This window comes from Ovis aries, chromosome 2, assembly GCF_016772045.2.
Source record: "Ovis aries strain OAR_USU_Benz2616 breed Rambouillet chromosome 2, ARS-UI_Ramb_v3.0, whole genome shotgun sequence".
NCBI classification, from domain to species: domain Eukaryota; kingdom Metazoa; phylum Chordata; class Mammalia; order Artiodactyla; family Bovidae; genus Ovis; species Ovis aries.
This window is the reverse complement of record NC_056055.1, coordinates 21340383-21628740: the sequence shown is the minus strand read 5'-3', so window position 1 is coordinate 21628740 and position 288358 is coordinate 21340383. Positions and strand designations below refer to the sequence as shown.

General features: G+C 41.7%; 4 protein-coding genes and 1 long non-coding RNA gene across 8 annotated transcripts; 2 read left to right on the top strand and 3 right to left on the bottom strand.

Annotated features, from left to right (window-relative positions):
- Positions 1-19637: 19637 nt before the first annotated feature.
- Positions 19638-39313, top strand: LOC105605928 (liprin-alpha-1-like). The gene is given in 9 exon segments (XM_060411549.1): positions 19638-19952; positions 22604-22735; positions 25768-25833; positions 27388-27570; positions 27572-27615; positions 29409-29664; positions 34268-34404; positions 35252-35424; positions 36685-39313. Coding segments are annotated over 9 exon segments (1341 nt in total). The 3' UTR covers positions 36720-39313.
- Positions 39314-47594: 8281 nt separating this feature from the next.
- On the bottom strand, positions 47595-52976 carry LOC121818599 (uncharacterized). The gene is made up of 2 exons (XR_006058581.2): positions 52411-52976; positions 47595-50540 (listed from the first exon to the last, which is right to left on the bottom strand). It is a non-coding gene; the product is annotated as an uncharacterized LOC121818599 (long non-coding RNA).
- Positions 52977-53076: 100 nt separating this feature from the next.
- On the top strand, positions 53077-80042 carry RNF20 (ring finger protein 20). 3 transcript variants are annotated; one of them, XM_042242951.2, is made up of 20 exons: positions 53077-53195; positions 54273-54419; positions 59657-59824; positions 59944-60091; positions 60244-60426; positions 63243-63361; positions 67862-68008; positions 68188-68265; positions 68703-68822; positions 69955-70134; positions 71020-71155; positions 71474-71595; positions 71720-72090; positions 73331-73448; positions 74030-74179; positions 76505-76717; positions 77270-77395; positions 77554-77694; positions 78394-78495; positions 78806-80042. In XM_042242951.2, exons 2-20 carry the CDS (start codon positions 54291-54293, stop codon positions 78980-78982), a joined length of 2928 nt encoding a protein of 975 aa, XP_042098885.1. In that variant the 5' UTR covers positions 53077-53195; positions 54273-54290; the 3' UTR covers positions 78983-80042. The 3 variants fall into 3 exon arrangements, with proteins under 3 accessions (XP_042098885.1, XP_004004092.2, XP_011970294.2); XM_004004043.5 differs by having other exon boundaries at positions 54265-54419; XM_012114904.4 differs by lacking the exon at positions 53077-53195 and adding an exon at positions 57150-57224 and having other exon boundaries at positions 54306-54419.
- A 4730-nt stretch (positions 80043-84772) lies between these two features.
- Positions 84773-287379, bottom strand: GRIN3A (glutamate ionotropic receptor NMDA type subunit 3A). Of its 2 annotated transcripts, XM_060409005.1 has the most exons (10): positions 287202-287379; positions 286013-286165; positions 227288-227892; positions 207461-208508; positions 159677-159822; positions 151427-151542; positions 133645-133796; positions 97944-98108; positions 95659-95735; positions 84773-89125 (listed from the first exon to the last, which is right to left on the bottom strand). In XM_060409005.1, the coding sequence occupies exons 1-10, from the start codon at positions 287280-287282 to the stop codon at positions 88786-88788; spliced, it is 2883 nt and encodes a 960-aa protein (XP_060264988.1). In that variant the 5' UTR covers positions 287283-287379; the 3' UTR covers positions 84773-88785. The 2 variants fall into 2 exon arrangements, with proteins under 2 accessions (XP_060264988.1, XP_004004089.2); XM_004004040.5 differs by having other exon boundaries at positions 286013-287379.
- Positions 108388-113481, bottom strand: PPP3R2 (protein phosphatase 3 regulatory subunit B, beta). Its single transcript, XM_027964164.2, has one exon. It carries the CDS (start codon positions 113479-113481, stop codon positions 112966-112968), a length of 516 nt encoding a protein of 171 aa, XP_027819965.1. The 3' UTR covers positions 108388-112965.
- Positions 287380-288358: the final 979 nt, after the last annotated feature.

Here is a 288358-nt window from a genome sequence, read left to right as displayed (position 1 = left end):
TGTGTCAGAATGACACAAGGATGAGCGACATTGAAAAGTAGCTATATTTTTTAAAAATGACAGAAGTACAGACGAGGCAGGGGATGAGAAGCAGAAGGATTGACTACCTCTCAAGCCTTTAGCAGAAATATCTCCACACCAGATCAGCAGAGCCTACAGGAGGAAAATATAATGGAAAAGCAGGCTATGGATATATCTCTACACTGCTGGACCCAGAGATCCAAGTCCCAATCCACCAGCATCGTTTTGCATATCCAGACACCAAGAGGAAGAAACACAGACTTTGCCTTAGGAGGTCTCAGCCAGACTTAATGTTGGGGTTGCTGAGCATGGTCACACGGTCATTATGGACTCAGACCCTCCTCCATGCTCACATCCTCTGTTCTCACAGAAACATACACGGTTCACTACAGAGAACCTCTGAGGGTACTTCTGTATACTAGAAACTGGCAATGGTGAAATGCAAAGAGAAGACACAGAAATGGAAACATGCCTCTGGGGTGCTCTACAAATTAAAAAAGATCTGAAGTTCTTGATACTTGGCATTTTTAAAACAGCTTCTTAATATGTAAACCCAGAAAGGACATTTCCAGGAGAAAGGACAAGAGAATCGTCCCACTGGGACAATTTGGTATCCATATGGGAAAGTAAGTTGGATCCCTACCTCAAAAAACACCACCAAACCAATTAGACACATACTAAGAACCAAATAGATTTAAGGGACTAGATCTGAAAGATAGAGTGCCTGATAAACTATGGACTGAGGTTTGTGACATTGTACAGGAGACAGGGATCAAGACCATGCCCATGGAAAACAAATGTAAAAAAGCAAAATGGCTGTCTGGGGAGGACTTACAAATAGCTGTGAAAAGAAGAGAGGTGAAAAGCAAAGGAGAAAAGGAAAGATATAAGCATCTGAATGCAGAGTTCCAAAGAATAGCAAGAAGAGATAAGAAAGCCTTCTTCAGTGATCAGTGCAAAGAAATAGAGGAAAACAACAGAATGGGAAAGACTAGAGATCTCTTCAAGAAAATTAGAGATACCAAGGGAATATTTCATGCAAAGATGGGCTCGATAAAGGACAGAAATGGTATGGACCTAACAGAAGCAGAAGATATTAAGAAGAGGTGGCAAGAATACACAGAAGAACTGTATAAAAAAGAGCTTCATGATCCAGATAATCACGATGCTGTGATCTCTCACCTAGAGCCAAACATCCTGGAATGTGAAGTCAAGTGGGCCTTAGAAAGTATCACTACGAACAAAGCTAGTGGAGGTGATGGAAATTCAGTGGAGCTATTTCAAATCCTGAAAGACGATGCTGTGAAAGTGCTGCACTCAATATGCCAGCAAATTTGGAAAACTCAGCAGTGGCCACAAGACTGGAACAGGTTAGTTTCATTTCAATCCCAAAGAAAGGCAATGCCAAAGAATGCTCAAACTTCCACACAATTGCACTCATCTCACATGCTAGTAAAGTAATGCTCAAAATTCTCCAAGCCAGGCTTCAGCAATATGTGAACTGTGAACTTCCTGATGTTCAAGCTGGTTTTAGAAAAGGCAGAGGAACCAGAGATCAAATTGCCAACATCCGCTGGATCATCGAAAAAGCAAGAGAGTTCCAAAAAAAAAAAAAAAAACCAAACCATCTATTTCTGCTTTATTGACTATGTCAAAGCCTTTGACTGTGTGGATCACAATAAACTGTGGAAAATTCTTCAAGAGATGAGAATACCAGACCACCTGACCTGCCTCTTGAGGAACCAATATGCAGGTCAGGAAGCAACAGAACTGGACATGGACAACAGACTGGTTCCAAATAGGAAAAGGAGTATGTCAAGGCTGTATACTGTCACCCTGCTTATTTAACTTCTATGCAGAGTACATCATGAGAAACGCTGGGCTGGAAGAAGCACAAGCTGGAATCAAGATTGCTGGGACAAATATCAATAACCTCAGATATGCAAATGACACCACACTTATGGCAGAAAGTGAAGAGGAACTAAAAAGCCTCTTGATGAACGTGGTGAAACAGGAGAGTGAAAAAGTTGGCTTAAAGCGTAACATTCAGAAAACTAAGATCATGGCATCTGGTCCCATCACTTCATGGGAAATAGATGGGGAAACAGTGTCAGACTTTATTTCTTTGGGTTCCCAAATCACTGCAGATGGTGACTGCAGTCATGAAATTAAAAGATGCTTACTCCTTAGAAGAAAAGTTAAGCAGAGACATTACTTTGCCAACAAAGGTCTGTCTAGTCAAGGCTATGGTTTTCCCAGTGGTCATGTATGGGTGAGAGAGTTGGACTGTGAAGAAAGCTGAGTGCTGAAGAATTGATGCTTTTAAACTGTGGTGTTGGAGAAGACTCTTGAGAGTCCCTTGGACTGCAAGGAGATCCAACCAGTCCATTCTGAAGGAGATCGGCCCTGGGTGTACTTTGGAAGGAATAATGCTAAAGCTGAACCTCCAGTACTTTGGCCACCTCATGCAAAGAGTTGACTCATTGGAAAAGTCTCTGATGCTGGGAGGGATTGGGGGCAGGAGGAGAAGGGGACAACAGAGGATGAGATGGCTGGATGGCATCACCAACTCGATGGATGTGAGTTTGAGTGAACTCCGGGAGATGGTGCTGGCCAGGGAGGTCTGACGCTGCAATTCATGGGGTGGCAAAGAGTTGGACGCGACTGAGCAACTCAACTGAACTGAACTGAAGAACCAAAAATTGAAAGAAAAACTTTACAAAATTTCGAACAATTTTTGATGAAGGAATATATTTTATTTAAGTTGAGGTTTTGTTGATTTACAATAATTTGTTTGTTTAAGGTGTACAGCAAAGTGATTCAGTGATTCAGCCGCTCAGGTTTTTCCTTGGAGAAAATTTATTCCCTTTGGGAGGCCCGTGGGCCATGCCCTCAACTCAGAACAGCTAAGATTCCTGAATATGCAAAGCAGCATGTGTTGGTGCCTGTGGGGGTTTTTAGACTGAATGAATTATTCTAACATGATACAAGAAACAAGCCCAGAGGTCAAGAGAGGATCTCCTTGCCTATCTTCAAACAGGAGGCCCTGCTCCCTTGAATGTGAGTGCGTGAAACAGCGCTTGGGAAGGGAAGAGGTGTGTCATGAATATTTTGCCTGCAGAGGACAAAGTGGTGTGTAGAGAGGATGTGCAGGCATGTCCCAGGACACTGAGCACATGGACACAGTGACTGGACTCTCACCCCTGCTCTTGGAGCATGGCACTGTCTCCACCGCTGACACAGGGGGAGCAGCTCACACGTGTCCTGGAGAGTACGGTCACATGATCTGGACCTGGCCAATCGGTGTGTTCTATCTCCCCTGGCCACCGTCATTGGCTCAGGACTGGTGCGGTGACCAATCGGGGCCCACGGCCAGGCCACACGCTGGAATCAAGGGAAGAGGAGCTGGCCTTCTGCCAGAAGGGGTGGGGCTGGGTGAGGTCAGGCTCGGGCAGTGGAAGGGGCATGAGGTCAGCCTGGGGCAGTTGGTGACCTTCCTGAGCCCATCAGGGCAGAGCAGCTGGCCTGAGAATGAGGGCACTGCTGAGCCCAGGGGTTGAGAGCACCGGTTCCTGCTGTGGTCCCGGAGCTCCACCTGAAACCGGAGGAAAGCTGTCTGCCTGTGAGTCCTCTCCTGCTTGTCTGTCTGCTTGTTTGAACCACGCTGGGTTTTCTGTCCAGCTGGCTAAGTGGAGCCCCTGGAAATGCAACTGTGTGGGTTTTGGCTGGCTTCAGGGAAGAAATGCCAGATGACACTTGGAGACTCCAGTTTAATCTGGATTCAGGTCATAGCTCTTGAAAATGAAGTGAAAGTCCCTCATTCGTGTATGATTCTTGCGACCCCATAGGCTATACAGTTCATGGAGTTCTCCAGGCCAGAATACTGGAGTGGGTAGCCTTTCCCTTCTTCAGGGGATCTTCCCAGTCCAGGGATTGAACCCAGGTCTCCTGCATTGCAGGCAGATTCTTTACCAGCTGAGCCACAAGAGAAGCCCATGAATACTGGAGTGGGTAGCCTGTCCCTTCTGCAGTGGATCAGGATTCCCAACCCAGGAATCAGACCTGGGACTCCTGCATGGCAAGAGGATTCTTTACCAGCTGAGCTATCAGGGAAGGCCAGTATCTCTTAAGGCCAGCTATTCACTGATATTTCTTAAGGCCAGCTATTCATTGTAGGATTACCCTAATTAGTCTTCACAGGATTAAGGTAGCAACCTGCTAAGGTAGCAATCGATGTCTTTTTTCTAGAGGACAAAACTGGGGCTCAAAGAAGGGGGGTAACAGGTAACACAGCTACAGCAAGGAAGTGTGTACCTAGACAAAATCCCCAGATCCTGCTGTTAGAACTCAGGGAAACCATATGGTGTGGCTCGTCCACGTGACAGGGGGTAAGACACCCAGCCCACACTGGATACTGTGGGGACCTGACTTGGTAACTGCCTTCTGGCAGCTCTGAGACTCACAAAAGCAATTGGCACTGAAGAGAGGAGGGACACCTCCCTTCATCCACCCCACCAGCACCCTCCGGGCACTCCCATACCCTGCCCCCTTTCTCTTGCTTTGTGATGGAATAAGAGTCACACTCATGTGACCACATTGGCTGTCCACTGTTCACGAGCTGCCAACTGGAGCTGCTCCAGGAGAGGCCACAAGCCTTTGCCCCTGAGTACCTCTCTTTCCTTTGCACTGTGGGAGCCCTCCTCCACACCTGCACACCAGAGGCCTTTTTCTGAGACCTGTAGGGACTCCCCCTAAGTTTGCAACAGGTTGCATCCATCGCTGTCCTTTCAGTGCCTCCCTTGAAGCTCAGCTCATGAGCTCCTTTGTCTGCATCGCGGCCCACCTGGCTGCCACGGGAGGGACAGAGCTAACAATGAATCCAAAGCTCGGATCTCACAGCCAGGAATCTGTGTATAAAGGACCTGATTATTCATGCTGTAGAGGCTGTAGTAGCTTCCAGGGATCCGTAACCAGGGCTTGGGGCAAAGTGACTCCACAGCTGTTTTAATGCCTGGGGAGGGTTCTGGCTATAGTGGGGGGTGGGGTGAGTCTCCTGAGGTTCTGAAGGCCCCCTGTGTGCAGGTTCATGGTGCAGAGAGAAGAGAAGGCGGAGTCCTTCCCTGCAGGTGGTCACAGCTCATGGGCGAGCCAGACAGGCAGGCAGGGCACGATAGCACCTGAGCTGCCTTCATGAGTGAATGGTTTGGGGGCAGGGGAAGAGAATCAGGTCTGCTCCCTTATGTGGTGCCCAGGGCAGGTTGTCACCAGAGTAAACACTTACTATGGTGATGACCATCACTGCTGTGTGCAAAGCGTTTACATTGGTGTGTGTCTACATCTGAGCAGTCAGGCCGTCTCTAAACTACACTGGCCATGGGCATTGCTTCTCCTTAGAACTTGGTATGTTTCGTCTCTTCCTTACCGAACATTCATTGCCAAGAGGGTTTGGGGGCCACAAGGATGTTGGGTTTTTCTCTAGCTTTGTCTCATGAGGAATGGTTTTCTGGTTGTTGGTGTGGTTTGTTTTTCCAGCTCTCTTTCTTGGCTTATTTTGTGAATTTGTTTCTGCCAGAGGAAGGGCTTAGGATCTGGCTTCTGGCTGAGATCTGACACTCACCACAGCAATGCCGACCTGGAGATCATGACCGCATTTGCCAAAAGGGCTCTGTTTTGCAGAAGACATCTTAAAAGTACCTACACTGTCCTTTCAGATACCCAAAGGCGATTTGAAATGAAATAAAATACAAGAATTCTCAAGTTGACTCTTACAATATGTGGGGAGTCAGAAAAATCCCCTGGAGAAGGGAAATACTCCCCACTCCAGTAGACAATTCCTAGACAATTCCTTGGAGTGTATAGTCCATGGGGTCGCAAAGAATCAGACAAAATCGGATGACTGAACAACAGCAATGAAGTTTCACCATTTGTCAAACAGAGATACCAACAGTATTTGCACGACTGTGTGCGTGTTCAGGTTTTCATTCGTGTCCAGCTCTTTGCCGCCCTGTGGCCTGTGGCTCCCAAGATCCTCTATCCGTGGAATTTTTTAGGCAAGAATACTGAAATGGGTTGCCATTTCCTCCTCCAGGGGATCTTCCCCACCCAGGGATTGAATCCAGGTCTCCTGCATTTCAAAATCTACATTGGCTGGCGGGTTCTCTTCTGCTGAACCATCTGGGAAAGAAGTCATTACATCACTTCTAAAGTACTTAACTTAGAGTCTGGCACTCGGGAACTTCTCATTGGTGATGTGAATATTCAGTCATATATCATTATTGCTCATATGATACTGGAATGGCCATGCTCACCAAGGAGAAAGAAGAGCCTTTCCAAGTCCAGTTAAATCCTTCGCCACACATATCTTCTTTAAAACTTCTGACTTTGAAATAAACATCAAGCATAAAGACATTGGTTATGGCCACCAGGAAAGATGGAGTTGTACTAATAAGTGATGAGGCTTCTTCCAGTTCCAACATGCATGTTTTGTTTCCCTGGCATCACCCAGCACTTCCGTGACAGCAGCTGGGGGTCCTGCAACTTAACTCAGTGTGGACACTGCTTATCTGGGGGTAGTTCCAGACCCCACAGGTTAAAGGCCCAGCCCTACAAGACTCTCCCCCGACTCCAGCCATCATTTGCAAGCCCAGATTGTCACCTGCGCTCTGACCCACTGGCTACCCGTTCAGAGGTTCTAATGACTTTGGGTTCTATTAATTTGTCAAGTGGTCACGGAACTCAGAGAAACATGTTGCCTCGTAGATCACAGCCTTACTGTAAAAGGTAATAAACTCAGGAACAGCAGATGGAGGGGGATACATAGGACAGGGAGTATGTAGGGGAGGCACGGAACTTCACACTCTCCGAGCCTCACTTTCCCCAAATCTGCATGTGTTCATCAACCCAGAAGCTGTCCAGACCCTGTTTGGGGGTTTTTATGGAGGAGTCATCACACAAGCACAATTGATTAAATCAGTGGCTGTTGGTGATTGCTTCAACCAGAAGCCCTTCTGGCTTTCCCAGGCATGGTCCATGCAATCCCATGGACTGCAGCATGCCAGCCTTCTCTGTCCATCACCAACTCCCGGAGCTTGCTCAAACACATGTCCATCGAATTGGTGATGCCATCCAAGCATCTCATCCTCTGTCTTCCCCTTCTCCTCCTGCCTTCAGTCTTCCCCAGCATCAGGTTCTTTTCCGATGAGTCAGTTCTTCGCGTTAGGTGGCCAAAGTATTGGAGCTTCAGCATCAGTCTTTTCCAATGAATATTCAGGACTGATTTGCTTTAGGATTGACTGGTTGGATCTCCTTGCAGTCCACGGGGCTCTCAGGAGTCTTTTCCAACACCACAGTTCAGAAGCATCAATTCTTTGGTGTTCAGCCTTTTTCACGGGCCAACTCTCACATCCATACGTGACTACTGGAAAAACCATAGCTTTGACTAAATGAACCATTGTCAGCAAAGTAATGTCTCTGCTTTTTAATGTGCTATCTAGGTTTGTCATAGCTGTCATTCCAAGGAGCAAGCGTCTTTTCATTTCACCATCTGCAGTAATTTTGGAGCCCAAGAGAATAAAGACTGTCACTGTTTCCATTGTTTCCCCATTTATTTGCCATGAAGTGATGGGGCCGGATGCCATGATCTTCATTTTTTGAATGTTGAGTTTTATGCCAGCTTTTTCACTCTCCTCTTTCACTTTCATTAAGAGGCTCTTTAGTTTCAGCCCCTGGAGGCATTTCTTATTCCCCTTACTGTCTTTTCTCCATCATGAGGGGCCCCATTTATAGTTAACAATGTAGTTTAACAACGGGTTCCTTCGATATATTCTATACTTTTTCCCCTCATCTTTTTTTTTAACCGATCCATTCCTCATTTCACTGATCCTCTCTTCAGCTACGTCCAATTTGATGTGAAGCCCAGAGCCTGAGTTCTTAAATTGAGTCACTGTTATTTGAAAGTTCTCGAATCGGTTTTGAGTCTCAGAAATTTTTCCTTTTGTCAAGTATTTTTTGAACTGGTGAAGTTTGCATCTGATTCCTCTAGCATACCTCTGATATGCTGCTATACATCTGATACCTCTGGATCTGTTTCAGTTCTTTTTCTCTTGGTCCTGTTTGTTGTTACACCTTTTTTTGCTTTTTTGGTTGCATGTTGGACATTATCTATGGAAAACCCTAGAGTTTCTGATGATGCTGTCTTCTCCAGAGGTTCCTCTGGTGCAGAGCTCTGGTGGAGACAGAGCTGTCTGTTCACTCAGGGTCTGAGTGACTTGAGGCTGGGGTGTCCTTGTAAGCTGAGTCTCAGCAGCCTTCGCCCAGCTTCCCCCCAGACACCAGGGAGGAGCCCTCCAGCGTCTCCATCTGGAAGCCTGGGGTGCCTCCCATGGCCCCCTCCCTTCTCAGCCGGTCCTGAAGCCCACCGTCTGTCTCCCGAGCACCACAAGGTGATTGATACTCAGCGCTCAGCTGGTTTGGGCAGAGTGTTGGCTATGTTTTCTGTGCCTCCCTTTTCTTGGGGAGCTCTACCATCCGGACTGACTTGTCAGGCCTGCGGTTGAATTTTTGTCTTCCCAGCCCAAGGAACTGTCCAGAGCTGTTAGCCAATCCCCTCTGCTTGACTTTTTCCCTGCCTTTTCTTCCCAGAGTCAGCTTTGTTCTGATGGCCCGAGGGAAGGAGCGACCCTCTGTCTCCAGCTCCCTCACTGGGCTTTTGTTTGAAATCTTGGATTGTGGCTGCCTAAAGACCTCTTTTGAAATGTATTTAGCTTCTCTAGCTCTTGGTAGGCTGACCCACAGCTGCTGCTTGCATCTATAACTGGAAGTGGGGAAGCCCTGGGTGTCTTCTCTCATCTGAAGCCACATGTAAAATTCACAGGAATTCTATTGATCATCTTTGATAGCGGGGTAAACAAGAACCAGGGGTCCTTGCTTATTACCCACAGTAGTGTTTCTGATCAGAATCCCCAGCTTGCCCAGGCTGTTTCAATGCCACTTGAACTTGGGAAGAAGGTGGGGCAAGCGGCCCATGCGGCCTGGGGACAGAGGAGCCAGTCTGCCCTCTTCCCTTGCCCCTGCCAGCCCAGGGCAGGTCTTGTGATGACAGGCTGCTGGTGGTGGAGGAGAAGGCTGAGGATGGAGGGGTTGCGTGAACTGTATTCTGTGACGCGGTCACATGCGGGCTTCCTTTTTCAGTTTGAAAAAATGACTGCTTTTACTCTTCTCTCCAGTTTCACTTTTAAGGTTGAAAATGAAGATTTTATGCTTAAACTTGAGCACAGTGATTTTACAGTCTTTTTGAAAGCAACAGTTGACGTTTTCAAAAGACATCTCAGAGAACTCCAGCAGATAAAGCGAAAAAAAAGGAGAATGTGTTCAGGGTGAACTGGGGGCGGGACCCCAAACTGTCCTCTGTCTCTCCCAGAGTCGGTAATTGCTGAGATGGGTGGATATAGGGCCTCAAGCACCCTAGGGACCGAGGTCCTCAAGTAACAGCAGAGGTCCCGGCTGAGCCAGGAGCAGTATGGCCTGTGCCCTGGCGAGTGGAGAGCCGCAAGGCTGGGAGTGGGGCCAGGAGAGGGGGTGGGAGACTCGGGCGTGGAGGGAGGGGCAGCACCTGGCGGGGTCTGGGAGGCGCTGGCTGTTGCGGCTCAAGGCAGGGATACCCCTGAACCTCCACAGGGCAGAGTTGTCTGGCAACCCAGGGTCAAAGTTAAGAGGGCGAGTTTGCAGCAGATTGACGGAACCCCTGTAACCCACTATGAATTCATTTTAAGTGCCTGGAGCGAGTCAAGCCCTTGCTGAGCTCGAGTGAGGGAGTCAGTCAGGGAGGACCGAGCTCAGGGTGAGAGTGAGGGGCAGCTAGCACGGTGAGTCCTTGTCACCCGGGTGGGTTCTGGGGACCCCCTTGAGTTCAGTGGTACCCTTTGAGTAGCCTCACTGGAGGCTTGTTTGGGGGCTAGAGGAGGCAGAAGCCCACTTAGAAGACGTGCTCATTCCTAGTGGTGGTGGTTTCTGAAGCAGTTTATACTATTTGGTTTGACTGTGAACCAGTCCCCTTGCAGGGTCATGTTTGATGGTGGGCCTGAGCTGAGGGCACAGCCTTCCTTCTCCTGCACCCCACACTCATCTGTCGTCTTTTTGGCAGCCCCTCCCCCCTCTCTGCACCCTTGATGGTGGGCCTGAGCCCAGCTCCCCTGTTACCACGGAGCCCCTTGTGATTGAGTGGGTTCCAGGTTCCAGGCTCCTGGGAGACATGCTGGAGGCAGAGCCTTTGTGCCATTTCTTCTAGAGACAGCAGTGCTGATGGTCATAGTGTGAGAGCGGTGGTCCTAGTGTGAGAGCAGAGTGTCTGAGAGTGGTGTGTGAGAGTGTCGTGTGTGAGAGTAGTGTGTGAGAGTGGTGTGTGAGAGCATTGTGTGTGAGAGTAGTGTGTGAGAGTGGTGTGTGAGAGCGGTGTGTGTGAGAGTGGTGTGTGTGAGAGGTGTGTGTGAGCGTGGTGGTCGTAGTGTGAATAGTGGTGGTCGTAGTGTGAGAGCAGAGTGTCCGAGAGTGGTGTGTGAGAGCATCGTGTGTGAGAGTAGTGTGTGAGAGTGGTGTGTGAGAGTGGTGTGTGTGAGAGCGGTGGTCGTAGTGTGAATAGTGGTGGTGGTAGTGTGAGATCGGTGGTGATAGCTCGGGTGCTGAGGTATCTAACCGTGAAACAGCAGTTGCCCCTGAGTGGGGGGCTGCCCCAATCCACGAGGAGGGGTCACAGAAGGGCCCGCCTATGGGCACTTTTCCAGTGCTGCATCCCCAAGGCAAAGGCCAAGACAAGGAAGAACGTGGCCTCGGCCCAAGTCCTGGAAGCAGAGTGGCCTGAGGTGAGAGCAGCCGGGGGCTGGGCCCCTCGGATTGGCCTTCACCCGGCGAAGCGTTGGGGTTGTGTTTCATTTTGTGAACCTGGTTGTGGGCCCTGCCAGCCAGGGCGTTTTGGCCTCCTGGGCAGGATCGACCCCAGCAGGTTGACCTGGTAGGTGGTTGTGCAGGTGCTGCGTGGAGGACGGGCGGGGGCCCCACCAGAAGGGAAACACTGGCTGGAGGAGTCACTGGGGCATGTGGATTGAGCTATAGAGTCAGTCCTTGAAGCAGAAAGGCTAAGCCCCTTAACATCTCCCATCTTACAAAGCACAGAACAGTGTGTCCAGTATCTTAATGACGAGTACCTACTGCTTATGTGTATAACATATAGCCTCATAGCTTCACATGTCTACTACATGCCTCTTACAAGTGCTGGGCAGTGTTCTAGGTGCTGAATACTCAGTATGTAGTAGGGGATATGTAGCCCAGGATTTTTTTATTTGTGCAAAGAAAACTAGAAGAATGAAAGACTCCATGTGGTTCAGTTTGAGAGAGTTCACCACGTGGACGGCACCACGTGCATGAAAATTGTGATAAAATACATATAACATGAATTTAACATTTTATCCAATTTCTTGAATGACTGGGTGACCTCAGTGGAGTCAGGCTAACAGATGGCCTTGGGGTACCATCAGTCTTTTTCCCAGAGGAACACTCCAAGTCCTGATGGCCTTGTAGATCTTACCTTTCTTCCTCACTCTCCCCAGCGGTTCTAGGTCACTTGTCTGTGTGTCATTTAAGAATCTCTTTATCCACTTTGTTGTTAAGTTTATGTTTAGGGAAGTTTCTCAGACTTCCCTGGGTCTTGAGAAGGCAGGCTTGGATTCCAGGTTCTCCCCTGCTGCGTGCCTGCCAGGTCGAGATGGAGGCTGAAGGCTGGTCTGAGTTGTGGTGGTCTGTGTGGTGTTGGGGTCAGTGGACCCCCTCTTCTCTGGAGGGGCAGGGAGACCCTTTGTGTGGAGCCTGGAGAGACTTGACAGGGTCAGTCTTCAGAGTCTCGCTCTCTTTTTAATTTGTGTTTGCATTTAGTTACTTACTCATTTCACTGTTTTCTAGGAGTTGGCAACATCTACGGAAGAACTCAATGTATGCCGGGAACAGCTTCTTGCAAGAGAGAAAGAAATTGCTATGCTGAAAGCAGAGAGGAATAACCCCAGGGTCAGTAGGGGGATTCTCATGTGTTGACATTTGCCCCGCGGGGGTCACTGCCAGGCTCCGTGTTGCTGTCTTTAAACTCTGTCTGGTTTTCAAGTGGAGTTTTCACATCTTCCCACTGAGCAGACCAGGATGGATGAGTTTGGGGTTCTCATACTTTGCTTCAAATTTATGATGAGAGCTAATATAATTTTAGTACATTTGAGGGGGGAGTTCTCTGAACTTACATTTTTGTCCATGCTACAGTTTGTGTGGGGTCTTAGTTCCCCGACCAGGGATTAAAACCCATGACCCCTGCAGAAGTGCGGAGTCTTAACTACTGGGCCACTGGGGAAGTCCACTCTAACTTTAGGCTGCACTGGCGGGATTCCGACTTGCCTTAGCATGTTCCTGGCTATAGCATGAGGCTGAGAGGGGTTATCAGCCCTGAATTCAAGCATGAGGTTGAAGGTGCTCCTTTGGCCCTGCCCTGGAGCTGCTGCTGGAGCACCTGGAGTGCCTGGTACCCCGGTGCGTACCGTCCCTGCAGACGACGGCAGGCAAGTGGCAGGCTCAGTCCCCAGCCGGCATGACCAGCGAGCTGGAGGTGCTCAAGGCACTGAAGTCACTCTTTGAGCACCACAAGGCCCTGGACAAGAAGGTACCAGCCACCCGGCCATCCCGGATTTGTACACTTGCTGCCTTGTTAGGTGGATGATGCATGTATTTATGTAACTAGTTGACTTTTGAGCTTCTTGAATTCTTATAAATACATTTTTTCTGTAAGAAGTCAGAGTTTTATATGGTTAAAAAGTGTTGCCTGCATCCATGCTCAGTCATGTCTGAGTCTTTGTGACCCTGTGGACTGTAGCCCGCCATGCTCCTCTCTTCCTGGGACTTCCCAGGCAAGAATACTGGAGTGGGTGGCCATCTTCTACTCCAGGGGATCTTCCCGACCCAAGGATCGAACCTGCCGTCTTGCATTGGCACGTGGATTCTTTACCATTGATCCACCTGGGAAGCCCCCAGTTAAAAAGTATTAGTTGGTATAAATGTTTCCAGATTTATTATATTCTGTATATCAATTTGCAATTAAAAACTAGGTAATAGAATTATTTTAGGATAACATTTTTTTCTCTCAAACTTAGAATTTAAAGCTGTTAATAAGCAGATTTTCTTGACGTTAAGATCAATGAGATACATTAAATGTATTCTGTTACAGTAGCCGTGTATTAGGGTGAGTATACACTGGCAACCCACTCCAGTACTCCTGCCTGGAAAATCCCATGGGTGGAGGAGCCTGGTAGGCTGCAGTCCGTGGGGTCGCGAAGAGTCGGACACTGCTGAGCGACTTCACTTTCACTTTTCACTTTCATGCATTGGAGAAGGAGATGGCAACGCACTCCAGTGTTCTTGCCTGGAGAATCCCAGGGACAGGAGAGCCCGGTGGGCTGCCATCTATGGGGTCGCACAGAGTCGGACACGACTGAAACGACTTAGCAGCAGCAGCAGCAGCAGCAGCAGCAGCATACACTAAGAAGTGCACTAACGTATAGACACACATCAACACACGAGGCGCACTTGAAGGGTGTAGTTTGTTAGAAGAATTAGGTGCCACACATAAAGAGGTAAGTTCAGTCATCGTGTAATTTCAGTTAGTTCAGTTCAGTTCAGTCACTCAGTCGTGTCCAACTCTTTGCAGTCCCATGAATTGCAGCATGCCAGGCCTCCCTGTGCATCACCATCTCCCGGAGTTCACTCAACCTCACGTCCATCGAGTCGGTGATGCCATCCAGCCATCTCATCCTCTGTCGTCCCCTTCTCCTCCTGCCCCCAATCCCTGCCAGCATCAGAGTCTTTTCCAGTGAGTCAACTCTTCGCCTGAGGTGGCCAAAGTACTGGAGTTTCAGCTTTAGCATCATTCCCTCCAAAGAACACCCAGGGCTGATCTCCTTCAGAATGGACTGGTTGGATCTCCTTGCAGTCCAAGGGTTTGTCATTTGTATCCTTTCATTTTAAAAAAGTATGAAGGCTGTAGTGGTGGAAATCAGATGTTCTTTATCTTTCTGATTGAGGACCAGCCCACCTGGGTTATTTTAATGACTAGTAAACTAGACTTGTGGCTCAGAGCTGCAGGATCTCTTAAGTACCCCTTTGTCCAGTAGGAGACAAATTCTGACTCAAATCACCTGGTTCTAATCGGGATGGATCGCATCACCATGTATTTTCTTTTGATGCTGTATTTTCAGTTTTGAGTTGAGTTTTTCCAAATGGAATTTTGCTGTCTTTACTTATTTCTTTATTCTGATTCAATTTTTTGGTTTTCGCTGATGATTCTTAAAGAGAAGAATAACCCGAAAAAGATACTAATGGACGGGATGCTTGATGTAAACCACAAACAAGAAAACATGCCAAGCGCCAACGGAAAGGCGTGTCTTCGGTCTCACTCTGTCTGTTGTCTTACTGGATAGTACTCAACAGTGCGGGGCTGTTGAGACCTTTCACCAATGCACCATGTAGGTCTGAGTGGCCGTGAGGGTCGTGTGAGCTCCAGTGCGCAGAAGGCAGTTTTGATTTCACCCATTTCCCGGAAGTGCTGCATTCCCTCCCTCCCGAAACAAGACTGTCTAAGGTTTCCTTTCCCCCTTAGAGAACCAGCGACGGCTCTCTAAGCCGTGAGGAAGACCTGGCTCAGGTGATCGAGCTCCAGGAGATCATCAAGAAGAAGTCACGGGAGCAGAGCGAGATGAAGGACCGCCTGGCAGCCCTCTCTGCCCACATAACAGAGCTGGAGAAGGACCTGGACATGGCCAGGAAGGACCTCCTCAAGTCCAAGGAAGTGAACGTGAATCTACAGCGGGACGTCCGTGAAGTGAGTGACAGTGGACGTGTCTGTTGTCCTGAGGCGGAATGTGGGTCCTTTGTTCTCCCAGTGATCTCAGCCTTGGCATGGCTGCGTGAGCAAGAGCAGAGCACTGGCGAGACCGTGACTGGCTGCCTTCCCGCCTCTGCGTCGAGGTCTCTGGGGTAAAGAGGCCTGGTCCAGGCGGGCCGTTGGCAGTGGACCAACGTGAGGGCAGTCCTAGCGCTGTGCTGCACCCTGGGTGTGGACTCCTCATTTCCACAAGTTCTAGGGGGCCTAGTGTGTTCCTTTTTTAAAAATTCATTCATTCACTCATTCATGTATTGGAATATAGTTGCTTTACACTGCTGTGTCAATTTCTGCTGTACAGCAAAGTGAACCAATCATATATATACATATACGCATGTATCCCTGTGTTTTAGATTTCCTGCCCATTAACTTCACCACAGAGCACTGAGTCGAGTTCCCTGTGCTGTACAGTAGGTCCTTACTCGCTGTGGACTTGATGCATAGTATCAGTAGGGTGTATATGTCAACCCCAGTCTCCCAGTTCATCCCCCTATCTGCCTGTTGAATGTATTCCTGATGATGCTGAAATTTCCTTCTGATTCACTCAGGCGAGTCTGAACGTCTGTGGAGCCCATTCTCTCGGAGAGATGGGAGCATGCTGCATGGGCTCTGCTGAGGCAGCTTGCCTGGCCATCTTCTCTAGTTTTCTGAGGTTCCGCTCCTTGAAGGGATGTGTGACAGTGATGCCGGCGGTCAGACAAGTTGAGTGATGTTTGCTCACCCTCAGATCCTCAGGCCCGTGCTGAGTAACCATGCAGAATCGGGATGTTTCTGGCGGTCATGTCTGCGGGTGTCATGATTTATGAGAAACTCCCTAACGGTCACTGTGAAAACAGAAGAGAGCTGGGGGCTCAGGCCTCCTCCTGTGAGCCTCGCGTCTCCTCTGTGCGCAGACAGACAGTGCCCACTCTGCCCCACCCCTCCCCCATGAGGCCATCTCAGAGAGCACCCCTCCAGCATGAGGGACAGGAGGTGTACTTGTTTGATAGCTCGGTGTGAGTAATTCTGTGTGAGAACTCAAAACAGAAATATTTGCACATGTTTGTATAACCTGTTCACACTACTCTTTGGCAACAGGAGGAGATTAGGTGGCAGAGTTTAATACGTAGAGAATTCTGGAAAAAGCGTTTTTAAGACCTTTCACGTTTAATGTTAGGACAACATCGGTTACTTAGTGAGCATGGAGGGACCTGAAATGGATTTTGAGCTGGCTGACAGGAGTCGCACCAGCAGCAAGCTCTGCTCCTGGTTTGAGCGTTTCCTACATGTGGTGTAACTGCTTTAGAAGAACTAGGCTTGAGAAGGCTGCTCCCAGTTGTATTACGCTTTGACTTCTGTTTCCACTCATTAATATTCTTATTTAATTTTGAGGAAATTGCATGACATTTTTCCAACTTTTTCCCGAGGATATGAGCCTCAGAGCTCGCTGTTGGATCTGTTGAAGGTCCCTCCCTCTTCTGGGTCAAGCCCGCCTGTATGGTTTAGGAGACAGAGGTCCTTATTTCATGCCAGATACCTTCCCTCCAGGAATTCTTGCAATGACAGAGTAGTTTAGTGTACTGTTTGTTTGCTGTTTGGGTTTATTATGTAGAAAAGAAGCTTGGTAAATCGAGTGGCCAGACAGACGTTAAGACAGATGGGTGCCATCATGGCAAATGTGACATTTGAGGCGTGTTTTTGCTCACATCTCAGAAAACTGCCATGTCTAGGACTTTAATTCTGAGAACGCTAATTTTATGTTTGATTTGAAACTTAGGATTTAGTCCCACTTTTTTACTCTTAAGTGTATCGGAGTATTCTATGATAATGACTTACCTTTTCTCCTCTGCAATGCCTGGTGTAGGCTATGGCCCAGAAGGAGGACATGGAGAAGAGAATCAGTACACTTGAGAAACGCTACCTCGCTGCACAGCGCAAAGCCATCTCTGTGCACAACCTCGATGATAAACTTGAAAATGAAATCGCAAATAAGGATTCTGTGCATCGACAGGTAATGGCTTTTACTGAACTGTGTCTGACCTTTACAGTAGTGAATACTGAGGAAGGAAGGTAAAGATCTTTTCATGTGACTCCCATGTTGGAAATCAAGTCCCAATGGAAAGTTCTTAGGACCCTAAAATACTGCGTTCAAAAGTGTGAATGTACATCATGATAAATCAGCTGTACTGAAAGGAAATACATTTTTTAAAAATTGAGGGTGACTGCAACTTACAGGTTTGAATTATTTGGGATTTGGTTTAACCATTTTGTGGAATTCCACTCCTGACTCTTGTTTAACTTGACTTGAATCTGTTGGCTTGTTAGCATTTTTACTGAAAGAGCAGAGAGCAGCAGGGAACAAACATCACAGCAGCTGGCTGCCTGTTGGGAACCGGGGTCACTGTGACAAAAGGCAGGGTTAGAGCTCCAGTCTGATTAGGGTTTGTACTTCCTGTAGTTTGGTGAGCTTTACTTGCTCCTGTTCCTGCGTGGTCTCAGATAATCAGGACTTAAACAGGAAAACCAAATCTGGCTTCTCCAAAACAAAGTGAGTCAGTCTGGTGTGTGACAAAGTGTATCATTGGCTCCACTACAAAAATAAAATACTAGAAAGCCATTGAAATTTATGATGTGGAATGCTATTTAAGAGCATTACGATATACAAAACAATGGCTGTAAAAGGCAGATCAGAAAAGACTACGTACCATATGCTGTAGTTTTCTGAGGGTTTTAAAGCATCTCTTATTGTTTATGTATGTACATAGAGTAATACACACACAGAAAAAATAAGAAAGCTGCTTAGAAATAAATGCTACCCTCTCAGGAACCCGAGCGTATAGATAATTTCATTTATTTTTCTTTTTCAAAAAAAGAATCTGTCTAAATGTTCTACACTGAAAGCTTTCAGAGTAAGAAGATCTGTTAAAAGAATAATCATGCATTTACAAATATTAGTTGACTGGCATTTTCCCAGGCACACTCTGATCAGGTCTGTATTTCAGAGGAGATGAAAGCCATATTTTGGCTTACAAGCCCATGGCCATCTGCAGTCAGTAGGGTTCCCTTCAAATGATGATTCTGGTGATGTTTTAAGAAGGGTCAGTACTGACCCTTAACTTGTCAATAAGAATGAATAAGCTTCTACAGAAACCTGATCTTCTTTAATATATAAGAACTTTTTTTTTTTTTTTAAGACTTCTTTGGAGACGTTTAGGAAAAGCAAATACTCTGGCAGGAGGTGTTCTGCCCACTGAGACCAAGCCCAGGAACATTGAGAGAAAAATTACCGTGATGCAGCTTCCTAAACAGAACTAACCCTGTAGACACATGCATTTCGGTTTTGTCTCAGCTTACTAAAAATGGCAGAGGCTACACCACTTGGCCCGTTTTGATGTTCTGCTCTCTCTTTGTAGAAGGAGGATAAAGACCGACAGTTGGAGGAGTGCCTGGAGCTGGCAGAGCAGAAGCTGCAGCAGATGCTGCTGGAAGTGGAGGCTGAGCTGGCTCAGCGGGTGGCTGCGCTCTCCAAGGTGCTGCTCTTGGTCCCCGGGGGGGGCGGGGGAGAGGCGGCGCAGGGAGGGCCTGTTCCTGTGCTGTCCCACCGTGCCCCTCCCCGAGCTGCTCAGTCCACGAAGGAGCGCGGACGCGGGGGTGGTGCTGCCCGTCTGAGATGGGAGCGCTCCCTGAGTGTCAGACAGTCCCCGCTCCCGTGTCATCCCTACGTTAATTTCCCTCCAGTTTTGTCCTGTGCTCTGTGTGTCCCCAGGATGCTTCAGCTCTGAGTCACTGCTGCTCAGAGTTCAGTCAGCAACTCAAAGCCTAGCAGGATAAAGAACTAGAAAAATCCCATTCTCGTTTAAGAGATAGCCAAAATAGCTCTATAATGAACACAGTTGTAAGTCTTTATTCATACATTGTTGACTAAGTCACAGCGGGGCACGGTGCAAACCCGGGGCCCCACTCCCAGCTTGCAGTCCCCGGGAGCCCACGGGTGAGAGGCCACGTCCAGGAGACGTGGTGCTGCTGGGGCCATGGTCCCCATAGCCAGCCAGCCACCCCGACCTTCTGGAGGGAAAGGTGTTGCCCCGCACTGCTGGTGGGCACTGGCTGGGCATGGAGAGGCGGGCCAGGCCTGTGCTGGCCCGGCTGTCGGAGCGTTGCCTGGAGCTCAGTGAGTGGCTGAGTGGCCGGCCGGTCTCCGGAGGCGGGTGGTGTCCGGTGCTCGCAAACCCTCCCCGAGCAGGGTCACTAACAGCCGCTAGGGGGCGCCCTTCTGCCTGTGATCTTCCCCTCAAGGGTTGGTTTCTTCTCTCCCCTGGCATCTTTGCTGTCTGTCCCAGGTCGGCCTTATAGTCTGAACTTTTGTCTTCCGGAAGCTCTGCCACTAAGGAGGCTAAACTGCTCGAACTTACCTCCCAGCTTAGGAAGGAAGAACGCGTGCCCTCGTGTGTCCCATGCTTGCCACTGCCTGCTGCCCACGCTGGCTCGCCAAAGGCAGTCTGAGGAGGGGGCGCAGCGGCCGCGGGTGTGAGGCCTGGGGCCAGGGGGAGCACCTCTCCTCTCACGAGCCGGTCACCAGCACCCTCCATCATCCACGTGTCACACACGGAGCCGCGCTGGCTGAGCAGGCGTGCGGGTGTGCCCCCCGCGAACCCAGGGCCAGTGGTCCGCACAGAGCATGGCCCGCTTGCCGCCCCTGTGGTCACAGCCCGCGTGCCGTCAGGACAGGGTCGGTGCGAGCGGAGCTGATGCTGTTGGCCTACAGGCGGGAGAGAGACAGAGCAGCATCGAGGAGAGGGAGCGCCAGATAGAGGCCCAACTGGAGGAGAAGAGCGAGGAGCTGCCTTGGGTGCCTGTGGGCCAGAGCCGCGACTGGGCGGGGCTGGCGCTGCCTTTCTCCGCTGCTCCAGTCTCTGCCGTGGAGTGTGCATGTGTGGCCCTGTCTGCTGATCCAGGCACCCAACCTCGGGAGCAGGGCCAGATGTGGTCGCCCGTAGGTGGTTGTCAGGGGCCAGGGGGTCCCTACGTTCAAGGAGGACGCTTGTTGCTTTGACCAGCCAGGCCAGGGAGCTGCTCAGGATACAGTCGGACCTTACCAGGGCCCCTCAAACAAACTGAGGGTGCCAGCCCAAGGCCCGTGAAACTGAAGGCATGGTGCCCAGGTGTGGAGGTGCTTGCCTGGGACGTGGCACTGGAGTCCCACATGCCAAACTGCTGGTCCAGACGTGGTATGTGTGTGTAGGATGGCTGCTCCTAGGCAGGAGGAGAACCGTAGTTGCGCTGCGACAGAAGGCGCGCCAGGAAAGGGCAATGGTGGAGGCTCTCATCAGAGAGCCCTGAGAGAGGTTTCCCGGAAGGGTTGGCCACACAGCGGTACAGACCATCCAGGAAATGTAGTGGGGATCCCAGGTCCAGCCTCAGGGGTCAGTACTGTCCCTACCATAGCTGTGTTCTTGGGCCTGGGCTGCAGAGCCTCACGTGCGTGCTCCCAGAGGGCTGTGGTTCTGACTCCTATCATGAGACCTCGGTGAGGCTCCCTCCCTTCTTAGGCAGAGAGCTCAATGTCTCCCGATCAGGGGTGCACTTCCTTACTTTCAGAACTGCTGCTCAGAGGCTGTTGAGATTGGGATGCTGTTTATGACTAAGCCAATTCAAAGTAAACTTTTGTTTTGCTTTAAAAATATTTGAATGCTGATGCCTTATTGGGGAAGCTGTGACAGGTTTTATTTCCTTGGGCTCAAAAATCACTGCAGATGGTGACTGCAGCCATGAGATTAAAAAATGCTTGCTCCTTGGAAAGCTACGACAAACCTAGACAGCATATTGAAAAGTAGAGACATCGCTTTGCCGACAAAGGTCCATATAGTCAAAACCATTGTTTTTCCAGTAGTCACGTATGGATGTGAGAGCTGGACCATAAAGAAGGCTGAACACTGAAGAACTGATGCTTTTGAATTGCATTGCTGGAGAAGACTCTTTTTTAACAGAAAATAACCTGTCAACCCACTCCAGTACTCTTGCCTGGAAAATCCCATGGACAGAGGAGCCTGGTGGGCTGCCATCTGTGGGGTCACACAGAGTCAGACACGACTGAAGTGACTTAGCAGCAGCAGCACCAGCAACCTGTTTTTTAATTTTTTACAATGGAATATTTCAAACATGCACAAAAGTGGACGGAGTAGTATAATAAATACCCATGACCAATCAATTAGCCTCAGCAATTTCTAACACAGGGCCAATCTCAAATATATCATTCTTTTGTCTTCTCTCCATTTTTTTTATACAGTAGGTCCTAAAACAGCTTTTTAAACCATGAAATTGATGCTCGGTTTATAAAACACAGACTTTCCAACTTTGTTATTACATTTAAAAATTGCTTGAGGTAATTATTTCCAATTTTTTAATATGAATTTTCATATTGGAAAAGACCCTGATGCTGGGAAAGATTGAAGGCAGGAAGAGAATGGATGACAGAGGATGAGACAGTTGGATGGCAGTTCTGGGAGTTGGTGATGGGCAGGGAAGCCTGGCATGCTGCAGTCCATGGGGTCGCACAGTCAAACATGACTGAGCAACTGAACTGAATTGAATATGAATTATCATTGGAAGAAAAGCTACGACCAACCTAGACAGCATATTAAAAAGCAGAGATATTACTTTGCCATCAAAGGAACACCTAGTTAAAGCTATGGTTTTCCCAGTAGTCATGTATGGATGTGAGAGTTGGACCGTAAAGAAGGCTGAGCACCAAAGAATCGATGCTTTTGAACTGAGGTGTTGGAGAAGACTCTTGAGAGTCCACTGGACTGCAAGGAGATCAAACCAATCAATCCTAAAGGAAATCAGTCCTGATTGGAGGGACTGATGCTGAGGCTGAAGCTTCAATACTTTGGCCACCTGATGCGAAGAACTGACTCATTGGAAAAGACCCTGATGCTGGGAAAGATTGAAGACAGGGGAAGAAGGTGCAATAGAAGACGAGATGGTTGGATGTTATCACTGACTCGACGGACATGAGTTTGAGCAACTTCTGGGAGATAGTGAAGGACAGGGAAGCCTGGCGTGCTACAGTCCATGGGGTCACAAAGAGTCAGACACGACTGAGTGACTGAACAAGAGCAATCATTACAAAGAATTCAAGTGATGTTTCATGTAAAGAAAAATATGTGAAAGTCTATCTCCACTGGCTTTTTTTCCAAAATGAATTTTCTCACTTTTTTCTTTATAAATTGAATTCATTTTACACCCTTAATCCAGAATCAAGCTCCTGTTTATATATTGGGAAATTCCTCCACCAACGTGTGTGTAAGCCAATCCCCTTTCAAGTGTACTTGTTTCTGAGTGTAAATCTGCTTGCTCCTCAAGCCTTTTCGACAGGAAATGGCTGGTGACACTAAGGTCCCCCAGGTGCTCTGCCAAAGAGAAGTGTTGGGAGTGACCTTTGACCAGTGAAGTCCCTGCCTCCCTCTGCACCTGCCCGTCTGCTCTGGGGATGCTCAAGAGCCCACCAGAGGTGGCCGTGGGAGGGGACCGCCTTGGGAACGAGGGCACAGGCCGCTCACGTCGCGGCTCCCTGGTGCTTTTAAAAGAACGACGACTATACTTGCTCTTGAAGTTTATGAGTTCTCGTTTTTCCTGTTTTAGGCAAGGCAAAGAGAAAAAATGAATGAAGAACACAATGAACACTCATCAGATACCGTGGATAAGCTTCTGTCTGAATCAAATGAGAGGCTTCAGCTTCATCTGAAGGAGAGAATGGCTGCTCTGGAGGATAAGGTGAGCCAGCTTCATGGCCCCTTTACAAGAGATGCATCTGGCCTGGCTCAGCCCGGTCTGTGTGTGGGGGAAATCTCCAGGACAGAAGTTGGAAAACTCCCATAGAGGGCCCCAGAGTGAATGTCTTTACTGGTTAGAGTAGCAGCATTTCATGCTAGTCAATAAGTGTGACAGCCTCCACAGGCAGTGTGTAAAGGAACAGACATAGATGTGTGCCCGCAACCCTTACAGAAAGCATCAGTGAGGCGGAATCACCAGTGGCCCCGATGTCACCAGCCGCTGTGCTAGAACATTCTTCTAGGTCCACCCTCACCCCTTTGTTTCTTTCCTGGAAGTTTATTTCTGGGGCTTTGCTAGCAGTCCAGTGGCTGGGAGCCTGCCTTGCAAGGTCAGGGACGTAGGTTCGATCCCTGGTTGGTGAGCTAAGATCCCACGTGCCACGCGGCAATCACATCAAAGGAATCGCGCATGATGCAGCGAAGGCCCGATGCAGCCAAATCAGTAAGTTTAGTTCAGGATCTTTTATATAATGTGATTGAAAAGATTGAAGCAAGTAAAAGCAAGCATTCTCATATTCCAACTCTAGCCTTCTCTCTTTTTATTTGCTTTGGGAAATGTCTGAGAACCTCTATCAGAGCAGCTCAGTGGGCAACAGTCTGGTTCAGGTTCGGTGAAAACCTGTCCCAGCTGCACCAGTGCCCTAAAGACGAGGCCCAGAACCTTCGCTGAGGTCAGCGCTTGGGCGACGCTTGTCTGAGAGAGACCCATGGTCACTACAGGTTCTGTGGCACATTTTTCCCCCACAAAACCCAAGATGACACCCACACCTCACTAGAGAGCTCACTTCACCCTGACCTGTGGGCTGGCCCTGAGGTGGGGATAGTTTTGTCTCAGGTTTGAATTTTGCATGTGAAACCTGCGCCAGTTTCCTGAGTGACCACTGAACTGCAAAAGCTGAAAGCAAGTATAAAGCAGTTTCGCTTACCCCAGGGACCTGGCCTCCTTGGATCTAGAGGATCAGTCGGGGAAGGAGGAGTTTTTCTGTGTACAAGTTAGTGTTAAAAGTTTTCATCCGGCTTGGTGCTGACACTTCACTCTGGGAGCGAAGTCCGCCCCTCATCCCGAGGTGCTTTTGTTATGCCCAGAGTCCGAGTCCCCAAAACTGAGAGAATAAGACATCCACAGCAATGCAAAAGCATAAAGGGGTTTATTACTAGCTCGAGCCAGGACCCAGGTTTCATCCAGCATAGTGGAATCCGACAAGGGCCCCGACTTCTGAATCACATATACTTTTATACAGACGGTTCTTTGTTTCTGTAACAGCATAGCTGATTGCTTAAACCATATGCGCGCACGGGACTTTTAAACCTCACATCCCTATCTGGATTGGCTCGGGTCTGGCGCGGGCGGGGGGCTACGGGGATTTTTCTGATTGGTCTGGCTACACTGCCTGTGGGCCTGCCCCTTAGAGCCTGTCCTGGCTTCTGTTTGGTCCTAACACTTTATGCTTTCAGACGGAAGAGTAGCCATCCTGCAGTCCATGCAACGTCTGTTAAGAATTGATTCTAAAGCACTGTGTGTATCTTTTTCAGAATTCTCTCCTATGGGAAGTTGAAAATGCAAAAAAGCATTTAGAAGAGATGCAAAACAACAAGGTCCTTAAATCTCTAAATCCTTTAGAAATTTGTTAAGAGCTGAACTGAGCTGGGTTCATTGTTACAGTTACTACAGATGCTTAGTGGAAGTGGAGTTGCATTTTCCTTAGGCTAGTCCACTGATGTAACGTGTATGGCATTTCTGGTTTTGAACACTGAATGTGATTTGCATTATAGGTGGATTTAGAGTGTGTGGCCATTGTGTGTGGTTCAGAATTCTGAGTAGTCCTTTCTAGGTTCACCCGAAAGCTGAGACAAAGCATGAGCCTTTTCATGTGGACAGTGCTGTCCGTCACAAAGATAATACGAGCCACATACACAGTCTAAAATTTCCTAAAAATGAATGGGTTGCTTTACATGCTTTTTTCACTGCAAGTCCTGCAATCTGTGTGCTTTCCACACCGAGCTCTGCACCGGCCTGCGTCACATCATCAGTGGCTGCACAAGGCGAGTGACTGCCGTGGCCGACAGCACAGAGCTGCCAGGTTGAGTCGAGTGACTCGGAAACTTAGCCCGTTTGACTTGTTTTACCCCGTGAGGAAGTGAAGTGGGGTGTAGAGGAATGAATGTGAGGAATGCCCAGGAATGAAAGTGAGGTCCATGGAGACAGTTTAAAGCGATGAGAGGAGTGAGGGCAATAGAGTGAGTCCTGTCCCCCGCCACCTGAACCCCAACCCCAAGTCCAGCTTCTCTCTTCAGACTTCGTTGTCGTCAATGGCTTGCCATGTTTCCTCCAGAAGCTTTTCTACAGCTGAGATGTAACTTCTTATTCATTATGGTTTATAAGGGTTAGTATTGTTCTGAGTGTTTATATTTGCTATGGAACACTTAGAGTACAGTTTCTCAGAATTAAATGTTCAAAAATGTGTGATTTTAAGGCAAGAGAATGGAGAGGACGTGCTGATCGGGCTGATGGGGGTGAACCCATAGGCAGCTGGTTTGCTGGAGCGGAGCAGGAATGATGGCAGGTGGTCCTGGAGCCAGGAAAAGGGGTGGCCCAGCCCTGCGGAGGGGTCATGACGAAGACAGAAAGTGAGGGTACTGGCCACAGGGGACAGGGAGCCACCAAGCCAGCACCTCGAGGCTGCCCCTCGGTTGCTTTGAGGTCATGTCTGGGGAAACAAGGCAGGACCTGGGTGAGAGTGGGGCAGGGGGGAGATTTGCGGAGAGGAGGATATGAGGTGTGAGACTGGGAGGGCGGCACGGGGCCCAGCAGGCATTCTCCCCTGTGTCTCAGATGACAGAGCCTCCCTTGCGGTGTGAGGGGCCATCCCCAGAACAGCCCAGCCCGAGGGCCTGTGCCCTGAGAGGAGAGCCACGGGAGGCTGGCCCTCCCATCCCCTGGCTGCCCCTGCTCACTCCTGTCTGTGTGTTCAGACCAGCCTGCAAAACGGAGGGCTGGGAACCCCCGAGGACGGCGCTCCTCGGCTGCCGGGAGCCAGCGTGAGGAATTCCACCTGTGACAAGGTCATGCGGCAGAGCTCTGATGGCAAGGCTAATCAGACCTCAGGTTTTCCCCGTGGAATTTCCTGAGCATCCACCCCCCCAAAAATAAGAATCTGCCTGCTTTTCCACTCTTCTGACATTCTCTGGAAAAAGTCAATTCAGGGCTTTAGTCTTCTGCATTTGAAAGAGTGTTTCAATCCAAAAACCCCTCTGATGGCTTTTTAGCCGGCCTGCAGGACTCGTACAGCTGCGCATGTGACCGCAGGAGGCACAGGAAGCTTAAAACATCCTTGGAATGTAGGGGTTTCCGAAGAGTCAAAATCATTAGAATAGGACTGATTTAAGGTTTCATTTGTTGAGCCAATACTTGCAGCCAAATTTTCATATCCTTTATTTTTAGATATAGTTGGTATATAGAAAAACAAGTAGTAGACCTGGTATTAGCAACATTAGATCTTTGAGTTAAGTACCTTCTTTGTTATAACCCACTGCACCTTTGTTCTATAGAGATGTAACTTTAATGCTTTAGGGAGATGCAGATTAAAGAAAAACACTTCAGGGGAAACGAGATTAACATTCATTAAGGAAGAGAGCCAAAAAGTGTTAACAAGCCTCTTGGCCAGAAGATAATGTAAATCACCTGAGACCTTTTGTATACAAAAAGATATACAGAAAGAGTCTGGGCTGCTAACACTACATAATTTTGTATTACCCATTGATCTCTATGTATAATCAAAAGTATAAAAGGCCTTGAAGGACAATAGAAGGAGAGCCAGTCGCTGGACTGGTTTCCCCCGTGTCTCCTCTTTACTCTAATTTCAGGCTGAATTCCCATCTGGGACATGGAGGCTCACTCTGTCTACTTACTTGTCCCAGCTTTTAAGATCCGTAAGAGAGAGAGCCCAAGGCGGGGCACTCTCCGATATTCAAACGGGCGCCGGTGGCCTAACGTAGATGGTACAAGCTCCTTGTCTGGAACTTTATTGGTTTTCCACGTAACCCAAGTTAATCAGCCTCTTCTCTCCACTTAATTTTCCTACTACACTATTTCTTCCTAATCTAATCTTATATTAATAAATAAATAAGTCTTTCCTCGCCAACTCCGTCCGCCCTTCGAATTCCCTGGATCCACCGGGGCTGGACCCCGGCACTCGGCGAACTAATACCAGTGATGACCTGCGGGGTGGACCCAGCAGCTGCAGAGCTGAAGGATTTTTTTTTTTCTAATTTTCCTTCAGCCTGGCTGATGGAAGCATGGATGTATTTTTGTAATTTTCAGTTTTTGTCTCTGACTCCATCAGCCCACCCTTGTGAATAACCTCATAGGATTGCCTTCCGTCCACGCTGAGACCTGAATGTCACCAGGCCATCTAGGAACTGGATTCTCCTCCTGCCGGTTTCTTCAGTACTGCTCGTTTAAGAGATGGCAGTGTCTCATAAGCATGGCCCATTTGTCCAAAGTCAGGGCTTCCTTGTAAAATTGTGTTCAGCTCCTGATAGACTTGAGCTGTCCGGAATGTTGCTGACGAGACGTGGTCCTCTCGTGCCCAGGTGCAACCCCTGAAAGATCAGGACCGGGAGCGCGGGCAGCAAGCCAGCGTGCTGGCCAACGTGGCCCAGGTGTTCGAGAATGACGAGGGCGTGTCTGACGGCGAGGGCGACGGGGTCACCCTCTTCAGCACGCCCGCTCTGCTGTCGCCCAGTGGGCAGGCCGATGCCAAGACTCCGGCCGGGAGGGAGGATTCAGGAGCAGCTGGACAAGATCAATGAAGAGATCTGGTGGGTGCACCTGAGCCCAGCTCCCCGGAGACTCGGCTTCTCTGAGGAGCTGTCTTCTGCTTAGGGAAGTCTGAGTGTTCCGTAGTAAGAAAACTGACTTCAGGTCTGCTTCGAGAATTTTCAGTTCTGAGATTGCCCTTGATTATAGAGCTCAGTCAGCCAGGGCGTTCTGTCCACAGTGTGATGTCAGCACTCTGTGGGGGGCCGTTGTGGGGTGTCCCCCCCTCAGCTCTGGGCCCCAAGGTGGGTGAGGTGCCAAGGCAGTGTCCCCTGTGGCCCGTGCACCCTCCAGCACTGAGGGTTCACCTTCGTGTGTCCCTCGGAGCCTTCCAGGTTCTGGTGAAAAGCCACCTGGAACAGAAAAGCTGGGGTTCTGGGGTTGGCAAATTCCCACTCAGATCTGCATTTTCCTTTTTAACTTAATACGTTGTGAAGTTCGGCTTGTTGTAAGACAGTATTCCAAGGACATGTGTTTGAGTTTTTCTCATCTCATCAGTATATTTAAAATGTTTTCTTTAGACCCAGTCTTGGCAGTTATAACAGTTTACAAAACAGGATAGAACCCAAAGGCCCGCCTCGTGGTGAGCAGGGGGCCCTGGGTCTGGGTGCAGCTGGGTGGCTGGGGGCCCCGAGGCCTACCTGGTGCCACACCCGCACAGCTGTGCCTCCTGTCCCGAGTCCACGTTCAGAGTGGCTGCAGGCCGGTGACCCTGCACAGGACCTGGCAGAACTGCTGCTCAGATTGTTCTCATCCGGTCACCCCTGGCCAAGGTGCCCATTCCTGCCGGTCGAGTGCGGGGGGCTCGGGGAAAAGGCGGGGATGAATGGCACAACCAGCAAACACAGATGGTGCCGCTTGCACTTTTGATGCTGAGACAGACTGCTTTGTGGGCCGTGTTTGAGCACAGACAAGCTCAGAAAGATTGTCTTTCCTCATCCCCGTAGGAAATTTAGAACAGTTACATATTAATATTTTTATTTCTACAGCAAGTTGTCAGGTAAATGTGATTTTTCCTTATGCAACAAGTTGACTTGATGTAAATGGTAAATTCTGTCCATCAACTTGTCAACGGTGAAAAACTTTCAAGATGTATAAGTAGAAGTGAAACTGGAGCGTTTACTACCTGTAAGGATCTTGTCTTTTAATTTGAAAATCATTTTATTTGCATAATCTTGTATTTAATCTGTATATAAAATCATCCATGACACATTAGGGGAGAAGAGCAGTAACTGTGAATTCTAGGTTAATGCAGCACATTGACATGAATCCAGAAACTCACACAGAGCTGGTGGAGAACTTCATCAAGTGATGCGTTTGTACATACACAAGCTTAAAAAAAATTAAAAGTGCAACTCAGCACTTCATCTGGTCTGGAGACTTGTGTTTAGAAACTCCAGCTTGCTCGTGAATCGCTGTTTTGGTTATACGGAGTTCCGGATTCCCAGTGGAAAAGATCTGAGGCACTGACGTGCATCTCTGCCCTGAGAGCAGGGCAGGTAAAGGTGATCAGCTTCAGGTGTCTCCTCACAGGAGAGTCACCACCCAGGCCCCATCAGAATGTTAAATAAGTCAAATCAAACGTGAAGGATCAGGGGCCACCTTGTAAGACTCAATGATAAGTTATTCTAAGTTTGAGAATATTCAAAAGAGGGAAAGCTGGTCCTTTTTGCTCAGATGTTAATTGAGCAACTCTTCCTGGAATTTGCTAATCGTGACACAGAATGCAAGCCTAAATTTGTTGTCCAGACACGTTCCTCTGCTGACAAAGGCAGGTGATTTTATTCTATTTTAGGTTGATCCAAGAAAAGAAGGAGAACACGGATCAGTGGGCTGAGAGGATTGAGAGCAGGGTGGGCAGGGGGAGCTTAAGCAACCTTCGGTGCTTTAAATCCTTGAACTCCCTCAACCTGAATCCCGCCTCCTCGCATGCCAGCTCCTGCCCGCCCAGCAGAGGGTGCTCCAAGTCCCGAATGAGGCGGCACAGCCTTGCGCGGGAAGTAGACAAGCTAGGCTTCATGACTGGTACGTGTCTGCCTCCTCCCTGCCGTGCCCTCCCCGAGCACACTGGTTTTCTTTTGTTTGTTTGTTTTTTCTCTTTTTACCCAGAAGAAAATCAGGTACATTTGCTATGCTCAGAGGTCTAAGATTTTTAAAACTGCCTAGTCTTTAATGAGGCTTCCCTAGTGCCTTAGACGGTAAAGCGTCTGTCTGCAATGCAGGAGACCCGGGTTCGATCCCTGGGTTGGGAAAATCCCCTGGAGAAGGAAATGGCAGCCCACTCCAGTATTCTTGCCTGGAAAATCCCATGGACCGCGGAGCCTGGTAGGCCACTGTCCATGGGGTCGCAAAGAGTCGGACATGACTGAGCGAAATCATTCCATAATTGCACAGCGACAAATTAGTCTTGATATTTGGACTCCTGGCTTAGGTCTGCTCGCTAATGGGCCTGGCCGTGTGCTCAGGCCAGCTCTGCATGTGAAACCAGATTAAAAGCCCGGTGCCCCAGGGCCCCAGTGAAGAAGTTGGGCTTCCTCACTCTTCCGAGTCTGAAAACGAGATGACGACCTAGGGCTTTTGGTGACAGAGTGTGCGGCTCTAAAGCACATGTTCCAGCTTTCTTCCATGTTTAGCTTAGGTTTGGTGAGTGCATTGCTGTTTACCCCATGAAATCATGTTTACAACACTCTGCTTTGTAACTGCACTTGTATTATCACTTTTTTTGGTTACCACCCGTTTCATGTTAGCTGCATTGTTAGTCGGCATATAATTAAATTGACTGTGAATCATTTAGCGGCATGTGAAGTGGCAACTAGTCCATTTTGTGGTCTTTTGAGACACTGTTTTTATAATTTGCATTGTTGGCTAATTAGTTGATATTTAAAAGTCTTTGATGATTTCTCTGTAGTTTCACGACTGATTTCTTTCCGAGTGTTTGTAAAAGAGCAGTCTGTGTATTTTGTCCTGCTGTTGGAGTTCTCTGATGGTGTGTCTGCTTTCAGCATTGGTTTTGATTTCCTGGCTCATCCTGTTGTCTGCTTAGTGGTTGTCAGTCCAGACCCCAGCTCCCCACCACTGCCCCACCTCGCCCCCGAGGCTGTAGTTTACTCATCCATCTCCCCTTCCCCGTCCTCCCACTTGCTCTGGTCATAGCAGTGCTGTGGTCCACAGCAGGTGTCCCCTTAGTCGGGTTTGTGCTTTGTCTTCATGTCTCATCAAATGGTGTTTTTCCCCGATAGCAGTAAGTTTGAATTAGCATATCACTATGCAGTTACAAGCATAATATAGATGGATCCTAAACCACATATCATGTGTAATTAATAAATGAGATTATCTTTACTTAAATGATCTTCTTAAGTGTAGAATTAATGGACTTTTGACACAATATCCTTTCTGTGTTGGTGCTTGTATTTTTAAGACTATAAATCTCATCAGCGTTTGCACAGTTAATGTCTCTACTAGACTCTTTAAAAAGCATCTTCTATGGTTAATAAAATGTAAAGACTGCACCTGCTATTATGCTAGCTTTCATTCTTACATATTTTCACAGGGAACCTGGTTTAATAAATTTACTTTGAGAAGTTTTAAATCAAATTCTAGGTAAGCATTTTATGTTAATGTCCAGTAGGTGGTTCGATTTTTCAGTGTTCAAATAGGTGTTATGGTAACTTCCTCATCAGTTAAATTACTATTTTAAAGTATAACATGTTTTTTACGAAGAGAAACTAACTTATAGAGAAGTTTGGCTGAGAATAGACAACTGTTAAGGGCCTTTTTTGTACAGAATGCTGTGCTTTAATAAATTGTGATGTTGTGATAGAATTGTATCTTCCTGAGTAATAATTTATAGTGTTTCTCTAGTAAATCTTGAATAGCTTATTTAATTTCTGTGGTCAAAAAAAATGTTCTGTTTCCAGTTACATGTTCTCTAAATCTTCATCTCACTTATATGTTTGCCATCATTTTTGCTATACTGTATTTGTCTGTACTGATTCTTGAATTTTTAGCTTCAAAGTCTCAATAAATCTGGTTTCTCTTCATTTCTTTGCATGCATCTATCAGCCTAGTGATTTAAGGAAGCATTGTCGAAAGGTAAACTATTTAGTAATTTAGCATGCCTTTGTTTCTCTGTGAAGTAGTAGAGAGTCCTAATCATTTTACATGAATGAACACTGTGTGGTTATGTACTGGTGAATAATTGACATTTTAATGGAAGCAATGAAACTTACCCACCACTTAAACTATGCTGATGGTTCTGTTGGAAATAGGTCATTTGTTGGGACAATTGTAACAGTTTGCCTATCTCCCACTTGTTTGCCTTCTAATCATCTCATGCTTATTTATAATAGACATAGTATTATTTATTATTTAAAAATTTTTCTTTACTAATTTTTTTGGCTGTGCTGCACAGCTTATGGGATCTTAGTTCTCCAACCAAGGATCAGACCAGTGTCCTGGCAGTGAAAGTGCCAAGTCCTAACGTCTGGACCACCATGGAATTTCTACTTAGTGTTTTATTTTGTTTTTTTTTAAACAAATGACTGAATCAGAGCCATAGAAGTTAGATTTGGGGGAAGCCAATTTAATGACAGTGGGTAGCAGTGTGCAGGAGACTCTGTGCACCAGGCACCGTGTCGAGTGCTTTCCGAGTCTGTCATCTAATCCCGCAGACGCCCAGGTGAGGTCCAGGCTGCTGTTATCCCCATTCAGCAGACAGGGACACTGAGGCTTAGAGAGGCCAAGCACTGTGCCCAGGCTCCCACACCCAGCAGTGTGGTTCAGACTGCTCTGATCAGAGCCTGGACACTTACTATGGTGCCATCCAGCCCGCTTTGCTCCAGAGGCTCTCGTGTCCATCACGGCATCCCTGATGGAGGGAGCATCAGGAGGGAGCTTGCTGCCTCTCCCCTTTGGTCACTTGGTTGAGCCCGTTGTTGGAGTCCAGTGCCCCGGGGGCTGGCCTTCCTTGTCCCTCTCCCACTCCCAGCCTGCTGATCGAGCACTCCTGGGGCCTTCCTGCAGGACTCGGGCAGCTGTGCTCCAGTTCAGGCAGCTCAGTGCCCGGGAGCCCTTCTGCTGGGCACAGCAGAGCAGCACCATCACCCTGGGATTGGTGACCTGGGTGTGCTGCTCGCCCGCTCTGTGGCCTGCTTTGCCCTCCTGTTAAGTGAGGACATGGCACTGCCCATCCTAGTCACGTGGGCACCAGTGGGGCGGCTCCCATCCTGGGGAAGGGCTGCCAGGCTGCGCACCCAGAGGCCTTCCTTAGCAGGAGGCCCGGGGGAAGGGGCTGGCTGTGGTCCCTGACTCTGAGGCAGGTGTTTGTCTCCACTGAGTCCATAGTCAACCCAGGTGTGTCACTTCCCTGCTCTGTTCTTTGTTGTTTCTGATTTTTATAAATGCTTATTTTAACTTGAATTTGAGATTGATCCCTGTTCAGTTCCATGTGGATAATTTCTAGCCTTTGTAGCCCTCTATTGTCTGAGGTTTCTTGGTAGAGATCAGGGGAGGGTGTCCAGTTTATCCAGCTGCTGTTAAACGAGTTCAGCTGTATTTTGCACTAAGTCACTTTGTTGTCACCAAGCTCCTGTGGGGCTGCATGGGATCAGTATTCTTTACAGAATCCCATTAAAAAAGGACTGGTTAGTTGGTTAAAACAACACACTCATTGTTTATAAAAATACTTGCCATGCATGTTTCCCCAAACCTCCCCTGCTTAACCACACACCCAAATGTATAAGTGAGACCTGTCTGGACCCCGAAGGGGTTCATCTGTTCCCCACACTGTTGCCACCACTGTCTTTCCTATCTTCAGACCCAGGACTAGCAGCAAAGCTGGGAGTCCAGGAGAGATCATCTTTTTTTTTTTTTTTACATCCCTTCCCTTTCGAACCTCCCTCCCATCTCCCTCCCCATGCCACCCCTCTAGGTTGATACAAGATTATTTCTTAGTGAAGACCTAGGAGAGCTTTATGTAAACCACAGTGAGCAAATGACCCTCAAACTGGGTGTAAGCACTTCAGTATGTAGCCCCCAGTCTGTGTGTTACTGAGAAATACAAGCCAGACACATGGTGTTCGCATGGAGGGCTTGGGTACCTTTTCTGTGTTTGACTTGTTGTCATGGGTTCAGTAACCTGCATCATCACTACAAATGATCTTGGGTGGTGGTACAAGCTGTTTCCTTTTCTCCTTCAAATAGAAAGGTCTGGATGGCTTTGCTGAGAGGTTTCTTACTCTTGCTAGTGGTGCTTCCGAGCAGCATCTGGCGATGAGCACAGTCCTTTCATCAGGGCAGTTCATGCCATGCAGGGTTCACGGTGCTGGCGTGGCTCTGCTGTCCTGCCTGGCAGGGCCATCTGGTCGCTGGATTCCAGGGAGTGTGGAGCCCGGGTGCAGGGAGGCTCCGGTCCAGGGTCTCTGCACTCAGTGGGGTGCTCTCGCTGCTCCATGGCCCCGCTCCCTTGAACAAACAGTCGTTTAAGATGGCATTAAGCTAGAACAAGGCATTTTGTTGTACTTGGTGGATAGTATAGCTAATATATTTTCAAATAATTTTCTGGTTATAATGTAACCTGTGTGATTGCCTTTTTCGACACAGTCCATTGTTAGCCATTTTTCACTTACTTCACTCCCTCAGTTGCCAGCTTTACAGGAAGAGGTAGAAGATGATGAGACCACCATCAAAGGTGAAACCCTGACCTCCGCCTCGCTGCGGTCCCTTCAGCTGGACCGGCTGGACACGGGGTCGCTGCGCACAGCCAGCAACGAGGACATCAGGGACGCCCGCAAGTAAGGGGCCTGCTCGCCTTGTCGTCAGTTTCAGGAGTCTTGCGCCTCTTATCTTGAAAGAGTTGCAAGGATGATTGTAAAGGAATCTGACTGGATTCGGTGCCTGTGTTTAGTGGTGGACTTCAGGTGCTGGGGTAGAAGAGCTCAGTGACCTCAGTGATTTTAGAAAGCATCTGTCTCTATGTATTGACTCCTGTGGGAGGTTTCTTCCTGCTCTTGCTAGAGGTCTGCCCGGCCTGGGGCACGTTCCTGATGGTTACGGCTCCGTGACTCTTGGATTTGCTCTTGAGGGTCCCTCCCTTTTCCTCAGGGGTCTCCTCTCAGGAGACTGTCTGTTACCTCCTGTGACTGACACTGTCCTTATTCAGACCCCCACCTGCTGAGCTCCTGTTGTGAGCCAGGCAGCACTCGATGGAGGGCACATGTGGTCACCTGACCAGCAGCCCTGCACAGTGACCGTCACTCTCCTGCCACGGCCGAGGACAGTCACCCTGCAGGAGGCGGAGGGAACTGCCCAGAACTGGGGAGCTTGCCTTCTCTGGGAGTGTCGTCACCTGCAGAGCAGCGACCCTGAGGGAGGGTTGGAGCACCCTCTGCACCAGCTCGTCTGGAGTGAAGCCCTCCTTGGGGAGACCTCCAGTCAGAGAAGCTCAGCTTCCTGGGGCCGTTGTTTATGGCCGGAAGTCTGCATTGCTCGTGTGGAGTGTGGTTGGTGAAGGAGACTCCACTGTCTGCTGCGAGGTTGAGGCGCGGATGTTGCTGGGTGGCCGTTTCTATCCGTAGGTCTTGTGGAGGGGTGTGTGTTTGCACGAGGGTGCCAGTTAAAGGTCGTTTTCTCTCCCCGAAGCTCGATAGGCTCTCAGGACGGCCCCGGGGGCAACCCCAGCAACAGCAATAGCAGCCCGGACTCGCTGCAGAAAGCCCCAAAGAAGAAGGGCATCAAGTCCTCCATCGGTCATTTGTTTGGCAAAAAGAAAAAGGGCCAGCCTGGACACACCAGCAAGGAGGCGTTAGGACCAGGTGGGTGCTTCACAGTTCAGAGGGAGGAGGGTCTGCATGCATGTCCCTTCTGTGTCTCCCCCGCTGTCCCCACGAGGCTCCTGTCAGTCACGCTGGGTGTCCTCCTGGGAGGAGTGGAGGAGGTGTCTGTCTTCTTTAGGGTCTGAGATGATCGGATCAGTTGATGAGTGGATGGGTGGATGGATGGATGAATTAAGAGTGGATGGATGGATGGATTGGTGAGTGGATGGATGGATGAACAGATGGCTGGCTGGATGGGTGGATGAACGGAGCGTGGAATGAATAAAGCAGATGTTTATACTCCAATGAGAAACATACTCTACAAAATTGACTGAGTAGGAGCTGGTCAATGATTGTTTCCTCCAGAACAGTGACACGTGTTTGGAAATGGTCTAAGTGCTCATCAGTGAGGAGTGAGGTACAATCTGTGGACACCCCACAAGGAACAGCACCCCCTCCTTCCTGCCACTTTCCCCATCCCCAGGAGCTCATCAGGGGTTCTGCCCATGCCCCCCACCCCAGCCCACAGCCACGCAGGTCCTCCTGGGGTCTCCTCATCAGACAGTGTTATCATCAGGCCCCCCATCTCACTCGGCTTCATCTCCTTAAGGACAGGGTATGTTCCTGCCTCTTCAGCCAGATAGTTGTTGAGTGTCTTCTTTTTGCTGGGTGTGGGATTTATAGGGTAAGTAAAACAGATATGGTCTGGAGCACAGTTAAGTGAGAAGAGAGAAAAAGGAGCAGATTATTAAATGCTATCCCTATTATTAATAAATACCACACTGAGATGGATGGCACATTGATTATATACCAGATGCTGTGTGTGCCCCTTACCAAGCAGGTGCTGCCACCTCCCGATTTACAGAGGAGGAGACAGTGATGGTCGCACGGTTAGGGAGTGGTGAGGGCAGGTTCACACCCACGTAGTGGGACCATGCACTTTGCTGAGCCCCAGCCACCTCTCTGGTGGACATAAGTTTGAGCAAACTCCAGGAGATGGGGAATTACAGGAAAGCCTGCAGTGCTGCAGTCCACGGAGTGGCAAAGAGTCGGACACAACTGAGTGACTGAACTAAAACCTGAGTGTGTGCTAAACTGCTTCAGTCGTGTCTGACTCTTTGTGACCCCAGGGACTGTAGCCCACCAGCTCCTCTGTCCATGGGATTCTCCAGGCAAGAATACTGGAGTGGGTTGCCATGCCCTTCTCCAGGGCATCTTCTCAACCCAGGGATCAAACCCACATCTCGTTATCTCTTGCAGTGGCAGGCAGGATCTTTACCGCTAGCGCCACCTAGAAAGCCCCAGGGAACGCTGACAACTAGGAAATGCAGAAAATAAGGGCTGCTCCTAAGTTAAACTGGAAGAGCAGCAAGCACAGGTTGAAAAGAGGATAACACACAAAGAGCGACAACAGTGCTGACAGAGACAAGCCGGGATGTGTTCACCCACAAAGAAAATATCTGTGCCATTCGGAGGAGGAGCCCGCCAGCCCTTGGAGGGACAGTTGGAACCGGTATGAAAACCGAGGCCATGGTCAGCAGTGCCCACCCACACGGCCCGAGTGGAGTGGTGTCACTCACCAGCTTCCTGTGTCCCCAGAGCTGCTGGGGGTGACATCTGAGTGCTGAGGCCGGGCAACGTCCCCAAGTGAGCTAACGCATCCCTGCTCTCCTTCCAGTGCTGCTGCGGGGCTCTCTGTGGGTGGCCACCCTCATCCCCTGTTCTGCCACCTGCTGGGGCCCGGCTGTCCCCCTGGGATCATTTCAGCCCTTGAGCTTGGGTGTTCCCAGCCCTCTGCCACGCTGGACTGGGATGCAACTCAGGACTTGGGCTTGAGATATCAAGGAGACTGTGAATCTGGAAGGACACAGCCCTGGGGCCCTCGACTGACCACGTGAGAAGAGCAGGAGAGCAAAGCCCCCTCAGGGAGGAAGCAGAGCTGGGGAACGTGCCCACACCCACCGCTGCCTCCGGCACAAGTGCCTCTTTTTTGCCTCTCCTTGGCCTGAAATAGACCCCAGCTGCTGCTGCTCCGCAGGTGATTCCTAAAGATGCACATCCTGCAAGAGCTATTGTCCTGCTGCTCTGGGGCTGCCTAAGTGTGCTCAGGAGCGTCAGACAGTGGGGCTGCCACGCCTGATGCTGGGGAGGGCCTGATGCTGGGGGAGGGCCTGATGTTGGGGGAGTACCTGTTGCTGGACCAGGGCCTGATGCTGGGGGAGGGCCTGATGCTGGACTAGGGCCTGATGTTGGGGGAGGACCTGATGCTGGGGGAGTGCCTGATGCTGGACTAGGGTCTGATGGTTGGGGAAGGTCTGGTTCTGGACTAAGGCCCTTTGCTGGGTGAGGGTCTGATGCTGGAGGAGGGCCTGAATCTGGGGGGGAACATCTGATGCTGGACTAGGGCCTGATGCTAGGGGTGGTCCTGATGCTGGACTAAGGCCTGATGCTGGGGGAGGGTGTGATGCTGGAGGAGGGTCTGATGCTGGAGAATGGCCTTGATGCTAGGGGAGGGTCTGATGCTGGTAGAGGGCCCTGATACTGGGGTGGGAACATCTGATGCTGGACTAGGGTCTGATGCTGGGGGAGTGCCTGATGCTCGACTAGGGCCTGATGCTGGGGGTTAAACGTCTGATGCTGGCGGGAAGGTCTGATGATGGTGGGCAGTGTGCTGCCAGATATACACAGAGTTGTGATTATAAATATGAGAAATGTTTTTTTCATACTTTCCTGACCACCTTGCTATGTTCTTTTTTTCTGAAGCATAATTGCTGTGCAATATCGGTTTGATTTCTGCCATACATCAACATGAATTAGCCATAGGTGTACGTGTGTCCCCTCCCTCTTGAATCCCCCTCCCACCTCCCCCTGCTACATTCTTGTTTCTATGGATATATGAATAATAAAGACTGTTGACCAAAATAACATAAAAAGCTCCCACACACAAGCGTGCACACGCACACTCCCTAGTACATCATTCGGGTCCGCATCAGGGCTGCCCTTGGCCACCCCGCCCTGGGATCCACGGTGAGCCTCGACACCTGCACTTTGTTCCCACCCTCGGCTCACTGCCCACGCCTCAGCAGCAGAGGGGCCCTGTCCCCGCAGGTGCTGAAGTGATGGAGCCTCTTGTCTCCATAGCCAAGGACATGAATACGAGGTCGGTCATCCTTTGGGGACCCCTATACTTCCGCCTTCTAGCCTTTCCATTGTATCCATCCGTTTCTCTTAACAGAATGTCCGTGTGATGAAACGGGCTCCCATTACCAGCTCTGTTCTGTTCTCATTGAGAGTACAGCTTACCCTCGGCACTCTTTATTGGCAGTGGGAAATTTTGCTTCAGTACTTTATTGAAAGAAAGCAGTAAATAATACTGTAATAAAAATAGTTCAAAAGTAGACTGTACATACTTTGTCACATATTCAGGAAGTTCACAAAAGATTAATAGAAAAACAGAATGATAACAATGAATTGTACAAGGAAATTAAAGGCAGAACGCACATGTAAAGAGACATGCCGTCTCTGTCTACCAAGATATCAGCTGCATAATAAGGCACCATGATCTGAACGCATCTCTTGCTGGCTTTTTTAATGTGCTGCTGAAAAAGTAAAAGTTACATTTGCTGCTTATACTATCCAAAATGGCTATGTCATCAAAATCTAAAAATGTATGCCTAGGTCCATTCTTTAAACATGTTTACAAACAGATGTAAAAAGATGATTTACATCAGAAAAATAAGGCCTTTGTCAGAGCTGCACTATGCTGTCTGTCAGGGATGTGGCGCCCTCACTGTCCAACTCAATGGCTCCGCAGTGGGTGCAGGGCATCGCGATTGGTCCTCAAAGAGTCTCACTGGAGAGGAGGGATCCGGGTCCAGAGACTAGGTTACAGGAGAGATTTTAATAGTCATCTTCTAGTCATCCTTTCAGCCCAAATTTCATTAGAAGCTCACATTGAACACCCAGTACTTTTAAATCGCTTCATGCTGCAGACAAAAAGCATTTCTTCCTAGAAAAAAAGTACAGTTTAGGTCAGTCGTTAAAATACAACAGTTGGTTGAAATTAAGTTCGCTCATTTCAGAGTGATTGTTGGAGAGCTTGGTTACATTCTGGAAGGATAATACACACCGTTAAATGATGATTTTACAATCGCAGTAAAACCCCTTCTCTCATGGTTTAACATTTAAAAATTAAACAAGAATAATTAGAATAAATGCATCATTTACAAAAGTCCTATATTTGTTCATAGGATTTATACAGACAAGTATTACAGTACATTCATTTGAAAGACTAAAATCAGGTATCAGAACATGAACTGATCTGAAAGGATATTCATAACCTGGATATACAAGAAAAAGTAAGTATATAAATGAAGTCATAAGTTTACATAAATATAAGAAACATTAAAGTTTAAAATATTTTCTCTATGGTATTCATGAATTTTTCACTAATTAAAAACTCTGTAATAAAATATCTTAGGGTCCATATAACAAGTATTAACAGATTAAAGACTGCATTAAGTTCAAAATGTAGTCTTTTTCGTATTCTGGACGCTGTATAATCACCTGCAGAAGTAGTGTGGATAAACAAACACACAGACGAGTCAGTCCTGGGACAGCAGCTGGTGCCTGAGCCCCTCCCCTCCAGACACCCCCCCTCCTCCCCACCCCATTCTGGGCTTCAGCTGCTTTGAGAATGCAGAGAAATGTGAAGGACCAAGCAGATCAAGGAGAGAACTCTGTGGCTGACTTTATTCTGACATATAACTAAAAGCTGCTGGTAAAACTTAAAAAACCCAATCCAGCTTTTTAGCTGAGACATGAACAGGACAGAGCAAATAGCCTCCTGCTCTCAGAGCGGCTCAAGCAGGGCTGGGCTCCCAGGCTGGACCCACCAGAGGACCACCAAGAGCAGAACCTTCAAGGGAGGGTGGCCCTTCAGCGGTGGCCGACCCCCAGATGCCGGTGCACTTCTGTGTTAAACACTGGCCTCCAGATGGAGAGGCCCAGGGCAGGGCAGCATCGTGAACCCTGATGCTCTGGGCCCTGTTCCTTCCGAGAATGTGCACGCAGGGCATGGCCAGCAACACTGCTGCTGTGGGAGGGACACCCATGCGCACGGACGCGAGGGAGACTTGGGTCACGCTCTGACCACTCAGGCGGCAGCCGGGCGCCAAGGTCACGTTCTCTGCTGCTGAGGGCTCTCCCGGGCGCGACCTTCAGAAACCTGCTGACCCTCCACTCCTAGGGAGTGGCCTCCGTGCCCCTGCAGGACCAGGCCCGCCTGTACTCACCCGAAGCTCAACAGGAGTAAGTCCTGACTGTAGCAGAATCCAGCCTCTGCGTCCCCACCATGCTGCCTGGTCCCACGAGTGCGGGAGGAAGAGTGCAAGCACAGACTGCGGTTAGTCGTGCAACATCACACGGGGCACGAGGACACACACACACCTGCAGCGCCCACTCCTACTGAGGGTGGATGAGCTGGAGAGAGTGAGCCTGGGGGCTGCCACATGGGGGTCCCTGCCACCTGGCGGGGGTGGGGCAGTCACACTAGAGCATCAAGGGCATATTCAATGACAGAAACGCCAACATGGGGACAGCTACTCCATAGCTACTCAGCTATTCACAGAGCTCCAGATTCACATATTTGACACAGTCTATTGTTACCCAGTTTTATACTTACCTCATTCCCTTAGCTGCCAGCTTTATGGGAAGAGGTACGAGATGACAAGACCATCATCAAATGTGAAACCTCGAGCCCCACCTCTCTGTGGTCCCTTGGGCTGGACCGGCTGCAGACGGGGTGCTGTGCATGGCCAGCCACGAGGACATGAGGGACACCCACAAGTAAGGAGCCTGCTCGCCTCATTGTCAGTTTCAGGAGCCCTGTGCCTCTTGTCTTGAAAGTGATGGAAGGATAATTATAAAGGAATCCCAGTGGATTCAGTGCCTGTGTTTAGGGATGGGTGTGTGTGTGTGTGTGTTTTCTGGTAGGCAGGTTTCTCTGGATCTGGTGTTTAGGTGGACATATAACTCTGTGTGTGTGTTTGTGTGTGCGCGTGCACAAATGGGTTGTTCTTTGCTCTGTTGCTACGTGTGGCAAATTCCAGGATGTTCTGGTGGCTTCATAGAGAACAATTCAAAGTACGAGGATTTTCTTTCTGACCACAGTGGGTAATCTCAGCTCTGTCAGTCAACCAGAGACAACATTGACTACAGGGAAAATGCCTTACCTATAAAACGTGAAAAAATATTTTAGTATTCCAGAAAAAATATCACTTGAATATAGTTTAACATTAATGGCATTATAGTTGTGAGAATCAGTTTGTTTCTCAAAACTATTTTCTTTCTATTAAGCCTCAGTTTGTCTCAAAGGTATTCTTTTACTTGCTAAATTTATGCAGCCAATGCATCCACTTTCAGAGAATTTTTGAGGGTTGGTGAATCTCAGATTTTCACGTTCTGTGGAAACCCAGGGAGAGCACTCCAGGCTCACCATGGACGTGCTCTGTGAGGAGTGAAGGCCGAGGCCACCGGGACCATCCGCGTCCCTGTTGGTCATCGCAGTGTCCTGGAAGTGCGGGGACTCTCCTCGGGCATCATGTACCTCCTGATCTAAATGCTGTCTTTCTTCTTCCCCTTGGTGGACACTGTCATGCGCCGGCTTGCAGGGGAAGCCGAGTCAGCAGGTCTGCTGAGCTGTGTGTGTCCTGCTCTGAGCTGAGCAGCGCTGCAGGAGTGGGGCACGGTGTTGGTGAAACGGAGCCCAGCGAACCCTCATAGGAGGTGCTGGGCTGTGTGGACGGTCAGTCTCAGAAAACAAGGCCACACCTGTTGTCTGGGTGGTGCCACATGTGTAGCATTTGATGGGAAGAAGCTCACACAGCCATCTTGTTAGGAAAGACAGCTTGACCGTGGTGCTCATGTCCTGCTTTAAAGTGCCCGTGGTCATCCGCAGATGGTGTGGCTTTCTCTTGGGCATGTCTGTTCCCCATAGAATTCACTGTATTTCCGAATGTCTTTCTCCTGTGACTCTAATTTTAAGGCGAGGAAGCATGCCACGTCAGTTTACTCTGCTAAGCAAGTGTTTTAACGAATTGCACTTGGGGACTCAAATTTGATCCTCGAGGGGGCAGAGGCAGTCCTAGCTAAGTAGCCCTGCAGGGCGGGCCAAGCAGGGTCATCGCAGCAGAACAGGCAGCCCCTCAGGCTCGTTTCTGAAGCTGTCTCTGTAAAGAGAGGTTTCAGCTGAGAGTGAGCCGGTGACAGCACAGTGATGCGATATCTTATAGCTGAGGAAGGAAATAAACCCCAGCAGAAGCCAAGCGATTCTTCCATTTGCTTCTGGATGGTGGTTGTGGTTGGGATGCAAACTCCAGGCATGTGGTACATGCTCGTTCCCCTGGGATACGGGAATTTAAAAAGTTGGTCTTTTTTTTTTAAACTCTCCTTGAGCTATTAAGGGGCTTCCCTGGTAGCTCAGATGGTAAAGTATCTGCCAGCAATGTGGGAAATCTGGGTTTGATCCCTGGGAGATCCAAGATCCCCTGAAGAAGGAAATGGTAACCCACTCTAGTACTCTTGCCTGGAAAATTCCATGGATGGAGGAGCCTGCTAGGCTACAGTCCATGGGGTCGCAAAAAGTTGCACACGACTGAGAGAATTCACTTTCACTTTTTGAGCTATTAAGATACATGTTGTGTTTTCTGGTATAATTATTCCTCAGTTCAGTTCCGTTCAGTCGCTCAGTCGTGTCCGACTCTTTGCGACCCCATGAATCGCAGCATGCCAGGCTTCCCTGTCCATCACCATTTCCCGGAGTTCACTCAGACTCACGTTCATCGAGTCCATGATGCCATCCAGCCATTTCATCCTCGGTCATCCCCTTCTCCTCCTGCCCCCAATCCCTCCCAGCATCAGAGTCTTTTCCAATGAGTCAACTCTTCACATGAGGTGGCCAAAGTACTGGAGTTTCAGCTTTAGCGTCATTCCTTCCAAAGAAATCCCAAGGCTGATCTCCTTCAGAATGGACTGGTTGGATCTCCTTGCAGTCCAAGGGACTCTCAAGAGTCTTCTCCAACACCACAGTTCAAAAGCATCAATTCTTCAGCACTTTGCCTTCTTCACGGTCCAACTCTCACATCCATACATGACCACTGGAAAAACCATAGCCTTGACTAGACGGACCTTAGTCGGCAAAGTAATGTCTCTGCTTTTGAATATACTATCTAGGTTGTTCACAACTTTTCTTCCAAGGAATAAGCGTCTTTTAATTTCATGGCTGCAGTCACCACCTGCAGTGATTTTGGAGCCCAAAAAAATAAAGTCTGACACTGTTTCCCCATCTATCTCCCATGAAGTGATGGGACCGGATGCCATGATCTTCATTTTCTGAATGTTGAGCTTTAAGCCAACTTTTTCACTCTCCTCTTTCACTTTCATCAAGAGGCTTTTTAGGTCCTCTTCACTTTCTGCCATAAGGGTGGTGTCATCTGCATATCTGAGGTTATTGATATTTCTCCCGGCAATCTTGATTCCAGCTTGTATTTCTTCCAGTCCAGCGTTTCTCATGATGGACTCTGCATATAAGTTAAATAAGCAGGGTGACAATATACAGCCTTGACCTACTCCTTTTCCTATTTGGAACCAGTCTGTTGTTCCATGTCCAGTTCTAACTGTTGCTTCCTGACCTGCATACAGATTTCTCAAGAGGCAGGTTAGGTGGTCTGGTATTCCCATCTCTTGAAGAATTTTCCACATTTTGTTGTGATCCACACAGTCACAGGCTTTGGCATAGTCAATAAAGCAGAAATAGATGTTTTTTCTGGAACTCTCTTGCTTTTCGATGACCCAGCAGATGTTGGCAATTTGATCTCTGGTTCCTCTGCCTTTTCTAAAACCAGCTTGAACATCAGGAAGTTCATGGTTCACGTATTGCTGAAGCCTGGCTTGGAGAATTTTGAGCATTACTTTACTAGCATGTGAGATGAGTGCAATTGTGCAGTAGTTGGAGCATTCTTTGGCATTTCCTTTCTTTGGAATTGGAATGAAAACTGACCTTTTCCAGTCCTGTGGCCACTGCTGAGTTTTCCAAATTTACTGGCATATTGAGTGCAGCACTTTCATAGCATCATCTTTCAGGATTTGAAACAGCTGAACTGGAATTCCATCAGCTCCACTAGCTTTGTTCATAGTGATGCTTCCTAAGGCCCACTTGACTTCACTTTCCAAGATGTCTGGCTCTAGATTATATTTACTATTCTAGGAAACCTAAGGTTGACTTAAAGGAACAGTTACTTGAAATTTGATGTGAAGCATTTTGAGCTTTAACCATACATAGACTTACTGTCTTAAGTAAAGTCTGATGCTATTTGAGTGTATTGAAAAGCCACTGTGTATCTTTAGGGAATTCCCGAGCAGTCCAGTAGCTAGCACTCTGCACTTCCACTGCAGGAGGTCTGGGGTTTGATTCCTGATTGGAGAACTAGGGTCCTGCAAGCCACACAGTGGCCTAGTCATAAAAGAATAACCAGTATCTTAATTTAGCACATAGCTAGTTAGCTGAACAGCAGTGTAGGATAGAAACAGCCCCCATCCAGCCCTCTCCTTGCTTGCTGTGTTATAGCGTTCTGTGTTGAAAGTCTGTGTTGCTCTGTGTGTGTCTGTTGTGAAACAGTGTGCATTCCTGAAGCTCTCTCAGGGACAGATTCCTCTGCTCAGATCTCGGTGTGGTTTCCTCTTCTTTGTATCTGTCCTCAGTTTAGAAAGGGAAGAGTGGATGTTTTTCCTTGACTACCCTCCTCCCTTGGATGTGCAGACTTCTGAATCCTTTAAGGTTGGCAATAACTCTTTCATCGGGAAGGAGGTGATTCTATAAGGAATTGCGGGGACTCATTCAGCATTTCATGACTCAGGTGTTCTTTGTAATATGTCTGAACTCTCATTAAGTAGATGGTTTAGACGATTAAAGGAAAATGGTGAGATACATACTATTTCACTTTTCAAATTTATAAAGAGAATAAATACTTAGGTTAACTTGTTTTATACCATTGTGTACTAGTGATTCTTGAATTTTGAATGTTTCGTTACTTGTAGGCATGAGTTGCTGGAGGAAGCCGGGAGACAAGGCTTGCCTTCGCACAGTGGGCCGGGCCAACTGTTGTGGTCTGGCTGGAGGTGTGTAGGCGCCCCACCCCCACCCGCACCCGCTTCCTGGGCTGGATGTGTCAGTCCCTCCACAGCCACCCATAACCTCCTGCCTCCTGTCCCCAGCTCTGGGTCAGGATCCCGGCCTGGTAGGTGGCTGCTTGCCGAGCCAAGAAGCGGCGAAGAGCGGCGCCATCATGTCCACCGTCGCCCTGTTGGACACGGTGATCCAGCGTGAGATCAGCCATCAGCAACCCGTTGCACCGGCTGAAGCTGCGGCTGGCGATCCAGGAGCATGTCCCTGACAGGCCGCTCCTCCCCGTCCAGAAGGGTATGCCTCCCTCCTTCCCTAGGGAGAGTTCGCGCCCGGTTTGTGTTGCTTCCGGGGTTCTCTATACAGACATCCAGCTTAAAGTTCTAGCATTCAAAACCATGACAGCTTTTCATTTGCAGCAGTAGTGTTGTTAAAAGATAGATGATTGAATACTTCAGACAGATTATTTTTGTAACAGCTGGGCTGCAGTGACATTGTTAATAGAGAAATGGGAGTTTTTGAAAACATAAAAAAGGGACTTTTGAAAATGTGAAAATTGTAAAAAAAAAAAAAAAAGGAAGTTTTTGAAAATGTATTAAAAGAAATGTAAATATAAATGTCAAGAAAGTGAAAGAGAAAAGGCTTAGCCCCCAGGCTGCATTGTTTTTCCCTTATTTGCCTTGTCCGGCCTGTCCTCTTCGGCAGTTTCCTTTTTGGGAGCTGTAGACCCTGGGCTCTCAGGGTTTTAAGAGTCCGTACATCCGCAAGGTCACACCAAGTCGTATCGTGCTCATCCAAGTTTCCTCCACATGGGAAGGCCTTGAAAGTCCTGTAAGAGGGTCCTCCTAGTTGGAAAATTAAAACGCATCTGGTGGAAATGTGGATTGTTGCCAGGAGCTCAGGGCCAGCCAGCTCCTCACTTCTCGAGTGCAGACTCAGGACACAGCTCAGTCCCCATGCTCGGTGTGTCCACTCTGGAGAGGAACCCTGGTGAGGAGACGTGACCTCCCAGATGTACCTGCCCTGAGGAGCAGGTGGAGCCTGACTCAGGCTCATGGTTATTTTACACAAAAAGCGTGAAGGCTTTCTCGTCCGTTTGTCTTCCTTGTTTATAAGTGTGAGCGTGAGGGTGGTCAACTCACCCCTCACTGATGCACTTGTTCTCAGTGTTATCTGCTCTGCTCTCTGTGCCCCAGAGGGTTCACTAGAGCCACCTTTTTAGAAATGAAGGTGCTGAGGGTTCCCCGAGCTTTTAATTAAAGTACCTCAGTAAAGGGAGCATTTTATGAGTTGAGTTTAATGGGTGGTGAACTCAAGCAGCATCCCACCCCCAACCCCACCCCACCCCACCCCACGAGGATGGGGTTGGGGGCAGGGCATCGGCAGAACACTTGATGAGCTCCTGGGGATGGGGAAGGTGGCAGGAAGCAGGGGGAGGGCTGTTCCTTGTGGGGTGTCCACAGATTGTACTTCACCCCTCCCTGATGAGTACTTAGGCCATTTCCAAACACTTGCCACTGTTCTGGAGAAAGCAATCATTACCCAGCTCCTACTCAATTTCGTAGAATATGTTTCTAGAATTGGAGTGTAAACATCTGCTTTATTCTTTCCATCCTCCGTTATCCACCTATCCATCCATCCATCCATCTGTTCATCCATCTGTCCACTCACTAATTCATCCAACCACCCACCCATCCACTCACTAATTCATCCATCCACCCACCCATCCACTCACTAATTTATCTATCCATCCATCCACCTGTCCATCCAGTCAGCCAGTCATCTGTCCATCCATCTACTCACTAATCCATTTATCCACCCATCCATCCATCCTCCATCTATCAATCCATCCATCTATCCAACCACCCATCTGTCCATGCATCTATCCAACCACCCATCCATCCATCCATCCACCCATCCACTCATTTATCCATCCATCCATCCATCCATTTATACAAGCTTCCTTCCATCCTTTGTTCCTCAGTAGAACTTTACGTTTTTGTGCAGATTGGTATTTTATTCCTCTTAAGTTTAATCATAGGGTATTTCTATTCCCCCACCACCTTGCTCTTTTGGATTGCATCCTTTCCTCACTGCAGTTTCCAGCAGTTACACTGATTCTTTTGCCAACAGTAACTCTGGAGAGTTGTTAGCATCTCACTCCCTGACAGAGCTGTTCGATTTATCACTATGTTTCAGCTGCTACTTTCGGGTTTTTCAGGTAGCCATCATATCATCTTTAATCAGTGGCTATTTTATTTCCCTCTTTCAGCAACCACAGTTATTACGGAATTTTCTTGTCTGATAGCACATTCTAGAACTTTCAGAGCATTGATAATTAATAGAGGTGATCACAGCATCCTTGACTTGTCCCTGATTTTAATAAGACCACTTGTAACACATCACTATTCAGTGTGATTTTGGCCCTTGGCTTGAAATAGATGTTTCTTTCTATAGATGTTTTTAAAGAGTTTTTAGTGGGAAGATGTTCAGTTCTATCATTGGAAAAGACTCTGATGCTGGGAGGGATTGGGGGCAGGAGAAGAGGACGACAGAGGATGAGATGGCTGGATGGCATCACTGACTCGATGGTTGTGAGTTTGAGTGAACTCTGGGAGATGGTGATGGACAAGGGAGGCCTGGCGTGCTGCGATTCATGGGGTTGCAAAGAGTCGGACACAACTGAGCGACTGAACTGAACTGAACTGAACCATAGAATGCCACACGGTATAAAAAGACAATTTTTCTGACTGTAACATAGAACATAACTTTTTAGAAGTGGAGCTTTTCTAACAACCTGTAACCACATATCAGCTCTTATGCTTCCATAGATCCTGCTGGGACTCCCTATCCTCACTCTCTGAGGATGAGAGGCCTGACTCTGCCTCCCTGGATTGAGCCAAGATCATGGTCCCCAGAATTCACAAAGAGGGCTAGGCCTGGTGTGGCATAGTCGGCCAGGTGATCTGGAGAGGAGGAGGCAGAGTGTGGAGAAGGAGATGGCTGCAGCCACGGTGAATGATGATAAGGTAGGGGAGGGAGAGGACAAGAGAGGGCTGGCTTCTGAAGAGCTCTCTCAGGCAGAGCCGGATATCATCACTTAAAGCAGTGGTCCTCAAACATGCTTAGAGGCGGGGCCTAATTTAAAAAGTAAGAACCTGCATTTCTAGAGAGCTTTCCCCCAAAGATTCTAAGATTTCACCAAGTATAAAGCAGATGCCATGGAGTCTGTGTTTCTGTTTAACAAGTGATGTTATGCTGGATAGAATACAACTAGTCTAAAAATAGGATAAGGGACTTCTAGAATCATGTTTAGCATACAGATAACCCAATCCAGAGTACACGGAATACTGGAATGCATGGAGATACAACAAAAATCTTACTGAACATCTGCAGCAAGCATAGCTGCTGCTGCATCGCTTCAGTCGTGTCCAACTCTGTGTGACCCCGTAGATGGCAGCCCATGAGGCTCTGCCGTCCGTAGGATTCTCCAGGCAAGAACACTGGAGTGGGTTCCCATTTCCTTCTCCAATGCATGACAATGAAAAGTGAAAGTGAAGTCGGTCAGTCGTGTCTGACTCTTAGCGACCCCATGGACTGCAGCCTACCAGGCTCCTCCGCCCATGGGATCTTCCAGACAAGAGTACTGGAGTGGGCTGCCATTGCCTTCTTCGGCAGCAAGCACAGACAAGGTGGTAAACAAAAATCCAAAATATGTAAATTTTATCCTCTATGAAAGCATTAAGCCTCTGCTACTTAGTTGTTCAGGTTTTTAAGAGTTAAAGTGAAGTCACTCAGTCGTGTCCGACTCTTTGCAACCCCATGGACGGTAGCCTACCAGGCTCCATGGTCCATGGGATTTTCCAGGCAAGAATACTGGAGTGGGTTGCCATTTCCTTCTCCAGGGGATCTTCCCAACCCAGGGATTGAACCCGGGTCTCCTGCATTGCAGACAGACGCTTTACCGTCTGAGCCACTAGGAAAGAGTTAAGACATGGCCAAAGAGTTAATATTGTACTCTTCAAGCAACGCTTTTGACAAACTGGAGGTGAAAAGCACATTGCCTGCTGCCATCTGGTGGCAGAACCATATATTTAACCAAGACTGGCAACTAGCCTGAAGACGGGTCCTTGGAGAAATAGCCATTAAGTAACTTGGAAAAAATCACTTGAAATCTTTAGGACTCTACTCCTTTTTAAAAAGGATTATTACTTAAATTATAATGTTGATACAAGCAATCAAATACAAGAGCTTTCAAAGGTATAAAACAGTAAATATCCTTGTGCATGCTAAATTGGCTTCAGTCGAGTCTGATTCTTTGTGATCCTATGGACTGTAGCCTGCCAGGCTCCTCTGTCCACAGGATTCTCCAGGCAAGAATAATGGAGTGGGTAGCCATTCCCTTCTCCAAGGGATCTTCCAGACCCAGGGATCGAACCCTGTTCTGCACTGCAGGCAGATTCTTTACCATGTGAGCCACCAAGGAAGCTTCCCCCACAAAAAAATATTCTTATAGCCCAGCAAACGTTCTGCCATTTAGTAGTGAGGGCCAAACTTATTTTTCCAGGGTTATTCTTTCTTTCTCTTGATTACGATTGTGGGCTGGTAGCTTGTGAACATGTAGTAGATGATCAGAAACTGGAAATGTGGTTAATGAAAGAGGTCTTGGCTATCTTCCCTTTCATCTATTCCATTTTCTCTAGGGTGAAGCCACCTCTTTGAATAAGGACAGGCTATTGGGAAGGTGTCAGATGACTGGAGCTCTTGGGAAAGATAGATCTCACCAATAGCTGGAGAATCTGGTTATCTACATGGTAAGAATTAAAAGGTTCTATAAAGGTCTTCTGTCTTCTCATTCTCCAACATTCAGAATGTCTCCAACATTCTGAAGTGTGGGTGGAATAGGGGTGTCTCGAGTTGACCTGGCACCATTTCCCTGTTAAAAGAATTAGAGGCCCAAAGTGGTGTTACTTGTGCTAAAAGGAAGACTTAATACTTGACCTTATGGCAGTCACAATCCTCTCCAAGAAGGTAATTCTAACTGGTCAGTGTGAATTTTGCTGTCAGCACCAATGAGGTAAACCTTTCCATCCTTGGAAGGAAGATGAAGTAAACTGGCACAAAGATCACTTCATCCACTATGGACAGGCTACCTAAGTTTGAAATAATCTTTGTCTTTGACTTCCTGATCTTACCTTTAAAAATCTCTTTCTATAGCCTTTTGGAGCTCCCCTCTACTTGCTAAACAGGATGCTGCCCAATTCATGAATTACTCAATAAAGCTAATTAGATATTTTAATATTTACTCAGCTGGAGCAACATCCCTGAGATTCTTCTAGTTTTCCCATCTCTGTGTTGATTTCATTATCAAGCCTGGTAACAAGAAAGCTCCAACAGTTTCAGGCCTCACAATAAATTCAGAAGATAAGTAAACTGCTTCAGTCCTATTACTCCAAGCAATTCAGCCCGATTAAACTATCCACTGTTAAGAGTAGAACTTTGGGTTTGGGAATGGGACTTACTATTTGAATTAAGACAATCCTTGAAGAGGGAAGTGAAGTCAGCTTCCTTCAAGACATATGGAATGAAGGGGTCTAACTGGATATAAATAATCATATGAATAAAATCCTGGTTGTGTTCTATTCAGGTGAGAGAGGGGAAGTGGATGCTGAGTAGGCAACCAACAACATTCTCTTAGACCAGGAATTGATTTAGCACAATACAACACACACTGATAACACTCAAATGAAATTCAACTAGTGTCAGGCAATCAGTAACCAACAGTGGGGATCACAGCAGACAGGAATAAAATAACCACTCAGCTCTAGGCCATGTGCCCATGCAAAAATATAAATCTAGTGTTGCCAGACCTTCAACATTTTCAAGAGAAGTTGGTAATCTATCTATCTATATATTTTTTGGCCATGCCATGTGACATATGGGAACTTAGTCCCCTGATTAGGGATCGAACGCCATATAGCCTGCATTGGAAGCATGGAGTCTTAACCACTGGTCCACCAGAGAAGTCCTAAAATATCTTAAAAGGCAGTCAATAATGTCCAAAATAAACAAAGCATACTTGTCGGCCAAGTACAGCCTGTGACTTTCAACTTTACAAACTTTGGGCTAGAATCAGTGCATGCCATTCAGTGGTTCTGTGCATGCAAGATTTGCCAAGAGCAAAGAAGTCAAAGGAAGGAGGTCAGAGAGAGTCATTTCATACAATGCTTTCCCTGACAGGTCCCCAAACATGGTTCTCAGGCTTCTGCTTCACCCAAAGAGTTCATTTGGAGCCAGTTGCCTCTTTACCGCTGGGCAAAGTGTTCTAGTATCAGGAAACATGAACGCTTGTTTCCCACTGTTTACATTCTGACTTTACTGGGTAGTTTTTTATACCTCTGTGAGGCATACAGCTTTTCATCAATAAATTAGTTTGATTACCTTCCTATCATTAAAACACATTGTTTAATTGAGTGGAAAATAGCAGTTTGTTATTAACTAAAAAATCAATGCTTAATTAGCTTAAAATAGACGAGTGTTAAGATCAGAATCAACTTATTGATTTATGTTTATCTATTCCCTGGTCAATTTCTTGTTGAAAAGATACACAAAGATAGTAACTGTCCATCCCGTTTGCACATTAGAATCCAGTGGGGGTGGGGGAGGGTTGGGAAAATTTTTTTTTTTTTATAAAATGTGGATGCCCAGGCCCTACACAAGAGGGACCAAAACTCCCCAAGTGATTTTAATGTGTAGACAGAGCTGTCATACATTTCCCTGAAATAGCCACAACCTTCTAAACTCACCGAATCTCTTGGGTTTTCTCCAGAACTTTTCATTTCAGCAAAAAGGGGCTCACAGTAATTTTTCCGAGGTGTCTGAAACTTAGTCCTTTCCCCTGGAGATTGACGGCGCCATTAGCCAATCGCCAGTCTGAGCAGAACCAATAATAGGTAACAGAACAATAGGCACTGTAAACAAAAGGTACTCAGTTAAAAAAAAAAGGAGGGGGGACGCTTAAGGGCTTCCCTGGTGGCTCAGCTGGTAAAGAATCCGCCTGCAGTGCGGGAGACTCTGGTTCGATGTCCTGGAGAAGGGAACGGCTATCCACTCCAGTATTTTGGCCTGGAGAATTCCATGGACTGTATAGTTCATGGGGTCACAAAGGGTCGAACACGACTGAGCAATTTTCACTATTCACAGTAAAAAAAAAAAAGAAAGAAAGAAAAACAGGTCGCAGTAGCAATGGTTAACAAACGGGAAAAAAATCTGGGACGTTTCCTCTGACGTCAGCGAGGCCTCTACAAAGCGGCCGCCGGGTGCCCAAGAGCTGCTAGACCGCACTTACTTCCGGAAGCGGGGCGCCCTCGATGCGTGTCACTTCCGCCCGGTTGAGTCTTGTCCTTCTCGCTGCCAGATTGAAGCTACTTCCTCCTTTCTTTCCCTTCTTCCTCCCCTTGGCCCCGCCTCCCGGAAGCTTCGCTGGATCTTCACTTGTGGGTTAGGGGTGAGAGGTGGGAGGGCTACGCGGACCTTGGTGAATAACTGCCCCGCGTTCCACTCCCCGGCGGCGCAAGTTGGAAGAACTCAGGTTAGATCTCGGCCAAGGGCGGGACGGGACTCAGCGGGCAACGGGTATCCCCACCCTCTTCCGCTCCAAGGCCTCCCTCTCCCGGGCCTGTAATTGGCCTCTCCGAAGGCTGGGGTCCTTGGCCCCTCTGGAGTCGGATTGAGGCCATTGTCCTCCTCCTCTCTCTCCAGGCGAGGTCCCACTCAGGTTGCTGCCACCGATATCCTTCTCCTGGAGCTTCAGTTGGAAGCGGAGTTGTGTGTCGTCTCGGTGATGGCAGGGCTGATACCTTCAGTAGCAAAGTGCTTTAGCATCTATTCCGCTTCTTTTGAGCTCCGAAACCTTGGGAGGCGAGTAGGGCAGAGACAGTATGTGGTCACTTGCATTGTGCATATCAAAAATTCCTTTCCAAGGCAGCACGGCTCTCTAAGAGTTAGTACTGGGATTCACACGCAGATCTAGCTTCTCTAGGGTGACACAAATTCGTGGGGAGAGCGTTTAGAAATAGGGAAACTGCAAATATAAAAAGGAGAGTTAGCATTGCTGAGTGCATGCTTCGTGTTCGGCCTTATGCTAAAGTCTTTCTGTACTTATTCATTCCTTATGAGGAGCATAGGAAGCATATACTGTTGTTATTTCTGCTTTAGGAAATTGAGGCTCAGAGATGATATATGGCTTGTTCAGTGTTAATAAAGTAGACATCTCCCAGGTCTCTTCCAGCTCTCTGATTCTCCCAACACTGTATAATTAACTGATTTTCTGTATTTCTAAATTAAACTATACTTTCAGATGTTGGCATTTCAGGAAATGAGATGCCTGAAAATTTTCTAAGTTTCTTCATCCTTTGCCTGTTATCTTGTATTTTAGTAGCATCCTATTTAGAACTTTGTAGTTCTGTAAATTCAGCTGCGACTCTTACTTCACAATTTACTTTTCTCTTTCCAAGAGGAACCTGAGGATCAGGTTGCTAAGTGTGAAATTAATGGACCCGGGTTAAAGGATTGACAGGAAAAGTTGCTAGTTTTTACATCATAGATCGACTCTAGTTGCTCTCCTTGCCTATCTTACCTAAGATTTTTTTTCTCTCCAGGAAAACAGTTATCATCTTGTGCCACGATGTCAGGAATTGGAAATAAAAGAGCAGCTGGAGAGCCTGGCACATCTGTGCCTCCAGAGAAGAAGACAGCTGTTGAAGATTCAGGGACCACAGTGGAAACAATTAAACTTGGGGGTGTCTCTTCAACGGTATGTGGAAATAATGCTATGAGAGTGTGCTTTTCTTCTGTCAGTTGCAACCTAGAAGTAATAATTATGGAAGCCTTTTGGAGTAAGGGAAGTTGATTTGAAAAGAAGAGGGAGATAAAACAGCCAAAAGTAGATGAAATGATGTGTTGCTCATTTCTGAAAAAGAAATATAATGACACTTGATCTTTGTTTTTAAAAGTATATTCATATTCTTTGAAGAGTCTGGTGCCAGATTCAGCATTGATTGTAGTTATTTAGCAGTGGGAAGCTATACACTGATTTTTCATTCATTGGGAACTAAGGGGCCAGGTACTAAGAGGCAGTGTAGCAAAATCAATCATTGAGAGAGTGCCTTCTTATTTCCTTGTCTGTAAAATGTAATCATAGTATCTACCTCATTGGGGTTTTGAGAGGAGGAAATGAAAGGGTTCCTGTTAAGGAACGTTACTTTTTAACATGGTAAGTACTCAGTATATGTGCTCTATTAATAGTTTTTATTGGGCCAGATATTGTGTCTATAATGGTGAGTAAAATAGATATCTTCCTTATTGTTATGGAGTTGTCAATTTTTTTAGACAATTATACACCAAAAACTTATAGCAATGTTATATGTCCATTAGACACCATAATAAACTCACTGTAATAGGTAAGGAGTCTGTATTTTGGAACTTAACCATAGGGATATGGTGTAAAAATGCTTTACATTTGTATAGCCTACAAAACCATATCTACTTTTTGAAATTGAGGATCAGAGAGTAATAGGAACATTCAAGAGTAAATTATTGATGAAGCATTGTTTCTGGGTTTGCTGTCTGGGATTCATCAGCCTCCTGTTGCCAGCAGGTGATTTTGTCCTGGCACTGTCTCACATCATGCATCCGAGGGACATTTTTTCATTCAATAAACATAAATATTTGTTGAGCATCTGTTATTTGCCAGACACTGTGCTTTATACTAAGGACAGCTCCTGGACTTCAGTTTGTAGGTTGGCACTGAGAAAAGAACAGACTGTTATGATAGAGTGAAAAATGGGCTCTTCCCAGAGATAACTACATATGTGAAGGGATGCACAAAACACGCATCCCAGTTTGGACTTTATCCAGAAGGCAGTAAGGAGCCACTGGAAGGTTTTAAGCAGGGAAGTAACATGCTCTGACTTAGGTTTTGAAAAAAGATTGTAAGGGAGCTAAGTTTATAAGAAGGAGTTCAGTTAACAAAATTGTTCCCTCATTCCTTGTCTTTCTCCTCCCTCCTATTCTTCCTCTCTAAGGGTGGGGAGCTGGGGCAGGTATCCACTGATCCTGCCCCAGCTGGTTGACAGTTGCCCTTGAAGGCAATAACTTCTCTTCTGCACTTCAAGGTTTCTGTGGTAAACCAGCTGAGATTGTGGAACAAAAAACTTTGAGACTGCATGGTATGCTTCAAGTGGGAACACTGGTGGTGTGACTGGAGCTGTCCACCAGAGCTGTGCTGAAGTCTGGCATAGGATGAAAAAGTGTCTGCTATATGTAGAAGACTGTTGCAATAATCTTGATGAAGGATCACAGTGGCTCAGGCCATTGTGAAGATAGTGTCAACAAGATTTGTTCGTGGATTGGATGAAGGGTATGAAAGAAAGGAGGCAAGATGAGCCCAGGATTTTAGAAGTATGGAGTTTTCACAAGCTGAGCTAGGGAGGTGTATGAAAGGAGCAGATTTGGGGGAGCTGTGGGGGAGCAGTCATAAGTTTGATATTGGACTAAAAGTCTGAAGTATTTATTAGACCTATGAGTGGACAGGTAGTTGGATGAGGTGATCTGCAGCCTGTGGAGAGGTCTCGGCTAAAGCTGAACATTTCTGAAGCATTGTAGGTGGAATTTAAATCCATGAGACTATAGGCTTTCCTGTAAGGGACAAGCATAGATAAAGAAGTCTGAGAACCGGGCCCTGGAGCAGCAACACTTCATGTCAAGGAGATGAGAAGAGGCTGACCAAAGAGGGGCCGCTGAGGTAGGAGGAGAAGAGGGAGGGCGGGATCCCAGAGGCCAAAGGGAGAAAGAGTTTCAAGGAGGAGTTGATCAGGGGCTCCTGATGGGTTGAGAAAGCGGAGGACTGAGACTTTAGATTAGTAATAGAAATTACACTGGAGACTCGACAAGCACCGCATTGGTGGAATGGTGGCAACGGCAGCCTGATTACAGTGAGCTTAAGAGAATGTGTGAGGAGAAAATTAGGGGAAAGAGGTAGAGATGTTGCTTTGGAGGAGTGTTGATGTAAAGTAGAACCAGGAAAATGGGGCCTCAGCCCAAGGGAAATCGGGGGTTGAGGGAAGTTTTTGTTTTTTGTGTTTTTAAAGTAGGAAATATGGCATTTTTATTTATTGGTGGAATGATTTGATAGGATAAATTTGATCCTGGAGGAGAGCATGGCTGCCTATTCCAGTATTCCTGCCTGGAGAATCCCCATGGACAGAGGAGCCTGGTGGGCTACAGTTCATGGGATCACAAAGAGTCGAACACAACTGAGCAACTAAGCATAAACTTGATGATGTAGGAGAGAGAGAAAGCAGTTACTGGGTCTGTTCTCTCTCTTCAACAGAAGAGAGAATGTAATATAACACACAAGGCAGGGATGGCGCCTTAACTAGGAGAGGAACACAAGGGATGTGGGTTCAAATATAAGTAGGTCAGTAGTTGGGCTTGTGGGTAATAGATGTGGACATGTTTTCTGATTGCTTCTATTTTTTTTCAGTGAAATCAGAAGCAAGACTCATCTGAGAGTGAGGATGGGGGAGAAAGTTTTGGAGGTGTGAAGAGACAGGAGAAGGTACGAAGTAGTCATCTTGAAGAGAGAATGGACTAGAGAGATGGGGTAGAGTTGCTGGACAGCACTGAGAACCCACTTGAGTTTAAACTAAGGCCAGTCAGCATGGTGCTTTATTTATTTATTTATTTTGTTAGTCACATTCAGCTTCATGGATATAGGTGGAGAATTGGACACTACCAAGGTTGGGGTTTTTAGCAGGCACATATAGAATAAGGGAGGAGAAGGTTATAAAACAGTGTGACTAGTCACGGAATTTAAGTTTGATTAAGAAGGAAGCAAGGGAGCAAGAGGAGTGAAGGACATAGGTTTAGGATGAAGGTGTAGGACCATTGGAGTGTAGATCCTGGAGTTGCTGAAGAGTGGATGGAGTCAGAAACCTAGAGAGAGTGAGCTACAAAATTGTGGAGAATGAGGTGTTGGAAATTGAGTTTATAGAGAACATCCAAGTATAGCTAAGTCTAAGACTAAGACTAATTGGGAGTTTGGTGGCCGAGGGAGCTAAAGGACAAGATCATTGGAGGAGAGGAGGTCAGGTTACCGGATCTGAGATTTAAGAAAGATCATCTATATGGGAATTGAAATTAGTAAGAAGTACAACATGAGTAGGATTGGAGAGAGTGATGACATGTCAGGTGCTAAATCTTCAGGAAATGTGGAGAAGTGACGTGGGCATTTGTAGATTGAGTGCAGCAAGGCAGGGTGGTGGGTGGTCCAGACCAGTGGCATGATCTGCAAAGCTAGGAGGTTTTAGGGAGCAAATAGATAGTGGCTTAGAAGTGGCAGTGGAGAATAAGGAGGACACCTGCCTGTCTCCAGGCCCAGGGCTTCAAAGGGTATGGGAGAGAAACAACCACCACTGGAAAAGCCTGTAGGGAAACAATGTTCTCATCCAGGTTTCAGGTGGAGTAAGAAGGGGAAGGTGATATTCAGCAAAGTTAAAGATGTCATTTATTAATAGTATTCGTAAGCTGGTACAGTTGGGAAACTGTTGACTGTTTTGGTGTATCAAGAATGTTTAATCAAATGGAAGCAAGAAAATTAAAGGGAAACAAGAAATTGGTGGTCTAATAAATGATTCTTACTTTAAAATAGTCATTAATTTCTAGGTAAAGTAAAAGCGTGATCCTTTCAACATGCTATTTCTTTGCCTGAGGTTCTTCTTACCTACTCGCTACCCCCTGAACCCCCATCAGCTTTTCCTCAGAGGGAGGTTAAAGGTTCTGAGAGGGGTACACTGTTACTGATGGAGTGACATTTTTGCAGAAACAAAAGAGAGCCTGATCCTGAGCACAAGTTGAGGTTTTAGAGTATGGGCATAGGTTGGCAAACTGTGTGAATGGATCTAGGAGATGGGGAATTGAAGAACTTTCCATCTGATAGCTTCTATTTTCTCTTTAAAATAGGAAGCAAAGTCATCTGCTTAGTGTGATTTGAGAGCAGATAGGGTTTCGTAGTTTGACTCTGCTTCGATGTAGAATAGGAGCTAGTTCACTTGTTAAAGAAAGAAACATTTCTGGACAAATGATGAAATCTGTTCAGGTTAGAACTCACTTTATAAAGGTGCCAGTCTCTCTAGTTAAATGACCTTATCTAGAAGTCTCATCATACTGGGTGTAGGAATGGAGGAGTCCAATATGTGGATTGATTCAGACTGGGGTTTGTGTGCAGAAATAGAATAAAAAGATTAAAGGTCGAGAACTTGAGGAGCCCAGTAAGCTGGAGTGTGAAGGAATATACAATAGGGTATAGTCAAGGTATGGAAGATAGTGGAGACAGAGGAGAAAGGAGAAAACTCAGTATTTTGGAGATCCAGATGAAGCCTAATATGTTAGGATAAGATCATGAGGTATCCAGGAAGATATCAGGGAATGGAAGATTCAGGGAATGGGAAGTTGGAATTTAAGATTTCAGATGTGGTACAGTTCCAGATATGACAGAAATCTAGGCTGTGGCTTTTGAAATGTCTGGCACAGTGATGGAGGTAGTCATTGAAGTTAAGGAATTCAAAATGCCAACAGTATAGATGCTAGAGGATTAGATGGCTCGTGCACTTGTGGACATGTCCAAATGTATATTGAAATCACTAGATGTAGTGACAGGGACTGGGATACAGAAGAACTTGGTTGACAAAGTCTTGGATGAATGAAGAGCAGTCCTTAGGAGACAGATGACTGATTGGGGTAGAGGGTGACCTGGCTGGATGGTGGAGCCTCCTGGTAGCAGTATTCTGTATGTGTACATGTGACTAGCACAGTGAGCTGAGGTCAAGATTCTAGTGTATTTGTGTATGTCATTTTTTCCTCCAATCGTAACAGACATGTATTTATTTCTTCTGCTGTTACTTCTTATCCACTTATTAGCCCTTGTTGAGTTTAACAGCTGATATGTTTAATTTCTTTATGGAGATTAATAAGATTGGTTTCCTGGGGCAGGAGGAGTTAGACATTCGAACACTGCAAACCAAAAATCGCAAACTGGCAGAAATGCTGGATCAACGGCAGGCCATCGAAGATGAACTCCGTGAACACATTGAAAAACTGGAACGAAGACAGGCCACTGATGATGCCTCACTATTGATTGTCAACCGGTACTGGAGTCAGGTAGTAGCTTGTTAATTTACTCCGGTTTTGGTTTGAGCATTGTAGTTCTCCTTAGCCTTCTCTTTATTTCCAAAGTTGCTTCCTTTTGTATCTTCATAACTGTACCCCCTCTGCTCTAGTTTGATGAAAACATCCGTATCATCCTTAAGCGTTATGATCTGGAGCAAGGTTTGGGAGACCTACTCACAGAGAGAAAAGCCCTTGTTGTGCCCGAGCCAGAACCAGACTCTGATAGCAATCAAGAACGGAAAGATGACCGGGAGAGAGGTGAGTGTTCGTGACAAGTTTACCGCTGCATGCTTTCTGGGTGTTCGAAGTAGGGCTTCGCTTTGAGGCTCTCCATCTGAGGGGAAAAAGTAGATTTTGATATTTGCAGCTTTATAATTTTAGGGGCTTCTTTTTTCCCCCTGTGTCCTCAGGGGAAGGGCAAGAGCCAGCTTTCTCTTTCCTTGCTACTTTGGCCAGCAGTTCCAGTGAAGAGATGGAATCTCAGCTGCAGGAGCGCGTGGAGTCCTCCCGCCGAGCAGTGTCCCAGATTGTGACCGTCTATGATAAACTGCAAGAAAAGGTGGAGCTCTTATCACGGAAGCTGAACAGTGGAGGTGAGGCAAAACCCGAGAGACGGGGAGCAGAGGGGGAGGAATAGGAACTCACCTTTGTGTGTGAGTTTGTAGTTTTCAAACTTACACATTATTATTATTTTCAAACTTATATCTTTACTTTTAATTAAACGTCTTAAAGTCAGTTTTAATCTGTTCTTGTTTTTTTTTTTTTTTTCTGTTATCTCTTGTTATTTTCAAACAAAGTTGGCTCAGGTTTTAGAATTGTTAGATCTCAATGTTTAAAAAGGTAAAACAAGATACATGAATGGAAAAATGTCTATTTGAAATAAAACTTCTATTTTATGTTACTATTCAGGGTTAATGCAGAAGCTTACATTTGTATAATGTAGTTAAGTACTTGAGTAGCTAGGTTGCATCTTATTAAATGTCCTTTAAATAATAATCATGGTCTAGTTGTAATATTTTAATTTCTCTGATTATCATTAAGATGTTTAACCTTTCATTTCTGAGAGAGATATTTCAAATATAATGGAGGTTGAATCACTGGCTGGGAAAAATAAGAATTTTCTTACTCTGTAATTTTGTTTTTAAAGATACTTAGGCCAAGTTAATTAATAGAATTAGAAGGAGAGGCATATTAAGGACTTGGTAAAATTTTGTGGTCAAAAGTTTTTTTGTTTTTCTAATAGTGTGTTTGTGTGTTTCTGTATTTTATTATTTATAATGGATACTTGTTTTAAGATATGCAAATCAGAAGTCACAAAAGTCCTCCCATCTTACTTTTCCAGAGATAGCCATTGTAAATAGTATTCTTTGTGTCCTCCCAGACTTTTGTGCTCATATGTTATATATACCTGGTGTGTTCCCAGCTATGCCTCTTGGTGCCTTACTCTTTGTTTCTCCATTTTCTTGCCTGGTTTCTGGTGTCTAGTTGGAGCTTATATAATGGTGAATGAATGGCTATAAATCTCCCCTGTCATCTAATGTAAGCTGAGTTGTATGTTACTTCTTTCTCCCTTAGCTCTGCTTGAATAGTTAGGAGGTATTGTTAAACAATATGCACATGGATATCAGACAGCATGACATATGCAGAGGCTGGGTCATTGATAAACTTGATTTTATAAATGAATATCAAGAAAGGAATTACTATGTTTAAAAAGGAACTGAAAAGAGTAGTGGATTAAATGGTACTTTAAAATTATGCCTTTTGATGGCATGCATTTTAAGGTAGAGGTCAAGGTAAAAAGTAAAAACATTCAGTACAAGTTACAAACTGCTAAGCTGCTATTATTTATAACATGAAAGATGGTTGCCATTGATTAGCTGAATGTTCTAATAGACAAAGATGTGTGAAGTGTGAATTGTAGCATCAACTCTAACTTTTGGCCATTCATTTTCCCCTCATGTTTATTTGGCGCTTGATTCAATAGAATTGCATTTATCAGCTTGTTTATTAAGTCCCTAAATGTTTATTGAGCTCTTATTATATTCCGGGCCCTGTTCTCAATATCTTAGGATATTAAGAGGACTAAAATTCAGCCCCAAGTTCTTACCTTAGGTTTTGAATCAGAATCACTCTTGAGAGTTTTTGGCACATACTGTTTTTTGGCCCTGCCCATGTGTATTCTTATTTAGCAGGTATAGGAAGAGTCCTAGGTAAGTATCTAATTTTGAAGGTTCTCCAGGTGATGCTGACAGGTAATCTTGGTTGAAAACCATGAAAACCACCACATGACTGACCTGTGTAACATTTCTAAGAGTGATGCCAGTTTTACTTCCTGATAACTGTCTCTAGGGTCAGTATATCACCTGAGAGTATCAGGTCAGTATCACCTGAGAGGATTTCAGCTATAGTATTTATGACTCTAATTTTAAACATACTAATTTGGTATGTTAAGTTCTATAGGTGTACTTCCTTATTTGTAAATAACACTATACATTTCAATTCTTGAGCCTCCAGAGTACATCTAGCATAGTATTCCAGAATGTGATAAGTAATCCTGTGCTCTTGTCTTTATTCTTCGTGATTTTATAGATGCCCATTTGAACAGTGAAATTGCTGCTTTCTGCTGTGCCCTTCCCTTCTCTGCCAATAGGGAGAGGCTTCATGTTGCTATTAGTGAATACTAGGAATTTGTGATCGGAGAAGGTGATGGCACCCCACTCCAGTACTCTTGCCTGGAAAATCCCATGGACTGAGGAGCCTGGTAGGCTGCAGTCCATGGGGTCACTAAGAGTGGAACACGACTGCGTGACTTCACTTTCACTTTTCACTTTCATGCATTGGAGAAGGAAATGGCAACCCACTCCAGTGTTCTTGCCTGGAGAATCCCAGGGACGGTGGGCTGCTGTCTATGAGGTCACACAGTGTTGGACATGACTGAAGCGATTTAGCAGCAGCAGCAGCAGGAATTTGTGATAGCCTTAGAAAACAGAATTTTACTACTATTAAGTCTGAGACTGATTAGAGATACTCTGTCTTGTCTACAAGTCTAAAATGCAGTTTTGGGGGGTGACCGTTCCTTATCTGAATAAAGTTATAGGACCCCCTCCATTTTTTTTCACAAGGCATTTTGGTTTCATAGAAAGGGATGGGCGTTAGGTGACCTTGCCTCTGTCTACCTCTGCAGAAGCACAAGGTTGACTGATTTTCTTAAGCAAGGGCTTTAATAAGGACTAAGCCCTCTAAGCAAGCCTGGGTACTTAATCTGTCATGGGAAGATCTTAAAAGCCAGCTATTTCTTGAAGTTTCCAGGAAAGTGAAGGGAGCTCGCATATGAATACTTTGGCGGGATAGACAGTGGTAAAATGTGACACCTTAGCTGCTCAACTAAAGTACAGTTCTTCTCCCTCAGACAATCTGATGGTGGAGGAAGCAGTGCAGGAGCTGAATTCCTTCCTTGCACAAGAGAACACGAGGCTCCAAGAACTGACAGACCTCCTTCAGGAGAAGCATTGCACCATGTCTCAGGAGGTACCTGACCGGAAAGCAGGTGGCAGTTTCCAGTGGGCTGTGCCAGGCATTGACTCAGAGTACTGAGTGCTTTAAAGGTCACCTTACTCTGGAAAGTTGCTTTGGTATTTTGAAGGGCAGGTTAAAGCAACCAGCTCTGAGAAATCAAAACCTGAGGAAAGGTTTAAGGGAAGGAAGGAATCGAATGTTTCTCCTTGACTTTGTTTAAATAGACATTATAGGATTTTAGTTTTTAGGAAGAGTTGCCATCATGAAGTTTTGCAAAACAACACACCAAACCCTCAAATATTAAATTCGTCCAAAAGACCATGTACAATGTTACTGAGGAATGGGTTGGTAGAAATTTACCTGAGAAAGAAACAGTAAGAAATACTGTATTTATGATGATCTATGAACTTGAGAAATGTGGGGTTTTAGTCCAAACTTGGACACACATAGTGCCATAAGCAAACTGTGTCAAGATTTGGGTGTTTATTTATGTAAAATGACTGAGACAAAGTGGTGATAAGCCTTGTGCTGAAATTTGACCTACCTTAGTTGGGCCACCCAACTCTTATGCTTATAAATTAATAGTTACCATGTATTTAGTGCCTGGCACTTAAGTGCTTTATGAGTGTTATCTCCCATGGTCAAATAGCTCTCATCTTATGGCTAAGGAAGCACTTTCAGAGAAATAGGTGACTGGTCTGAGGGCATACAGCCAGAAAGTGATTGGACTATGGTTCAGATGTCGGTCTGTTTAACTTTAAAGCCCATGTTATTCATTATACCCTGTTTCTGAAACTCCAGTGCCAAGGTACACGATGGGCTGGTTGCATGGGGATCACCTGGGAAGTTTAATAATACTTCTCATCAGCCTTCAAAGGGGTTGTAGTATCAGTTCAGTTCAGTCACTCAGTCATGTCCGACTCTTTGCGACCCCATGAATCGCAGCACGCCAGGCCTCCCTGTCCATCACCAACTCCCGGAGTTCACTCAGACACATCCATCGAGTCAGTGATGCCATCCAGCCATCTCATCCTGTGTCGTCCCCTTCTCCTGCCCCCAGTCCTTCCCAGCATCAGAGTCTTTTCCAATGAGTCAACTCTTCACATGAAGTGGCCAAAGTACTGGAGCTTCAGCTTTAGCATCTTTTCTTCCAAAGAAATCCCCGGGTTGATCTCCTTCAGAATGGACTGGTTGGATCTCCTTGCAGTCCAAGGGACTCTCAAGAGTCTTCTCCAACACCACAGTTCAAAAGCATCAATTCTTCAGCCCTCAGCCTTCTTCACAGTCCAACTCTCACGTCCATACGTGACCACTGGAAAAACCATAGCCTTGACTAGACAGACCTTTGTTGGCAAAGTAATGTCTCTGCTTTTCAAAATGCTATCTAGGTTGGTCATAACTTTTCTTCCAAGGAATAAGCGTCTTTTAATTTCATGGCTGCAGTCACCATCTGCAGTGATTTTGGAGCCCCCAAAAATAAAGTCTGACACTGTTTCCACTGTTTCCCATCTATTTCCCATGAAGTGATGGGACCAGATGCCATGATCTTAGTTTTCTGAATGTTGAGCTTTAAGCCATCTTTTTGACTCTCCACTTTCCCTTTCATCAAGAGGCTTTTTAGCTCCTCTTCACTTTCTGCCATAAGTGTGGTGTCATCTGCATATCTGAAGTTATTGATATTTCTCCCAGCAATTTTGATTCCAGCTTGTGCTTCTTCCAGCCCAGCGTTTCTCATGATGTACTCTGCATATAAGTTAAATAAGCAGGGTGACAATATACAGCCTTGACATACTCCTTTTCCTATTTGGAACCAGTCTGTTCTAACTGTTGCTTCCTGACCTGCATACAGGTTTCTCAAGAGGCAGGTCAGGTGGTCTGGTATTCCCATCTCTTTCAGAATTTTTCACAGTTTATTGTGATCCACACAGTCACAAGCTTTGGCATAGTCAATAAAGCAGAAATAGATGTTTTTCTGGAACTCTCTTGCTTTTTCAATGATCCAGCGGATGTTGGCAATTTGATCTCTGGTTCCTCTGCCTTTTCTAAAACCAGCTTGAACATTTGGAAGTTCACAGTTCACATATTGCTGAAGCCTGGCTTGGAGAATTTTGAGCATTACTTTACTAGCATGTGAGATGAGTACAATTGTGCGGTAGTTTAAGCATTCTTTGGCATTGCCTTTCTTTGGAATTGGAATGAAAACTGACCTTTTCCAGTCCTGTGGCCACTGCTGAGTTTTCCAAATTTGCTGGCATATTGAGTGCAGCCCTTTCATAGCATCATCTTTCAGGATTTGAAATAGCTCCACTGGAATTCCATCACCTCCACTAGCTTTGTTCGTAGTGATGCTTTCTAAGGCCCACTTGACTTCACATTCCAGGATGTCTGGCTCTAGGTGAGTGATCACACCATCATGATTATCTTGGTCGTGAAGCTCTTTTTTGTACAGTTCTTCTGTGTATTCTTGCCACCTCTTCTTAATATCGTCTGCTTCTGTTAGGTCCATACCATTTCTGTCCTTTATCAAGCCCATCTTTGCTTGAAATGTTCCCTTGGTATCTCTGATTTTCTTGAAGAGATCTCCAGTCTCTCCCATTCTGTTGTTTGCCTCTATTTCTTTGCATTGATCACTGAGGAAGGCTGTCTTATCTCTTCTTGCTATTCTCTGGAACTCTGCATTCAGATGCTTATATCTTTCCTTTTCTCCTTTGCTTTTCGCTTCTCTTCTTTTCACAGCTATTTGTAAGGCCTCCTCAGACAGCCATTTTACTTTTTTGCATTTCTTTTCCATGGGGATGGTCTTGATCCCTGTCTCCTGTACAATGTCACGAACCTCAGTCCATAGTTTATCAGACACTCTATCTATCAGATCTAGGGCCTCAAATCTATTTCTCATTTCCACTGTATAATCATAAGGGATTTGATTTAGGTCATACCTGAATGGTCTAGTGGTTTTCCCTACTTTCTTCAATTTAAGTCTGAATTTGGCAATAAGGAGTTCATGATCTGAGCCACAGTCAGCTCCTGGTCTTGTTTTTGTTGAGTGTACAGAGCTTCTCCATCTTTGGCTGCAAAGAATATAATCCATCTGATTTTAGTGTTGACCTTCTGATGATGTCCATGTGTAGAGTCTTTTCTTGTGTTGTTGAAAGAGGGTGTTTGCTATGACCAATCTATTTTCTTGGCAAAACCCTATTATTCTTTGCCCTCCTTCATTCCATATTCCAAGGCCAAATTTGCCTGTTACTCCAGGTGTTTCTTGACTTCCTACTTTTGCATTCCAGTCCCCTATAATGAAAAGGATATCTTTTTTGGGTGTGAGTTCTAAAAGGTCTTGGTTGTAGTATAGTGGTGGTTATAAAGAAATTGGATTGTAGTAAAAAAAGACAATAGTATAACTTTCATGTTTTAAGGTATAAACTAGGTGCTGCCAGGATGAGAAGGTCTTCCTTGACCAGCCCTTCCCTAACCTTAGCAATACTAAGCTGGAGAGGCACAGTGCTTTGCTCAGCTGACCTCTTGTCCATGATGGCTCTCATGGCTGGTTGTTGATATAGCCTGTCAGCTAAGAACTCTCCTCAGTCGCCCACTGGAGTGTTGCCTCCCCATCATGGCTGTTTCAGGGTAGTTGGACTTCTTATGTGGCAATTGGCTTCTCCTTAGAGGAAGAGAATTAGTGTTTCCAGAATACCAGGCGGAATCTGCATGGCCTTTCAGACATCTTGAAGTTATATAGCACATTTCCACTGGGTCACCAAAGTTGACCCAGATTCAACAAGTAGGGACATTGACCTCACCTGCTGTTGGGAGGACCGTCAAAGAATTTTGGAACCATATTTTAAAACTAACACAAGGATATGCATAGATTGATGTGAAAGGTGTGAGTTTGGTGATGAGAGTATTAAACAGCACTAGCTATGTATAGCTCCTGAATAAGCAGAGAACAACATAGATTTTTGTATCTTTATAGCATCTAATTCTAGATTGCCCTGGGGTCAGCTTGAAAAAGGGAATGGAAGTTTTCCTTTCATTCTCTTTGGATTGTCATTTGTGGGAATGTGGGGAGGGAAGGTTGAAGGTAAAGATAACTGTCTTTTCTAAATAAATCTTTGAGTTTTTATCTCCTAAAATATTTTTCTGGTAAAATGAAGGATGTTCTCTTTTACCTCTTAAAAAACACGTATTTTCTGATGGGCTTGTGGTCTGTATAGGGAAATGGTGCTTCTCAGAGGTAGAAAAATTACTAAATATTAGGTAGTCTTTTCCTTGTGAGAGTTCTTAGAGACTTCTACAGTTTTCTTGATTGTGACTAATCCAGAACTGTTGCAAGAACCTGTGATTTCAGTTTTATGCTCATATGTTGGAAAGAAAGGGAAGTATCTATTACTTAAATGTTTTCTATAATGATACAGTAAATGGTTAATTCTGTGGGATTTGGGATTTAAGGCATTCCTTTTCTAACTTGGTCTTATTTTCGGTATATTTTTCTGAACACCTGTCTTTGGGATGTAGTTTTCCAAGTTGCAGAGTAAAGTGGAGACAGCTGAGTCACGAGTGTCTGTCCTGGAGTCCATGATCGATGACCTGCAGTGGGATATCGACAAAATTCGAAAGCGGGAACAGCGACTTAACCGACACTTAGCAGAAGTCTTAGAACGGGCAAGTGCTGTTTTATTCATAGTTTGAAGACTGGAATCATTTTAAGGAGTCTACTCAGAAGGGATGGGCTTGGATAATATCAATAGTACTTGAGGACAAACAGGCTTCTTTGAAAGTACTTTGCTTATCAGACTGAAATTCTAGGGTCTCTCACTAAAGAATCTTTGTCTTCTCCATAGGTAAATTCAAAAGGTTATAAAGTGTATGGTGCAGGGAGCAGTCTCTATGGTGGCACAATCACCATCAACGCCCGGAAGGTAAAATCAGCGATGCCCTCAGAATGTGTTTTTTTGACCTGGTGTCAGGTATTGCCTTAGGCTTTCCTGCTGTCTCAGTGGTGGGCAATCCACCTGCAATGCAGGAGATGTGGGTTTGATCCCCGGGTAGGGAAGATTCCCTGGAGAAGGAAGTGGCAACCCACTCCAGCATTCTTGCTTGGGAAATGCTTTGGACACAGGAACCTAGCAAGCTATGCTATAGTCCAAAGGGGTTGAAAAAGTCAGACACTACTTAGCATCTCAACAACAGCAGCAGCAGCAGGTGTTATTAGTTAGGTACTTAGGATTGTGTTCACAAGTAACAGTGTGGGTTTTTACTAGAAGAGTGGATCAGTGGAGATGGAAGCTTAGGAATGGGAATGATTTAGAAATTCCTTTTCTTTAGTCTCATTTTGCTATTTCCTCCTTTTCTCCAGTTTGAGGAAATGAATGCGGAGCTTGAGGAGAACAAAGAGTTGGCTCAGAACCGTCACTGTGAGCTGGAGAAACTTCGGCAAGACTTCGAGGAGGTCACTTCACAAAATGAAAAACTGAAGGTAGGAGACACAGCTCTGAGGGGCAGTAAAATAAAACTTCTTGCTGATAACCTCACATTTATGAAGTGTAACATAGAGCATCATAATTTATGAGGGAAGAGAAAAATAGAAGTTTTGTTGCTGTATCTATCTATTCAATTATTTAGTTACTTAATATTTATATCCTGCCTTGTTCTGAAAAGGATTTAAAGCAGCCTTCAAAGGTACATTGACTAAATCAAAGTGCTCTAATGTAGGACCTTGGAGAAAAATGAGGAGTAGGGTAAACTAGGGTGATGATCCAAAATGGATTTTTTTAAATGGGGCTTGTATACAAGTCATATGCAAGAAGCTTATATGTACTTTCTTCTGGCCACTCCCATGTCAGTTCTGCCAGATTGTACCACAGGATTCAGCCCTGCAGTTTCTAACTACCAAAACAGAGAAGGAATTGTGGTCAGTAATTCTGACCACAGGATCAGATGGTCAGTTGATTTTCACACCTGCCCATTAGAATTTTCTCCCATGGTTCTTGGGTGGAAGAAAATGGATTCCTAGTCTTCCCACCACTCTTTCAGTCGCAACCACTTGTCTTTTATAATTTGATACATTTCTAAGTAGTTATATACATAAAGATGTTTGAACTGAAAAAATGAAAAACGGAACACAAACAGCCCGAGTTGAATCTGTTGAAGTGTTAGAATAATTTAACAGTTGCTTAGAAGAAGTATAAGTATTTTTGATACAATATCAAAAGTATTTTTCTCTGTGACTGTCTACAAAGAGAACAGATTAGAGACCAGTGTCCTCAACTATCTTCTTAAAACAGATATCCTGGCAAATTTCATAGTGCTCTTCCCTGTCCCTAGACCTGACTGATTTCACAGATCTCTTCTAGTGTCCTTGGACACATGGTGTACACCATGTATCAGTTAAAACAGTCCTCAGGTGGAAGAATGCAGGCACCAGGTACTACCTCTTGGAGGATCTAAATTGATTTGGGGTAGATTCTATGTAACCAGAGGAATAGGCAGATGTATTTCACAAAGTTTGCCTCAGATGCACAGGACATCAGAGAGTTTAAGAGTTTTGTTTCCCTGGCTAGCATCCTAGATTCTGCTTCTGACTTTTCTTTCCTTCGGGCACTCCTAAGGTGGAATTACGGAGTGCGGTGGAGGAAGTGGTCAAGGAGACTCCAGAATATCGCTGCATGCAGTCACAGTTCTCCGTGCTGTACAATGAGAGTCTACAGTTGAAAGCACACTTGGATGAGGCTCGGACCCTGCTTCATGGCACCAGGGGAACCCACCAACGTCAGGTTGAGCTCATTGAGGTAACAGCCTAGCTTTTCCTTCTGTGTATAAGCTTTCTCCCTCATAAATGTTATAATTTTACTCTTTTTTGCTCAGTTAATTTTTTATTCATTCAGCGAACATTTATAGAGTGGCTGTAGGTCTTTACTCTGGTAGATGGTGGCTATCCTGCTGTCAGGGATCATACCGTCACGTGGGGAGAGTAGTATCCAGTAGAATGCAGTGTGGTGCAATGGAGCATGTCCAAAACAGGAGTGATAAAGGAGTGACAGCAGTGATAAAGGAGCATCTGATTAGACTGTGGACCTGCCCTGATTCCACTTGCCAAAGTGGAGTGTGACTCTTAAGGATAAATACAGGCTTACTGGTAGATAGAAAAAGGAGAAAGGTTTTAAAAAAAATAGTTCAGTGTGGCTGAAGTCTTATGTGCGTGGGGGAGAATGGTGTATAGAAGCTGCATGGCTATGTAAACAATTTTTCTTTAAGGCAGAAACTTTCATTTATGTGTTCACTTCTGCATTTTCCTTAGCCTTTAAGTTTATGTTTCTGGTAGTTGGTCGTTTACTCTATGTCTGCCAAGTGAATTTAATATATCTTACTTGACTATTGATATACTGTTTAATTCTTTAGTTCTCCAACTAAATTGTAATACTCTCAAAGTTAGGAGCCATTTCCTGTATTTCTTGAGTCTCCTGCCAGTTCTCAAATCAGTATTGTGCAGCTCTCTGGTACTCACTAAGTGTTGATTGAATGTATTGATTAAATTGGAATGAATCCCTCTCTTCTTGATATTTTCTTTTTTTCTTCTTAGACCCTTACAGGTCAAATTTAGGAAACGTAGTCCTAGAACATGGTGACATTGCCTCATTTTGATAAGAATGTTTGGTTCCTTTTTCTGTGTGTAGCGAGATGAGGTTAGTCTTCATAAGAAGCTGAGGACGGAAGTGATCCAGCTGGAGGATACACTGGCCCAGGTCCGCAAGGAGTATGAGATGCTGAGGATAGAATTCGAGCAGACCCTTGCTGCCAATGAACAAGCAGGTACCGTTACTCCGGCTCCACCCTGCGGCTCTGCTGCACATGCCTTCCTTGAAAGACAGCGTGGTCACCAGGATTTTTAGTACTAACTGGAGCTCAGGAGTCCTAAAGAACTTGAATTCTGCATTCATTTTGGTGTTCAGACTGGGTGCTTGTGTTTTAACTCAAGTTGGTCAGCTTTGTTTCCGTCTTCCGAGAAGGAATCTTCCCTTTGACAATTCTTCCTGTTTCTTGGAAGTCCCTCATGTGTTCTGCGCTTTCTTTCCTCGTGCCTTTGTCCTTGTCCCAGTTCTCCCTAACTTTGCTGTTGCTGTATTTAAGGCCCCATAAACCGGGAGATGCGCCACCTCATCAGTAGCCTCCAGAATCACAACCACCAGCTGAAAGGGGAGGTCCTAAGGTATAAGCGGAAACTGAGAGAAGCCCAGTCTGACCTGAACAAGGTAGTAATCAGGAGGAGCAGGATAAGTATTATTTACAGCTAAGTCTGCAAAGCTGTCTTGGGGTGAGGAGAACAATGTGGTCACCATAAGTGTGTGTGCTGCTTCCCTTCCTCTGCCCTCCCAGACCCGGCTGCGCAGTGGCAGTGCCCTCCTGCAGTCTCAGTCCAGTACTGAGGACCCTAAGGACGAGCCTGCGGAGCCAAAACAGGATCCTGAGGACTTAGCCGCCCAGTCTGCTGCATCAAAGGCATCTCAGGAGGAGGTCAACGAAATTAAGTCCAAACGCGATGAGGAAGAGCGAGAACGAGAAAGGAGGGAGAAAGAGAGGGAGCGAGAAAGAGAGCGGGAGAAGGAGAAGGAGCGAGAACGAGAGAAGCAGAAACTAAAAGAGTCGGAAAAAGAGAGAGAGTCTGCTAAGGATAAAGAGAAAGGGAAACATGATGATGGAAGGAAAAAGGAAGCGGAAATTATCAAACAGTTGAAGATTGAACTCAAGTAAGAGCAATGTTTTTAGAGTAACTGTTTCTGACTCTAAAGTGAAGGTTAGGACGTTGTACTTGAATGATGGCATGGCTTATCAATAATTGTAATATTTTCATTGTAACTAAGTGTACAGTTAATGTGATCTCAGTTCTTGATCAAGTGGACAACTTCAATGGCCTGCATGGCTGTTGTATTGTCCGGTTCAGTGATCAGGTCTCAGTAAACTCTGTTGTTGTAGCCTTATTCCTCATGAATCAAATTAAGGAAAAGGATGCCACAATTGAGATAAATACTCATGAGAATTGTTGGACATTAACTACTGCTGTTTACTAGATTTGGGCAAGTTGTTGGCATTCATTATAATTTAAATTATAATAGGTGGAATATGTATGGCTATAACTTGAACAGCATTGATCTCTTTGCCTGATGGTGAAGTAATTTGTGTATATATCAGATCATTTAAAGAGGTTTCTAGGAAGTTTACTGCTGCAGTCAGTGAAACAGTAAGACAGACCTCTGAGTCAAGAAACACTGCCATAACCTCGCATATCACCCCCCCCCCCCCCCCCACCGCTTCCTCCTGCACAACCAGGAACTTTGCTGGTAGAACTGGTTCCTTCTTGCTCTGCATTGGTCATAGTTGAGTCTTTATTGATGTTTGGATTGGAGGGACTACTGTCTTCAAAACGTTCAAAAAGGACTTAAGAGGTTTGAAAGTTTAGTAAGATAAAGTTTTAGTCTTTAACTGATGATTAATCACTCAACTGTCAAATCTAGGATTAGTGGTATATTTTAAACTGAATTTTCTCCTTTTTTTCTTTTTTCCTCTTGCTGTCTTTGAGGCAGAGTTGTTGTTTTTGTTGGTTTTCTCAAGTGTGGTATCAGAATCATCTGAGTGATTTACTTGAAGTACATTCTTGGACCGCATCCCAGACTGCAGAATCTCAGTTTCTAAGAGTGGGTCCCCAGAACTTTGCCTGTTTAAGAAGTGCCACAAGTGCTTATCTTATAACTTTATGGTGATGAATTCAGTCTGAAGAGAGAAATGATTCCTTTATACAGCTTACTTTTCTATACTTTCTGAGTGTGTCCAGAAGTCTCTTAATAGTCTTTGCAAAAGTTTTATCTTTTAGATGTGTTGTATAAAGTGTAAAATAGAACTGTTTAAGATAATTCGCTCAATTCAAAATTCCCTTGATCTGATGCCCTTTGTTTTCTCATTATACCGTTCCTCTCCACCACCTCATCCTAGGAAAGCACAGGAGAGCCAAAAGGAGATGAAACTGTTGCTGGATATGTACCGCTCTGCCCCAAAGGAGCAGAGAGACAAGGTTCAGCTGATGGCAGCAGAGAAGAAGTCTAAGGCAGAGGTAACCTGGTCTGACGTTAACTGTCATTCTGATCGAAATCTTCATTTGTGGGATTTTCCTTTACAATTCTGAAGGTTGTAGTTTCTTGATCTTTAAAGTTAGTGTTTAAAACTTTGCAGCATTTTCTTCCCTTTAGAAGACCATCTAAAATAGAGATTTCCAGATTTTCCATCAGACAGTTATGGGGAATAGGAGTAGCCTTTTCAAACTTTTTGCTCCCCTATTTGCCATATGAATCATGGTAATACTGACTTTCTTCTTCTGATTACTTTTGGAAAGAATGCCTTATGCTTTAAAAATTTGGGAGCCTAGAAAAAAAGGGTGAAATTACTATTTTAAAGGAAAATACATCTGCAGTTCTCCAGAATGCTGCTTATAGAAGCATGTGATATTGGAATGGAGTGGTGATAAAGCAGGGCTGTGATGTAATGCACTGATGTATCATTTGCCTCCTTTCACAGTTCTGTAAAGGTTCTTTTGGTGTTTCTGGGCCCTCTATTTGTGCACAGATTTAATTGATTTTTGAAATTGTGTGACAGCTTTTTTGTTTTTCTTTTTGTGTGATTCCTTTCCTCCTATAGTTGGAAGATTTAAGACAAAGACTCAAGGATCTGGAGGATAAGGAGAAAAAAGAGAATAAAAAAATGGCTGATGAAGATGCCTTAAGGAAGATCCGGGCAGTAGAGGAGCAGATAGAATACCTCCAGAAGAAGCTGGCCATGGCCAAGCAGGTGGGCGTACTTTCTTTATTTAATGAGCTTTTTAAAGTAAGTTTTGCTTTTTAAGTAAGTAATTGACAGTGAAATTTATCCTGTCATTCCAGTTTGGTTTTTTTTTTTTTTGGTTAATATTTTTTTCCTCTTATGTATTTGCTTGTTTGTTTTTACATTGAAGTCTCTCATCATTCAGTTACTTTGTTTGGTGTATTTGAGAAGAAGGAAATTTACTCTTATTATCACATGGATAGCCAGTTGTTCAGAAACTGTTTATTGAGGAATCTGTCCTTTTTTTGCTGATCTGGAATCAGGGGATGTAATGAATATATACAATTTTATACACATTATGGTTATGTGAAACTAAGAAATACATGTTCCCCCAATAGTTTACAAATAAATAACTCATATGTTAACTGTGGTAGTTTCTGAGTCACAGCACTTAGAGACTTGTCGCCTTCTCAAAGGAACGTGTATTTCTTTATTTTTAAGTCCCAGTGAATTTACTAACATACCAAAAATGGATAGAAAAATCATACATCTGCATAAATAGACTGAAGTACACATAGGTGTTTAATATGTGTGAAAAAAAGAGTTTTAACTCGGCAGAATAAAGGAAGACAATTAAATGTGGTAGGGCAAAAACATAATGGAAAACATATTGGAAAGACAGTGGACATATATTTCAACACTACATATTCTAGGATAACTCCCAAATGGAACATATATGTATGTTATATAAATGTATATATATAAACATATATATATGTTATATATTGTGCTAAAGAAATCTATAAAAGAGCCAGAAGAAAACAGATAAGTTTTTTTTTAAATTTGATGTGGAGAAGACCTTTTTAACTATTAATAAAAGCTTAAAAAAATGAAAGAGTGATAATTTTGACTTATGGAAAAAAATCACAGAAAACTTCTGCTTGGCGGCAAAGCCAAAGGATAAATGACAAACAGGAAAAATATTTCTAACACTTCACAAAAAGGCTTATCTTTTTAATATACAAAAAATTTCCCCAAAAATGATAGGGAAGGAAACTGAAAAACCCAATAGAATAGGCATAGGATATGAATGGGGCTTCCCTGGTGGCTCAGCAGTAAAGTACTTGCCTGGTAATGCAGGAGATGTGGGGTTGATCCCTGGGTTGGGAAGATTCCCTGCAGAAGGAAATGGCCACCTACTCCAGTATTCTTGCCTGGGAAATCCTGTGGACAGAGGAGCCTGATGCTTATAGTCAGACACAACTTAGCAACTAAACAATAACAACAACAAAGATATGAATAATTCACAGAAAAATAAATGGCTCGTAAATGTATGAAAAGATGCTCATAATTTATAATAAGATAAATGTAGACTAAAACTGTTTTTGTATACTGCTCTGCTTCTATCAGATTGTTATGAAACTTAGATGTTTTCAGTATGTTGGAAAGTTTGTAGATTACAGTTAGTATTATAATTGTGGAAAAGTATGAGAAAATATGAGATTGTATGGTGGAAATTTTCTTACCCAACTCCTACTTGATCAGTTTGCTAGGTAACAGTTTGTATAATTTTTGTCTGCCTCAGCTCACTTCAAATACAGATGAACTAGTGAGTATCAGGCTAATAATCAGTGCCAGTGGTTTCAGATAACAAGGCTTCTACTGTATTCCTCAGTTCAGTTCAGTTGCTCAGTTGTGTCCGACTCTTTGTGACCCCGTGAACTGCAGCACGCCAGGCCTCCGTGTTCATCACCAGCTCTTGCAGTTTACCGAAACTCATGTCCATTGAGTCGGTCATGCCATCCAACCATCTTATCCTCTGTCGTCCCCTTCTCCTCCTGCCCTCAATCTTTCCCAGCATCAGAGTCATTTCAAATGAGTCAGCTTTTCACATCAGTTGGCCAAAGTATTGGAGTTTCAGCTTCAGCATTAGTCCTTCCAGTGCACACCCAGGACTGATCTCCTTTAGGATGGACTCCTTTGGATCTCCTTGCAGTCCAAGGGACTCTCAAGAGTCTTCTCCAACACCAAAGCTCAAAAGCATCAATTCTTTTGCGCTCAGCTTTCTTTATAGTCCAACTCTCACCATCCATACATGACTACTGGAAAACCATAGCCTTGACTAGACGGACCTTTGTTGACAAAGTAATGTCTCTGCTTTTTAGTATGCTGTCTAGGTTGGTCTGTATTCCTAGGGCTAATCTAGTGACTAAGAACTAAGCTTCTTAAAAACTGCCTCTCCCTGTCACTTGATTATTTCCAGATTAATAGTCAGCACGTTTAATTTCCTGTGTGCACATCTTTGGAGTTAGAAGATTTTATTAAAATGAAGGTTCCTCTTTCTTATTTTAGGAAGAAGAAGCTCTCCTCTCTGAGATGGACGTCACAGGCCAGGCCTTTGAAGATATGCAGGAGCAAAATATCCGTTTGATGCAGCAGCTGAGGGAGAAGGATGATGCAAACTTCAAGCTCATGTCAGAGCGTATCAAGTCCAATCAGATCCATAAGCTGCTGAAAGAAGAGAAGGAGGAACTGGCAGACCAAGTTTTGACTCTGAAGACTCAGGTAACTAGAATGAAGAAAGCTTTCCAGAATCCTGTTGAAATAGAGCATTTTTTACGTGAAAATACATGTAAAAGTATGATGATTGTGGTACTTTCTATATAGTAGGGAAAAAAACCCTAAAAGCTAATGTATATGATTAGGGTATTGGTAAATAAATTATACATTCATACAGAGGAGTACAATGAGCTGTTTAAACAAATGTGAATCTGCCAATATAGAAAATTGTCTAAAATATATCACTAAGGGATTCATTTGTTTATGCATTTTGTGTTAAAAATGTGTATGTCTTTTGTGCGTGTGCTGTGTATCTTAAAAACTTCTGGACAGCTGCATGAAAAATGGTAAGAGTGGCTATGTGATTACCTCTGACTGTTAGGATGAGAAATTGCCATAGTCTTGCGTGTAATTCAAAGGGTTCATGGATAGAATTAGTATTAGCTCGAGATTTTAAAGAGTTTCTTTTATGGACCTGTGGATTAACAGAGCTTGGTCAGTTTTTTTTCTCTCTCTCTCCTTCCCGTTTGTGTTAAAATGCTCCTTTCTTTTTCTGAGGTTGATGCCCAGTTACAGGTAGTGAGGAAACTGGAGGAGAAGGAGCACCTGTTGCAGAGCAACATCGGCACAGGGGAGAAGGAGCTGGGCCTTAGGACCCAGGCCTTGGAGATGAATAAACGCAAGGTACGATGGTTTACTCCAGGGTCTAATGTGATGGTTAGTCCTCGGACCAACAAATAAGTATGACACTGGTGAAATTGCAGGTTCGCTTTATTCCTTGGGCTTGGGTTCATATTTTTTCTCACTCTAATAAGAGGATGTTACTTATACATCCCTCATAGGCAATGGAGGCAGCCCAGCTTGCAGATGACCTCAAAGCACAGTTGGAGATGGCTCAGAAGAAGCTACATGATTTTCAGGATGAGATTGTAGAGAACAGTGTCACCAAAGAAAAAGATATGTTCAATTTCAAACGGGCCCAGGTCAGTTGTTTTTTTTTCCCTTTTTGCCTTTTAGCGGTTTTCTGGACTCTGAAGAGACTTGTTTTTAAGAGTCACTGATCTGTTGTATGTAATTTCCTACTTAACTCCTTGAGTGACAAGACAGGGTCTGTTTTCTTCACTGAAAATTATCCCTGAAAGCCTATCATGGTGCCTACCATGTAATGGGTGTGGAGTCAGTACTTACTTTTTTAAATGAATGAGTTAGTGAAATCGTAAAGAATCATCAGTAAAAAAATTTAGAGTGTTTTAAAGTTCTACAGTTTTTCTGTTTTTTGCGTATCTCCTGTTTCTTAGGATGTCTTAGCTGTAAATCTATAAATTTCAATGCAGTCTATCTTCTGCTTAAAATTAATTGCCTTCAAATAAAGTGGCCTATCAAGTTTTCATCATCTTCCTTTTTAAAAAAAATTTAATCACTCCAAACTTTGACTGGATTTTCACAGAACTGAATTGAATACACTTAGATACAACTGAAGTTTGGTGATAGGATTATGGTTGCTTGCTCCGAAACTAAAGAAAATAGTTTGTCATTTGTCATTCTCTACATTCTTAGAAGATAATTAGACATGAAAGGACAGAAAGTCCTTTCTTTCTACAGCAGAAGTTCAAGTTGGAGCCTTTAATTTTTCTCACAAATGGCAGGTCTGAGGGAGTAACAGTTATGCTCTCCCATCACAGGAAGACATCTCTAGACTTCGAAGGAAGCTGGAGACCACGAAGAAACCAGACAATGTACCCAAATGTGATGAGATTCTGATGGAGGAGATTAAGGACTACAAGGTTAGAAAAACTGCTTCAGTGATGTGTGTGTGTGTCTGTGTGTGTGTGTGTGTCTGTGTATGTATGTGTGTCTGTGTCTGTGTGTGTGTGTGTGTGTGTGTGTGTAGGCCTACTAACAAATTAGAAGAATAAATACTGACCTTCTTTACGTGAAAGTAACCAGACAATGGTTTATCCTGGTAGTGGGGTGGGGGGTGGTGCTATTATTATCTTAGTGCTCTGTGGAGTTTCTTACTGTTTGCTTTTTCATGAGCCATTTGGGTCATAAACCTTTATGGTTGCTCTGACTCAGATTCCTTTTTTTTCCTAGGCACGCCTGACCTGTCCATGTTGCAACATGCGTAAAAAGGATGCTGTCCTTACCAAGTGTTTTCACGTTTTCTGCTTTGAGTGTGTGAAGACCCGCTATGATACCCGCCAGCGCAAATGTCCCAAGTGTAACGCTGCCTTTGGTGCCAACGATTTCCATCGCATCTACATAGGTTGATCCAAGCCAGGAGAAGAGGGGCAGGCTCCGCAGGCACTTAGTCATTAACCACCGAGCTGCTACCTCCCCTCGCCTTGACTGTCATCCACAGGGCAGTGCTTCTGTCAACTCCCTATCCTTCACAGACTGTGTCCAGGTTCTCCTCGCTAATACTTCGATGACTTTGGCCGGGGGAAAGGATTGGTAATGCCAGTCTTGGGTTTTAGAATGAATTAGAAACAAACAACTTTTGTCTTCCCCACCTGCTTTATTTCCTATTTTTAGACTTTTCAACCTCTTCTTCAGGCTCCCTGTGTAACCTTGGATTGTCCATTCCTCCTGAAGAAGTCAAATTGGTGTTTTTGACACCAAGAAAGAAACAAGGAAGAGTGGAGACATGTGGCTGCTTGCAGTGGGTGGTGATCTTTTAGAAATAAGCTATCTGCAGGTCTGAGCAGTACTCGATCTGGACAGTAAACTTCTTGTAAACTTAGATTATAAAATGGTATCATCATGCTCCTTATTCCTGTTTGAAGCCTTAATGAAATTTATGTCCAGGATGAGTCAGCGCATCTCCCAGCTGAGTTCACTAGCTGAGTAATTTGTTAAGATCAGCTGGCTTCCTTGTTACAGTTATTTAAATTTTGGATGTTCTGCTCATCAGTGTCTTTAAATTTCTTGAGGCCAGAATGATTTCAAATACTATAGCCCCCTTTCATCTTATAATGAAATCAAGATGGGAGAGGCTGGGGCACAGGACTGAAATAGTGAAGAGATCCAGTGGGTATTCTGGGAACTTGATGCAGAGAGGCCTTGGTGAGCTATGAATTACTCTCATCTGCCTCTCCACAGGTGTGGTTGTGACTGTTTTCAGAAGATTCTATGTAATATTTCTGTAGGACTTTATACTCCTGCACAAGCTTCAATTAAAGCAGGATTCAGTTTGCTTTTGTGTTCATGTTTTCCTTTGAAATTTTTATATTTGTCATTATTAGTTGATTTTATACCTACTGTTTTAGAATTAAATTCTTTAGAACAGAAATAATCAACTGAGATTAAAAGACTAGCTGTGTTTAAACTATTTAGTTATCTGATTAATTGAAGTACTTTTCTCCCGGTTGTTTTATTGGGATTGTTCTGGGGAAGGGTTATGCCTAAAAGATGGTTCATTTGACTATTTAGTGCTCTTCCATAGTTTGTTATGGGAGTAGGAGATTATGATTTGTTTGCCAGAAGGTATCAGGCTGCCTGGCACTTTAGTTTGAGAGTTCTTGAATGACAAGTTTTATGGTAATCAGCAAACCAGAGGTTTTTTTATGTCTCTGGTAAGGGGCTATGTAAAATGGATCCCTTCTTGATCACCACATGTCCTAGAAGATGGGTAAGGGCAAATTCCATGTCCTTTTGGGTCACTACCTGTAATCAGCAGGACTTGTGATTAGTTCCAGACTCATGTGGAATGGGTTAAGAAGTGAGCCGGAGGAATTTTACAGCGTCGTGAAAGAGGTCATGGAGCCCCTCAATCTCCCCACACCCCTCCCCTACACACACACAGAGCCAGAAGGAGATCCAGCCCTGCTTGTGGATACACGGTGCATTTGCATTCATTAATAGGGCACTTTTCCCTTGCTGTTATCTTATAGAGCAAGTGGGAGCATAAGTTTGTTGGAAGGAGAGCAAGATGACTTACTTGGGCAGCTAGCAGTTTGGGTTTGGATATTAACTGTTTATAACTCTTAGCTAGGAAAGCCAGCTGCCCAGCATCCGGGGACCACGGAGCCTATGGAATGTTGTGGAAGAAACTGCTGGTTTCATGGGAAGCCGGATTTAGGGGAAGTTCCTCTAGCTGGAAAGAGCAGGGAGCCCCTTGTCCCAACTAGCTTGATGTCCAGGCAACACAGCAGGAGCTCTTAATGTCAGTTTCAGATAATGATCCGAAACTGGTGATTTGGGACATTCTGGCTTCTCATTGGGAAAGAAGTCATTGAATGGGCTTCAGGAATACCCACAAATTGTATACCAAATTCTGTTTGTGTTGTGTCTGCCTTTTTCACAGCTTTTTTCAGATCCTTAAAGGATCATAGTCTCTTAAAGGAATTTTGAAACTTAACAAATCCCCAAAAGGCTAAGAATCACTGCTCTATAAGAGTTTTTTATGTCATGACTATAGATGTTAATATCAAAGATTATAGCATAAGTTTTAGAGACCCTCTTTTAAAAAGAAACAAAACACATTTCAGGTCTTCTAGAGATGATCTTTTATTCTTTTTTCCTTTAGTTTTTCAACCTTGGAAATTGTCTTGGCAGTTTGGACCAAAATCAGGGTTGATGTGCTCTGGGGCATATGACTACAAGTCTTGGGAGGGTCCTACCTTCTTACCTCCTCTGAGGATCTTTTTCAAAGGTGTTTGGCTGTTTCTGCTACCGATTGCACTCTTACATGAATTTCCACTGGGATTCCTTGGTTGGTTTGTATTGTCTGGCCAGATCCACAGGCATCTTTGCATGCCACTCGAGTGGTGAGTCTGATTTGATACCACAGGGATTCATGGAAAGATTCCAGCCAATCCACAAGTGACCACTGACTTCTTTTAGACCTACTGGGATGGAGATGATGGAAGGAAGCTATCTGCTGCTCTTGTCTATTTCTATAGTCATTGGTGGTGTGGAATGTCTGACTACTCACCCTTAAGATTTTCCCTGAGGACTGTTAATTGATAACCCAAGTATGGATGGCTCTGTTGAAAAGTTCAGACTAGTTCTTATCACAAAGGCAATCTCACTGACATAAGACAGCTACACTGAGAGTATGTGGAAAACTGGTGGGTTGTGTATATGTTGGACTGGGTTTATATGGTAGAAAACCTCTGGCATGGAAATCACTTAAATTTTTCTAGATCTCTAGTTGTTTCTCCACAAGAAAGCATTAAGCTTTACTTTCTGGGGATTTCTGCCCAGGTTGGGTCTACTTCTAACATTAGGTATTAATGTCTTATGTATAACATATTTCACAGTTACTAAAGTTAGGACATGGAAAGGACAGTGTTTTAATAATCATTCCCAATATCCAGCAGAGGACCTGGCACGTAACACTCAGTAAAGATTTGCATGATTAAGTTAATTCAGCTCCATGTTTCTGATAACAAATCTCCAGAAGTCTGTTTTATTGGCCTAATGAGTGGATTCAAACATTCCCTTTTTCCATCTACTTAATAGAAACAACCTTTCCTCATATATTGAAGCAATACTTCAAATCTGAATTACCGTAAAACACATGACTGCATTTTAAATTTCATTTGTGGTAATAACAAAAGGAATTATAGTGAATTCTGATACCTCTGTTGGAGGCAACCCATGATAGCAAGGGCTTCTCTTACTGTAGATTAGTCCTTTTTGAGGGAAATTTTAGACAAAATTGGAACCATAGCATATTCATATTCGTGTAACAGTGATTTGCTCTGAGGGTTCCAGAATGCTGAAATCTATGGCGTGTAATGATCTGAAAGCTAGGGTATGGGAGCTGAAAGGGGACCTCAAACCATGTTCTTGGTTTAGAGATGAGGAAACAGGTCCCATTCTGCTACTCAATTGAGTAGCAGAATCAAAATGTGACAATCAGACTTTCATCCACTTTTTTTTTTCACCCCAAGTGGAAACCTGTACTACTAGAGTGTTTGTGATCAAGGAGATACTAAGTGAAAATACTTTCTGTGTCTTTTTGAAGTCTTTCTGAAGACTTATATAAAGCCAGTGTATTTACCCTTGATAGTTCTAATTTGAATAGGGTCTCTTTGCCACACCCTATTCCCTGGTTCAGTGAGTTCCCATAGCATTTTGTTCTGGAATAGATTTGAACCAGAAGGATCTTAGATTTCTCCTCGCTCACCTAACCCATTTATGCATTTGTGGAGTGCTTATTGTGATTCCAGGCACTATACCTAATATGACTTGGGTGAGTATGAACCTGCTGCTTAGCAAGTTACTTTAGGTCTCCTTACTTCAGATTTCTTCATCTATAAAACAAATTCAACTTAGCACAGTGATCTTGCCCCTGCTTTTCTCTTTCTGGGCCTGTAGCTTGCCGCCTACATTGTGCTTTATGTTTCTGTCTTATTTAACTATTTGATGTTGTTAAATACCTTGATTGTCATAGTTTCCCAGCTCCACAACCGCACATGCTGTTTTCGTTTTTTAACCTGGGATGACTATTGCTCTCCACTCAATTTTTCCACTGCACACATGACATGTAGACACATATGGAAAGGTGTTTTCTTTGTTCCCATAGTACCTAATGTGCATTTCACTTTTTTGGCCATGATGGTCAACTTGTGGGATCTTAGTTCCCTGACCAGGGATTGAACCTGGGCCATCAGCAGAGAGAGCACAGAGCCCTAATCACTGGACCACAAGGGAAGTCCCCCAATACGTATTTATTTATCAGTACACACCATGTTGTTTTCCCAGTTTGTCTCCCCACCAGACTGAGCTCCTTGGCATCTGAATCTGCTTTCTATCTTTCTGTCTCCAACAGCCAGCCCAGTGCCTGGCTCAGAACAAGCATCCAAAAAATGAATGAATGAATGATATAAAACAGACTTGGGTAAGTTGGTTGAACTAGGCTATAGTAGGTCTATATTTTTTATAAGATTTGATTTATGTAGCTCAGTTGGTAAAAAAAAATCCACCTGCAATGCAGGAGACCCAGGTTCGATCCCTGGGTTGGGAGGATCCCCCGGAGAAGGAAATGGCAACCCATTCCAGTATTCTTGTCTGAGAAATCTCATGGACAGGAACCTGGCAGGCTACAGTCCATGGGATTGCAAAGAGTTGGACATGACTTAGTGATTAAAACAGAAAAGATAGTGTGTGAAGAATGCATCTACCCAGTTAGCAGACACATGATGGCAAGTTTGCCAGCAGCAAATTGCAAAATACCTGAAACTGCAGGATTGCTGAGTGATCTGGAACTGAATTTGCACCAGTTCTTGGTTGGACTAGAAAAACAAAAAGAAATCCCTGAAACAGTATTTCTGTGAGACTCAAGGGCTATTGTGTTGAGTTCACTGGACCATAGCAGGTGTAGTTACCACAGTAGCTTTCTGTGGAGCTGGGAGCCAGGCTGACACATGGACAGGTGGCTGTATGGCTGAAAGACTGGAGGAGAGGTGTTAGAAGGCGAGGAATTTGCAGGTGATAGTCAATATTCTGACACTATAGTATGATTGCCCTAGAATTGCTCTGCCTACATATGAATCTCGCCCTACTTTTATTAGCTGTGGCAACTCACAGAATTCCCTCTTCGTCTTTCCATTTTTAGACTAGAAGTCTAGTTTACCTACTCTAGAGTACCAATCTCTTGAGGTTTTAATGAAGATTAAATGAGATCACAGTTTCTAAAATAGGTGCTCAATAAACGTCAACTATTATATCAATTTACGGGTTGTGAAAAGGGCAAATGAGAAGGTCTCTGAGGTTAGAGACCATGTCCATCTTACAATTGTGTCTCCAGCACTTGGCACATAAATATAAGTTGTTTAGCAAATGTTTGTTGAATTAGTAAATGAGAGTGGTCAGGCAGTTTTTCAGAGCTCTCTTAGTATGGTGGCTTTCTCTAGGATGTGACTCTCTGACAAAGCTGTTTCAGTTTAACTTCATGGTACCAGGGCTCTGAGTTTGCACAGCATGTTTTGTGCCACTTGGAACCAGAGACAGGCAGGAGTCACAGCATCACTGGGTCTCCTGTTAGGAAAGGGGCTGGTGCCACATCAACATTTGAGTCCCCAGAGACAATGCCAGCAGGACATCTGGAAGTGAATGTTTCTATCTGAACATTTATTCCACAGTCATAGAAACTGAAGACGGAAAAGTCCTGAGGACATCTAGTCCATCCACGTGATTGTACAAGAAAAGTGGCTGGAGCAAAACAGCCAGTTCACGTCATGCTCACAAGACAGCATTTCAGTCCTTCCTGGAGTGGAGCGATTGCACACACATTAAAGTGAAGACACAATGCAAACACTCTTTACAAACCTTAAGAAAATACTTATAGGTACGTTATTTTCAGAAAACAGGAACGAAAAGCATAGGGGCATCCTGGATTAGATGGACATGGGTGGGTGAAGACTAAATGCTGCAGAGTGAAGTGGTTTTGAGGACTAGAAAGCTGTCCCTTCTCTGGACTGGATGAATTTTCTGGTTTGCCTATCAAAAATATGAGTGGGGAGGAAGAGAGGCTCTGTCATTTTCTCCCCCTTCCGTCTTTATCCATACCAAGGAAGGGCTCACTAGCCACAAGGCTCTAACAGACCCAGCATCAGCACTGAGAAGACTGTTGCCCAGATGGCATAGCTCTGTCCTGCTTGGCAGCTGCTCCACTTACCACTTATCTGGTGGGCATGGAAGCAGCAACTCCCAAATAAGGTTTGTGCAACAAGATCCGCGGATAATGGAGAGTCACCCCCAGACTTCACCCGATTGTGTCCCTGGCTGCCTCACTTGTCTGGCCCAGACATTTCTTCCAACATGTCTTCAATTGTTGAAGGCATCCTCCTGCTCCTCCACCTTGGGCATCCAAACTCTAGAGCCCTTGTTTTCATTATTTACATGAACCAGTAGCCCCGTCTGTCCCAACTCACCCAGTCCTATTCATTATAAGCTTCGTGGGCCAGGAATTCCCCTTTGTAAACAGGGTCGGGTGTGTGACAGTGGGCCTGTCATGTTCCTGGTTTCCCAACAGCAGACCTTGGAAAAAATAGATCTGACCTCATGAAACATTACCCACAGTAGGAGGCAAGTTAGAATCCCCTGCCTCTTTCTTCTTCACCAGAAAACTACCCTCCACCTGAAAACTTCTGATCTTTGTGTTTCTTGAGCCTGAGGGCAGCTGAGAGAACAGAGGTGGAGCAGAACAAGGAAGGAAGGATTTCAGAGGACCCACCGTTTCATGAAACCTTTTTACAAAATACAACACACTTTCACAAATTGCAAAACACTGTTCAATTACTACTGATAAAAATAATCATTGCTACTTAACATGAAGACTGCTTCATTTCACCACAAGCAACTATTCTTTGTTTTTCTTTGTCCAGAACATGGAGGCAATTCAAGCAATGCTGACAACAGTAAGCCTGCTTTCAGCCCCTGCAGCTTCTGGCTGCATCCTGGCTGCAGTTTTGGCCACATAGTTCATCAGGAGATATTTGAGAAGCCATGCCCTGGTCATCTACTTTGTGGATGGGCAGGGTGGTCTGGCATGTTATCACCACTGCTCAGAATGCCTCAGGAGAGAAGCTTAAGGTAAACCTGATATACAAAAATCCAAACTTACAAAACAGATACATTAAGGGATAATTAATTGCATTACAAAAGGATTCTTTACAAAAGAATTCACCTCTGGGTTCCTTTAAGTAGCCAGCTTCTCAAGTAGTCAGAATCTGAGCTGAGTTATAAAAGTGTCCACGTACAACTTTAGGAGCATGGCTGTTACGTGAGTTGAGGTACACCTGTACGTCAGCCTTCTGGGCTTTGTAGAGGTTAGCAGTGCAGAGCATGGTGGTAGAGTCTTGAGAGCATCCTTAGCTGTTGCAGGTGGGATTGGAGGGCTAAGGGGCATAGTCTTTCAAAGGCAGCTGCAAACCTGCTTCTGGGTCTGGGGTGAGAACATGGGAGGATGCGCATTTCAAAACAGAGTTGTCCTTTCTGTTTCCAGGGCTCACTGTCCCCTCATTGTTGAATGGTTTCATCTGTGTGGTTGATGAAGTCTAACATTAGAAGAACCCTCCCTCATCAGACTCTCTAAGCTTATATCCACCCCAGGGGTTTCTCAGACAACTAACTAATTGCTTAAGAGTTATCTTACTTGCAGCTTGAAGTGTTATCTTTCTCTGGGGGCACTGGGCAGCTCTTGGTGGGAATTCAGGGATTGCATCCAAAAGTAGGAGAAGAAATTTTGCATTTAAGGAGCTTTTGCAATGATCTGCAACTTACAGAACATAGTGCTTGGCACAGTGCTAAGTCATTGTGGGCTTCAAATTGATTGGGATGGAGCAAAGATGATAAGCAACTGAGAAAATAAAGCAAATAATTGATAGACAAGGAAGTCTAGTCTGACACGGTACCCTGGGGTGAGAATGGCTGTATAGACAGTGAATCAGCAGGTGTGTGCTGAAGACTTTTGAGTAAAGCTCATAAAAGTTTCTTTTCAATTCTCATGCTTGGAACAGCCAAACTTCTAGAACAGTGTTTCTTGAAGAGTCATTTTTAGACCACCCCATTTTTAGACCATTTTAGTCAGTTACGTGGGGGTGCCAGTAACAGGAGGTTTCTGAGCCCACATCCACCCCCTTCCCCACCCCATCCTTTGGGGATGAGCCCTGGCAGTCAGCACCCTGATGAGGTGCTAGGGGGTTGAGGATTGTTCTATAGTGTCCATACTCCTTTCCTGTTCTGTATGTCCAAGCCTTTGTACACTGGGAAAGGGGTGCCTAGGCACAGGGGAAACTGCTTACTCATATCAACCATTAGATAGGGTTTGGGGGAGAATCAGAGGGACCAATGCCTGTTCACAGTTTGTTACAGATGAGGGGGTGTGAGGCTGCAAGACTGACTTGGTAGGGATCCATACAGATATGAAAAGCACAGGGCACATTCCTGAATGCTTAAGCTTATGATGTACACAGGCTTGAGGTTCATCTCTGGGAGGCCTACAGCTAAGACATAGGTGACTGCTGATCTGAGAACAGCCTCGTACATGGCTTGCAAAACATCTCCATTAACCCACAGTACCAGCTCACATGTCCTGTGCAGGCAGTTAGCAGGAATATCCTAGTCTCATCCTAAGGTCACATCCTTGCATTGCTTTTCTCTCTCATTTTGCTTTATAAAAGGCACACACTATAGTGTAGATGCTTAGTTAGAAGTAAAGCCCTATTCATTCCTTAGCAAACTTTCTTTTTTGTTGTTCAAAAAGCATGGTGTACATTTTAATGCCTCTTCTGTCTGTCCTCTTCCTGCTCACTGCATCTCTGTCCCCTTTCATAGTGGCATGTAAACATGTTCCTACCCAATGTTAGGATGGTGTCAGAGATCCAGGACCCTTTTCAAACCATGGCTCTTGCCTGATCCAATCAGTCATCAGCCTGCTGTGATATGAGTGAGTTCAGCTGACTTTTCTAAGTACCCACCTCCCCATCCCAAGTGTCTCTAGCTCTTCCCTGGCTCCCCATTCACACTGTGGGGACACATCTAGACTGGGGAGCTGTAGCAAAAGTCACAGCCCTGAATAACCCTGCTTTATACTAAGATTTGGAGAAGGGAAAGGCTACCCACTCCAGTATTCTGGCCTAGAGAATTCCATGGACTGTATAGTCCATGGGGTCGCAAAGAGTCGGACACGACTAAACGGCTTTCACTTTCATATACTAAGATTAAAACCAACAACCCAAGAAGACACAGATATGGTTAACACTTTTATCTCTTATAGTTGATAGTGCACAGAAAGGGCTAAAAACCAGAATTAGTAATGTGGCACCTGGTGAAAAGGTTAACAGGAGCTGGGGTTGTCTGGTTTTTCACAGATCCCTCACATGGCGTTACTCCTGACTAAGATTCCTGCTCTGAAAAACACACCTACCCAGGAGACCTAGGAATGAGCTTGAGAAGACTGGCCACTGCTTTGCAGGTTGGAGGAGAGCACACTTGACCTCTAAGAAGACCCAAACCTCAGCTTCCCCCCACCTTGGTCAGTAGTTACAAAAGAGCATTACAAAGTGTCTCAAGGGCTCAGAGGAAGGCCAGGAAGTGAGAGAGGGGAGCAGCGTGGCCACTCAGGGCTCACAAGTTCGATTTGTCCTTTGATATTCTTCCAGCTCCGTTTTCCTGCTCATGGCCAGCTGCAGCTCCTGGCGGATCACCTGAATCTGCCTCTCCAGCTCTGAGAGCTCTTGCATCACTGAGTTCCGAGCCCCGCTGTGGGAGTCTGCTTTACCATTGGTGGTCAGCGAGGCAGGGAGCTCTCTTCTCCTTGGCGGGAGAGGAATGTCCTGGTGGATCTGGATGCCCAGCTGGTTTGGTCCACCCTCATCATTAAAGATGTACTTTCGTCGATTGTCATGACTCAGATTGGAAGTATTCCACACGGTGAGGTGACGGGGCCCCACACTGGACCTAGGAAACCAAGAGACACTTTAGATTGAACTTCTTTAGATTCATTTTAGCTCTGCCCATCTTTCAGCCACTTCCTTGTGAATAATACAGAGCTGGATATGCAGACAGAGCTGGAGTCACAAAGCCCTGGACAGACTACCTGCTGGAGCATCAAGGGGACAAAAGGAGTCCTTTTCAACTGAAGTTCAGCTTCTCAACAAGTCTCATGCTGCCCTGATGCTGGAATGGGTGTATCACCTGGGGGGCTGACAAACCAGGGTATGGCATGTTCTTTTATGAAGAACCTTAGATGCTTTTCTATTCTTTTCCTGCCAGTGAAGCTCAGAAAGCCACACTGCATTGAAACAGTCTATGGCTATAAAGATGATGCTTTGGTAGATGTGAAATTCTGTTTATTCAGCTGTTGGACTCTAAGCATGGTTCTGCTAGTAGACACTCTAATATGATTCATCCTTAGTCCCATAGGACAACCCTGATGTTCACTACTTGAGTTTAAGGAGAATAAAAGCATACAAGCTGCAGGTTTCAGCAAAAAGTGTCCCATTATAGAGATGACATTGTGAGCTGAGAATCACAGCTGAGATTTGAAGCTTAATAAAAAAAAATATATATATATATATCCAAGAAATCCTCAAATTCTTGCTGGGATAATGAAAGTCAAAGAGAAATACATTTGCAGTCCTCTTTCAGGCTCCTCTTAAACCAACTACCACCACCCCTGAGATGGCTGTAGACAGCAAAAGAGCTATTGATGGCTAGGTTCAGGAGGAAGGGGTCTGGTTTCTGAAATACACTGACAGCCAGATGGAGTGAGAAGAGTTTTTTGTTACAAGAACAGATTAGAGCCTTAAGCACATGACTGCTGATTTCTTCCAGCCTTGCTGAAGGAGGCGAAGGAGGAGGATTATGATCGCTTTTACAATCTACCACAGGGCAAAACAGAAACACTGTATTAAGTCCTTGTGTCTGTGTTCTCATCCATTGTAACTGAATCAAGACTTTATTCCTGGGCTCTTACTAACGAGAAGGAGAAGGGGAGGACCTGCAGTGGAAGGGGGAAAGGGAGAGATAAACGTTGATTCAGTTACATGGACAAGAACAAAAACACAAGGACTTACCAGGGTGATCCTGTTTCATTTTGCCCTGTGGAAGATTGTGAAAGTAGGCATAATCCTTTGTTCTTCCTTTCATCCATATCCCTCTGTAATGTAACTTCACAGCTCATCCTTATCAAGGAGGGTTCAAGGGGAAAGTCTGTTTTCTCTTCCCCTTGAATTTGGCCTGGTCTTATAGCTTGTCCTGTCCAGTAGAAAGTGGCAGAAGTGGCAGGTGGCAGTTCTAAGCCTTGCAAACTTCCACTGCCTCTCTCAGAACCCTGCTGCTCCAGTGGAACCAGTCCAGACTGGTCTGCTGGGTGAAAACAGACCATCAGAGAGAGTCCCCAGACTCCCTGGTTGACGAGCTGAGGCCATCCTAGACCAGCCAGCTCTGTTTCTCCCTCCTTCCCTCCAAGCTGGCTGTAGGCAAAGGAGCAAGTGTGGCCACAATCAGCCAAGTTTGGCCCAGACTGCACAGACTGTACAGCTGACCCATAGATTCATAAGCAACTCACTGTTGTTTAAACCATTATAAATTGAGATAATTTCTCTCACAGCAAAAATTGGTGATACATGCCCCCAGCCATTAAAACACACAAACACCTTCTAAGCCAATCTGTAGTTCTTTAATATTTCTCATGTTTTAGGTCTCATATATATAGACAGGGGGCACCGTAACACAGTTTTCCTGTGTCCTGGGCTGGGTACAGTTTTTATAATGAGCCCACTTACAGCTCCATTGACTTTATACCAGGTCAGAGGTATGGTTATAATTTTCCTCTCAGCCTTACATTTCCCTTTGTTTCTTCAATTTTTTTTCCTATTGAATTTGAATAATTTCAAAACAATCTTGTTTGTGGTATGTATTATTGTATATATGGTTTATGATTTGTATATCTTGAGGTGAGAGGAAAAGAGAAAAGAGGAGGTATATTGGAAATCCAGTAGAGTGAAGGACAGACCAAAATTTACAGAAAATCACGTGCTGAATAAACTAAGGACTGTCTCTCTCTCTATATATACATATATATATATGTATATAGTCTTTTGCAATATCTACTTTTTTCTTCTGCTTTAAGTAAAAAAGGAGCAATATCTATTCATGCCATGGCCTGCAAATTTCTCCAGGCCTTTCCTCAAACCCATGTGTTAGTCATTCATTCATTTATCTATTACCATATTTACTCAATCAATGTGGAACATAGAGGAGGAATGTAAAGTTGTATCAGATAAAGATATTTGCACAGATACTCTTGCAGAAAAAAAAAGAGAGAGAGAAAGTTTTTGAGCCAAGAGACCTAACTTTAGGATCATGGGATGATTCATAGTGGGGAAAAACCTAGGAGTTATGCACCAACACATTTTCCTAGAATGTCAGGCAACCTCAGAAATCAAGCAAATAGAAATAGCCAGTCTGGTTTTCTCCAGAGCTTTGTGTATATATCTGGGAACATAATATAGAGTAATAAGCAAAAACTGGACTCCATGATAGGTGATAGGTGGAAGTATCATTAATGCTCTGATTACTGACACGTGGCTCTGAGCCATTTATGAATGCAAGGTGGTAGATACTGAATGTCAGATGTGGTGTCTAACTAGAAGAAATGACTCTGTTATATTGTTAGCCTCTACAGTGTTTCAGTTGTAGTCTGTAAGCTTTCCTGAGTGTTAGAGTGTAAAGTGACTAGTGAGTTGAGTGAATTTAACACTAAAAAGTTTTCACTGGGCAATTTTATACCTTTGAGGTTCAATGTTCCACTAGACCATTCAGAAGAGACGTGACTTCAGTGGGCCCCCAAACACTCACTGCGTTTGAAAGGTTACAAGTGGGTGTTGGGTTGTAGGGAGGTGGCATAGGAAATAAGGGCCCAATAAACCATGAGGGCGTATTATCTTAGCTCTTTCTCAAAATAAGGGATGTCAGAAGGGAATCTGCAAAAAAAAAAAAATGGATACGTTGAGTGAAAGACATATTTGGTTCTGAATTTAGGCAAGAGAGATGTGACTAGGAGTCATATCACAGTTGGAAATGGGATCACGAGTAGCTTCCTGTTTCTATTAGGCCAGAGAACAAATGCTTTGTTATTGTGAGATGGTGTCTTTGCTGCTATGTCTTCTTGTGTTCCACTCTGGTTAAACGTTTATGTTAAAAATAATTATAAAAAAATATATACACAGCACGTAGAAAAAATATATACATAACATGACATAGAACAGCTATGACCTGATTAGCCTACAGTTTGTTGCTGACAGGGCCACAATGTGATACAGGAAGACCACAGACCATGCTGAGGGGAGTGTGTGCTCACTGCCTGGAAAGAGAGGCCGTAGAGATAGCTGAAATGATTCTGACAAGCTCGATGCAAATTGCAGAGACGGGGACTCCAGCAGCCCCTGAGCAGATACAGATAATGAAAGAGAATCATGTTTTCCACTCCCTTTTCCTCGTCCATTGCAAATGAGAAGCGTGAGTGTCAGATTTCAAAATTACCCAGAAAGCTAAGGTAATCCTCAGCTTGGAGCTGAAGATCTGCTGTAGACGACAAAGAGTTGCTTGGAGGTAATGCTGTGAACAGAGCCTGTGGACATAAGAAAAGACCAAGAGGCTGCCTTAGGCAGCAAGAAACAGAGGCCAGCCAGGTACCAGACCCAAATACTTCTGACATCTCTAACCACCATGAATAAGGCAACAGTTTTCCACAGGCTGGATGTGGGGAAGGTGTAGAGTTTCAATTTCCACATGTCAATTATGCATTTAATGCCTGTTACTTCCTATTAATGAGATGCTCTTTTCTAGGGAGTTTGCAGTAACAGTGCCAGGAAATGGATTAAGCAGAACATGTCTGTTGTATATTTTGAATATTCCTGGGAGTGCTGGAAAGGAGTCGGGAATGGAAACATGCCAAAGGGGCAATATTGCATGAAATTAATTGCCTGTGGTACTTATGAATTTAGTCTTACGTGTATTTGGTACACAGTAAAATAGCTAAAGTAGCTTTGTTTGGGGGGCTTTAGATGTATTATTTAAGTTTTAGAGTCTCTAGAAAGTAGGTACTCTATCTCATTTTCATAAATGAGGAAGTTGGGGTACAGAGAGGTTAAATAAATGACTTGCCCAGGACCACACATATTGTTAGGTGTAGGAGTCAGGATTTGGAGCCAGATACTTGACCCTAGGGGGCTCCCTGGGTGGCACTAGTGGTAAAGAACCCACCTGCCAATGCAGGAGACATAAGAGACTCAGGTTCGATCCCTGGGTCGGGAAGCTTCCCTGGAGGAGGGCATGGCAACCCACTCCAGTATTTTTGCCTGGAGAATCTCATGGATAGAGAAACCTGGTGGCCTACAGTTCTAGGGCACACAGAGTCAGACATGACTGGAAGACTTAGCATGCATGCACACTTGTGCCTAGAGATTACACTGGCACTTTTTGTACAACATCTATTGCCTCTACTGCATTTCAGTGTCCATCTATGTAGAGATATATGTATTTTTTGGTCTGTTCTATTTCTAGAGGAAAGCAATAGAATGGGAAAGACTAGAGATCTCTTAGAGAAAGTTAGAGATACCAAGGGAGCATTTCATGCAAAGATGGGCACAATAAAGGACAGAAATGGTATGGACCTAACAGAAGCAGAAGATATTGAGAAGAGGTGGTAAGAATACACAGAAGAACTATACAAAAAAGATCTTCATGACCCAGATAACCATAATGGTGCAATCACTCACCTAGAGCCAGACATTCTGGAATGTGAAGTCAAGTGGGTCTTAGGAAGCATCACTACGAACAAAGCTAGTGGAGGTGATGGAATTCCAGTTCAGCTGTTTCAAATCCTAAAAGATGATGCTGTGAAAGTGCTGCACTCAATATACCAGCAAATTTGGAAAACTCAGCAGTGGCCATAGGACTGGAAAAGGTCAGTTTTCATTCCAATTCCAAAGAAGGGCAATGCCAAAGAATGCTCAAGCTACTGCACAATTGCACTCATCTCACATGCTAGCAAAGTAATGCTCAAAATTCTCCAAGCCAGGCTTCAGCAATACGTGAACCGTGAACTTCCAGATGTTCAAGCTGGATTTAGAAAAGGCAGAGGAACCAGAGATTAAATTGCAAAAATCTATTGGATCATCAAAAAGCAAGAGAGTTCCAGAAAACATCTATTTCTGCTTTATTGACTATGCCAAAGCCTTTGACTGTGTGGATTACAACAAACTGTGGAAAATTCTGAAAGATGGGAATACCAGATCACCCAACCTGCCTCTTGAGAAATCTGTATGCAGGTCAAGAAATGACAGTTAGAACTGGACATGGAACAACAAACTGGTTCCAAATCGGGAAAGGAGTAGGTCAAGGCTGTATATTGCCACCCTGCTTATTTAACTTATATGCAGAGTACATCATGAGAAATGCTGGATCGGATGAAGCACAAGCTGGAATCAAGATTGCCGGGAGAAATATCAATAACCTCAGATATGCGGATGACACCACCCTTATGGCAGAAAGAGAAGAAAAATTAAAGAGCCTCTTGAAAGTGAAAGAGGAGAGTGAAAAAGTTGGCTTCAAGCTCAATGTTCAGAAAACTAAGATAATGGCATCTGGTCCCATCACTTCATGGCAAATAATGGAAATGGTGACAGGCTTTATTTTTTGGGGCTCCAAAATCACTGCTGATGGTGACTGCAGCCATGAAATTAAAAGATGCTTGCTCCTTGGAAGAAAAGTTATGACCAACCTAGACAGCATATTAAAAAGCAGAGACATTACTTTGCCAACAAAGGCTTGTCTAGTCAAGGCTATGGTTTTTCCAGTAGTCATGTATGGATATGAGAGCTGGACTATAAAGAAAGGTGAGCACTGAAGAGCTGATGCTCTTGAACTGTGGTGTTGGAGAAGAAGCTTAAGAGTCTCTCGGACAGCAAGGAGAGCCAACTAGTCAATCGTAAAGGAAATCAGTCCTGAATATTCACTGGAAGGACTGATGCTGAAGCTGAAACTCCAATACTTTGGCCACCTGATGTGAAGAACTGACTCATTGGAAAAGACCCTGATCCTGGGAAAGATTGAAGTTGGGAGGAGAAGGGGATACAGAGGATGAAATAGTTGGATGGCATCACCAACTCAATGGACATGAGTCTGAGTAAACCTTGGGTGTTGGTGATGGACAGGAAGGCCTGGCATGCTACATTCCATGGGGTTGCAAAGAGTTGGCCAGGACTGAGTGACTGAACTGAATTGAACTGATTTCTATTTGAAACAACATATTTTTTACTTGAAACAACAATTTTTTAGAAACAACATATATGTTGTTTCTCAACGATTTAGTCCTGATTTGATTTGAATTATTGTACATAATTTCCCTCTTGAGCATGGAGTCTTAGTTGCATCTTTAAGCTTTTAACAAACAGAAATGATACCTGGAACTGGCCTCTTCTTACCTCTTTTCCACACGTTTAGTCTTGAAACGCTGTTGCTTTTCCTCTACAAATGATGTGTTTAGTGCTCTGTGTAATCTCTGATGGAAAGAACAGATTCACACATAGAGATCGTTAGAAACACAGAACCGGGGCACAAAGCACCCTCTGAGATTTAATCTCTTTGCTACTAACCTTGGCTTCTTTAAACCAATTACCATTGATGGCAGAGAAAAAGATCAATATTCAGTCCCAAATCGCAAGAGAAAATGAATGCTAAGATAGTATTTTACCTGGAAGAAAATAATTTGATGGGAAACTTAGAAATACTCTGAGTTGTAAAAAGGTCTGTGATATAAAGAAAAGTTGGGACTTCCCTGGTGTGTCAGTGCCTATGACTCCTCACTTCCAATGCAGGGGATCTGGGTTTGATCCCTGGTCAGGGAACTAGATCCTGCATGCTGCAACTAAGAGATCACATACTACCACTTAAGATTCAGTGCAGCCAAATAAATAAATAAAAGAAGAGTTATCATAACTGGGCTTCCCTGGTGGCTCAGACGGTAAAGAATCTGCCTGCAATGAGGGAGACCTGGGTTCGATCCCTGGGTCAGGAAGATTCCCTGAAGAAGGGAATGGCTACCCACTCCAGTATTCTTGCCTGGAGAGTCTCAAGGACAGAGGAGCCTGGTGGGATCACAAACAGTTGGACATGACTAAGTGACTAACACACTATCATAACTAACATGTGGCAAAGGACTTAGTACAATTGCTAAAGATGAGTCAAAACAAAGCAGGTAGTAACTCCTTAGAATTAAACTAATCATGCTGATTTATAATGGAGAGGATCAACTGTCTGCAGAGTCTTCCTTAGGAGACCAAATACGTCCTAGGATGAAAGTAGAACAGGGTTCACATGTAACCAAACCAATAACAGTGACCTATATAGAAAAAAAGTGCTGTGTTAAAGAAGAGAGCAGCATAACAGATGCAGGGGGCAGAGGTGGCAGAACTGGCAGCCTCACTGCTGGGAGGCAGCGGGGAGCCTGTCTGGGAGGTCAGGTTGGCTGCTCCGGCCTCGCCCCTCCCTGCACTCAGGGGGAATCTGCTGTCTTTGCTAGAGCCCCTTCATCAGTTCTTCCCCAGTAGCTCGGCTGGTAAAGAATCTGCCTGTAAAACAGGAGACCCCGGTTCAATTCCTGAGTTAGGAAGATCCACTGGAGAAGGGATAGGCTACCCAATCCAGTATTCTTAGGCTTCCCTGGTGGCTCAGCTGGAAAAAAATTAGCCTGCAATGCATGAGACCTGGGTTCCATCCCTGGGTTGGGAAGATACCCTAGAGAAGGCAAAGGCTACCCATTCTAGTATTCTGGCCTGTAGAATTCCATGGACTGTATAGTCTATGGGGTCACAAAGAGTTGGACATGACTGAGTGACTTTCACTTTCACTTCATCAGTAAGAAGCCTTCTGAGTATGTTTCAGCTCTCAATGCCTGTTTCCATCAGGTGAGATGTACAAAGGAGTGAGCTTGAATGACTGTCTGCCTGACAGTTTTAGTTCTTCCTGTTGGTGAGTGCATAGGTGTCTGGATAACACGAAGGAACTTTGATCTAGAGCTTGGCCATGACATCAGTGGACTTCTAAGCTCTGGACAATTGAAATGCAGCAAGAGCAGGGACCCGAGCATTCATCTGAAGGGAAACAGGAGACTTCAAGATCATTTAATGGGTTTCAGTTTTGGCAAGAAAGACTCTAAAGGAAACAAATCTTTCACACCATCTCTTCAGACTGTCACTAAGTGAAATCATGTTAAAAACATGTCATTGCAATCTCAAAACCACGTGCATCTAAACACTTCCTATGTTTTCCTGTGACAAGCTAAGAGAAATAATGGGTATTGTTACTAAGGCATTTACAGTCTATTTAGCCTATTCTATTAGATCCTACTGGACACAATTTGAAAATGGATTTAACAGTTTTATTTAAAAAAGTCAATATTTCCAAAACGCTGGAAATTATATTTCTTGCAACTAACTACTTACAAGAAAACATTTAAACAACAACAACAAGGCTGTTGCTTCCACTCTGAGCAACAGTGGAGGGTTATATGGAAGGAAAGGACATTATGGGACAGCTTAATTTAAGGGGCAAGTGCATTAATGGGATAGAGAGAGTTCCATCTTGTATACTAAGAGTGTCTACACCACCTGGTTCTCTTGATAACCTGTCATTTGAGGTCCTGGATTCTCCCATTATTGGGAATTCTGATGCTTAAGGATACTAGAGGGAGAGGCCTGGTGGCACTCACCTGACTGGTGTGGAGCCAGTATTGCAGCCTAGATTTGTTCCTGATGCGTGGCAGCACCAGCCTGTACACCATGTGCTCACCAACGGTGGTCAGGATGGACAGACCAAATCCAATGCACAGCAGCATGAAGAGCCCAGAGAAGTGTTTGATGCCCATCTGCAACGTCTGTGGCAGAACAGGAAAGGAAAGGTCATGAATGGGGGGCTGCACCTGGTCCCACGCCTGTCCACTGTGAGATGAACATCGTTTTTTGCTGGACCCAAGGAAAGCTGGAGACCGTTTCTCTGTGCGCTCTGCAGATGTCACTATGCTACACTGTGAAGGGGATCCAGGACCGAGGGCTGCTGCAGGGCACAATTCCTGGGGGTGCTACTCACATACAGTGCTTTTGTTTGGTTCCTGGAGTCATGAAGAGGCCCTGTGTCTAGAGCACGCTATGGTGTCAAAAGGGACACTGAGACATAGAGAGTGAAAATTAAAACAATTTAGTTTATTAAAACATCAAAAAGTTATCAAGGAAAGAATCTCTCCCAGGGACAGAGAGTGAGTTAGATTTAAGGGGAAAAGATGATGAGCACAATAAAAATTTTCATTTAGATCTGACAGGGAACATGGATAGGATATCATCTAGTTCAATGTCCTCATTTTAAAGATGAGGAACTTGGGACCAGAAAAGTGAAGGAAGTTGAGCCAGGTCACAAAATTAGACAGCCACAGAGGAGAAAAAGAAGGGATCTACTTATTGATTGCTTACTATTTTTTTTGTGTGTGTGCTTAGATAGCTATTATAACTACAATTTATAGTTGCAGAAACTGAAGTTCTTGCAGTTTTTAAGTGACAAAGCTGGCCTGTAAGTCAATGTTTGTTTAGCTCCAAAGTTCAGGTTCTTCTTACTCTACAACAAGAGAGCAACAGCAACTATAACTTTAACATCTGTGACCGGCTAATGGCTTTACAGGCGGTCTCTACAAAATATGCATTCAGTCACTGACATCGATGACCAATCAATCCAGGAGAAAGACATTTGATTCGTTGAGTGCCTACAATGTGCCAGGTAGTCTCCCAAGTACCAGGGGTGGAGATAGGAGGGTTATGTCCCTACCTTCAATCAGCTCAAGTCTAGGGAGAAAGCAAACATTTATACCTCATGATACATTGATTCACACTTCCCAGGTTTTGCAGAGAAGCTGGCTCATGAGATAAGACTTAAAGTGAGACAGGTAGAATGTGGAGGCTGGGTGGGAAAGTAGCACTCCAAGCTGAGGGCAGCAGAAACAAAGAATGTGACAGAGACACGAACCTCCAGCACACTGATCTGTGAGCTTGTGAGACAGATGGCTGTGCTCAGAGGTGGGGTGCAGAGGCCCTGCATCCTGAGGGAGGAACAGGCCAGCCCTAGGCAAGGCTAGATTAAGCACCGTACCCAAGATCATACAAGCCAATGCTAAGGACCCCGAGCATCATCCCTTTGCTGGAGGCTTTCGGTCATTATCATCATTGATAATTATTTAGCATTTAACACGTGGAAGGCGCAGTTCTGAGCACTTTATCAATATAGCAACTTGCTTAATTTTCCCAACGACCTATGAGGGAGGTACTGTCTCCATTTTGCAAGTGAGGAAACTTAGGAATGAGAGTTAAATGACTCATCCAAAGTCACATAGCTGGTAAAGGTCAGGGGGGTTCACACCCAGGCAGGCAGGCTAACTCCAGAGCCTACACTCTGAACCACATCATTTAACTGACATGAGTGATCCACCTATCCTCTTGAAGGAGTTTTCCTTTCTTTCATTCTCCTCTCCTCTACCCCCAGTCCTGGAGAAGCAGGCAGTCAGGATGGCTCAGGCATGGCTAGACCTCCTGGTACTCCAGGAAATTTATGTGGGGGACCAGGCTCAGAGGCAGAGCTTGGAGATTTCAAGCTTTGGGGGAGGTTGGGCCATGGAATCTCTTTTCCTCAATGATACTACTTTTGGCAATGGCTCTGGACCAAAGATATGTGTTAGGATCCCTGGAGAAGGAAAGACTAGGGGTGAGAAGGGGCACAGAGCATGCCCCAGGTTCCCCAGCCTGGGGCACCTGAGAGTGAAAGAAGCCCAGCCTGAAGGAACAAGGAATGCTAGTGTAGGAAAGGTGAGCAGTTTATCAGGCCCTCAGGGGTACTCAGTTACTAGAGCTTTTCCTGGGACATCTCTGTACATGTGATGACCAACCTGACCTCCAGAAAGTATATACAAATGTGTCTGAAAATAGCCCTCAGCCTGGACCTGTAGTAATGTGTACAGGATACAGCTATTATAGAAGGATTCAATGAGTTACTACTGCTGTGGATGAAGAACACACTGGGCAAATTCACTTGGGACTCAAACAGCACTGAACACTCAGCAAAAGACTAAACAGACTGGTGCTGCTTTGTATAAAGTGCTGCCAAGATGAAGAAGAAAAATGTAACTTACAGTGAATCATCCTGCTTTTAAACCCTGGTGTTCCCCTCTGTTATCTTGTGCATAACAATAATTGGTCTCATTTTCCTCTTATTATCCCAATAACAAAGAGGCTATATTCAGTTTATTTTACACACTTCTTTCTTTAAATTTCCATTGTTTACACCCACATACTAATAGAATTATAGAAGTAGTTGCTGTTTTTTTTTAAATTAGACATCTGTGTGCCAGACACCATACATGCATATTATGATCTGATAATAGTATTGTAAGTTAAATAGAACTGGACATGGCACAACAGACTGGTTCCAAATAGGAAAAGGAGTACGTCAAGGCTGTATATTGTCACCTGGCTTATTTAATTTATGTGCAGAGTACATCATGAGAAACGCTGGGCTGGAAGAAGCACAAGCTGGAATCAAGATTGCTGGGAGAAATATCAATAACCTCAGATATGCAGATGACACCACCCTTATGGCAGAAAGTGAAGAGGAACTAAAAAGCCTCTTGATGAAAGTGAAAGAGGAGAGTGAAAAAGTTGGCTTAAAGCTCAACATTCAGAAAACGAAGATCATGGCATCTGGTCCCATCACTTCATGGGAAATAGATGGGGAAACAGTGTCAGAGTTTATTTTTTTGGGCTCCAAAATCACTGCAGATGGTGATTGCGGCAATGAAATTAAAAGATGCTTACTCCTTGGAAGAAAAGTTATGACCAACCTAGATAGCATATTGAAAAGCAGAGACATAACTTTGCCAACAAAGGTCCGTCTAGTCAAGACTATGGTTTTCCAGTAGTCATGCATGGATGTGAGAGTTGGACTGTGAAGAAAGCTGAGCACCGAAGAATTGATGCTTTTGAACTGTAGTGTTGGAGAAGACTCTTGAGAGTCCCTTGGATTGCAAGGAGATCCAACCAGTCTATTCTAAAGGAGATGAGTCCTGGGTGTTCATTGGAAGGACTGATGCTGAAGCTGAAACTCCAGTACTTTGGCCACCTCATGTGAAGAGTTGACTCATTGGAAAAGACTTTGATGCTGGGAGGGACTGGGGGCAGGAAGAGAAGGGGATGACAGAGGATGAGATGGCTTGATGGCATCACTGACTCGATGGACATGAATTTGGGTAAACTCCGGGAGTTGGTGATGGACAGGGAGGCCTGGCATACTGCGATTCATGAGGTCACAAAGAGTCAGACACGACTGAGTGACTGAACTGAACTGAACTGAACTGAAGTTAAGTATTATTATCCCCATTTCACATTCAAGGAAACTGAGGTTCATTAACTACCATACCCAATGTCATACAAGCTAAAAAATAGGAGGCCAGGCTATGGATCCAGGATTGTATGATGCTAAAGCCTGAACTACCATAAAGCAAACACCCTTCAGAGGCATCTCTTGCTGTCTATTCCCTGTTACAACTTGCAAAAAATTTTATTCAAAACTCACCCTCTGGATTGCAAATCCCCTATAATCTGCCTTTGGGCACCAGTGAAAAACGCTTAAACTGTGTCTGAGTCTGACTGATAAAATGTACTGCTGCGGTTGTAATTCAGCTGTTCTTCTCCTAGGACCACACTGCTTCAATGTGCTATGCATTCAATATATGCATTTGTCCCACATTAACAAGTGAAATCTTTTTGTCTGATAGAGTGGAACTTGCTCAACTTGACATTTATCATTGGTCAGAGGAAGAAGAGGAGCAATGAATATTCAATGTCAAATCTTTAAATTCAAGTGATGCAGACAAAATAATGATTACTGTTGCAAGTGACATGGATAGAAGCATCATATTCAGAAATGCAATTACAGCCCGGTCTCACGTTGTCAAGAGCTGTATAAGTGAAAGCAAAGAAATGTGAGTGGAATTTTTTTTCTTTATCCCATTGCTTCATCTACAGCTTCATTTGATAGCTCACAGCCACACACTTCTGGAGTCTCAAGAGCCAAGGAGAGAAGAGTGTCTCAGGATTTAGCCATGGGCAAATGTCAGGCATTTATGGCTTCACTCAGTCCTTCACAGGCTTGTTCCAGCCCATCCAGTCTCTCTCAGTTACCTCCTTAATCAATAAGTAACTACTCAAAAAATTGCCTTCCTTGCTTATTTTATTTTGCTAAATGTTATTTATAGTATTATATTTCCTCAACATTTTATTTTATTGTTCATTTACAGTAACATATTCATTGCATTGTGGAGGGCAAGCATACTCTGTATTATGCACGCGTGAATACCCACTGATTAAGCATTAAAGAACTGGTGTTTTAAATGGTTCCTATTATGTAGAAATCATTGGTGGATTGTCATATATAGCAATTCATGCATTGTGCATTAGATATTAAACGCTAACAAATGTCTAAGTATGTTTTAATGAAATTTAGGGAAACTGGTTGGGCCTTTTGGAAAAGGTGGGAATGTTTTATTTATTTGTTTTGTCTCATACAAGATAATGGAAAAGACTCTCACCATCTGGAAATCTACCAGCCAACGTATTTCTAGGTACAGACTAGATTCAGATAAAGGGTGATGCCTGTACTATCAAAGATTCTGAGTGGTCTCTGTTTAGATCATTAGTGCTTCCGGTGACATAAAGAGGCCAAGACCACCAATTCTGTTGCTGCTAAACCCTCCTCTGCCTCTTGCTCGGTTGTGGGCCCTTGAAACATCTGACAGATGGTTAGATGACTGACTAGGTTCTGAAAACTCCAGCAAGAAATGCAGATAAACTATTTGAATCATCGTTTGCCTCAGATGTTACTGGTTAGCTCCTACAATCTAAGCCTCCCTAGCCCCCAGTCCATGTCTTCCAGCATACAGCAGCTACCCAATTTCTCTGGTCCTTTAAAGAGTCTGTACTCATTGTTTTCAATTCCTCTCCTCCCATTCTCTTTTGGACCCACTCCAATCAGGCTTTCAATCCCTGGCTTAGGATCCTGTCAAAACCAGCAATGGCCATCAAATCCAAGAGTCAGTTTTCAACTTATTCATGTATCAGCTTGGAAACTTATTTCATCCTCTTTGATGTATTTTCTTCACTGTTTTGGGGAATCCTTTCTCCTTGTTCTATATCAGTCTTGTCTGCTGGTTCCTCCCCATCCTTCTGACCTTAAACATTAGCATAACTTCAGTTCTTTAGTTACATTCACTTTCTTATCCAGACCATGTCTTTAAATACCATCTATTTACCAATGACTTCCAAATGCATATCATTCCCAACTCCTGACTCAGCCTATCTACTTGGATATCTAATAGAATCTCAAAATGACACATCAAAATAAACTTCTAATTTTCCTTCTGAAATCTTCTCTTCACACAGTCTGTCCCTTCTTAATAAATCTCCATCCTTGCAATTTCTCAGGCCAAATAGCATAGATTCCTCCCTTTCTCTAGCATCCTGTACTTAGCATGTCTGCAAATATGGTGGATGCTGTCTGCAAAGTATGTCCAGAATCTGATGACTTCTTACCATTTCCACCAACCAGCCTGGTCCAAGTCACCATCATCTCTCACCTAGACTACAGAAATAGCTTCTGAATTGTTCCCTGGTCCCTTCAGTCTGTCTTCTGCAAGGCAGCCAGGATAAGTTAAAATATGTTACTCCTGTGCTCAGTGCCCAGTGATGATGTTTGGCCTCAACCAGAGTACCTGTCAGAGCCCTTACAAAGGCCCACAGGACCTAACATGACTTGGTTGCACACCTCTTGCTTCATATTCTTCTTCTCACACTTGTTCACTCTGCTCAGCAGCTTGGGCTTCCTCACTTCTCTTAAAACCATCCAGCTGTTCCTGCTTGAGGCTCTTCATTTTCTATTCTCTCTTCCTTGTAAATTCTTCCACCAGGAATCAGCAACGGTCCTTCACTTGCTCTCTGTGGGTCTCTGCTCAAACATTACGTATCACTGAACTCTACTTTAACTACTGTGGTTAAAAAGGCAAACCTTTCTATGGCTGAAAAATATTGCATTGTATGTACATACCACATTTAGCTCATCCATTCATCTGCTTATAATCAGTAGATAAGAGTTCATCAGGAGCTGGGGCTAGAGGAAAATGGGGAGTTATGCTCAGTAGTTACAGAGTTTCTCTTTGGGATGATGAAAGAAATTTTGGAAACATGTAGTGGTGATGATTGCACAACAGTGTAAATTTAATTAATGCCATTGAACTGTACACTTAAAAATGGTTAAAATGGCAAATTGTTTTTACCATGATTTAAACAATTAAAAAGTTAAAAAAAAAAAAAGGCAAATCCTGCCCTCTCCCTCTTATCCTGTGAAAGTCGTTCATTTGTGTCTGATGCTTTGCGACCCCATGGACTGTATAGTCCATGGAATTCTCCAGGGCAGAATACTGGAGTGGGTAGACCATCCCTCTCCAGCAGATCTTCCCAACCCAGGAATCGATCTGGGGTCTCCTGCATTACAAGTGGATTCTTTACTGGCTGAGCTATCAGAGAAGCTGGACTCTTCTTCTCATGGACTCAATCTCTTTCCCTTATCTTGTTTTATTTTGCCCCTGACATAACACATATTTACTGTCTATTTCCCTCCTCAAGGAGAATGTAAGCTCCAAGAAACCAGGAATTTTGCTCATTTGTCCAGTGCATATCCTGATTGCCTAGAACACTGCCTAACACTTATTAGGTTCTCAAAAAGTGTTTTTTGGAATGTGTGGATGAAAGCATGTGAAACCTAGAATCTTTATATAATATAAATTGATGTATATATTTCTACCCCCTAAAACTCTTATAGATCTCAAGAGATTTTTGGAATAATTCTGTGATGGAGAAAGAGATTGCTATTCTTAATTGATAGATGAGAAAGAGGCTCAGAGAACTTGGAAAACTTGCCATCCTGACTTTCTAATGCCACTGTTCATCAATCTGGGGGCCTATTATGGGAATTGGGAGGAAAAGCATATTAACAATTAATAAAGTAAAAAATTGGAGATTTTTTACACTAATATTACAACTGGCTTCTGCAGGAAATGTGTTGGCTTTATTTGCTTAGGATCCTTTCCTTGGGGAATGGCCCTCCCCTACTTCACCTGGTTTTGGTGTGTCTACCAATCACAGACTCCCCACTCCTTGTTAACAGGAGACCAAGCACAGGACCCAAGGTAAGCCAGTTTACATCTGAAGCAGAGGCACTTGGCTTGGAAAGTAGTGGAAGCCATCATTTCCAGTGTCTTCAGTATCATAAAGTTCCTCTAGCTCTGAGGTGTCAATATAACTTCTTTTGAGAGAGACTTTATTTCTCTTGCAGAACACTGAGATGGATGGGTGAGCCCATTCTAGGAAAATTTCTCTGACAGGGTACAGCTCTGCCTTTCTTTGCATGTCTCTAGAGGCTTGGTATACAGTAAGTGCTAATAAATGTTTAATAAAGGAAGTACATACCTGAAAAATAATACAGTTACTCTCAAGGATTCTCATACTTATTAAGTACTTTCCCCCAGAGCACTAGGGCTAAAAGAATCAGCAGAAATCATTTTCTTTTTCAGTGATCTGGTGTGTTAAAACTTTGTATATACAAATTTGCTCTCTGAGTCTGTAAAGTCAAATCCTGGTTTGAAAATAATTTTTTTAAATTTAATTAGAGAGCCAAAATAGGGAAAGAACAACATTTTAGTGAGAGGTAAAGCTCCAGTACTTTGCCTACCTGATGAGAAGAGCTGACTCATTGGAAAAAACCCTGATGCTGGGAAAGATTGGGGGCAAAAGAAGGAGGATGAAGTGGTTGGATGACATCCCTGACTCAATGGACATGAGTTTGAGCAAACTCCAGAAGATGGTGAAGGATAGGGAAGCCCGGCGTGCTGCAGTCCATGGGGTCGCAAAGAGCTGGACATGACTTAGTGACTGAATAACAACAGCAAAGAAAAAAAAAAAGGCAGGTTGTGGAGCCTATAAAATATGGCTAACTCCTAAATTCTTGGAAGCAGGATGGGGAGGAAGCAAATGCTGTTTCTAATTTTGAAGACCTGATTTCCTTTTCAGTTTTTTTTTTGCCACCCCAATATTTTGCCCAGAAGAGCAGTAGCTCAATAAAATTTGGCAGACTAATTGTGTCTATACATATAGCCCTTTATCCAGGCAGGAGGAGGGGGACAGAAGACGGAGGCCTGCATCTGCATGAGGTGAGGGCTCCAGAGGCACCAAGCAGAGCTACCAGAGGAAAGAGTTTCCCTGGGTGAAGACAATGGGGCAAGACCAGGCGATGTAATAATTGGGGATTTCTAAAAAACTTGTAACAACAATCATGAAAAGGTAGAAAGAAGGTATTCACTCATACAATCTGCAACTTTCTCATCAATGAAGACAGATTGAAAGATCATTTAACACGAAACAAAACAGGAGATGATTTGCAAAATCCAGGGAGATGCTGCCTGAGTGAAGTTATTAATAACAGTGCTCACACACATGGATAAGAAAATAATCTCGACGGACAGGAAAATCAGGCTCTGCAGGAACTTCTCACCGCATCCCTAGTCCTGGGGGATGTGGCACCTCTATCTCCTCTAACCTGGAATCTGCTTAATGACTCCGCAGCATGGCACTGCCCAGGTTGCTGAGGACACGTCCCCTTTCTGTCCTTGGTACTCCCAGAGCTCTGGTCCCTTCTAGGTTTGGGCAACCATCTTTTACCCTTGGACCTGGTGCTCAGTGTGCTAAATTAGCTCCACTGTGCAGTAGTTTGAAAAGTCTTAATGTATTAATAAAACAACTCAGAAAAATATTTCCAAAAATTAAATTTGAGGCAATCAACATTATCATTTTCCTATATAAACAATTATCTTCAGTTCTTCACTGTCTCTTCTAAACTATGACCATATGCATATATATTTTCCAGAGCTATAAACTCTGTTATATGCTAATAATTATGCTTTTTAAAAAGCTTAATCTGAAAATGTATTGATTTATAGTTATTTATTAACTTTAATGGCTTTATATTAGCAATTATTATTTTATCATAATTCACTTTATTCCCAAACTGTCAAATATTTAATATTGCTTCTTATGTATACATGTATACAAATATTGCTGCAATAAAAACATCTTTTGCATAGAGCACTTAAAAAATCATTTTTGATTCTTTCTTTGAGATATATATTGCAATGGATGGGATTACCAGGTTAGATGATGGAACTGTTCTGATGCCTTGTGTTGTATGAAATAGTTCTCAAGAGTGTGAAAACCATTCCCAGTGATTCCCAAGATGCCCCAGTACACAGGATGTTAACATCCTTGCCAACTCTGTTTTACAACTAATCTTTTTTTTTTTTTTCTATTTTGGTTATTCCAATTTGTATGTGTTCAATTTTTGAGGTTATTTTTCGAAGTATGTTTTTCCTATCTCCCTGTGTATGCATTATATATTTATATTATCTGCCCAATTATGCATTTCAGAAAAAGTGAGAATTTTTATTGAAGAAAACTAATAAGCCCTTTCCTAATACATTACATATGTTTCTTCATTTAAAATTTTCCTGTTAGCTTTGTTTTGTTAGATTTTATTATACAGATGTTTGAACTCTATATGACTTCGTTTGTTTTGATTATTGGAAACTCTATTGTTCAGTTAGAAACAGTTGTTAGAAAATAGTCATTGGGAAGTCTTATGCCCAATTGCTTTATTTTTTAAAAAATTATTTATTTTTTGGCTGTGCTAGGTCTTCGTTGCTGGGTGAGGGCTTTCTCTAGTTGCAGTGAGCGGGGGCTGTTCTTCGTTGGGGAGCTCCAGCTTCTCCCTGAAGTGGTTTCTGGTGAGGGAGCACAGGCTCTGGGAGTGCAGGCTTCAGCAGTTGCCGGGAGCACAGGCTCAGTAGTTGAGGAGCACTGGCTCAGTCACCCCACAGCATGTGGAAACTCCCTGCACCAGAAATTCAACCCGTGTTTCCTGCATTGGCAGGTGGATTCTTAACAACTGGACCACCAGGCAAGTCCCCAATTGCTTTGTTTTTGAAAAATAATGAACATTTCATCCGTCTCACCTTTTTTTTTTTTTTTTTAACTAAGAGTGGACTTTCTCTTCACTGAGACAATTTCAGCTCCATGCTGCAGAAGTACCTTAGCCAGTAAAAGGCCACACCCATCCTGGGGTGGGCTGCATTCCTTTATGCTGATTTTGATTTCTACTTAAAATCCTACTAAAAAAATATTGGTAACATACACATACACACACATATACACAAAACCTTGTGAGAACAAACACCATGCAAAATAACAAAATTTACTTGTGGGTCAGCTTTAGTCTAAGAACTGCCAGTCGGTAGCTTTACACAGCTTTTACTACTCTGGTGTCCTTTCAGTGTTGTGGTTTTTCACTAAGACTCAGCGGACGCTTTAAAGCGGACACATAGTTTGTTGCTGTTCACACAATCACCAGCCAGTGGGACAGCTATAGCAGCCAATACAAAAGGAGAGGCATCCAGTTCTGATCCTAAGTCTAGCGACCTCTTTTTAAAAATGTTTTTGGCTGTGCTGTGTGGCATGCGGGATCTTAGTTCACTGACCAGGGATAGAAATGTTCCCTGCACTGGAAGTGTGGAGTCTTAACCACTGGACTGCCAGGAAAGTCCCAACCTGACTCCTTTTTCACCATGCCACCTTGTCTTACAAACACCCAAGCCTCTCCCTTTTCAAAGCATGGGAAACAGATAAAACACAATAGCCAGATTCATGACACACTTTAAATCCTAACAGAGAAAATTAATAGCATAAGTGAAGAATGGGATTTGTAATAAAAAAAAAAAATTCCTGAAGATTTTTCCTTGAAGATCCCTTTACAGCAATATAGAGAATGAATCAACTATGTTAAGGACATATTTTTCCCCCTACATTTCAAAAAAAATTGTCTAGTTGATTTGGGGATTGCAACATATGGTAGAGAGCAGACACAATCCATTAATATAGGATTCACAACAACATATTGTTACTGATGTCTGCAGCGTCAAAGCATATTGGTTGCTGTTACTAGTTTAATCTAAATGCTGTCACTTATTTCTCAAGATGAGATGAAGGTGGAAGATGATCTAAGATTGCCTTGCCTAATATTTTTAATTTTTTGCAATGCATAGGACCAAGGAGGTAAGAGCTCCTTTCTCCTTAATAAACAATTATCTTTTTGTAAAAATTGAAGCTTGGTTTGATTACCTTAGCAAGGCTTTTAGGAATAATTTGATGCAGGTAAATACAGAAGCCTCAAAAATAGGAGGCAGTGCAGGGAGCTCACCATTTGTGGTCAGAGAGCATGGTTCAAGTCCTTGCTTTGCCACTTACCAGCTGGATACCTTGGGGCAGCTTCTAGATCGCTCTATAGCATCATCTGTAAAACTGAGATGAAGGCACCCACCCCACAGTGTTGTTACAATGATTAAATGGTATAACAAATGTAATAGGGCCTAGAACAGCTGTTCAATAAGCATCAACTACTATTATCACTTCAAGGAACTGTACAGAATGAGATTTGTTGGCAACTTGGCAATTAGCAGAGAAGAGTCAAAGCATTCTAATATGGAAGTAAATGTGATCTTTTTTCCCAAATATTCATATAATCAGATCCTTCCAGTTGCTGAGGCTAGAAACAGGTGCACAGTTTAAGGTCACTGCCACAGAGCCTTGGGTAACCATTGGGTTGTTCAGAAAGTTCCTTCTGGTTTTTCTTAAGACATTAGTGGGGAAAACCCAAACAAACATTTTGGCCAACCCAATACATTAGGTAGACTGATTGAGCAATTAGCTTGTGAATTCCAGCCACTCCAGAAGCTGAAATGTTTTTTCCTCTTGTTAAATTTGAACATGTAATCCAACATGTTTCAAACCCTAGGTCCTAATTTTAAACTGTATTTTAGTGCGCATGTTGCAGAACATACAAATAGTGTCTCTCTTTCAGAAGTCCTCTTGACTGGCATTACACAAGCTCACTTTTCTCATGAAAGGTTTCTTCCACAAAGTCAAATAGGTTGGGCCACAATGAGTCCTCCTCTCTTTTAAATTCTCAGTCAAGAAGTCTGTTGCTGGGGACTTCCCTGGTGGTCCAGTGGTTAAGAATCTGCCTTGCAATGTAAGGGACACAGGTTTGATCCCCGGTCAGGGAACTAAGATCCCACATACCACGGAAGAAACTAAGCTGTCATGCCCCAACTAAGACCTGATAAAGTCAACTAAATAAATAAAAATTTAAGAAGAAGAAGAAGATGCAGCCTGTAGGGTGCAGAGGACCTTGACATTGTTTCCTTTCTGGATTAGGAATATACAAATGTCCTGCTAATCTGAGAGTAGGTGTGGCTAAGTACCAAGTAAGGGTTCAGAAGGAACCCAGAGGCCTCCTTTTCCCTTATATTCTGATTGAGAAAAAGAGGACGAAAGGACATGGAGAGTGAACGTGTTGTGCACTAGCACTTAACATGTTTTATCTTTTGAAATTCTCAGAGTAACCTGGGGATGGAGCCTCATTTTAACCAGGAGAAATGACAGAGAGAGGTTAAGTAAGTGCTCAGGCTCGCACAGCTAGTAATAAGTGACTGTGATAAAAACCCAGTTGTAACTGAATCCAAACTCAGGTGTGTCTGAATCTTTGCACTGTCACCCTGAAATGGGGGTAGGACTCGTATAACTACAGGATCGGGAACATTTACTGATTATTAATACATTTATTTTTAGGACTACACAGGAATTTAAGTGGCAGGCACATCTATTCTTTGTGGCTTATAAGTAATTTATAAAATAAAAAGTATGGCATAGTGCCAATAATGAAATTTGGGGGTTTATTTGTCCTACTTTTGGGGGAAGCAAGACTAGCTACCAGCCTTTTCAAAATATAAGGATAATAAATCTAGAAATGGATCTTCCTTGTCCTGAAAAAAGAAAATCACCTAGGATTTGTACCTTGGCTAAGTGCATGTAGGGAGAGTATGTCGTCTTGTCCTGCGAACTGGCAGTGGTAAGCGGGACACAGAGAGCTGGTAAAATCTAGGGCATGAGAACAGTGTACTTACTGGTACACTGGCTCTCCCAAACAAGCACAACAAAACCAACTACAACTTTTTGCTCTTTTCCATGAGTTCTTACTACTCCCACAATGGCTGGTCTGAAGCTATTGACATGACATCACTGGACATGGAACTGGGGAGGGAAGCGCACACTTCTGTCCTCACCCTGTAAGAATAGCTCCAGCACACCTTGGCTGCAGGTTTATTAGGGTGTGAGGGACACTGGGCTGACTGTTACATTAGAGACAAGGCTTCCCCCAATGAGAGAACTCTTAACTTCCCTGCCAGGTCCAGGTCAGACTTGAAAAAAAAAAAAGTTTTGTCAGTGTAGACAGCATCCACTCCTGCTGCAGAGGTGTACCTGTTCATCTCTGCATCTTTTGAATGCCAGGAGCAATACCACTTCCACACCCTGGGGAGAGTCCACTGCAGCTGGAATTACCACCACTTCTGCCTGTGGGAAGGACTCTGAGTGTGGCCCATTCTCTCCCACTGGGTACTGCAGGTGAGAGAGCTTCCCAGGAAGGGCTTCCCTGGTGGCTCAACAGTAAAGAATCAGCCTGCAATACAAGAGACCCAGGAGATGTGGGTTCAATCCCTCACTCAGGAAGATCCCCTGGAATAGGACATGGCAACCCACTCCAGTATTCTTGCCTGGAGAATCCCATGGATGGAGGAGCCTGGTGGGCTACAGTCTATAGGGTGTCAAAGGGGCGGACAGGACTGAAGCAACTGAGCACGCATGCATGCATGAGCTTCCCAGGCAGTTCTTTGTCCTGTTTGTGTGGAAGCCCCATTAACTGAACTTAATACTGGGGAGGGCAGTCAAGCCTGAAAAGCCACCTCCTCTGAGACTGATAGACTGGGGATTTTGTCTTAGCCTTTCTTACAAGGCCTCTGAATTTCTGCCCGGAAAGGAACTGTAAAGGAACTGGAGCAATGAGACAGGAGGAACCCAGCTGGATTCCTAGCCCATAGGACTTGCTCCAGGATTTGTGGATGTACTGTGGGGAGTGGTCTGAGGCTTTCAAAAGGGAAAGATGGGCTTTTGTCGCCCAGAGAGAGGTGATTAAAAGATTCTCAGCCAAGAGAAATAGATTCATCCCTCTTGCTACAATAAGTAATTAATTATCTGTAAAAAGATGCTTGAACACCACAAGTAAATGAAAATAGTTCACCTAGCACCTTTTGGGAAATTTTCCCCCATACATAAAACCATGAGAAGTAGAGGAGAAGATGTATATTTTCTTATTTTTGAACTTTAAAAGTTCTCTCCATTCTTTGTAGTTTGGTTTCTGAATCAAAACAAAGAAAAAAAAAATACATTCATAAAAGCTGTTTCCTTTTCTTTTCCCTCCATGCTCCTTCATCATATTCTCCCCAACTCAAGGCATTAGCCTGAATCATTGAGAGCAGAAGAGTTAGTAACACTGAGGTAGGTGGTCTAGAGGCTGGAAGATCTTGCTTCAGTAAGAGAGACACTTTCCAGCAGGTCAGAGATGGCAGTTACTGGGCCTCTTGGGCAGATCTTTAAAGAGATAGAGAAGGAAGAAAAAGTTGTTGTTGAGTGGCGACCTTATAAAACTCACACAATGGTCACCAAGTGCTTGTGGACCTCCAGGCTTCTGACCACAGCACTGAATTCCTGGAAGGAGATTTTCCCGTCCCCGTCTTTGTCCAGGAGGATGATGGTTTTGTCCACCAGCTGCTGTAACTGCCAGTCTTTCAGATTGTCCCCCACCATCATCTTCAGCACCTGGAAGAGCTCCCCGTTGGAAATGTAGCCGTCTTTGTCCATGTCGTAGATGCTGAAAGCAAACCTCAGCTTTTGCTCCTCATCTCCCCGGACGCTGAACTGGGAGGTCCCCAAAATGAATTCCTGGAAGTCCACCTGTCCGTCGCCGTCGGTGTCGAAGACGTCGATCACCCGCTGCACCAGCGGGTTCTTCTGCAGCTCCGGTATGGACGTGAACAACTCTTTGACGCTCAGAGCGCTGGAACTGTCCAAGTCCAGCTTCTTAAACCGCTTGCGCAGCCTTTTAATTTCATCTTCGTCAAAGTGCGAGCATATCTCCTCCGGGTAACTGGCCTCATTTCCCATTCTGGAGCCAGTCTGTTGCTCATAGGATCGGCGGAGGGAGCGGGGGCGGTGAGCGCACACGCGGCCAAAGAGAGACCGTTGTGCGCGCAGGTGGAGGGCCAGGTGGAGCAGGCTCGCGGGGACATTTCTTCCCCCCGCGCCTGCCCCCATCCCCTTCTCACCCCCTCCCCCTCCCCTGCTTCGGGCAACCAGTTGAGAAAATAGGAGGTGCTGGGAGCCAGGTGGAGGAGTGGGTGAGAGAAGAGGAGAGAAGAAGGAAGAGAAGAAGGGGTGGGAGAGGGAAGCTTGCAGGGGGTAAGATAGGAAAAGTAGGAGAGAGGGGAGCTGGGGGAGAAGTCCCCTTTCTGAATCCTTCTTTCAGCACCTTAACCTTTATCTCTCTTGCTATTTTTAAAATCTTCTCACGTCTTTACTTTTCCTTCTTCTCTTGGAAAGTGAACTCCAAGGGGGTGGGGCTGCCTCTGTATTAATCGCTTCAGTATCCCCAGCACAGTGCCTGAAATGCGGTAAGTGTTTAACATATGTTGAATGACTGTGTGAGCTGCAAGCAGGGGCTCCTGATGCTTATTTGCAGACCTCCTCTAAGGACTAAATGAGATAATACATCAAAGCGTCGGTGTCATATATGCATCAACAGTTGATCCTTGAACAACATGGGTTTCAACCATGTGGGTCCACTTATATGCAGATATTTTTCGATAGCAAATACTACAGTACTGCAGGGTTGGCGTTGGTTGAATACTCTGACACATAACCATGGATACTGAGAAAGGATACCCAGGGCTGACTATAAAATTGAAGATTCTCCACTGAATAGATGGTTGGCACCCCTAAACCCCCGGCACTGTTCAAGGCTCAAGTATTTTTTTATTTTTTTTAATTCTCTGGGCAGGAAAGCCAGGATTGACATCTTTCTGATGCAGTGACTACTGACCTTTTTTACAACATTGGGTTCAGGGTCTTTGTAAGCGACTGTCCAGATATCGCACTAAATTTCTCATATGGATCATCTACAGGCAGTAACATATTCCTGAGGAATACACACAATGCTGAATTCAGGGCACTTTTCGGGAAGATACAGGTCCCAAGACCTTAGGTCCCAAGACCTCTGTCAGCTTATTATTTCAAATACATCATCTCAAACCCACTCCTTATTTTTGTTGGGCTAGTGCCTGATGACTGTCCTGAAGATCACTTTGGGGAATGGCTGCAATGTACCCTGAGAAGCTTTTGCTGTGTTTTGAGAGTATAAGAGGTCCTTAGGCTGTCTCACTCTCTCCCACCTTGCTTCAGCTGGATTTGTTCCTATTTTGTTGATGATGAATCTCACCGCCATTCCCCAGATTCCTTCTTCCTTTAGGAACACATCAGTTCCTCCATGTGCATACAAAGTATTAATACATTTGGTTCAATAACATTCATTTTAAAGGGACTTGGGGGACTCCTAGGACCCTAAATCAAACTGGAAGAGGCAAATGCTCCCTCATTTTAAAAAAGGTTGGCACCATTTTTTGTGCTTTAGTTCAGCCAAAATATCAGCCTGAAGGTAGTCATGCTGAAACTGGCGCAACACAGCCATGGAATACCTTACCATTAGGTCTACACAGTTTAAAAGAAAAGGAGGGACTTCTCTGGTGGTCCAGTGGCTAAGACTCCATGCTCCCAAAGCAGGGGGCCAAGGCTGGATCCCAACCTGGCGTGCTGCAGTCAATGAGTGCAAACAGTCAGACATGACTTAGTGACTGAACTACAGTAACAACTCTGCCCAGGAGCGTTCATCTAGCGCTCAGTCTGGGTCCTCCTTCCAGTGCCCAGGCCTGGCTAAAGAGTCAGGTCTCAGCTGGCGGTGCCCACAGGGCCAGGTCCCCAGACCCTGCCTCCTCACCGAGGGAGCTAGATCCAACATGCTGTAACTAAAGATCCTGCATGATGCAAGGAAGATTGAAGATCCTGCCTGCCCCAACTAAGACCCAGTGTGGCCAAATAAATAAAATAATAGTAATAAGAAAGAAAAGTAAAGGTCTAGAGGCTAAAATATTTGATGACTGAATTATTATCTGGACTGAATTAACTAGATCTGAAAGAAGCATGGTCGAGTGGAAGGAATTTAGAGTAGTGTGTTAGGGGTGGGGCAGGCGCACAGCTGGGTGTTAGCGTGAGATCACGACCTTCAGCGCAGGACCTTTAACCAGAGACCATTAGCGCCTCAGCGGTGGTGGTGGGAGATCCAGCCTGGCCAATAGTCAGCTGGACCGAGGTCCTTGTGCCTGTGAGCGTGGTGAGAGGCAGATTGTGGCCTTCTTCCACGGGCACTCCAGGCCTTCTGGTGTCAGGCCGGCAGGTGAGCTGGGGGCCCGGGGACAGGCAGGCTGAGCACTGTGCCCTGCAGAGCTCTTGCTATGGCCGCCCACTGGGTGGGTCCAGGCCTTGAAGTGGTAGTGAACCTCTGCCCCACCCCCTGCGACCTAATGGCGGCAGCAGTCATCCTGGCTCACAGTGCTTGAGACCAGTCCTCGTTTGGGGAGTCTGAGCAGCCTGAGGCCTGGCTGGGTCCTGGGCACCTGGCTCCCTCAGTGATGACAGCTGGGCAGGGCCTGGGGACCTGGCCCTGAGAGCACCGCCAGGTGAGACCTGCCTCTTCAGCGGGGCCTGGGCACTGGAGGGAGGACCCGGACTGCGTGGATCAAATGCTTCTGGGCAGGGTTGTTGTTCCATCACCAAACTGTGCTCCACTCTTTGTGACCCCATGGACTGCAGCATGCCAGGCTGGGCAGGGTACTGGTCTGAAAATGGACTTAGCCAGGGCTGGACCCTGAAGGATGAAAGTCAAGCCTTGGGATCTTGAACAAGTAAAATAAGAGGTAATAATGTTACTTTGCCTGCAGCATTTAAGTGTTCAAAGCCACAAGCAGGCAAGGAGACAGAACTGAATGCCTCCCCTGCCCTTTCTTGTCAGAACAGAGAGTAACATGTGCTTTTGTGGAAGTTTACAGGAACATGGTGACCTGAAGAACAAAGGATCTGACCCCAAGAAGTTTGCAACAACTAGTCATGTCCCTCCTTCACATTTCCTACGGCTTTGCTGTAAACTTTCAGGGAGTTTGGGGGTTTTTAGGCATGAGTCACCTGTCTCCTTGCACGGTCTTGCAGTTACCCTTTCTCTGCTCCAAACTCTGAACTTTTGGTATTGTTTGGCCTCACTCTGCATGGGGCACACAGACTTGTATTTGGTAAAACAGCACAATTGAATCTTAACTGTCCACTTAATAGCTGTAAGTAGCTTGGACTAGTTGTTTAATGTCAGTTTTCCCAATCGTAAAATGAAGCTAATAATGTATTTCATACAGTTGTATGAGGATTAAAGCTGTTACTAACCAACAAGATAAACAATCATTATTATTACTAATTTTGTTATTGTTTACCCTGCTGGTGGAGATGAAGGCTTAAAGAAAGAATACTCAGAAGCCTGAGCACTTAAGTGTATGTATGTCCATTTGATGAACACTCCTTGTATACCGTGTACACTATGCCACTGGCTACTCTCAGTATTTTGCAGGATTAACTTCAGATGCTCCAGGGCAGTGTTCTTTGGTGGCTGATGGCAAATTTTCCATTGCAGGCAAGCTGTGATGAATCTCACTCATACTCCCACGGAGTCCTCACGACTTTCTCCTGAGTAATGTTCTGAAGGTCATTCTTTAGGAAGGAGTCATTAGCGTGGAAACTCTTAAGTAAGTATCTTCCTCTATGTGGTGTGTTTTTAGGAGATAGTGAGGTGCAGTGGTGAGAGCATAGGAATTAAATAGACCAGGTTCCAGTCCCTGCTCTGCCCCATTAGCTGTGAGCTATTAGAGGAGCTGTTACTGTCCTAGCCTCACTGTCCTCATCTGTAAAGTGGTGATAATCATCATCTGCTTTATCTATTCTCTGTGGCTCAGATGGCAAAGAATCTGCTCACAATGCTGGAGACCTGGGTTCGATCCCTGGGTTGGGAAGATCCCCTGGAGAAGAGAAAGGCTACCCACTTCAGTATTCTGGCCTGGAGAATTCCATGGACTGTATAGTTCATGGGGTCACAAAGATTTGGTCATGACTGAGCGACTTTCACGTTCACATTCACTTGTCTATTCTGAGTGAGAAGAGGGACTGCATATAGAAATGTTATGTAGAAGGAGAAATATTGTCGCCAGAGTTAACTAATTTAATGGTCAAACAGACAATACCAGGAAGATGGTACCACTTCCTTGAAATAATTCAGTGAGCAGTTGGAACTGCTTTACTGCCTTGTAGAGGAGATAATGTGATGTTGGATCTGAAATTTTAGTCAGTGTAAAGTTGAGTTTCCCATTGTTCCACATTTCATAAACTCTGTAGTTCAGCATTATTATGGGACTTAGTGTTATTGTTTCAGTATTCTCCAGCCATTATTCTTAGTCATTTCGATGAAAAATGCTATTTGTTACTCTCTTTATCACTATGAAGGGATGTGGATTGCTGGACATTCACTACAGTGAGCATGTTAAAAGGATTGACTGGTTGTTCTGGAAGAAATTAGGATCCTGACACCATTTCCATTTTCAATAAGCCATTTTCTTGTCCTCAACAGTTTTCAAAAAAAGAAAAAAGGACTGTGGAGGGTTATGTGCAAATATAGCTGACGTTGGAAAACAGAAACAGAAGTAATGAGAACTGAGAATCAGGTAAAACTTCATCTTCCAAGTTAGTCAGGAGAACAGGCTTCTGAGTAACTCACATAGTTACTCTGCAAGCTTTACAGGTGGAAGCCCTCACGTTTCTGTGATTTCACTGGTCAACATTTTTAACATCTATTTGTATTGAGGTGGCCACCATGTAGAATGTGGAACAATATAGCTCTAAGTTTAAAACCTTTCATGAAGGACTTTCATGGTGGTCAAGTGGTTAAGACTTTGTCTCCCAATGCAGGGGGTGTGAGTTCAGTCCCTGGCTGGGGAACTAAGATTCCTCACGACCGGAAAAGAAAACAAAAACAGATTGCACACGACAGAAATAATGTTATAACAAATTCAATAAAGACTTGAAAAATGGTCCCCATTAAAAAAAAAAAAAACTTTAAAAAATGTTAAAACCTTTCACGAGCATCAGTTCTCACCTGCGACTTATAAATAATATAGTGGTGGTGTCATTATAGGTCTAAGTGGGATAACATCTACCTTTTTTAAAAGCACCCCAAATAGCACATCAGAACACATTAAGGATTCAAAAGGACCCTGAGCCCCTAATTTTGTACCCTGTCTCCTTATTCTTCCCTTTCCTACTCCTTTATTTGCTTTCTCAAAGCAGAATTTTGACGCTGGATTTATCAGTTTTATCATTCTTTGATGTGACAAACCTTGTTTGAAGTTTAAATCCGTTTAACAAATGTTGCAGCAACATGGATGGACCTGGAGGGTGTGTTATGCTAAGTGAAATAAGTCAGAGAAAGACAAATACTGTATGTTTTCACTTATATGTGGAATCTGAAAAATAAGATGAATGAATATTATAATACAGAAATCAACTCACAGAGAACAAACTAGTGGTTCTGACTGAGGAAAGTGGTGGGGGGAGGTGCAAGAGAGGGGGCGGGCGATTAAGAGGTATGAAGGACTGGGTATAAAATGAATAAGATATAAGGATGTAATGTATAGCACAGGGAAAATATGACCAATATTTTATAATATCTTTATATGGAGTATAAGCTATAAAAATAGTGAATCCCTATGTTGTAAACCTGAAACTAATATCAAAAGTCAACTCTGTGCTTGCTTAGTCGTTCAGTTGTGTCTGACTCTTTGCGACCCCATGGACTGCAGCCCACCAGGCTACTCCACCCATGGGGATTCTGCAGGAAAGAATACTGGAGTGGGTTGCCATGCCCTCCTCCAGGGGATCTGCCCAACCTGGGATCAAATCCAGGTCTCCCACACTGAAGGCGGATTCTTTACCATCTGAGCCACCAGGGAAGCCCAAGAATACTGGAGTGGGTAGCCTATCCCTTCTCCAGATCTTCCCGACCCAGGAATCAAACTGGGTCTCCTGCACTGCAGGTGGATTCTTTACCAGCTGAGCTACCAACTCTACTTCAAAAAAAAAAGTATCCATTTAATACATATATGTTGAGCACATACTATGTGCCAGGAGATGGCGTTTTCTGTGAACAAGAAACAGTCTCCTGAGAAATCTACTCTTTAGTAAGTGTTTCGGCTTTAAGGATGTAGCACTATTTGCTCAGCCTTTTATGTTCATCATGTATAGTCAAAAGGATCAAGAGTACTATGTTGATTTTCTTCTGTAATTCTGGGATGGTATTTAAAATGAGCTTTGGAATATATGGCTTTTTAATCATAATTTTGCTATTTAACAACTGTGTGATCTTGGGTTGTGTTACTTGTCTGAAGCACTGTTTGCTCATCTGTAAAACAAGGATACAATTGCTAGCTTATAGCATCATTTTCAGGATTAAATGAGATAGAATGCATAAAGTATTAGACTCTGTGCCTAGCATATAGTAGATACAAATATGGTAGATATTATAATTATTGCCTACTGGATACTAGCTTAGAAAATTCTAATTCTAATAGACTATTTGCATACATAGACATGCAGATACACTCAACTACTCCTTTGTTTTCTACACAAATATTTATTGAGCTTCTGAAATATGAAAGGCATATGGTAGTGACCTAAGGCAAATACTTTCCCACCTGTCTCTGTCTTTATGGAGATTACTGTTCATAGGGAAGATGCCTATTAAACAAATTATCATGCCCATAAATGTACAGGTGAACCCGTGGTGAGCATCACAGATGAGAGGTCACACAATAGGAATTTGATTTAGTCAGAAAGATGAACAAAACTCCTGTTGTAGAAGTGATGATCGAGCTGAAATCTCAGGGAGAAGTTAACTGGATATTTGAGCAGGGATATGTGTTCCAGGAAGAAAGACCTTTGGGTGCAGACTGGGGCAGAGGAGCACATCAGGTAAGACAAACTTAAAGGCCACTTTGGCCAGAGCAGGGAGGTCAAGGGAGAGCCTGGTATTAGATGCAGTGAACAGATGGCCTGACCATGCCCTCGACGTTGAAGAAAGGGCAATATTTATTCAATCATTCCTTTACAGGGCATCATTTATTCAGTTATGTTTTGACATATACAACATTGAGGGCATGTAGAGATGGTCCCTACTCAGAAAATTTACTGATTACTGAGTGAATTGAAGCATTAAAGACTGTGATTACTTAAAGCACAAGATGGAAAAAGAAAGATATCATCCGAGAGGTAAGGGCGAAAAGCTGTAAGAATTCAGAGAACTTAGAAATTGTTGAGACCTTCCTAGAATTCTTGCTGGAAACGAATGAGATTCCCCCATCCGCCCCAAGAAGTACTGTTTGATTCTGATGAAAACAAGGCGGACAAAATCCATGATCACAGAAGTGGGAAAGGGAGCAGTGGCAGATACCAGTGACTAGTTTAATGTGGCTGAAATACTTGAGCGAAATAACGGAAGGTGAGCTGGAAGGAACCAGATCAAGAAGAGTTTTGAATGTTTGGCTGAAGACATTTGGTTTTTATATGACAGGGAAAGCCAGATGAGTGACCGAATCAGAATCATAATCTAAAAAGATCAACCTGGCAGTGTGAAGGGTGAGCTGAACAGGGGGAGAGCCTGACACTTAGGTGAGCAGCCAGCAAACAATGAAAACTATGCCTGTTTGCCTGGAGTATGAGAGCTGAGCAAGGATGAAAGAGGCACAAGAGGAGAAAGGTAAAGTGTGCTCATTTGCTGGGCTTCCCTGACAAGTGCCACAAACTGGGTGGTGTTTTCAACAGAAATGTATTATCTCCCGGTTCTGAAAACTAGACATTTGAAATCAGGATGTCAGCAGGACCACATTCCTTCAAACCTGTAAGACCCTTCCTTGTTTATTCCTAGCTCCTGACAGTTTGCTGGCCATCTCTGCTGTTCTCTGGCCTCAAGCCGCCATAAATCCACCCTTTGTCTTCGTGGTCACGTGTTCTCCCCGTGTCTCAGTCTCTGCAAGCTAGTTGTCTCCGTACAGGGACGGCAGTCATGTTGGATTAGGGACCCTCTCCACTACAGTATGACTGTTTAATCTCCTCTTCAATGACCATATTTCCAAACCAGGCCCTCTTCTGAGGTATCAGGGGGAGGACTTCAACCTATCTTTGCTAGTGGATGGTGGTGGTGGGGGGGGGCACAATGCAACTCATAAAACTAGGCTTGAAGTCTTACTGGATAGAAAGACAGAGGGGGCAGGCAAAGATGAAACTCCAAACGTGACTGCACTGACTTCCCTGGCTGACCTGCCCTGTGCTTGGATGTTGCAGGAAGCTACCTTTACTGTGTGATGAGATGCAGATCCTGTAAGGGCTTCAGGGCTCCTTGCCCCGCACCCCTGACAGTGCTGGCTTCTCATCCAACTCCCACAGCTATGGGAGGAAGTGTTTTCAGAGGAAATGTTGGGGCAAGTTTTCACATTACGGCTGCTGCTGCTGCTGCTAAGTGGCTTCAGTCGTGTCCTACTCTGTGCGACCCCATAGACGGCAGCCCACCAGGCTCCCCTGTCCCTGGGATTCTCCAGGCAAGAACACTGGAGTGGGTTGCCATTTCCTTCTCCAATGCTGGAAAGTGAAAAGTGAAAGTGAAGTTGCTCAGTCGTGTCCGACTCTTTGCGGCCTCATGGACTGCAGCCCACCAGGCTCCTCCGTCCATGGGATTTTCCAGGCAAGAGTACTGGAGTGGGGTGCCATTGCCTTCACATTACGAGACTCGGTTAATACTGCCTGAGAAATAAAAAGCATGGTTTTCTGATATTTTGTAAAACTTTACACTATAACCACTAGATGGCAATCTTCACACATTTTCACGTTTTTTCTTTTTTTTCCCCCAGAAGCAGGAAACTTCAGAACCTGGAGGCAACTATTTAGCACTTGGAATAATTACGGATGAGTCCTGTTTCATGTGATTCCCCCACAGATTTAACTGTATGGAAATCTGAAAAAGTGAAAGGAAGACTATCTCATAATAGTCCTAATCAGCTTGAGCACTGTTCACACCTTTTAGTCACACAGTAAATAACATGTATAAATATTCATGAGCTCGTTGAATTCAACCAGAGGGAAAACAGGGACTATTAACAGTAGGCGGTGATATAACTGATGCCCAAGCATCTCTGGTATATCAAAGAGGAGACTCTTATGCCGTGTTACCCAGTTACTTGCTCATTAGCAAGGGTCGGGTGCGGGGTGGGAACTTGCTGGAATGTTTTCACTGTATCAGAATTCAAGCTTCTGTCATTTATATTAACCAGAGAGCCATAGAGAAGCAGCTTTAGCTTTGTGAAAACAAGCTAGAGAAACAAAACTAGAGAAGTGTAGATCTCCAGGCTGTGTACCCAGCAACCCGACTTGGAATGCTGTTTAAAGAAAATAGTTATTGTTGTTTCTTTAAAGATTTGTTTTACGTTGAGGCTTATGGTTTGTGTAAGCCATCTTCATGTTTTCTCACTGAAATCTAGAAGCTGAGTTGGACAAAAGGCATAACATAAAATTGTAGGTGCTCATTAATAAGGCATACTGCAAAACAGAAAATTCCAGAATCTTATATTTCTCAAGTTTTCCCCCAAAGTCTTCAGTTCTATAATATGTAAGCATTATATGAAAGAACATTTATGTTGGAATTATAAGATGCTTCTGCTTTTTTGGAGATGGGTCCAAAAAATAAGCATGTACTTATTATTTATTAAGTATTTTTTCTTCTATGTGCATAGTCTGTACTCAGGCAAGGAGGAGGAAACATTTGTTCAGCTAGGTGAATTTGTTCTGGTAAGAGAAGGTGAGGTCTTTCTGAGGCTGGCCTCCCTTTCTTCATGTACAGTTCCACCACATTATAAAAGGACACACGTACAGCTTTGTGTTTCTTTAGGTTTTCAGAAAGCGCTACCTGGATAGGTTCCATCTGACCTTATGCTTGGCTTAAATATTAAGCTTAATTACTTAGGCTATTTCAAGGGAAGCACTCAGCTGTCAAGGTGGTTCTTGACTTACACAGGTTTTCAATTTAAAGCAATCTACAGTCATTAACTCTCCCTGCCTCACCATAACTTTCATCAGGTTGAAAAGCAGACAGTGACATTTTAAATTGGAAAAGGAAGGGGCAGGGATGAGAGAGGTGCAGGAGGCTGTTGCGATGTGACCTAGTTGTTAACAGCAAAAGAGACTGAGTTAAAACTCACCGCTCCCCCACTCCTGCACTATTCCGTTTGGGTCTTTAAAGATAAACTGCAAAGAAAATTGACAGGCCCTGTAGCTCCTTGATGTGACTTGTGTGATCTCTTTGGCTTTCAACGTATAGATGACTAACCCATTCCTCATCGCCACAAAAAATTAAGAGGGAAGAATGGGTCTGCTATGAGAAAGCTCCACTTTCTCAGTGAACAAATATTACTAAGTTTCACACTAGATGCTTGCTTTGGTGGTCAGGGATGGAGAGCCCATCAGTTCATCGTCCTCCTCAGGGTCTCAGGAGCCAGATCTTCAGCTAGTTAGGTTAGGATTCCTCTAAATGTGCCTGCCTGAGAACCACAGCATTCTCAAAGCAGGACATGCTGCATGGCTCAATCTTAAGGGCAATAAACAGGCTTCAGAGAAATTAAGTGATGTGCTGAAAGTCACTCAGTTGTTTCATGAGAGAGTCAGGACAACTACCATCCTGACTACCATATGATATGATAACTAGCATCCATTCAGTACGTACCACATGTCAGACAGTTTTATGAACATTATCTCTCTTCATTACACCAAGCTGAATCATTAAATCTTCTCTCCAGTTAGTAGAGGAGGAAACTCAGAGAGGTTAAGCAATTTGTGTTCATGATGTCTTGATGTACATTTTACATGGGGATATTTTGACACAGAGGTTGTTTTTATATTTGCACCTCTACAGTGCTCTTAAACCATTTACACTTCAGCTTAAAATATCACCTAATAATGAGCTTCACAAACATCCTCACTCCACCCCTGCTCATCCTTACTGGATGAGGTTCAGGATTGGGGGTTTCCAAGGATGGATAAGATCAAGAATAAATTAAAAGTTGGGTTGGGGTTAGGAGCCAGGAATGGGGTGAGGGCAAGGATTGAGTAAATTCAGGGATGGGGTGAGGGTCAAATTGAAGGTGAGATCATGGATGGAATGGGGCAAAGTTTCCTAATGTGCACTTTCTTTCATATTAATTTTTCAAAAAACCACTGAAAAGTGTAATTTACTTTTAGACTGTCTCAAAATTTATTTTTCCTTTTCCCTACTTTCCATAATTGAGGTTTCTGGATTTCTGAAGTAGAGCTCCCTTCACTGCAATGTTCCACCTCGTGCTTAGCATGTTATTTGTTTCCCTAAACCTCCAACAACAATACAAGGAGACCCATGGATTCAGAGGCAGAAAGCCTTGTAAAAACCCAGCAAGCTATGGCTTCAACTGAGGCTCACAGAGATTCAGTAACTTCCCCAAGGATGTGAAATTGTCTCCTCAGAGTAATGAGAGAGCAAGGGTGGTCTGCCTCCTAAGACCAAGGTCATTCCAGTCCCAGTTGTCCTACCTCCTCCTCTGTAATCCATGCAAGGAACAGTCTCCCTCCCTGCAAGCTAGGCCTTGGTCTGCACGTTCTAGGTGGTCAGGCTGCAGGTGCTTTCTTTTAGCTGGCCCCTTCCCCACCTTCACTTGCCATGAGTGGCTGTTCTAGACAGTTTTTACCTCCCAGACCCACTCTCCACCTCTCCCCATCCCAGTTTGTGTCATGAGGAGGCTTATGGACTACAGTGACTGGTTTCCTTGGCTTAAGACAGTGGTAGAAGAGGCTGGGGTTGGGGGAGTGGAGAGGAGACTAAGGTCAGGTATTTACTTCCTGGCCCTCTCTCAGCCAGGTCACTGTGGCATGTATATGCCCCTAACCAAAGGCTCCAGCTCCTATTTTAATACCCTCTCCTGAAGTGAAAGGCAAAGGAAAAAAGGAAAAATATACACATCTGAATGCAGAATTCCAAAGAATAAAAAGGAGAGATAAAGTCTTCTTAAGTGAACAATGCAAAAATGTAGTTGAAAACAACAGAATGGGAAAGACTAGAGATCTCTTCAAGAAAATCAGAGATATCAGCGGAACATTTCATGCAAAGATGGGCACAATAAAGGACAGAAATGGTATGGACCTAACAGAAGCAGAAGATATATTAAGAAGAGGTGGCAAGAATACACAGAAGAACTATACAAAAAAGATCTTAGTGACCTGGATAGCCATGATGGTGTGATCACTCACCTAGAGCCAGACATCCTGAAAGTCTGGAGTGTGAAGTCAAGTAGACCTTAGGAAGCATCACTACAAACAAAGCTAGTGGAGGTGATGGAATTCTAACTAAACTATTTCAAATCCTAAAAGACAATGCTGTGAAAGTGCTGCACTCAATATGCCAGCAAATTTGGAAAACTCAGCAGTGGCCACAGGACTGGAAAAGATCAGTTTTCATTCCAATCCCAAAGAAAGACAATGCCAAATAATGTTCAAACTACTTCACAATTGCACTCATATCACTAACAAGGTCATGCTCAAAATCTTTCAAACTAGGCTTCAACACTACATGATCCAAGAACTTCCAGATGTACAAGCTGGTTTTTGAAAAGGCAGAGGAACCAAAGATCAAATTGCCAACATCTGTTGGATCATCAAAAAAGCAACAGAGTTCCAGAAAAACATCTACTTCTGCTTCATTGACTATGCTAAAGACTTTGACTGTGTAGATCACAACAAACTATGGAAAATTCTTAAAGAGATAGGAATACCAGACCGTCTTACCTGCCTGCCTTCTGAGAAACCTGTATGCAGGTCAAAATGCAATAGTTAGAACCAGAGGAGGAACAACAGACTGGTTCCAAACTGGGAAAGGAGTATGTCAAAGCTATATATTTTCATCCTGCTTACTTACCTTATATGCTGAATATATCATGTGAAATGCTGGGCTGGATGAATCACAAGCTGGAATCAAGATTGTCAGGAGAAATATCAATAACCTCAGCTGTGCAGATGACACCACCCTTATGGCAGAAATCAAAGAGGAAGTAAAGATCCTCTTGATGAAGGTGAAAGAGGAGAGTTAAAAAGCTGGCTTAAAACTCAACACTCAATAAATGAAGATCATTGCATCCAGTCTCATCCCGTCATGGCAAATAGATAGGGAAACAATGGAAACAGTGATAGACTTTTTTTTTTCCTTGAGCTCCAAAATCAGTGTGGATGGTGACTATAGGCATGAAAGTAAAAGATGCTTACTCTTTGGAAGAAAAGCTATGACAAACCTAGACAGCATATAAAAAACAGAGACATTACTTTTCTGACAAAGGTCCATATACTCAAAGCTATGGTTTGTCCAGTAGCCATGTACGGCTGTAAAGATTGAGCACTGAAGAACTTGTGCCTTTGACCTGTGCTGTTGGAGAGGACTCTTGAGAATCCCTTGGACTGCAAGGAGATCAAACCAGTCAATCCTAAAGGAAGTCAGTCCTGAATATTCATTGGAAGGAGTGATGCTGAAGCTGAAGCACAAATACTTTGGCCACCTGATATGAAGAACTGACTCATTGGAAAAGACCCTGTTGCTGGGAAAGACTGAAGACAGGAGGAGAAGGGGACGGCAGAGGATGAGATAGTTGGATGGCATCACCGACTCAATGGACATGAGTTTGAGCAAGCTCCTGGAGATGATGAAGGACAGGGAAACCTAACGTGCTACAGTCCATGGGGTTGCAAAGGGTCAGACATAACTGGGTGACTGGACAACAAAGGCAGTAGTGGAAGATGCCAAGGCAGAAGGAGACTAAGGTCAGGTATTTACTTCCTTGCCCTCTCTCAACCAGGTCACCGTGGCATGTTTACATCCCTAACCAAAGGCTCCAGCTCCTATTTGAATGCCTTTTCCTGTGCCTCCCTGGGTTCTAGGAGTGGCTCTCTCCATGTTTCCCTTTGAGCTAAGGTGTGCTTCCTTAGCGTTGGTAATGTCTCCTTCACTTTACCTGCCCTGAGATATTGCAGTATTTCTGTTGCTTCCTTAGATCACACCTCTGTAAAGAGTTTCTTGAAAATTCTCCTCAGGCTGTTTGAGTGTGCTATCCATTCTCTGCCCAAACTGTCTCCTCTTTCTTTTTAACTATAACCAGGTGGTTAAAAGGCATATTATTCAACCCAATATTTAAAGGAGACTTATATAAAAGGAGGTATCATCATAAATCTTAATAATTTCTTGAAAAGTTTTGGGAGTTTGCTAAGCTGTGACCTGCTACTGTCCTTTTCCTCGTTTGTAAATAACAGATTTCATAAATCCTGGAACAGATTTCATAAATTCACTGGCTCAAAAAAAATTTACATTTTTGGGGGGCTGAGTCAGAGTAAAATGAAGGAAATTTTATACTTCCATACTTTTTTCCTGTGGAATTGATTGACAATGAGTCTACTGTGGGCAGAGGCACGGCTGTGCTAGGAGGACCATGAAGAAACATCTGAGGTCAATTTAAAATTCTTCTCTGAAAATTGCTGGAGTTTGGTCTGCAGAATTGGACCTGCAATTTTCTAGGTGACTCTGGGGAGCAGATAAAGCCCTAGAATTAAAAACAAAAAACAAAAAACAACAATTTATTCTCTAGAGAGATTGCCGCTAGACAGCTCTAGGATTGCCAAGAGATAAAGGGTGAATAGATCAAGGCTCTCACAGGGGATCAAGTATTCATGTCCAACTGTGAGACATAGGTGGAAGAAAGCATGCTAGGAGACCATATATTGTTAGTATTCATTTGCCAAATGAGGATTTTTTTTTCAGAGTGAAATTGTTTAATGACTTTGTGGTAACAGACGTGGACTAGGACTGTACCTGGAAAATGGGAGGTCAGAGGAATGTCCTTCTTAAGAGCACCTGTTGGGAGAGGTACCCTCCAGAACATTCCTGCTTCTGCTGTGCTGTGCTCTGCACCCCTCCCCCTGGGGGAGTGAAGGAAGAGGGATGTGTTCATTAAACCAGGAGTCCCCAACCTCTGGGATTTAGTGCCTGATGATCTGAGGTGGAGCTGATGTAGTAATAATAGGAATAAAGTGCACAATAAATGTAATGCCCTTGAATCATCCCCAAACCATCCCCCTACCCAGGGCCATGGAAAAATTGTCTCCCATGAAATAGGTCCCTGGTGCCAAAAAGGTTGGGAACCACTGCATTAAACTACTACTTTATTAACTCCTTACAAAAAGTTACTGAAGAGATGAAGAAGCTGAGACTGAGGTGGGTTCGTGATTTTTCCAAGGCAGATAGATGGTATAGGCAGGCTTCAAATATGGTCTGTCTGATTTCAAATCCAGTCCTACTTTCTTCACACTAATAGCCCAGACTGTATGACATTTGAGGCAAAAGGGATGGCAAGGAAAGTGCTAACAAGCATGCTTCCTTCTTCTGACCTTTTCTAGAGAAAGCGAACCCCTTCCCCACTTCAAAACAGCAGGTGGAGACTCAAGGATTGAGTAAAAGAATATACAGCAGGCAGAGGGCCTTCACAGAGGAGACCAAGCTCAGCCAATGAGCTGAACATGGATTTCATTGAATTACATTGTACCTTTAGGTTCTGTGAGGGTGACATCCTGAAATTCTGTCCTAGGTTCTTCAAGACAAACATGCCAGTCAGTGCCCAAGGATATGCTCTGCTGTTTAAATGCACACAGGTGAGCATCCCTGCACAGCAGGGTGTTACTGAACAGACCAGAATAGGCCTTACTTCAGACCACCATCTTGAGAAAGAAGTGCTCCCTGTATGTCCTTAACATTCCCCAAGGCTGGAGGTGGCCCCCCTAACTCTACACCCACATGGTTGTTATCAGAATCTTCCTTTATTTCTGTCTCTGAAGTTCCAATTAAGGGTACACTTCTCTTCCATTCTCCTCATTCCTACCCCTCACCTACTTCAAATTCAGCAGACCTGGAAAGCCAGCCCAGGGTTGTCTTAATAACCATAACTTGATCCTGACATCAGCCTCTTATCCAATTGCTTCCAGCTCACTACATCTAGAGTTTCCCAAATGCCTCTCCCCTGAATTTGTTCCATTAAAAAACCATGGTTGAAAATTGATGTGGTATATTTTGCATGCATCATCTGAACAGTTCATGGCTTTTCTGATTTTTTGTTTTTCAAAACCTGTCTTCTTTTTTGCCCACACTTAATTTGGTTTTGTTTGAAATTTCTGATAAATCCATAAAGCCCTGGAACAGTTGTGATGAAATCTCATCATCCTTAAGGATGTAAGTTACTTTGTGGTTATCACATTTGGGTATAGGCTCACTATTTTACATGCGTTGTCTGCCCTAATTTTCACCACAGTCCTATGAAGTAGACATTTTCACCCCACTTTGTAAAAGCTGAGGCTAGGAATGGACAAGTAACATGTTTAATATCACTTAGATGGTAGTTTTCAAACCTAGAACTGTCTCCAAAGCCCATGCTTTCAACCATTATGCTTTATGGTAAATATATTAAGCATTCTCATCTCCGGATGACATAAAGAAAGACCATGATCACTATATCAAAGCTGGGAGGGTACTTGCAGATGATTATATCCAAATACCTCATTGTACTGATGACTAGAAGCAGGTAGGATGGGAGAAGGTGTAAAACAGGTGGTTGGTTGTCTACTTAGCATCTATTCTCCTGAATCATTCTTCCTAAGGGAACCCTGCTTTCATTTAGGTCTTCTCTATGGGACTATGTATTGCCAGGGAAGCTGCCCCCTTACTAGTCCTAAGGGATGAGTTATGGCTGGCTAATTTATCATGGTAATCTCATTCTCCTCACCATTGATTGCTTAAACATGGACAGATGACACAATTTTTGGCCAATGAATTTGAAGAAATCTACTGGAGAGTTTCTGGGAAGGTTTCCCCACTCCTAGAAAGAGCTGTAGGAATCTAAAGATATCTATGAACCCCAGGAAATGCTCCTGATGGAAGGAGAGGAAGTATTAATACTTCTATTTACTATGCCAAGTTTTTTTCCCTAGGTCTTTCCATAAATGTTCTCTTATTCTCAAAACAAAATGACAAGTTATGTTTTATTGACTTCCCTTGTGGCTCAGATGGTAAAGCGTCTGCCTACAATGTGGGGGACCCAGGTTCAATCCCTGAGTCGGGAAGATCTGCTGGAGAAGGAAATGACTGCCCACTCCAGTATTCTTGCCTGGAAAATCCCATGGACAGAGGAACCTGGTAGGCTACAGTTCATGGGCTCACAAGAGTCAAACATGACTTAGGGACTTCACTTTCACTTCACTTTCATATCCATTCATGAATGAAGAAACTCAGGCCTAGGAATAGTCACTCAGTGATTAATTGGTAGAGCCAGTATGCAAGTCCTAAAGTGTATGGCTTCAAATCTATTACGTTTTGTGTTAGATATTTCACACTGGAATTAGATTTATGTTAGTGGTTATGAGTCTATGTATGTTTCCCTCTATGTGTCCAAGTGGAGTTAGGTTCTGAGTCTGAAGAGCCCTGTACCCTGAGAGGCTCGTCCTGGGAGCCAGATTGTCCATCCAGCTGATGTCTTGGTCTCATGGTCCTCTGAAATGGCACAACCTAGAGATGTACTTGTGATCAGAGAGGTGCAAATCATATTGCTGGCTTTGGGGACATGATGGGGAGGCTCCCTTCATCTTATCTAATGTCTTGCTGTTAGCTTTGATCACTTGGAGATTTTGGCTTGAATTAGCCCTGGTCACAACAAGTGGTAGGAAATGCCAAATGATTGTTGCTTTACACAATTTAAGTGATCAGCTTGTTTATTTTCTTGGTTGAATTAATTCAGCTGACCAAACCAAGTTTTATTTCTTTTAGCTTTTTCTAAAGTGAAAATGACAGGGAGGCCTGGCATGCTGCGATTCATGGGGTCGCAAAGAGTCAGACATGACTGAGTGACTGAACTGAACTGAACTGAAAGTGAAAATATCTCCAAATAAATATAAAAATTCTTGCCTTACAGGGTTGTAGTGAGAACCAATGAGTTAATGTCCCAAATACAGTTTTTGTCACATGGTAAGAAACAGAGCATGCTAGTTTTCTAATTCCTTAGTTTCCTGCTTCCTTCCTTTAAATCTTTACTCAGTGACTGTCTTCTCAATAAGCTGCTGCTGCTGCTGCTGCTGCCAAGTCGCTTCAGTCGTGTCCGACCCTGTGCGACCCCACAGAGGGCAGCCCACCAGGCTCCCCCATCCCTGGGATTCTCCAGGCAAAAACACTGGAGTGGGTTGTCATTTCCTTCTCCAATGCATGACAGTGAAAAGTGAAAGTGAAGTCGCTCAGTTGTGTCTGACTCTTAGCGACCCCATGGACTGCAGCCCACCAGGCTCCTCCACCCATGGGATTTTCCAGGCAAGAGTACTGGAGTGGGGTGCCATTGCCTTCTCCATTTCAATAAGCTATGCGATCATAAAGAGAGATAGAAGAGGGCAGCAGAGGATGAGATAGATAGCATCACTGACTCAATGGACATAAATTTGAGCAAACTCCGGGAAATAATAAAGGACAGAGAAGCCTAGTGCTGCAGTCCATGGGGTCACAAAAAGTCAGACACCACTTAGTGGCTGAACAACAACAGTGATTCAGATTGCATCAGGGATTGTGGGAAAGCTCTGAAGAAGGGGGATTTCAGCTGAGAGTTTATAATGAGAAGGCACTTAGCAGGGTTAATGTTGGGAGGGTGGGGGGAGGAATAGTAATTAGGAAGAAGGGTGCAACAGCATGTGCCAAGACCTTAAGGCAGGAAAGCCACTGATGTATCTCCATCTGAAATGACCATCTTGGTGGGGCTGTAATGAGCCAGGAGGAAAGTGGCATGAATGAGGCTGAGGAAATAGGCAGGGTCAAGCATCTCAGGGCATTGCAGGGCATGTTCAGCATTTCAGATGGTTCCTTAATTAACATGGAAGCCACCGCAGGCTTAAGTAGGAACGGGATCTGCCTTGTGGAAAACACACTGGAGAAAGGCAGGCATGAAAACAGAGAGACTAGTGAGGAGACTTTTGCAGTGGTCCAGGTGAGGTGTCAAACAGGAAGGCAGATACATGGTTCTAGAGCTCAGAAGAAGAGTCATTGTTTAAATACAAATTCGAGAGTTGTTGGTGAAGAGAGGCTCTTGGGAGTCATTATTATCAGCTTTAGATCTTTTTTTAAATGTCAGGCTGACCTTGTACTGTTTTATTTGCCTTCTCTTTTAAATACTGGAGTCTGGCTCTTATTACGCTCTTTTAGTCTCCTATCTTAATTATCCAATCTCTGACTCAGTTTGCAGTTTTCTTTCTAATTATATCATAAAGGCAGAGTGTTATGATAGAAAGATGTATTTTCTGGTTATTTGTGTGCCTTGGGCAAATCACTTAGGATCTCTGCATATTAGCTTCCTATACATGAAAGAAGTGAGTTGATTGTTTTCAGTTGAAAAATATCTAGGATTATCTAAGAATTACCTGGTTATATCTGTTTCTCTAAGCAGGATCCATCACTGGACCCCTGGAAAATTAGATCTTGAGGATATTTTGCGATCCACATCATGACCAGCAATTAACAGTTAAACCAAACACTGTTAATGTCAGTCTCAGATACTATTACTGTAATGCAGAATAGTATTTCTTCTGCATTTGTGGATATAATATGTAGGGAAAAGATAGAAATTCAGACATTTACTCATCAGAGTAGCATCACAGTTAAATCCAAGACAAATTTGTTGTACTGAAAATTCCTATTAGATAGTCATTCTTCAAGTGAAATTAGGAGTAATCTAAATATCATGGTCCCTGGAAAAGGAAATGACAGCCCACCTAGTATTCTTGCCTGGGAAATCCCATGGACACAGGAACCTGGTGGGCTATGGTCCATAGAGTTGCAAAGAGTTGTATGCAACTTAGCGACTAAACAGCAGCTGCAAATATCATGGTGAATCCTAGAAGATGTAATAGCCTAGATTATTGGCCACTGACACATATGACAGCATTTTCTAATATTCTTCAAGGTAAAGCTATACAAAGCATCAACATTATCAGCAGTTTCCCTCTTACCTCAGTGACAGCAAAACTTCTCTTGCCACAGGGAACCACCTTATACCACTTGTCATGTAGCACATCCATAAACCCGTGTGATTTGTATTGACTGATTAGCTCGGATATATTGGAGGTAAAAGGAGAGTTGGGAGGGAGACCAATGCCGTACCCTAGAAGAAAATACAATCTCAGATGAGTGTTTCACTTAAGAATTTCCTGAGTTGTTGCCACCACACCTGATATTGCTGTCAGACCTGGTAACAAGGACATAGTAAGAAGCTTTCACCATCTTTCCCTCAAAGGACTCAGAAATGTCCTAGGTATAATTACCTTGGATCTGCTACTTCTCTGAGTAAAAGAGATGAGTCCAGAAAGGAGAGAAATGATTTGTGTACTGTGTAGTAGGGGCACATTGTATTCCAAGGCTTTCTGCCCTCCCCTTCAAGGTATTTTTCAGAAGCCATATTTCAGGTCTTTACTAGGGCTAGGATTCCCTATTTACTTCTCCCAGAAACCCTCATCTGGACCTTAAATACACAAAATTAGTTAAATTACAATCCCTGGTCTATGAAATACTCTCATCATTGGTCATGCATAACCCTCTTTTACTTTTACTTTTAATAATAGAATGAGGCCTTGTGAATGTACAGTATAGCATAAATACTAAAACATCAACAAAAACTTGTCAAAAAAAAAGGAGTCTGGTAAAAACAAGTGTTGAAGCAAAACAAAAAAAGATCAGTAAGATCACTTATTCATTGCTTGTGGGAATGCAAATTGATGTACTCACTTTGGAAAACTGTTTGCTTTTACTTTATATAGCTGAAGATTTATATGCTCTAAGACAAACAACTTTAAATACATTCCTAAAGAACTCCTCCACAACTAGGCCAGGAGATATGTTTAAGGATGTTCTTAGAGGCATTTTTTATAACAGCAAAAATTGGAAACAACCTAAATGTTAACAAGAGAATGAGTAAATAAATGTGAAATATTTATACAATGGAATGTTGTATAGTGTGAAACATATGAATGGTATGGAATAATATGGATGACTCTCAGCAACACTAAGTAAAAAGATCAGTCTCAGAAGATTGCAGCATGAATCCATTGTGTAAATGCAAAAACATTAAAAACAAACCAGTATATTTTTAGGAATTCATATATATGTGATAGAAGTATATTTAGAAAAAATCAAGAAAATGATAAACTAAATATCTGGGACAACAGTTATTCAAGGCAAGAGAGGCAGGGGAAAGGATGAAGGAGGAGCTTGAAGAAGATGTAATTTGTTGTCAGAGTTTTAATTAATTAGCTTTGACTCTGTATCTTCACTTGGTCTGGGGCTTTACTTGGTTTCCAAACGGTTACTTCACTGTTAATCTCATTGACAAGCCATGTGAAAGAGCTAATTACCTACATTTTGTCTTTAAATAATGGATTGTATAGTCGAAAAAAGATGTAGTGCAGTCAAGATGATTGAGGGAGACAAACTGAAAATATAGCTAGCTCTTTTTTTCACATGCAAAGACAAAAGGCTGTCAAGAATATAGAGGTGTACAGCAGAAACTAACACATTGTAAAGCAGTGATACTCCAATAAAAATTAATAAAATAATTTAAAAATGAAGGCAAAGAAACCAAGAAACAAAAAACATATGCACATAACTTTATATAAATAGATAGTCGGCAAGGACCTACTGTTTAGCATAGGGAACTCTACTCAATACTCTGTAATAACCTCGATGGGAAAAGAATCTGAAAAATAATAGATATATTTATCCATATAACTAAATCACTTTGCTATATACTTGAAATTAACACAACATTGTAAATCAACTATAATATAAAATAAAATTTTTTAAATGTTAAAAACATCCAAAAATACTTCATGGAAACAAATGTTTGCTATCATGTTTCCATCTTACAATTTATTTCCAAAGACATTAGTTTTTGTTCTTTTTTAAAATTGTAGATACACAAGCCCTTTTAAAAAATTGATTTATTTTTCATTGAAGGATAATTGCTTTACAGAATTTTGTTGTTTTCTGTCAAAACTCAACACAAATCAGCCATAGGTATACATATATCCCCTCCCTTTTGAAACACCTCCCATATCCCTCCCCATCCCACCCCTCAATGCTGATACAGAGCCCCTGTTTGAGTTTCCTAAGTCATACAACAAATTCCTGTTGGCTATCTATTTTACATATGGTAATATAAGCTCCCATGTTACTCTTTCCATACATCTCACTCTCTCCTCCCCTCTCCCCATGTCCATAAGTCTATTCTCTATGTCTGTTTCTCTATTGTTTCCCTGTAAATAAATTCTTCAGTACCATTTTTCTAGATTCTGTATATATGTGTTAGAATAAAATGTTTATCTTTCTCTTTCTGACTTACTTCACTCTCTATAATAGGTTCTAGGTTCATCCACTTCACCAGAACTGATGCAAATGCATTCTTTTTTATCGCTGAGTAATATTCCATTGTGTATATGTACCGCAACTTCTTTATCCATTCATCTGTCCTTGGACATCTAGGATGATTCAGTGTTCTAGCTATTGTAAATAGTGCTGCAATGAACAATGAGATACTTGTGTCTCTTTCAATTTTGGTGTTCTCAGGGTATATGCCTAGGAGTGGGATTGTTGGGTCATATGATGGTTTTGAGGAATCTCCTCACCATCTTAATTTTTTGAGAAATCTCCATACCGTCTTCCATAGTGGCTGTCAGTTCAGTTCAGTTCAGTCGCTCAGTCGTGTCCAACTCTTTGCGACCCCATGAATCACAGCACGCCAGGCCTCCCTGTCCATCACCATCTCCCGGAGTTCACTCAGACTCATGTCCATCGAGTCAGTGATGCCATCCCGCCATCTCATCCTCTGTTGTCCCCTTCTCCTCCTGTCCCCAATCCCTCTCAGCATCAGAGTCTTTTCCAATGAGTCAACTCTTTGCATCAGGTGACCAAAGTACTGGAGTTTCAGCTTTAGCATCATTCCTTCCAAAGAAATCCCCGGGTTGATCTCCTTCAGAATGGACTGGTTGGATCTCCTTGCAATCCAAGGGACTCAAGAGTCTACTCCAACACCACAGTTCAAAAGCATCAATTCTTCAGCACTCATCTTTCTTCACAGTCCAACTCTTACATCCATACATGACCACAGGAAAAACCATAGTCTTGACTAGACGGACCTTTGTTGGCAAAGTAATGTCTCTGCTTTTGAATATACTATCTAGATTGGTCATAACTTTTCTTCCAAGGAGTAAGTGTCTTTGAATTTCATGGCTGCAATCACCATCTGCAGTGATTTTGGAGCCCCCCAAAATAAAGTCTGACATTGTTTCCACTGTTTCCCCTTCTATTTCCCATGAAGTGATGGGACCAGATGCCATGATCTTTGTTCTCTGAATGTTGAACTTTAAGCCAACTTTTTCACTCTCCACTTTCATCAAGACGCTTTTTAGTTCCTCTTCACTTTCTGCCATAAGGGTGGTGTCATCTGCATATCTGAGGTTATTGATATTTCTCCCGGCAATCTTGATTCCAGCTTGTGTTTCTTCCAACCAGCGTTTCTCATGATGGACTCTGCATAGAAGTTAAATAAGCAGCGTGACAATATACAGCCTTGATGTACTCCTTTTCCTATTTGGAACCAGTCTATTGTTCCATGTCCAGTTCTCACTGCTGCTTCCTGACCTGCATATAGGTTTCTCAAGAGGCAGGTCAGGTGGTCTGGTATTCCCATCCCTTTCAGAATTTTCCACAGTTTACTGTGATCCACACAGTCAAAGGCTTTGGCATAGTGGATGTATCAGTTTACATTCCCACCAATAATGCAAGAGTGTTCCCTTTTCTCCACACCCTCTCCAGCATTTATTGTTTGTAGACTTTTTGATGAGGGCCATTCTGACTGGTGTGAGGTGATATCTCATTGTAGTTTTGATTTGCATTTCTCTAATAATGAGTGATGTTGAACAACTTTTCATGTGTTTGTTAGCTAACTGTATGTCTTCTTTGGAGAAATGTCTGTTTAGATCTTTCCCCACTTTTTGACTGGATAGTTTGTTTTTCTGGTATTGAGTTCTATGAGCTGCTTGTATATTTTGGAAATTAATCCTTTGTCAGTTGTTTCATTTGGTATTATTTTCCCTCATTCTGAGGGTTGTCTTTTCACCTTGCTTATAGTTTCCTTTGCTGTGAAAAACTTTTAAGTTTAATCAGGTCCCACTTGTTTACTTTTGTTTTTATTTCCATTATTCTACGATGAGAATCGTAGAGGATCTTGCTTTGATTTATGTCATCGAGTGTTCTGCCTATGTTTTCCTCTAAGAGTTTTATAATCCATTTTGAGTTTATCTTTGAGTATGGTATTCTAATTTCATTCTTTTACATGTATCTGTCCAGTTTTCCCAGTACCATTTATGGAAGAGGCTGTCTTTGACCCATTGTATATTCTTGCCTCCTTTGTCAAAATTAAGATACCCATAGGTGCATGGGTTTATTTCTGGGCTTTCTATCTTGTTCCATTGGTCTATATTTCTGTTTTTGTGCCAGTACCATACTGTCTTGATGACTGTAGCTTTGTAGTATAATCTGAAGTTAGGAAGGTTGATTCCCCCAGCTCCATTCTTCTTTCTCAATACTTTCTTGGCTATTTGGGGTCTTTTGTGTTTCCATATGAATTGTGAATTTTTTTTGTTCTAGTTCTGTGAAAAATGCCTTGGTAATTTGATAGGGATTGCATTAAATCTGCAGATTGCCTTTGGTACTACAGTCATTTTCACAATATTGGTTCTTCCTACCCAGGAACATGGCACATCTCTTTATCTGTTTATGTCATCTTTGATTTCTTTCATCAGTGTCGTATAATTTTCTGTGTACAGTTCTTTTGTCTCCTTAGGTAAGTTTACTCCTAGATATTTAATTATTTTTGTTTCAATGGTGAATGGGATTGATTTCTTAATTTCTCTTTCTGATTATTCATTGTTAGTACATAGAAATGCAAATGATTTCTGTGTATTGATTTTGTATCCTGCAACTTTGCTAAATTCACTGATTAGCTCTAGTAATTTTCTGACAGTATCCTTAGGGTTTTCTATGAATACCAGACCACCTGACCTGCCTCTTGAGACACCTATATGCAGGTCAGGAAGCAACAGTTAGAACTGGACATAGAACAACAGACTGGTTCCAAATAGGAAAAGGAGTACGTCAAGGCTGTATATTGTTACCCTGCTTACTTAACTTATATGCAAAGTACATCATGAGAAACGCTGGGCTGGAGGAAGTGCAAGCTGGAATCAAGATTGCCAGAAGAAATATCAATAACCTCATATATACAGATGACACCACCCTTATGGCAGAAAGGGAAGAAGAACTAAAGAGCCTCTTGATGAAAGTGAAACAGGAGAGTGAAAAAGTTGGTCTAAAGCTCAACATTCAGAAAACAAAGATCATGGCATACGGTCCCATCACTTCATGGGAAATAGATGGGGAAACAGTGGAAATAGTGGCTGACTTTATTTTTTGGGGGGGAAGGGGGCTTCAAAATCACTGCAAATGGTGAATGCAGCCATGAAATTAAAAGACGCTTACTCCTTGGAAGGAAAGTTATGACCAACCTAGACAGCATATTAAAAAGCAGAGACGTTACTTTGCCAACAAAGGTCCATCTAGTCAAGGCTATGGTTTTTCCAGTGGTCGTGTATGGATGTGAGAGTTGGACTGTGAAGAAAGCTGAGTGCTGAAGAATTGATGCTTTTGAACTGTGGTGTTGGAGAAGACTCGAGAGTCCGTTGGACTGCAAGGAGATCCAACCAGTCCATCCTAAAGTAGATCAGTCCTGGGTGTTCATTGTAAGGACTGATGTTAAAGCTGAAACTCCAATATTTTGGCCACCTGATGCGAAGAGCTGACTCATTTGAAAAGACCCTGATGCTAGGAAAGATTGAGGGCAGGAGGGAAGGGGATGACAGAGGATGAAATGGCTGGATGGCATCACTGACTCAATGGACATGGGTTTGGGTAGACTCCAGCAATTGGTGATGGACAGGGAGGCCTGGCATGCTGTGGTTCATGGGGTCGCAAAGAGCTGGACACGACTGAGTGACTGAACTGAACTGAACTGATGTACAGTATTATGTCATCTGCAAACAGTGAGAGCTTTACTTCTTATTTTCTGACCTGGATTAGTTTTATTTCTTTTTCTTCTCTGATTGCTGAAGCTAGGACTTCTAGAACTATGTTGAATAATAGTGGTGAAAGGGGACAGCCTTGCCTTGTTCCTGATCTTAGGGGGAATGTTTTCAGTTTTTCACCATTGAGAATAATGTTTTCTGTTCAGTTCAGTTCAGTCACTCAGACGTGTCCGACTCTGCAACTCCCTGAATTGCAGCACACTAGGCCTCCCTGTCCATCACCAACTCCTCAAGTTCACTCAAACTCATGTCCATCGAGTCAGCAATGCCATCTAGCCATCTCATCCTCTGTTGTCCCCTTCTCCTCTTGCCCCCAATCCCTCCCAGCATCAGGGTCTTTTCCAACGAGTCAACTCTTTTCATGAGGTAGCCAAAGTACTGGAGTTTCAGCTTCATATATGGCCTTTACTATGTTTAGTTAGGTTCCTTCTAGGCCCAGTTTTTGAAGAGTTTTAATAATAAATGGGTACTGAATTTTTTCAAAGGCTCTTTCTGCATCTATTGAGATGATCAAATGATTTTTATCTTTCAGTTTGTTAATATGGTGTATCACATTGATTGATTTGTGTATATATTGAAGAATCCTTGCATTCCTGGAATAAATCCAACTTGATCATGGTGTATGAGCTTTTTGATGTGTTGCTGAATTCTGTTTGCTGAAAATTTTTGAGTATTTTTGCATCTATTGGCCTGTAGTTTCCTTTTTTGTGTTGTTTTTGTCTGGTTTTGGTATCAGGGTGATGGTGGCCTCATAGAATGAATTTGGAAGTGTTCCTTCCTCTGCAAGTTTTTGAAAGAGTTTTAGAAGGATAGGCATTAGCTCTTCTCTAAACATTTGATCGGAGAAGGCAATGGCACCCCACTCCAGCACTCTTGTCTGAAAAATCCCATGGATGGAGGAACCTGGTACGTTGCAGTCCATGGTGTTGTGAAGAGTCGGACACGACTGAGCGACTTCACTTTCACTTTTCACTTTCACTCATTGAAGAAGGAAATGGCAACCCACTCCAGTGTTCTTGCCTGGAGAATCCCAGGGATGGGGGAGCTTGGTGGGCTGCCGTCTATGGGGTTGCATGGAGTCAGACAACTGAAGTGAGTTAGCAGCAGCAGCAGCAAACATTTGTTAGACTTCTCCTGTGAAGCCATCTTCTCCTGGGCTTTTGTTTTTTGGGGGGATTTTTGATCACAGCTTCCATTTCAGTGCTTGTAATAATTTCTATTTCTTCCTGGTTCAGTCTTGGAAGATTGAACTTTCCTAAGAATCTCTCCATTTCTTCCAGGTTATCTATTTTATTGCCATATAGTTGTTCATAATATCTCTTATAATCCTTTGTATCTGTGCATTGTCTGTTGGAATCTCTCCTTTTTCATTTCTAATTTTGTTGATTTGATTCTTCTCTCTTATCTTCTTAATGAGTCTTGCTAAAGGTTTGTCAATCTTCTCAAAGAACCATCTTCTAGTTTTATTAATCTTTACTATTGTTTCTTTCATTTCTTTTTCATTTATTTCTGCTTGGATCTTTATGATTTCTTTCCTTCTACTAATTTTTTTGTTTGGTTTTTAAATTTTGTTCTTCTTTTTCCAGTTGTTTTAGGTGTAAAGTTAGGTTGTCTATTCAATGTTTTTCTTGTTTCTTGAGGTGGGATTGTATTGCTATAAACTTCTCTCTTAGAACTGCTTTTGCTGCTTCCCATAGGTTTTGAGTTGTGGTGTTTTCATTGTCATTTGTTTCTAGAAATGTTCCAATTTCCCTTTTGATTTTTTCAGTAACCTGTTGGTTATTTAGAAACAGATTGCTTAATCTCCATGTGTTCGTGTTTCTTACAGTTTTTTCTTATAATTGATATCTAGTCTCATAGCATTGTGGTTGGAGAAGATAATGCTTGATACAATTTCAATTTTCTTAAATTTACTGAGGTTTCATTTGTGACCCAAGATATGATCTATCCTGGAGAATGTTCTATGTGCACTTGAGAAGAAGGTATATTCTTCTGCTTTTGGATGGAATGTCTTGAAGTTATCAATGAGATCCATCTCATCTAATGTATCATTTAAGGCTTGATTTCCTTATTAATTTTGTATTTTGATGATCTGTCCATTGGTGTGAGTGAGGTGTTTAAGTCTCTTACCTTTATTGTGTTACTGTCAATTTCTCCTTTTATGTCTGTTAGTCTTATGTCTGTTATGTCTGTTGTCTTATGTATTGAAGTGCTTCTATGTTGGGTGCATAGATATTTCCAATTGTTATGTCTTCCTCTTGGATTGATCCCTTGATCATTATGTAGTATCCTTCCTTATCTCTTGTAAGTTCACTAATTTTAAGGTCTATTTTGTCTGATACAAGGATTGCTACTCCAGCTTTCTTTAGCTTCCCATTTACATGGAATATATTTTTCCATCCTCTCACTTTCAGTCCCTATGTGTCTTGAGGTCTGAAGTGGGTTTCTTGTAGACAGCATATATATGGGTCTTGTTTTGTATCCATTCAGCCAGTCTGTGTCTTTTCACTGGAGCATTTAACCCATTTATATTTAAAGTAATTATATATATATATATATATATATATATATATGTTCCTTTTGCCATTTTCTTAATTGTTTGGGGTTGATTTTGTAGATCTTTTTTCTTCTCTTGTATTTCTTGACTATATAAGTCCCTTTAACATTTGCTGTAAAGCTGGTTTGATAGTACTGAATTCTCTTAACTTTTGCTTCTCTGAAAAGCTTTTTATTTCTCCATCCATTTTGAATGAGATCCTTGCTGGTTACAGTAATCTTGGTTGTGTATTTTTCCTCTTTCAGTACTTTAAATATATCCTGCCATTCCCTTCTGGCCTGCAGATTTTCTGCTGAAAGATCAGCTGTTAAGCATATGGGGTTTCCCTTGTATATTACTCGTTGCTTCTCCCTTGCTGCTTTTAGTATTCTTTGTGTTTAGTCTTTGTTAGTTTGATTAGTGTGTCTTGGAGTGCTTCTTCTTGGGTTTATCCTGTATGGGACTCTTTGTGCCTCTTGGACTTGATTGACTATTTCCTTTTCCATATTGGGGAAAATTTCAACTATAATCTCTTCAAAAATTTTCTCATACCCTTTATTTTTCTCTTCTTCTTCTGGGACCTCTATAATTCAAATGTTGATGCTTTTGATATTGTCCCAGAGGTCTCTGGGACTGTCCTCAGTTCTTTTCATTCTTTCACTTTATTCTGCTCTTCAGAAGTTATTTCCACCATTTTATCTTCTAGCTCACTGATTTGTTCTGCTTCAGATATTCTGCTATTGATTCCTTCTAGAGTATTTTTAATTTTAGTAATTGTGTTGTTTGTCTCTATAAGTTTATTCTTTAATTCTTCTAAGTCTATGTTAATTGATTCTTGTATTTTCTCCATTTTGTTTTCAAGGTGTTTGATAATCTTTACTATCATTTTTATGAATTCTTTTTCAGATAGTTTGCCTATTTCCTGTTCATTTATTTGGACTTTGTGTTTCTAGTTTGTTTCTTCATTTGTGTAGTATTTCTCTGCCTTTTCATTATTATTATTTTTTTCTTTTAACTTATTGTGTTTGAGGTCTCCTTTTCCCAGGCTTCAAGAAAAGCTGAATTCTTTCCTTGAAGAAGGTCAAATTCTTTCTTCCTTTTGGTTTCTGCCCTCCTGAGATTGGTCCAGTGTTTTATGTAAGCTTCATCTAGGGTGAGATTTGTGCTGAGATTTTGTTTGTTTGTTTTTCCTCTGATGGGCAAGCTGAGTGAAGTGGTAATCCTGTCTGATGTTGACTGGCTTTGTATTTTTGTTTTGTTTGTTGTTTAGATGAGGAATCCTGCACAAAGTGTTACTGGTGGTTGGGTGATGTTGGATCTTTATTCAAGTGGTTTCCTTTGTGTGAGCTCTCCCTATTTGATACTCTCTAGGGCAACCCACTCTAGCACTCTTGCCTGGAAAATCCCATGGGTGGAGGATCCTGGTAGGCTGCAGTCCATGGGGTCGTGAAGAGTTGGACATGACTGAGTGACTTCACTTTCACTTTTCACTTTCATGCATTGGAGGAGGAAATGGCAACCCACTCCAGTGTTCTTGCCTGGAGAATCCCAGGGACAGCGGAGCCTTGTGGGCTGCTGTCTATGGGGTTGCACAGAGTCGGACATGATTGAAATGACTTAGCAGTAGTAGCAGTAGCAGCAGGGTTAGTTCTCTGGTAGTCTAGGGTCTTGGAATCAGTGCTCCCACTCTAAAGGCTCAGGGCTTGATTTCTGTTGCTCCTGGTAACAGTGTTAGGCTTTTTAGGGACCACCTAGTAAGGCAGCAGTCAAACAGGGCTGGTCTTCCTGGGGTGAGGAGTCCATCTCCAGCTCAGGACAGGGCAGTGACTTGGGTCTCTGGGCACATTGTGTCACTTCACTTGGGAAAACTTTGGTGCAGCTTTTCTGGTCACAGCTCAGGTTTTGTGATCTTAGCACATGAGAGTCCAGGTAGGTGAATTGAACTTCTCATTCTGGGCTCTGGTCATGTAATTCACTGCAGGAAAGTCAAGGCCATGTGTTCACTAGTCCGTCTCCTCCTCTGATTACACAAGCCCTTTTTAAAAAAATATATGAGGCTTGAGATTTGTGTATAACTAACAAAAGAGAAGAAATAAATAATACAGAAAAAAGTTTGCATTTTAAAGAGCTGTTTGCTTTTTCCCCTTGGTAGATTTGTTTGTTCCTTAACAATGAAGAGTCAAGGAAATGATGACAATGTCAAGAGCATGATTAGAATTTTCCATTCAAAGAGCTATTTTGAGTGCCTATTTTGTGCATAGTAGTTTTGGTTTGAAAGGCAAGACTGACAATAAAAGACTTTACCCGGGCAGTCTGTTCTTCAGCTGATGTTATCATAAAATAACAATTTAAAAAAAAAATAAAGTAATGGGTAACTATAAGGAAGTAACAAAGTTTCTTTAGAAATGTTTATTATAATGAATGCTATTGCCAATTCAGTTGCACAGACATTCATTCAGTACCTATTTACATGTCAGGCACAATACTAGTCATGTGTATAATAATATTCACTGACATTCACACATTTATTCATTCACTCATTCATCCATTCAATGAATATTTCCTGAGTGAATAGGCACTGTGTTAAGTGGTTGGGATTTAGCAGTAAGTAAGGTAAATATAGTCCCTGCTGTCATGGTGCATATCCTCTTAGGGAGGCAGATACTAAACAATGTACTGCATAATGATTATTTCATTACAACTGAGACATCTAAGGTTGTACCAGCTTGTGGGAGAAGGACGGAGACTTATACAAACAAGTAAGGACTTGGAACTATCTGGTGAGTGTGGTCAGATTAGGCCAGGTTTGCTGAATAATTTGTATTTTTTCCTCCTGAGGCAATAACTTAAATAACAACAATTTCTAATACTATAGAGGGCTAACTATTTGTCAAGTACTGCTCAGTAATGGAAGGGCTTCCCTGGTGGCTCAGTCAGTAAAGTGTCTCCCTGCAATGCCGGAGACCTACGTTCAATTCCTGGGTTGGGAAGATCCCCTTACATGCCTTACTCCAGTTTATAGATCATATAATAGTCTAAGATTGCATACTAGATTGTGGCATACAGGTCAGTTAAATCCTTCTGGGGCTCTAATAATGAGAACCTGAACATACTGAGCCCTACTGTGTGCCAGATACCACCCATGTAGGATATGTATTACTTAGTTCAGGTCAGTTGCTCAGTTGTGTCTGACTCTGCAACCCCATGGACTGCAGCAATCCAGGCTTCCTTGTCCATCACCAACTTCTGGTGCTTGCTCAAACTCATGTCCATTGAGTCAGTGATGCCATCCAACCATCTTGTCCTCTGCTGTCCCCTTCTCCTCCTGCCCTCAATCTTTCCCAGCATCAGGGTCTTTTCCAATGAGTCAGTTCTTCGCATCAGGTGGCCAAAGTATTGGAGTTTCAGCTTCAGCATCAGTCCTTCCAATGAATATTCAGGGCTGTTTTCCTTTAAGATTGACTGGTTGGATCCCCCTGTTAGTCCAGGGGACTCTTAAGAGTCTTCTGCAACACCACAGTTCAAAAGCATCAATTCTTTGGTGCTCAGCTTTCTTTATAGTCCAACTCACTTATCCGTACATGACTACTGGAAAAACCATAGCTTTGACTAGATGGACCTTGTTGGCAAAGTAATGTCTCTGCTTTTGAATATGCTGTCTATGTTGGCCATAGCTTTTCTTCCAAGGAGCAGAGACTTAAAGACTGAGTAAATAAATGGCCTAATGTCACAAAGATCACAGTTGGCAAAGCTAGCATTTGAAATTGGGTCTGCTTGAGTATAAAAAGCAGTGCTTCTTCCAATGTATCCATTATAGCATGAGACCAAGGCAAAGGAATATTTGACATATTCCTCCCCTTCAAAGAGCCTCTATCACTACAATCCTATTGCTATAATATCCCCAAGCCAGACAATACAATATAGTAAAAACATACAATCATATAACTGGTGGTTTGTTTGTTCTTCTTCCTCTAGTTGTTTTAGATATAAGGTTAGATTGTTTAATGAGATTTTTCTTGAGGTAAGAGTGTATTGCTATAAACTTTCATCTTCGAACTACTTTTGTTGTAGTTTTGGACCATTGTGTTTTTGCTTTGCTTTTATTTTTTTAACTTCCTCTTTGATTTCTTCAGTGTGAACTGGTGGCTTGAATTCAGCAGATACAAATATATATATTTTTCATGGGCAGATTTTGTTGTAAACTTTTCATAAATTGTGTAAATACAGGATAAGTACAGCCCCAACTGGTATATGATTGTACATAAATGAGAAAATTAACTAGCAAGGATCCTTCCTGATTATATTGCTTCTCCTAAAAATCCTCTTAAAGTCAGTAATTCCAGTCCAAGTTGATGTAATGATTGCAGAATTGTTTTTGTTTTTCACTCGATCACCATTTATTGGACACCTATTCATCTACTTTTCACAAGTAGAGGCTGAATGCTATTCTGTCTCAGACACTCAGCCAAGTGCTATAGAGTTTGCAGTGTAGCAGTGCTGGTCGCTCAGTTATGTCCAACTCTTTGCGACCCCATGGATGCAAAGAAAGTTTAAAATTTTTTTAACTTTAAGAAATCTTTAAGAAGAATCTTTATGAAAGTTTAAAAATCTAAAATTAATAGTTATGATATACATTTACATATTTTAAGAGTAGAATTTTGGCATTACAACAGAAGTATAAAAATTACCTTAAGGGAAAATGTTATGTTGAAATTGCAGAGACATTTAGAAAAAATTGCTTCATAGGAAATAATTAAATCACTCTACTTCATCATGTTAAGGTTAATATGTAATTGAGTGCTAAAAATAGATTACCATTCTTTTAAAATTTCAATATTCATATGGAATATAGGGAAAAACAGGAAAAATAGTTATGTGGCAATTAGAAGAGGTATGTGTTAAAAGACATAAAAATCAATTTTATTCAGAAACATAAAATAGTAAAACCTTGAAGATTTTTTTTCTGTCCTCTTTGTCAGCTGTTTTTCAAATTTGATTGTGTTCATCGGTCAAATAATTCTTATCTTTAAATTGCTGACTCAACTTAGCAGCCTGAGTTGCTTTCATTATCATTGGAAATTTGGCTTTGCAATAAAGATGAGGCTGACTATTTTGTGGTTGATGGATGAAGCAAAATGGAATCCTTCAACCCTAGAGATGAAGGCTTCAAGCACCCTGGAAATTGGATACAGCTTAATAGCCCAAGAGAACAATTTTCAGAATAGAATTCTGATATTTTCCCCATGGATAAATCAGCTTTACTAAGCTAAGAGTGGTAGAAATGTATTTGGGCTAGCAAGTGTATAGTTAGAAATTCACAGACTACAAAAATCTTCCTGAAATGTGGTTGGAAAATAGATATTTTGAAAATAAGATCTTACTGTTAAAAACACCTCTGGAAGAAAGATCAATTCAGTTTTACAGTCTGTCCTAGGACTACAATAATTAGCTACTCCAGGGCAATGCCTGAGCATATTTTGGAATAGTTCTAAGCTTAAAGGAGACTTTAAAAATGGGTTTCCCTTATCCTCAGCACATCAAAGTGGAGACAGTGTGTGGAAGAAGCTAAGATATATGAAGGTGATCTATCTCTGGATAATTTTATAGTAAATTGGTCTCAATCTTTTAATTCAATATATTGAATAGTAGCCTAGTGGCTCTGATGGAAAAGAATCTACCTGCAATACAGGAGAACTGGGTTTGATCCCTGGGTCAGGAAAATCCTTTGGAGAAGGAAATTGCAACCCACTCTAGTATTCTTGCCTTGAAAATGCTATGGACGAGAAGCCTGGTGGGCTACAGTCCAAGGGGTCACAAGGAGTCGGACACTAGTGAGCCATTAACACTCTCACTGTCACTTTTACTATGTGCTTGAACATGCTTTACATGTATTATTTTACTTAATCATCACAGCAACTCTGTCCTAGATGTACTATTCATAAACCCATTATGCAGATGAGGAAGCTGAAGAACAGATTGTGACTTGCCCAACTAACACAGTTATTTGGGAATGGCAACTCTATTCTAACCTAAGCACTCAAGACCCCAGAGCTAGTGCTTCAAGTGCTGTACTAAATAATTAGTGGAAAGCAAGTAAAAGAACAAACTCAAAAACAAGCAAAGGTCTTTGGCAGAAAGGTCACAAATCATTACTGTGCAGTTCCATTACTCTTTCTTCTCATTTGACCTTTACTGTCGGTTTACTCCAATGCATAAATTTGGGACATGTATTCAATTATCTCAACACTTTCTTTTTTCAGAGCACACAATATATCTTTGTGTTCCTGGTATATAGTTTTTAATAAGACCAGAGACTTTCCACATGTTCTTGAATTTTTAATAATTTTGGTTTGCTGCACTGAAGACTCACGGGATGGTTTCAAAGTCAATGTGGACTGTTGTCTCTCATTTGCCGTGCATTGACCTTTAGGTGTCAAATAAATGCAGAATGGTGAAGTTGGGAAGGGTATTTAGTAGTCACACTGAGTTGATATAATGCCATTACTACAGAGAGTGATGGCATCACTGACTCAATGGGCATGAGTTTGAGTAAACTCTGGGAGTTGGTGATGGACAGGGAGGCCTGGCGTGCTGCAGTCTCTGGGGTCACAAAGAGTTGGACATGACTGAGTGACTGAACTCAGCAGAGAGTGAATGTACCTTCAGCATGAAGGAATCAATGGATTCCATCTTCCCTCCTAAGTTCCCAAAATCATTTAAATACTTTGGAAAGTACATGCAGACTTTTCAGGGTACTTTTGATTACCTACATAAGGAAGTGGTTAGGTACTTAGTCTAATACAGCCTAATGAGTTATATAATAGGGTAATAAATCATTTATTACATAACTGTTATATGCCTTGCATTGTACTAGATCCTGTGAGAGAATACAGACATATGGAACATTCCTGTAAGCTAAATAGGTAAAAATTGTTCATAAATGGCTTTTGTGATATTTTATGCCTATAAAGTCTAGTTAGTTAATAATAAAGTACACATTTTCATAAATTCAAAAAAACTAAATGTTGTTAATGAAAAGCATATAATATTTTTTTTGGTATTTTCTCCAGCATTATGAAAATATAATTTTAAAAAAAAATTCATGAAGAGAGAAATATTCCATTAAAACCTATTAGATTAACTTTTTCTTTAAAGCCACAGTCAAGAGTTTTATTAGTATCTCTATCACATTGTTTTCTGTAACTTATAAGTATCCTTACTTTGTGTTTTACCAAGTTCTGCTTTTAGATTGTAAACTTGTTCACAGAGGCTGTATTGAATTAAAATTTCTGATTTGCACATCACCCAGAATAAACCAGCAGTGGCTTTTTTAAGAATAAACCAACAATGATGAGAATATTCTCTGTTTTCCAGTCTATAGTCTTTCTGGTGTCTTGCAGAGAGAGTGTTTCCCTGCGCCATTTTGTATTTATTCCCTTGGAAAACAATGCGGTGTCTGGAGATGATGGAGACTGTAAGACACCAAGTCTCATGAGCACAGATGGAAATGTAAACAGGAAACCAGTGGGGAATTGATTGTGTGGCATCTGGCACTGGGGTCTAGCAGAGGCAAACAAGCCATTTCACCACTGCCTTTTGACAAGATAGACTTGGCCCCTGAAAACAAAGGTGGAAGACAAGGGTCCCTCATTTTTTTTACCCACTACAAATGATTCATTGTTAACAGCTGCTAATGGCAAAAGGGACTTCAATTACCCAGTGTATCTAGGAGAGAAAAAGGAAATAACATCCTTTCCATTTACCCAGATGCCACACAAATGGGAAATTTTCCACTGTTACATCGAAATGTGGTTATATAATCAATGTTCTTTTGGTTTTCTAGTTTTTCTTTGGTTTCTCTTTTTGTGCCCTGCTACACAATTATGTTTCTGTCACTGCTGTCTCAACAGAAGACCCCTATCACTAAATGTCTCTCTTCCTGTGTTCTATTCCAGGCTAAGGTGGAGGTCACTTTGCCTGGAGAGGGGATTGATTTTTCTTAGGAGAAGGCTCAAAGAAACAGCATCATCTGTTACATTCTCACAAAAATGAAGATGAAAAGAAAACTGCTGATGTGTTTAGGAGAGACAGAGACCAATTGTAGTTGGGCAACTGGAATCTGAATAGTCTTGATATACTAGTTAGCATACAAGAAAGTATAGTTTCCTGGAAATAGGACTTGAGCATCCCTATGGGATTATTTCTAGTCAAAATGCTTTCTGACAAGTGAGTATGGCTGTTCTGGGAGCCAGTGTGTACTGTCAGAGGAGGGAAGCTGGGAAACGGAGATGTGAAATTTGCTGGTTCAAACTACCTGCTCCATATATCAACTGTTGTCCAGAATGAAAGCAGCTACTGACAATGCAATCTTTCTTTGGTCCTGAAGTTTGATTGATTGGCTGACCAAGTTGAAAGCAAAAATTTGCTGCCAGTGGGGACAGCAACAAACCTGAGGTCCCAAACAAAGTTTTGTTTAGGACACTTAGAGGTTACTAAATTACAGAGGTTGATTTTTTTCTACTTATTTTTCAGCTAGTGGAAACATTTATTTAAGGACTATGAGATTTATATTCTAATTTCAGTATTATCATCTAATTGTGTGATTACGAGAAAATAATATATTATCTCTGAACTTCCTTGTGGATAAAACTGAGCAGCTTGGATTAAATCAACACTGGGGTCCTAGTTGTAACACGATCATTCTAGTTTTAGTATCAGATTCATTATAGGATTTGGCCATGAGAAAATATAGATTAAATTAAAACTGGACTCCCTGTTTGCTACACTGTGTCAACACTCCCAGATATCTGAAGCAACACCGTTTGGATAACAATGATATTTTGGTTGTTGTTTTTCTAACAATTGGATAAAAATATGTTGGTGGAATAGGTAGAAAATAAATACCTAACTTCAGCAACTTAATAGCTGAGCGCTTAAGAGCTGAAAATGAAAACAAGGGAAGATGAATAGCTCTTTGCCTCTGACACTGGCATTTGTGACTTGCTAGATTGGCAAACTGAGCACATCCCAAGTAAAAGTGCATCAAGAATGATTGATTAATACCTTCTATGGCAAATGGCTTCCCCACAGTCAGAAGTTTGCAGTCAGCATCTACTGACACTTCATAATCCAGAAGGGCTTTGTCCATGATGAAGGCATCTAGTTTCTCTGGATCATTCCTATGTTTAAGACCAAAAGAAGAAAAGCAGAAAATAATTTATTAATAGACAAGAAACACTAAGCCTGACAGCTAGCTTTTGTTTGCTGCTGCTGCTAAGTCACTTCAGTCATGTCCGACTCTGCGACCCCATAGATGGCAGCCCACCAGGCTCCCCCGTCCCTGGGATTCTGCAGGCAAGAACACTGGAGTGGGTTGCCATTTCCTTCTCCAATGCGTGAAAGTGAAAAGTGAAAGTGCAGTCTCTCAGTCGTGTCCGACTCTTCATGACCCCATGGACCACAGCCCACCAGCCTCCTCCATCCATGGGATTTTCCAGGCAAGAGTACTGGAGTAGGGTGCCATTTGTTTAGGGAGCAGAAATCTGGACAGTAGGGGCAGTCCAAGCTGGGCAGCTGCTGGCCCTGCCTTGGTGACATCTCACTGAGCTGCAGAGAACAGACCAGGGGAAACAGACACTCTTAACAGAGAGCATGACACCTTTCCAGGGGTTAAATTGAACAACAAAACCAGAGCGACTGAATTGAGTGCAAAGGTAAATGGTCAAGGTTCATTTTCCATACATTAACTGAATGACCTTTTTTTTTTGGTTGTGCTACATGTAGGATCTCAGTTCCCCAAACAGGGATCAAACTCTCCCTGTAGCGGAAGTGCAGAGTCTTAACCACTGGACCACCGAATGAAGTCCTCCAAATGACTTCTTGGTGTAGGCATTATATTTATTGTTCTCCATACCCTATATAATCACCCTGAAGAGGGAGGCGGGCTTCCCTGGTGGCTCAGATGGTAAAGAATCTGCCTGTAATGCAGGAGACCCAGGTTCAATCCCTGAGTTGGGAAGGTCCCCTGGAGAAGGAAATGACAACCCATTCCAGTATTCTTGCCTGGGAAATCCCATATCCATGGGGTTGCAAAGAGTTGGACATGACTGAACGACTATCACTTTCATTTTCACTTGAAGGGGGTGGTAGTATCCTATTTTAACAAATGAAGGAATTGAAGGTTCAGAGAGTTGAAATAAGTTGATCCAGTTCACAAGCCAGTAAGTGTTGGAGCTAGGCGATCTCATTAATCAGTATGTGAAAATTCTTCATTCTTTCTGTCATGATCACTATCATATTCTCCAGAGATCAGGCATTATTTCACACTTGGGAGTACATAATAAAGAAGTGCAAATAAGAGGTCCAGCACTCTAGGGGAAAAAAAGAGTTGAGGTCTCTTTAAAGTCTATAGCTGGTGTTTAATAAATGGAATAGGAAGCATATGTAAATCAGGTCTTTGTGGTCTGATTTATTAATATAACTCCAGAGACTCATGTTTCACTCCCATCCCAGGAGACAGTTCAGGCAAAAATCATTTAAAGGCAAGTATTTCTGGACTGGATCAGTGAATTGGCTGGGCTCAAGATAGCAACAGACCCTCTGTGCATCCTTCTTGTATTCTCCCCCATTTTTTAACATAGGCACAGAAATGGTCCCCAGGAAGGTGGTCAGTACAAGTTGAGTTCCACTTAGAAGGGAGGCAAGGGATAATGAGTTTCTCAGGGAACTGTTTAAGGTGTATGCAAATGACTCTTTGTTTTCAGCTATCTCAAAATCTTTTGGAAAGGTAGTGAGTGAGTGAGTGAGTGAGTGAGTGAAGTTGCTCAGTTGTGTCCGACTCTTTGTGACCCTATGGACTGTAGCCTACCAAGCTCCTCTGTCCATGGGATTTTCCAGGCAATAGTACTGGGGTGGATTGCCATTTCCTTCCCCAGGGTTTCTTCCCAACCCAGGGATTGAACCCGGGTCTCCCACATTGTAGACAGGTGCTTTACCATCAGAGCCACAGAACATTTAATAAAGTCTTTTTGACCCCCCGGGTGGTCCAATGAACTTGGTAAAGAGAACAACTCTTCTCTGTTCCATCTGGGTCCAGTCTTTCCTCTCTTAGAACCAAAAATGAGGCTATTGGAATTCAGTACAGAGGAGTAGATTCTAAACTCAGAGGAGAATACGGGGCCATCAAAATTCTAAAAGAGGACACCACTAAACACCTCAAAGATTCATCATTGAGCAGCAAGTACCTTTATGATGGGTTTGTCTGAGCCACACACTGACATATATTAAGTAGGTCAGCTTCCCTTCTTGGTGCCAAGGACTATCACTTCATCTTTATACTTTTCCAGAAAGTGAAATAGTCACTTCAAAATAAATAATCTAAAAAAAAATCTGAAAAAAATGAATAATCTTTCTGGGGTATTGTATTTGAGTTACAATGAGGCCTATGTTACAGTTCAGTCACCCATGGACTGCAGCATGCCAGGCTTCCCTGTCCATCACCAACTCCAGGAGTTTACTCAGACTCATGTCCATTGAGTCGGTAATGCCATCCAACCATCTCATCCTCTGTCATCCCCTTCTCCTCCTGCCTTCAATCTTTCCTAGCATCAGGGTCTTTTCCAATGAGTCAGTTCTTTGCATCATGTGGCCAAAGTACTGGAGTTTCAGCTTCAGCATCAGTCCTTCCAATGAATATTCAGGACTGATTTCCTTTAGGAAGGACTGGTTGGATCTCCTTGCTGTCTAAAGGACTCTCAAGAATCTTCTCCAACACCACAGTGCAAAAGCATCAATTCTTTGGTGATCAGCTTTCTTTATAGTCCACTCTCATATCCATACATGACTAATGGAAAACCGTAGCTTTGACTAGATGGACCTTTGTAGGCAAAGTAGTCTTTGCTTTTTAATATGCTGTCTATGTTGGTCATAACTTTTCTTCCGAGGAGCAAGCGTCTTAATTTCACGGCCGCAGTGACCATCTGCAGCGACTTTGGAGCCCAGAGAAATAGTCTGTTACTGTTTCCATTGTTTCCCCATCTATTGGCCATGAAGTGATGGGACTAGATGCTGTGATTTTAGTTTTCTGAATGTTGAGTTTTAAGCCACTTTTTCATTCTCCTTTTTCACTTTCATCAAGAGACTCTTTAGTTCTTTTTCACTTTCTGCCATAAGAGTGGTGTTATCTGCATATCTGAGGTTATTGATATTTCTCATAGCAATCTTGATTCCAGCTTGTGCTTCATCCAGTCCAGCATTTCTCATGATGCACTCTGCATAGAAGTTAAATAAGCAGGGTTACAATATACAGCCTTAACCTACTCTTTTCCTGATTTGGAACCAGTCTGTTGTTCCACATCCAGTTCTAACTGTTGCTTCTTCACCTGCATATAGATTTCTCAAGAGGCAGGTCAAATGGTCTGGTATTCCCATTTCTTGAAGAATTTTCCACAGCTTGTGGTGATCCACACAGTCAAAGGCTTTGGCCTAGGCAATAAAGCAGAAATAGATGTTTTTCTGGAACTCCCTCGCTTTCTCAATAATCCAGTGGATGTTGGCAATTTGATATCTGGTTCCTCTGCCTTTTCTAAATCCAACTTGAGCATCCGGAAATTCATGGTTCATGTACTGTTGAAGCCTGGCTTGGAGAATTTTGAGCATTACTTTACTAGCGTGTGAGATGAGTGCAATTGTGTGGTAGTTTGACCATTCTTTGGCATTGCTTTTCTTTGGGATTGGAATGAAAACTGACCATTTCCAGTCCTGTGGCCACTGCTGAATTTTCCAAATTTGCTGGCATATTGAGTTCAGTACTTTCACAGCATCATCTTTTAGGATTTATAATAGCTCCACTGGAATTCCATCACCTCCACTAGCTTTGTTCATAGTGATGTTTCCTAAGGTCCAATTGACTTCATATTCCCAGATATCTGGCTTTAGTCCAGTGAGCACATCATCATGATTATCTGGGTTATGAAGACCTTTTTTGTATAGTTCTTCTGTGTTCTTGCCACCTCTTCCTAATATCTTCTGCTTCTATTAGGTCCCTACCATTTCTGTCCTTTATTGTGCCCATCTTTTCATGAAATGTTCTCTTGGTATCTCTAATTTTCTTGAAGAGATCTCTAGTCTTTCCCATTCTATTGTTTTCATCTGTTTCTTTGCACTGATCACTGAGGAAGGCTTTCTTTTCTCTCCTTGCTATTTCTTTGGAACTCTGCATTCAAATGGGTATATGTTTCCTTTTCTCCTTTGCCTTTCACTTCTCTTCTTTTCACAGCTATTTGTAAGTTATCCTCAGACATTTTGTCTCTTGATTTTTTTCTTGGGGATGTTCTTGATTACTGCTTCCTGTACAATGTCACGAACGTTCGTCCATAGTTCTTCAGGCACTCTATCAGATCTAATCCCTTGAATCTGTTTCTTACTTCCACTGTGTAATCTTAAGGGATTTGATTTAGGTCATATCTGAATTGTCTAGTGGTTTTCCCTACTTTCTTCAATTTAAGTCTGAACTTGGCAATAAGGAGTTCATGATCTGAGCCATAGTCAGCTCCTGGTCTTGTTTTTGCTGACTGTATTGAGCTTCTCCATCTTTGGCTGCAAAGAATATAATCCATCTGATTTCAATATTGATCATCTGGTGATGTCCATGTGTAGAGTCTTCTCTTGTGTTGCTGGAAGAGGCTGTTTGCTATGACCAGTGTGTTCTTATGGCAAAGCTCTATTATTAGCCTTTGCCCTGCTTCATTCTGTACTCCAAGGCCAAGTTTTCCTGTTACTCCAGGTATCTCTTGATTTTCTACTTTTGCATTCCAGTTCTCTATAACAAAATGGACATTTTTGGGGGGTGTTAGTTCCTGAAGGTCTTGTAGATCTTCATAGAACTGTTCAGCTTCTTCAGCATTACTGGTCAGGGATTAGTTTTGGGTTACTGTGATATTGAATGTTTTGCCTTGGAAATGAACAGAGATCATTCTGTCATTTTTGAGATTGCATCCAAGTACCGCCTTTTGGACTCTTTTGTTGACTATGATGGCTACTCCATTTCTTCTAAGGGATTCTTGCCAACAGTAGTAGGTATAATGGTCATCTAAGTTAAACTCACCCATTCCAGTCCATTTTAGTTCACTCATTTCTAAAATGTCAATATTCACTCTTGCCATCTCCTGTTTGACCACTTCCAATTTGCCTTGATTCATGGACCTAACATTCCTGTTTCCTATGCAATATTGCTCTTTACAGCATTGGACTTTACTTGCATCACCAGTCACATCCACAACTGGGTGTTGTTTTTGCTTTGGCTCCATCTGTTCATCCTTTCTGGAGTTATTTCTCCATTGATCTCCAGTAGCATATTGGGCACCTATTGACCTGGGGAGTTCATCTTTCAGTGCGCTATCTTTTTGCCTTTTCATACTCTTCATGGGGTTCTCAAGGCAAGAATACTGAAGTGGTTTGCCATTCCCTTCTCCAGTGGAACACGTTTTGTCAGAACTCTCCCCCATGACCCATCCATCTTGGATGGCCCTATATGGCATGACTCATAGTTTCATTGAATTAGACAAGGCTGTGGTCCGTGTGATCAGATTGGTTAGTTTTCTGTGATTGTGGTTTTCAGTCTGTCTGCCCTCCGATGAAGGATAAGAGGCTTATGGAAAATTCCTGATAGGAGAGACTGACTGAAGGGGAAACTGGATCTTGTTCTGATGGGCAGGGCCATGCTCATGAATCTTTTTTACTATGTTTAACTTCAACCAAAATGAAAAACATCTCTCAGCTTCAGAACTGTAGGAAACTTCAGAAAGGGCTTGGTATATGAACTGTATCCTGGAAGCTGAGGATCAGAAACCTTAATGGAATCCTGGCAGTAAAATAAAAATCAAGCTGAAAGGTACTTCTCTAATGAAAGCTTTATTCTCACAGTACCAAAATGTACCTTGAGAGCTACACAGGACCAAGTAACCATTTACTAATGCTCTGTAATAATTTGTGGCAGCAATAAGAGTATAAAAAGTTAGGGCTCAGTTTTCTAACAAGTAATTCCTGTGGTCCATCTGAGTGGTATCTCTAAATAACTCCTCATGATTTTGAATTGCAAAGTGAAGTTATTTATGGCAGGTCTCTATTACATAGGAAGGCAAGAAGCAATTAGCTCACAGACTCCCATGGGGCCCTGAGTCATTGGTGAGGAAGTGGCAGGGTTTGATACAGGTATAAGGAGCTTCTAGACTGGCTGAATCATCTTTACAGTTGGCAGGGCCTACACTTGTTTCTCCCATTATAAAATCATGCTGTCTTTTTGAACATTCATTTCATAACACATATACCACAAAGCTAGTTATATATAAACATATAAAAATAAAGTAATTATTAATTTAATGGGATTCATTTATTGGAGTATTGTCACTTCAAAAAGCAGAGTCCTAAGTGAGTTAGGATGAAGCTCAGGGAATCTGATGGGAGAGGGGAGGGTCAGCTTTAACACAGGAACCTCTCTTTACAGATGACTCCAGGGGTAGTGCCCTGTAGGTCATGGCACTGGTATGTCAGAGGGTAACTTGGGAACCTTGGTTTTTTGGAGTAGTGAATAGGAGCATAGGCTGTATCTGGGCCAAAAGTGGAGAGAGAAGCTCAGAGGGAAGAAGGCAGAGGGCATTAATGATAACCTTTGTTCCAAAGTTACCTCAATCTGTAACTCACCTGGGGAGCTTGTTAAAATGCAGATTCTGTGATGGGACCTGAGAGCACATGCTCCCAGGTGCTACCTGCTACCCGCTACATGGATGTTGCTGGAATGTGGACTGTACCTTGAACATCAAGGACCTGCTTTCCAGTTATAGTTCTCAGGCTAGCCTGCAGCAGTGGCTACAGTCCAAGATCATGGTTCCGATCCTGACTGCCACTTGCTAGCTGTATTTCCATGGACAAGTTGATTCTTTCAGGCCTCAACTCCTTCGTCAGTGCCCGTTTTCCTAACAATTTCTTCTCTCCAGCTAGAGTATGGCCAACTGAGCTCTGGGGCCTTGGAGGTGAATCCTCCAGAATAAACGAATACCCAGAGTGGAGTGAAACTGCTCCACTGCAGCAGGAGCTTTGCTCAGCCTTTCACACTGACAGAAGGGCCCAATTTGTCACCCATTACTATTTAGTGGGGAGCCATCACTTTCTTCCTGACATCTTATTCTTTTTCTCAGCCACGGATTTCCCTGATGGAGAGGATAAAGAGGAATTGTTGGGGGGCGGGGCAAAGAAGCACTAAACTCTGTGTCAGAGAGGGACTCTAATGTTTTAAAGTTCTTACAAAATGGAAAGTGCCACTTCATAGTGCTTCATACTATATATACCTGTGCAAATCTGAGAACACGAAGTTTCCTTTCTAGACTCTAGTCCATAAAATTGTTTTTAGGGCTGATTACTAGAGTTTTTGAGAAATACAGAGCCGTTATGTCCCATAAAATTATTTGCTCCCCTTCTTTCTTAAAAAAGAATTTGAGTTGCTAAGTCCTGCTGTCATTGGGGTGATAATTGTATTTGATGATAGAGAAACCAGTTTTCTGGTACTGCACGATTGTAGGGATTGGAGTTTGGATGTATGTTATTGTCCCGAGACCATCAGGCAGGAGGGGGAGGACTGCTTGCTCGCATGCTGTGGTGCTTATCAGGAGCCATTTATCCCCTTCTCCCAGGCAGACTAGCTGAGCAGACCTAGAGATGCACCATCCTCCTTTGCATTCAGCTTCTCTGAATTATAGCTCTGATAATCTGCCATGGCAATGTGATTGCTCTTGATTGCTTCTCATAAATTCTGATGAGAAGGATGCAGGCATGGGAATCATTGCCTTTTATCTTATTTCTTTTCTACAGGAAATCTCTAAGCTAAATCCCACTTCCTTGTGGCAAGAGGAGACAGTCCACAGGCTTAGAGATTCACTGTGAAGGAAAGGGTTGATTTGGGACACTTTATCCTCTGGCCACATTCCCTGAGTGTTTGATCATTTCAGCACCATTATTTTCCCAAGTGATGTCAAGCCAATGTTTACTTCCCCTACCATCTGCTACACTACTGACCCTACTGGCACTTTGATCAAAGCTACTGCCAGCTTGGGACTGTGGAGGTAACTAGAAAACTAGGTCACATAATTAAATGCACATTTATTCCATACTGTCCCCTGGATCTCACATGGTGTGAGGTATTACAGAACACATAATGGGTATATTTAGATAACATTTAAAAAAAACCCCAACAAACATTGCATCAGTAGCAAGGCTTCTTTTTCATTGAGAACTTTTTGGACTGAGGAGGTTGACACTCACTTTAGATACGCCACTCCATCCAGGGTGGCTGGTACATTGTACCTTCTCATATACTCATGCATCTCTGGGAAGCTTTGCCTCACATAGTCTTCAGCACTGCTCTCCCGGACAGTTCCAAAACGGAAGCCTTGAGAGGGATGATGTAGCTATGAGGCAGAAAAAGAAATGTCTTGAATATAAATTATTCCTAGAGTTGTTTTCAAAATTTTCTTTTTCTATCATTATTTGGAGTTTGATAATGACCTTGCATTTTTCAAACACACACAGTCATAGACATAAATTTCCATGTACCAACATAGGTACATGCTCTTTCATACCAGCTTTCACATAAATAAATTTTCTATCCTCACATAAGTAACTAGTCTCTCTCCAGATGCAAACAGATGAAAACAACAAATGGAAAATATAAAACAGCTTTCTTCTGTATATTGAGAGCCTGTCAGAATTCTTTAGAAATGATAAAATGACATATGAAATCAACCTTGGTAATCATATTATAAATTGCTTATTAGGCAAAGCATAAAGTTAAGATAATAAATGAAAGATTGTGCCCTTCCTTGGTTAGAACTACACAAAGGCCAAGTTAAAATCCTGTAAACTGAGATCAAAATATACATGACCCCAAACCATGAATTCACCTCCTTTATATTTATTAGTTTTTATGCTGTAGTATATTTGAAGTTCATTAAATTTATTTTTGGTGTAATTATGAAATGATCTCTTTCCCTTAGATAACTCTGTTACCCAGTGCTGAGTCATGTTGTATATTTTCTCAAATGGAATGCTATGTAAGACAGTTAGGAGCAACAGAGGAGGCGGCTAGCAGGAGTAGATCCAATAATGTCATGGTTCTCCAGGATGCAAGATCTCACAGTGAGGGGAGGCAGTGCACTGGGAGTCATGCAGAAGCTTTCTGTCACTAAGTATTAAAGATACAGTACATGAGACAGTATAATTCATGAAAGTTGTACAGAAGTATTAATACAGGATCTAGAGTTATTTCAAAGAGAAGAATCAACTTGGGTTTTTTTCTTTTTCTTTTTCTTCTTTTCAAGTTGTTTACACATGTACAGATTAAGAAATCACTGAATTTGGTAATCAACAATTTATATCTGAAGATTAATTAGTTTTGACACACAGCAAGGGTCTAACAATATGGCAATAGTTAAATTATTTGCCACCTCCTTATAGAATGTTATCTAATGTATAAATCATGTTTGTAAAGCATATTTAATAAAACAAAGCAAATGCTCATATGACAAATGGAGAAAAGGCTCATTTATGGTCTGATCAGAGTTAAATATGTATAGTTATTTTAAGGGCGTCCCAGGTGGTGTAGTGGTAAAGAATCTGCCTGCCAATGCAGGAGATGCGGGTTCGATCCCTGAGTCAGGAAGATCCCCTGGAGAAGGAAATGGCAACCCACTCCAGCATTCTTACCTGGAGAATTCCATGAGCAGAGGTGCCTGGTGGATTACAGTCCATGGGGTTGCAAAGAGTTGGACACAACTGCGCATGCATGCATTCATAGTTATTTTAAATACTGTAGCTCCCTCATGTATATCATATATACACATGTACACACACACACACACACACACGCACACACACCCCTGGGAAGAAAATATATCAAGATATTAACAATGGTTGTTCCATATATTTATTTATAGATTGGCTACAGAAACATGCCTCATGTTTGTAAGTTAAAAAACTACATTCAGTGAAGTAAGTCATTAATTTATGTCAATATTTTTTTGCAGGGCAGCTTTGCATAATTTTCAGAGTTACTGGGCCCACAAAGTTAAATACCTACAATCATTGCCACAAAGTGACTTACCACCTGCTTTGTGATATATCTTTGGATATCTCACTGTTGAACAGGCTGTATGGTATATACTTTTGTTCAACTGTTCACACACTGGATAAATTCTCTTTTATGCCAGCATAACCTTAATGAGGCATCAATAATAATAGCTAACATTTATTGATTTTTATGTGCTAGCTGATGTTTATCTGCATTATCTTGATTAATCCTCATAAAAACCTGATTAATCCTTATAAAAACCTCATAAAAAGGACTCTAGAAATACTTCTTTTTAAAGGATTAATCAACTAGGAGCTCAGTGAAATGTAGCAAGAAATAGTAAGTAATAAAAGTAGTAAGATCACACAGCTAGAAGTAGTAGGGATTGGATTAGAACCTATGGCTGTTTCACTTCAAAGTCCACACTATTAGCGACCACATCAGCCTGTCTTCCAGGTCATGGCAACAAATGGAGAGAAGATGTTTATTAGAATAAACTCACTAGTCTTTTAAAATATTCTCCTTAAGCCTTAGGCCTAGGCTGTTCTTACAGTAGCAGATTATAACCCTATGGCTCGAGCAAGGCAAACTTATCAGCATTCTGTTTATCCAACAGCTGTTCATTTTTTAAAGCCTAGATCAAGACTCTGTCTGAAGTCTTTGGCCTTATTGAATTTCACCCTCTTATCCAGGAGGAACAAAAATAAAAATAATTTACTGCCTATTTATCTGTACTGAGACAGCACCTTGTACTTACATAACACATAGGCTAGGTACTTACTTAGCCATCTTTCACACTTCTCATACATTTCTCCTTTGATTCTCCCCAAAAACTTATGAGGTATTTCTATTATGGTCCTTTTATAAATAAAGGAACTGAAGATTAGAAAATTTGTTATTTGCCCAAGACCACAGAGCTAGTAAACGTTGGATGTGAAATATGAACCCAGATAGTCTGATGGAAACGAACAGAGATTGTTCTGTCATTTTTGAGATTGCATCCAAGTACTGCATTTCAGACTCTTTTGTTCACTATGATGGCTACTCCATTTCTCCTAAGGGATTCTTGCCAACAGTAGTAGATATAATGGTCATCTGAGTTAAACTCACCCATTCCAGTCCATTTTAGTTCACTCATTTCTAAAATGTCGATGGTCACTCTTGCCATCTCCTGTTTGACCATTTCCAATTTACCTTGATTCATGGACCTAACATTCCTGTTTCCTATGCAATATTGCTCTTTACAGCATTGGACTTTACTTCCATCACCAGTCACATCTACAACTGGGTGTTGTTTTTGCTTTGGCCCCATCTCTTCATCCTTTCTGGAGTTATTTCTCCAGTAGCATATTGGGCACCTATTGATCTGGGGAGTTCATCTTTCAGTGCGCTATCTTTTTGCCTTTTCATACTCTTCATGGGGTTCTCAAGGCAAGAATACTGAAGTGGTTTGCCATTCCCTTCTCCAGTGGAACACGTTTTGTCAGAACTCTCCCCCATGACCCGTCTGTCTTGGTGGCACTAGATGGCATGGCTCATAGTTTCATTGAGTTAGACAAGGTTGTGGTCCATGTGATCAGATTGGTTAGTTTTCTGTGATTGTGGTTTTCAGTCTGTCTGCCCTCTGATGAAGAAGGATAAGAGGGTTATGGAAGCTTCCTGATGGGAGAAACTTACTGAGGGGGAAACTGGGTCTTATTCTGATGGGTGGGGCCATGCTCAGTAAATCTTTAATTCAATTTTCTGTTGATGGGCTCCTCCCTGCTATTTACTTGGGGGGAACTCTTGAGAAATCTGTATGCAGGTCAGGAAGCAACAGTTAGAACTGGACATGGAACAACAGACTGGTTCCAAATAGGAAAAGGAGTACGTCAAGGCTGTATATTGTCACCCTGCTTATTTAACTTATATTCAGAGTACATCATGAGAAACGCTGGACTGGAAGAAACACAAGCTGGAATCAAGATTGCCAGGAGAAATATCAATAACCTCAGATATGCAGATGACACCACTCTTATGGCAGAAAGTGAAGAGGAGCTAAAAGCCTCTTGATGAAAGTGAAAGAGGAGAGCGAAAAAGTTGGCTTAAAGCTCAACATTCAGAAAACGAAGATCATGGCATCTGGTCCCATCACTTCATGGGAAATAGATGGGAAACAGTAGAAACAGTGTCAGACTTTATTTCTTTGGGCTCCAGAATCACTGCAGATGGTGACTGCAGCCATGAAATTAAAAGACGCTTACTCCTTGGAAGGAAAGTTATGACCAATCTAGATAGTATATTCAAAAGCAGAGACATTACTTTGCCGACTAAGGTCCATGTAGTCAAGGCTATGGTTTTTCCTGTGGTCATGTATGGATGTCAGAGTTGGACTGTGAAGAAGGCTGAGCGCCGAAGAATTGATGCTTTTGAACTGTGGTGTTGGAGAAGACTCTTGAGAATCCCTTGGACTGCAAGGAGATCCAGCCAGTCCATTCTGAAGGAGATCAGCCCTGGGATTTCTTTGGAAGGAATGATGCTAAAGCTGAAACTCCAGTACTTTGGCCACCTCATGCGAAGAGTTGACTCATTGGAAAAGACTCTGATGCTGGGAGGGATTGGGGGCAGGAGGAGAAGGGGACGACCGAGGATGAGATGGCTGGATGGCATCACGGACTCGATGGACGTGAGTCTGAGTGGACTCTGGGAGACGGTGATGGACAGGGAGGCCTGGTGTGCTGCGATTCATAGGGTCTCAAAGAGTCAGACATGACTGAGCAACTGAACTGAACTGAAACTATGGTGGAGGTAATGAAGATAATGGCGACCTCCTTCAAAAGGTCCCAGGCAGGCACTGCTGCACTCACTGCCCCCAACCCTGCAGCAGGCCACCACTGACCCATGCCTCCACTGGAGACTCCTGGACACTCACAGGCAAGTCTGGGTCAGTCTCTTGTGGGGTCACTGCTCATTTCTCCTGGGTCCTAGTGCACACAAGGTTCTGTTTGTGCCCTCCAAGAGTCTATTTCCTAGTCCTGTGTAAGTTCTGGCAGCTCTATGGTGGGGTCAGTGGTTACCACCTCCAAGAGGGCTTATGCCATACCCAAGTCTGCTGCACCCAAAGCCCCTGTCCCTGTGGCAGTCCACTGCTGACCTGTACCTCCACAGAGACACTCAAACACAGTTCTATCTCAGTCTCTGTGGGGTCCCTGGGTCCTGGTGTGCATAAGGTTTGTTTGAGCCCTCTCAGTGTCTCTGGTGGGACTGAGGTTTGATTCTAAAGGCTAATTCGCCCCTCCCACCATCTTGTTGGGGCTTCTCTGTTGCCCTTGGGAGTGGGGCATCTCTTCACAGCCACTCCAGGGCCTACTGTCTAACTGGGGTTTCTCTGACCTTGGATGTGGGGTATCTCTGCACAGCTGCTCCAGCGAAGTGCAGCCACAGCTCCTGACCTTGGATGTGGGGTATCGCTTCATTCAGTATCACAGTAATCCAAGTCTATGCCCTGACCAGTAATGCTGAAAAAGCTGTAGTCGAACAGTTCTATGAAGACCTACAAGACCTTCTAGAACTAACACCAAAAAAAGATGTCCTTTTCATCATAGGGGACTGGAATGCAAAACTAGGAAGTCGAGAGATACCTGGAGTAACAGGAAAACTTAGCCTTGGAGTACAGAATGAAGCAGGGCAATAGCTAACAGAATTTTGCCAAGAGAATGCACTGGTCATAGCAAACACCCTCTTCCAGCAACACAAGAGAAGACTCTACACATGGATATCATCAGATGGTAAATACCGAAATCAGATGGATTATATTCTTTGCAGCCAAAGATGGAGAAGCTCTATACAATCAGCAAAAACAAGACCAGGAGCTGACTGTGGCTCAGATCATGAACTCCTTATTGCCAAGTTCAGACTTAAATTGAAGAAAGTAAGGAAAAGGTCAGGAAGATCCCCTGGAGAAGGAAATGGTAACCCACTCCAGTATTCTTGCCATGGACGGAGAAGCCTGATAGACTTACTGTCCATGGGGTTGCAAAGAGTCAGACACAACTGAGCGACTTCACTTTCACTATTCAAGTATGACCTAGATCTGATAGAGTGCCTGAAGAACTACGGATGAAGGTTCGTGACATTGTACAGGAAGCAGTGATCAAGCCCATCCCCATGAAGAAAATGCAAAAAGGCAAAATGATGGGTCTGAGGATAACTTACAAATAGCTGTGAAAAGAAAAGTAGTGAAAGGCAAAGGAGAAGAGGAAAGATATACCCATTTGAATGCAGAGTTCCAAAGAAATAGCAAGGAGAGAAAAGAAAGCCTTCCTCAGTGATCAGTTCAAAGAAACAGATGAAAACAATAGAATGGGAAAGACTAGAGATCTCTTCAAGAAAATTAGAGATACCAAGGGAACACTTCATGCAAAGAGGGGCTCAATAAAGGACAGAAGTGGTAGGGAAGCAGAAGCAGAAGATATTAAGAAGAGGAGGCAAGAATACACAGAAGAACTATACAAAGATCTTCATGACCCAGGTAACCACAATGGTGAGAGGGTAACAGGCAGGAAGGCCAGGGGTCTCCAAATGGAGGAAATAGCCTGCAAGTGTCAGACATTTTTATCTCTCTTAAGCGGCAGGAGGAAACAAACTAGCGATATTTTTTTCCTTCTCTGTACAAATTTAAAAGGAGGTTTCTCTTAAAATTCTGTGTTGCCATAATGACACCTGGTTTCACTTGAAGTTAACCAATGCCTTTTTCTTATGGAAACGTTTATCTTAAGCTATGCTAATGTACTATGCATTTACCCCAAACTCTGTCTTCAAGTCGGTTCAGCCTTTTGGGCTCAGAACCTACTTGATAAACCAGTATGTTATACTCTGATATTGTTCCTCTAATCTATGTAAATGACACTATTTATATGGTGCTCTGCCCTTCTTCAAGATTCAAGTTAATCCTTTTATGGTCCAAGATAAACTATTTGGAGCCAAGATTATCCCAAAATACATCTTATGGGTGAGGGGCCTGGTGCCATTCTAAGTTTTGAGACATTCCTTTCTTTCATTAACAGACTGCTGAAGACTATATAACATCCAGCTAAAGACTAGCAGGGGGTTACTCTTTCTGCCCCCTTCTGATGCCTATGTCAGAAGCTTTCTCTATCTCCTTTATACTTTAATAAAACTTTGTTACACAAAAGCTCTGAGCGATCAAGCCTCATCTCTGGCCCCGGATTAAATTCTTCTCCTCCGGGGGCCAAAAATCCCGGCGTCGTAATTCAACAACAACCTTTCAATGGTATGATCACTCACCTAAAGCCAGATGTCCTGGAATGTGAAGTCAAGTGGTCCTTAGGAAGCATCACTATGAACAAAACTAGTGGAGGTGATGGAATTCCAGCTGAGCTATTTAAAATCCTAAAAGATGATGCTGTGAAAGTACTGCACTCAATATGCCAGCAAATTTGGAAAACTCAGCAGTGGCCACAGGACTGGAAAAGGTCAGTTTTCATTCCAATTCCTAAGGAAGGCAGTGCCAAAGAATGCCAAACTACCGCACAATTGCACTCATCTCACACATTAGCAAAGTAATGCTCAAAATTCTCCAAACCAGGCTTCAGCAATGTGAGCCGTGAACTTCCAGTTGTTCAAGCAGGTTTAGAAAAGGCAGAGGAACCAGATATCAAATTGCCAACATCTGTTGGATTATTGAAAAAGCAAAAGAGACTTCCAGAAAAACATCTATTTCTGCTTCACTGACTAGGCCAAAGCCTTTGACTGTGTGGATCACAACAAACTGTGGAAAATTCTCCAAGAGATTGGAATACCAGACCATCTGACCTGCCCCTGAGAAATCTGTATGCAGGTCAGGAAGCAACAGTTAGAACTGGACATGGAACAACAGACTGGTTCCAAATCGGGAAAGGAGTATGTCAAAGCTGTATATTGTCACCCTGCTTATTTAATTTATATGCAGAGTACATCATGAGAAATGCTGGGCTGGAGGAAGCACAAGCTGGAATCCAGATTGCTGGGAGAAATATTAATAAACTCAGATAAGCAGATGACACTACCCTTATGGCAGAAAGTGAAGAAGAACTAAAGAGCCTCTTGATGAGTGAAAGAGGAGAGTGAAAAAGTTGGCTTAAAGCTCAACATTCAGAAAACGAAGATCATGGCATCTGGTCCCATCACTTCATGGCCAATAGATGGGGAAACAGTGGAAAAAGTTGCAGACTTTATTTTTTGCGGCTCCAAAATCACTGCCTATGGTGACTGCAGCCATGAAATTAAAAGACACTCGCTCCTGGAAGGAAAGCTATGACCAACCTAGACAGCATATTCAAAAGCAGAGACATTACTTTGCCAACAAAGGTCTGTCTAGTCAAGGCTGTCATTTTTCCAGTAGTCATGTATGGATGTGAGAGTTGGACTATAAAGAAAACTGAGCACCAAAGAATTGATGCTTTTGAACTGTGGTGTTGAATAATACTCTTGAGAGTCCCTTTGACTGCAAGGAGATCCAAGCAGTCAATCCTAAAGGAAATCAGTCCTGAATACTCATTGGAAGGACTGACGCTGAAGCTGAAACTCTGATACTTTGGCTACCTGATGTGAAGAACTGACTCATTTGAAAAGACTCTGATGCTGGGAAAGATTGAAGGTGGGAGGAGAAGGGGTCTACAGAGGATGAGATGGTTGGATGGTATCACTGACTCAATGGACAGGAATTTGAGTAAACTCCCATAGTTGGTAATGGACAGGGAGGCCTAGGGTGCTTCAGTCCATGGCATCACAAAGAGTCGGACACGACTGAGTGACTGAACTGAATTGAACTGAGTTTTATGGACAATAGTGAGCTCTGAACACCATGAACAGATCTTCTGACACTATGTCATGATGACTCTGGACCTGGTCATTACAAAACTTGATACTTACAGATCAGGCAGTGAGCTAAGGGGTTTGTACATTTTGAATTCTGCAAAATAGATGTCATTTTCATATTTTACAGATTAAGATGCTGAGGTTCGGGAAAACTAATAATCAAATTCTGATAGCTAGTCATTAGCAAAATTCAGCCCTTGTTCTTTTCCCTAACATGCAGACCAGGTTTCACTCACATGAGGACCACAGTTACCTATTATGACACTTGGTACCTGAAGAGGGCTCTACACATGTGTGTCAAATCAATTAATTTTACCACTATTCTTCTATTCTCTCTTTATCCATTTAACTTGTATTCATCCTTCTATTTTCAGCCATCACTTCCCTAACTAGCTGACTAGGTCAGAGGCTTCTTTCCTAAGCCCTCATAGTACACATACTCTTCTTTTGCAGAACTTATCAGAGTCGCACTTTTAAAATTTAACTGTGTAATAGTTTATTTAGTGTCTAGCCTTTCATCTTCTCACTGGACTGGAAGCTCTATGTAAAACATTTAATTAATTGTTATATTCCAGTGCCTTTCATCATGTAGTTGCTCAGTAATATGCCTGATGAATGACTGATGGATTCTTTGAACCCAGAGGGAGATGAGAACTTTGCCATCCCGCTTAGCACAGATTGGGCTAACAATAGAGCTTACAACTCAGGCTTTTGAAATGAACCCTCCTTTTAAGGTAAAAGGATCTTAGGTCAGTAATTAGAATACCTTTGCTTATATTGTCCTTTTTAGAAATAACCTAAATGATAATCTTAAGATAATCCTTTTTAAAAGTCCATTTTCTCACGTTATACTGTGCAATATTTTTATGGCCTATGAACTATTTCTAGGCAAACTCTGCACTTCTTTTCTTTGTCGAGTGCATCAATACAGCACTGCTTCCCAAGACACCGAAGGGAGTTGGGAACCAGCAGATCCAGGCTTGGAATTCCAGAGGAGGATGAGCGAGCCCTTGTGTCGTCTCCTTTCCATGTTTTCCTGCTGCCTTTCATTCACGCCTCTTCGTGGCATGGCTCTCATGCCTGTGAAGGGAGCAGTCTTGAGAATGGAAAGTTCCTTCAACATTAACATAAATAATCAAGGTCTATGGGAGGAAGCATTCTGTTAGCCTGACCGGGATCCCACTCTAACCTGGAGAGGTATTACAAACACTGCCATTTCTCCAGTCTAAGCCACCATCATTCCTGCCCTCTGCACATTCCCTGTTTTACCCTCCAATCCAGTCAGAGTAATCTTCCTAGAGCCCCAAACTGGTCATGTTACCCACTTGATTCACAGCTACCAGTGGCTCCTCATTGCTCTGGGATGAAGCTGAAACTCTGGCCTCAGCATGATCCAGCTCCCACCACCTTCTTTCCACTCTCATCTTCCCACTCTCCCCTGGACCCCGAAGCTTTAGCCAGTTTTCTCAGTTCTTCCAACGTATACCTTTTGCTTGATCACGTCTCTTTCCCATAGCCTTCACTCTACCTGGGATGCTTCCCTTTGTGTAGATAATTCTAAGATGTCACATCCTCAGAGAAGCCTTTGCTGACCCCTAGACTAGATTCCAGTGGTCATGTATGGATGTGAGAGTTGGACTATGAAGAAAGCTGAGCGCTGAAGAATTGATGCTTTTGAACTATGGTGTTGGAGAAGTCTCTTGAGAGTCCCTTGGACTGCAAGGAGATCCAACCAGTCCATTCTGTTTTTTTTTTTTTTTTAATGTATTATTATTTTTTAAATTTTATTTTACTTTTCAATACTGTATTGGTTTTGCCATACATTGACATGAATCCACCATGGGTGTACATGAGTTTTGGAGATCAGCCCTGGGATTTCTTTGGAAGGAATGATGCTAAAGCTGAAACTCCAGTACCTTGGCCACCTCATGCGAAGAGTTGACTCATTGGAAAAGACTCTGAAGCTGGGAGGGATTGAGGGCAGGAGGAGAAGGGGACGACAGAGGATGAGATGGTTGGATGGCATCACTGACTCGATGGACATGAGTCTGAGTGAACTCTGAGAGTTGGTGATGGACAGGGAGGCCTGGCGTGCTGTGATTCATGGGGTCGCAAAGAGTTGGACACGACTGACTGACTGAACTGAACTGAAGTGAGACTAGATTAGGCCACCTGCAACACCCTCCCATTGTACCCTGCAATTTCATGTCACATTAGTAATACCTGGGATTATTTGTTCGATGTCTACTTTTCCTGCCTGCTTTTACATTTCCATGGGTGTTGGGCCTAAGCCTGTCTCATTTGTGAAGTTATAAGTCCTCAGCAAATGTTAGCTGCTATCATTCTCATCATCATTAGCATCATGAAGCAAATACAGTGCTTGGTATACAGAGCAGATCCCTGATAAGTATTGGTGTAATAAGTCATCATTATTAAAACAAAATTCTCTTAGGTTAGATACATTAAAAATAGACACTTGTGTCACACTTCATGTTGTCTTCCTTTCAAACATTAAATTTTTTCCTTTAATTCTTATCTTAATTCTTTCAAAATCATATGTTCTTTTTTATCTCTATATGTGAGATTCTAACAACAACAACAAAAAGGATGAACTACTAGGCAGTCACAGAATAATAGAATCAGAAAAGGGATCTAAGAAGCTATTGATGCAACTGGATAGACTAGCATAGTTCACCCTTTGTGTCCACGTGGTGTGTAATTCAAACATCCAGGGATATCAGAAAGCCTGCATCCAGGAGGGAGGATAAAAGCATACAAAGAGCTAAAGTAGTTCAGCTGCATTACAACCATCACCAGGAAGCCCCAGAGAGAGAAAAATTTCTTTAAAGTTTCAGCTAAATATTTTACCAGTTCTTCCAATTCTGTTTATATTTGTGTCAGCCTCTTCAGGCCTTGGGGAAATATCTAAGGTTAAACTACCCATTTGTATGTGAATTGTTCAGTATTAATGGAATACTGAACTCTACCCAGAGCACCTGTGTGGAGAATAATCAGACATTTTGAAGAAAGCAAAGTGGCTCAAAAGAAAATGGAAGCAAACTCAAGAAACAATCAAGCTTCTCTGTCTATGGTAGATGTAATGAATGTGAAAGTGTTAGTCACTTAGCCATATCCAACTCTTTGTAGCCTGCCAGGCTCCTCTGTCCATGGAATTCTCCAGGCAAGAATACTGCAGTGGGCAGCCAATCCCTTCTCCAGATGATCTTCCTGGCCCAGGGGTTGAAATTGGGTCAGATTCTTTACCATCTGAGCCACCAGGGAAGCCCTGTAGATGTGATGATTTTGATTAAAAAACAATCTTAATGTTGGGTATTTTTACTTGGGGTCTATATTTGTACTTATCTGAGATTGTTACTTAAATGGGTGGAATGTAATCACTAGGCCTGGTAAAATGTCCTGTGGAGGTGGGTGGAAATTGGGACTTTAGTTCCTCCTCATGCCAATGTATTACCCACTTAAAAGTTGTGGACTCTATAAATGGGGTGGTCTCAGAGCTCAGAGAGCTTTAAAAGTCATCTGCCGTATCCACTGATGGCTGAGTCCTTGATAGCAAAGCTAAATCTAGTATTGCTTGGAGTTTCTTCAAAATGTAGATCCTGACTCTTTAGGTCTAGGTTAGAGTCTGTGAATCTACATTTTAACAGGTTTCCTATCAATGCTGATAACTTGGTTCATGGATCAAACTTTAAGTAGCAAAACTTTATTTATAACATCACTACTATATTTCAGTTAAGTCTCTGCTTGGATGTCTCCAGCGACAAGGAAATCACTTTTCTTGAAGCATATCTTCTGTATAGGAAGGATATCTTTGTGTCCCACCCAGCAAATCTATTTGAATATGTAATAATAATAAAATAACAGCTAATATTTACAAATATTTGCCATATGCTAACAGTGAAATGTAATGATATTGCTGCTTTTATTATTTATTGCTATATATGAGAATTGAGATTCATGGAGATTTCAGCACATTGTCTTAGGCCAGCAGGAAGAGATAAATTAAGATCTGAATCTGACTCTGTCTGACTTGAAGCCCTTAGCCTTTTCTAGCACTACATTCTGCCTTTATAGACTTGTGTTATTGTCCAAGTTTTGGTGATAACTTTAAATAATACAAATCTGTCTGTGCTACAAATTCAAAATCATTTTGGTTGTTATAGATGTGACTGTATGATTCATATTGCAAACTAGGACATTTCTTTAAAAGGGGACAGTATTGATTATTACAGAGACAGCAGACACACTAGAATTATCCCCAACAAACAGGGATGTGTGTTCACTGAGTCATTACTCACTTTCTGAACATTGTTGTTGTTCAGTCGCTCAGTCGTGTCTGACTCTTTGCTACCCCATGGATTGCATGAACATTAGAAAACAGAAAAATGAGGCTGAAAATAATGTTACCCAGTGTTTCTGTAATGTGAATTACTGAGTAAATTTTATATCACAGTATTTTTCCATGTTATTCCCATTTTCTTTTTAAAAACTTATTTATTTTTATTGAAGGATAATTGCTTTACAGAATTTTGCTGTTTTCTGTCAAACCTCAACATGAATCAGCCATAGGTATATATATATCCCCTCCCTTTTGAAACTCCCTCACATCTCCTTCCCCATCCCACCCCTCTAGATTGAAACAGAGCCCCTGCTTGAGTTTCCTGAGCCATAGAGCAAATTCCTATTGGCTATCTATTTTACATATGGTAATGTAAGTCTCCATGTTACTCTCTCCATACATCTCACCCTCTCCTCCCCTCTCCCCATGTCCATAAGTCTATTCTCTATGTCTGTTTCTCCATTGTTGCCCTGTAAATAAATTCTTCAGTACCATTTTTCTAGATTCTGTATATATGCATTAGAATATGGTTTTTATCTTTCTCTTTCTGACTCGCTTCACTCTGTATAATAGGGTCTAGGTTCATCCACCTAATTAGATGCATTCCTTTTTATGGCTGAGTAATATTACAGAGGCAAGGTTCTCCTTTATTTGCATTTAAATTTCTTTATTGAAGTATAGTAGATGTATAACATTATATAAATTATATGTGTAAAATATAATGATTCACAATTTTTACTGCATTTTTTTCTTTTCAGTCTGTAATCTCTAGTCAACAACATTCTTTGACATTACCTTTGATTTATATGAGCTGTAGCCCAGGTTCATCTGACAACAAGAGTCATTGCATCAAATCCCTTGTACAGACTAAGGGTTAGCAAACTATGCCCCATGGGCCAAAGCCAGCCTGCCACTTGCTTTTGTAAATCACGTTTTATTGAAACCTAGCCAGGCCCCATCATTTGTATTGTCTACTGCTTTTGAACTACAAAGGTAAGAGCTGGGACTATATGGTTTCACAAAGCCTAGAATATTTACTATTAGGCTCAAACAGAAAATGTTTGCTGGTCCCTGGTATGGACATTAATTGATCTGACTATCTCTTTGACTCCTCTAGTCTAAAATCCAAACAGTTGCTTAAGTGGTGCCACCTTTGGAGGTGAATAAACAGGTGCATGCATGCTCAGTCATGCCCAACTCTTTGTGACCCCATGGACTATAGCCCCCCAGACTCCTCTGAACATGGGATTCTTCAGGTAAGAATACCAGAGTGGGTTGCTGTGACCTCCTCCAGAGGATCTTCCCAACCCAGGGATCAAACCTGCATCTCTTGTCTCCTACATTGGCAGGTGGGTTCTTTTCTTTACCACTAGTACCACCTGGGAAGCCCGAATAAACAGAGCTAGATTTGGTAAATCTCAGTAGATTTCTTCAGTTCAGTTCAGTCCATTTTCTCAGTCATGTCCAACTCTTTGTGACCCCATGGACTGTAGCATACCAGGTCTCCCTATCTATCACCAACTCTTGGAGTTCACCCAAACTCATGTGCATTGAGTCAGTGATGCCATCCAACCATCGCAACCTCTGTCATCCCCTTCTCCTGCCTTCAATCTTTCCCAGCATCAGGGTCTTTTCAAATGAGTCAGTTCTTTGCATCAGGTGGCCAAAGTATTGGAGTTTCAGCTTGAGCATCAGTCCTTCCAATGAATATTCAGGACTGATTTCCTTTAGGATAGACTGGTTGGATCTCCTTGCAGCACAAGGGCTCTCAAGAGTCTTCTCCAACACCACAGTTCAAAAGCATCAATTCTTTGGTGCTCAGCTTTCTTTATAGTCCAACACTCACATCCATACATGACTACTGAAAAAACTACAGCCTTGACTAGAGGGACCTTTGTTGGCAAAGTAATGTCCCTGCTTTTTAATATGCTGTCTAGGTTGGTCATAACTGTCCTTTCAAGGAGCAAGCGTCTTTTAATTTCATGGCTGCAGTGACCATCTGCAATGATTTTGGAGCCCCCCAAAATGAAGTCAGCCACTGTTTCCATTGTTTCCCTCTCTATTTGCCATGAAGTGATGGGACCGGATGACATAATCTTTCTTTTCTGAATGTTGAGTTTTAAGTCAACTTTTTCACTCTCTCACTTTCATCAAGAGGCTCTTCAGTTCTTCACTTTTTGACGTAGGGGCAGTGTCATCTGCTTATCTGAGGTTATTGGTATTTCTCCTGGCAATCTTGATTTCAGCTTGTACTTCCTCCAGCCCAGCATTTCTCATGAGGTACTCTGCATATAAGTTAAATAAGTAGGGTGACAATATACAGCCTCAATGTACTCCTTTTCCTATTTGGAACCTGTCGGTTGTTCCATGTCTAGTTCTAACTGTTCTAACTTCCTGACCTGCATACAGACTTCTCAAGAGACAGGTCAGCTGCTCTGGTATTCCCATCTCTTTCAGAATTTTCCACAGTTTGTGGTGATCCACACAGTCAAAGGCTTTGGCATAGTCAATAAAGCAGAAATAGATGTTTTCTGGAACTCTCTTCCTTTTTCTATGACCCAGCGGATGTTGGCAATTTGATCTCTGGTTCCTCTGCCTTTTCTAAAACCAGCTTGAACACCTGGAAGTTCACGATTCATGTATTGCTGAAGCCTGGCTTGGATAATTTTGAGCATTACTTTGCTAGCATGTGAGATGAGTGCAATTGTGCAGTAGTTTGAGCATTCTTTGGCATTGCCATTCTTTGGGATTGGAATGAAAACTGACCTTTTCCAGTCCTGTGGCCACTGCTGAGTTTTCCAAATTTGCTGGCATACTGAGTGCAGTACTTTCACAGCATCATCTTTCAGGATTTGAAACAGCTCCACTGGAATTCCATCATGTCCACTAGCTTTGTTCATAGTGATGCTTCCTAAGGACCACTTGACTTCACATTCCAGGATGTCTGGCTCTAGATGAGTGATCACACCATCGTGATTATCTGGGTCATGAAGATCTTTTTTGTACAGTTCTTCTGTGTATTCTTGCTACCTCTTCTTAATATCTTCTGCTTCTGTTAGATCCATACCATTTCTGTCTTTTATCGAGCCCATCTTTGCATGAAATGTTCCCTTGGTATCTCTAATTTTCTTGAAGAGATCTCTAGTCTTTCCCATTCTATTGTTTTCCTCTGTTTCTTTGCACTGATCACTGAGAAAGACTTTCTTATCTCTCCTTGTTATTCTTTGGAACTCTGTATTCACATGGGTATATCTTTCCTTTTCTCCTTTGCTTTTCATTTCTCTTCTTTTCACAGCTATTTGTAAGGCCTCCTCAGACAGCCATTTTGCTTTTTTGTATTTCTTTTTCTTGGGGATGGTATTGATCCCTGTCTCCTATACAGTGTCATGAACCTCCATCCATAGTTCATCAGGCACTCTGTGTATCAGATCTAGCACCTTAAATCTATTTCTCACTTCCACTGTATAACCATAAGGCATATGGTTTAGGTCATACCTGAATGGTCTAGTGGTTTTCCCAACTTTCTTCAATTTAAGTCTGAACTTGGCAATAAGGAGTTCATGATCTGAGCCACAGTCAGCTCCTGGTCTTATTTTTGCTGACTGTATAGAGCTTCTCCATCTTTGGCTGTAAAGAATATAATCAATTTGATTTCCATGTTGGCCATCTGGTGATGTCCATGTGTAGAGTCTTCTCTTGTGTTGTTGGAAAAGGGTGTTTGCTATGACCAGTGCGTTCTCTTGGCAAAACTCTATTAGCCTTTGCCCTGCTTCATTCTGTACCCCAAGGCCAAATTTGCCTGTTACTCCCGGTGTTTCTTGACTTCCTACTTTTGCATTCCAGTCCCCTATAATGAATAGGACATCTTTTTTGGGTGTTAGTTCTAAAATATCTTGTAGGTCTTCATAGAACCATTCAACTTCAGCTTCTTCAGTGTTACTGGTTAGGGCATAGACTTGCATTACCACTTCTTGGCGCTGCCTAAATTTAGGCCTTAGCAAAGATGATGCATCTCATTTCTAGCTGTGTGGAATATCAACACCCAGCAGGAGGTCCAGACTACTAAAGCCCTTTGTTTCTTTCTAGGACCAGTGGCAGGAAGGCTCTGGTCACACAATTTCAAATAGAAGCATTTGTACGATGTTGGACTAATTTTGAATTTAATCTTAAATTCTAGTGGCAAGTGCTATTGGATCAGCCTCCACAGGCCCAAATTTATGACAACTGGCCAGTGACACATATATTCACTTTAGCTAAGTTATTTCTTCATTTTATCCTCTTATTTGCCATTTCCTCTACTTCTCATCCTTTTGATGCAGATTTTGTATATCTGCCATCTTATCAAAGCTAGAGTTAATCATAATTTCTATATTGTTTCTTCCATTGCTTTAATAATGGTAATAGCTAACCCTTACTGGATGTCTCCTTTATTCCAGGCACTGTGCCAAGATCTTAAATTAATCCTCATAGCATCCTTTTGTGGTATATATAATCATTATCCCCATTTCAAAGATGAGATGAGGGGTAGGGATTGAATCTGGAAGTGGTTATGCGACTTGCCCAAGCTGCAAAACCAGAAAGTGGCAAATCAAGGAGGTGGATCCAGAAACCTGAGAACCTATACTATTAATCTTTCATGTATCCTGCCTTCAGGAAAGATTCTTCTTCTGTAAACTATAGCTAACATAGACATTTCTCATGCCTAATGGACAATTTAATCCAAACAACTAGTGCGGATTTAAAAAAGAAGACAAAAAGCCCATTCCCTCTGGGTTTTTAAACAATGTGTTTATCACAGTTATAGCAAAGCAGCAAAAACAGCAACATTTGAACTGTGCTATTTAAAAAACTCATTCATGCACATTATTCTATTCACAAGGCACAAGGAGTCTGATGGTTTCTGTGTTCTATTCATACAAGGTTAAAAGAAGCTAGATGGATAACAGAGTCCCTAAAACAAGCACATTCATCCTTGAACCCCTGGGGGTCAAACCCATGTGTTTAAAACCTAGCAGTCTTGGGAGTGGCTGTAGGAGAACTGAGCCCTCCCTGCTTGGTTCTCCCTGGCCAGCATCACTACAACTTCATACACATATTTGCTGTCACACTGGCCATCTATCTGCTTCTTTTTTCCACTCTACTTAGGTTACAAGTGGGGATGAGGGACTGACACTGAAGAGACATGTCAAAGTCAGGGAGGCTATAAAAATAAGGAGTCCAAGAGGACTTCCCTAGTGGTCCAGTGGTTAAAAATTTGTCTTCCAGTGCAGGGGATGTGAGTTCAGTCCTTGTTCGAGGAACTTAGTTGCCCACATATTGGGGACAAGTAAGCCCGTGCACTACAATGAAAGATCCCGAGTGTCATAATGAAGATCTGATGCAGCCAAATAGATAAATAAATATTTTAAAAATAAGTCCAGGCTACAGGAAAGAGCATCTGGAGGAGACGCCAGAGATCATTTTGTCCATTTATATGTATGTATGTAGCTTGCATTGATTAAGAACTCACCGTGTACCAAGCATGTGGTAGAACCTTAAGTAGATTGTATATTTTAAGCCTCATAGCAACCCTACAAGGTATTTATTTTCATCTCCAACTTTCACACAAGAAATAAGGTTTATGTTTAAATAACTTGTCTGAGGTGAATCAGCCAATATAGGAAGGCTCTGAACTTAGTCAGACTGCAGAGACTTTGTATGTAAACATTCTGATCTATATGATAAGGAGAGTTATGCTCTAATGAAAAAGGTGAAGAAAGGTCTTGCTGCAGGTCACAAAAAATAAAGCAAAAGCGAGCTTAAAAACCCTGAACTCAGGCTCAAATACAATCTTGTTGAATGTATAATTCCCTCCTCAAACGACTGGCTGACAAAAATAATTGTTCTTTATTTCTACTTTATAGTAAGCCATGCTCAACAACACGTTCCCATCTCCTATTTATGAAACCATGAGTTTATAGTCTTTATGTTCTTCTCTAAAAATTAATTTCCTGAATTTAACTTTCCCAGCAACATCCATGAAATGGCACTGTGGTACTCATTGTCTAGGCCTCTAGAAGTCCTTGGGGTCCCTCTGTCTCATGTATATTCATACAAGGGTAGGGGCTATTATCATGGGTCTTTGTAGTCTAAAGGCTAGATGTTATAGGATTTCTAGAGGGGGATTATTACTATTCTGCTACAAATGTGCTATCTTCTTTGTTGACTGTTCCCTTTCTTTGATGCAAGTCATTTTATTTTGCTTCTCTGATCCTGGCCTAATGCTTTATTCTGTTCACCTGGAGCAGGCTATCCTTTTCAGTTCACTAAAACCATTCCAATTGTCTTACTGAAAATCTCCTTTGAATCCCATTTTATGTCGTGTGATCTTGTGGAGCTAGGGCCATTTCTCCCTTATACGTCAGACTAATCATTTCGATACTGGTACTATAACACTACTGGTATTTCCAAGTACAGAGGTATGGAAGAATAACAATCATGGTAGTGGTGACGATGATGTAGCTCACTGTGTGCCAGGCATTGTTTAAATGCTTTGGACAGAGTAACTTTTATAATCATTATGACAATCCTATGAGGTTGATTCTATCATCATATCAATTTTACAGGTAAGCAATCTGAGGCACAGAGTAACTAACTTGTTTGAGCTTACAGAGCCAATAAATGAGAGAACTGGGCAGCCTGTGTGGCTCCATTATTTATGCTCTTGACTATTATTATATACAGCACAAAAATTTTTGGCTTTACCAACTACTCCCTTAACTGCTGTGAGACTCAGTTCCCTTATATGCAAAACTGCTAACTGAAAGTTCAGCCATTGTACATGTAGCCCAACAGCTAACTGGGAGAGCTTAACTAGTCCCTAAAAATTTCTTAATACTAGTGGCTATCTATTGTGTTGATTACATGCATGACCCTCCACACTCATCATCTCATTTCAGCCTTCCTATATCCTTATAAGGTAGGTTCTGTTAATAGCTCTAGTTCATGACTGGGGGAAATGAAGCTCAGAGACTTGAGATAACTTCCTCCAGGCTCTTCAGCCCATGCTGTTGCTATAACCACCTGTCAGTTGACTCTAGAACCCAACTGCAGGTAAAATATTGTCTTAATGGGATTTTCAGAGATAATTATGATCACAATACAGTTACTTTACAATGATAATTCCTCTAAAGATATAATTTCACTGTAAGTGACAGAACTGAAGTTTGAACCAGGTCAGCTGAGGCCAGAACCAACACCTTTTATGGAAATGGGAGGACTCCTTTTACCTCATGGCATCAGAACAACATTGTCTTTTTGTTTATATAATTGACTTGCTATCCAGCCAAACTTCAAGGTGAAAAATGACCTGCAGACTGTGGAACTCAAACTTCTCACTTGAGTCATTGCACATCACCAGCAGTCCTGTACCCTGAAAACTGAACAGGCAATAAGGTCCTTGCCGAACCTAGACTCAGCAAGTCTGGGTTGATTAAATGCAAATGAATGAAAACAGCTATAAATTTACCTGCTGTCTAGTGATGTAAGCTTTTTGGCACAGCTCTACCCAAATCCTTAAGGAACAGTGACTTGTTTTAATGCCAGTTTTTATTTAATTATATAACAGTAGAATTAAATATTAAAGTAAGCCCAATTTTGCCTTAATGCAGGGTGGGCTGGATGCAAAAGTACAGTAGGAGGTTTAGCCTAAAGGTCAGTAATTCCGTAGCACTGACCCCAGGAAACAAACCTCTTAGAGATCTGCTAAAGAAAAGCATCACAAGCAAAAAGACAGACAAACTACAGGATAACAGAAAGAAGAGAGATACTTTCCTCTTGCTTTACTTTTCGCTTAGGCTAGCCCTTGATACTTGAGCTGTTTCTAGTCATTTTGTTTGCCATGGTTGAATAGTCAATCTGTCTTTGCTCTAGAGAACTCAGGGAATCAGTGGTTGAGTCATTATACTGGAGGGGCCCTCAAAGAATTCAAGCATCTAGTCTGAATAAATGCATCTGAGAGAAGAAGATGCCTCCTCTCCTCGCCTCCTCCAGGGCAGCCTGCCTGCACCTTGCTGCCAGCTTTTCCATTTGAGACCATCTTCCAGTTTATGACTGAGCTGGTATTTGCTTATCTTTCTCTTCTGTTCAGCACATTTGCTCTTGTTAAATGAATCACAAGAGCAGCACAACTAAAGCAGCATTTTTGCTTTGTGAGCCAAGCATCAGAAAGTAGCAGTCAGCTGAGTTAAAGAGGCATTCCCTCTCTCCTTTTTTTTTGCAAATTTCAGAATTTTTTCATGCACAATAAAAAAGGCATGCAATGATTCACAAAGTTTGCAGTTGAGAAAAATGAGGATCAGCAAGATTAAGCAATGTGACCAAGATTAGACAGCTAAGTGGAACTATGTCAAATACACATTCAACAGATTGAACTTGTGTGCTGCCACTGGACTTTAACCTGAATGTAGTTCTAATTCTGCCATCTCAAGTAATTCTCCAAACAAACTAGGAGCATAAATTGAGGAATTTGCAATTTATATGCAGAAATCGGCTTGATGCAAACTGGAAAACAAATCTAGGAACTTTCTCTAGTGTCTAGATAGCAGTAGTAAATTCTTTGAAAGTTTGTGATGAATGAATATACCCAGAATGTAAATAAAAAACAAGTTTTCTCAGAACCTAAAAATTCATGGTGTTAATTAATCTATACTGAGTTTAAGAAGATAAGTTAAATGTATCTCACCAGTTTAGAAAAGTATTAATAATTATAAGTGGAAGCTACTTGATTGTTTTAAGATCATCTGTTACCCTGGTATACATTAAAAAGTAGTAAAATATTTTTAACAAAAATATTGATTAAAAAATTTGGTCACTTATAAACTCTGAGTTAACCCTTCCTCTTTTGAGTTCATATTCTGAAGGACAATTTTCAGACAAGTAGGCTCACCTGCAAATAGATAATTTCTTCCGAGAACTATAGAATATTAGAACTATGTTGATCTGATGTGCTGAGTTGTTCCAGCTGTGTCAGACTCTTGCCACCCTATGGACTTTAGCTCTCCAGTCTCCTCTGTTTTGGGGATTCTCCAGGCAAGGATACTGGAATGGGCTGCCATGTCCTCCTCCAGGGGATTTTCCCGACCCAGGAATTAAACTCTCATCTCTTAGTCTCTTTACTGGCAGGTCGATTCTTTACCACTAGTGAACTGTTTAATTCATAATCCTTAGCTTTCAGATGAAGACCAGTGTTAAATGACTTGCCCAAGGTCTGAGACTTAATTATGACAAAGTTGGGACCAGAACCTAGTTTCTTGGACTTTTGAGATTACATGAGTCATACAAACAAAATAAAGTGTGACTGCAGTGTGTGCGTGTGCTCAGCCATGGCCAGCCCTTTGTGACCCTATGGACTGTAGCCCACCAGGCTCCTCTGCCCATGGAGTTTTCCAGGCATGAATACTGGAGTGTGTTGTCATTTCCTACTTCAGGGCATCCTCCCATCCCAGGGACTGAACCTGCATCCCTTGTGTCTCCTGCACTGACAGGTGGATTCTTTACCACCGCATCACCTGGGAAAGCATGACTATATAGGTAATATTTAAGGATGAAAACTGGACAGAAACAACCTTGAATAGTCAGATCAATTTTTTAACCTCACTCCTCCAGGGGACTGAATTTGGTATTCAGATGTCCTTTTTATTTTTTTATTATAACCTGTAAAATGTTCTAAGCTTGTTTGAGACTACAGTTCTAAAGAACATGAACTAGGACTTTAAGCTTAAATATGTAGTTAGCTGGTGTGCAAACCACAAAGTGACACTAATTCCTTAGATTTCCATAGTAAGTTTTCTCTTTTTTTTTGTATTTGTCTATTCATTTTCAGCTAAAGAACTTAAAAAACGTTTCGTACATTTCCTCCTATCAACCTGGGGTGTCAGGACAAAGAAACTGTTGTGTTCTCCATTTACAGACTAGGAAACCAAATTCTGGAGAGATTAAGTGGGTGCAGTCTATTGATTATTTTAATAGCGCCAGTTCTTCTCCCCTCTAGGATTCACTTCCTTTGCCATGTGACCCTGAGCGAGCCTCCCTCTTTGACTCTGATTCAGGCAGGTGACTTACTTTGGTCATTAGAATGTTAGCAGACATATGTTAGAACAGTCTTGGAAAAGTGCTTGAACATTTTTGCTCATGCTCTGCATGAGAAGGACATGCCTGCTGGACAATGAGGCATGTGGGATAGAGTCAGGTCACTCTAGCAAATATTAAAGCCACCCAGATCAGCCAACAGCCAGCTGCTTCCTAAATACATAAGTGAGCCCATACTAGGTCAGCTAAACCTGGCAAACTTGCGAGCTATATAAATTTTGTTTTGTTGTATGCCACTGATGTTTTGTGGCTGTTTGTTATGTGGTATTACTGTAGTAACAGGTAACTGATAACAGTGATTATAACTATAAATGAGGATTCAGAAATTTAACTAAGACCCATGTCAGTGCCTAAGCTGGTAAAGAATCTGCCTGCAACGTGGGAGACCTGGGTTCGATCACTGGGTTGGGAAGATCCCCTGGAGAAGGGAAAGGCTACCCACTCCAGTATTCTGGCCTGGAGAATTCCATGGACTGTAGAGTCCACGGGGTCACAAAGAGTTGGACACAACTGAGTGACTTTCACTCTTATGTCATTTAGAGGCATAAAGAACTGGCTTAGATGATAAAGAACCTGTCTGCAATGCAGAAGACCTGGATTTGATTCCTGGGTTGGGAAGATCCCCTGGAGAAGGGAATGGCTACCCACTCCAGTATTCTTGCCTGGAGAATTCCCAGACAGAAGAGCCTGGCAAGCTACAGTCCGTGGGATCACAATGAGTCAGACATGACTAAGTGACTAACACTTTCACTTTCACGGCATTTGGCTCACTATTGCCTTTTTACATTCGAATACGCCACTATCAGTTCAGTTCAGTTGCTCAGTCGTGTGCGACTCTTTGTGACCCCATGAATCGCAGCACGCCAGGCCTCCCTGTCCATCACCAACTCCTGGAGTTCACTCAGACTCACGTCCATCGAGTCAATGATGCCATCCAGCCATCTTATCCTCTGTCGTCCCCTTCTCCTCCTGCCCCCAATCCCTCCCAGCATCAGAGTCTTTTCCAATGAGTCAACTCTGCATCAGGTGGCCAAAGTACTGGAGTTTCAGCTTTAGCATCATTCCTTCCAAAGAAATCCCAGGGCTGATCTCCTTCAGAATGGACTGGTTGGATCTCCTTGCAGTCCAGTGGACTCTCAAGAGTCTTCTCCAGCACCACAGTTCAAAAGCATCAATTCTTCAGCTCTCAGCCTTCTTCACAGTCCAACTCTCACATCCATACATGACCACAGGAAAAACCATAGCCTTGACTAGATGGACCTTAGTCGGCAAAGTAATGTCTCTGCTTTTCAATATTCTATCTAGGTTGGTCATAACTTTTCTTCCAAAGAGTAAGCGTCTTTTAATTTTATGGCTGCAATCACCATCTGCAGTGATTTTGGAGATATTCCCCCCAAATAAAGTCTGACACTGTTTCCACTGTTTCACCATCTATTTCTCATAAAGTGATGGGACCAGATGCCATAATCTTCGTTTTCTGAATGTTGAGCTTTAAGCCAACTTTTTCACTCTCCACTCTCACTTTCATCAAGAGGTTTTTAGCTCCTCTTCACTTTATGCCATAAGGGTGGTGTCATCTGCATATCTGAGGTTATTGATATTTCTCCCGGCAATCTTGATTTCAGCTTGTGCTTCTTCCAGCCCAGCGTTTCTCATGATGTACTCTGCATAGAAGTTAAATAAGCAGGGTGACAATATACAGCCTTGACGTACTCCTTTTCCTATTTGGAACCAGTCTGTTGTTCCATGTCCAGTTCTCACTGTTGCTTCCTAACCTGCATATAGGTTGGGATTCCTATTTCCATTCCTCTTATTCTTCCTTTCAAATCCATATTAGGTACCACCTCCTTTAAGAAGTCTTCTTTGATCTTCCCAAGAAAGAGTTAACTATTCTTGTGGGTGCCAACTTTCCCTTTTGCATATTTTTATTATTTCATGAGTCATGTGCTCGACATCTTAGTGGCTTCAGTCATGTCTGGCTCTTTGTAACACTATGGACTGCAGCCTGCAGGCCTCTTTGTCCATGGGATTCTCCAGGCAAGAATACTGGAGTGGGTTGCCATGCCCTCCTCCAAGGATCTTCCCTACCCAGGAACTGAACCTGTATCTGCATTGTGGGCAGATTCTTTACCACTGAGCCTGTGGGGAAGACTTCATTAATCACATAATAGAGCAATTAATTGTTTAGCTGAATGTATTTCTGAAGAGACTATGAGTTTTTTGAACTCTTCCAGAAATCATCACAGTACTTCTTAATATATTTGAAATTGTATTAATTGATGGAAAGAAAACCATGAAAGAAGAAGGGAATAATTTCTTGCTGAATGATTTCAATAGTATTTTTGTTGTGATTTTGCCTGCCATCTAAGTTAGGATCCCTAGGTTAGGTGAAAGTTCAAGAATAAAGAATCCATTAATGCACTGTATATGTGTGTAGTTAGTTGCTCAGTTGTGTCTGACTCTATGTGACCCAATGGTCCATAGCCTGCTAGGCTCCTCTTTCCATGGTATTCTCCAGGCAAGAATACTGAGACAGGTTGCCATTGCTTTCTCCAGGGGATTGTCCCAATCCAGGGATGGAACCCAGGTCTGTCACATTGCAGGCAGACTCTTTACCATCTGATCCACCAGAGAAGTATTAATGTATTATTTCAGCACATATGTACTATATACACTGTGCACCATCACCATAAATAACATAGAAAATGTCCCTACTCCAATGGAGAAAAATGATAAATAAAAGGCAAACTAGATACATTAAAGAGAGTAAGAGAAAAAAATGGCATGATGAGATAGAAACTCAGGTGAGGTGGTCAGGGATATTGACTCCTCACTGGGTACTTATTGGTGAATGTACTTCCTTTCCTAGTTGTACTATAGGGTTTAATCTCGCTATACATTTTCTGAGAACAAAAGATTGGATGTATTGTTCTTTACATCTTACACAGACTCTAGGGACAGAGAACAGCTTGCTAGTTGATTTTACTAAATTCATTGTGTGTGTGTGTGTGTGTGTGTGTGTGCACGTGGTGTTTTCCCTTCAGATTTTTAAATTTATGCTCCTTGTTTGGAGGGTTATTATAAGCCTGTAAATTCTACAAATAAAATTCATATTGCTTGGTAATACTTCTGGGCTTCTTCTGCGATTTCCCATTTGGAAATGGCCATAGGCTTTATTTTGAAGATGTATGTCAAAGCATAAATCCTGGAAGCCAGTGACTGTTGGTTGTAATTCTTCCTGGGGAAGTCAAGGATACAGTTGTTCTTGGCCTAATGTTAGAAGTATTAGAAAAATAACTATAGTGGATCTTCAGCCCTTATGTTACATATAATCTGCTCTTCTTCATTCATCTAGTTATCTGGGATTGTGGTCATCTACAATTCTGGAGAATGCATATTTAACAAGTAATTACAGAGCATTGACACTGGCTGGCCACTGTGTTCAGATAGCTTATACACATTATCTCATAATTGTATAAAGACAGTGCTATGAGTAAGTATTATTTTCAAGTCTATTTCTTAGGGATAACATCTGAAGCTTGGAGTTTAAGTACCTTGCCCAGGATCACAAAACCCAGTTATGTCCTAGAGACAAGATTTAAATACAAGTTTTCTGTCCTGAAATAGGATTTAAAGATCTTTCCTTTTTTTGACAGCAAATGTTTATCAAGTACAAGGCTCTGTACTGGGTTCTGGAAATATAGAAATTATCAAAATGGTATGAGGCAATTTTCATAAGATGCTTTCATGTCACCCTATAAACCTCTGACATTACTTTGTCAACAGAGGTCCGTCTAGTCAAGGCTATGGTTTTTCCAGTAGTCATGTATGGCTGTGAGAGTTGGACTATAAAGAAAGCTGAGTGCTGAAGAATTGATGCTTTTGAACTGTGGTGTTGCAGAAGACTCTTGAGAGTCCCTTGGACTGCAAGGAGATCCAACCAGTCCATCATAAAGGAGATCAGTCCTGAGTGTTCATTGGAAGGATTGATACCGAAGCTGAAGCTCCAATACTTTGGCCACCTGATGTGAAGAGCTGACTCATTTGAAAAGACCCTGATGCTGGGAAAGACTGAGGGCAGGAGGAGAAGGGGACAACAGAGGATGAGATGGTTGGATGGCATCACCGGCTCAATGGACTTGAATTTGGGTAAACTCTGGGAGTTGGTGATGGACAGGGAGGCCTGGTGTGCTCCGGTCCATGGGGTTGCAAAGAGTTGGACACGACTGAGTGACTGAACTGAACTGAACTGAATAAACCTTTGAATAAGAGAAGAAGAAAAGGAAAGGGTGTGTTTGAGAAACTCTTTGTAGTAGTTTGTCAACTACTAGAAGGGCAACTTTTGTATTGAATTCCCTAGAGAGCCAGTAGTTCCCAATATTCTGTTTACACTGAAGACACTGTCCCCTAGGGATGGAATTGACTGCCATGGGTTGATCAGGGGTCCCAGGCAATAAGCCCTGTGCTGTGCCCTGCAACTGTGGTTTACATGCTCTCCACAACCTTCTTGGACTAGGGACACCTGGGACAAGCTGGCTTTCATATTTTTCTTCAAAGCAAACTGGTCGAGTACACTTTTCTTTTTTGAGACTTAGTTTTCTATCAGCATTTAGTTTTTATGTATTCAAACTTTCCTCTAATATGCATAATTGCTGAAAGAAAAAGGCTGTAGAACAGCTATGAATTATGGCTTTTAGGGGAATGAACATTGTAGTTAATGTTGCAAGACAGCTTCCATTATAATCCTGTTTTCACATCCTTATGATTTTTTAGGGGGATGAAGGGGAGGTAGAATTTCCTTTGAGCTAAAATTTTCCATGGTTTGACTCAGCCCAAGGTGATTTTCAAAAATGAAACATTTGCACAAATGTCTCCACTTATTTTTTGAGTTATTGTATTTGGAAAATGCTGCTCATTTTTACTTGAAGTATTAATGCATAAAATATTCCAAGTATAAATGGCTATTAAAACTTCAGTCATCACATGCCACTTGCTTCAGGAATGACATCTGAATAAGACTGTAAAAGAATTATAGTTCCCAAAGGCTAGATTCTCTATATAACTATATTGCAGCATTTAGTGCAAAAATAGTTAAAATATTTCATTATTTTCGGAGTTTCATTGTAATGCTTGGTTAGTACACAGCTTTTCACAGTGGAAATAAATATTTAGGTTACTTTTATTACTTACAAATTTATAATGAACTCTAAAGTGACGAAATACAGTAAAAATAATTTTTATACTTTTTGAACTATATTAGTCGTGGTTTTAATTGTTTAGTTTAGGTCTGTTTTAAGGGTGTCTTGTAAATTACACATTATTGAGGAAAAAATGAAACCAAGTTTCAGGGATCATAATTACTAATAATTCTTCCCATATCTGAGGTTCTTTATTTAGAACTTGGGGCACATATGTAGAAAGTGTTTTGTTCTATTGGTTTGTGTCTTAATAATTTGTTTTTCCTTTCCACCTATTATTGATATTGTTTGATATTCTGAATCATAATCTTTTTTGTGGCTATGTATTATTCTATGTGTATGACTAGATAATCTATTTACGCTTAACTTATGCTAGAATGGAGAAGGCAATAGCAACCCACTCAAGTACTCTTGCCTGGAAAATCCCTTGGGCTGTCAATGTACCTAGTCACTAAGTTGAGAAGATGTTATGTATATTGTAAAGTTTGATACAAATGAAAATTGTATTATCATTTAAAATATTAATATAATTAATTGAAATGATACTGAAATACTATTGAGAAATGACTTGTGTGGTCAGTAACTCTTTCTCGGCTTTTCCACTTGGTGGCGATATTTACATTCTTCTCCAAAATGAATGACATCTTCATTTGGTAAATGTTTCACATTGAATAACCTCTTGGTCTCTTTTAGAATCCTGTACCCTTCATTCTATTCAATACAATATTTTGTGAGCTTATCATTCTAATTAGTTACCCTTTGAATATTATCTCCATAGTCTTTAATAGCTTATTCTTCTCTTTTGTGATTGGAGATCAAGCATTTTATAGAAAATGGCTAGTTCTCTCAAGGCAAATTCTGTTCTGGTACCTACACATGCACATATATACATGCACACACACACATATATAAAATATACATATACTATAGACTGTGCTATATAACTATTATGTTTCTCATTATATACACATATATATTACATGCAAATATTACACTCACTATATTATGACATATATCATATAATACATTTTATAAATGTATTTTATAATAAGACATACATACCATATATTAACATATGAAATATACATATACATAAGAAATATGTATATACATTTATGATATATGCCATATTATATATATAATATACATGCATATTTCTTGCTAATATCTAGGCTACATTATTTTCTGGTTCTTTCCCCCTTTTTCCTGTAGTATATCCATACAGCTGTTCTCATTATCTGGAAAGAGGTTAAATTTCTGTGTTCTCCAATCAAGGTCTCTTTTTTCTCTCTCACTTTTATTATCTGCTTAAGAATGAGCTCTGCTGCTGCTGCTGTCAGTCGTGTCCGACTCTGTGTGACCCCATAGATGGAAGAATGAGCTCTACTCTCCTCTTATCCTTCCTATTTCTGATTCATCATTCAGATTTCATTCAGCTCTGTGTTTACTTCCTCAAGGAGGTCTTCTTTGATTGTGTCTCACCCTGTCCCCTCATCGCCCCCATGTTAGTGTGCTTCTTGTTAATATACTGGCATAGCACTTTGTCCATCATCAGAACACTTACCTTATAATCATAGTCATTTAATGTCTGATTCCCATGCTAGAATGAAAGTTCTCCAGAGAGAGAGACTTTGGGATTTGACTTGTCTGTTGTTGTAACCCCAGGCCTTATCTTAGTGGCAGACCTAGGGTGGACTTATACATATTTCTGGAATGAATGGATGAATGAATTACCAGCCTGCCTTTCTCATTTTAAAAAATAATTTCTATATTTGAAATCATTAGTCAACGTGAGTAGGTATTTAATATAGTTTTTCCTATAATTACTATAGAGCACAGGCTAGTTACGGTACTCAATTGCTGAAAGCATTTCAACAACTTTTGCCCATGGGGAGCTATAATTCCACCTTATGATATCATAAACCACTCAAGGATTTCATGTAGTTATCAGAACCTTGGGCTAAAATTATAACCCCGAAAGCCCTTGCTGCCTATTAGTCATTTGGTACATGACATAAAGCAAAATATATTCTGCATTCTTGGACTTTAGTTTGGCTCTTAGTATATAAGCTGCTTGATTTTTATATTTGATCTGCAAAATATTCAGCTCCCTGAAAGCATAATCCATCTAAAAATCTAAGGTAATTCACAAGTACTAGATGAACCTTGGGTAGTAATTGTGAACATTTTATGAATTTCTTATTTATTCTGATAATTATTTTTCTCAAATTACATTCCTGAAATGCTGAGCTTTGGGAGCTGTGAGTATTCCTACCCTTGTATGCTTAAAAAGTTTTTGAACATAGTTTAATATGAGGGGGACATTTTGTTGAAAATTGGGTGGATTTGAAATGAGGAAACTTGAGTTCAAGTGACAGCTTGAACTTTTGAAAAATCGCTTATGTCTCTGAGTCCAAGTCTTCTTCACTATTAAATGTCTTTTCTGCCTCACAAAGACAAGGGATAAACCGAGGTGCTGGAGAGAAAGTATTTGGGAAGCAATGAAGAGCTTTATAAATAATTTGTGCCATTATTGTCATACTAGTGAAGCAAAATAGTCATCTTCTAAAAGCATGTAAAAATGAAAAGAAAATCGCTGGATTAGGCTAAAAGCTTGTATGTCCTATAATGTAATACTTTCTCTCCTTTTAGCACCAAGTTATAGACAAGAACAAGAATTATAGACAGGACAGTAATGATGGCAACATTATGGTGAGTGCAGGGACACCAATGTTTCCTGCAGGAAAACAATGTTGTCAACTGATTTACAAGATGTGAGGAGCAGGGTGAGAAATGGGTTAATAATGGTTCAAAGAAGAAGCTGATAAGATGGTTGCTTTCTCCACAGAGGACAGGACCAGGGTAAAAAGGCTCACAAAGCAACACAATGAAGAATTTCTTTGCAGTGAGGGTTGACCACTGACAAAGACTAGGAGTTCTTTTCTGAAACTCTTTAGAGGATGGACTGGTGTGCTGCTAGTTTAGCCAAAAGCTGCAGAAGTGGCATAGATCAGTTTGATAGTGGGGAAAGGAGGATTCTGGGTGGACCATGAACAAAACTGTCATAGGTCCATTATCCAAGATGCCTGCCAGCTGGGATAAAACTAAGGTTGGGAGGCTGGGGCTCTGAGTCAAAGCATTGCCCAGTGCTGGAAGAGGACCAGAGCTAAGCTGCATGGCTGTATTAAAGTAACTGAAATCTTAGACTTGTTAATAGGGCATGATACCACTTATAAGATGGAGGTAAAGTGTTATTTTATATACATACTTCATATAATCTACTTTTTTGACAATATGTAGCTCATTTTTTCCTTAACAGCAACCCTGTGTACCAGTGAAGGGATGTGCATTACTTTAATTAATCTCCCCTAATGACTATGGATTATTTCTAGCCTTTCAATGGCATAAACAATAACCTGATGAACAGACACTGACTTAGTCTTGGTCCTCTTTGAACAAAATTTATATGAGCTGAGCAGTGCTGAAAGCAGAGTGGAGTACCAGTTTGAGGGACTTAATGGGGGAAGATTAATTAGCACTAGAATTCATACGCAGACACTACAGATTCATGTGGAGCTTTCTGACCGCAAGCTAAGAGGAGAAGTTAAGCAAGTATTTCACAGGGAGCAGAAGCAGGGGAGCAGGGCAGCATCCGAGACAGTGATGTATACCACTGTGGTGGTGGATGGAAGACACTCTGCATATATATAGCTCCTCCTTAGTGTATGAGGTACCCAGGAGGGTACAGTCTTGCTGCAACACTTCCCTGGGTAGGGTAGTGATGATGCTGATGGTGAGGGTGGGATGGAATTAATCCTTCTTGCATCTGTGTCTCTCTTACTTAGTTATCACATACTGAAACATATACTACACTGTGTGGGGACAGATTCAAATGTCACAGTCTCAGAGCTGTCTGTGCCCTTGAATCATCTTTGCATGTGAGCAGCTTTCCCAGACTAAGTCCAGGGGTGGGGATAAGCCTGTATGGAATAAATCAGGTTGGGGAGGACGTTCTTACTGCATGTATAAATGACACTGAATGGGAATGATTCACAGTTGGATTTGTTGGAAATGAATCCTGCCTCTACTATTTATAAGCTTGAATGTAGCCACTTGGGGCTTCCCTGGTGGCTCATACAGTAAAGAATCTGCCTGCAATGCAGAAGACCTTGATTTGATCCCTGGGTCAGGAAGATACCCTGGAGAAGGGAATGGAAATCCACTCCAGTATTCTTGTCCATAGAAAAGTCCATGGACAAGGAGTCTGGCAGGCTACTACAGTCCATGAGGTTGCAAAGAATTGGACATGATTGAGTGGCTAACATATTCACTTTCAGCCTTGAATAATTTACCTAATTTTTTTCAGCCTTGTTTCTTCATCTGTATGCATGCAGTTAAGTTTAAATGAGAAAAATCCATGTGACGCAATTAGCATAGTTCCCAGAACAAAACAGGTGTCTAATAAACATTATTAATTATTTATTGATGATAGTTTCAGTATCTGTTCCTGAAGTTACATCTGTGGTCTTGTTACAAAGCTAAGTAGTTCATGTATGACCCTCAGGATGCTGATTGACCATCACACTGAACATGTAGGCCGCAGGAAATGCACATACTTACATATCTACCTTTGTTTACATACTTATTTGCAGTAAGATTCACTTCCATTAATTCTATGTCTTCAGATCATGCATGAGAAAAAGCCTAGATAAAATATAACTTCAATAAAGGCTGACAGGGTGTTTTGGTTGGGGTTGTTCAAAATGTATTGTTATTTGGCATTTTTTAGGCAACAGTTTTCTGATAAAATTCTATGGTAAGGGCACTTTCAGGTTTGAAAAGTATTAATGAATTCTGACAAAGCATCTTTTCTAAACTTCAGCTATGTACAATATCATTTCTCTCTATATATAATATTTGTAATTCAATTGAATATATATGTATATATAGTGCAGCTTGGGGGTTTCCCAGATGGTGCTAGTTGTAAAGAACCTGCCTGCCAATGCAGGAGATGTACGAGATGAGGTTTGGATGCCTGGGTTGGTAAGATCCCTTGGAGGAGGGCACACCAACCTACTCCAGTATTCTTGCCTGGAGAATCCCATGGACAGAAGAGTCTGGCGGGCTATGGTCCATAGGGTCGCAAAGAGTCGGACATAATTGAAGCAACTTAGCATGAATGCATGCACAGTGCAGGTGAACTGGCTGGAGCAAGCTTGTATGCAGTTACGATTGGGAAAACTGAGCCCCAACTGGGTGAATTTCCCAGACTGAGTTCATAGTGGAAGAGAACTTACAGTTAAGCCTCCAGACTTGCCACTGGATACACTCATGGTTAGATCACATAGCTTCTGATCTGATTAAGGGCCAAAATGTCACGTTGAGACTAAATTATAAAAATACAACACTCACCTTAATTCACACTGTTAATGGAGCTAACACATATATTTTAGACATAAAACTTTTTGGGGATTGCCTACAAAGTCATCAAACACATATAGATATTTACTGAGCATGAAAATGAGACTCTTCCCAGGGCAAACCATCAAACTCAGTTTCAAACATCTATATGTCTAATATCAGGACTTTGCCTTTTGTATCACAGTACCTCACTGCCCACCAGGGCTCTCCATCTATCCATCCCATAACATTGAGTATGGAATGATCTGAATACTTTGAATAATTATGAGACCAAACAGTGAGGTGTGGCCGAGTCCAGTAGGACGGACAGAGGATGGGAGCATCTCTTACCTGCAGTTGAAAGTTGTAGCCAGGTGATTTCCATATTATGTCCAGGAGTGACCTGGAGTAATAGTTCTTCCTAATTATAATGTGTGTGTCCATTTAACCTGCTTTAATTTTTACATAAGTGTATGTGTGTGGACATACAGTCCATAGAAATGCATATGGATTGTTTATAACTACATAATACATATGTGAATGTTCAATCCCGGGGTCGGGAAAATCTCCTGGAGAAGGAAATGGCAAGCCATTCCAGTATTCTTTCCTGGAAAATCCCATGAACAGAGGAGCCTGGTGGGATACACAGTCCTTGGGGTCACAAAAGAGTCAGACATGACTTAGTGACTAAAACAACAACAACATATATGTGAATATTTACAGATGTCCTATGACATATTCATTGATATGAAAGTATCTATGTATAAAGACTGTGCTTTGTAAGGAGATTAATAATGTAAACAAAACTATAGGCCAATTTTCCCCTAATTTAAGGGAAGTGTTTGCAAAAACTTGGCACATTTTCTGTTTGTATTCAAATGAAAGAAGGGATCTTAGATAGTCATTAAAGGAAACCCAGCAGGATGTCTAATTGAAAACATTTTGCTGCAGTTAGTATGAATTACTATATCTATTTGAAAATAATAAAGCTTCAGTTATTTAAAAAATTCTATAAAGATGTCTCCTCAAAATTATTTTGGAAGTAGGTGACAAACAGGTTGCATGCTCATTTGTTCAGTTTTCCATTTATCAGTCCAAAATAGCAAGTCTTTATTTATTTTTTTTAAGTTCCTTGAATTAAAGTACATTCAGGAAAGGAAGGGAAATATCCATTTTTTAAAAAAACTCCTACTAAGTGTCATGTAATGTGTACCTGATCCTTGTTGTTGTTCAGTCGCCAAGTCATGTCTGACTCTGACCCCATGGACTGCTGCACGCCAGGCTTCTCTGTCCTTCACTACTTCCCAAAGTTTGCTCAAATTCATGTCCATTGAGTTGGTGATGCTATCTAACCATTTTATCCTCTACTACCCTCTTCTCCTTTTGCCTTCAATCTTTCCCAGCATCAGGGTCTTTTCCAGTGAGTTGGCTCTTCGCATCAGGTGTTCACAGAATTGGAGCTTCAGCTCCAGCATCAATCCTTCCAATGGATATTCAGAGTTGATTCCCCTTAGGATTGACTGGTATGATCTTCTTGCAGTCCAAGGGACTCTCAAGAGTCTTCTCCAACACCACAATTCAAAAGCATCAATTCTTTAGTACTCAGCCTTTTTTATGGTTCAACTCTCCTTCAGTTCAGTTCAATCGTTCAGCCATGTCCAACTCTTTGTGACCCCATGGACTGCAGCATGCCAGGCCTGCCTGTCCATCACCAACTCCTGGAGTTTACTCAAACTCAAGTCCATAGATTTGGTGATGCTATCCAACCATGTCATCCTCTGTTGTCCCCTTCCCTCCCACCTTCAATCTTTTCCAGCATCAGGGTCTTTTCCAATGAGTCAGTTCTTCTCATTGGGTAGCCAATATATTGGAGTTTCAGCTTCAGCATCCATCCTTCCAATGAATAATCAGGACTGACTTCCTTTAGGATGGACTGGTTGGATCTCCTTACTGTCCAAGGGACTCTCAAGAGTCTTTTGCAACACCACAGTTCAAAAGCATCAGTTCTTCGGTGCTCAGCTTTCTTTATGGTTCAAGTCTCACATCCATACATGACTACTGGAAAAACTATAGCTTTGACTAGATGGACCTTTGTTGGCAAAGTAATGTCTCTGCTTTTTAATATGCTGTCTAAGTTGGCCATAACTTTTCTTCCAAGGAGCAAGCATCTTTTAATTTCATGGCTGCAGTCACCATCTGCTGGAGAAGGCAATGGTACCCCACTCCAGTACTCTTGGCCTGGAAGATGCTATGGATGGACGAGCCTGGTAGGCTGTTGTCCATGGGGTCACTAAGAGTTGGGCACGATAGAGTGACTTCACTTTCACTCTTCACTTTCATGCACTGGAGAAGGAAATGGCAATCATTCCAGTGTTTTTGCCTGGAGAATCCCAGGGATAGCGGAGCTTGGTGGGCTGCCATCTATGGGGTCGCACAGAATCAGACAAGACTGAAGCAACTTAGCAGCAGCAGCAGCAGCAGTCACCATCTGCAGTGATTTTGGAGCCAAAAAAAAAAAAAAAAGCCTGTCACTGTTTCCATTGTTTCCCCATCTATTTTCCATGAAGTGATGGGACTGGATGCCCAACTCTCCTTACTAGACCTCTATATGTTTCTGACCTCACTCCATCATCTGCTGCTGAGGATCTAAAACCACCTAGGCTGTGGTAGCATTATCACTCTCACGTTCCCATTCAAGGATCACATGTCTCTTACCCTTGCCTCCACTATGGGCATCATTAGATTTTCTTTGTTTCGATAATCTGTTTATATCAATCTCATGGCTCAAATGCTATGGGTCACTCTTGGATATAATCTGAAATTCGCTTGGGTATACTCTTCAGTTGCAAGTGACAGGTGCGCCTGCCCTCTGCCTCTTTCCTACTGGATACATACTGGTCATTTCTGCTTGGCCTCATGGCCAAGTGCATTATTTACTCAATACTTATCTGAATGAATGGTTGACATACGCTTAGGCTCTAGGAATACAGATGCATAAGATAGATCTAATTTATAAACTCTCCTCTCTTGGAGTTTACAATCTAGTGGTGGATGGAATCAGAACTTTGGATAGATATTTTACATCCATTATATCCTGTAATCCTCTCAAATGAAGACACAGAGGTCATGGCAAGCAGACTGTCAAACTCCACACAAACATACATCAAACTTTAGATTTGTCCAACACGATGACTTTGCTCTTTGTTTCACTGTACACTGTCCCTTACTGGGAGGTTTTCCTTCAATTCATTTTACAGAATCTAGTATGAGAATGTTTGTATGGTCTTATCAAAAGCATTTGATTGATTGATCAATTTCAAAGTAATCCTTGCATAATGCAATAGCCCTATTCCAATGATGCTGCCATTTTTCATTCACTCATTAACTGAAAAACATTTGTAAACTATTTATTGTTCCTCCAACACTCTGAGGATTCAGTGATGAGCAAGACACAGAGGGACAATTAACTGAAATAGATAACATGACAATTTCAGATTGGATTAAGTCCTATGAAGGGAATAAACAGGATGGGAATGAAAATATGCTTCTAAAAGTCTCTTTGGAAAGCACAGTATCTCAAAGATGTAAAGATTTTTCTATGGAAGTGCTACTCATTGTGGAACTTACTCTATTTGGACTTGAAAGGCTGCAGACAGAAGGGGTGCACGTGTAGCAAATAGTGCTATTGTGACTATTGTGTCTGAATTATTCTCATTCTTATTTGGCTTATTATGTGCTTTACAATAACATAAATAATATATAAGCATTGTATAAAATATGAAGAAAAGCTATGACCAGCCTGGACAACATATTAAAAAGCAGAGACATTACTTTTCTGACAAAGGTTCATCTAGTCAAAGCTATGGTTTTTCCAGTAATCATGTATGGATGTGAGATTTGGACCATAAAGAAAGCTGAACACTGAAGAATTGATGCTTTTGAACTGTGGTGTTGGAGAAGACTCTTGAGAGTCCTTTGGACTGCAAGATCAAACCATTCAATCCTAAAGGAAATCAGTCCTGAATATTCATTGGAAGGACTGATGTTGAAGCTGAAACTCCAATACTTTGGCCACCTGATGGGAAGAACTGGCTCATTGTAAAAGACCCTGACGCTGGGAAAGATTGAAGGTGGGAGGAAAAGGGGATGACAGAGGTTGAGATGGTTGGATGGCATCACTGACTCAATGGACATGAGTTTGAGGAAGCTCCAGGAGTTGGGGATAGACAGGGAAGCCTGGTGTGCAGCAGTCCATGGGGTCGCAAAGAGTTGGACACCACTGAGAGACTGGAACTGTAGAAAATATGAATAGAAATAAAACAAATATTTTCTGTAATTACACTGCTTAGATACCAGTGCTATTAACACTCTTATATTTTCTTCTAGTTACTTCTCTTTATAGCCTGTACAAACGCATATTATAAAATTGGAAATATATTGCTTTATTTCCCAACTTCTTACTTAACATTATGTTTTGATTTTTTGACACTTTAAAAGCTCTTTAAAATTATCTCTACTGGATGCATTTTTATAGCACATAGTAACATTGTAATGCATTAATTGTGCTGTTGCTGGACATTTATGTGATTTCCAGGTTTTTGATGTTTTGAGAAAGGCTGAAGTGGATCTTTGCAATAAATTGATGTTTATATATTAAGTTATTTTCTTTGGACAGATTCCTAGGAGTGAAGTCAAGGATGAAAGGGCATGAACCCTTTTAAAGCTCTTGATATAAATGGCCAATTTGATTTATGAACATATTGTAACAACTTACAATAGCAGTGTATGTTGGTGTTAGTCTTAACGTGCTTCCATCAAGATTGAGAACTATCAATAAAATACTCCTATTTTGTTAGGTAAGTATGTCATTTCATTACTGTTTCAATTAGACTTTCTTTGACTACAAGTAAGAGTCAACGTTTAAAAAATTATTGGTCAGTTTTATTTCTTTTTTGAATTGCTTTTAATATCCTTTATCTATTATTTGATTTTAACATTATTTCATGTATACCTTGTTCTCTTCTTGAAAAGACTTGAGGCAGCTTAAAGGTCACATAAAATACAAGACAGCATAAATTAAAATAGCTTGAAGTAGAAAAACTACATCAAGCCAGAAATGATGCTTAAAAGGCATAACACAAGACAATAAATCTGCTATTAGTACACAAGAATTTTGCCTCCAAGCTCTCTAGAACTGAGCTCAAAAGGAGAATCTTTCCATTTATCCAATTCACAGTGACAGTGTGTGTGTGAGAGAGGACACTAATTTTCAAGATATAAGTAATGATGATATTAAAATCTGACAATCTAATAAATTGTTTTTTTTTGTGTGTGACCCCTTGTTGTCATACACTACGCTAGTTGCTTTACTTGGATTATTTTAATTTCTATGAATACTCAGTGGGGGGCAGTTACCTTATTACTGCCATTTATAGCAGTGCTTGGCATATGGGAATAGTTAATGAGTATTAGCTTTTTCTGTTATTATTACTAATATTAAGCATTTCAATATTTAGAACAAGTCACTTGAATATTTTTTAAATAATATATATAAATAAAAATTTTTTAGAAGGTTCAGCAACAGTCAAACAAACCAATAAAAAATCCTTTGGGAGTTTCACAGGAATTGCTTTACATGTGTACACTAATAAAGGACAATTCTGACATCTTTAAATAATTAGCCTTCCAGTTTGGTAATATGGCAGTTTGTTTGCTTGCTTGGGATTTACTAAAGTAGCTTTATTAAGATGTAATTCACATGCCATACAATCCTCTCATTTATGATTCATTGGGTTGAGTATATTCATAAGATATGTGCAACATTAGCACATTCAATTTTCCATCCAAATCATCTTTTACACTTAATACATTAAAAATTGTTTTCTTTTAATGCACTTATAGAGGACACTTCCCCGATCTATCATGAATTTTTGTTGCCAAAGTGACTGGGATATTTCTCCTCTTATGTTTTCTATCTAGAAGTACATGGAGCCCAGGGGAAAAGCCACTCCACCGAAACTACAGCATTACTTAGATTTTTCTTCTTTTAAGAAATTTTCTCTCTAGAATGTCTGGCAACAAAACCTCTGTAGTTTATGCCTTGTCCTCTTTTTCTTTCCCTTTTCCTGGCTTTCCGATCTTGTAGCTCATGATCGAGCATCAGGACTGCACCCTCTCCCTCCAGTCGTGGGCTTCTGTTCATTCTGCTTGTCACCCTGAGATGCTGTCACCTCGCCCAACTCCTCTTTTGCTCATTTGCCTCCTTCAGGTCTCATCCTTCAGATCTCAGCCAGAATTTCCCTCCTCAGGGTGAGGGGAGGGAGGGGTTTCTCAGATTCTCCATTCAGATCAGGTCTCCCCCAAGGTTCTCAGATTCTGTCATATTTGCTTTCACAGCAGCTAATCACAGTTTAAATCATTACCTGACTTACGTGTTCCCTTGATTAACATCTTTCTTCCCTAATAAATCCCATGTTGCAAGGACAGTGTCTGTTTTGCTGACTACTAAATTCCTAGCCATCTAGCATGGTGCCTAGAACAAAAGTTGCTGTTATTGGATGAATTAAAGGAAAAACAAATAAATGGTTTGGTGTAGTTCAGTTTGCTTTCCTCTCACCTCAAACTCCATTTTCAATGTCTTGTTTGCCCTAGAGTTCTGGCACTTTCCCCTTCTTCAAGGCCAGCTTTTATTACATGAATTCGTATGTTTTATTGGGCAGCCACATGGTGTTATATGAAGATCAGTGAAGGTGGTTTTTATTATCTTGGGAGATGCTTATCATTTCCTACTAAGGCTATGTGAGTGTACTTTACTTTAATATTTCTGATTAAAGTTTGCTTTTGTCTTCACAGGCAGGACTTTTAAATTTTTAATATTTACTTGAATGTTCACCAGGACTGTTTTTGTAAAATAGGACCATCATTTGCCTGTACAAAAAAAAATGACACTAGTCTCCTAATCCCTCTAAGGAGGCAACTTTTGTAATATATATTAGAGACACAGGGCTAAAGGGGGCATTTTATAAGAGAAGCTGGAAAAGAACTAGAAAGTGTATTAAAATCAGCAAATAGTTCATTTTGACTGCTCATGTATCCTTTCAACTGTTAATTCAACTCTATGAGAGGAGGCAGGGCTTTATTTTCCAGTGTACCTTATGACTTATGAAGTGATCTCATCTCTTATACCTCAGCAGACTGAATGTCAATGACTAGAATGTTCTAAGAATGCCCTGGTCTATTCCTTTGACCATAGATCCAGATGAAGACCTCACTGGATAAAAATAATACTGCATTTTTTTTGCCTGTCAATCATCTCAAAAGGCTAAGAGCAAATGACTTTTGATGATGAGGCAATGAGCACTTGCTTCCATCTGTCTACACTATTTTCTGCACTGCCTATAATGGATGGTGCAGGTTTTATGATGGAGAAATACCCACATAAGGTCTATTAAATATATTACTCATAAATTCTTGCTTTCATGGTCTCATGCTTCAAGAGCCCACCTGCTTTGAAGCATGGAGCTTGCTTCCCAAAAGAGTTGGTGGGAGAGAGTGAGAAGCTACATATATTACTTTTAGTGTAAAGTAAATTATTCTGGCAAAACTAGTTTCACTAAGTGAGGATAGAACTATTCTCTAGAATTTCATTTGCACGGCAGGCCAGTCCCTCTCCCTTGGGGTTATCTGTAGGAGCAGCCAGCAACAAGATTATTTCTTCCCTATGACCCCCTGTCAGAAAAAAAAAAAAAAAAAAAAAGCACTCTAACCTGCCTTGGCTGCTGTAACTCATAGCGAATCATAAATTGGTCTGTCCTGCACAGCATTTTGCATTTAATTTTACTTCTGATTCAAAGTGGTTGGTTGAAGCCAGTGAATCTCTGCTCTGAAATGGTGATAAAATGTTCACATTCTTAATGCTTAACAGTTTATTAACTGTGTTAAATGTATAGCCAGCATGCTAAACAGTTATGACCAAGGAGAAAAATGGAGCTATTTCAGTCATTGTAAGTTATCTAATATCATGGTTACAGATGCTTATGCAGCCAGGACTCAATTTGCTGATGGATTGAGTATAAATACAGATCATAAATCTTACTTTTTAAGTCAATAGATTTTCATCCAAACACATTTCCCATAGGAATATTTTATAAGTTATTGTTTAGAATCCAAGACTGATACATTAAAAAAACCCATAGCCAAATTTGGGGACTAGAAATAGATACTATTTACACAAAAATAAGAAAATGCTATTTCTATAATTTAAAATATTTTATATAACAGAAAAGTTGTTTTTAGGAAACGGTAGATGGAACTGTTAGGAATTGCTTTTTTAGACTGGGATTGCTTAGATGGCCTCCAAGAACTGAGGACATCATTTCCTAGGAACATATTTCTTAATAAAATGCTTCTAGGGAAGTCTGGGCGGAGAAGGCACTGGCAACCCACTCCAGTACTCTTGCCTGGAAACTCCCATGGATGGAGGAACCTGGTGGGCTGCAGTCCGTGGGGTCGCTAAAAGTCGGACACAACTAAGCGACTTGCCTTTCACTTTAAACTTTCATGCATTGGAGAAGGAAATGGCAACCCACTCCAGTGTTCTTGCCTGGAGAATCCCAGGGACAGAGGAGCCTGATGGGCTGCCATCTATGGGGTCGCACAGAGTCGGACACGACTGAAGCGACTTAGCAGCAGCAGCAGCAGCAGCAGGGAAGTCTGGGAGTTGTTATTCTCAAAGTTTTCATGCATACAAATATAGAGGAGACATGGGGAGGTTATCCCAAGATAATTAAAGAAGAGTTAGAGAATGGAAGGAGGCAGGTGTTCAAGAGCATTAATGTGGAGACACCAGGAAATTTGCCTGAGGTGAATTAAATGAGCTGTGGGAAAACGGGATAAAAATGGCAGCATAGTACAATGAGAATTGTTCTGATACCCAGTAGGTGACAGAGATGAAAATTTATGAGAAGAAATGAGACAGACCATGAGTAAGTGGTGGAAGAAACCTCAGAGTGTGAACAACACTCCATATAAATCACCTCTCATTCAGTATTAGGAGAGTTTCTCATTACAATGGAAAAACAAACATCCCAGGAGAACAACAGGAGATCTGTGGCTTCCATGTGAATGATACATTTTCACTCCTCAGAAGTAAATGCTACGAAAATGGAAGTTTGAAAAATGTTAGAAAAAAGCAAACCACATAAACCCAGTTTCATCAAACATTAAAATATACATATACATGCTAATTCTCATGGTTTGGACTGGACACTGATCTTTGTCCTCTCTATAATAACCTTAGTAGATGGGATAATGTCAATCTTCATCTCAAGGAGTTAAAATTCAGTCTACCGAGAAGCATTCAAGAGCCTGCATGATTTTGCTTCAAGTTACTTTTATCTCCTCAACTTTCAGCTCGTCTCTCTGCAAAACCATATGCCAACTTTATGCCTGCTACTTCTCCTCGAATGACAATTTTTCTCCCTAGTGCCTTCTTCCTTGGGGATCTCATACTCCCCACAGTGCTTTAATACACAATGTCACCTCTCTGCTCCAGATTCCCAACAGTGTCAATGTCACTCCTGAAATCTGGCTCCATATTTCCCAGTGCCTGCTGGATTTCACCTGGATGCCCAACACAGATTTTAAAATGCAAAGTATGAAACTGAACTGATCAGCATAATTTCCAGTTTATAAACTGCCTTTTCTGCTTCCCTGAATGGTACCATCATTTTATACACTCAGGCCTGCAGCTTTGCACGTTTGACTCTGTTGACTCTCACATCCAGTTAATTGCCAAGTTCTGAATGGAGCTGAATAGATAACTACTGATCTGGCTGGGCTTCCCGGGTGGCTCAGTTGTAAAGACTCTGCCTGCCAATGCAGGAGACACGGGTTTGATCCCTGAGTTAGAAAGATCCCCTGGAGAAGGAAATGGCAACCTACTGCAGTATTCTTGCCTGGAAAATCCCATGGACAGAGGAGCCTGGTGGGCTACATCCATGGGGTTGCAAAAGAGTCAGATATGACCTAGCAACTAAACAACAATGATAACTGATCTGGTCACTACAATGTTTCTTGACTCTTCTATCAGTGACAATATCCGTAACTCCAACTCGTTCTCCAGCTCCAACACTGTCTTTCTCTTCTAATTGTGTTTAATTGCTACTGTTGAAACAACCATTCTAAATGGATTCTGCTTCTCTGTGCTATTCCACTGTTCAAAAATGTCAATGGATCTCTAGCCCAATGTCAAAGATCCTCTGATATCTCAACCAAAGTTACTTTTCAGACTTAGATCTTCTTCTTCCTTTCATGCTGTGGCTAAAGTGAACTCTTCAAGATATCCTGACTATGTCTCATATGTTCTACCTCCAAGTAGTTTGTTCTGTTGTCCATTCTTTCTTCCTTGATGCAGATATTCAAATTCCAAATCTTTTTCAAGAATAAGAACACAGTTTATCTTATTAATTAGTCAGACAGTTCAGTCACTTAGTTGTGTCCGACTCTTTGCAAACCCATGGACTGCAGCACACTAGGTCTCCCTGTCCATCACCAACTCCTGGAGTTTACTCAAACTCATGTCCATTGACATGATGGTTGGTGATGCCATCCAAACATCTCATCCTCTGTCATCCCCTTCTCCTCCTACCTCCAATCTTTCCCAGCATCAGGATCTTTTCAAATTAGTCAGTTCTTCTCATTGCATGGCCAAAGTATTGGGAGTTTCAGCTTCAGCATCTGTCCTTCCAATGAATATTCAGGACTGATTTCCTTAAGGATGGACTGGTTGGATCTCCTTGCAGTCCAAGGGCTCTCAATAGTCTTCTCCAACACCACAGTTCAAAAGCATCAATTCTTTGGCGCTCAACTTTCTTTATGGTCCAACTCTCACATCCATACATGACTACTAGAAAAACTATAGCTTTGACTAGATGGACCTTTGCTGGCAAATTAATGTCTCTGCTTTTTAATATGCTTTCTAGGTAGGTCATAACTTTTCTTCCAAGCAGCAAATGTCTTAATTTCATGGCTGCAATCACCATCTGCAGTGATTTTGGAGCCCCCAAAAATAAAGTCTGTCACTGTTTCCACTGTTTCCCCATCTATTTGCCTTGAAGTGATGGGGCCAGATGCTATGATCTTATTAATTAAGCCTTCCATTGAAGGCAATTACCCTTTCTTTGAAATTTGATGTGTTTCACTTGTTTCTAAACTTTGGCATGCTTATACCTTTTTCTTTGTTAGTTCAACTTTTAGTGTTTTGAGGACCTTCTGACTGTTTTCAATAGTGGCTGTACCAATTTTCAATCCTACCAACACTTATAAATTTCTAAGTTGTTTTTCCTTGTGTTTTAATCTTTTTTTAAAATCTTTTCTCTTCTACTTTTCTGCTTCTGCATTTTCCACATTGTTTAGTGTAAAAGAGAAAAAAGATAAAATCACTCAAAGAATTGAGCATTGGCAGGAGAGAAAAGAGCTCATGTGAGTGAGTGGAATATATTTAAGAATGAATGCTGAGTGACTGAAAGGTATGGAAATTTTTTTGATTATGCCTGTCATTGGGAAGATGAGATCATTATGTTTTCTGCATAATACCACACATTTGGATGAAAATTGAACAATTCTGTCACCAACTTTATTCACCAAAAGTTCAGATGTTGGGTATTTCTTAATCAAATAATCTAGGTGTTTTTATACGGAAAAGAAGTGAGAGACTTTAAACATTAGGAAAGAGACATATATTTTGGGGAAACTTAGTGAAAATTCATTTATTATCTAAAATTGAAAATGTTTTAGATTTAGGTTTGTCTACTTCATTAGGACCTTAGTAAATGTAACACAAAGTTGACATTGTCCATTTCCTCTCACAGCATGTTAAACCCAGACAACATATTAAAAAGGAGGATGAGATGGTTGGATGGCGTCACCGACTTGATGGATATGAGTTTGAGCAGGCTCTGGGAGCTGGTGATGGACAGGGAAGCCTGATGTGCTACACTCCATGGAGTCTCAAACAGTCGGACATGACTGAGTGATTAAAATGAACTGATTTCCTCTCACTTTGTCTGGAGGGCTGGGTTAGGTTTATAAAAATGTGACCTTTTTATTGGGAATGGAATGAGCGTTTCTTTTTGCTTAAAAAAAAAAAACTGTTTTACTGCTGTGTATGGTTTATTGTTATGCTTTTCCTTTTAATCCTTAAGATAATCATTGCTTCAGGTTTCTCATGCATAACATCCATGAAAATTTTGATAATCTTTGTTTCTGATTAATAAAACTCTAGTCAGTATTATGTTCACCTTTTTACATATGATAATGGTCCAGAATTTTCACAACAACCAGCACATATATTGTCTCTTATACTAGATTGGATTGATGGGTTTCCAAGTTGAATTTGTAATTTAAGAATCACATTGCAAGATTACTGCAAAAAAAAAAAAAATTGAGTAAGCCTCTATTAAGATGGTAAACTTTTGGGAGATCCACAGACCTCTTGGGGCAAAGAATAAACAGAGGCTGCTAATACCAGTACAATATGAAAGCTGAAGCATCACCAAATCTCTCGTTAGGGTAACACATATATTTATACTATGGAACTTATTTGTGTTCGCTAAATCCAGACGACAACCTAAAGTCCTGACCGCACATTAAGAAGCAAATATAATTCATTGCCCAGTCAATGATCCATTGTTTGCTGAATCTTTTCATGAGGTTCACATGTATTAAGCAGGTTTTCAGTATATGGGTCAAATTTCTCACATTCGTTTGTTTGCAGAACAGACCATATATCCTAATCCAAACTATTTATGAGAATTCTCTAAAGCTGCCAGTAGCCCTCTGGGCCACCTTACCATTTAACAAAAATAGTAAATGTCCTATCTGTTCATTCTCTGTGCAATTAATTTTAAATGTTTGATAAAAATATATGGTAAAGGGTTCAATATTATGATATTTGATGTGAAAAGGGATATTTGGAAAGTCATGGTGATGTTTCACAGTTTGAAATGCTCAGCTTAGCTCAAGATGCTTTAACACAGTGTGTCCTGGGTATGTTCCTTGAATTGCAGCTTTCTCCAGTCTCTTGTAGATGGGTTCTACAGATTGGAATACATGTCTGTTCTAGATCTGCATTCTGTTCCCCACTGGGACTGTAGTACTCCCTTGACTCCTTTTCTTATTGTTTTGAGCCCTGACAACCCCCTCCTCTCCATTCCCACTAGGTTGGCCAAGTTCGCCATACTTGTAGTCACTGAAAGAGGTCTTGTCACCAAACAGACATGGCTGTTTACTCAAGTATCACCACTGCTTTACCTGCTTACCTGAACCCTACCCTCCTCCTTTCTTCATAGGGTCAGATGTCTAGAATATCAAAGGTAGCCTAGAATAGAGATGATTTTCTTGAATATTCTTGGACATTGTAATGTGACTGTTGACATCATCCTCCAGCCCTAAGGTGATCAGCCTTTTTTACCCAAAAGGACATTCTCTTCCTAGTCAATCTTGCCAGCTCAGTTGGCTTAGTACTCCTTGGCTATATGCACTGAGTTTTCTAGCTTTCTGACTTTGAGTGCTTATGATAAAATGTTAGTTCTTTCCATTTTATAATTTTTCATGATGAAAAAGGATTCTTTACTATTTAAATTTGGACCTTATTATTTATTTCCATTAATTCCAAGGAGAGGTAATTAATCAGTTTTTTAAGTTTTACTTTGGGTGAAAATACTTTGTAAGACTATTCCCTGATAGCCATTCTGCCAGATGGTTAACTAATGCAAGGAAAAAACTGCACTAATAGACGTTTCTATGAAACTTTCTTTGGAATAAAATCTCCTAAAAACATCCCTCACTCTTTTTGTTTCATTTAATAAAGCAATGAAATATTTAGTGCAATTAGGCAACAGACTTTTTGGACTAATCTCTACAGATGGTTCAGAGAATATTCTGTGTTAGATGAAAGCATATAAACTACTACAGCGTAAGACACAATATACAGAGTTAAAATGGACAATCAGGAAATCTAGAGTGAAAAGAAGTATTACCTTAGGGTCATGTATTCCAGAAAGCTCTTCATAGATCTTCTCACCTACCATGACAGCAGCCAAATTCGCCGTGTATGTTGAAAGGCAAAACATACAGAAAATGGCCCAAAGGTTCATCAGAAACCTTCCAGTCCAGCATTTTGGAGGTTTGATAGCTGCTGTTCTACCAAACAAGAGAGCATAACAGACATTCAAGGCTGAAGAGAAGGAGAAAACTTTACTTCTATTCCGCCCCTTGGGAGTCATGCCAAAGGGGCTTTTCCATTCATAGAGAGTGAGGAAAATGGCAGTGATGTGCAGAGCCACAAAAATCCCCAGCCACATTGTCCAGTGGAGTGGCCACATGAAGGCTCCGATGGGAGCTGCTGTGTCTCGTGTCCTCACTAAGATGCCCAAGCTGGTGGAGAAGAAAGGGCTGGTGAAATCTATCACCTGGCTTCGTGCAGTATTGATGCTGAAGGAAGTGACTGCCAAGTGGGCTGACCCACTTAGGAGATCACCCACCAGCCCAGTCCAGTGCCCATTTTTCCAGGCTCCATATTTGCCATCTCCAACAATATAGAGATCAAAGTCAAAGTTCATGTCTTCTGCTAGTTTTTCCAGGAGATCAATGCAATATCCATAGCAGCACTTCTTCAATTTTATGGGCACTGTATCATTACTGCTATGGAGGCTGCTAAAAAGGCTGTCCAACATGGAAGAATCATTAGTCATGGGGTCTAGACAGAGTTGGCCAGCAGGGCACAAGCCTTCATCATCAACCTCCCTTGTGAAGACAAATGGATGCTCTATCAGCGTAACCACTCGCAAGTGTAGCTTACTTGGGTGCTGAAAGTGGGTTTTGTGCCTCTGGGCTTGCTCTGGCCATATTCCATAGTCCATGACAATCTTCCCCCTCTGCCAGCTGCCCAAGCGTGTCCACATTGGCTTTCCCATGGGGTCATTTTGCAGATTCCAGATGAAAAAGTTGTTTTCTGCGCTGATGATAGTGGAACCTTTCACTTTGATGGAACCACTGAGGCCTCTGAAAGTGGTGTTGGCTAGAAACCTGGCAAAGAGGAGTAAAGGCAGAAAGTAAGGAAGAGGGGTGAGGGCAAAGTCAGGAAGTAGTGCCCATCTTTGCTTCTCTGTCTTAATAAAAAGACCTATGTTTCAAAAGGCATTGCCTATAATTACTTAAGGAATTAATAAGCTGGAATATTTCTAGAAGAAGAGTCCTATTTCATTGAACAAATGAAATCTTATCCCCATGTTCTAATACCTGGACTGGGTGTTTGACTTATGGTCTTACTCCAAATCTTTATTCCTAGTTAAGGGGTCTGTTAATTAATTTGTTATAAATGGTTAATTATATAGTCTCACAAGTTTCCAAGCTATGGAAGTTCTCAGCATCTTTAACATATCTCATTTCTACTGTTCACTACATTCAACTGTAAATAAATCAGCTCAATAAATATCTTTGGTGCAAGGAATAAGTTTTAATAAGTATGCATATACTTTAATAATTGCTTAACATTATATTCATAATTCTAGAAAATAGCCAAATCTTATTATTGGTGTTTCTCCTTTTAGAGTGAAAATAATCACCATGTCTGTTCCCATGAGGCCAGTCAAAGCTGCATGTTGGATACCATCCATAGAATAAAGAAAAAGATGATAAACAGACTTGCAGTTCCCAGGACAGCCTCAGGCTAACCTCCCTCTAAGTCATTAGAGAAAAACAATTGGCTCTGGCTCTAGAGAGAGCTTCTGCCAGAAGTCAAAGAAAGGAAAATTACCAGCTGAATGATGTACTGATTCCTAACCCTGTGAACCAAGGCACTGTCAGTACACGTTCTGCTATGGAAAAGGCAGGAAAATGCTTGGTCAAAGTCTCTGTCTTTCTTGAATTTTGGAAGAAGAGACAAAAGGGGTAACATACAGGCTGTGGTATCTCTGTACTCTTAATTATGTCAGAATGAAAGGCCACAGTTTGACATCAGACACACTTGTGTTAGAATATTAGTCCACCCACCTTCTAGCATTGTCCTTGGACACGGATTTACTGAACTCTAAGCTTCAGTTTTGTCATCAGCAAAGTAGGGGAAATAATTACATTTTTATTTGTAAATTACTTCCACTGTAAGGGTTAGAAATAATTCATGTGAAGTATATACTATACCTTTAGACATAGAACAAATGTTCCAGATATGGTAATTTAATGTCTTTTAAATTTTTTCAATCAAGGCCATCCCCAATCACTTTTCCTAGTCTTTTAATAGAACTTTTGCAGTTGGAGACACAAAGTATTGCATTATGATAAACTCATAGACGGTACTCAAGACACATTTCAAATTAAAAGAAATTAAATTGAAATGTGGACTGTAACATAGAAGATTTTTGTGAAGAGTTGGATGATACAAGTCTAGGTCCTTAGCAAAATACATTAATCTATTGATCACCACAAATTACTCTGTAATTTACAAATGCAAATACCAGTAGTAGGAAGTTACATTGCCACAGAAGAAACATAGAGAAATCAGAAAGTGTGAAAAATGTACTAATTTTCATTAAAGATATAAATGTAAATCACATTTGAAGATCCTTCCATCACTAAATGCCATATAACTGCTCATTTTGGTAGATTGTGTATAATAGTAATTATTCACATTAGCACTCCCTTGTGGGACTCTACCACTTAAAATGAATTCTATTTTGCAACAAGTAAAAGTCTCCATTATCTTAGATTTTAAAACAGTTTTCTGCTTCTTTACGGAAGTAGAGAACCAAATCATTAAAATATACAGATTAATCAATCGATAATTACCTAGGTAGTAGAACAGAAGAATGACTATAATTGTGTTTCTGATGAGCAATCTACTATTAGATTTGTTATCACACGCACACACATACACACACACATGGATATAGCCTAGGGAATAAAATAGTTATTAGTAAATAGGTTAATTTTACTTGGTCAATTTAGTGATCAGAAAAGCAAAGTTGTAGAAAAAGAAACTCTTTATTATTTTAAGAATATATGGGGCTTAATGATTATTTTAATTGGATGGACCTACTAAGCACTGCTGCTGCTGCTAAGTCGCTTCAGTAGTGTCCGACTCTGTGCGACCCCAGAGATGGCAGCCCACCAGGCTCCCCTATCCCTGGGATTCTCCAGCCAAGAACACTGGAGTGGGTTGCCATTTCCTTCTCCAATGCGTGAAAGTGAAAAGTGAAAGTGAAGTTGCTCAGTCGTGTCCGACTCTTAGCGACCCCATGGACTGCAGCCCATCAGGCTCCTCCATCAGTGGGATTTTCCAGGCAAGAGTACTGGAGTGGGGTGCCATTGCCTTCTCCATACCAAGGGCTACCACTGAATAAATATATACTTAAATTATCTCAGAAAAGACGGTTTCGGGAATCTTTCAGAGATTAACTCCATCATTCCAGTAAAACTTATTCCTCATTGTCGATGTTAAATGACATTCAACATGGCCATAACTAAAGAACAGTGCTCAGCTGTCTCTGAGGCATTCATCTGTCACTGAAAGACATATCAATCAGGATCTAAATGTCTTCCATTCCCAAGACTGGAAAATTCCAGTGTTTGTTTCACTATGGAATTGGCACCAAGAAATTTGGTCTCAGAGAATTCCCGTTTATGATGGATTATTTCTATTTTATTTTCAGTTTTACAGAAAAAGTAAAATAATCTCATTAATAGCCTTAGTTATTATCACATTCACCATGTATTCTTTATAATGGAATGGCAATGTGTAGCAAAGTTTGAATACTCATATATTAGTTAAAAGATTACAATGTTGAAATCTTGCTTTTGCATACTTATTTCTAACATGTTCCTTTTTATCTTGCCCTGGACTCTTCTTGGATGAACAAGAAAAAGGAAAATCAGGAATAACAACTTTATTGGCAAGGTAAACTGATACAAATATATACCAGGTACCGTTCTTAGTATGAGTTTTAAAGATGAAAGACACACTCATTATTCTTAAGGAACTCAAAGTCTCACAATGGGGAGAGAGAAAAGCAAACAGGCAATTCTAAACCAGTGTAATGAGCACCCTGATGGAGGCAGAACTGGGGGGCATTTGGAGAAGACTCTTGAGAGTCCCTTGGACTGCAAGGAGATCCAACCAGTCCATCCTAAAGGAGATCAGTCCTGGGTGTTCATTGGAGGGACTGAAGCTGGAACTGAAGCTTCAGACTGAAGTTGAAGACTGAAGCTGAAACTCCAATACTTTGGCCACCTGATACGAAGAACTGACTTACTGGAAAAGACCCTGATGCTGGGAAAGACTGAAGGCAGGAGGAGAAGGGGAAGACAGAGGATGAGGTGGTTGGATGGCATCACTGACTCTATGGACATAAGTTTGAGTAAGCTCTGGGAGTTGGTGATGGCCAGGGAAGCCTCATGTGCTGCAGGCCATGGGGTCGCAAAGAGTCGGACATGACTGAGCGACTGAACTGACTGGAACAGAAAGCAAGGGCACCTGCAAATTCCTCTATAGGGGTGACAAGAAAGGCTTCTCAGAGGAGGAGGTATGAGAGCTGAGTCTTTTTTTTTGTGGGGGAGGGGGATTGTAAGAAATTTTACTTCCTGAGGCAGAAGTCCCTGAAGATAAGAATCTCACGTGAAGTGAAGTGTTAAGTTGCTCAGTCATGTCTAACTCTTTGTGACCCCCATGGACTGTAGCCCACCAGGCTCCTCCGTCCATGGGATTCTCCAGGCAAGAATACTGGAGTGGGTTGCCATTTCCTTCTCCATGGGATCTTCCCAACTCAGGGGTTGAACCCAAGTCTTCCACATTGCAGGTAGATTCTTCTACACCAAGCCACCAGGGAAGCCCTAGGAATTTCATATGCACACTAAATACACTGAAGACAAACTTTGTCTAATCAACAATATTGACTCAGGACAGTTCTACTGTTTGCTATATAATTCTCACCAATAATCACTACTTTGGAGTTCAGTGCAATTCCATAGCATATAGGAAACCAAACTTATTAAAACAAATGCTTTACTTTGAAAAGCCACATAACCAAATAGTAACATTTGCAGAGAGACAAGCAAAGATGTAAGTATAGAAAGAGTATACTTTTAAACTCATCATCACTAAGCTGCAGATCACATTAACAATGATTTGCCCTTCTTCTGCTCCAGGCTCTCCTTATCTTGAAATATCAAATGTAAATGCATGTTAAATGATATTTTGAAAGAAAAATAGGAGCAATCATTGGAACAATCATATGATTTTGACATTGTATGTATTTTTTTCATGTGTAAGGAGATTTTATTTAGAATTTGATTTGGGAAAGTTGTCAAAAATATTAAAAGGTTTGAATATTTAACTAAATAGGATGATAGGTGATTGTGAGACAATGCTTATCAATTTAACTGAAGTAATAATGAGAGATTTCAAAGGCAAATATGAGATAAAATGAAGGAAATCTTAGAGAGCTGAATCTTGAAGAAGGAATTATAGTTAAGCAGGAAGAGAAGCTAGGGACTGATGCTGTCAGCCCAGGGAGATTTGTGTGCAAAAGCCAGAGACAGAGAGAGCAAGCTGCTTGATGATGAGTGCTGAGAAATAAGACTGGAGGTGAGGGTGGGAAATTAAGTACAAAAGGACTAAGATCATGATGAATATAATAGTCATTGAGAGAATTTTTCTGGGAGGGACAGGATCATCAGATTTGATTTTAGAAAGATCTTGTTTTCTTGTTAGCTAAGTGGGAAACAGTTTGGAAGGAGATGCAGGCTGAGAACAGTTTCAGATGTGAGGATGAATGCTTCTCCTTTCCTCCCCTGGCTTCCTCTCTCTCTGCTTATTTCACAAGGGGCTTAAGGTGACAAGGGCTAAGTAATAACAGAAGTGGAGAAAATGGCATAATCAGGAGATATAATAGTTTCCAAAAGAAAAGTAGTGATTTTAAGAGGGTCAAATGTACAGGGTTCCATTTAATTCACAAACTATACTAAGGGTGTATAAAACTTGGCTTGTTGGAAGGTCATATAAATAAGACCTGGAGTATTTGCTTGCGTATCAGATAAATGTGGGAAAAAGAGAAATGTAGTATCAAATTCCTCTAATAGTAATTTAGAACCTGGATCAGAGGTATCAATAATACCACTACATTCTGTGCTGATCATACTACCGCTCCAGTCTAGCTATGAATTCTCAATAGATCTTCCAGTTCAAGTATTATGAGGGAAGGTAAGGAGGTGGGAAATTTAACAAGAATGGTAACTATAACAATCTTATAGGAGAGCAGAATAGAGACATATTCAGGTTGTAACTGGACTCTAGATGTTTCGCATGTCCATTTTATGGACTGGATTTTATTTAACAGGAAAAGGGGAGTCATGAAGGTATCCAAGTAGAGCAATGATATAACCATAAGTCTGCACTGATGATTCTCCTCGGCAAGTGGGCACAATGTATACACAGGAAGGAAGAGATAATGATCAGGAGACCACTTAGAAGATTAATACAATATCTTTGCCATGGTATGATAAGAGTCTTGATCTCACTCCATGAGTGAGAATCTGGCGCGTAGTGAGTGTTTAACAAAGCATTTCAGGTATATGTGTATATTTATCAGCAGGTCTCTCAAGATATCATTCTGCTTGAAAGAATAAAGCTCATTGGTTAACTGGCATGGAGGTAACTTGTTACTTCAGTAAAAGTTCCCAATTATGTCACTAATTAAGAACATGTGTTTATTTGAGTAGGCGCTGAGATAAAATCTGAACTCTTCAAAGTATGTAAAAAATGTTTTTGAGACAGTTCACAAATATAAGCAAGATCAGTGTTTAATGTATTTAAGATCTTTTAGAAGCCACATTTGTATACAAAACTTGGCCTACTAATTAAAAGATTTTCTTATTAAAACAAATGAACAAAGATGCTAACCAAATAATACATCAGCAAATCAATCATTTATTCACTCAACAGTACTTTTGCCAGGCACTGCTGTAAGTTCTAAGAGATACAGTAGTGAACAAAGGAATAAAGATCTATGTAGCTTCTATCCTATTGAGGGGACAGAATAAACATTATAAATGGGGAATATGAATGGGATATTAGTGCTAAGTGCAGAAGCAAAAAAATAGAGAAAAGATGTAAGATGTATCAGGGCTGGTGGTGGTAGTGTGGAATTTTAGGTTAGGGAAGCCAGGAGAAGGTGATATTTGTGTAAAGGGCTGAAGAAGGGGAAGGAGCTGACCAAGAGCATCTCTGGGTAAAGAACATTCCTGTATAGGGAGCTAGGAGTCCAATGTCCTTGAGAGGGACTGTGTCTGGTATGTTTGAGGAAGTACTAAGGGACTGAGTAAGAGGGGAGCTAAAGATGAGGTCCGAGGAAACTTGTGGGGGGAGGGGTGGGGAAAATAGGATTTTGAGGGTCACTGTAAGGCCTTTGTTTCTTCTTTATGTGAGATGGAAAGCCACTGGTGGGTTTCGAGCAGAGAAGTGATATGATATGACCTGCGTTTTAACAGGCTTGTCACAGTGTTGTGTTGAGAATGGACTACGGAGAGACAAAGGCAGAAGCAGAAAAAGCAGTTAGGGAGCTGTTTCAAATATCAGACAAAAGTTGATGATGGTTTAAGCTGAGGTAGCAGCAGTAGAGGTGAGAAAAATTAGTTGGATCATGATAAATTGTGAAGCTACAACTGACAGGATTTGCTGAAGGCTCAGACATAGTTGCTAGGAAAAGGAAGCGTAAGAATGACACCAAGGTTTTTGCCCTGAGAAATTGGAATGATAGAGTCGCCATCAAGTGTAATAAAGAAAACTGTAGAAGAATTGGGTTGTGAGGTGGGTGAGAACCACCAGGAGTTTGGTCGCTAATGTTAAGTTTGAGATAGTTCACTGACATCCAAACGGAGTTGCTAAGTAGGTAGGTGGAGAATTCTGGAGTTTAGGAAGGAGGTTTGAACTGGATATACAGTGTGCGAGCCAAAACTCCATATATAGTATTTGAGATCACAATGGTAATTGTAGGTGAGAAGTCCAACGAATAAGTCCAGAGCTTTTGGAGGTCGTGCAGGTGAGAAAGAACTAGCAAGAAGTAACCAGAGATGTAGAGCAGGCTGTGTTGTGTTCTAGAAGTCAAGTAAAAGAGATATTTTAATCAGGGGACACTGATCATCTGTGTCAAATGCTTCTAATAGCTCAAATGCAGTGAGGCCTGAGGACTGACTATTGGCTTTAGAAACATGTAGGTCACCAGTGACTTCATGAGAGTAATTTCAGTGGAGTGTTGGAGCCTACTGCTTCAAGGGAAAATGGAAAAAGAGAAACTGGAGATAAGTCTTTAGAGAGTCATGCTATAAAGAGGGGAAAAATGGAATAGTGGTGGAGAGGAAAAATTAAGCAAATATCTAGATATTATGAGCTTCCCCTGCAGCTCAATGGTAAAGAATCTGCCTGCAATGCAGGAGCCATAGGAGAAGCATGTTCGATCCCTGGGTTGGGAAGATCCCCTGGAGGAGGGCATGGCAACCCACTCCAGTATTCTTGCCTGGAGAATCCCAGGGACAGAGGAGCTTGGTGGGCTACAGTCCAGAGGGCTGCAGAGTCGGACACGACTGAAGCGACCTAGCAAGCATACATGCATAAATATTATATATATATGTGTGTGTATATATATATATATATATATACACATGTGTGTGTGTGCGTGCAGGATTTTAAGCTGATGACAGTGATCTAGTAAGAATAGAAAAATTGGGGCTTCCCTGGTGGCTCAGTGGTAAAGAATCTTTGATGAAGATTGGTAAAGAGTCTGATTCCTGATCTAGGCAGAGCCCACATGCCACAGAACAACTAAGCCCACGTGCCATAACAGTTGAGCATGTGCTCTAGAGCCCAGGAGCCACAACTACTGAGGTCGCACAGCAACGAAGACCCAGCACAGCCAAAAATGAATAAAGAAAGAGTTAATTTAAAAAATAGAAAAATTGTTGATGTAGGATAGAAGAGAGAGAATTCCTGGGACAGTTCCCTTGAGGGCCAAAAAAGATTGTGCTCTAAGGTGCAAGAGGGGGTGATGCTCTTTGCTGTGATAAGAAAGGAGTGTGGACATGGGAGAAGGCAGAGAAAATACAGAGCCCTGAGGCAAGTAGGTGGGTGGATGAGGAGAGTTTGTGGAAGTTCTCTCTTGATTGCTTTAACTCATTTAAAAAGTAAATTATAGAACTCATTATACTCTCCCCCTTACAATTCATTTGAGAGAAGTTTTATTGTATTACTTTCAAAATGAGACCAGAGGTACTCTTAAAAAATGCAGAAAGCAAATAACTTTCATAAGAAATGTATTCGATCAATTTCAAATAAAATGTTTAGTGTTTTGTTTTCCCACTTGAGTTTGCAAGAGTAAGTTGTGAAACTATCTGGACCTGGCACTTTCTAAAGAAACTGTAATTTTTCAATCATTTTTTCAATATCTTCTATTAAATATCTTCCATTTCTCTGGGTTCATTTTGGTAAATGATGTTTTCCTAGGAATTCGTTGCTACAGAACTACATAGAACGTCATTTATACTAACCTTAAGATTTTTCCTCAATTAGCTTGGGTTTTTGTTTTGTTAATTCCTTCTTTCTAAATCTCCTCCCACCTCTCTTTTTTTTAGTTTTTTGGATGAGGAAATATTTATGTTCATATATTCTTTAATAACAGAATATTAACTGCAATATTTATCAATTTATTGAATTAACTAAACATTCATGCATTATTTTTTACTTTTCAAAAACTTGGTCTAAAACTTACTAAAGATAAATAAAAATCTCTCACTACAAATAATGTTGCCATTATTGTTGTTCCTAAAGATTTTAGGACCTGTTGCCCCTGATTTTTCTTCTATCTTATTCAGCATATAAAGTTTCCTTGGCCACCTGATGTGCAGAACTGACTCATTTGAAAAGACCCTGATGCTGGGAAAGATTGAAGGCAGGAGGAGAAGGGGACGACAGAGGATGAGGTGGTTGGATGGCATCACCAACTCAATGGTCATGTGTTTGAGTAAACTCCGGGAGTGGTGATGGACAGGGAAGCCTCATGTGCTGCAGTCCATGGGGTCACAAAGATTTGGACATGACTGAGTGACTGAACGGAACTAAAAATTTCCTTAATCTTTTGTTTTTATATTCATTATAAATTTGTAACTTTTCTGTCTTGAACTAGTTCTATCAAATATCCTGCTGTCTCCAGCCTTCATTTTGAAGACGTACAAAAATATCTTCATGTTGCCTGAACGTATCATCATCCTTACATGTCTTCTTCCATGCCCAGTTGAATATAAGTCATATGTTTATTCCTACTTTGATCTTTTCTTCACACATCAGTTCGTCTCTTTGCATGTCTGTGTCTCATTTATTTTTCATTTCCTTTAAAATTGCCCTCTTATCTTTGTTTATCCCCCATTATAGTTGCCTTCCATTAATCATGTCTGTATTTAGGAATATCTGTTTTGCTCTGTAAAGACTTAAAAGGGAACTTTCTTTGTATCATTAAAATCTCTATATCCTCTTATTTTCTTATATCTTGAAAAATGAGCTAAATTTCCTTTCCCATGATCATCTCATCATGTTTAATATTTTCTCCCAGAGGAATGAGAGATTTGTTTGTCCTCCATAAAACGCTATCAAATTTTTTAGTCTGTAAGAACATAATTTTGATATTTTGCTTTGCCTGATTAGAAATGTTTGGCTATGTTATTGCTAGTGACATTCTCCCCAGCTCCCTTTGCATCAGTACCACCTAATTCTTATCAGGTTTACTCGCTCTTATGCATGAGTCTAAATATGTATTTCTTGATTATTTTAAATTTAGTTCCAGATCTATTGAGCACAGCAGAAAAACTCAATAAAGCTCTTTTAGAATGAGACAAAGGAATATTTTTAAAGTTTCCCTTTCTTCTTTTTCTGGAAGGAGTGGAGAAGAGTTGGGAAGAGATCCATTGATGTTCAGAAATCCCATCTTTTCTTTATGTTAGTCTTATCTACACTCATGCAATGAATCTTCCAATCAAAAAATCATCCTAAATTCCACAGTTTTGCACTTGTCACTGGTTCACAATTAATATAGTTTTCCCCCTGCTCTTTATCATTGAAGAACCCCTGAAGTATATGCTCTTTGGATAGTCTTATGTCTTTTAAAAAACTGATTTTTTTTTACAACCTCTGTAGACCTCATGTTGTATGAATTATCAGCTACACATAGTCTATTTGTACTTTAATCCACATGTGTAGTTTTTCTTAATTCTTGGACTTTTTCATAATGCCTTTTATTCCCTAAATTACTCTCATTGCGCCTCCCTTCTGCAGCTTCTGATTATTTCCCTTTCCCCCAGTATTCTTATAGTTTCCAGTATGTGGGTTTATGTATGGTTCTCTCCTTTTCCTTTAATGTTCATTCTCTGCTTTATTTTTCTGAACTTTGTCTTCCCCTCTCTTTATCTTCTTCACCTCTCTCTTCCTTTTGGTGGACTTTGTATGAAGGAAATATCAATATTCCATCCTGTTAGGAAACAGATCATGTCTTAAATCAGCTCTTGACAACCCCTAGTTAATTTAACTGTTTTTGTTGTTGTTGTTGCCATCTAGGCTCCCTCCCACCCCTGAAACCTATCTATTTACTTCCCTTTACTTTTCAACATCACTTTTACCATCTCTTCCTTATTTTTAATTGCTCTTGAGAATCTTTGTCACTGTGTATGGCCAGCTACTAAGTTCAGCTTGTACTGTGTGGCCTCTTTCACTGAATGAGACCCCTGTGCTATCTGTCTCTGCCTCTATGTTACAATAACATGAATTTACCGTCTTAGCCATGGAGCTTACCCTTGGTCCAATTCTGTCAGAGCATATCGCTTTGCTTTTATTCTCTATATGTGGGGCATTAAACAAATGTAGATGATTTTTTGAGCTACTTATAAAATGACTCCTTAACTGTCCCCTGAAATCCTCCTTAATATCCTAATGTATAAATATTTAGCAGCTGATTAACTGCATCTTTGAGGTTTTTGACTGTAAGATCCTTGAAGGCACGGATTTTGACATTCTCCACATTCTGAGAGCAGTCTCTTCCATACGGTTGCTGTGGGAAATGGACAAATCCTCCCTTTCCCACTGCTCTGCTTCATAACACTGCAGGCTGTCCAGCTGAAAGAGACTTCAGTGTTCATCTAACAGTCTGTCACACTGAGTCATCTTTGGATCTTGGCCACGACACATTGCCTGGCCAGAGTAAGTGTTCAGTGATGTTTGTGGGGCAAATGCAATTAAACACATGTCTTCTGCTCAGGTCAGACATGTGTCTCTTCAAGAGCACTTCTTCACTTTGCCAGAAGAATGGGGCTCAATCAGCCAGGAAGTATTTATATTTGTAGTGCATAGATTATTCAGAACATTGAAATTCCAATACATTTCCCCCTGAACAATGGAGAGTATCAAAAATAGAAATAAATTCTATGAGAAACCTCTCTGATAATAAGGAATTTAATAGGAATTGGAAATTACTAAATTTCAATATTTAAAGCAGAGGGCCCCACATACTATAATCATTGATTACATTCTTATTTAAAACAGCTTACAAAACTCATCTTTTAAAATAGATTTCCATCAGCTAATGAAAACAGCAATTTAATAACATACTAAATCTACATACACATAAGTACATACATAAACCACTGGGGTCTGGTTTTCCAACAAGCGAAACCTTAAAGGAGAAGTAGAGCCCTTGTCCTTCTTGACTTTTTTCCCAAGAGGAGAAAAACGCTAATCTACGTTTGAGTCATGTTTTAATATATCTCTTGGGCTATGTGTGTGTGATGTGATAGTATCACTATGTTAAAAAATTAAACACATAGACATAGTGCCTTGTTTTCCTGCTTTCATGTGGCACAACTGGCAAGCTGGTACTTTTTTTTTTTTTTTCTGTTTTTCTCCTACGCGGAAGTTAGATCTGTTCCATACTCTTAGGTTGTTTTCCTTTCCCTTCATTTTTGATATAAACCTTGACTCTTCTCCATAATTATGGCCTGTGTCCCACCCTTAGATCGCTCCTCGTTGCTTTGTGTAACATCCCATCTTAATTCCTTCCAGTGCTCTAGATCTGGCTCTGGCATTAGGCCATGTGCTGATATCCCTTCCCTTAGCATAGCCCTGGCAATGTGACACTACATAGTATTTATTGGTCGAGAATCCATCCAAAAGGTCACAGGGACTAGAGTTTGAAGTTGCCCTGGTAAAGATCTGGAATTCAGAGTACACCTGTAATGCGAGTGTGTTCAGTTGCTTTTGCGTCCAACTCTTTGTGACCCCATGGACTATATAGCCTGCCAGGCTACTCTGTCCATGGAATTTTCCAGGCAAGAATGCTGGAGTGGGTTACCATTTCCTATTCCAGAGGATCTTTCTGATCCAGGGATCGAACCTGTTTCTCCTGCATTTTCTGCAATGGCAGGCGGATTCTTTACCACTGAGACACCTGGGAAGCCCTGCAATACTGCTCTCTCTATTTTTTTTTTTTTTTGTGATATATTTCCAAATTTTATAGTAGATGCATACAAAGTAAAAATTCAACAAAGAATATGATCACAATTTCTACTCAGGCAAATAAAAGCTTGGAAGCTCGCCTAATTTGGGAAATTTCCAGTTTAAAACCTGTGGGAAGCTAGATTAAGCAATTTTAAGCTGCATTCTTCAAAACAGGGTCTTGAGGAAATACACATCTTTCACTGTACCTTATATTTGAGGCCCTCATGACTTAGAGAAAATTTTAGACTCAGCTCTTGCCATGACTTAAGTGACACAGAGGGAGGGGCAAATTCAATGGCTTTAGCCAAATTAGTTCAGTGACAGGAGTTCCTACTGGAAACATCTGGAAACACAGACCTTAACTGTTCGTCCTCAGGAGTCACCAAAGCACATGTTTTCTAGAAGTACTGACTCCCTGTTAGTCTTGCAGAGGCAGTCAACTTGGGAGTAACAGCTGGACATAGCAGGTTACCTCACAGCAATGGGTTCTCCTTGGGGACCCAAGGAACCAGTGTTAACATCATCCAGCCCCTGGCTTCCAGGTTCAATGCAACTGCATTTCTTTTGAGTACAAACACACAGGCTAACTAGTTTGAGTCTGTCGAGGTCCTCAGAACAGGAACATTTATACATGGGTAACCATACCTCCTGATTTATATAGCTTTTGTCTGAAAGAATATGAATTATAAGGTAATGGGATCACAATTAAGGAAAGTTAATATTAACTATGAAAAAGCCTGGAACTTAGATCTAGACAGTTTAAATCTTTCCCTATAAAGTACTAACTGAATGACCTTAGGCATACCACTTAACATTTCAATGTAGGAATTCCTTATAATTAAGGAAGTCAAAATTTCCAGAGATTAAATAGCTTTGCCAGGGTCATAATGCCAGTAAACTATTATAAAGGTGAATAGGAATACCCTAAATTAGAATTATATCATGCCACCTCCAGGTTTTCTAGAACCCTTCTAGTATCCAGTAATGAGATGGGGACCATCATCAATTTATACCTTGGGAATTTTGAATGGGTATTTTGTTTTAGTCTTCTTTTCTGAAGCTTCCTAGTGCCTTGTAATATCTAACACATAATACAATCTGATTAATACATGCAGAATCAATAAATAAATCAACATTTACAATTAGTGAAAGGCCAGTGAATCTTGGTATTGCTTGACCATATAAGAATAAAGATGAGCATAGCCTGGGAGGGGAAGGAGTCTCTTTAGCACACAGAACCATATTTCAGGGTCAACTGAGGAGGGCATAACAATGCCAGATAATATCAGAAGATAATCACTAGTAGAATGAGTGTGGTCTCAGTGGGGAGTGATAACTAAATAGCTGGCTTCCCTGGTGGCTCTGTGGTAAAGAATTATTCAGTAGTGAAGTCATGTCCAATTCTTTGCAACCACATAGACTGCAGCATGACCAGCCTTCCCTGTCCTTCACTGTCTCCTGGAGTTTGCTCAAACTCATATCCATTCAGTCAGTGATGCCAATCAGGAGATGTGGGTTCAATCCCTGGGTCAGAAAGATCCCCTGGAGAAGGAAATGGTAACCCACTCCAGTATTCTTGCCTGGGAAATCCCATGGATGGAGAAGCCTGGCAGGCTGTAGTCCACGGAGTTGCAAAAGAGTTGGACATGACTTAGTGACTAAACAACAATAACAACAACCAAACAGCTAGGTCAAAAAAAAAAAAAAAAAGGATAAAAAACATGGATAAGTGGAGGAGCATATTGTCTCTCGGCAAAAGAACAAAAGAAGGGGGTCATAAGCTTCCTGGAAGCAGGGCCCCTATTTTCTATTCTTTGTGTCTCCAGCATTAGCCAATGTCCTAGCCTAATATTAGCAAGCTTCAACATATGCTTGAGGATGAACAAATGAATTAATCACTTGATACAGAACTGAACTTCAGAAGCTATTCAAAGAAGAAAGATAAGATTCCACAGCCTGCTGAGAAGTTAGAATATCTATCAGGATGATTAATTAACTAAAGAGTCAGGGACGTCTTATGCCACGGGGAACAAGGTATCAATCCATGTCTAGGCTCTTGGAATTATTAAAGGAAGGCTAACTCCCTTTGACCAGGTTATGAGTGACTCAAGGGGTTCTTTCTCCAGGAAGATAGATTCATTACCACCCAGGGCCCTCAGATAAGCATGGGCAAATCCTAATTCTAGGAACAGCAGGCAAGTCCTTCAAGTCCTCTTCATTTTCATGAGACTGGTGTTTAGAATGAGATAAGGGAGTACATGTAGGCAAAGCTAAAACCAATTTTGAGAAATAAAAGCAATTTTTATATCTTTATGGTTTTTAAAAAATTACTTGTAAGGCTTTTATGCTATAATACTTTATTTGGTTAATTTGTTACAAGATAATGATTTTATAAATATGTCATGGCTAATGTTCTGGCTTTCAAGTGATATCCAGTATGCGTATAAAATGCAAACTCCTTAGCATAAAAGTCCTGTGTGGCATGCTATCAATTTAACAACTTTTCCAGAATCATGTCAGATTCTTTTCATAGGCAATGGATGTGCCAACTGTACTAAATTTCTTCAGATCCTGATGAATTTGCAATGCCATTTCCTGTGCCTGTGAGTCTGCTGCAAACCAGAATACTTCTATTCTTTTATCAAGATCCAATTCCAGTATTTCTTCCTCATCATCAACTCTTTGAGAAGAGTGTATTATTTCCTCCCTGAGTATCAGAATATGTTTCTATTTTTAAGAATCCCAGATCCCTTTGTTTTCTACATTTACTTACTTTACAACCTCATGCACTAGGCTGTACACTCCAAAATGGCAGGATGCAGCCCTTTATTTTGTCTGCCTCACCCTAGCTCAACAAATAATCACTGACTTCCCTGGTGGCTCAGACAGTAAAGCGTCTGCCTACAATGCAGGAGACCCGGGTTCAATTCCTGGGTCGGGAAGATCTCCTGGAGAAGGAAATGGCAACCCATTCCATTATTCTTGCCTGGATAATCCCATGGACAGACGAACCTGGTAGGCTACAGTCCATGGGGCCGCAAAGAGATGGACACGACTGAATGACCTCACTTTCACACATGTATTGCATATGTATTGATGAAGTTATTGCCAAACAATATATCAGATATCATTGCTTCAAAATGATTTACATTTAGTAAAAACAACTTGAAATAAATTGCTAAAGATCACAGTATGAACTTGGTCCCCAAGTGGTTTTTGTCTACATTTAGTGATGGTGGATGTTTGCTCTGGCATGTGGGGACCTGGGAAGGATCAAATCCCTTTCACCTGTAATTATGTCAATGTAGTCTGCCATGAGAAATGATTTTTTCCTAGTCTAAAGGCCTATGCTGAAAAAGTCATGTTTTTGGTGATTTCATTAGCATTTGAAAATGTTAACAATTCTGTCAGCCTAAACTGAAAATGACTGTGTGAGAAATGAAAGCTTGCATAACTCTGGCACTTGCTATTCATGGCTCATTATGCTCATGACTTTCATTATGCAGTGAGGAAGTAGGGTCAGCCTCACAAAATTTAGGAACAATTAAGAAAATTACTGTATGCAGATGTGACTTATGGACTGAGAATAACGAACTTTCTAAAAGACTATATTCAACAAAATAAATCAGGATGATGAAAAATCCACAGATATTTTATAGCTTAAGGCAGCTTTTCAGTTATTCATTATAAAGACTCCTTCCAGGGCTTTGCCCACTTCCCTTGACCCTTTCCTGAGCATTTTGAAACTTTTTCTTTGACTCTATTCCTCATGGAGTTTAAGACGTCCTAAGGATATTTCCTGAAGTTCTTTGAGTTCATTCTCAAGCACATCCATGGAGATGAAAATATTGTTGCTGACCCATGTGCACTGTGAATTGCTACCAGGCTCCCTAACCTCACAGTCTTCTTTTACAGTTTGCAAAGTCTGTGGAATAAACATGTGGAAATAGCCACAGGTCAGAGGGTATTCACTAACCTAACATTCTATTAAAAAAAAAAAAAAAGGAAAAGAAAAAACCCAGATGGTACCTAGGTAAGTTTAAAAACTCTTTTTAATTTAGACAAAATTTTATTTATCTATTAACCACTCATTATTCTTCTAGAGCAACAGATCATGGAGGGTGTAAATATAAAATCTCCATTTCTTCTTCTATGTTAGTTTCAGTAAATATCTATTAGGTAGCCTCTATACGCTAGGCATTAAACTAGATTGAATAATAGTGTCTCCATTTAATAGAATTTATATTTTAGTTCAGAAATCAGACACATAGACAAATAATGCTGATGGAATGGGCTAAGTACCATCACATAATTTCATGTACAAAGTGCCATTGGATAAACTAAAATTTGAGGAGCCAGAAAGATCAATTTTATCTTGATAAAATGAACCCCTGATATGCATACAACTGAAGTTAACAAATATTTCTCTCTGTAGCTTCTAAACGTTTTTAGGTTCCAAACAGAATTGTTTTTCTTGTGCTCTCCATTTTATATGAGACAGAAAGACATTAAATAACTTAATATAGTTTTCACAAGTGGATTTTCTGTCTACTGTTTAAGATTGTCCTTCCAAAATAATGACTATTTGAAATTATAGCTAAAGACTTTGCTTGTGTTTTTGTTATGAAGGAGGATGTTTCTTATCCAAGATAAAATCTTGAGTCTCAGTTACATGCTAGTTCCAAAACAGTAGATTAAATCTGGATAGTGGCCATAAAATAAAACACGCATAGACTTTAATCTTGAGGCAATTCAAATACATTATAGGAAAAGTGGAAAGTTCAGATGATGATAGAACATTTAGTTTATCATTAATAGATTCCTAATAAGTGAATTTTAAATTATTTTATTTTCTTAACAACCTTCTTTAGGGTGAAAGTGTTAGTCACTCAGTCGTGTCTGACTCTTTGTGACCCCATGGACTGTAGCCCACCAGGCTCCTCTGTCCATGGGATTCTCCAGGCCAGAATGCTGGATTGGGTTGCTAATTCCTTCTCCAGGGGATCTTCTCAACCCAGGGATTGAACCCAAGTCTTCCACATTGCAGGCAGACTCTTTGCTGACTGAGCCACCAGGGAAGCTAGGCTGTGCTTAAACTATGCCACATATATGAGAGACATTTAGTATGTTGCTTTGCACATAGTAGATGCCTAATGTGAAATGAAATGTAAAATAATTGGGACCTTCTGACCTTTCCTCAAATGTTCCTGTCTTTTAAAAGGCAAGACTGAGATTGCCTTGTACTCTTCAACACAGTCAGTTGATCCTATTCCAAGACTTCCTGAAAATAGGATCAGACTATAGCTAAGCCTTCACCTCTGGAACAGCAATAATTCTCTGATGTGACCTCTCTGACCATAGGTGGTCTTTTTCTGAAAAAATTCTAGGCCCTTGCAAAATATCCTTTAAGGACTTCTTTTTCTGGGGATCATGAAAACCATGTTTATAGGGTGGATTATTTTTTAACTTAAACAGGCTTTTTCATTCCAGCTTCTGAACCAGACTGAGGAACTGGAAAGAAAGGTGGCTAATTTTAAAAAGTGTGTATATATATACACACACATATATAACATATATACACATATATATATAACATAAAATTATATATGCACAGACTTTACTCTTATAGAACTTAGTTCTGTCTATCTATCTTTTTACTTATTATCAACTATCTATCCACCACAACTCCTCCGTGGCTAGTAGGATCTATTATTATATCCTTTTTACATCAGTGGGTATAGGACATAGAAAACTAAGGCTCAGAGAAGTTAAACCACTTGACCGAGTCATGCAAATAGTAGGTCACAGAGCTAAAATTCAAGCTCAGAGAGTCTGGCTCCAGGGTCTTTGTCTTTAACCACTTCTCTATCCTCTCTAATGCATCATAACCTGGGAGTAGAGAGAAAAATCTATCTCCTCCTTGACTAAATTTTTTTTTCTCTGAAAAGATTTAGATTTTTCCAAGTCTGTTGGTACAGGAAAGAGTGGGCAGGGAGGCAAATATTTGTTGTGCGTTTACTATGAGCTGAGCGCAATGTTAGGAATTTCTTGTATATAATTTTGTGGTCTCTTTATCATATTAAGCTACATTCAATATTATCTTAGTTTACTAATTAGAAAACAGAGACTCAGAGTTTTTTTTAAAAAAGCCTTGCCAAGAACACACAGCTAGTATGGGACTAAGCCACGGATTTAAAAACAGGATTGAGTGTTCCCCACTACAGGAATATTTTACTTCCTATCACAGTCCTATGAATGGGGATATAACCCAGGCCTTGCATCCTACCTTGATAAATATTGTCCTGACGTGAGATTTGCAGTTTCCACATCCATGCAGTTCATTGTGCTGGGAATGAGAGCAAGTTCTGGCTGGATCATGGTGGCTGTGGCTACAGCTCTCGCAACCAGTTCCATGGCATCTTGTACATAGTACTCAAAGACAGACTGTGTTGTTTTTCCATGAGCAATCAGCCCTAAGGGCAGACCTTCTGTCCTCAGTTTCTCAACATTCTGGGAATCCCCCAGTACCCAACGAAGTTCAGGGAGCATTACCCCAAACTGGGTGGTAATTTCGAAAATCCGCCGGATACTTTCCATGTCGCAGCCAAACATCACCATTGTGGGTGTACTGTTCTTAATGCTCTCCAGCTGGACCTGCAGGAAGCTCAAGAGGTCCTCAGTGGAGGAGAGGTTGATGGTGATATTGATGATAGAGCCCAGGTGGAACTTGGAATTATTCTGGGTAAGGAGGAGGAAGTCGGTGATGTTCCAGTCTTCCTGGCACAGCAACAAGCTAAAATTGTACCAGTTGTTCATGGTCAGGATTGAGACAGTGACATCAGCATCAGAACTTAATGAATTTTCTAAACTCAGTTGGAGGTGAAGGGGATTCTGTATTTAAAGATATGAAAAAGAAGAATTAGAACGTATTGGCCAAAGATTATAACATAGGGTACTTTTACTTTCTTGTGAGGCTTAATCTTTTATTTTTCCCTGTGATATTCAAGTGCCTCTGGGATAAAATTCACATAATTTGGAAAGCTGTGTTTCCTGTCTAATGGAATTGATTTCTTGCAACTGATTTCCTTATAATTTACGCTTAAAGTACTAGAGGCCGATGGTTCTTGGTGTAAATGTCAGGGGTAACACGACTATACTTTTAGTCTTAAATTTTTATCAGGCTTGCCTGCTTCCTTACAGACAGTTCCCTTTAGGCACCCCATTTCTAACTATCCCTGTTCGCAATTCATTCATTTGTTAAATTTTCCTGTCAGGTGAAATAATTGAAAGAAATTACTTTTGCTTTCCTTTAAAACTACTAGCAGAAAAATCTTAAAACAGTGCAGATACTTGTATAAGGATGGTGTGGGAAAAGGATGCGCTAGGAGATAAACCCTGGGATTTATTTGGAAGGAATGATGCTAAAGCTGAAACTCCAGTACTTTGGCCACCTCATGCGAAGAGTTGACTCATTGGAAAAGACTGATGCTGGGAGGGATTGGGGGCAGGAGGAGAAGGGGACAACAGAGGATGAGATGGCTGGATGGCATCATTGACTCGATGGACGTGAATCTGATTAAAATCCGGGAGTTGGTGATGGACAGGGAGGCCTGGCGTGCTGCGATTCATGGGGTCGCAAAGAGTTGGACACGACTGAGCTACTGAACTGAACTGAACTGAAAGTTTCCCAAACTTTTAGCTGCTGAGGAAGGCAATTGTTCTAATATATGTGGTACCATGGCCTGAATGTTTATGTTTCCCTCCAATATTTATGTTGACATCCTAATCCCTGATGTGATGGTATTAGGTGGTGGGACCTTTGGGATGCAATGAGTGCAGAACCCCTCACAAATGCGATTATGAGATTCATGCCCAAGAGGTTCAAGAGAATTCCCTTACTCCTTCCGTCACGTGAAAACAGTGAGAAGCTGGCAGCCTGCAACCTGGAAGAGGATCCCAACAATGCTGGGACCCTGGTCTTGAACTTCCCCCCTGCAGGACTGAGAAATAAAATTCTATTGTTTACAAGCTACCCAGTCTGTGGTATAGCGGTCTAAACACACTAATGTGTGTGTGCTTAGTTGCTCAGCCATATCTGACTCTTTGTAACCCCAGTGACTGCAGCCTGCCAGGCTCCTCCATCCATGGGATTCTCCAGGCAAGAATACTGGAGTGGGTTGTCATTTCCTCCTCCAGGGGATCTTCCTGACCCAGGGATCAAACCTACATCTCCTGTGTCTTCTGCATTGCAGGCAGATTCTTTACCACTAAGCCACTGGGGAAGCACCCCAAATACACTAAGACATATGGAATAATTAACAATATACTCAATCAAAATTAAATACATAGTCTAACATTGAAGATTAGATTGCATTTCTATATCTAATGAGACTGGATTCTTGCTGTGAAAGGTGGAATGTGTGCCATTTAAACACACGTATATAACTTTCATCACAATTTCATCTACTTATAGAACTCACCAACTCAGTGAAAGGAGAGAATCTTATTTGAAAAATCACAAATTACTAATCATAGAGGTGAAGTGGAAATAGTCCTCTAATGAGTAAATCTGCTCTCAACAGCAGGCATTTGACATATTTATCTAACATTGACATCCTTAGAATGGTTAACATAATCCTTTATACAAGGTAGGTGTACAATAGATATGGGTCAAATTGAACTAAATACATTCACATTTTCGAGTTATCAGACTGTTGAACTATTTTTGAGAGCTTGCCAAACATTCAGGTTAATAATATACGTAGAAAAATGAGGACTTTCATAGTGAAGTTTCATATACTGGAACAAAACTAAAGTGTAGCTTTTCCTTACCCACCAAAAAGAGTGTAAAAAAAATGTTTGAGCTGAACTTTGAATAATTTGAAGGGTTAAAAGGATTCTGATAAGTGTAGAGGAAGGAGTGAGGATTCCAAAGGAATTTATGGGAGAAAAACTATGACCAAAGGCAGGAAATGAGAGTAACCATATGGTAAGTAGGCACTGCAGGCAGACGCTTTAATCTCTGAGCCACCAGGGAAGCCCTAAGTAGGAGGGAGTCTTAAAATTTATTTTGAGAATTTGACTTTCGTCCTTCCAAATTAAGCTGTGAGCAGGACTTGTAATGATAAAAGCAGAGCTTTTGGAGGATTGTCTATGGGCTGCATTCGAAAAGGAGAGGGAAAATAAGACTTGCAGGATTTCATTTAGGTGCTAATGGTTTTAACTGGAAACCAGTGTTGGTAATGATAGCTGCCACTGCTACTGCTAAGTCACTTCAGTCGTGTCCGACTCTGTGCGATCCCATAGATGGCAGCCCACCAGGCTCCCCCGTCCCTGGGATTCTCCAGGCAAGAACACTGGAGTGGGTTGCCATTTCCTTCTCCAATGCATGAAAGTGAAAAGTGAAAGTGAATTTGCTCAGTTGTGTTCAACCCTCAGCGACCCCATGGACTGCAGCCCACCAGGCTCCTCCGTCCATGGGATTTTCCAGGCAAGAATACTGGAATGATAGCTAGAATGATAAAAAACGTTTCTTTTCAAATTAAAATTTAGGGACTTCCCTGGTGATGCAGTGGCTAAGACTCCCACTTCCAATGCAGGCGGGCCAGGTTCAATCCCTGGTTAAGGAACCAGATCCCACATGCTGCATCTAAGAATTTTTGCATGCTGTGACTAAAGAGACTACATGCCGAAACTAAGACCCAGCACAGCCAAGTAAATAGAAAAAAAAAAAAAAAAAGTTAAAATTTATCGACAAGATCAGATATAAGAGACAGATAAAGAAAGGTGTCAGAAAACCAGGAGACATTATCCAGTAGGTAGTTCCTGTTTCCCGGCTTGGGATGCCCTAGAGCATATAAGATAAAGGAATAGAAGCTTCATTTCCTCACTCCTACTATTGATGAATATAAACTGCTCCAGAGAGTTCTCTCTGTCCTCCCTTTTTAACTTTTTTATTTTCCTTCTTTCTTCTTACTTCCTCTTCTGCCTTAACCTTATTCCAGAATCAATGAACAATGGAAGGCAAGTTTAACATTTAGCTGGCAGGAACAAATTATGCCCCACTGTTTTCTTGGCCTTAGTCCCTATTCTGTTGCCAGTTTTCATTCTAAAACATAAATATGACCATACCATTCTTCTGCACCTCTGAATCACCCATAAGACAAATATTAAAATCAACAGTATGGCTTAGGAGGCCATTCTTAGTCTTTAACTTCACCTCCAACACTCCAAGCCTGCACCCCAAGATAAGTCATAGTGGTAAATTTATTTTTCTTGGATCAGAGTGAGCATTTTCACATATAAACAAATTTGAAATGCTGAATTCTCCACTTGGGAATGTATTTGCCTGTATTCCTATTCATTTTTCAGAACTCAGCTCTTCCATCCGATTTCCAGAAACTAGTTTATGTTCCATTTACTACTGTTTCTGCTGCTGATCTTTTTTTTTTTTTTTTTTTCCTCACAATATTTTTGCCCTTTTATTTCCTGCAATGGTGAACTGGAGTTTTGTTTATTTGATTGCTCCTCTGACTGCTGCCCAAGCAGAATTAATCATCTCATGTGTGTGTCAGGTTGGCATTTTGTTCATTTCTCTATTACAGTTCTCTTCACACGTACGTTAGTTATTTGGTTAAGTGTGAGACCCCCAGGTTCAATTCCTGGGTCAGGAAGATCCGCTGGAGAAGGGATAGGCTACCCACTCTAGTATTATTGGGCTTCCATTGTGGCTCAGCTGGTAAAGAATCTGCCTGCAATGCGGGAGACCTGGGTTCGATCCCTGGGTTGGGAAGATCTCCTGGAGAAGGGAAAGGCTACCCACTCCAGTATTCTGGCCTGGAGAATTCCATGGCCTATACAGTCCATGGGGTCTCAAAGAGTCTGACACGACTGAGGACTCTCACTTTCACTTTACCTCTCACAACAGAATGGAAGCTTCTTTAGGATGAGAACCATATCTCAACCATCTCTTCTAGTACAGTTCTTAGTTAACCAGTGATACTGTTTATTGATTGGAATTTTCTCTTGTTCATCTCAAGTACTGAGCTATGATCATAATCTTGTCACTGGAAGACTGAGAAGAAGACCATTTCCAGCAGAGCTTCAAAACCCAATATTTTGCCCCCAGTTGGAACAAAGGCCCATCCATGCACTTCCTACAGAAGGATTCATTAAATTGGTATATGAGGATCAGGTTCCAATGGAGGCAGAATTGAAAATGTTCTCCTCTTGCTAAATAGGAAAGGAACAGTAGCGAATCACATTGAGCATTCAGTGTGCCAGGAAACATATGCATTTGGCATGAGAGAGTGACAGAGGAATAAAATGAAGACACTCCCCCTTGATGGATAATGATTAATCCATATAATAGCTATCCCTACTAAGCTATCCCTTCTAAGCTATCCCTACTAAGCTATCCATAGTAGCTATCCCTACTAAGAATTCTATTAAGAAAGTATAGATGTGGAAGTTCATCCTTACACAAACTTAAGGAACACAACTCTTCAAATAAATACTTATTAAATAATATAGAAACATCTAGTAATATTGTATTTATTCAACAGCCTCAGATGCATCATCTCCTAATTTCTCTCCATAGAATAATAAAGGGAAAGGCATGTGTGTGTGTGTGAGTACACGTATGACACAGATATGAAAACTTATAACAAAAAATTCAAGCCTAATAGGAAAACTTTTAGCAAAATCTGAAACAGAAATTAAACATGATCTATCAAATGAAACTGAGACTCAAAATCTATGTCTTACATATAGTTTTCTATTTTTCAAAAGAATAACCCATGGTCTGAAAGAAGGTATAATAAAATAAATAAATAAAAGTCCACATTGTTTATTTCCTAAATCAGAGGTCCAATAACAAAAAAACCCAAGAATCAGGAAGCCTCTCACAACCATGTTGATAGTTACAGAAAACTGCCTTGTAAGTACATTAAATTTATATAAATTAAAATATACAGGCTCAGTAGAATGTTAGGGGGAGAGAAAAAATGAAATTAAATAGTACTGATAATTCTAATTATCCTGAGTGTATTCATTATTATATATGACTATTATATACATGGATTATTATATACTGTAATAAATGTTATTATACATAGTTATATATACAAAATTACATATCTCAAATTTATAGGTAATTTTAAAAACTGAAGTATGGTTTATGTATGTTATATTAATTTCAGATATGCAAATTTATTATGAAATGATCACCATGATAAATCCAACAACCATCTATCACCATTCAAAGTTCAGTTGAGTTCAGTTCAGTTCAGTTGCTCAGTCGTGTCTGACTCTTTGTGACCCCATGAATCGCAGCACACTAGGCCTCCCTGTCCATCACCATCTCCCGGAGTTCACTCAAATTCACATCCATCGAGTCGATGATGCCATCCAGCCATCTCATCCTCTGTCGTCCCCTTTTTCTCTTGCCCCCAATCCCTCCCAGCATCAGAGTCTTTTCCAATGAGTCAACTCTTCACATGAGGTGGCCAAAGTACTGGAGTTTCAGCTTTAGCATCATTCCTTCCAAAGAACACCCAGGTTGATCTCCATTAGAATGGACTGGTTGGATCTCCTTGCAGTCCAAGTGACTATTGACTACTTTGTTCCTTAAGCTATCATAACTTATTTATTTTATACTAGTAGTTTGTATCTTTTAACCTCACCTCTTTCATCCAACACTCTTCACCTCTGGTAACCACCAGTTTTTTCTCTTTATAAATATGTTTCTGCTTTATTTTATTTGTTGATTTGTTTTGTTTCTCAGATTCCACATACAAGAGAAATCATATGGTATTTGTCTTTCACTGTCTGACTTATTTCACTTAACATAATACCCTCTAGATCCATCTATATTGTCACACATGGCAAGATTTCTTTTTTTTTTTTTTTTTTGTGGCTGGGTTATATTTCATTGTGTGTGTGCATATGTGTTTATCACATATCTGGTTTATCCATTTATTTTTTTTAAAATTTATTTTATATCAGAGTATAGTTGATGTTGTGCTGGCTTTGTGAAACTTTGAAAAGACACACACATCTCAAAGTTCACTGCAGTACTATTTACAATAGCCAAGACATGAAAGCAACCTAGATGTTCATTGACAGAGAAATGGATAGAGAAGATATGGTGTATATATACATCTATCCATTCATCTTTCAATGGACATTTAGATTGTTTCTGTGTGTGTGTGCACTAAGTTGCTTCAGGCATGTCCAACTTTTTCAACCCTATGGATCACAGCCCACCAGGCTCCTCCGTCCATGGGATTCTCTAGGCAAGAGTACTGGAATGGGTTGCCATGCCATCCTTCAGGGGATCTTCCCAACACAATGATGGAAACTGTGTCTCTTAGTCTCCTGCATTGGCAGGCAGGTTCTTTATCATTAGTGCCACTTGGGAAGCCCTTAGATTGTTTCTGTATCTTGGCTAATTTAAGACATTTTCAAATGTACTTTTCTTATTCTTTGGATTGAATCTTTATCACTACAGAAAATGACATGCCACTCTACCCCACTGATTTTTAGAATTTTATTCCCATTATAATCTGTTTCTACATGATTTTGGAAGCTGAAATCCCTTAAAGTATAGGACAAGAAGTGTGGATGGGGAATGGCCATGTTGAAATGTACTCATGGAATGAAATCTCACCAAGACAAGTGCAGAACAGGAGGGAGAGAGGAATTTCCGAGATGGCAATGCAGTTGCCAGTGTCAGAGAATTGCAAAAATGTCAGAGATTTATTCAGTGGTGTAAGGGAAAATTGGTTCAACTGCGATGGGTCACAGTGGATTTACTACTAGTAAAAGATTTGTTGTTGTTCAGTTGTGTCCAACTCTTTGTGACCCCATGGACTTCAGCATGCCAGGCTTCCCTGTCCTTCACTATCTCTCAGAGTTTGCTCAAATTTATGTCCACTGAATTGGTGATGCTCTCTGACCATCTCATTCTCTGTCATCCTCTTTGCTTTTTGCCTTCCATTTTTCCTAGCATCGAGTATGAGTAATGAGTTTATGTGCTCAGTCATGTCTGACTCTTTGCTAACCTATGGACTGTAGCCTTCCAGGCTCCTCTATCCATGGGATTTTCCAGGCAAGAATACTTGTAGGGGTTACCATTTCCTTTTCCAGGGGATCTTCCTGATCCAGGGATTGTACCCATGTCTCCTGCATTGCAGGTGGATTCTTTACCCACTTGAGCCATTGGGGAAGCCTCTTTGCTGCATCAGGGGCTTTTTCAATGAGTGGGCTCTTTCCATCAGGTGGTCAAAGTATTGGAGCTTCAGCTTCAGCATCAGTCCTTCCAATGAATATTCAGAGTTGATTTCCATTAGGATTGACGAGCTTGGTCTCCTTGTAGTCCAAGGGACTCTCAAACGTCTTCTCCAACACCACACTGTGCTCAGCCTCCTTTATGGTCCAACTCTCACATCCATACATGACTACTGGAAAACCCATACCTTTGACTATATGGACCTTTGTTGGCAAAGTGGTGTCTCTGCTTTTTAGTATGCTGTCTAGGTTTGTAATGGAGAAGGCAATGGCACTCCACTCCAGTATTCTTGCCAGGAAAATCCCATGGATGGAGGAGCCTGGTAGGCTGCAGTCCATGGGGTCGTGAAGAGTCGGACATGACTGACCGATTTCACTTTCACTTTTCACTCTCATGCACTGGAGAAGGAAATGGCAACCCACTCCAGTGTTCTTGCCTGGAGAATCCCAGGGATGGCGGAGCCTGGTGGGCTGCCATCTATGGGGTCGCACAGAGTCGGACACAACTGAAGTGACTTAGCAGCAGCGGCAGCAGCAGGTTTGTAATAGCTTTCCTTCCAAGGAGCAAGCGTCTTTTATTTTCATGATTACAGTCACCATCCACAGCAATTTTGGAGCCCAAGAAAATAAAACTGGTCACTGCTTCCACTTTTTCCCCATCTATTTGCCATGAAGTGATGGGACTGGATGCCATGATCTTAGTTTTTTAATGCTGTGTGTTAAGCCAGCTTTTTCACTCTACACTTTCACTCTCATCAAGAGGCTCTTTAGTTACTCTTCACTTCCTGCCATTAAAGAGATATCATATGCATACGTGAGGTTGTTGATATTGACAATCTTGATTCCAGCTTGTGATTCACTCAGCCAGACATTTCCCATGATGTACTCTGCATATAAGTTAAATAAGCAGGGTGACAATATACAGCCTTGTTGTATTTACAAGTTTCCCAATCTTGAACCATACATGTTTCCCAGTTTTGAAGCAGTCAGTTGTTCCATGTCTAGTTCTGTTGCTTCTTGACATGGATACAGGTTTCTTAGGAGACAGGAAAGATGATCTGTTATTTGCATCTCTTGGAGAAGACTCTTGAGAGTCCCTTGGACTGCAAGGAGATCCAACCTGTCCATTCTGAAGGAGATTAGCTCTGGGATTTCTTTGGAAGGAATGATGCTAAAGCTGAAACTCTAGTACTTTGGCCACCTCATGCGAAGAGTTGACTCATTGGAAAAGACTTTGATGCTGGGAGGGATTGGGGGCAGGAGGAGAAGGGGACAACAGACGATGAGATGGCTGGATGGCATCACGGACTCGATAGACATGAGTCTGAGTGAACTCTGAGAGTTGGTGATGGACAGGGAGGCCTGGCATGCTGTGATTCATGGGGTTGCAAGGAGTCAGACACGGCTGAGCGACTGAACTGAACTGAACTGAACTGAAGGGCTTCCCTGGTGGCTCAGCTGGTAAAGAATCACCTGCAATGTGAGAGACCTGGGTTTGATCCCTGGGTTGGGAAGATCCCCTGGAGAAGGGAAAGGCTACTCACTCCAGGATTCTGGCCTGGAGAATTCTGGACTATATAGTCCATGGGGTCACAAAGAGTCAGACACAACTGACCAACTTTCACTGTCACTTTCCAAGACTTTTTCACAGTTTGTTGTGATCCACACAGTCAACAGCTTTAGCATAGACAATGAAGCAGAAGTAGATGTTTTTCTGTAATTTCTTTGCTTTCTCTACGATCCAACGAATGTTGGCAATTTGATTTCTGGTTCCTCTGCCTTTTCTAAATCCAGCTTGTCCACCTGGAAGTTCTCAGTTGACATATTGCCAAAACCCGGCTTGAAGGATTTTGAGCACAACCTTACTAGCATGTGAAATGAGTGCAATTGTGTGATAGTCTGAACATTTTTGGCACCTCCCTTCTTTGGGATTGGAATGAAAACCGACTTTTTCCAGTCCTGCGCCCACTGCTGAATTTTCCAAATTTGCTGATCTATTGAGTGCAGCACTTTTATAGCATTATCTTTTAGGATTTGAAATAGCTCAGCCAGAATTCCATCTCTTCCACTAACTTTCTTTGTTGTAATGCTTCCTAAGGCCCACTTGACTTCACACTCCAGGATGTCTGGCTCTAGATGAGTGAACACACCATCATGGTTATTCCAAAAAGGTCATTAAGACCTTTTTTGTATAGTTCTGTATATTCTTGCCATCTCGTCTGCTTCTGATAGGTCCTTACTGTTTCTGTTCTTTATTGTGCCCAGCCTTACTTGAAATTTTCCCTTGATATCTCCAGTTTTCTTGAAGACATATCTAGTCTTTCCCATTATATTGTTTTCCTTATTTCTTTGCATTGTTCATTTAAAAAGGCCTTCTTATCTCTCATTGCCTTTCTCTGGAACTCAGCATTCAGTTGGGCACATCTTTCTCTTTCTCCCTTGCCTTTCACTTCTCTTCTTTCCTCAATTTGTTAAGCCTTCTCAGAAAACCACTTTGCCTTCTTGTATTTTTCTTTGGGATGGCTTTGGTCAAAGATTCCTATACAGTGTTAGGTATCTCTGTCCATAGTTCAGGCACTCTGTGCCTTCTTGTATTTTTCTTTGGGATGGCTTTGGTCAAAGATTCCCATACAGTGTTAGGTATCTCTGTCCATAGTTCAGACACTCTGTCTACCAGATCTAATTCCCTGAATCTATTCATCACCTCCACTGTATATCCCTTATGTATAATCATAGGGATTTAAGTGATAACTGAAAGGTCTAGTGGTTTTCCCCACTTTATTTGATGTAAGCCTGAATTTTGCAATAAGGAACTGATAATCTGAGCCATAGCCAGTTCACCATTCTGCAGAGAATATAATCAATCTGCTTTTGGTATTGGTTTAGCTATGTCCATGTGTAGAGTCATCTCCATGTGGACAGTCATCTCTGTCCATGTGTTGTTGGAAGAGGGTATTTGCTATGACCAGTGTGTTCTCTTGACAAAAGTCTGTTAGTCTTTGTTCTGCTTCATTTTGTACCCCAAGTCCATACTTGCCTGTTACTCCAGGTATATCTTGACTTCCTACTTTTGCATTCCAATCCCCTATGATGAAAAGGACATCTTTTTTTTTTTTTTTTTTTTTGGTGTTAGTTCTAGAAGTTCTTGTAAGTCTTCATAGAACCGTTCAACTTCACCTCCTTTGGCATCAGTGGTTGGGGCACAGACTTAGATTACTGTGATGTTGAATGGTTTACCTTGGAAATGAACCGAGATCGTTCTGTCTTTTTTGAGATTGCATCGAAGTACTGCATTTTGGACTCTCTTGTTGACTATGAGATTATTAGCTTAATGGCATAACCAAAAAACAAAGAAACAATCAACCAACCAACCAACCATTTCTTCTAAAGGATTCTTGCCCACAGAATTAGGTATAATGGTCATCTGAATTAAATTCGACTATTCCAGTCCATTTTAGTTCACTGATTCCTAACATGCCAATGTTCACTCTTGCCATCTTCTGCTTGACCATGTCCATTTTATCTTGATTCAGGGACCTAACATTCCAGGTTCCTATGCAATATTGTTCTTTACAGCATTAGACTTTCACCACCGGACCCATCCACAACTGAGTGTCATTTTCCTTTGGCCCAGCTTCTTCATTTCTTTCTGAAGCTATTAGTAATTGTCCTCCATTCTTCCCCAGTAGCATATTGGACACCTTCCAACCTGTGGGGCTTACCTTCTGGTGTCATATCTTTTGCCTTTTCATACTGTTCATGGGGTTCTCACAGCAAAAATACTGGAGTGGTTTGCTAATCACCCTTCAGTGGACCATATTTTGTCCGAACCCTTCACTATGACCCATCAGTCTTGGGTGGCCTGGCCTGGCATGGCTAGTAGCTTCATTGATTTATGCTAGTCCTTTTGCCATGACAAGGCTGTGATCCATGAAGGTGAGAAAAAGATTAAAATTCCACACACACACACGCACATACAAAACCCAGGCAAGAATGGTAACAAAATTTGGAAAAATAAAAATAATAGAGGAGCCATGCCTTAAGAGATATTAGAGTATATCAGAAAATGCAATTTTTATATAACCATAATAATTAAAACATGTAAGTACTAGCAAAAGGATTAACAGGTAATAGAACAAACATTACTGTATATTGAGGTACACAGATTTAATATTCTAGTTTAATATACTTTTGAAAATTATAAGGGCATACTGAAGAAATACACATGAAGTGAGTTGAGAAAATAGATTATTTGGGAAAATAAGCACCATTTAAACCCTAATTCTATGACATGTTAAAAATAAATTCCAGGCCATTTAAGAGTTAAAAGTACAATGTCAAATCATTAAAAGATAGAGCAAAGAGGTATGTCTCAGAAATCATAATGATAAAGAGAAATACATTAATACTATAATGTACTTTATTTGTAGCATTAAACAGCTCTCAAAAACAAAACATAAAGGAAAGTAAGAGACAAGATAATTTTTGCAACAAATCCAACAAAGAGTTAATGTTCACAAAAAACATAAAGAACATTTACTAAACAAACAGTAAATAGAACCCTTGACTGAACATTCATTCAATATAGAAAATTAATTTTAAGCTTCAACTGTGAGCCATATTCTCTGTAAAAAATTTCGTGTTGTCTATACAGAAGGTGAGAGAGAGACAATATACAGATAAGTAGAGAAGTAAACATAGTATAAGTATGCATTATGGAAATTACTGTAGATGAAACAAATAGGTGCAGTGAGGCTAGGAAAGGGGAAAAAGTGTAATAATTATGATCAATAAGGTAGATGGATGCCAGTATTCACATTGTATGCACACTCTCTAACTGGGGCTTTAGGAAAAAATGAGGGATGTATATAAAAATGATTTATCACTATATACAGGTGATATATATAATTATATATATAATGATTTTAAAAAATACACATATAACTAAAAATGTGGTCCAATTTTGACCATCCATTCTTTGACTAGGTACTATGTAGTCCCAGATAAATGGATGGAGCTACTACCTACTTCTATATTCCTTTGACTCTTCACTCACCTCTTTTGTAGTATCTACAGTATTGTTTCTCAGATCCTAAACTATCCTGCTGGCTAGGTCTTCCTCAGTCAGTTCAGCTTTTCTCTCCTTCTCTGGGAGAGTAAATCTAGTGGTTAGGGCTTAGTAGTCCCTACAACCTGGCTTTAACACCTGGCTTCACTGTTTACCAGCTGTGTGGCCATCTACAAGTCACTTAGGATCTCTGAGAGATAAATTTCTCATCTCTAAAACAAGGAAAACATTACCTCCTACGTTATGGGTTCATTTTGGGAATCAAATGTGAAAATCTGATAACGCATGGATTCTGATAACTGGCCCAGAGTGAGGGCCCAGTAAGTGACAGTTATTACAGTTTTCTTGGAGTTAAGTCATTGTGTTGGACATGCTTGGTAAAGTGACTGCGATACAATTTTTTCTTTTGCTATTGCTGTTTTTCCTTTCACTTTTCTATTTTCACCCAACAGCCCCTGCAATAGATATTTCTTACAAATACCAATTATACCAAGTCCTCAGTAGAAAAAGAGCAACTCCACTCCAGGATGGGAGCAGCTATTTATTTGGAAGACAACATATTCACAGCAGAGGACCCTCCCCACACAGCAACCCTCCCACCAAAAAAAAAAAAAAGAAAAAGAAAAAAATCAACCCCAAACAAAAAACTTCTTTGGTAACTAGCTCCAGTGTCACGTCACCTGTTGAGGAATCTGTGGCAGCAGTTGCTGCAGATCCCCTATCAAGCTTTGTTCTTCCCAAGAGCACAGAATCACCTATTTTGCAGATCAGTAAAAGTTTCAAAAGTAGGATTGTCTGCAGGAAAAAGCTTGCCAGACACTTTGAGATATTCTCTGACAGAAGAGGTAATGAAACTGGGTTTGCCTTTCAGTTCAGTTGCTTGATCGTGTCTGACTCTTTGTGACTCTATGAACTGTAGCACGCCAGGCCTCCCTGTCCATCACCAACTCCCGGAGTCTACCCAAACCCATATCCATCGAGTTGATGATCCCATCCAACCATCTCATCCTCTGTTGTCCCTTTCTCCTACCCTCAATCTTTCCCAGCATCAGGGTCTTTTCAAATGAGTCAGCTCTTCGCATCAGGTGGCCAAAGTATTGGAGTTTCAGCTTCAACATCAATCCTTCCAATGAACACCCAGGACTGATCTCCTTTAGAGTGGACTGGTTGGATCTCCTTGCAGTCCAAGGGACTCTCAAGAGTCTTCTCCAACACCACAGTTCAAAAGCATCAATTCCTCAGTGCTCAGCTTTCTTTATGGTCCAACTCTCACATCCATACATGACCACTGGAAATACCATAGCCTTGACTAGGCAGACCTTTGTTGGCAAAGTAATGTCTCTGCTCTTGAATATGCTGTCTAGGTTGGTCATAACTTTCCTTCCAAGGAGTAAGCGTCTTTTAATTTCATGGCTGCAATCACCATCTGCAGTGATTTTGGAGCCCAGAAAAATAGTTAGCCATTGTTTCCACTGTTTCCCCATCTATTTGCCATGAAGTGATGGGACCAGATGCCATGATCTTAGTTTCTGAATGTTGAGCTTTAAGTCAACTTTTTCACTCTCCTCTTTCACTTTCATCAAGAGGCTCTTTAGTTCTTCTTCACTTTCTGCCATAAGGGTTTGCCTTAAGAGTGGAGAAAAGATAGAAATTCTCTCAACTCTTTCCTGGGCAAGCAAATCCATTTAATTTTGACGTCTAGGCCAAAGCTCAGAAAGTTCAAATGAGCATAATATTCCACTCCTTTTAAGAGATGAAACTCCCTTCTATTCCTAAGTCTGCTGATTGCTAAAGATGTTCAAGGGGCCCAGAACCGCTATTGCTTCACCTCAAAGAGGTCACAGGAGGCTAGCTGTGTGTCATTACTTCACACCTCATTTGACCTATATTATATATAAGTTTCTTCCTTTCTGGAAATTAAATGTTAGTCCTTTAGAAGCCCAGGCTTTTAAATAAATTGTTTTTTTTTTTTTTTTCTTTTTAATGGTTTCATTAGGGATTTGGGCAAACAAAAGGCACAGTCCCTGCCCAGAAACTGTAATCTAATAATGACAATACAAATGAAAAGCAAATACCTACCAATGGCCCTAGTACTTTTTGCATATTATTTTATCCTCACAATGACCCCATGAGGTGATTACAATGATAAGCCTTCTTTAAGAGATGACAAAATTGAGGCTCAGAAAAGAGTGGGTAATTTTCCCAAGGGTGCACTGCTACTAGGAAATAGAGCCTGGGTACAAAATACAAGTTTGTAAGACTTGAAAGACCAGACTTTTGGCCAGTATGTCATACTGCTTCCTCCACTTGGTAAGAACAAAATGTGCAGTAGAGCTCTAACGTTTGTATATTTAAAATTTATAGCTTCACTTATTTGCAAGTAATCCTAAAGGCTCATGGAATCAAGTCATTTTTAAGATGTGTCATGGTGCAAGTTAGAGTGACACCCTGTGCAACTGGCACATGGAAGCCAGCAAGGCGGTCAAGTCTGTCACCCAGTGTAAACACAACTTAGACATTTTCTTCACTCATCCTCCCATTTTTAGCAACTCTTGTAAAATAAAACTTTTATTTATTTATTTTTTAAATTTCTGGCCTCATCCCATGGCATGTGGGATATTCCCAACCAGGGATCAAACTCACTTCCTTTGCGTTGGAAGGTGGAGTCTTAACCTTAACGCACTGGACCACTGCGGACGTCCCAAGACTTGTGTTTCTTCATTAACAACAATTTAACAATGAAAGCTGGTGGTGTAATTAATGCCATCAGTTTTGTGTTTAGTAAAATAAATTTTGGAAAAGGTCACTTAAATTTTTCTTTTAGATTCTACTGAATTTCATGGACAAAACTATAACCTAAAATGTGCGTGCTCGGTCACTCAGTCATGTCCGACTCTGTAACCCCGCAGACTATAGCCCACCAGGCTTCTCTGTCCAGGGGATTTTCCAGGCAAGAATACTGGGGTGGATTGCCATTTCCTTCTCCAGGGGATCTTCCTGACCCTGGGATTGAACCCACATCTCTCGCATCTCCTACATTGGCAGACAGATTCTTTACCCATAGTGCCACCTGTGAAGCCCCATAATCCACAGTGATGTTCAACTATTATGTATGAGAGTGTCAACAAAGATCTTAGGATATATCTCTCAGGATTTTTGAATGATATATGAAACTATATGTAAGAGAGTACTAGAATACAATAAACGCTACAGAAGGCAGGATTATGGATACATGCCACAGGTGGCATAATGCTGCCAGTTATGCTTGGTGTGGTCTATTTCACTGCAGCAGTTTGAGGAAAGCTGATCTTCTTTTGTGGAAATAGAGAAGACACTGGTAGTTTTAGGGAGAAATGTTGGCACAAATACACTATTGTCAAAAACAGCTGGCTGATTTATCCATCCAACAAAGCAAGTGTTGAAAGGTTACTATATGTCAGGCCACAGTTACAGAAATGCATGTCTTCAGGCAGAGGAAAACGCAGACACATGTATGCAGTGGGTACTCTTTGAACCAACTCAACCCTCTGCACCCTAGGCCAGTTTCCAAAAAGAGACGTTGGGGCATAATAGGTCAACTTGCGGCAATCACTCAAGCTTCCTGTGTTGGGCTTTTGATCATTTTTTTTTCCATTTTAGTTCCATCTAATCATTGATACTCAACTCTTTCATCTATGTTCCACCCATTTCTACCTCTTGTTGTGGATGGTTGTACTTGGTTTCTTTCACCTGACCTCTGGTAATTTTGAAAGCCTTTGGCCGTCACTCACTCTCTGAGCTCTGTCCTCCCAGTCTGTGTATTCCAGATATACCCTGACTTGCAACTTCCAAGGCTTAAAACTGTCACTGGTATACCTGGGGGAGGAAGGACTTTGGTTAAAAGAATGTGGCTACAGAAGATGCGTAGACATACAGTGTTTGAGAGAGCAATCAGCTCCAGCAAAATAGCCCAGTGTAGGAATATTGGCCCAGGTGGACTAGCAACAGTTAGTCATTGGAAATGTGGGCATTTAACATCGGGAAAGACTAGTAGCAGGCAACAAGATCCTTAGTCTGGGATTTAGAAGGTCACTGCAACTACCTGGGGAGCCTAGAGGAGAGGACACAGTGGCTCTGTCTGGAGTAATTCTGATCTTTGTTTGAAGTGAGGCTCTGCCATTTACTTGCTCTGTGAGATAGACTCTGAAAATCATTTCTCTTTGCAGAGTTTCATTTTACTTTTCTATGCAATGAAAATGATACCATCTACCTTTCAAGGTTTGTGAATATAAAATAACATAATATATACAAAGTATCAGCACACAGTAAATGGTAAGTGGTAGCTTATAATGCTGCTGCTGCTGCTGAGATTAGGAATACTATACTAAGGGAGATGAAATATAAGGGCTAGACTGGTGTTACATTCAGTTTATTTAATGAACAGTTGAGTATCTGTTTTGTGCCAGTCATTGAATACTGACTAGTGGAACTACAGTGGTGAATAAGACCAATGTTACCTTTTCTTTTATGGACTTTAAAGTCTAGAGGGTACTATTATCAGCACCAAGACACAAGTCAAGGAGTAATTTAGACACAAAGCAGCAGACCAGTGACAAGAAATAGGGCCCAAAGTTTGAGTCAGGCTAAAAGGAATGGTGATTTGGTTTTTCAGTTTTAGTGAAAATGAAAATGAAAGTCGCTCAGTCGTGTCTGACTCTTTGCATTCCCGTGGACTATACAGTCCTGGAATTTTCCAGGCCAGAATACTGGAGTGGGTAGCTGTTCCCTTCTCCAGGGGATCTTCCCAACCCAGGGGTGGAACCCAGGTCTCCCGTATTGCAGCCAGATTCTTTACCAGCTGAACCACAAAGGAAGCCCAAGAATACTGGAGTGAGTATCCTATGCCTTCTCCAGCAGATCTTCCTGACCCAGGAATCAAACTGAATCTCCTGCACTGAAGGCAGATTCTTTATCAACTGAGCTATGAGGGAAGTTTTAGATCATGAGGCAAATATTTTCATATCCTTCTTTCCTGCATTTCAGACCAGCTCGGGGCACTGGGACAAGACCAAGTTTACAGGTGATGATCATGGATGACTTAGAAGGGAGGGGAGGCTAGAAGAAGGCAGAATCTTAGGGAGGGCCTCCTTACATACTCAACATGTAATAACTATTTGTTAAAAGTTAGCCTTATTATTATCATTGGTATTGTTAGCAAAATTAGTCCACTTCCTTTTACTGGCATAATTGATCCTTCTCTCATGACTCAGAGCATTCTGGTATTAACACCGGTGACTGTGCCTGACTGGGGGACCATGATGTGATCAGGGGCCATAGAGCTAGCTGGCTTCCATGTTGACTGAACCATGTAGGCTGGAGCTCTTGAGCCTCTCTAGAAAGTGTGTTTTTTCTCTTCTCTGCCACTGAGTCAGGTTACCTACTATCCCTTTTTGTTCTGTCAGTGTGCCTACTTTCATGGACTCCTTGAAGCTTTTTAAAAATATACTTTTGAGCTAGAAAAACAACATAACTCTCAAGTCGCAATTAAAATACTACCAAGACCATCTTACAAGTAAATATTGAGGAGGCCGTGAACTGGATTTGTTATGAGGACTGTTCTTGGGAACTTGATTTCCATTTCTTTAGCTGTGATAAGAGGATAATAATTAATAGTCAACCACCTACTTCTGAACAACGTGGAGATCACATGATGATATGCATGTGAAAGTGATTTATGAAGTAGAAAGCATTATAACAGGGAACTTTATGTATTTGCATATCTGTTTTCTAGACAGTAGGGAACAGGCAGGATGCATAAGCTAGATGGAGGTAAAGGAAGCATTTCTGGAGTGGGATATTCAAGTGAAATAACATTTTCAAATTCTATGCCAACTTTTCCATCTTCATATTACAGAGGACAAGGCTATTTGTCACATTTCAAGAACTTTTGGAATAAAGATATTGGTTTAAGACTGATTTGTTTTCCACACTCAGGTTTTAGTCAAATTAAGCAGTATTTGAATGAACCTGCACATTTATATATATCAGAGGCAGATAATTTATAAGATAGTTAAAATTTATCAAAGTATTCAAGCTACTATTATAGACATTCTCTTCTGGGGACAAACTATAGCATATTTTCTTATAATGGGAACTATTGAAATGTGTGCCACATAATTAAACTGTCTAGCAAGCAAGTTAAATTTTCTTTGGAAATTTGATTATTTTATGTCAATGTAGCTTGAAACTATTATTAAGAGATGGCTTATGTCACATGCTAATTTGCTTTTTTGTCCTAAGAATGAAAAGTCAGCTAAATGTTGATTATTTCTATTTTAAAATACCCTCCAGAACTGACACTACAGTTGACATAACCTTTTTTTCTCAAATCCATAAGCCATTTTAAAATTGATACAAGTACATGTTTTGTACATTTAAACTATGGTTTGACTAATTGTGATATAACATAGCTTTCATATATTCTGGTTTAATATTCCAGATTAATTTTCATAATATCATAAAATTTATAAAATCAATTCAGTGGCATAATGGCTTCTTGTTTCATTTGAAAATTTTGAAAAATTAGATGGATTCATATTTATTGCCTGCTACCTGACACTGACCAGTTTAATACTAGAAATAGTATTGTTCTTGTTTAGTCACTAAGTCATGTCTGACTCTTTTTTGACCTCAAGGACTGTAGCCTGCCAGGCTCCTCTGTTCATGGGATTCTCCAGGTAAGAATATTGGAGTGGGTCGCCATTTCCTTCTCCAGGGGATCTTCCAAACCTAGGGACTGAACCTCCCTCTCCTGCATTGGGAGGCAGATTCTGTACCACTGAGCCACCAGGGAAGCCCAGAAATAGTATTAGCAAGGCCTTAAATAGTATCTAATTAAATTTCCATTTTAGCACATTATTTCAAAACTTGTGATTTATTCATTATAATTAAGGTTTGCTGTAATAAATTTTAGTTCACTTGCATTAATAAGCACATATTAGCATAATTAATTCTTTTTACCTTTCAAATCCTGTTTCAAAGTAAGAAGGCATTAGAAATATTGAATTTAGTTTCAATGTCTCTGGTCACAGAGGGAGTACTTTCTCGTGAATTAATAATCATACTCTTACAAGCAGTTCTGGTGATTTCAGGTCCAAAATGATAAATTCTGAATGAACAGGCCTGTGTTGACTCAGGATGGTCTGTGTGAGCATTGCCACTTATTGCGAAATGATCTATTTGGTTAATTTTCAAATTTAAGATTTGGATTGTATCTGGCCCTGTTGTGAACTCACTTGTCAAATCATTGCCTACATCCACTCAAGGTCAGTAGTAACCAAATAAGGCAGAAACATTAAGTTCAAATGTCTACCAAAAGTCAATTATTGCACTTATGATTTTATCATTTGGTTAGTAAGGGACCTTAAAGCTCACTTAATTCAAACTCCTGTACAGTTTACAGAATGCCATATATTAAGGGGAAAGAGTGAGTTAAAGGTCCTTTTCTATTTGCAAAGCTAATCATTTGTTTAATTCAGGTGGTCTGTCTTCCTTAGATTCTTTTGTGAATATGACTAGATTTTAATATTCATGAATATCTACTTGCGTTTAATTTTATTTTAAAGGAATGATTCAGGCTCAGCCCAAACTTGCACACTCTAATATCTCTCTGTAGTCTTAAGTTACAAAATAATTGCCTTTTATGAGAGAGGTATAAAGAGTACACTGATTTATGAATTCACTAATTTTTCTTCTCCACTGTGACAAACATAAACAAGCATATCGTGTCTTGAAACAGAAACATTAATTACTGACACATCTAGTGCTAAAAAGAATTAAATCAAATAAAATGGATTTTCTGGTTTTCCACCCAACTTACTATATGCCCTGGAATATAGTATAGGGATATCTTTCTGGAATTACTGTCCATATATATTCATTCTGTTAGCATTCGTTAGTCTCTGTTGGCATTATTTTCTTTAAACTCTTGCATATCACAGCAAAAGCCTTTAGGCTTTAAAATGAGAAGAACCATCAAAGATCATCATTGTTTTCTAAGTCAGTCCTGGAAGCATAGACCCAGAAAGAGGTCAGGGACCTTGAGAGGTCTTTATTTTTTCCAGAATAAAAGAGAATTGATAACCCAGCCTTTATAACCTAGTCTAGCATCTCAAAGTGTTAAATTCACAATGTTGATGATTTTCTCTCTCCTTCTGCCTGTGTCCTGGATGATACTGGAGAGTCCTGACATCCTGTCTCTTGCCATCCTTTCCAGATTATGCAAGATCCATCAGAGCTGACAGTTACCTCTTTGTTTTCTAGCCATCATCCTTATCTCCCTCGAGGCACAACAGTGGTGTCATCTTGTCCTGTATATTCAATTGCCTAAATATATCTTAGTTTCCTTTGATCTTGGAAGCCAACTCAGAAACCTTGGAATTCCCTAAGTGTTTCACCTCTCTTGCCACTACATCCATGGGTCATTTTCTTTGCCCAGAACATTTACCTCTCTTTTTGCATCACTAATTCCCCATCAGCTTCCAAGACTGTGCTCAGGTTTCTTTTCCCCAGTAAAACATTCTTATTTGCCTCACCCTCAAGCTGCAGTACTTGCCTCTTTTATCTATGCCCCACGACACTCTGGGCTTCCCTGATGGCTCAGAGGGTAAAGCGTCTGCCTGCAATGCAGATCTGGGTTTGATCCCTGGGTCAGGAAGATCCCCTGGAGAAGGAAATGGCAACCCACTCCAGTATTCTTGCCTGGAGAATCCCATGGACAGAGGAGCCTGGTGGGCCACAGTCACAGTCCACAGGGTCGCAAAGAGTCGGACACAACTGAGTAAATTCACTTTTACTTTTCACCATACTCTGTACATCTGCCCCTCTTTATTACAAGGCGTAATCATTAATTTATTCATCTCCCTCTTTCCCTGGACTATTTGGGGGCTAGAGATGTCCCCCTTTATAGGGAAATCCTGAGTAATGTTGCCCCGAAAATAGACTCACAGAGAAGAACTGTTGGTTGAATGAATAAACGGTGATGTGTGGTTTAGATTTAGACAGAGAGGTCTGACCTTTACCTGAGATGGATGTCTATTTTTTATGAGTCATTTTCCTTCCTGTTTGACTAATATGGTATCTCTCTAGAGCCAAGAATGATTATTATCTGCTTTCCCATAAAATCTTATCCATCCAGATGACACAAATCTTTGCTGATGTCAATCAGAAGAGTGGCACCTTAATGCCAAGAGGATTGACAGAATCACTCAAGTGCATATATGCCCCAGGCACTGTTTAGAAATACAAGTGAATCCGTATATGCACAAACTCGGTGTGTGTCAGTCAACTTCTTTACACTAAAGATGGTTGTGGGGAAATATTTATCGTGCCTTTATAAATTATTTATAATTGAATTTGTTTAAATGTTCAACAGTGATGCATTTAAAACATGACTCAATAGACAAAAGTATCAATACTGAGGCAACCTTTCCGTTATCTAGAGTGATAACAGTATCTGTTATCTAGAGTGTGGTGCCTTTACAGAACTGGAGAAATGACCTTGAAATCGCCATGACCAACCTAAAATGGGATTCTAACAAAGTAACTGGAAATGGCAATGAATAAAGACTACGTTAAGGTAAAGAAGAGGACATTGGAAGATGACAGAAGTCTTACTAGGATTTTAAACCTTAAGATAACACACCTATTATTACTACACATAACAGAAAGTATCTTGGCATTTTGCATGAAAGAGAAAGTAATTAAATTTCTGTTTACTTGAGTTTAGAGACAAAACTTGGCTTGGAGGATGCTGGAGGGGAACAAAGACGTCTGAACACTCTCCCCACTCCTTGCCCTGCATTAGTCTAGTTTGCCTCCTAATGTAGATGGTGGAAGCATGAAAATGCTTATCCTTCCTCAAGGAAATAAAGTGCAGATTGCTATGAGTTGAAGTAAGGTTGATTCAGGATTGGTACCTGGCAATTGTACCTGAAGTGTCTGGCAATTTCCAATTAGAGAAATGATGAGGGAGTTTCTTCTTTCCTCTCTCTCACCTCCCTAATGACCTTGTTTTGAAATTTGCTTCAGCAGTTTCTCTCTCCCTTGGGGTCTCCTATAAACTTACAAATGCCCTTAGTATCATTCACTTTCCTCTTCCAGCTACCATTTCGGCTTCTACTCCTTTTCTGCAGCACAAGTGTAAAGACGTATCAGTATTTCATATCTCTTTCCTCATTTTCCGTTTTTCTCACCCAATAAGGCTTCTGAATTCACCACCATAACTTTAAAAAAAAAGTATTTATATATTTATTTCACTGCACCAGATCTCAGTTGCAGCATGCGGAATCTTTGATCTTCATTGTGGCATGAAGGTTCTTTAATTGGGACATGTGGGATCTTTTAGTTGTGGCAAACAGGATCTTTCTAGTTGTGGCATCCAAACTTTTAGTTGTGGCATGTGGGATCTAGTTCCCTGACCAGGAATTGAACTCAGGCCCCCTACATTGGGAGTGTGGAGTCTTAGCCACTGCATTGGGAGTGTGGAATCTTAGCCACTGGACCATCACAGAAGTCCCAACCGCAACTGTTGCTGAAGCAGATAGTGAACAAATACTGCTGAAATGAAAGGTTGATTTTCATTCTCCAGGTGACTCACCTCTAAATACCATTCACCGCAGTTGTTCACTCCCTCTTGAAACACTTTGTCCTCTAGGCTTCTCAATTCCATAGATAGGATTTGTTTTCTTATCTCACTGATTTATTAGTCTATCACTTTTCTAGATTTGGTACCCCTGGTTCTGTCCTTGCCTCTTGTTTTCTCATCTACACTCTAGTGTACAAAATTTAAGCACTACGTGCGTGCTAAGGTGCTTCAGTCGCGTCTGACTCTTTGCAACCCTTTGGACTGTCGCCTGCCAGGCTCCTCTGTCCATAGGATTCTCCAGGCAAGAATATTGGAGTGGGTTGCTGGGCCCCCTCCAGGGGATCTTCCTGATCCAGGAATTGAACATGTATCTCTTATTTTTCCTGCATTGGCAGTCCAGTTCTTTACCACTAGCGCTACCTGGGAAGCCCTTAAGTATCATGTATACACTTTATTCACTAACCTGGGCCTTGTGTATTTGACTGCCTTCTTGATAGCTCTTTTTGGATTCCCGTTGGGCATTGAAAAACCTAACAAATCCAAAGAGGTTCATTGCATTCTTTCCTCTTACCCCCACTCCACCCCCACCCCTGCCAAACCTACTTCTCTGAGTCACCAGGATTGCGCCATCATGAACACCAACTGCTAAGACCAAAAACTAAGAAATCTTCACATCACTCATTAATCCATCAGCAAGCCTCATTCACTCCAAAACGTATCTCACGTTCAATCACTATCATCATCTCACTGTTTCTAGAGCAAGCCTCCCTCTGTCTCCTAGGCTAAAGTGACAGCCTCCTTGGTCAGTCTCCCTGCCTCTATCAGTGTTGGTCCATTCATCAGTTAGCAGCAATCATAGCAGGTGAAGAGATCTTTTGGATGTGTGCGCAGTCATGTCTGACTCTTTTTGACCCCAAGGACTGTAGCCCTCCAGGCTTCTCTGTCCTTGGGATTGTCCCACCAAGAATACTGGAGTGGGTTGCCATTTCCTTCTTCAGGGGATCTTCATGACTCAAGGATCAAACTCGGGTCTCCTGTGTCTACTGCATTGCAGGTGGTTTCTTTACTGCTGAGCCACCAAAAAAAATCTAAATTCACAACATTCCTTTGCTTAAAACATTTTAATAATTTTCCGCTGCACCTAAAGAAAAATGTAAGCTCTTTACCCATGCCTTAAATGATCTGGCTCAGCCTACTCCTCTAAACTCCCCACTTTGCCTTTTTGGTCTCAAAGCCCTTATGCTCAAACCTTGGTTTTGGTGTTCCTTTTTTTCTTTATGCAAAGTGGGAACACTATCCATCCACTTGGATTATTCTTTCTCAACATTCAGGCCTCAACTCAAATTTTTAGGCTTTCTATCTACAGGAGCAGCCTCCCCACTGCATCACTCACCTGTCATTTTCTTCATAGAACATGGTTTTATAATCTTCAGAGTGCTGGTTGGTAACAGAAATGATCTTTTTCATTTGGTGATGAACTTGTTGAATACATTCTCACTACTAAAATGAAAGTGTCTAGAGGGTTCAGACTCTGGATCCTCACTGCCTCCTCAGTGCCTAGATATTGTTCAATGGTATTTATTAGCTGACTGACTCAGGATACCTCTCTATCACATGTTAAAACTGAACTTTTTACCAAAAACTTCAAAAGTTCATTTTTTGAGCAATAAAACATATCCTAGAAATCGTCCTGGTAGAATCATTTTGGGGTGGTTGACCTGCAGAAATTTGTCTTCTTTGCTACCCGTTTCCATCCACACTTCCAAGTTCCTCTCTTTGCCTCTGTTTCTGTCTCTGTCTCCATCTTGATCTTAATCTCTATATTGGTCTCTAAATTTCTTTAAACATATGCTTCCTTTGTGGCCCTGTAGCTAGCTTTCTCTCTTGTTTAAACACAAGGCAAAGGGCTTTCTTTAAAGGAACATAATAATGGCAAGTGACTGTATTTACTGAGCATTAGAAACCATTATCATCATATTCAACAGCTTGCTGTTTTGGCTATTGTCTTTAAAAGATGAGATATTTTAGCTATTATGTAAAAACCTCATTATGGAACAGCTCTTTACTGCAAAATTGGTTATCTGTGGATCAAATCATGTTTCCTAAAATATCCTCATACAGTATTTCTTGACAGAATAGGGCAGGTTCATTGAATATCTTAAGGTAATGTTACAGAGGCTCAATTTAATTCTTTGGTGTTTGAAGTCAAATTCACTTTCGGAGTAACTCATGTTTAGGAAATATACGTTCAGTTCAATTCAGTTCAGTCGCTCAGTCGTGTCCGACTTTTTGTGACCCCATGAATCGCAGCACTCCAGGCCTCCCTGTCCATCACCAACTCCCGGAGTTCACTCAAACTCACGTCCACTGAGTCAGTGATGTCATCCAGCCATCTCATCCTCTGTCATCCCCTTTTCCTCTTGCACCCAATCCCTCCCAGCATCAGAGTCCTTTCCAATGAGTCAACTCTTCGCATGAGTTGGCCAATGTACTGGAGTTTCAGCTTTAGCATCATTCCTTCCAAAGAACATCCAGGACTGATCTCCTTCAGAATGGACTGGTTGGATCTCCTTGCAGTCCAAGGGACTCTCAAGAGTCTTCTCCAATTCCACAATTCAAAAGCATCAATTCTGTGGCGCTCAGATTTCTTCACAGTCCAACTCTCATATCCATACATGACCACAGGAAAAACCATAGCCTTGACTAGATGGAACTTTGTTGGCAAAGTAATGTCTCTGCTTTTCAATATGCTATCTAGGTTGGTCATAACTTTCCTTCCAAGGAGTAAGCGTCTTTTAATTTCATGGCTGCAATCACCACCTGCAGTGATTTTGGAGCCCCCCAAAATAAAGTCTGACACTTTTTCCACTGTTTCCCCATCTATTTGCCATAAAATGATGGGACCAGATGCCATGATGTTATTTTTCTGAATGTTGAGCTTTAAGCCAACTTTTTCACTCTCCACTTTCACTTTCATCAAGAGGCTTTTAAGTTCCTCTTCACTTTCTAGTTTATTTAGAAAATATTTTTTGAATTGCTACTACATGCAAGGCACTGTAATATATATTGGAAATGTGATGGGAATGAATGTTCTCTCATCTGTCTTTATGGAGCTTAGAGACTTAAAGGGGAGGCAGATATTAATAAAATAATAGTAGTAGGTACTTATTGGATGAGTGTTTACTGTGTGCCAGGAAGCGTTTTAAGTGTTTTGCAACCAGTAATGGACTTGTAAGACCTGGTGGCTCAGTGGTAAAGAATCCGTCTGCATTGCAGGAGATGAGGGTTCAATCCCTGGGTTGAGAAGATCCCCTAGAGGAGGAAATGGTAACTCACTCCAGTATTCTTACCTGTGGAATCCCATGAACAGAGGAGCCTGGTGGGCTACAGTCCATGGCATCATGCAGAGCATGGGGTTGAGCTCCCTCTGTCCATACAGCAGCTCCCACTGGCTATTTTGCGCATGGTAGTACATATATGTCAATGTAACTCTGAATTCCTCCCATCCTTTCCTTCCCTCCACTGTGTCCAAAGTCTGTTCTCTGTCTGCTTCTCTATTCCTGCCCTGCAATTAGGTTAATCAGTACCATTTTTCTAGATTCTTTATATATACATTAATATACAAAAATTTGTTTTTCTCTTTCTGACTTACTTCATTCTCTGTAACAGGCTCTAGATTCATCCACCTCACTAGGACTGACTCAAATGTATACCTTTTTATGGCTGAGTAATATTCCAATGTATATACGCACCACAACTTTATCCATGCATCTGCTGATGGATATCTAGGTTGCTTCCATGTCCTAGCTATTGTTAATAGTGCTGCTATGAACATTGGGGCATATATGTCAGGCTATCTGCCCAGTAGTGGGATTGCTGGGTCATATGGTAGTTTTATTTCTGGTTTTTCAAGGAATCTCCATATTGTTCTCCATAGTGACTGTATTGGGAAACCCTGGTGGCTCAGATGGTAAAGCGTCTGCCTGCAATGCGGGAGACCTGGGTTGGATCCCAGGGTCAGAAAGATCCCTTGGAGAAGGAAACGGCAACCCACTCCAGTATTCTTGCATGGAAAATCCCATGGATGGATGAGCCTGGTAGGCTACAGTGCATGGGGTTGCAAAGAGTAGGACACGACTGAGCAACGTCTCTTTCTCTCTTTCTCTAGTGACTATATTAGTTTATATTCCCACCAACAAGCAAGAGGGTCCCCTTTTCTCCACACCCTCTCTAGCATTTATTGTTTGTAGATTTTTTGATGATGGCCATCCTGACCAGTGTGAGGTGATACCTCATTGTAGTTTTGATTTGCATTTCTCTAATTAATGAGTGATGATGAGCATCTTTACATGTATTTGTTGGCCATTTGTATGTTAGAAGCCATACTTTTAATCACTACGTTTTACTGCCTGGTAAGACGTTGGAATTAGAGAAGGCAATGGCAACCCACTCCAGTATTCTTGCCTGGAAAATCCCATGGATGGAGGAGCCTGGTAGGCTGCAGTCCATGGGGTCACTAAGAGCTGGGCACGACTGAGCAACTTCACTTTCACGCATTGGAGAAGGAAATGGCAACCCACTCCAGTGTTCTTGCCTGGAGAATCCCAGGGATGGCAGAGCCTGGTGGGCTGCCATCTATGGGGTTGAACAGAGTCGGACACGACTGAAGCGACTTAGCAAGACGTTGAAATAAATGAAAGGCAAGAATCATTCCAAGTAAATTCATAATTACAACGGTATGAACTTAAAGTGAAGACTCTAAAGAGAATTCAGTCCAGAGTAACCTAGTGTGGGGAATCAGGGAAAATTTTCTGATGCAAGAGATGCTGCTGCTGCTGCTAAGTCACTTCAGTCGTGTCTGACTCTGTGAGACCGATGGGAAGGGTTTAATTAATTAATTTATATTTCATTCCCTCCAGCCCTATTCTGTTCTATTTAATACCATGAGAACCTTCTTTTCACAGGAATAGAGAAGCTCCTCACTGACGATTTGGCAGTTAATTCATTCTCTGACCTTTCCACTTCCTGCACTATAATCAGTCTCTGCTGTTGCTTAACATAGTGCAAAGTCAGAACAAATGAACATAGGTCAGATACATGTAAAAACTCCCTGGGTGGCCATGGTCTGTCTCAGGATGAACATGGAACCTTCAATGATAACCCTAACAAGTGAACAACATTAACTCCAATTCTTTTGTGACCCATTCTAGCCACTTGTAGATAAAGCTATAATTCAGAAAGGAATTATTAAGAGAATCATAATCAGATTATGCAATTAGGTCTTGGTAGGACTGACACGACTGCATTTAATTTATGATACACAATATAGTAAATCAACTCAGGGAAATGGCACCTTTCCTTTTAATGCAGGTCATTAGGAAAACATTCCTCACTGTCCATGGGACAGAGCCCTAGAATGTACTGCCAGAGGAGGTCATCGTAGGTTCTTTTTAAGCAACAGCTCATTTAATTCCCACATAGGCCAGGATATTTCAATTTGTTCTTTGGATGCAGATTTTATTCTTCACCCCAGCACTTAGCTAAAAATGTTGAATACTGCACACAAGGGAGACCAAGAGGAAGAATGAAAATGAATGTGTTGCCAAATGACAAATTTTATAGTCTCTTAAATCCAAGAGGATTGATTTCTCTCTCTCTCTTTTTTTTTCTCACTTGCAGATGAAACATACAGATTTCCGAAAAGAAATCACAGATGCGTAATGAGGTGGTGAGACTAAATCAGCAAATGAGAAGCAGGAAACATCCCAACGGCAATTATTCAACAGCCACTGAAATTTGCAAAAGATGCCAATATCTCCCAGGAGAGTAAACAATCATGATGTAGAAATGTCAGCTGTGGAAATACTGTGTTAAAAATGTAGTGCAAAACTTTCCAGCACTATATTTTGTCATATGAAGGTAGCCTTATGCACAATAGTCCATAAGTAGTCCCCGGGTTGCGGCTACATCAGCAGAAACCTCTTTACTTCTCTGTACATGGTAGTTACTAGTGAACTCAACTGGGGATACACTGGCTAGCTTAATTTATTATCACCAATAATTGTTTATGTCTAGTAAGATTAAACAAGGAAATTCAAACCCATATCCTATATACACCCATTTGGCTGCTCTTATTGATGACTGGTTTATTGTGTGATCCTGTATCTCCTAGGCACAGTCAAGAAACTCCCTTTTGGATATCTTGGTGATGCTTTCCTCTTATGTCTTTTAAAATATCCCAAATGGGCAGCTCCTCAGAAATTAGAAATAGATATAGATGAGAGTCATATTACTTAAAAAGTAAACAAGCTATTAATACACTTATTCTCTGGTTTTAGTAATCATTGATTTTGTTTAACTTTTTACAATTGCTCCCCAATACTAATAGAAATATTTCTAACACTATGTAATAAGCCTATAGTTTTCAAGTAATATCAAGGCAATTGTTATCCTTTTTTAAAAATTTTAATTTATTTATTTGGCTGGCTGCTCTGGGTATTAGTTGTGGCATGTGGGATCCTTAGTTGCAGCAAGTGGGATCTAGTTCCCTGACCAGGGATCAAACCTGGGCTTCCTGCACTGGGAATACAGTCTTAGCTACTGGACCGCCAGGGAAGTCCCTGTGTGGCAGACAACCCATCCTAAGAATTTGGGATTGGTAGTTAATGAATTTTGACTCCCTTTTGGAATACTAGGGTAATGGTCTGCTTGTTTTTATGCTTAATGTTTCTGGCTAAGAGGAGAGTAAAAAGGAGCATGAAGTCAGAGGTTACTTACTATGATTTTGATGGTTCTTTGGTAAGTCTTTCCCCTTAATTTTAACCAAATGCATCTTGCTGGTTGTTAGGTGAAGAAAAGTTGGAGTCTCAGTGAAAAACACTGGGGTCAGGGCGGTGCTTAGAGGTAATGAATGTGAACAGAAGCAGACAGGAAGAGAATCTTCCTAATATTTGGAAGGCTAAAATGAATTAGCTGGTGAGAGTAAAATGTTTGTCATTCTAAAGGGTCCTGAAGTCATGTCAGTGATTGAGTGCTAATGATAGTGGAAAGATCACTAAGTGACTAATGCAGTCCCATTTTAGGACTTGAATGGTTAATTGGATTTAATGATTTTCAGGGATTTAGCATTATTTATTACGAGCAACGGGTTGTCTAGTGGTTGGAAGACCAGCATCATATGCCTTTTAAATACCTTTCCAAACAAGATAATGTGATTTTTGTGATGGCTTTATACATAGAAGCAATTAAAGCGTTCTAGTGTTCCGGTAGCACTAGAAGACAATGTGATAGTATTGTTGTTAAAGTGGGAGTAGAATGCTGTACATGAAAGGAGAGATGGGGCACTGTATTAACATGGCCTGGGAATTCTAGGATCCTATTTCTATGATTATAATTAACAATGAAGCAGTCATTTTTCTTTAGAGATCCAGAATTTACTTTATCATCTGTTCAAGGCATATATCTTTAGAAATAGCGGGATGATAATTTGTCTTATGCATTTCTATGGCTAGCCTGACATTTTTATATCAGAGCAGTAAGCACGCAGATGCAAAGTTATAAGGTCTACACTAATGTCTCCCAGATGTTTATTAAAAGTCTTCAAAGTAACTTTGCAAACTTTAAATTCCTTAATATATGCATATGTCATAGGACATATTTTATGAATTTCACATAATAGAAGAAAGCTCAGAATCAACTTTTTTAACTGTTATATTCTCAAAAAACTTTGAAAGGATTAAAAAATTATAACATACAGGCAATTTCAAAATGCTTCAGTGACCTTGGCAATGGACTAACTCTTTTAACAGCATATTCATATGTTCCCAGCCACAACCTGTATCATGATTCTTTAATCTTTTTTCTCTTTTGAAATTGATTTTTCCTAGGAAGATGGGTTGGAGAAGGCAATGGCACCCCACTCCAGTACTCTTGCCTGGAAAATCTCATGGACGTAGGAGCCTGGTAGGCTGTAGTCCATGGGGTCGCTAAGAGTCAGGCACGACTGAGCGACTCCACTTTCACTTTTCACTTTCATGCATTGGAGGAGGAAATGGCAACCCACTCCAGTATTCGTGCCTGGAGAATCCCAGAGACAGAGGAGCCTAGTGGGCTGCCATCTATGGGGTCGCACAGAGTCGGACACAACTGAAGCGACTTAGCAGCAGCAGCAGCAGCAGGAAGATGGGTTGCTTAAGATTTCTAGAGGTTGGACATGAATAAAGAAAGTTAATGGTAAGTATGTTAATATGTATTCAAGGTCAGATAGGTCTCAGAAAATTCAAACAATCTTTTCCAGAAAGAAACAAGAGTCATTATTTGTCCCTCTCAGCAGCTTCCAATGATAATGAATTACATTTTCAGGTGCCAGAAGGGTCATCTAAAGTCAGTTTTAAATAATATGCCATTTATTGAAATAGAGTGCAGCTCTGCTTATGGGATCTTTTGTAGAATATCCTCAGTTTCTTGAGGCAGCAGAACCTGGTGATTAAAGTCTCAAGAGAGGAGCCAAGACCCTTGGATTGTAAAGTTGGTGCCAGAGTGGCTCATATATTATCTAAGCTCTTAGAAGAAGAATCTCTGAATATGCAGAGATTTAGAAAATGAAGACTGAACTTAAGATCAGAAAAATTCATTTTAATACTTGCTTGGCAAAATAGTCCACCTAAGCCTCAGTTTCTTTACAAACGCATTTGAAGTTTGATGGATTAATACCTTCCACTTAGAACTGTAGGGTGTTATGTGAGGTTATGTGAAGTAAAATTATTTTGTGAATTGTAAAATCCTCATCAAATGAGAGTGACTGTTTTTATTATACAGATATAAACGAAAGCTCATGCCTTGAAACCCAAGACCTAAAGGGAATGAGACACTCTCTCATAAGTTCACACTGTACTTATTCCTTATTCAGTTATAAAAGTCTGTTGAAGAATGTAGTTATGGTATTTTTACGATCTATTAATATGATGGTGTAAAAGGCCTTTCAAAAAGTGTTGTTTGATATGGCAAACACATAGTATAACCTGCCTCTTTTATTTACTATACTGCTTCTAAATTCTTTTTTCATGGAAGTCTTTTGTTTTAGAAAATTCTTGAGTAAACCTCTAATTTGGAAGGCTGGAAGAAGGAGCTAAAGTAACAGTTGAGAATTATTTATAGGTAAGTGACAATTGAGAGTCTGGCCAGAGTAGGGGTGTGTGAGTGGAAACTAGAGAGATAAGATAACTAAGGATCTAAGTCTCAACTATAAAAATTCTCAAATGACAGATAAAAGTGATTTTGTACTGAATCAAATTGTCTATGTCAGAGAATTCTTTTTTTTTTTTTTGAGCATCAAGTATAAATACAAATTAAGACAAAAATTCATTTACTGTTGTATAGAGAAAGCCAAAATACGTGCAAATATTTGTAATCTTTTGCAGCTATCAGTGGATATATTCAGTCTTGGTGGATGAGTGATGTCCCAAGTCTATTCTCAACAGTAATAATTTATTACATAAAAGAAGTATCTATTAGTCTAGAGATCTGCAGTAGGCTGATACTTTCAACTCTCTACATGTGTACATGCTCATTCACTCAGTTGTGTCTGACCCTTTGTGACCCCAGATTCCTCTGTCCATGGAATTTTTCAGAGAAAAATACTGGGATTTCCTACTCCAGGGGATCTTCCCGACCTGGGGATTGAACCCATGTCTCCTGTGTCTCCTGCATTGGCAGGTGGATTCTTTAGCACTGTGGCACCTGGGAAGCCCTTCCACTGTTTACCTTGCTCCATAAATCCACCCTGTAACTCAGAGATTTCTACTTATGGCAAAATTGTATAGTCAGTTTAATCAAATTGCTTTCCTAATGTGGAAGCTACTAAAAAGAGTCAACCTCTGGTGATGAGGTACCCAAGGGAGGAATTTTGCCAATTACAGTGACGTTATGTGGCATCACGTCAACTGGCACCAAGGTTTTGTTCCAGGCAATCTGAAAGACAAAGTAGATGGCCAAGACAAATAATTCACATTAATGTATTGTTTCCTTAAACTTCATACTGTCTGATTCAACTATCTGTTTAGTTCAAATGAATTGGAAAATTGCTGTCTCCACAGCTCTCAGCACTTAGATACACATGCCTAACATACTATGATAAATGTCATAAAACAATAATTTTATTGAGAATAAAACAGCATCAAACAATGTTGAGCAAGGAGACTAATTACTCACAAACACATCTCAGAATCAGAAGAAATCATAGCAGCAATGGCATCCACTATAGGCCCAGGTAGAGCAGTGTAGACGTTTTGGAGCGAAGAATGAATATGATTCCTGACTGTCTCTTATTAGATGGATGACCATAAGCAAGTAAAGTCCTTAAGTAAGTGACCTTAAGTAAGTACCCTCTAATCTCTTTGCCAATAATATAAGGAGAAAAACATCACCTATTTGAGAAGATTTGGTGAGAGTTAAATATGATAATGCATGATGCCCAGTACATAGTAATGGTATACTGAATGCTACTAACCGTTACTACTACTTTGAAATTTGAGTGACTCACTAGGTCTATTGTCTCTTAGCTCCAAATCCACCTTCCTCTTCTCTGCCTTGGGATGCTGGAGCTTGTGCACTACAAATCACATTTCTGCTTTGCTACGGGGCCCAGGTAGGGTAGGCTCTGCAACAGAGGCTACTCGAGGGAGATTGCAGGGCTAGAGGAAATGAAGGGAGTTGCTTCTTCCTGTGGGTTTTCTGCCTGTTACAGGTTTCATTAAGCATTGCTTCATTCTTTCAACAGTTCCTTTCCAGGGTAGAACCTAAATCTGGTGTAGCTTTTACAACAGTTGCACTTTATCCTGCACACTTATGATGCCAACATTAACCAGGCAGTTAAAGGTCTGGATCTGAGCTCTGATGGGCTGTCCTTAGAGCTCAGACTCAGCAACTGGGCAGCACCCTTTTTTCCTTAGATGTCCGAGTTTCAGCTTCATAATGCTCTCCCTCTAAACTTCAAAGTGTTGGTATATCTGCTGCTAAGACACTTCAGTCATGTCTGACTCTGTATGACACCATAGATGGCAGCCCACCAGGCTCCCCCGTCCCTAGGATTCTCCAGTCAAGAACACTGGAGTGGGTTGCCATTTCCTTCTCCAACGCATGAAAGTGAAAAGTGAAAGTGAAGTCACTCAGTTGTGTCTGACCCTTAGCGACCCCATGGACTGCAGCCTACCAGGCTCCTTCGTCCATGGGATTTTCCAGGCAAGAGTACTGGTGTGGGGTGCCATCGCCTTTTCTGGTTGGTATATCTAGCCTCTTCCTATTGTTTCCTCAGCTCCAGGGATAGTAGCTCCTTTAAGGATTCGCTATCTTCACACCATAGAGTTCTCTCATTATCCTTCTAGTCACCAGACTGACAACTCTGTACCTAGTTGATTATTCATTATAGTAAATTTCCTTTCTTCAAACAAGTGGTATGGTTTCTATTTCTTGAGTAGCTCTCACTGATACACTTAATATCTGATGGTTTATTTAATCATTTGGACTGTTTAGAAAGATCTTGGTTTTGAGACGGGGCCTTTTGAACCATATAAAACAACTTTCTGATTTTCACCAGCTTATCCGGTATTGACATGTTTAAAACAAAGTTACCACTCCAGAGTAACAGAACTAGGTGGAAGTTATGACACAGACAAGGCAGCCAGAAGGAAATAGCGTGGAGGCATGGATAGAAATGAAATGATTGATTGCTTGTTCAAACCAAAACTACAGTGATGGATCACCATTCTAGAATTTATCCATAAAATTCCAATAAAATTCAGGAAATAGTCTGATGTAACATTTCTCAACTTCCTATTAAAATATTAAATAAGGCATAAAAATATGAAAGCTCACAACTTTGAAAACTTTTATTAACAATCAACTTATTGCTAGAATGGAAAGATGTTGCACAAATTGTAAACTAGGGGAACCAGAAGAAAAGAATATGAAATTACTATTGTATCTGAAAATAATAATAGCTAACATTTCTTGAATACTTAATATATACTTAATATATGCATTTCTTTATACTTTTAATAAATTATTTCATTTAATCTTCCTTAAAATTCAGTGAGGTAGATCTTATTATCTCTATCTTATAAATGAAGAAATTAAGGCATAGAGAGGTTAAGTGATTTACCTAGTTACCTTTCACTAGTCAATGGCAGGGATAGGATTTAAACTCAGGCAATCTGGGTCCTCTGGCTTTTAACTCCTATAATGATTATCATCTCTTTCTTTCTATTACTTAGTTCCATTAGAAGAGTCACCATGGCCTCTCCATTGCATGAGTTCTGCTTTTTGAGGTAGTCAGAATGACATTCAGTTACATTCCTCCTTGGATTAGTATTTTTAATTCCTAAATTTAATAAAAGAGATATTGCATCTCCAAGAGGAATATGGGAGAAGTTTAATTCCCACAAGCAAAGTACCACAGAACTTAGCAGGATCAGTACTCTAGCAGACATGCAAAACCTACTGCTATAGTTTTATTTATTCATTTATTTTTTCATGTACGTCATTGCTTCAGATCAATGATTCTCAACCAAGAGGGCACATCAGAAACACCTGGGAAATTTTTTACACACGAGCCTATATCTCAAGATTTTGAGCCAAGAGGTCTAGAATGGAGCGACGTATGTATTTTGAAATTCTGATGTATTTTGAAAAGGTTGCCTAGGTTGAGGAACTAATTAAGAGTCACTGGTTCATATTATCAGAAAGTGACTCAGCACATTGGCTAATTCAGAGAAGCAGATTCCAGCTTGGTTCAGCAGAGTCACACCACACGCTTGATGATTGTTAAAAGACTGAGCTTTGGTTTAGGCAAGGGGCACAGCAACTTCCTATCTAGCTTCATTTATTAGAAAAGGATTCAATCAGAATAAAAGTGAATTCAAGGTAAGGCAACCAGTAGTCTTTGTTGGCAGACAGATTGATTTCCTATTGTTCTAGAATAACAATACCTCCTCCCACCCAATAAAACAAGGGCCCTATAGAGATGCTGCAGAACAAAGAAAAGACATATTTTGAAAATATTTTGTTTTAGAAGCCAAACTAAAATTATAAAAAAGAAGAAAACCCACAAAACTCTGACATTTAAACATTAAGAAGGATAACATGACTTTATGAAAAGTGAGTAATTCACAAGAGGAGAAATACTGAGATTAACAATAAATGGGATGAAAAAGAATAGTGTAAATGGAAAGAAACAGGGAATTAAAAATCTAACAATAGATTTTAAATATGTTTTGGAAGGCTAAAAGGTATGAGAGCTATTTCAAAGCTTCAAATTACTGATGTGTCTGTGTTCATTCACTCAGTTGTGTCCAACTCTGCGACCCTATGGTCTGTAGCCTGCCAGGCTCCTCTGTCCAAGGGATTCTTCAGGCAGGAATACTGGAGTAGGTTGCCATCTCCTACTCCAGGGGATCTTCTGAACCCAGGGATCAAACCCACATCTCTTGTGTCTCCTGCACAGGCAGGCAGATTCTTTACCACTGTGCCACCTGGGGGTTCCTTGAATGACTGACACGGAAGACAAAATTTAGAAAAACTTTCAGGATACAGAACAAATGGACTCCTTTTCCATTATTACAAGAGCTGTAAATAATGGGAAAGGATGGGGAAGGACTGTGCATCTCAGTTTGTACTCATTCAGCTCCTGTTTATGCCGATCGTCCTATGTCATTATTAACCATTCCCTCCTTTTTCATTTTTAAAACTGTCCTGGTGTGAATATAAACTACTTGTCACCTTGCTATGAGCAACAAACCTCAGAAATATGGTGTACCTAAGACAGAAGAAGCCTTAGGAACAGGAACAGAACATGTACAGAATAGGAACATGTACACAGGAGCAGAAGGGCTATTCAAGACATAGCTGCAGAAAAAGTTTTGGTTTTGGTTTTTGAATTTTATTTCATGGACCAGCTTCATTCTTCACAAAATCAATAAAAAGCAACCTGTGCCTAGACATATCTGCAAAAATATTTTAATAAAACTGTCAAACATTTAGGAAGAAAGGAAAGAAAAAAAGGGAAAGAAATAGATTTCTCACTATTGCTATGTTAGATGCTCAAAGACAATAGAGTGATACCTAACTGTATTTGTTTGGGAAATAATTTTATGCCTTGTCAGTTGTCTTTCATCTGTTAAAAAATAAACAAAGCCAAACTAGGATATATAAGGGTGTAGAAAATAAAAATAGGCCATTCATATACCCCATGTGAAAAAGATCACTGGAAAGACTCCAACTAACTAGCGCTTATTTTCCCTTTCCAAGAATCTATGCTGTCAATAATCTATGAAATGGACAAAGATTCTGTGAACAAAGATTTTCATTGCAGAGCATTTTATTCCACAATAATTGTTTTTTTTTTTTTTGACAAAAATTGTAAGAAAAACTTAAATGTCAACATTCTAGGCATATCCAACATTCTAGGCTTGGGATAATACGCAGCTAATAAAATAATGATGACTGAGTTTCCCGTGACTTGGAAAACACTAGCAATATCACATAAAATAAAAGAATCTGAATAGAAATTCTCTACATTAAAAGTTCTATATAACAAACACTAGGAGAAATACCTCAAGATATTTGAGATAACTAGCAAGAATGATTGTTTCTGATAGTGAAATTAAGACCTTTTTCCTACACTCATATTTTCTTATTTTATAATTAGAGGTAAAGAAAACAGAGAAATATGAGTTGTTTGAAGTCTGTGGTGACTTGTAAAAGATTCATGACATGATGCAAGTGAGTAAAGCAGAATACAAAACTGTACGTTTACAATTTCAGAAATTCATCCGTTCATCCCTTAAAAAATATCTGAGTGACCACTATGTGCAAAGGACTATAATAGATCCTTGGATTATAATAGCAAGTAAAACAGAAAACACTAACTTTAGAGAGACAGAAACATGTATACAAGAGGACAAACACTAAAAGGAAAAGCATGTTAAAATGGTGAGATTATTTCTTTTCTAAGCTCTAAATACAGTGTCCAATATTACCATTGCATTGTTTCTCATACAAACATGATAAAAGTCAATGAATAACAAACTGCAGTTAATAAAGTAAATAAATGTGTACATATGTATGTACAAATGTATATGTACGTATGAATATATATGATTATATAACTACATAAGTAATATGTACATATTACATACATATATTATATAAACATATGGTATTTATAGAAATACTACCTAAATATAAGTAAATATGTATACATAATAAACTAAAGTAAAAGCAACCTTCCTAGATCACTCTGGCCCAGAATTCTATCAGGTTTTTGGGAATCATCTACAAGAACTCTGCAGACCATTTGCTTAACAGCTTTCGTTTCACAGTATTTAGAATCACTGAACCCACAGTAGAGGAAAGAATGCCAGTCATGAAATACAAGGACATTTTTGTATTTTGAAATGACATTTCTTACACGTCCCTCTTATACTTGTACTTCAATCACTTTGTCATCACTATCTCATTAATTGTCTCATTATAGAAAAGTTTTCAGTTTTCTTAAAAAAAACACAAAATCAAGGGAGTTGTCAGAGTTTTGCCATAACCTTGCTTTTCTATAGTGCCTGTTAAATTTTAATGTAAGAGAACAGAGGCTTAGGAAGATAGAAAACAATGAAACTAGCATATTAAAAAAAATGAATACCTACTATATGTCATATGATGTTGCTAATCTATTTGAGAGCAATTATTCTACTTAATCAGTACCTCTAACACTAGGAGTAGTTATTATCATCTCATTATCTCTATTTTATGAGTAAGGTTTCTAAGATTCATTTATGGGTACACCTGGAATGGATTACATTCATTATCTTTTAATACCTATTTTCCCTCTTGTTCTCTTGCTTCAGATGAAGGTGGCCACCTCTTCTGTATAATAGGCACATATTCTAGTTTTTCCAAACTGCACCTTTAAGCTGCTGTACCTGTTATGGTTACAGGCCTATGTCACTTCCTCTTGCTTATCCAGTCATTGAGGCATTTCTAGTTAATACGTGCCTACTCAAATGTATTAACATTTCTACTCCAGAATGATGATCCTGAAGCTCTAGCAAGCCTGCAGATTATTATTATTTTTTAAAAAATAAGCTGATTTCTTAAGAGAAATCAGCTATTTAATTCACTTGATATATAGATATATATCAAATCATCACATTCTGTGCTTTAACTATCTTACAATTTTATATCAATCATACCTCAGTAAAGTTAAACAAAAATGAATTAGTTATCAACATTTAAGGACAATTTTGGGCTTCCCTGGTGGCTCAGACTGTAAAGAATCTGCGTGCAATGCAGGAGACCCAGGTTCAATCCCTGGGTCAGCCAGATCCCTGGAGAAGGGAATGGCAACCTACTCCAGTATTCTTGCCTGGAGAATTCTATGGACAGAGGAGCCTGGCTGGCTATAATCTACTGAGTTGCAAAGAGCTAGACATGACTGAGCAGATAAAACACACACAAGGACAATGTTACATTTTTTAAAAAAATCCACAGTCTGGCTTCCTTTGAAAAACAGAATATTTGGCAACATCCCATGAGTAACAGCTTGTTGGAGGTGAGTGGTGGCTGACTACCTCCCTCAGAAAGGTTAGGCTCTATCCAGTTATCTACAATTTTTACTACTCCTGATCATATTATTTGGGGGCTTCCTAGGTGGTGCTAGCGGTAAAGAATCCATCCACCTGCCAAAGTAGGAGACATGAGATTAGGTTCAATCCCTGGGCTGAGAAGATCCCCTCGAGGAGGGCATGGCCACCCACTCCCATGGACAGAGGAGCCTGGTGGACTGCCATCCACAGGGTCCCATAAAGTCAGACACAAGTGATTTAGCACAAGTGCACCGTATTATTTGGGACTGTTTATTCACATTTCCGTTAACTTCCTGGCTCCTATATGAAATCTGAATTTCATACCTTGCCCCAGGTCATTGAGTCTCTAACTGTGCTGTGCATACATAAAATTCACCTGGGGGAGATTCTTCAAAAAAAGAAAAAAAAAAAAGCTGGCATCAGGTCACAACACACAATTTAGTGGAATTCGATGAGTCTAGAATCTAGACTTTAAAACTACTACCTACATGTGATTTTGTTTCAGGTGGTACCCAGTCAAGGTTTGAAAATCACATTAGGGAAGACTCTTAGGATAAGTGGTTCCCAAATATAATACTCAGAATCACCTGTGGACACAATCACGTGTGAAGTTGTTTGGTTTTTGGATAGATTTGTATGCTCCAAATCCAGGGATTCTGATTTGATAAGTCTGAGAATCTTTATTTTGAAAAGCTATCTGGGTGTTGCTAACACACAGGTGGCCACCACTCTGGGAGCTGAAAGTCTAGGGAATTACACTTAATGACAGAAAAAACAGTGAGTACAATGGGAAGCTAGGAATTTTGTTGTTGTTCAGTCACTAAGTCCTGTCTGACTCTTTGCGACCCCATGGACTGCAGCATGCCAGGCTTCCCTGTCCTTCACTATCTCCTGGAGTTTGCTCAGATTTATGTCCATTGAGATGGTGGTGATGCCATCCTACCATCTCATCCTCTGTTATCCCTTCTTCCTATTGCCTTCAATCTTTCCCAGCATCAGGGTCTTTTCCAATGAGTCGGCTATTACAATCAGGTGGCCAAAGTATTAGAGTTTCAGCTTCAGCATCAGTGCTTCCAGTAAATATTCAGTGTTGATTTCCTTTAGTATTGACTGGTTTGATCTTCTTGTAGTCCAAGGGACTCTTAAGAGTCTTCTCCAGCATCGCAATTTAAAAACATCAGTTCTTTGGTGCTCAGCCTTCTTTATGGTCCAACTCTCATCTATACATGACTACTGGACAAACTATAGCTTTGACTATGTGGACATTTGTCAGCAAAGTTATGTCTCTGCTTTTTAATATGCTCTCTAGGTTTTCATAGGTTTTCTTCCAAGGAGCAAGTGTCTTTTAATTTCATGGCTGCAGTCACCATCTGCAGAGACCTTAGCCAGATCTGAACTTTTGCCTGATTCCCTGATATTTCACTTGATAAGAGATAACAGAATAAAATATAATTTCAAGTTTTCTCTCTTTTTCATTAATGATTATTTCAAGTAGCTTTATTTTTCATTAGTTCTGGACAGGGGCATAAAAATAGACATTTCTGGCAAGTTCCTCAGAGAAGGCAATGGCAACCCAATCCTGTACTCTTGCCTGGAAAATCCCATGGGCAGAGGAGCCTGGTAGGCTGCAGTCCATGGGGTCGCTAAGAGTTGAACACGACTGAGTGACTACAATTTCACTTTATTTTTCATTAACTCTGAATTTTTCTAATTTTACAGGTAAGTCATAACTCTTGGCTACACAACATAGAGACATTGGCTGGGGAACAGGGGTGAGAATTTGAGAAAGCAGTGACCCAAAGCCACAAGAACAACATCACTTTTCTGGCCTCTGTGGTCTCCAGAAAACTGAAAACCTATTTGGGGAAGATGAAGGACATGAAAAGTTTAATAGGGTGAAGAAATACTTTTTCTATTTCTTATGAAATCAATTTCCTCAAGGTCTTACTCTTCCAGCTTTGTTCTACATAACAGAGTAAATTCTAGGTGGTCATGAACTCTATCTACTTAGTGAATGAGAATTCTCTTTCGTAAAGTGGGACACTTCTTAGTTCACATCATCCACACTTTGACAGGCGGAGAATTTTCCACCAGTGTTACTTAGTTGCGTTACACTGGAAAGGATGGAAATGGACCGTTGATTCAGTTTGATCAACAGTCACTGAGCATCTATTATGAGCCACTCACTGTGCTAGGAGTTTAGGGTTCAATTTAGTGGAGGAGAGAGACACATATATCAACAAATAATTATTAGGCTATGCAACAGATCTAGAAAAGAAGAGGGTTCAAGGTAGAAAAGCGATGTAAAAGGGAAAGTAACAAACTGCAGTGGGAGAGGACAGTGCACAGGTGATATTTAAGCAAAGTTTTGAAGGCTAAACGGGCTGCCCTGGTGTTTAAGATGGTAAAGAATCTGCCTGCAATGCAGACGACCCCTTGCAGAAGGGAATGGCTACCCAACCCAGTATTCTTGCCTGGAGAATTCTATGGACAGAGGAACCTGGAGGGCTATAGTTTGTCCATGGAGTTGCAAAGAGTCGAACACGACTGAGCAACTAACGCTCACTTTTGAAGGCTAGTAGGAGTTTTAGGCAGACACAAGGGGAAAGGGATTCCAAGCAGTGGGAGCAGTATATGTCAAGGTTTGGAACAGCACTGTGCAGAGTGCTTGGGGTAGGGGGTGCTTAGTATCTAGAAGAAATGAGGTGCTAATCTAGAAGAAATGAGGAGAATAAGCCAGGCTTGGATGATGACAGGTCTTGAGTGTCACATGAAAGCTGCTTAGAATTCATCCTATAGGTTAGAGCTTGGCTGTGTGGGTGGCTACTGAGAGGATTTTAGGTGGCTTGGGGGGCTCGACATTAAAAAACTCTGAATCACATAGTGAGAAAGTTAATCCCTTTTCAATTAAATGTTTAATCCTTCTGCTAAATCAAGGAGAAAGCCTCGGTTTGGCTTTAGTATGTGTTTAACACTTCTCTAACACCTGGAAAATTTCCCTTTTACAAAAAGGCTCAGGCAATTCTACCTGGCTGGAATTGCTTTGTTTTCATTGTATACTTATTTTCACAATTAACTTCTCTTTATGGCAAGGGATACTGGTTTTTCATTAGCATCTTGATAAAAGATCTTTAAATATAAATTTAAAGAAAGTTAATTTTCAAAACAGCAATAGGTGATCACAGATATAGCAGAGACTATGAGGGCAGTACATGATTGCATAAAGTTTGGAAATAATGATATTTTTGGGAAGTAGGGAAAGTGTTCAAGCAGTGAGTGAACCACCTCTCTTCTGACAGCACCTTGGAGAATATAATGGAGAAGCCAAGAATGGAGGCAGAGAAGTCAAGAATGGGGATCACAGAACTACTCTAGGCACAGGTGGTATAGGCCAAGGTTAGCCTGTTGGTTTATTCCTGATCTTTCCTAGGGTTACACCATCACAGGAGGGGGATCCTAAGCATTTCCTGGCCTGAGCTGCAGCTATTTCTTGATGAAGATCTTCAAGTGGCTGCTGCCCAGCAAGTGTTAAAGGCAGACTTGAAATGAAGATCAGAATGAGATTTAATTATCTTCCAGTTTTCTAACCCATGATGGACTATTATTGGGAAACCGATGCGATCTCAAAACTTTTAACTAATGGATTTTTACGAATATAAATAGCAGGCAATTTTAGCTTTAATATTTTATTTCCAAAGTGTCTCATTCTAATCTGTGTCCTGGGTGTGGGTCTCCTATCCTGTTAGGTCCTCAAAATCTCTCCTTCCCCCTCAAGTCTAAGATAGGCAGCAGAACTATGCAAGCAGTTAGGACGTTTTTAGTCCCTGTTTGGAAGATAGGAAACCCTCCTCTTTCCTCCCTCTCCAGCTGCTGCTGACCATTTAGGAGTCACAATACGACCACACTGGGAAGATCCCCTGGAGGAGAGTATGGCAACCCACTCCAGTATTCTTGCCTGGAGAAACCAAATGGATAGAGGAGCCTCACGGGCTCCAATCCATGGGGTTGCAAAGAGTCAGATGCGACTGAGGTGAGTTAGCATGCACAAACAACCAGGCTAGTTCAATGCCGGGTAATAGAACATGCACGGGCTGTTCCCACTGCCAAGAGTACCTGAAAAGATAGGTCTTGGCTTTTTCAAACTGGATTAGAATCATTTTCTCAAAGAAAAAGATGTTTCAATAAAAATGCTTCTCATCTGTTTTTAAAATTTGAATGTACAAAGTATTTTTATGTATATTAACTCACCGAAACCCCTATCAATTCTTTAAAATAGCATGGGAGGCCCTCCATAAATACCTGTTTAATGAGTACTATTGATAATTTATAATGGAAGAAATTGAGGTTCAGGGAGGTTACCAAAGCCATTTTCAGATGCTTCTGGAGCTATAATTTGAAGACAGGTCTTCTGGTTTTCCTCCTCACTCCACATCCCCTTCATCTCAAACAAAACAGCCTGTTACAGATAGTGTTTGGTGCCTATAGAAAAATCAGAATTCTGCGCTATTATGATCAAACAGCGTTTTGTGGTCTGGCCTGAGGTCTTAACAGCCACAGATAACATTGCTTCAGTGGAAAAATCAATTCTGAATTGGAGATTAATTCATCTGCAAATCCTGACAACTTGGTGTATATCTATCTTTCTATATAGATATATAATAGATAAGTGCTTTTTAATATGATGATTTACATTTATTGATTTTTAAAAAAATACCACATTTTAATTCCTAGAGATCTTATATTTTCTGGGCATGTGTATCTCAACAGAATGTCACAGACCAGAAAGAATTATCTTCACCTGCTTGTGGAAGCCCTTGAGGACCAGGTTTTATAAGATTGGTGATGGTAATTGATCTGTGTTTTTCTGGTTTTAGGGAAGGCATGTCAGAATCTTGGGGGTGGGGGATGGAATGCTTTTTGAACAATATCCACAGAAACTAGAGAATCTGATATATTCTTTTAAGGCTGGTAGATCCTGTTCCAATTTTGTGAATCAGTCCTGTAGCAATTGTTATTAAGGTGTGAGTTTCATCCATTAGGAGTGTTGAGGAGTGAAGAATTATACTATTGCCATAATAAAGTGTCTTTTGAGCAGTGGAGAGGCATTAGACTCAGTGCAGTGTACCTTATGTTTGCTGAATGAATGAAAGAATGAATAAATGAGTGAAAGTTGCTTTGCTTTAAGAAGATTTATCTAGAAGCTGTGTGCAGAATGGTTTGGAGGAAAGGAAGTAGAGATATTAGGGGGCTATTCAAGAGTATTGGCAGGAGCAGCTAGTATCTTGTGAAAATCAGAAGGAAGAATAAGGTAAGGACATGCAAAGCATACTGAGGAAGGCAACAGAATGAGATGCCAAGAAAAGGGAGAAGCTAAAGATGTTATGAGAAATATTGTTATAGGTGAGAGAAAGTACCATCTGAGGATATCTTTACATATTTTGAGTTTAAGGTAAAAATATAAAGAGAGAGATAACTGGAAATTCCAGTTAGAAACTCTTGCTGTCACCACATGCAAAAAGAAAAATTCAGGAGTCTAAATCTTGAGAATGTAAATCTGGTTATTGCCTCACTATTTATACTTTCTTCTTTGAAACTGTGAATTTGTTAGCAAATAGTGTTATAGATGGTAACAAGGATGATCCATTTATGCAGCAAATAATTATTGCTATGCTCATTCCTACCTCAAGGCCTTTGCACTTTTGCTCTCTTTGCTTGTAATGCCTTCCCCTCAGAAATTTGCATGGCTGATTCTTTACTTCTATCAGTGGTATAATGTTACCTCTTCAGGCAAGCCTTTGTGACTAACCATTGTCATTCTCTAGTCTTTTACCCTGAGTTACTTTTCTCCCTTGTACTTGCCTTTACTTAATAATACTATATTAGATATTTATTTGTTCGTATGTCTTATTGTCTGCCCCCCTCACTAGAATATAAGTTCTTTTGAAACAGTGGCTTTGCTATTCTATTTCCTGCTGTATTCCAAGGTTGTGTTGAGAACTTCACTTGGGAGGCTGGTCACTGCTCTTTGGAGTAAGGAAGGTTGGAGGGGAAACCATTCTATGTGGGTGGAGACAACTAGACATCTGGAGAATGTGGGCTAAGGGGGGTATAAGGAACACAGTCCAATGATTTGATCAGAGTGATAAAGTCACAGAGAGTTCAGGCCAAGTCCTGTCATGGGAAATCAGAACCATGTTCAGGCAGAAGTTACAGCAGGGCAGAGGAAGACACTGCTCTCCAGAGAGGAGGATGGAGCAGATGTGAAGTGAGAGCCCGAGAAGAGCTTCTGGGCCCTAGAGAAAGTGAAGAAGAGAGTAGCTGCCCAGCACCTTCCCAGTGACGCAGCCCAGCTCCCCTTAAGCAGTTCTATTCCTTGTCATCTTCCTGTAGTTTTTCAGCATAAACCCATTATTTTCAAGCCCATGGAGTGAGTTTTCTGTTGCTTAAAACCCCAAGCCCTAGAGAGCAATAGAAATGTCCAACAGAACTTGTCCAACAGAACTTGTGTGAAGATGGAAAATGTTGTATATCTGTGCTGCCAAATATAGGAACCATTACCCACATGTGGCCACTGAGCATTTGAAATGGTTTTAGAGTGCCTGAGAAACTGACCTGTAAATTTTGTATTATTTTCACTAAACTTAAATGAATATAGGGTTAGTAGCTATCAATTGGACAGCACAATAAAAATAGAAATATAGATCAATGGAATAAAATAGAAAGCCTAGAGATAAACCCACATACATATAAGCACCTTATGTTTGACAGAGGAGGCAAGGATAATACAATGCAGAAAAGACAGCCTCTTCAGTAAGAGGTGCTGGGAAAACTGGACAGATACATGTAAAAGAATGAAATTAGAACACTTCTTAACACAATACACAAAATAAACTCAAAATGGATTAAAGACTTAAATATAAGGCCAGAAACTGCAAAGCTCTTAGAGGAAAACATAGGCAGTTACTCTCTTTGACTTAAATCATAGCAAGATCCTCTCTGACCCACCTCCTAGATTAATTGAAATAAATACAAAAATACACAAATGAGACCTATTAACTTAAAAGCTTTTGCATAGCAAAGGAAACTATAAACAAGTTGAAACAACAATCTTCAGAACAGGAGAAAATAATTACAAACAAAGCAACTGACAAAGGGTTAATCTCCAAAATACAGAAGCAGTTCATACCAGAAAAACAAACAGTTTTTCAAAAAACTGCCCAGTTTTTTGCCCAGTCAAAAAATGGGCAGATCTAAACAGACATTTCTCCAGAGAAGACATACAGATCACTAATAAAGGCATGAAAAGATGCTCAGCATCGCTCATTATTGGAGAAATGCAATTCAAAACTACAATGAGGTATTACCTCACACCAGTCAGAATGGCCGTCATCAAAATATCTACAAACAATAAATGCTTGAGAGGATGTGGAGAAAAGGGAATCCTCCTGCACTGTTGATAAGCATATAAACTGATACAGCCATTATGGAAAACAGTATGGAGATTCCTTAAACTAGGAATAAATCTACCATATGACCCAGCAATTCCACTACTGGGCATATACCCTGAGAAAACCACAGCTCTAAAAGACACATGTACCCCAATGATCATTGCATCAGTATTTATAATAGACAGGACATGGAAGCAACCTAGATGTCCATCAATAGATGAATGGATAAAGAAGTTGTGGTACATACATGCAATGGACTATTTATTACTCGGCCATAAAAAGAAACGGATTTAAGTCAGTTGTAGTGAGGTGGATGAACTTAGAGCCTCTTATGCAAAGTGAAATAAGTCAGAAAGAGAAAAAGAAGTATCGTATATTAACACAAATATATGGAATCTAGAAAAATGGCACTGATGAAACTAGTAGAGATGGACTTGTGGACACAGCATGGGAAGGTAAAGGTGGGACAAATTGAGAAAGTAGCCGACATATATACAGTATCATGTGTAAAATAGATGGTTAGTGGGAAGTTGCTAAATAACACAGGGAGCCCAGCCTGGCACTCTCTGATGACGGGGCAGGATGGCAGGGGGAGGAGAAGGAGGCTCAGGAGGGAAGGGATATGTATATAATTATGACTGACTCTCATCGTTGTACAGCAGAAAGCAACACAAAATTGTAAAGCAATTTTCCACCAACTAAAAATTTTTAACAATTGGACAGCACAGCACTATGGTTATTACTACAAGGGGTCAAATACAAGAAGCACAATCACTGAAAGGCAACGAAGGGACTAAAAAAGAAAAAATGAAATAAAGAAAACCATGATGCTGTCACAGAACTCAAGCAGAGGGTGTTCCACAGCACCAAATCTGTAAGAATGTTGAGGAGGATGAAAGTAAAGCCCCATTAGTAGCAGTGTCATTTATCCTTTCATGGTAAAAACTTAGTCCAAATAACAGGGGTTGGTTAAACAAATCAGGAAACAGCTCATTCAAAGGCAAACTATCAAGCCATTAACAAATAGAAAAAACATTGATGATATGGAAAGATGTTTATAATATATGTTAAACAATTTCATAAAATGACATGATCCCAATTTTATAACACATACATATGTCTAGAATTCTGGGCTGTGGGTTTATGAGCAGTTTTTATTTTATTCTTTGGCATTTTATTTATTTATAATTTTTTATAATGAGAATAAAGGAACAAATGATATGCTTAACAACAATAAGACGGCTACATCTTTTCAAGCTGCATTATAAAACAAAGTGATAGTAAATACAGCTACTAAAAATAATTAACCATCCTACATTTCTAAAGTTATTCACATTTTTCTCCCAACTCCTCTAGATACACACTGTGAGGTGTGTATACTTTAAGGTCAGTTCAGTTCAGTTCAGTCACTCAGTCGTGTCCGACTCTTTGCATGTGACTGCAATTATGGTGGCAGAACAGCAGAGATTGCTGGGAATTCTTAGAAGGCAAAAGATCTTTTCTTAGCTGGACTAACCTAGATGTCCCACGGTCAAAAGACCAGGAAAAGGACTAAAAGCTTCTTGGAGTCCTTTTCTTGCCTTGAGAGGTGGGAGTCTTGACAGGGAGGCCTGGCGTGCGGACACGACTGAGCGACTGAACTGAACTGAACTGAAACTCTAAGGACCACTAGATGGCGCCCTGTACTTTCAACCAGGAGAAAGTACATTGGCTTAATTTAGGCCTGGATTTGCCATTCATTTTCAGGCGTACATGGAAGCATTTCCTTCTGTGTATAACACACTGTATGACATGACTCAAATTAATTCCTCGTATAGCATCAAAACAATAACAGCTCTCTATCTGAACCTATTAAATTCACAACACATAGAAGCAAATTTTTTGTTAAATGGAATCCCTGTTTAAGTACCTCTGGCTGGGACTGAACAAATAGAATTTCACAACTGAGCTAGATAGTAATTCTATTAGATAAAGGCATGCTGAGCATCCAACTTCGTTTATGGAAATAAAAATTTTTATTTTTCACCTGGAGAGTATTCATTCAGCTTTTGTTTGGCTTTGAGTTGAGGCTTTCAATAGAAAAAAAAACCACAACAGATTCTATGCAGCCAAAGCCTTGGTACTGAAAGTTCAGCTAATGACCACCCCTAACTGAGGGACAGTAGTGACAACCCATGTCTAAGTCATTCCTAAGAATGCTACTGAAAGATCCAGACAGAGCCATTGTTTGGAACTGTACAGGCTCAGCATTTGCAGAGCCTTGAAAATACAAAGCTAGGCTCAAATATGAAGGAAAATACCGCCCTTTAATACAGAAATTCCACCAACTCAGAATGTCCATGCTTTGAAAGCCATGTCAACTCTGACTTTTCAGAAAATTTTTTTTTAAAAGGTGAATTCTTTTTTTCTGTTCTTTGATTCCAATGTACAATTGGAGTGACAATAAGGCTTTCTTTACTTGTATCCAAGTGTTTCTAAAAATTCTAAAGTATTATCCTTGAGAGAATAAAATACATTAAAAAAATGTTACTCAAGGATATGTCAGGACACCCATGGGGCAGCAGCACATATGCATTACTTTCATAATCAGAAAAGTGACGCACATTTTAAAAGTCCCTGAAAGCTGTAAATGCATCAAACAATTTGATACAGTCAGGATTCAATCAAACACAGAGTTTGATCTATAGATATCTTTTGTAATCCTTAGTATATAACAGAGCTGTGTGTGTATGTGTGTGTTAGTCACTCAGTCATGTCTGATTCTGTGTGACCCCATGGACTGCAGCCCACCAGGCTCCTCTGTCCATGGGATTCTGCGGACTAGGATACTGGAGTGGGTTTACATGCCCTCCTCCAGGGAATCTTCCTGATCAGGGATTAAATCTTCTTCTATTATGTCTTCTGCGTTGGTAGGTGGGGTCTTTATCATTAGCACCACCTGGGAAGCCCATGTAACAATGCTGCTGTCCCTAAACTTGGATCTAATACATGCCACAAGTTAGATCCATTAGTATGGATATAAAGCCTGCATGAAAAAAAGGGAAACTTGTGAGCCTTAAATCCGCATCAAGTTGAGACTCTCCCCTTTCTAAAAACCCTCTTCTCCCCCTTTCCTCCAAGAAGCCAAAACTGTCAACTGTGTCATGCTTCTACTGTTCCTTAAGTTTAGTTCCTGGGAGCCTGTGAGAAATTAGGGTAGTAGGTAAGGCAAGACTTGTGAATTCCTCACTAATATCAACGAATAGAAACAGAACATTATTTTTCACCTCTGTAACTGCTCCAAAGATCCAGTCATTCAGAATCCATACAAAAAAAAGCAACTGGTCATCATTCACCTCACTGATGACCAAATTTACACATACCTAACCTGAGGGTGCACCTCAGTGAGTTGGAACTCTAAATGGGGTTTCAAAACAGCAGCATCTGTTTGTTTCTTAAGCTTGGCCCACTGGAATCCTATCTCGTAAGTTTAAATATCATCTGCATACTGAAAATGCATTTAGAAGTACTCCGGAGAGAGCAAGCTAGAATATTTAAGCTTTCATTCTGATTATTTTAGTTTTCTATTAAGTTACACCAACACTATGTGCTAAAAGAATAATCATTAGAATAAAAATACACTGTGGTGTGCTTAGAACTTTGCATACCTGATATGCAAACTTTACCATATACAATCTTCATCGTAACTTTATGAGACAGTCATATTTTGTGGATCAAAAATTGAGGCATGGAGACATCAGGGATGTTTCTCAAGGTATGATATCTAGAAAGCTATAGAGCTAAGATTCAAACATAGTCTGTACATCTCAAAAACCTATTCTCTTCACCTCTAGCTTGCATTTCCTCCATTTATATGTTATTATCGTCTGATTTGTAAAATAAACACTAACTGTACTGCTCATTTCTCAAAATAATTGTGAGGATAAAATTGAAAATATGGATGTAAAAGATAAATTTAAACATATTCTACAATTAATTTATTACTGAAATCTTTATTTTCATATTGAAGTATTGAAAGCAGTGGTGAGGAAATGTGAAGACTTGTCTTTTTTCTCTTATTAGTATTATTATTATTATTTTTTAAATTTATTAATTTGGCTGCACCAGGCCTCAGTTGTGGTACATGGGATCTTTAGTTGTGGCATAAGAGCTTTTTAAACAAAATTTTATTTATTTATTTGGCCACACCATCATGTGGGATCTTAGTTCCCTGACCAGGGCTTGAACCGATGCCCCCTGCATTGGGAGCATGGAGTCTCAGCCATGAACCACTGGGGATGTCCTTCTCTTATTTTTAATTGTGTAGGTAATACATACTTATTTTTAGAAAAAAAGAAGCATGCATAGGGGAAAATCTGGACTTCCACCATTCACTTACAATCACATTTAACTTTTTAATAAAGTTCTAGACTTTATATTTTATAGAAAGTCACTGGTGCTGCTGCTGCTGCTAAGTCGCTTCAGTTGTGTCCAACTCTGTGCGACCCCATAGACGGCAGCCCACCAGGCTCCCCTGTCCCTGGGATTCTCCAGGCAAGAACACTAGAGTGGGTTGCCATTTCCTTCTCCAATGCATGAAAGTGAAAAGTGAAGTGAAGTCGCTCAGTTGTGTCCAACCCTCAGTGACCCCATGGACTGCAGCTTTCCAGGCTCCTCCATCCATGGGATTTTCCAGGCAAGAGTACTGGAGTGGGGTGCCATTGCCTTCTCTGATAGAAGGTCACACTTTACATAAAACATATACATTTTTTATTCTGTGTCAATAAATATATCTTCATTTTGAAAGGGTACATAGCACTATATTGTAAAGTTATATTATGATTCATTTAATTAAACTATATTGGATAGTTAGTGTAAAATATGCTTTTACCCATCAAACCTAGAAGTAGATGTCACTCTATTTTATCTTTTTTCCTGCAATAATTCAAAAGCAGTGATGGATTCTCAGATTATAGGTTAACAAATATACTAAATTAATAGGGAGGTTTTAGTATTTTTTCCTCTTGGTGACCTCTCACTTTCTGTAATGTATAGCTCTTCCTGTCCTTTTATGTTGTCTATACATTGTTACTTTCCTCACAAGACTGTTAAAGGGATGTTATGAGCACATTTGTGAAGGAGCCTTGAAAAGCAAAAATTTTATGTAAATATATATGACTAGATTTTTTCCTAAATCTATGTCTCAAATGAATAACAGTGAGGCATAATTCACCCTCACCAAAAGAAAGGTCATCCTGCTTAATTTTTTTACCACTTGAATCCTTAAAGTTTTATCTCTACAGACAGACCATCCCTGGCCATCCAGATGCTAGCTTTTCATGGTCAGTTTCCTCCAACTGATACAATACCAGCTGAGGTCAGTATGATCATCCCATTCCCTCAATGGGGGAGAAACACTGTTTCCCCTGAAAGTGTCTGAACCTTTTATATTCTGGAGAGCTGCAAGTCTAGCTGATGTAATAGGTTTAGGGGAAGATGCCTGGCTTACTCCTTGTTTACCTTTTCTCCAATACTTTCCCACCATCCCCCACAGGAAAGATCTGAGAAAGAAATAGTGGCTTAAAGATTTCCATTAGTTTGTTATTCATGCATTAACTCAAGAAGCAATGTGATAGACGCTGAGATGTTCTTTCTTCCTTCCTGCCTAGTTAGAGATTTTGCATCCCATTTTTAGTGCTGTGCTGTTTCTTTACTCTTTTGTGTATGTGAGTAGCAGCAGCTAGACTAGGCAGGAGAAAAGAGAAAGAAGTCATCTCTACATTGTGTGGTGCCACTAAAGTGTGCAATACCTTGCTATGAGAGCTCCACAGTGTTGCTTAGGGCAATGATACTCAAAGCAGCTAGTCTGCCAACTGTTGCCTATCCAAGATGAGATAAGGAGCTTGTGCCAGTATGAAGCAACACACTGCTTTGTCAAGAAAGACTTCCCAGGAAAATAATTTCAGATGAGCCAAACTGTGTGCTTAGTGGTGTGGCAGGAGAAGTTGGGGTAGAGAGATTAGACCCTGTGGCCATAGTCTCGTGAGCAATCTACTATAAGTTCTCCTATAGAAGATGTATGAGAGGCCAACATTTCTGGAAAACGTTATTGGGCATCTTATTGAAGCTTCTATGGTAATAACTAAGGCTCTAGAAACTGCATTGGCGATGTGCATTTATAAAAATTTGCCATTGGTATAGAAACGGTACCTTTGGCATGTCTTCTAATCCCAGGCAAGGGGGTAAACTATTCAGGAACACAGTTGTTTGGCAGGAGGTGGGTGCTAAACCCACTTACTTTTAAGAGAAATAAAATGAGGGAGTGGGTATAGAGTAAGGTGGGAGATGAAGACACATTACACTGTGAATCAAATCTTATTTTGATTAATAACAAGAAATGGAGAATTAGTGGTGAATTAGGACTGGGATGATTCTTATCAGATCAAAACTAACACCTCTCTACTGGTTATTTAGCTAATACTATAAATTTTTTTCACAGTGCATCACTTTCTTTATTTGATTCACACAACAACTCTGTCAGACTGGTAAAGTCAACCTTCTTTTGACTGACAAGCCTAGATGCTCAGAGACCAGAGGCACTTCCCTAAAATTCCATGGCCAGTAAGAGGCAGGGGTAGACTGAGTCTTCTGAGTACTATTTAATATACCTTCCAGTAACTGTGCTCATTTAACCAAAATGATTGGTTAATGAGTGGTGGCTCAGATGGTAAAGAATCTGTCTGCAATGCAGAAGACCTGGGTTTGATCCCTGGATTGGAAAGATCCGCTGGAGAAGGGAATGGCTACCCACTCCAATATTCTTGTCTGGAGAACCCCATGGACACAGGAGCCTGGCGGGCTATAGTCCATGGGGTTGGAAAGAATAGGACATGACTGAGTGACTAAGACTTGCTACTTGCTATTCATGAAATACAAGCTAATGGCACAAAATCCAAGGTGACTTCTGCCACACCAGAAGATAAACAGGAAGGAATTAGACACCAAAATTGGTCTTCAGTTGATTCAATCCTAAGTTAACCCCAAGATGTAACAGCTAAGGAGGTCAAGACCCAAGATTCTCTATAGACTCTTCTATGGCAGTCACAAAGGAAAGGGGGCAAGACAGATTAACTGCCCAATGAACAGTGTTTGCTAGTGTCTTCTGCTCTATTTATCTAGAAAAATAAGTGCTATAAAAATTTGCCAGATTAAAAATAAAAACTTCCAAATTAGTTCTAGGTTTATTTTTCAAGAGGAGCCTATACTGCTAAGAAAAGTTTTGCATCACTTGACGTTTAATTTGAAATCATTTATCTTCAAGTTAGCAATAATTAGGTGCTACTATAAGCCATTCATCATGAATTGTAGAAGAATATGTTTCCCCCAAGAGGGAGGACAGTGCCTATGTGCAGAAAGTCAAGAAAAACTACCACAATTGAGAGCAGATGTTTTAAAAAGAAATGTCCTTCATTTGTCCCCTCACGAGGCAGGTAAGTTATGTTGTGATATCATTGCTTTTTCCCCTGTACCATACACAAGTGGCACCATGCTAGTCAAACTCTAATAAACAGAATTTAGTACTTATCCCTGTATTATAAAAATGGACCATCCAAAACACATTCCCATGGGAATAAACATATATTAATTAGTTGGCATATATAGTTCAAGATACACATTGTGGATGGTACATTCAGTGAGAGATGAAAATAGCAGTGTAGTCTCTTTTTAATTGCATGGGTTTGAATCTAAGCCAATTATATTACTCCATTAATTCTGCCTAATGAAACCAATATGGAATTAACATGAGATACATTTTAGAAAGAAATGTGTATCTGTCACTACCTCAGCAAGTAGATTTTGAGGTGTTAACTTTGGAGAAACTATACAAAACTCTCCGAAGAAAAAGTAGTAGGGGGTGTGAAGAGAAAGAAAGAACTGTAGGCACTTACAGTAACAAACTTAAACTAACTTAAATGTAACTGGATCCATGTGCAGCATCATTATTTGAAGGTCATAGGAACAGAATTCGGTTGGTCTCAAGTGGAGATTTGGGTGTAATAAAGTCAGAATTTTGGGGATGGAAAGTTACTTTGGGTCAAAAGTTACTTTGACCTTATCCTATGTGTAATATTGTATTAAGCTTTTACTATGTACTGATATTACACATATGATTTCCAAAGCGGTATAGCTAACAATCTTATTTTTAATGGATTTCCATGCTTGAAGGAAGTTTGTTCCATTCAAGCTGATGGACCTATGTGTTTATGTTCTGAATGAATAGCATATTGAAATCAATGACTATTTTCAGGGGGTGATCATTTCAGTGGTATCTCCATTCAGGAGTTGTGGCAGGATGTGATCCAAACCATTATTTATTAATTAGGTTTCATATAAAAATATCAGTAGCCCAAAAGAAAGTAGGAGAAAACATGTTGCTGCTCCTGCTCTGAAGGCAATTTTGATTTGCATGATTGTGTGGACAAGTCCACCCTCTTCTAGAATCCTTTATTTAGGCACTGGCACAGTCAACAAACTAGGTCACTGGGCAGGAGAGTCTAATAAGGACAGTGGCTAATTTAAGCCAAATTTATTTAATGTGTAAAATGACTTCAGCATGCTTTTATATTTAGAAAGTTTTTTTTTTTTTAATCCCATCATTGTATTAGATAAAATTCCACTTTTCAGGAGAAGCCAGAGAAAGATCAGTTTTTATTTTTGCTGAAAGCAGATGATGCTCATATCCTAAAATTACATATTACAGTGACTTGGCATTGAGCTGGACATTTTTAATATAGAACATTATAGAAAGACATTTAAATTATATACTAAAAGTAAGATAGGTTAGATATGTTTGAAGTTAAAATACAAAGATAAATGAAAGAAAATGTCCTCAGTTGGCCAAACTAGATTTGAGTCAAAAACAATAATTCTCCCCTTTCAAGATGTGTGCCATGAAAGTTACAATGACAATAATGATTTTAAATACACTTCTGAATTGAAATACAGAAGCAAATGTGCTTGACACAGTATTTATTTTATTGTCAGCTTGCAAGGGTTGTCCCTGGAGGACTCTCTGCCCTCCAATGGTCCTAAAGCTTTGAAATTTACTGATTCTAGATGCTACTTCACAGTTTCTCTGGTCTCCTTACTGAAGTGTCCTGCATACCACAAAAATTCATCAAGGAGCAGAGACAATTTCACTTCTAACTAAGGAACACTAATTTTGGGGGAAATTTTTGCTATTTAGGACTCCTGGCAAACAATCTACAAATGAAAAGGAGTCTGGAGACTGAACAACACTGTTAGCATGTATGAAGTATTAGGTAATAAGGAAGCAATGATGAGAAGCAAGTTATGCTGACTCTTGCATTTGTTATGTCTGATTCTGCATATATATTAATAATGATACACCCCTATGGATGCAATTTCATGTTTATAACACTCTGGCTATTGGCAGCATTGTGCATCTGTGTTTCCCAAGCCTTCCCATCTGCTGCCTATAGTCATTCAGATTCAGGTGACAGAAATATATTTTAGCTTAAAGTTAATTAGTCTGCACTCTGCAGATCAAATCTCTACAGTTCAACATTAAATAGGAATCTTCTGGGCAACTGCAGAAAGCAGCCTGAACCCACCTTTCCTAAGATTAAAAATGTTAAGATTCATTTTTCTAGAAAAAGAAACCTTTAGTACTCTCTTCATATATTATGCATAGATTTGATCAAACTTTTCATATGTATTTGCTCTTACTCATTTTATTTCTTATCTCTGTATATATATCAAAGTGGAAGAAGAGAGATTAGAAATATTTTTTCCAGCTACAGTGACAGAGTGAAAATGATATATAGAGAAATTTTCCCAAGTCTGGACTCTTTTACTAATATACCAACCAATGTGGATCAAGCCTCTGAACTTTCCTCAGTTTCTCAGTCTTTAAAATGGGACCAAAGACAATTAACTATTTGTTTCATAAATACTTTGTGCAATGCTTAGTAACGCTTAATATCTTACTAAAAAATAATGTACAAAATGCAGAAAGCTCCCATTGCTAAGAGGACCCTGCCTTTAAAAATATATTTATCTTATTATTAATTGTCAACAGTTAAGTTCACAAATAGCTTCCTCTATTGAAACCACACACACACATTTAACCCATAGGAAACGAAATTATTAGTCTTCTTTATTTCTAGACAATTGGTGCAGAAATGGGCTGAGAACACAACTAAATATAGCCAGTTTCTGAACCCACATCACATAGAGAGAGGGTAGGGACAAAGACACAGTCCCAGATGAGTCCTCCCATCCATTTTTCCGGTATCAGATTATGTTTTTAATGCCTTTCAATATCCAAGACTAATTACCAGACTACCTATTGCTTCTGTACTAATTGCAGATTTCATGTTTATGCACAGGAATTTAGAGGGAGGTGTTTTCTTTACACCATGGCCTAAAGCTCAGGGAAGTCGTCCAAAGTCAGAGAGGGCAGGTGCTCTTTCTGACAGTTGCTTTCAGATTTCTTCCGGGGACTGAACGACTCTGGCAATCCGGGCTCTTCTATGCCCACCCCCCACGCTAATCATTAGAACCTCGATAGCTCTCTATGCTCCTGAACTTGGGACTTCAACTTCCATCGGGTAACCACTAGGTTTCTCCGAGCTGGTCAAAACGTGAAGACTTTTTCGCTTATTCTCCCACTTTCTTCCTTCCATCTTGCTACCTTTACCTCTCATTTTATTTCCATCTGAGTTTGAATATATTTTATTTTACTCCTACTGAGATCCTCCTACCTATAACCTACGGATATGGTCCGATCCTCAAACAGTATCAAAGTTGTAAAGCCCCACGTCCCTAAGGTCTTCACCCGGGTTTTCCCTCTCCGCCCGCCACCCATCCTCCCCACCCCAGCCCCCGCTACCGTCCCGGCCCCTAGTGGCGTCCATCTCCACTCCAAGCGTCAGACTCCTCTCACCTGACTCTCCCGTGGAAACTCGTAGCGCACGATGCTGATAACTGGAATGTGCAGGACGGAGCTCACCAAGTCGAGCTCCATCATCTCCCCCAGGCTCTGAGGGAAGGCGAGCAGCGCCGACACCCCTTGCACCACCACGGTGTGACACACGCTCTGCAGAAAGGAGAAAGGGTCACTGCTCCACGGCGAGCTAGGGGAGGAGAAGGGCAAGAGGGGCAGATCGCCCAGGCCCGCCTCGATGGCCATCACTACTTCCAAAGACAGGTTGTAGGGCAGCAGTCCTTCTACGCGGTTCAGGTTGTCCACGGCGAAGAGGAGGGCGTCCCGAGGCCAAAGGGTCTCGGCCCTGGCGCCCTCCCCCGGCTTCCGTGCGCCCAGCGGCCCCCGGCCATGCAGGGCGCTCCCCAACCAGCGTGCGCCTGGCGAGGGCGCCGGGGGCAGCCAAGTTCCTGGCTCAGGTTCATCGCGCGGGGCGCCTGTCCGGCTGCCGTCCGGGGTGCGGCTGGCCGCGCGGGGGGCCGTGGTCCAGGGCTGCAAGTGCACCGCGCCCACCCTCACCGCGTGTCCGATGCGCTTGAGGATCTGGCAGGGCTGCGGGTGCGAGGAGGAGCCAGGCACCCCGGCCAGCACCAGTGCGCAGGGCGGCGGCAGCAGCAGACAGACCCTGCTCAGCAGCCACCACAAACTCAGTCTCCTCATTACTGAGACCCGCAGGGAGAAAGCGCGCCCCCTCCTGCGCCCGGCTCACCCCGCTGCAGCAGCCGCCGCCTAAGGTCTCCGCCCCCAGGTCCCGCGCGCCGCTCACTCGGCTTGGCGAAGCGGTGGCAGGTGCTGGGGCGGACTCTGGGCCATCCAAATGGGAGGCTAGCGCGCCCTCGGCAGTCTCAGAACCCGCTCCCAAGTCCCTCCGCCTCGCATCCTCTGCCCGCCCGGTCCCTGCGCGGAGCGGGGCGGGCGGCGCTGGTCACCCGCGGCTTGGGCGCCCGTTCCCTGCCCGCCCCATCCGCAGGGCGGCTCGGGCACTGCGTCCGGTCCCGCGGGGAGGCTGGGCTGAGAAGCCGAGGGGATTTCTAGGGGGCAGCGGTGAGCGAGGAGGCAAGAAGCTCGCTTGGATTCTTGACTCTTCTTTTTCCGCCCAGACGAGACCCACTTATTTCCTTGGCCTCGCGCAGGAGAAGGGGGTTCACACCTGGGGTGCGAGAAAGCAGCCAAATCCTCCTAGCCCCGTCGTCGGCCGCCCTCTCGCGGGCTCCCCCAGAGCTGGCTTCATTTTTCTTCTTCCCTCGCTACTTCCTCCGTTTCTTTCTTTCGTCCTCTTTCCGCCCAGTCGCCGCCGCCGCCGGCTTCCTCAGAGGAGCGACGCGACTGGCCAGCAAAGGGTGGTTCTGCTCGGAGCGCAAAGTTCTCCCCGCCTCAGCTGGCGCCTCCCTGTTGCTGAGCCAGGCGCCGGCCTGTCGCTTGGCTGCGCTAAACGCCCGCTGATGGTTGAGAGTCGCGGGTGGCCCTTCCCGCGCCCCCGACAAGTTCTCGCCCCTCCAAGGCCGGGAGTCGTAGTTGGCGATATTCCTTGCGCCCTAAGACGAATTCTGAATTCGGAGTTGCGCCTGAGGAATCTGAAATCCAGTGCTTCCCTGGGATAGGCTGAAAGAGGCAGTGACTTTAAGAAGCTCTTCTTCGATGTCTTTTTAAAGGTTTTTCTAGCTAGAGGTATTAAAGCAAGAACCACATATATATGTTTAATCTCCTCAGCTTCCTGCTTTTTGGCACGTGGACGTTTGACTTTTTTTTTTTTTTTTTTTTTTGAGGATCCCAATGTTTTCTGGTTCTCAGAATTATGACAAAATTTGAAGCAATTATGTGACCAAGAGATTTAAAGTATCAATGCTTTGAAAGCACACTCAACAGCAGATTCTGGTTTAGACCAAGAGTCCTTCAGATTATAGCTACTAGTAAGAGCTCTGATTTGTGTGGTCTTGAATACAAGGAGGTCAGTGGATTACGATTTGACCTTTTCCTCCATGACCCGACCAATCTGGAGTTGGAAGGAGGAGGTTAAGGGTAGCGCACTGGTTTCCACACACACAGTAGATTTATTTTATTTCAGGCCACAGTATCATTTATGAGGGGGCTTCCCCAGTGGTAAAGAATCTATTGCAGTGCAGGAGACCTGGGTTCAGTTCCTGGGTGGGGAAGATGCCCCGGAGGAGGGCGTAGGAACCCACTTCAGTGTTCTTGCCTGGAGAATCTCATAGACAGAGGAGCCTGGGGGGCTACAGTCCATGGGGTTGCAAAGAGACACAACTGAAGCGACTTAGCATGCATTCATCATTTATGAGGAGAGTAGGT

Bases quoted from the DNA above. Each gene is read 5' to 3' on its own strand.
- RNF20 (XM_042242951.2), top strand. From the start codon at position 54,291: ATGTCAGGAATTGGAAATAAAAGAGCAGCTGGAGAGCCTGGCACATCT. The intron at 71,156-71,473 runs GTACCGTTACTC...GCTGTATTTAAG, and splicing joins TGCTGCCAATGAACAAGCAG to GCCCCATAAACCGGGAGATG. The intron at 72,091-73,330 runs GTAAGAGCAATG...ACCTCATCCTAG, and splicing joins CAGTTGAAGATTGAACTCAA to GAAAGCACAGGAGAGCCAAA.
- PPP3R2 (XM_027964164.2), bottom strand. From the start codon at position 113,481: ATGGGAAATGAGGCCAGTTACCCGGAGGAGATATGCTCGCACTTTGAC.
- GRIN3A (XM_004004040.5), bottom strand. From the start codon at position 286,711: ATGAGGAGACTGAGTTTGTGGTGGCTGCTGAGCAGGGTCTGTCTGCTG. The intron at 159,823-207,460 runs GTAATACTTCTT...TCTGCCTCATAG, and splicing joins CTGGAATACATGACCCTAAG to CTACATCATCCCTCTCAAGG. The intron at 98,109-133,644 runs GTAAGAGGGAAA...GTTCTGCCACAG, and splicing joins GAAGTTTTGCTGTCACTGAG to ACGTTGCAGATGGGCATCAA.